Source organism: Stegodyphus dumicola, chromosome 4 (assembly GCF_044657685.1).
Source record: "Stegodyphus dumicola isolate Sdum_Otavi_A_Nest chromosome 4, ASM4465768v1".
In the NCBI taxonomy this organism is placed as follows: domain Eukaryota; kingdom Metazoa; phylum Arthropoda; class Arachnida; order Araneae; family Eresidae; genus Stegodyphus; species Stegodyphus dumicola.
The window spans coordinates 639,453-896,682 of NC_140771.1; the positions used below are offsets into that span (position 1 = coordinate 639,453).

At 35.0% G+C, this 257,230-nt stretch overlaps 3 protein-coding genes and 2 long non-coding RNA genes across 7 annotated transcripts; 2 read left to right on the top strand and 3 right to left on the bottom strand.

Moving 5' to 3' along the window:
- Positions 1-3,915: 3,915 nt before the first annotated feature.
- On the bottom strand, positions 3,916-23,665 carry LOC146997459 (uncharacterized). Its single transcript, XR_015040565.1, has 3 exons — positions 23,469-23,665; positions 23,222-23,324; positions 3,916-4,045 (listed from the first exon to the last, which is right to left on the bottom strand). It is a non-coding gene; the product is annotated as an uncharacterized LOC146997459 (long non-coding RNA).
- LOC146997460 (uncharacterized) lies at positions 13,917-21,712 on the top strand. Its single transcript, XR_015040563.1, has 2 exons — positions 13,917-15,470; positions 21,407-21,712. It is a non-coding gene; the product is annotated as an uncharacterized LOC146997460 (long non-coding RNA).
- Positions 23,666-114,292: 90,627 nt separating the features above from the next.
- On the top strand, positions 114,293-242,137 carry LOC118195856 (complement component receptor 1-like protein). Of its 2 annotated transcripts, XM_085814447.1 has the most exons (14): positions 114,294-114,407; positions 133,950-134,036; positions 139,635-139,826; positions 143,501-143,710; positions 145,916-146,092; positions 148,747-148,938; positions 152,322-152,510; positions 164,645-164,824; positions 165,273-165,440; positions 183,629-183,906; positions 190,186-190,318; positions 191,260-191,379; positions 203,825-204,031; positions 241,778-242,137. In XM_085814447.1, exons 2-14 carry the CDS (start codon positions 133,961-133,963, stop codon positions 241,876-241,878), a joined length of 2,223 nt encoding a protein of 740 aa, XP_085670573.1. In that variant the 5' UTR covers positions 114,294-114,407; positions 133,950-133,960; the 3' UTR covers positions 241,879-242,137. The 2 variants fall into 2 exon arrangements, 1 of the variants encoding a protein (XP_085670573.1); XR_015040566.1 differs by lacking the exon at positions 241,778-242,137 and having other exon boundaries at positions 114,293-114,407; positions 190,186-190,323; positions 203,825-203,962.
- On the bottom strand, positions 165,438-176,337 carry LOC146997461 (uncharacterized). 2 transcript variants are annotated; one of them, XR_015040567.1, is made up of 3 exons: positions 175,164-176,337; positions 166,490-170,396; positions 165,438-166,038 (listed from the first exon to the last, which is right to left on the bottom strand). XR_015040567.1 is itself a non-coding variant. In XM_035367194.2 (2 exons), the coding sequence occupies exons 1-2, from the start codon at positions 175,647-175,649 to the stop codon at positions 166,033-166,035; spliced, it is 492 nt and encodes a 163-aa protein (XP_035223085.2). In that variant the 5' UTR covers positions 175,650-176,319; the 3' UTR covers positions 165,438-166,032. The 2 variants fall into 2 exon arrangements, 1 of the variants encoding a protein (XP_035223085.2); XM_035367194.2 differs by lacking the exon at positions 166,490-170,396 and having other exon boundaries at positions 175,164-176,319.
- Positions 223,770-241,822, bottom strand: LOC118195857 (uncharacterized). The gene is made up of 4 exons (XM_035367195.2): positions 241,689-241,822; positions 237,243-237,379; positions 228,371-228,485; positions 223,770-224,053 (listed from the first exon to the last, which is right to left on the bottom strand). Exons 2-4 carry the CDS (start codon positions 237,282-237,284, stop codon positions 223,818-223,820), a joined length of 393 nt encoding a protein of 130 aa, XP_035223086.2. The 5' UTR covers positions 237,285-237,379; positions 241,689-241,822; the 3' UTR covers positions 223,770-223,817.
- Positions 242,138-257,230: the final 15,093 nt, after the last annotated feature.

Consider the following 257,230-nt stretch of genomic DNA (forward strand, 5'->3'; position numbering starts at 1 on the left):
TTAAAGTCAATAAACATGAAACCCAATCTTTAGGATCAATCTTTGTCCTTTTAGCTTGTCTTTCAAATAAGGATAAATAAATCACAATATCATAGTGTCTTAAATCGAATTTGGGAATAAGCTTAATTAAATCAAAATTATGATGTCCATTTTCATTTGTTGGTGGAGTTTGTGTTAGTCGAACACGAGATTCAATTTCGAGTTTCCTCAATTCAAACTCCATTTGCTCTTTTTTCTGCTGTGCTTCTAATTCTCCTTTCCTTCGTTGTTCCTCAATCTCTTCTTTCCTTCGTTGTTCCTCAATCTCTTCTTTCCTTCGCCTTTCCTCAAGCTCTTCTTTCTCCTTTCTTCGCTGTTCCTCTTCTTTTCTTTTCCTCTCTTCAATAATCGTTAAAAACACTTCTTTAGCAAATGCTTCATCATATGTATCACTTTGAATTATTTCATTTTTTATCGTCACGATTTTCATACTTGGATCTACTTGAATTTCTAATTCAGCAGCTAAAGCCAGCAAATCCTCTTTTTTCCCCACGTCCCATAAAAGCCATGTCTCGATTTTAAATAAACCTTATTCTTTGCAAATTTAATAAAAAAAAAAAAACTAATTTCTTGTTAATGTGTCCTACAATTTATCCTTAACATTAGTTAAAGTATGAACTCCCTGACTGCGGTTTTCTCTTTCGTTGGAGAAACAAAACAAAAAAAAAAAAAAAAAATCGTTTTTATGTGCAACACTGTAGCAGCTGGCTGACGCTACAGTACTGATACTGTACAGTACTACAAGTACTGATTTCTGATTTTATTCAGTCAATAAACTCTTAGTTTTATAAAAAGAATTTTTTTTTCTTTTTCTATTCAAATATAATTCACAATGAATTTAATTTTATTCGGCACGAAAATCAATCAGTGGAATCAATACTTAATGTGTTGTTGACCTACTCTGGCGAGTCAAACGAAATTACATTTGAACACTGGCGTATTCATTACTTTGACAAGTAAATAAACTAAGATTCCATGACGGAAATAATAATTAACTTTTCATAATCTTAATTAATTATTTTACGTTTACAAGGTAAATTGAGCTCTCACCTGAGTTATTTTGGTTCGTAATTATATGCGGGAAAATCCCGGTCCTGCCGACTACGCCAGTAAAGATCCTTTCCTTATTTCAATATAATGAATATTGAATCTTGCAGGAAGAATAAAGCTAATTTTTCAGAATAAACAAAATACTTTTATTTAAATTTTAAAACAGAACCAAAAAAAATAATAATAATAATAATAAATACTGCAGCTCTAAACTATCAAAATTTTAAACTCTTAACTACTGCAGTTAAACTCTTACAACTATTAAAATATTCAAAATCTTAAACTCTTTAAAACAAAATATATATCAAAATCTTTCGAATCCTCTTCTTGTTGCCACACCGTAAAAAACAAGTTCTTGTCCTATTTATATTTCACATTCTCTTTAAGTCACGATCTTCACAAGTCATGATCTTTACAAGTCACGATCTTTACAGGTTTCATTCACTTCTCTTTAGCCATTGCTTTTTCTTAATTAATTCAGTTTTCTTAACAAAGTTGTAAAGGTAATTGCATTAATTTGCAAAGGTACTAGTACTACGCCTTGGGACTGCAAACACCTCTACAACATACACTTTCGTCTCCACCTACATACCGCCAGGGTCGTAATGCTCAGGCAGTCCTGGCTGACCTACAAACTCTACTCACTTTTGGCAAACACATCATAATTGGTGGAAACCTAAATGCATGACACAGCACGTGGATCTGCTACAACTCAAATAACACTGGACGTGTAATCTTTAATTTGGCAAACTCGGCTAGGTTACACATAGCAGCTCCCAAAACTCCAACATGGTATGCTACTGGGTCTACCGGAATCATAGATTTCTTCCTGCTCGGAAATAACAGTACCCCACTGGCTATATCCGTGCTGGATGAACTGTCCTCGGACGACAATCCGGTCACTAGAGCCTTCAGAACTCAAAGGCCAGAATTCACCAAAGCTCTCAACAACATCCCATAGACATTACCTACAATACAAACGGGGATAACACTGATAGTTCAATTCAAGGTCTGACCAAGAAAATCATTGATACTTACAAAAATGCACAGAAAAAAATCACCAGGAAAAAGTTCAAAGATCCAATGAACTGGCACAGCTGACCAAATAGCGCAATGCTGCCAGACGTCAATTTCAGAGGACACGCTGCAGGGAGGACAAGCAGCTATTCAACAGACTTTGCAACAAAGTGAAGTCTCTCATACGATTACAAGCACAAAAACACTGGAACAGTTAAACTTTAGCTCACTCTATGCAGAAGATAACTCTCTGTGGTGTGCTATGAAAAGGTACACCAAATGCCACAATAAAATTCTGCCACTTAAAGTCTCTCAAAGGATCTTCTACACCGAAAATGAGAAAGCAGAAATATTAGCACAAGTCCTGGAATCTCAGTTTTTCACAAACAACATACATGACCCTCTAACAGACATGCTCGTTAGTAATTTTCACTCCACTTTCCCAACAATTCCATGCATAAACAACATCCCTCCTGTCGTGCCTTCGGAGGTGGCTATGTCAAAAAGATGAAGAAGAAGAAAAGTCCTCGTCTGGATGGTGTCACTCATGAAATGCTTAAGGAACTGCCTATCAAGATTATCTTCATCCTCTGTAAAATCTTTAACAAGATTCTCCTGTTGCAACACTACCCAGCCTCCTGGAAAAAAGCTAAAATCATCCCAGCCTGGAAAACCATCTACTAATCCTGATTCATACAGACAGATAAGTCTACTCTCTTCCTTAAAATCTTCGAAGCTGTCCTCCTGAAAAGAATAAACGACTACTTGGATGCTCACAACATTATTATACCATATCAATTTGGCTTCAGAAAGAATCTGGGCACCACCAACCAGCTAGACAGGGTCGTGGAACTCATTTCAGAGAGACTAAATACTCAAAAGTTTACTGGTGGAGTATTTATCAACATCGCTAGGGCCTTTGACTGAGTCTGGCTGGAGGCACTCACCAACAAACTACACAGCCTGGGTTTCCCTGGCTACATCATAAACATTACTAAGTCCTACCTGACAGATAGAAACTTCATCATTCACATCCACACCTCACCCCATTAGGGCTGGGGTCGACCCAACTACTTCAATATCTACGTTAACGACATCCCTACATCACACAGCACAACACTAGCCATGTATGCTGATCACACTGCGATCTTTTCACAAGGTGCATTTGCTGGTTCAGTCATACAATGGCTACAAAAGTACATACATGCACTAGAGACTTGGCTTATTAAATGGAAAATACAGATCAACATCAGCAAAACCCAAACTATTATGTAACTCAGTAAGACACTATCATAGAACCCACGAATTACAGCTAGTGTACAGAAGTTTTGAGCTCGTAAAGCTAGACTCTTACCCTTAATTGCTCGAAACATTGTTTTATCCATAGATAACAAATTACTCATTTATAAACCCATTCTACATCCATCATTCTGTTATGCATGTCCTGTTTGGGCTTATGTCTGTAATAAATATAGAGGGAAACTTCAAATTGCCCAGAAAAGTATGCTCAGACAAATTGTAAATGCCGCATGGTACATTAGGAATAACCGCATACATGAGGAACTTGGGGTATGCAGGTTAAGGCCCTTCTATTATAAAATAGCAAAAAGTTTAATGAAAAACAAAGTATCCTGGAGAACCCAGCTATTAAAATTGCTACATATGATAACAAGGCCATTGGCTATTTTAAACATCTGGATCATGTAATAACTGTCATACAATAACTGTAAATGTGTTTTATGTATATTGTTTACTGTATTTATTTATCAATCAATGTATTACATTACCACTTTAATATGCTTACCATCTGTGTTTCCAAACTTCTTGATTATGCTCCCATTATTTTGCTACTTGGCACCAAAATTCTCACACTTTTCCCCTGTGTATTAACATCTTGACTTTCAGGGCACATTCACCAGCTCAACTGCTTTCTGGCCTGCTGATAAACAAAAATTCAAAGATTAATCTTTGATCAACCAAATTAAGCCATTCTATTTAATTTAAAAATTACATATTCTTGTAACACATATATATATTCTACATGGGGTAGTGCCTTGGCACAGGTACCCAGGTGTTCAGGAGCACCATTCCACTGGAGAAGGACCGATGTTAACAAACGAATGAAACTCAAAAATAACTTTAAATAGTATATGTATTTGCATCTATGCAGCCGAATATACATTTTTACCTAGTTTTTTAATCCGTTATGGGAGTAATGGATGTAAGTAATGTCTAGTAATGTAAAACAAGGGATGGGTGTATATATAAATTTTACTTCAAATGTACACATATTTATTTCAAGTTGTATTTATTATTAAGTTTTAATGAGTAATTTTACCTGAAATTTATTTTCTTTTATATTTCATATGAAAAATAATGCAAATATTTCTTTCCTCCTCTATTTATGAATATTAAAACTGCATATTGTTTGTTCACTGTAGAAAACGATTAATATTATCATATGCTTTTAAATTCCTTTTAAAAAGGTAACAGCAGGCAACTCCAAAAAGAAAGAAATGCATGAAATATTATTTTCTGTTTGTGGAATTGTAGAATAAAATACGTGTGGTAAGTGAGGCTTTTTTATTTCTATTCAGGAAGTTATTTTATTTTTTCCTCTAATCTCTTCATCTTCTTAATTTAGAACCCAGATCCGTAGTAATCAGGAAAGTTTATAACAGAATCTTGCCATTTTTTGTAAAGTATCAAAACAATGAAAGACATTTCATCATTAACTCTTAATAAGCATAAGAAAACAGAATCATACTCACAATACTTACACATCTAAGAGTGTATTAACAACTGAAGTCTAACAGTTAAAGATATAGCTTGTTTTCTGTTCCTGAATTACTTGATGAATGTAAATTTTTTGATTTAGATGCTTGAATATACATCAGATAAGAAGTAGTATGCGTAAGAAAATGTGTCAGCATTTCCCATTTTATTTTACCTCAGATTTTCTTCATTAGGATCTTCACATCATTATCATTGCACGATTGAAAAAAATTGTATATCACATTATGGAAACATTACAGTATCCATCAAGAATTCAAACAGTGTTGTCAACCTAATTGTTGTTTCACTTTCATGAAACAATTGTTGCTATCTAAGCCACTAATTTCCATTTACATTGGCAGACACAAGATCTGTTATTTGTATATGTAATAGATCTGTCTGTAATAGTAACATTTCATTAGTTTCCAAGCCTTCTAGCATTTTTCATTACATCATTTCTTTTTTCTTAACTCTGTACTTGCCAAAAACTTTTATTGCATCTAATGTGCTGAAGTATGAAAATATGCTCTGCTGTTTTACTGATGTACAAATTAGAAGCCAATGCAATGAATCCAAATTATTCTATACCATCATCAGTCCTGATGTTCTTCTGCTGTTGTCAAAATAGAAAGATAAAAAAAAAAAAAAAAAAAAATACTATTAAGGATTAAATTTATGAAAATTAGCAAATTAAAATTAGGGGGTAAGTTTGAGTCCAACTAAGAAGACTGAAAAGCCTCTCCCATGGTCTGAGGACACCGAAAAGGTATTTTTAGCAGCTAAAGAAGCTCTTACAAAAGTTACCCTCTTAAGACATCCAATTCCTGGTGCTCAACTCAGTCTTTGGACCAATGCATCTGATGTTGCTCTCTCACGCAACTCCAAAATTGTCAATGGGAGCCAATAGCATTAATTCCATTAAAATTGAATAACAGTCAATGGAAATGGTCTACATATGACCGCGAACTTCTCGCAATATACGAGTCTATCAGGAAATTTCGGCACATGTTAGAAGGTTGCAACTTCATCATATTTACCGACCAAAAACCACTAACATTCGCTTTCAGATAAAAAGCAGAAAAGTGCTTTCCTCCGGTCCTCTGTGGAATGGTGTTTGCTACACCAGGGTGCCTGAGCCTAGGCTCTACCACCCTGTAGAATATTTTTGTAGCTTCGAAGATTAGTGGAGATAACAATTAAACATTTAATTAGCTGCTAGTATTGCTAATTTTATGTTAAATCATCATAATTTTTTAATATAACTATATTTTTACTTTTACTGTTAAGAACTATTAAGCAAATAATATGTAGTACTTGATTGCCTACTAAAGGACTTGATTTTCTGTAGGTGGTATTGGGAAAATAAGCTGTATGCAGGATTGGCACAGAAGCAGTGGAACTGGTGACGCATGACAGACATGGTAAGTATAAATACAAGTTAATTTCACAGTCTGAATCCTTTTATACAGTCAAAAGTCGTTAATCCGGACTCGTCGGGACTTCGGCGATTCCGGATTATCGATTTTTCCGGATTATAGATCATCAGTTTAAATCTGGTAAGATGGCATGTAGAAATTACAAAATTAAAAATATGAAACCGTAATTTATGAAATAAAGAACAATTATGATCTAAAAAGTATCAAAATTTACAAAAAGAAAAAGCTTAATATTTATTTGTTTACTTTATTAAACATTTCCTTCAATGTAAGTTGCTTCGTTTCATGTGATAATACTTTCTCTTTAATTCTATTAAATACATATAATTTCTTGTTTAGTTACAAAGTTCCGCTGTTCAAGTCCTATAATTGATGTGTTGAGAATACCGACTAATTTGTCAATCGAAATGTTTTCGTTTTCAATAACCTCTGGGTCACTTTCTTCACTATCGGAAGCGAATTATAATGACGAGGAACTTGATTTAAATCATATCAAAGACGGAGTACATCGAGATGAAATACTACACTTAGTACGGAATTATAAACCAAATAAAATAAAAACATCTGCCCTGAAGATAAGGATAGTGCTGACAGATCAACTTCCAATCCGTGGCGTGAAATTGATAAACAGATTTCGGATTTCAAAACATACTTTCGCTTTGTAGATACAAATTACATATTAGTAAATATATATCGGAAATTCTATTTGACATAATCTTTCTAATCTATCATAATCTAATAATGACGTTTCTGCTCCCCCCCTCTGCCGCAGAGCAGCGTGAAATTGATAAACAGATTTCGGATTTCAAAACATACTTTCGCTTTGTAGTAAATATATATCGGAAATTCTATTTGACATAATCGAAAGTTCAAGCTTACTTTTATAAAATTGCTCTAACAGTCTGCAAAAAATAATAAGCCGGATCGGATTCGAAAATTAAGGAACAACGCAATCTGCAACATTAACTGAATTAGATAACTTTAGCTTAGCGTATAACTCCGTTACACATTAAACGCGCATGCGCACAAACATATTCGCAGCCGTAAGGGTCTTACGCGCTCTCGTAAACGCCTGTGCGCATGCGTGAACGCGACGCATGCGCAGAAAGTTTGTAGCTTTGAGGTCCGGATTATAGATCATTCCGGATTATGGGTGTCCGAATTAAAGACTTTTGACTGTATATACAAAATAATAATAACGTATGCAATACATACTGTCACTACAAAATTGAGAAACATATATACAGACACTATGCACAGAGTAAAGAAAGAACAAAAAATGATGGTACATATAATCAGGTGTTAGTATAGTTACATAATAGCGATGTTCTGTTGGGCCAATGGCCTATCCATATTATCTAGGTTATTGTAGTCATAATTACAAATTTTTATACTGGAATTATCTATTGTGGTCTCTTTTGCATGAAATTTTTTTGCTAATTTGTAATAATGTGATCTGAGTTGTTCCGTGCCTAACTCTTGGTGTATACGATTATTTCTGACATACCAAGGAGGGTTGATAATTTGCTTTAATACCATATTTTGGCATACTTGTAGCTTCTGTCTATTTGATTTTCTTGTGTGTGCCCATACTGGGCTTGCATAACAAATTAATGGTCTGAGAATGAACTTTACGAACTCGGAACTTCTGGATAATAGAAGTGATGTGTGGGGACGATGTAAGAGTATTATTGATAAGTCCTAAGATAAAGGACTTGCTTGGCCCATGGAATGCTTTGATTATAGAATTGAGGTTGCTTATCCTTTTGGTTTTTCTTGTGAAGAGAACAGCTTTGGTTTTGTCTACATTCACAGCAATTTTCTACTTGGTAAGCCAAATCTCTAGCGAATGTAAGTAGCTTTGTAATCGTTGGATAACTAGACCAACAAATGCACTTTGTGCTAGGATTGCTGTGTCATCTGCATACATAACAAGTGTTGTGTCATGAGTGGTGGGAATGTCGTTCACGTAAATATTAAAATATGTAAGTCCTAGAAAGGACCCATGGGGGACCCCTGCAAGCATAGGGTGTGAAGTAGAGTTTGTACGTGAAACATTAACGACAAAGTGTCTACCTATGAGGTAGGAATTAGTAATGTTTATGATGTATTCTGGGAATCCCAGAGCATGTAATTTGTATATGAGTGCATCCAACCAGACTCTGTCAAAAGCCTTAGCAATATCAATAAAGAGGACTCCTGTAATCTTCTTGGTAGCCATTCTTTCAGAGATGGTTTCTATTACCCTGTAGAGCTAGTTCGTAACTGACAAATTTCTTCTAAAACCAAACTGATGAGGGATTGTGATGTTTCTGTTCTCCATATGAGTATTTATTCTTTTTAGTAAAATGGCTTCAAAAACTTTGCCAACTTTGCTTAAGGTAGAAAGGAGGCTTATTGGTCTGTAGGAGTCAGGTTTTGCAACTGGTTTTCCAGGTTTCAATATAGGAACTACCGTCTTTTTCTGAAAATAAGCCCTATTGTGATTTTCGGAACTTTTTGCAAAATAGACATCTTCTAAAAATAAGCCCTATCGTGATTTTCGGAACTTTTTGTAAAATAAGACATCTCCCGAAAATAATCCCTAGTTAAAATAATGTGACAAAAAGAATTCGTTAAAAAATGCTGTTGATTTATTAAGTAATAATATGTTTAGCTTTCCTAATACTCGTATTTCAGAGAAATGTTTGAAACAAAATATTCCGAGAAATTAATTGTTTACCTCTACAGTTTGTTTCAAATTAATTCTTGGAATTTATCTTAACCACTTCACCATTTGACCCGAGAGAGATACGTTCACAGGAAAGGCATCGTCACTTGTTAACGTCGCCAGACTCTCGTCGGTGTGAAATTTGGGCTGAACCGTAACCCCCGAGACACATACGACGCAGCGACCTTTTTCCAACCCCCACAGAATGAGTCGAAAATCAAAAGGGGTGATTGATGGGTAAAACATTCATGGGACAAAATAACTGATAGTGATGTTTCCAATGCACTACGAACAGGCTACTTAAACAAGAAGTATTCATTTAACAATAGCTATATCGCAAGACATGAGAGATTCGAACCAATGATTCAACAGGAAATGGATTTGGAAGAAAATCAGAATATAATTCAGAATTTTATTTATGACGATGTTCCAGAAGAAGATGACATGACTATAATTGAATAAATTTAAATTTCTGTATTCTGTGTAAAATAAATATTAAATAAAAATATATAAATATTCTTTTATTTTTGCCCTTCCCCGAAAATAAGCCCTAGCGCGAATTCTGGACCAAAAAAGAAAGTAAGACAGTGTCTTATTTTCGGAAAAAGACGGTATTTTTGCTGTTTTCCAGTCTTGTGGAAAGTGCTGCCAGTCGAGAATAAGGTTGCATAATTTGGTGAATATGAAGATAGACTTGACTGGGAGTTTCTTAACCATCTCATTTGTAATTGTATCCGATCAAGGACTCTTTTTTTTTTTTTTTTTTTTTTTCTCTTGAGTTTTTTTATCATTGCAAGGACTTCTGAAGGTAAGGTTGGTGTAGGTTGGTGTGATGTTGTTTGAGCGTGGGCTTGTAGTAAGGGTGGAGTGATACTGATGAACAATGTTTTCTGTATCAGAGTCATGAATGTTGTTTATGCGAAATTGAGATTCCAGATGCTGAGCTAAGAGTTTTGCTTTCTCAATTTCAGTGTATAGCATCCCTTGAGGCCCTTTAAGGGGAGGAATGTTATTGTAGCATTTTTTGTACCTACTGATAGCCTTCCATAAGGAGTTATCCTCAGTAGTAAGATTCTGGAAGTAGCTGGCCCAGTTGTGTTGTGCTTAGGTATTTAAAAGAGATTTGACCTTATTACAAAGGCGGTTGAACAGTTGTTTATCCTCTCTATTTCTGGTCCTTTGAAATTGCCTTCTAGCTGCATTTTTAGCTTTTATAAGTTGTTGTAACTCTCTGCTTCTGTGGGCACGCCTTAGTGGTACTTCCTTTTGGGCATTGGTAATTTCAGTGGTGAAATTCTGGATTAATCTATCAATGTCATGCCTCGAGTCAGATGTTGGTAATGTGTACCGTGTGTTGTTAAAAATGTAAAAGTGTTAAAATTAGTAAACTCGCTGAACCACCATCATTTGATTTGTAAATGCAAAAATTATTTCATGGTGCATGCGGCGTAAACTAAGACTTTGTGAAGATTTTAGGTGTTCGATCGAAGTGTTTTGATTTGAATTTAACAATGGATATTTTATATTCAAAGGACAATGGAATTCCAAATAAAGGTAGGGAAATCTTAAATTAATTATTTAGTGATTATTTGTAGTAAATTAGTAAGTATTTATTATTGCTGTCATGGGTGTATTTAAATTAAATAAAATGGAAGATAAGTTAGATAGGTTGAAACGTAACCGTTCCACATTGAGATCGTCTGTTACTAGGTTAATTAAAGTGGTTGAAGACAAATTAAAAATTGAAGGGGAGGAAAATTCGATTAAAGAATTGAGGGAATTGTTCGAATTATTAACCGAAAAGAAAAATAATTTGAGAACGCTTGATGATGAAATACAAGAGTTAAACTTAATTGAAGAAGATTATAGTATAAACGAAGAATACAATGACAAATGTATAATTGCTTGTAGTCAAATTAAACAGTTTTAGGTGCGGTTACCGCAGTACCGTCAGCGAGGAATCCCCAAAGTTCCGATTTAAACCAGTCTAGTGGTAATGGAATTTTGCATGTAAATTCCAGTTCTAGTGGGAGTAGTATGCTGAAATTACCAAAATTAATGATTGATAAATTTTGGGGAGACCCCAAACAATGGAATGAATTTTTGAATAGTTTCGAAAATTCGATACATAAAAAACAAAACGCTTTCAAAAATACAAAAATTTGCATACTTAAAAACATTCTTAACGGGACAAGCTTCAAATGTTGTGTCAGGCTTTGAGTTAACAGAAAGTAATTATGATAGTTGTGTAGCATCACTAAAGGACAGATATGGTTCAAAAGACCTGATCATTAATTCATTCATGAATAAAATTCTCAATTTAGAAGCCGTTAAACATTCTGCTAACGTAAAGGCTTTACGTAAATTGTATGACGAATTAGAAGTTTTGATTCATAATTTGGAAACTTTAGAAGTAACTTCTGGCTCATATGGACATTTACTAATTCCAATATTATTAAAATTAATTCCGGACGATTTAGTTTTGGAATTTAATCGGCAAAGAGGATCGAAAGATAAAGTTGAAATTTCGGAATTAACACAATTTATTAAAACAGAAATAGAATGCAGGGAAGTTTCAAATCTAGTATTAAATGAAAGGAAAAATCCTGAGCCTCCACGAGTCGATCAATCAAAATATGAAACTAGAAAATATGTAAAATATACGCCCACGGCTGCATTTCATACTGCAGTTAACCGAAAATGCATCTTTTGTGATAATTTGCACGAGTCATTTAAATGCGAAGTGAATGTTTCTGATAAATTAAAGAAACTAAGATCCGAAAACCACTGCTATTCTAGTTTTAAAAAATTTCACACATCAAAAAAGTGTAGAAATAAAACTAAATGTAATAAATGTGGCAGTATGTATCACAATGAATCGATTCATACTAATAAATTCCCTGTAAACAAAAAGTCGGAACAAGGTTATTCCGAAAACGAAACTGAATCTCCAACTTTGAATTCTGAGGAAAGAAATAAAGTTAAAAACTTAAAATTGATTGCTTCTGTTCCTCAAGGTGATAATAATAATGACTGTAACGCCAGGAAAATAATACAAACTTGTACAGTTTATGCTCGTTAAGTATAAATCAAAATTAACTAGATTAATTCTTGATCAAGGCAGTACAGATCCTTTATAACGAAAAAATTGGCCGACTATTTAAAACTTACTCCAGTCCGTTATGAAAGACTTTCCGTTCATTCATTTGGTGCGACCAAGGCAATGAATCATTCCTATCCGGTCGTTGTAATCGAAATTCAGAATTGGAAACAAAATAATAAAATAAATGTTGAATGTTTGATCTCCGATGTTATTTCCTCGGCGCCCATCAGTGTGCCTAGTAAACAAATTGCAGACTTCATGGAGCATCTGGGGTTGCAGATCGCCGATTGCTCAAGAAAAAATACCATAGATGTTGAGATATTAATTGGCGGGAATGAATTCTGGGATGTAGTTTATTCAGAAAGAAGTTAAATATCTGAAGGGTTGTTTCGCAGTCAGTTCTGTGTTTGGTTGGGTTGCTGCATTAATCGAGAAAAATAAAACAAATAAAAATTGTTCTGAAAATTTAGCGGTAATGACAAACACTGTTGTGTTGAAACACTGTTGATTTGGGGAATTAGAGCATATGGGAATTAATGATTCTGATGATTATTCGGATATTAACTGCGAAATAATAGACCAGTTTGAAAGAAATTTGCAGTTTAAAAACGGAAGATATGAGGCAAATTTAATCTGGAAATACAGTTCGAATAATCTAGGAAATAATTTTAAGATAGCTAAGAAACGATTCGCAAACCTTCACAATAAACTAAGTAAAACTCCGGAGATTTTTCAGGAATATAAAAATATAATTGAGAACCAGATATTAGAAGGAACTGTAGAGGAATGCCCGAATAATGATACAAATTTGAGATATTTTATGCCGTACCGAGCCAGTGATACGACCTAGTGAAATTACTAAGGTAAGAATTCTGTACGATGCTAGCTTAAGGACAGAGAACACGAATTCGTTAAATGACTGCCTTGAATCGGTGCCTAATCTAAATCCAAATATACTAGACATAATGTTAAATTTTCGTAAGTTTAAGATAGCGTTTTGTGGAGACGTTGAAAAAGCCTTTTTAATGATAGGAATTGCTGAAGGTGATAGACAATTTCTAAAATTTCTTTGGTTTAAGGAAAATAATAACTCTTTTAAGATATGCAAATGTGTCACGTAGCTTTTGGTTTGACTATATCTCCTTTCATTTTGGCAGCCACTATAAAACATCAAATTCGGAAATATAAAGATAAAATGCCGGACAGTTTCTAAATGTTGAATTCTTCTGTCTATGTCGACGACCTATATTTTGGAGCAGGAAAGGTTGAAGATGCATATCGGTTATCTGTAGATGCGGTTAACATATTTAAGGATGCTGGGATGAATTTTAGAAGATTAATAACTAATTCTAAAGCATTAAAGGATTTATGGGTCTTAAATGGGATTAAGGAATCAGATAACAAATTAACTAGTGAAACGAATTTCTTAGGTATGATTTGGAATTCCATCGAGGACAATATAAAGTTAAATTTAAAAAATTTAATTGACTTTTCTACTGGAAACGATTTTGCTACAAAAAGGAAACTTTTGCAAAGTATCGCCCAAATATACGATCATTTGGATTTATTGCACCCTTTGTTATTCGGGCGAAAATTATTATGCAAGAAATGTGGTGTTCCGGTTCTGACTGGGATGAGGTCCTTCCTGCAGAGATTAATGACAAATTCAACATTTGGCGGGAGGAACTTAGTGATTTAACTGAAATATCGATACAGCGAAATTTCTTTGATGACAATCCAATGAATATAAGCCTTCACCTATTTTCGGACGCTAGTCTTAAACCATATGGGGCCATCGCATATTTCAGATACCGGACGAGTGATTCAGAAATTAAAACTTCCTTTATCATGTCGAAATGCAGGGTTGCACCTTTAAGATCAATCACACTTCCTCATTTAGAGTTAATGGGAGCACTTGTGGCTGCTCGAATGTAAAAATATTTGAAAAAATTGTTTGGTGATTTAATTGAGGATGTTTATTTTTGGAGTGATTCCGAAATCGCTATTACTTGGATTAAAGGTTCGCCAAATAATTGGAAACCATTTATCGCCAATCATGTTACAGAAATACAGGGTATATGCTACAAAAATTACTTGTAATTAACCTGTAATTATGCTACCTGTAATTAACAATAAATCCCCAATTTTGCATATAGAAAAATTCAGTTTGTGATGTATATTTAAAATAACTTTAACTTTAATGGCGCTTATGCTGTGCAATTCCGTTGTTGTGATGCGCGTGTTACTGTGCTAGCTGAATTTCATGTGAACTGTTTCAAAATTGTAATAATAAAAGTTTTGAATTCTTGAGATATACTCATTAGTTGAGTCTTCTTTTAAAGTACAGAAGTAATTAAATTCAACAAACTACATAAGAAGTTACATGGTGTCAGGAGCAAAATGGATTTCAGACCACTTGCTCCGCTAACATTCTCCGTCGGAAATGTTAAAGAAAATGGAAAAAATGGAAGCAAGAGCTAGAAAACTATTTACTTGCAACGGAAAAAGATGCCAAGCCAGATAAGACTAAAACTGCAATTTTTTTGAATTTACTCGGTACTGAAGGACTCGAAATTTATAACACGTTTCAATTTGAGCCACCTGAGAATAAAGAGAAATACGAAGAGGTCTTTTGAAGTCTTTTGAAGATTATTGTTCACCACAGCAGAATGTCATATATGAACGTTACAAATTCTTTTCGTGTAGCCAGCAAAAAGGACAAACAACTGAATGTTATGTCACTCAGTTAAAGACTTTAGCGTCAACTTGTGAGTTTGCTGAACAAGAAAATGGATTAATTTGCGACCGTATTCTATTAGGCATTCGGGATAGGAGTCTGACCGAACATTTGCTTTGAGAATCTAACCTAGGATTAGAAAAAGCTATAAAAATAGTCCGTGCCGCTGAAACAAGCAAAGAGCAACTCCGGAACACGAAAGATGATCCAGCGAATGTAAACAGCGTGAAGAAATATAGAAAACAGCAGCATCAATCAAAACAATCATTGCCACCGAAATTATCGTCGCAGCAGAAGGAATCAGCACTAGAATATGACTGCAAGAAGTGTGGAAGAAGGCACAAATATCGGGACTGTCCAGCTTTCGGAAAGACGTGTGCGAAATGCAAAGTAAAGAACCATTTTGCCTCAAGGTGTCCCAAGAACATTTATGAAATTGGAATACCAAATAATGAACTTAGAATATATAATGAACATAGTTTATTTGTTGTCTCTGCAATGATAGATCCACCAGTAAACGGGCATACTGAATTTAAAATAAGTGCAAAATCAATTAAAGATCTAACAAATTCTATTGATGAAGTAAATAAGGATATTCACAAGGTAAGTGAAACATGGGTGAAAAGTATTACAATGTATGTAAATAATAAGTATTTCAAGGTTGACTTTAAGTTAGATACTTAGTATCGAAAGTAAATAAACCAACTGATTGGGTTCAAAGTTTGGTTATAGTTGAAAAACCTAATGGGAGTCTGAGATTATGCTTGGATCCTAGAGATCGAAATAAAGTAATTAAAAGGGAACACTATCAAATTCCTTCTTCAGATGATATAATTAGTAGGTTATAAAAAAAGTATTTTCAGTTGTAGATTTAAAAGATGGATTTTGGCATGTACCACTAGATGAAGCTAGTTCTGAACAATGTACATTTAATACTCCTTATGGAAGATATAAATTTAATAAAATGCCATTTGGAATATCCTCCGTCCCAGAAATATTTCAGAAAAGAAACCAAAAATTATTTGGTGATATTGAGGGTGTGGAATTTATTTTGATGATATCATAATTTATAAAATTAATAAAATGCCATTTGGAATATCCTATATTTGTCCTGCCTATATTTGTCCTCCACACTCTAACGTATCTCAGTTTAAAATCAACGATATTGTCTTGATTTATGACGATAAACATCCCAGAAATCTCTGGACAATAGGTAAAATTTTGGAATTAATGCCAGGCAGAGATGGTAAAATAAGATCTTGCATAATTAAAACACATACTTGTACCTTAAAAAGGCCTATACAATTGTTATATAATATGGAACTTAACTAATGTTTGTATTTTGTATTTTTAGGTTCAATTCTCCTGACCTTGCTGATAGGTATCATTTAATGTTTTGTAAAATTTATGTGCTTATAATTATGTATGCATGTTTGTTATATTTAACCATTTGTCTAGGATTAATTGTCGAAATATTAATTGAATATTCTAGAATATATTATTGAAAGATGAACTCTCCACCGAGTTCAGGTGGGGAGTGTTGTGTAATTTGAAGGAAAAGGCTAGAGGGATCTAACGCTCACATAGTTGAAAAAGAATAAAGATTGTTCATGTTGAAGGCAGCGGCCTAAGAATACATTCTGTATATAGTAAATTAAAATATTGTTAAAAATGTAAAAGTGTTAAAATTAGTAAACTCACTGAACTATCATCTGATTTGGAAATGCAAAAATTATTTTAACCGTGTTGGGGTTTTAGGAGCTGTTATGTGTAGATTCGCCGAGCTGGCTAAGTTGAAAACTACACGTCCTATGTCATTTGAATTATAGCAGTTCCATGCACTGTGTCTGGCATTAAGGTCTCTACCTATAATGACATGTGTACTAAGTCCTTACAAACAAGTTGCGGATTTCGTGCTGGTGGAATGTATGTGGAGACAAAAATGTATGCTGTATTACTGCTTGTAATGAGTGACATAGCTGATGCCTCAATGGCTAAAGGCTGTGGAGTTGGAACAGGATAGTGAGGGATGCAGCGTTTAACCAGAAGTGCAGTGCCCCCTCCTCTGGGGTTTTGAACTGTAGCAGGTTGATTGTATCAAGCACCACAGTTTCATACATAAATTGGAGTGGATGGGCCAATGCAGTGTTCTTGTAGGAATAATAAATCAGGGTTGTACTTATTTACAAAGTCTCAAAGTTCATGAATTTTCCTAGACAGTCCATTCGCATTCTATGTAACTATGTGCATACAATTAATACAATTATTCATTATTCATGTCAGAAAAAGAACCAAAACATCTTCACAAATATTAAAAATGATAAAGAGTTTGTCAATAGTATTAATAGTGGCCTGTAATTCAGGCAATCTTTCATTTATACATTTAATAATTTTATTAAATGGAAAACATTTAAAAATATTGCTGACCTCTTATTAATGATTTATTCGGCGTGTTATTGTGTCTTAACTCTGATTAATTTCATTATATCCATAAGTCCACTCAACCCAGACTCATTTGGGGGGGAGAGGTATATACATTAGCATTTTTACAGTCATCTGATTCAGATATTAGTTTTTTTGATATTTAGTAACATTAGCATAGATCAGACCTTGAACAGTACTGCTATTTTTTACAATCGTATTCTGGCTGGGAGCCTGCTTACCTTTAAATTTAGAGTTTTTGCTATTTACCTGATTTAATTTCTCTTTTACAACATTATTATTCTGAGGAAACTTAGGGCAACCCCTGTAATTGGCCATCGTATTCTGGCTGGGAGCCTGCTTACCTTTAAATTTAGAGTTTTTGCTATTTACCTGATTTAATTTCTCTTTTACAACATTATTATTCTGAGGAAACTTAGGGCAACCCCTGTAATTGGCCGTGTGGCCTGTGTGAAGGCAGTTGCAACATTTTACAGTTTCCAGGCGTTTAGCCAAACAGTCTGAGGTTTTATGTGCCCCTGCACACTTCACACATCTTGGTTGGCATTTACAATTATCAGATGAATGAACTGCCAACACTTCCGTTAGATTGGTAAACAACAATTTTTACATAGAAACCCATAAACTTAACAATATCATATACCTGCTCAACCCCTGGGGCATTATTTAGTTGCACCTGGAAAAGAGGCATTGATGCATAGGTTTTTACTCTGTGCATTTGAGCTACTCTTCTAACATTAAAGCCTAAATTTTGAAGTTCATTGTTAATTTCCTCGATAGGGCAGTCAATTGGGAATCCTCTTATAACAACTTTTATGGGTTTGTCGTGCTTAGTCAGTATGACATAGTGATCAATTTTTCTCGTCCATGTATTTAGTAATAATTCTGTGATCCTCTTGAGTGGAGGGAAATATTTTTAAGACTTCTCCATTTACTTTACCCACAAAGTCTATCTTAGTGTGTGTTTTTAAAATTTTCAAAAAATCGCTAAATTTAATATCTGGTTTTGCCATAATTGGGCGAATCTTAGGTCGAACGAGTACAGTATCATTATCAGTTACATTTTCAGCATCCATTTCAATAATTTGTACGTCATCATTAGAATCAACATTATCATTATTTTCAAGAGAGTTACAAGAAAGTTTCTAAAATTTATTCGCTAGTGGCAGATCATTACTTTTAACTAATTTAGCTGGGCGGGCGATATTCCTGGGTAGGATAAAACCATCCTCGTCCCTAGCATCAATTGAACGTTTCGGTATTTTTTTCATAGAATTTCTCTTAGCCTTCGGCTTAATTTTATCAGCACTATTATCATTTAAATTATTAGCAGAACAATTATCAACAGTACCAGTAACAAACATAATTTTATGCATCATTAATTCAGTTTCATTCATTATAGCAATTTTAGGATTCAGACTGCTAAAAACTCGCACTTACCTTTAATTAATTCCAGGAGTCGTTCTGCTGCCACTCTGGTATTTCGAAATTCATCTTCGATGACCCGCTTACTAGTTTCATCTGAGAGGAGTCGAACTTGCTTTGCACAAAAATATCCTTTAGAGTCTATATCAAAATTTATTCTGTCCATCATCCGCACAATAGTCATGTAGTCGTTGAGCTCTAAATCGTCTTTATTCATCAGGTCAGTCCAATTTTCTCCTAACAGTGTTCACATAGTCCATCATATCCGTAGTCATATCCATCATACAGTTCCTAGCAGTCGTCTTGGGTGTAGTCATAATTAAATCACTATTTTCGCCTTCTTGCATGGCGAAAAAATATCACAAAAATAGCACTTAAGCCAGGAAAAAGTCTTGTGAACACAGTCAAATCACCAAATAAAGTAATCCATAGTGCTCAGGAAAGCACGGAAAAACAAAATCCCTCCCAAAGAAAATGAGGACTTGGGCGAACGCTGTTTCCTCCAATCCGTGAGGGTTAATATTTAAATTATCAACAAACGTTTTTACAACTTTTCATTAAACATTTACACACATCCATGCCTTCTCCGGGATTCGAACCTGGACACTTCGTACACAACCAATGTCCCTCGTCCTTTCATTCCCTTTTCATTTAAACCTATCATCTTCCTCTCGCATCCAGGTATATCTGCCACTTCAAATCACCCATTTCGACATTTTTACTTCCTGATGCCGAATTTCCTCATAGTTACATAGATTTTATAGGCCCATTACTAATTTCTGAAGGTTATCAGTATTGCTTGACCATAATCGATCGCTTCACGCGATGGTCGGAAGTGATTGCCACATCTGATATGTCAGCTGAAACAACTTGTAAAGCTCTAATTAGTGGACGGATAGCTCGTTTTGGATGCCCTTCCACTATCATTACTGACCAGGGTCGGAACTTTGAATCGCATCTTTTCAGGGAATTCACGAACCTGCTGCGCACTCATCATATTCGTACCACTGCCTATAGACCTCAATCAAATGGAATCATTGAACGTTTCCATCGCAAAATGAAAAACAACATAAAATCTAAACAGAATCGTTGCCTCTTATACTTTTGGGTATTAGATCTTCCATCAAAGACGACATCCAAGCAACTTGTTCCGAGTTAGTCTATCGTACTACCTTAAGACAGCCTTCGGATATTTTGTGCTTAGACCAGCTCTCTCCGCCATTTTTAACACCAACATATGTAAATCGTTTACAATCTATAATGCAATCTCTGATTCCTATTGCAAAATTAAAACACTGTTCAGAGCTTACCCACATTCATCCATCTTTAAAATCGTGTTCTCATGTTTATTTGAGAATTGACTCAGTCAAGCCTCCTCTTCAACAACCATACTCGGGTCCTCATCCAGTCATTGAGCGATATGACAAAACCTTTATCATCTCCATGCAGGGTAAAACTCAAACTGTTTCAATTGATCGACTCAAACCTGCATTTTTCATTAGTGATAAAATCTTTGTCCCTATCACTAAACCTTCCAATAACTCAGACACATTGAAACCTACCATGTCAAATGTTTCTAAAACCATCACAAAATCCGGACATGTCAAATTCCCTCAACAACTGTCTACCACCTACTATACAACTTATATATATTTTTATTTATTCAATATTTCATTCTGCAGTTTAATTTATTATGTGTTTTGTATTGTACCTTTTACCTTCATATTTATCATTATATATTATAATTTCTGTATTTTTTTTTTTTTTTTTTTTGTGTGTGTGTATCGTTCGGTCTCACTCACTGGGGAATACTCTATGGTGTTTCCATGGAAACACCATACGAAATTTTGTAAGTTCTGTTCATGCACACCTCTGGTGGCTGTGGATAGAGGAGAGAATGGAGTGCATGAAACGGCAGTTCCTTTTTCTCATCGGAATGTCATTATTGATGCGTTAAATAAAGTTTATATGTTTTATACTTGTGTCTTGCCTTCAGGGCTGTGGAGTCAGAGTCATGGAGTCGGGGAGATTTTCGGGTAAAAGGAGTCGGAGTCACTAAAAACAGGTCGACTCCGACTCCATGGACAGTTTGAATTTGAAATGAAATTAAAATGAATTGAAAAAATTGATGACAAGCTCAGTTATTATTTTTATTTATGGATTGTATACATTAGTAAATAGTTATTTTCTATTTTATTGACCTATTTATAAATAATATAATATAAGGGAGGAGGATGGATGTGATATTTGCTATTAGTGATTAAACTGATTTATTTAGTTACAAATCTCACTAGTAAATTTAGGTAAACGCCAATAGCAGCAAGAACTCCTAAAACTGATGCCATTCTTAGGAAGCAAGCAGGAAAAAGAGTAATTCTTGATAAAGCAATGTGATAAGGAAGTACATATTTGATGATAAAGAGGTTTTTTTAGAATTAAGAACTCTTAAAAAAAAATGATATATTAAAAGACGAGAAGAAAATATTTCAGTCTTCACCTTTAGATTTTAAAACAACTCACTCCTAAAACTTTGTAGATGCACCACTTACTTTGTCTCGGTGTTCCTTTTATTCTAATGTACTTTGTCTTCGTGTTCCTTTAATTCTATAATTAAATAGCAGAGAATATTTTTTAATGTTCAGAATGCAAATTTTATTTAAATGTGTTTCTAGTTTTAGGTGCAGTGAAAGGGCTACTATCCAACAAATTTAACTAGGATGTGGAGTTTATTTCTGAGGATGAACTGAATATAGCCAAATGTACTTATGTCACTAATCACTATGCAGTAGTGCATTGCTAACACCAATAATTTTTATGGATATTTACTATATTTAAAATTGCATAAATGTCATTATTTAATATTGCATGAAATAGAAATACTTAATATTTAAGTTTTCTCTAAGAATTGAATAATGTTATGTTCCAAATAAATTCTTTCCTGAAAAATAAATATGCAAATAAATATTTGTCCAAATTTATATGGACTTGTACTTTGACTTTGGAGCCATGTACTTTGACTATTCAACAAATTTGTTTCACGTATAAATACCAAGGATGAGAATTTCACCGAAATTTCAGAAAAATGTAATAATTATGACAAATAATAATGAATTATTTATTTTAAATTACATCTTATTTGAATAGGAGAAAGTTCTCTTTGAATAAAAATTCATTCCACACATAGTAATAAAAATCTGATTAATTTTCTAGATATTGCATAATATAGATGAAGATAAAGACAAGAATACATCAACTCTCAGAGTGACATTTTGATATTGGTGGGCAGCGAAAACTCATTTATGAAGTTTTATAATTCTGCCTATCTAAAACTTTTAATTTTAATCAAAATTTAGAACAGTGCAGGACATAATTTAGTATCATTACTTATTTAAAGTATTTTTCAATTAAATCATTACTCTGCACTAAATAAATTATTAGACTGTAGATAAATTTCACTTGTTTTACATAAATCCAATGCAGTGCTTTTGAAAGATTATTTTATTTATTTAATTTACTATCAAAGATTGTTTTAATCATTATGAGAATACATAAGAATTTAGAGATGCTTTCAGTAAAGATACTTAAAAACAGATTTCATCGCTTTAAGAAGTCCGGGCCTGTCTATTGAAGTTGTAGGTATGTAGATTGTGTAAATAACTTATTTTTAATACAGCTGCTGACGTGTTTTGTTAAAATAGAATGCTAGATTAAAAATAGTGTTAAGCGAAAAATAAAGTTCGTTTTAGATTAATAAATTAATCGTTAATTTATTAATCTAAAACGAACGTTCAAAATTAATCGTTCGTTTTAGATTAATAATTAAGTAAAAATAGATTTAGAAAACAAATGATTTTTTTTTTTTTTTAAATTATCATGTGTAACTATTCTTTCAAACTGTGAAACCTCATTCATTTCATTGATGTTACATAAATGTTACAAATTCTAAACTTCCATGATACGGTCAAATAATTTATTTAATTCATAGTCTCATTATCGATAAGAGTAATTAATTTGACTTAAAATTTATCAAATCATTCATTCAGTAGGTGACACCATCTATCGTGCATTAGCATAATTAATTTTAATTAAAAATTTTTTTAATTTGCTGTAATACATTTTTCGTATCCCACGGTTGCATCATTGACATACAGCAATTACAAAAATTAAATAAAAAAATAATGATAATAATTTAGTAATATGAAAAATAAGGACTTGACTAAATTCAAATTATATTTTTCTTGTTTCATTCAATTATTCATCCTAAACATTTTTATGAAAAGTACGTAATAAATTAACAAATGAACAATGTAAAATAATTATTCCCCATAAAACAGACGAGTAAATCAGGGCTGGGTCCAGAAACAGAAGAGTACTAATAAATATCCAGTTAACACGAATAATAACGAAAGAAAAATTCCCTTCTTTATCCAGCAAATCGTGACAACACAAAAATTATAAGTATTAACAATATTTACAGAACAACTTACCAATTCCATTTAACAAATATTCAAGTCGTTCCGCATCAAACATACGACAATGATTTATCAAAGATCCTAGGATTCCTAATGCCTAGAAGTTCTCTTCAAAAGGCTGTCGATAACAGAAGAGTACCAATAAATATCCAGTTAACACGAATATAACGAAATAATAAATTAGAAAAATTCCCTTCTTTATCCAGCAAATCGTGACAACACAAAAATTATCAGTATTAACAGTATTTATAGAACAACTTACCTCAATTCCATTTAACAAATATTCAAGCCTTTCTGCATCAAACATACGACAATGATTTATCAAAGATCCTAGGATTCCTAATGCCTAGGAGTTCTCTTCAAAAGGCTGTGAACTCTCTTCCCTGCACTTTTCCAGAACATGCTACCATCGGATCGAAATCTTACAACTATACTGGATTAGAGCTATGCCCAGGCACCCTTCGGAGGACGCCCCACCCACAATTCCCCAACGACCTGGAATGTGAGAAACAATGACCCACCTCTATTCTGTCCTTTTCATTTCCCTCACAGAATGGTCACAGCTGGAGGTTCCATTAGTGGTGCCCAGTCACGCAGGAGGATGTTGCAAAAAGTTCCTAGAAATGAAGAATAAATGACTTCCTGGAAACTAGAAAGCTGTCCAGCTAGCAGCACAAAATTTTGATCCAATAACAGAAGAAATTAAGGAATGAAAGAAATAATATCGGAATGTTATGAGAAATCACTAACATAGAACAATAAAAAAGTAATCCAAAGGTAAACTAAATAATTATCTGATCAAAAATATGCGCGAAATATTGCGAAAAAATAGTGTTTGAGTTAATTTCCTACTGGTTGTTACATAAATGGAGTTTACGTTAATGAAGCTACTTTAAGCGAAGTTTTCAAGTTTGATTTATTGCAGTAAATCATATTTCCAGAAGTTTACGGTTCACACGTTTTTGTATTTTTGCTTTCTTGTTCCTTTGTGTTTCTTTTTCCTACAGAAGGAAAAAAAAAAAAATCTGAAATTTTTCAGATTTTAAATTACGGTCCAAAGGGGCGTTTTTTTAACGTTTTGAGTGTTACCTTTATTTATTAAATATCATGTTCTTTGCACTTAACCATAAAATTCAGTTCAAGAGCAATATCTCAAAATAATGTTAAATTAAGCATATCTTTAGAATTTCCGATATACACAGTCTCGCGAGCTGGAGATAAAAGTATTTTTTTTCTATATAACGTTGCCATTTCTCGCTTTTAAAGCATTGAGTTTGTAAATCAAAAATTCGTTAAAGTTTTACAAAATATAAAATCTATAATAAAACAAATTCCAAATTTGGGATTTCAGATGCCCATATTCGCAGTAGGATTTCGTCATTCAAAATTCGATGGCTCTATGTACCATTGTTTCTCGCATTGTTTTATCACAATGCGAGAAATAGACAATCATTTATGCAGATTTTTCATTATTTAATTTCTTCAAATATAATGCAGGACTCTAACATTTTGTGGCAACAGTTTGAAAAGTGAACCGACGTTTATAGGAGTCCGACGCAAAATCGCAAAACGAAAACAATAATCCTTCAGGGACAAAGCCCCTTTGGACTAAAAAAAAAAAAAAAAAAAAAAAAAAACATACGTAAAACAGAATTTAATCTACACAGATAGATTTACAAAACCGGAAAAATAAACTTATAATTTATTTTCCCTCCAAAGTAATTTAAACCAAAAATGTTTCATGTTTTTGCATGTCTTGTTTTACATATTTTTATTAATTTATTATTTTTGCTTATTCTGAACTTATTTACATACGGGCCGAAATGTAAAATCGCTAAACGCTAATAAACTCTGTCCGAGGTTCACATCCTGAGAACGGCTGGCTGCATGGGCATTTTCATGGTCTTCTCCATGTGTAACATCTATACGAAACAGTTTCCTTCAGAAATTCCTCTACGAAAGCATCCCTTTCCTTAGGCAGATAGCCCTCGTGTGCTTTGCCGTAATCAAATAAACCAAACCAAATTTATTTATATACGCTTACATGCGTTAAACCAAATTTTTTTTTATGCAATTCCAGGAGATAAGTCATTCTAATTCTCAAATTTCACGAATTTCGGAAAGACCCAAGATAAGAAAACTTATAATCTTAGGGCTTTTTGGTCAGTCGAAGCCTAATTTCATAAAAAAATTAAATGCTTTCACTCAAAACTTTAGGAAAATATTTTTTTTTTTTTTAACATTTGCCAGAACAGTTCATTAAAGAAATACCATATTTTTTTTTTTAATTTCATTCATTCGAAGCATATGTACTTGGTTTAATTAGTTTGTTTAATTATGGCAAAGCACTCGAGGGTTATCTGCCTAGAGAAGGGATGCCTTTTTGGAGGACAATCTGAGGGAAGTGAAGCACTCGACAGATTCCTTTGTGGAAGACTATATAAGGGAAAACGGCTCGTATCGACGCTACGCATAACACTCACACGGAAGCGGCCGAGCGGTAAAGTCGCTGAACACTGGTAGTTCGGTTCGAGGTTCGAATCACGCGAACGGGCTGGCTGCATGTGCGTTTTCGTGGTTTCCCGATTTGTATACGAGCCAGTTTCCCTTAGAAAGTCCCTTAGAGAGATAATAGTGGCATACTTATATATAATTAAGAAATCGAGTCTAATTTGGCAGCAAAATCTCAAAATTGACCGCAAAATAATTTCAATTTAAGCTTCTCATTTTAGCCATCCACATCTTTCTTTAATTTGCAAGCACTTCATTGTTATCGCACGCTGTCATTCCCGAAAGAAATACTCTCGTGCGTTTTTATAATTTGTGTGACACGTCTTTTGAATAACATTTACTCATTTTTCGTTTTTCCATAAATTTTTGAAAAAAATCTTTTACCTTTCCTCTGTCGTTCGTAACTGTATGGGTGGCATCTGCGGTTTTGATGTCTTGAAAACAAAGTGGTTTCTTAAATGGATTTACTCTTTGTAAAGAGTAGTCCTATTCTATCGGCACAAGGCACAAAGCGATGGCTTCCGGAGTACCTTTGCAAATGATACAATTACCTCCACAACTTCGTTAAGAGAAACTGAATAATTAAGAGTCGAGCAATGGCTAAAGTGGCAACATTTTGGTCATTATAAACTTGAAAAATTTTAGTTAATTTCTTTTCTGGAGATAAGTTTTTATGAATGAAAAACGTTAAGGCTTGAAAGGTACCAGAGATGAATAAGGAGTCCACACAAAGGGACGAAAGCTTCTTTCAACATTCAATTAACTTAGATTAGGGGTCAGAGACCTCCCGCCGCTGCGAATTTGAAAGAGAAAGAGGTATTCTCTCGGGCATTTCCATGTAAGTGCAAAAGTATGTGTAGTACGCGATCTTATCAGTTTGCCATTTCAGAAATATTCTCAGGAAGGCAGGTGTTATTCTCGCAGGGGTCCCTTTTAGGGCCCACTTACTTTAATATTTACGTGAACGACATCCCTACAACACAGAACACAACACTGGCTATGTATGCCGATGACACAGCAATCCTCACACAAAGTGCATTTGCTGGTTCAGCTATCCAACATTTACAAAATTACATACAAGCACTGGAGACTTGGCTCCTGCAGTGGAAAATTAAAGTTAACATCGACAAGACCCAAGCTATCCTGTTTACAAGAAAAGAAAAATTTAAAAAGAATCTCACCATGTATGGCAATTCTATCCCCTGGGCCAAGCAAGTCCCTTATCTTGGGGTGACCCTCAGTAAAACTCTGTCATGGAACCCACACATCACAAATATTATCAATAAGTTTCGAGCACGTAAAGCTCAACTCTTCCTCTTAATTGCTCGAAACAGTGTTTTGTCTATAGATAACAAGTTACTCATTTATAAATCCATATTGCGTCCATTACTATGCTATGCATGTCCTGTATGGGCGTACTCATGTAACAGGTATCGGGGCAAATTGCAAACAGCCCAAAATTGTATTCTTCGACAAATAGCCAACGCACCTTGGTATGTGCGAAATAAAAAGATACATGAAGAACTGGGCATTCGCCCTCTAAAATCTGTGTACTATAGAATTGCAAAAAGATTCCACAGCAGGCAGCTAGGAATTCAAAACCCTGCCATTAAGATACCTGAGTACGACCCATACAATCTGGACAACAAATACAGGCCTTTAGCCATATTAAATGAGTGGATAATGTAGCATAGCATAGTAATGTATTTCTGCTTAATATAATCTTTTATTTTGGTAACACCTTCTTTATGTATATTTATAAATTCTTGTCGCATTATTATTATGTATGTATATATGTAGATATTTATTTACCAAGGGCTGGTATCACTTTGTGCACTGCTTTGTGTTAAAACATCTTGACTTCCAGGTTTTTCACCACTCGACAGCTTTCTGGCCTTCCAGTCCTTTACAGCAACTGAAAAAGTAACCTGTAATACAGGAAATAGGATTTTAGCATTTAATATACAAAAAAACCCTAAAATAAACAAAAAAATCAAAAAATTCAAAATATATATTAAAAAAAAAAAAAAAAAAGACTAATCTGTAAAAGTTACTGAAAAATCAACAAATCGTAATGTCTAAATTATATTCTACAAGGGGTAGGGCCTTCGGCCCAGGTACCCTGGTGTACCAAGGCACCGTTCCACTGGGGTGTTATTCTCGCCTCGAGCGGATTCGTATGGGAGAATTTAGGGTACCTCAATTTACAATTACTGGATAATGAAATATTTGTAAGTAGATCTGTTAAAGTTTCGGAGAATTACCTCCAGATTTCTGCAATGGATGATACCGCATTTCTTAAGTAACGGACAAAAAGGGAAAAATCCACATTCTAACCCAAATAATCAAGAAATTGATAGTCATAATTCTGTTGTAGACGAAATTCTGCAAAAATCCAAAGAACGTTTAACATAATCCCTACATTTAAAGAACGGCAATGAAAATTGTACTTTCACAATTATGGATCATTTAGAACTTGAACGTAATATCAGTTTAGCTAAGACCGTAGCAGAGACTGATTCAAACCAAAAAAAGGGAAGCGAACCAAAGTTCCGAATCGAAAACTCCAAATTAAGTAATCAAACCGATTCGAAACCTTAAAAGATAATAAAAAAGATTCTAAAACTAATTCTGATTCAGTGGATGTCATTTTAAAAGATATGCCCAGCACAATCTCAGAACAAGCTATCCATGATAAACTATACTCAGGAGGAATTTTCCAGGTCTTAAAGTTACGAAGTTTGCGAAAAAAGAAGACAGACGAAGAATTTATCCTACGGCGATACACTTAAAGGGTTGTTGGAACCCAAAAATCTTCATAAAATGGTAATTTCAGATTTTTGCATTTTCAAATTCTCTACACTTTTATCTTTCTAAACATACCGTTCTTTAAGCTCTATAAAATTAGAACTGTAAAAAATCAGTTTTAATTTGCCATCGAATGCTTTGATCAATGAGGAGTTTTACATAAAAAGGCGTTTTTCTCCAAACGTGATTTTTCTACACTCGATGTACCTTTCCTCGGGAACTACTGCTCACACGTATCTACAATTTTTATGGCTTATTTATTAGATTTCCTAATGTTTACTGAAATGAGCTTTTTATGATAAACTAAGAAAAAAAATTTTTTTTTAATTTTTTGTATGAGAAAAGTGTTAAATTTTACTATACAAAATATTCTGTAAATTAATCTAAAATTCAAAATGTTTCAAAAAGCTCATTTCAGTACAATTAAACAGGTATACTTTAATTACACAAAAAATTTCAAGATTGTATCTACAGCAGATTTTGAGAAAAGGTACATCGAAAATGGTCAATTTAACATTGTCGGTATAGGGGTTTCTGATACCTCTTAAGAAAAACTTATCTCCGGAAAAGAAATTAACTAAAATTTTTCAAGTTTATAATGACCAAAATGTTGCCACTTTTATTCACATCCCTACTGAAATAGCAAGGAAAATTAAGCAAATAAAATCCACCACAGAAAAAATGCTAACAGCTTTTGAGGCAGTGAAGATTATACTTCAGTTCACGAAAGAGGAACGTTAACTTCAGGAAATCACAGCCGAGCGATTAAAGCCTCCAACTTCAGACCTTGACGTCGTGGGCTCGGGAGCCTAGCTCAAATCCGCCATTACAATTACCCTAGTTTTACTTCTCTTTTTTTCTTTTAAGCCCAGGGTGTGTGTGTGTGTGTGTGTGATTATGGCAAAGCCTCGAGGGCTATCTGCCTATGGGGGGGATGCCTTCGTGGAGGACTTTCTAAGTGAAACTGGCTCGTATACACGTTACACATGGGGAAACCACGAAAACGCCCATGAAGCCAGCCCGTTCGCGGGATTCCAACCTCGGACCGAACTACCAGTGTTCAACGACTTTACCGCTCGGCCGCTGGTGGACCTTTTAAGCCCAAGGGGAATGATGACAATTGGATAGGTAAAAGCCTCACCGGCTGTATGGACTGATAAAATGAAATGTCAAAATGACACTATGACATTTAACGGCACTGTGATATATTCTTTTAATATTTTTTTTAAATCTAGCATGAAATATTACTAAAGAAAAAAAAAACCCCATAATTAAGAAAACTTTTCGTGTAATGTACATTTTTTACGTTTTAATTAGGTATCTATCCACAAAAACAATAACCCGCCCCCATTCAGGTGGATGAAAAGCGTGTATACGGGCCAGTTTACTTTAGAAAGTCCTCCACGAAGGCATCCCTCCCTCGCTTTGCTGTAATATAATAAAACCAAACCAAACGTTATAAAAGGCAAGAAACTGTCCGATTTTGCAATGAAGATTTACTGAAATAAAGCAGAGGATATTTTATTAGAGACATTCAGAATCTCTACTTACCGAGAAGCTTAGAGATGCAGCAGTTATTGTCTCAAACAAAAATCACAAGCTTTTTTAATTCGATTTATACCTAACACATTTTGGTACTATCCTATTATTAGTACCGGATCCAGGAATGTACAGTGGTGGCCAAAATTGTGGACACTTTTGGAAATTTTTATGTTTTTGAACTTTGTATGCTTATAGAAAACGTTACGTTTCACAAAATGCAAACTTGTATATATCATTTTAAAGAGAATTTATTACTGAATTCAATACAAAACACAAAATTCAATTATTTGCAATAAAAAGAAAGTTAAACGATAATAGTTATCGATATACATTAGATAGTGATGATTGCAATGAGTTATCAGGACTTAGTAGGGTACCCTTTATTTTTGATTACAGCTTCACGTCAATGTTTCATTGAGCTGATAGTTTTAAGCTCTTCTTTCGTTATTACATGATGCCAGGAAACAATTATAGCCTCAATTAGTTCCCTTTTATTTGATGGGCGCCTCATTCGGACAAGAGTAATTTTCTATAGGATTGAGGTCAGGACTGTTTCCTGCCCATGACAACAATTTAATGTATGCTTTCATGTATGCATGTATATGTGTATACGTATGCACATATATGTACATATACACGCGCATACGTTCATACATTTCTAAATCTGGTCCCGATAACAGCATACAAATATTAATTATTCTAATATATTATACAAATATATTTACAAATTATTAATTATTCTAATAAAAATATTATACAAATATTAATTATTCTAATAAAAAAATGAACAAACTTTCTGTTGAAGAAGAAAATCATGCAAAACTTTTCAATATCTTACAAACAGTGAAATAAGCAAAAAATAACAAAGCAACTTAAAAAACATAAAATTCCTCGCACAATTTTACTCTGCAGAATAACTTTATAAAAAAAAATCAATAAAAATGGATTACATAAATGGATTATATAAATACAAAATATTATCATTTTTCTAAAATTCTTTCTGTAAAAGCAGTCGCAAGGATAAAAGTATAACGTGTCCAAAAATAAAATAAATAAATAAATAAATAAACTTATTTTTAAAAATAAACGTTTTTAGAAAAAATCCCGTTGAAAAGGTGTTAAGCGCCTTTTGTTAAATAAATTCGTATTTAATTGATTTATTGAACACGAAATTTATTTTCAGTTCGTAAAATAGCGAAGTGCCTACGTTTCATGACGATGTAAAAATGGAGTTTGTAGAGTAAAATCTCGCTTTCCTATAGGCCATTATGTCTCAAAATGACGCGATTTCGTCACAAAACATAAAATTTAAAAAAATTCAAATTCGAATTTCGAAAAAATCGCTTCGAAGTGCACTGGCTCTTGTCTAGATGCACCGATGTACCAAATTTCGTAGTGGATCTATTAGTTTACGCGCAGCGCAAACGAAAGACACACACACAGACAGACTCTTTCTTTTATTATATGTAGACATAATGTAGGGCCGACCAACGGCCGAGTGTATAAAAACAACTGAACAGTGGTAAGGCCGATCTGGTTCCAGCACCTGTGAATAGATTCGCTGGACGACTGTTTTTGTAGTTTTCCCATATTTAACACAAATATTACAGAGTTTCCTTATAAAATCTTCCGCGTAGGCACCCCTTCCATCAGGTAAATAGACATCTTGTTAATTGAATAGTACAAATGATACAGGTTTGACCCTACTTACAAAAAATAAGATGAACTTATGAAACGTTTTAAACAGAAATTGCATACAGCGAAGAAGTTATGACAACTAATTTGCATGGCCCGAAGCCTTCTGCAAACCTGGCTACGTTTTCACGATTAAAATCTGCATCCCCTCTTTTTTTTCATATACTAGTGCTATATTATACTCTTTTGCAAAAAAATCAAAGCACCATGAAGGAAGTGGTTGTTTTTGATGAAACTGAATATGTGTATAGCTCATACACAGATAATAAAATGATTAAAAAATCAATCATCCATTGAGTGTTCAAATTAGTAGTTAGTCGACCGCCCCTGGCGACAATGCATGCTTGAATTCGTCGAGGCAAAGAGTGGTAGAGGTTCCTAATGTCATCCTGCGACACATTCTACCAGGCATTCATCAGTTGTCGCTCCAGATCTGCGATAATTTGTGGTGCCCGAATTTGGTGGCCTACCATGCCACAAACATGCTCGATTGGTGAAAGGTCTGGTAACCTTGCTGGCCAAGGAAGAGTATCAACGGCGCGGAGACAGTCCAGAGATATGGGAGTGGTATGTGGTCTGGCATTATCTTGTTGGAAAATGGCTCCAAAACGACGTGCCATGAAGGGTAATGCAACTGGTCGCAGGATGGTATCAACATATCGTTGAGCTGTTAAAGATGTACGGAGGATGACTAAAAATGATTCATAACACCAGGGGTTATGGCTGCATGCCTTTGTAAAACAAAGGCTGATTGGGACTACTGGCACAGTCCTCTCCAGATACGAACACGATGGTCATCTCCTTCAAGAGTAAAGCGGAATTCATCGTTTAACACTATACGATGCCAGTCTGATGGCAGCCATGATGATCGGCTGCGACATCACTTCAGACGACTCCGCCGATGTTGTGGGGTCAAAGGCAAACGTCTTAAAGGCCTCTGTGAGCGTAATCCCGCATCAGACAAGCGCGATTTGTGTTTTAATACGAGTAAACATTTATCGCAAGGCCTGCCGGGAAGAAGAATTCAGACTGCTACAAACTCAGAATCGTCTGCTCGCATGATCGTTTTATTTTTAACATCTTACAGAAAGAAACCACCAAGAAAGTTCAATAAATAAATAAAATAATAAAAAATGAGTACTTAAAATTAAATGACGAATAAATAGACGAAAATAATAGACTAAATTAAATCAATGGCGAACAGGTAAAAAGCGGAAGTTCATTTTGTTCGAAGTTCTGGTTTGAATTTGGATTTTACTCAAAATATGAGAACTGCCGAAGCCCGGTTCAGGTGGGCTCCGGTTGAATTTAAACCTTGGGTCTACTAGTCTGGTCAGGTGAGAAGGGTTAGAAGTTTCAACAGTATTATTTGTAACAATTTTCAAAATTTTGTATATCATCTAATTTGCTAGCAGCTGACGCACAATCAGGATAATTTTCGTTATCTTTGGGTGACTAAAGACTTCTGAATTCGTAGCTTTATTATCGCGATTTTTTTCTTATTAGAATAAATCATTAGAGGAAATTATCTAAATATTATACATATACTTAAAACAAGGATCAATAACATTAATATTGTTCTCTCTGAAAATTTCACACATGCAGAATTTTTAACATGTTTTTTAAGGGCATCCGAAAATAAAATATGACAAGAATTAATGGGTTTTACACCATTATAAGAATTTAAAATAGACGTAGACTATCCTTTAATATAGCTCATTCAGATTTTTCACCAAAAAATATATAAATAGGCATTATAATATTCTACCAAAGTAATCTTTCACACTCTGTAAATTGCATTAACAAATAACAAACCACAACTTACAAATGTAGTAAAATGTATCAGCTTCAAAATTATCTTAAATTCTATCTTCGGCATTAATTCTAAAGAAATTTTCTAGGCGTCTCGATAGAATCTGGAAAAGGATTCTATCGAAACCAAAACAATTAATAGTCCTGAAGCACTATTAATTTCGTTTTGGCATTTTGCGTTGGTTCACTATAAATGTCGGTTCACTTTTCAAATTGTTGTCACCAAATATTATCGACCTGTGTTATATTTAAAGAAATTAAATACCGAAGAAACTGCATATATGTTTCTCGCATTGGGATAAAACAACGGTACCTATAGCCATCAGATTTTGAAATAACGAAATCTTCCGCCGAATATGGGCATTTGGAAGCCCAAATTTGGAATTTGAAATTTGTTTTATTATCGATTTCATATTTAGTAACACGTTAACGAATTTTCGGTTAACAAACTCGACGATTTCAAAGCGAGCAATGGCAACACTTTACGGGGGGGGGGAATCTCCAGCGCGCGAGACTGCTTGTTGGAAATTCTAAAGATATGCTCATTTTAGAATTACTCGTAGTTTGCGATATTGCTGTTGAATTGAATTTTATGTTTAAGTGCGAAGAACATGATATTTAATAAAAAAGGTAACACGCACAACGTTAAAAAAACGCCCCTTTAGGCGTAATGTAAAATCTGACAGCTTTCAAATTTTTTTAATACTTTTCATGCAAAAATTTCTCACATAGTCGGATAAAGTTGCAAGGTTTTTCTTTTTCTTTTTGTTGTAAACTGCATTTTAAACCTAAGTTTATCTATAAAATCTTTTAAAATATAACCATAAATTAGGATATCTTTTAAAGAAGCTATGTACGCAGACGAGATTCGGATCTCTCTTGTTTAAGGTGATCAGAAATTCAACGGCTAAAACCACCATGAGGAAACGCATGATAATATCCATGCACGCGCGTAAATCGTAGATAATTTCAGCGATTTATCGTAGTGCATGTTAATAGTTTCCAGGTGCTAACAGCTTTATCTTAGAGAGTTCGGAATAGATATCTTCGTGGGGAATTTTGTAAGAAAAAGTGGCTGCTATTTATGTTACAGATAAGAGAAATTATCGGAATATATTTGGAAAGACATTATAAGAGATTATTCATTATTCGGAAAGATATTATAAGAGTGCTGGGTATAGGGATTATTTTCCGACTTGAAAAAGAAACCTTCGTGAAAATGCATAAAGGTGCCTATACCTTTGCGAAAGTTCCATTTTTCAAATTAGAAAGACACATCTGCGAATTCCGTATTTCCGAATAGTGCTCAACCCGCAAATACGAAAACATGCATGCAACCAGTACGGGTTGAGATATCAGTGTTCAGCTTTTTTATCCACTTGGCAACTTATGAACCCGAGTTAAAAAAAAAAAAAAAAAAAAAAAATGAAGTTATTTCATTGAATCTTCTCTCCTCTCCTTTATCCTTACAGCTTTGTATTATCCTTACAGCCTTTTATCAGATATCTATGGACTCTCGAAACAGCCTTTTATCAGATAAATACGAACAAATTTTACTAAAAAATTGTGGCATGTTATTTTCCCTGCATATACGCGTTGTTAGCTAATCGTGTTGTATGTTAAACAAGCTGTCGGAGAAATGTTCAGGGAGAGACCTATACATGATTACTGTGGAAAATGATTTAAAAAAATACGCCAAAATAAAACTGCTTTTCTGTCTAATATTAAAATCTATAATCTCTTTAGCATTAAATAAAGACAAATAAGTTCATATCTTCTCGATGTGCACCACGGAAACAGCTATTTGTCAGATAAATATGTACAGTTTATCGGCTAAGACACATCTGCGATCTGATACTTACTGGAGGCGCATTCAGTATCAGCACGGATAGTATAAATTCGAGAAAAAATATTTGAACAACTTTTAAAAGCTCTCTATCCATAAAGACAACTTGGCCGTTTTTCATTCCTTACTTTCCCTTCTGGTTTGAAAAAGCCCGAATTCGGCTATCTTTTCAATCATTAAATAGCAAGCGTTTAAAAATACTATCCTTTTTTTTTTATTATATGTAATAATTAAGAATTTCTAAATCTTCTGTTCAACTAGCTTTTTGAGCTATCTTTCGGGAATTTGCTTAGAATAAGGTATAGTTAACGTATCAGAGCCTTCATTGTATAGCTTTCTCACTTCTTATTTGGGAAAGCTGGAATATTTTCTTGTTCTTGCTTCTGTTCTTTTAATTATTAAAGAATTTGCAGCGTCAAGTTGGTATGAACGAACATTCAACCATCCCACTCACTGAGATTTTGCTTTTTGCAGTTTTTTAAAAGGCTTAGGATTTGCTATTCTATTTCCAGAACATTATGATGTTTTTTTATAAGTAAAAATTTAAATAACACGTCCAAAAGATCGTACTAACATGCTTTTAACTAATTTTTTATTTCTCTTTTTTCATAGATAGCATTTATATTAAGTTACTTTGAAAATTTGATACTAACAGTTAACATCGATATGGGGTAGAGTCGTGTCGCTTAGGTGTGACACAATTCCATTAATCGCGCTTACAAACACAGCCCCCAGTAAGAAAAGTCACAGGTCACTTAAAAAAAAAAAAAAAAAAAAAAGAGAAGAAAAAAAAGGTTTCCTTTCTTAGCTGGAGGAGAAGAACGTTTCAATGCTTCTAAAAATAACATACAGAATATATGTGTACTTTTCTATTGCACTCCCGAAGGAATAGTTTCCAACGGAAATTTTACTGTTTAGCGATTCAAACATAGTGCAAAAGGAAATGAAACTTCACCAAATGACAACGTACCGTTTGGAACGTGGCTTAACTAAATAAAAACTATATCGTTCAGACTAAGGAACAGAACTAAAAACATGGGCTAATCTTTAGAATATGGTAACAGGTAGTTTGGCGACATTTTGGTAAGGCGATAAAGGGTACTAGATAGGACTTTAGCAATAATCTGAGAAGTGCACAGTTCCAATCACAGATTGTTTTGTGTAAGAGAAATGAGAGATCATGAGACATGTCACGTGACAATTTACGGAAAATTCCCATCGTAATTTTAGCTAATAAGCACTGAGAAACAATTTCGCTGCTAAAGTGCAGAATTGCCCACTATTTATTTGGCGCTTTTTACAAGAGTAAGAAGAATTGGATTTTTGCCAATTTTCTTTAACTTTTTAAGTGAAAATAGGTCAATGTGTACATAGATAAAGTCAAGAGTGTGCGCAATACCATTTTTGTGCAATTCTGGGATTTTTTTTAAGTGAAAATAGGTCGACGTGTACATGGATACTGTGCATGTGCAATTCTTAAAAACGCGGCAAGCAGTTTGCGATTCTGCACTTTCTCCCGTTTTCGCACCTAATCTTCGTCATGATTAAGCATTTTTGTTCCATAAAAGTTCTAGCATAAGCGTAATTCGGCTAGCAGATTGTTGGAAAAAATGTTGAGTAAAAAAAAAAAAAAAAAATGCCTTTACTTCGTGAAAACAAAATGGCGCCCAAAACAAAACTAGCACGTTGCTGTAGCAGGGTTGGTCGGCAAATTTTCGCCAAAAAATCGCCAAGTTACCATAATGTAAAAATTCACCAAAACATGTTAAATAAATTAACGAGATAAATTTTACATTTCCTGAGTTTCTCACGTGTAACATAAATGCGAGCCTGTTTTTCCCAAAAAGCATCCATCCTCTAAGACATTCTTGTTCTTTGCAACTTGATTGATAAATATTTTAAGAAGATGTATAAACTCCACTTAACACCCTATCCTTGCAGGGGTCACTCAGGGGGTCCTTGCTTGGAGCTACTTATTTTAATATTTACGTGAACGACATTCCTACCACTTGTGACACAACACTTGTTATATACTGGATACCATTTCTAACGACATGCTTAAAAAACTCCCAGTCAAGTCTATCTTTATCTTCACCAAACTCTGCAACTTCATACTAGACTGGCAATATTTCCCTCAAGCCTGGAAAACAGCTAAAGTTGCACCTATTCTAAAGCCAGGAAAACCTGCTGCAAAACCAGAATCTTAGAGGCCTAAGTCTCCTGTCTACCATAAGCAAGGTACTTGAAGCAATACTACTTAACACGTAGAGCGCGACGTCAGCCATCTGTGGCTGACACTAGAATTTCCGTTTAGGCCGTGTGAGCCATCTGTGGCTGACACTAGATTTTCCGTTTAGGCCGCATGAGCCATCTGTGGCTGACACTAAAATTTCCGTTTAGGCTGCGTCAGCCATCTGTGGCTGACACTAGATTTTCCGTTTAGGCCACGTCAGCCATCTGTGGCTGCACTTAACTTTCCGTTTAGGTCGCGCCAGCCATTTGTGGCTGACACTAGACCTTTTCGTTTAGGCCGCGTCGACCGCCGCTGGCTGACAGCGTGTAACATGATATATAACTACAAAATTTACACTGTTTTATGAAATTACACAAAATTTATTTAAAATTTACTTCATTTTGATTCATGATTTGATTTTGATTCATTGGATTTCATTGAAACACGGTAAATATAAAAACGGTTCTCCATTACAGCTATTACAAAATGTGACAACATTCTTTTAGTCTTTTTTCTGGCCATTACTCTACCAGCTTCTGTTGCATTTTTATCATAACATAATTTACAATATTTTCGTACTTCAGAGGCTCTTCCCGGTTTTCTTTGGAGTTTATGTTGTCGTTTGTTAGATATTCCTGCATTTTGGGTCGATGGAATGTCTTCTTTTTCACAACTTGTAGCTATCTTCTACGGCGATACCAATCACTAGCCGTACAATACCAGCGCTTTTAAGCGGCGCGCGTGGCCAGAACGGCATTGCCTAAAACATACGCATGGCGCTGAACGTGTTAAAAGAATCAACACGCATCTGGATGAAGGAAATATCATCATTCCACACCAGTTCGGCTTCAGAAAACACCTCTCCACTACCAACGAACTGTACAGAGTGATTGAAACAGTATCTGAAGGCATGGCTACTAAAAAAAATAACAGGAGCCCTCTTTATTGATATTGCCAAAGCTTTTGATAGAGTCTGGTTGGATGCCCTCATATACAAATTACACGTTCTGGGATTCCCAGAATACATCATAAACATTACCAATTCCTACCTCACAAAGTAGACACTTTGTCGTTCACGTCTCAGGAGCAAACTCCACTTCACATCCTATCCTTGCAGGGGTCCCTCAGGGGTCTTTTCTTGGACCTACTTATTTTAATATTTACGTGAACGAGATTCCTGCCACTCATGACACAACACTTGCTATGTATGCAGATGACACAGCGATCCTAGCACAAAGTGCATTTATTGGTCCAGTCATCCAACGTTTACAAAACTAAATACATTCGCTACAGATTTGGCTAGCCAAATGGTTGTGGTGTTTTTAATTATGGCAAAGCACACTAGGGCTATCTGCCTAAGGGGAGGGATGCCTTTCGTGGAGGACTTTCTAAGGGAAACTGGCTCGTATACACGTTACACATGGGGAAAACCACGAAAACACCCATGCAGCCAGCCCGTTCGCGGGATTCGAACCTCGGACCGAACTACCAGTGTTCAGCGTCTTTACCGCTCGGCCGCTGGTGGGCTCCTAGCCAAATGGAAGATTGCTGTTAATGTAGACAAAACAAAGGCTGTCCTTATCACAAGAAAGACCAGAATTCGAAACAACCGGCAATTCTACAACCAAAGTATTCCATGGGCCAAGCAAGTCCTATCTCTTGGGGTGATCCTCAATAATATTCTTACATGGTTCCCACACATTACTTCTCTTATCCAGAAGTTCCGAGTTCGTAAAGCACAACTCTATCCCTTAATTCCTCGCAACAGTGTATTATCTATAGGCAACAAGTTACTTATTTACAAGTCCATTCTCAGACCATTATTATGATACGCAAGCCCACTCTGGGCTCATGCAAGAAAAACAAATAGGCAGAAGCTCCAAGGATGCCAGAACATGGGGTTCAGGCGCAGGGGCGTAGCTAGAGGGGGGCATCTGTCCCCTGGCGCAGAATCCAAGGGGCGCCAAACTGATGTTACGACATTTTAGAATTAAATGTTTTCCATCCTTGGCAAGCAGTAGGGGCGCGAAATCTTCAGTTGTCCCTGGGCGCTGAAAACCCTAGCTACGACTCTGTTCAGGCGGATAACCAGTGCAGGCCGGTACATCAGAAATAATCGAATACATCAGAAGCTTGGTGTAGAGTTACTTAGAACCCACTACTACAAAATAGCAAAAAATTTTTCATGCAAAACAAAATATAATTGATAACTCCAGTATTAAAATTTGTACTTATGACTACAATAACTTAGGCAATATGGATTACAATAACTTAGACAACATGGATAGGCCCTTGGCCCAACTGAACACCACTATTATGTAACACCCTGTTATCAAGCGCCAACTGTTTACATGTGCGATCATTTTTTATGTATCCAAGTACCTTCTGCACCATGTCTGTATCAATGTTATTTGTTACTGGGCTCATTGTATATTTTCCATATGTTATATATCTTACAGCCATATGTCATTGTTCCATATGTCAATATATCTTACAGCTTGTTGTTTTTCCCATTACTACCTAAAATGATAAATAATAATTTAGAAATACTTATTCATGACAGTATCTTAAAATTAATTAATATAAAAAACTGCATTATCAAAATTTTTTTAATTACTTAAATGCTTAATTGAAAGGTTATCTTCCATTAACATTAGCAGCTACCAAATTTATTCTACAAGGGGTGGAGCTGAAAGTTTTTTTTTTTGGCTTTAATAAATGAAATCAAAATTTTCACGATATAGAAATAGATATTTAAATAAACTAATTAAACTGTCGACGAGCATTTTAGCATCTCTTATTGACTTCACCAATTATTTAAATATTCCCAGTAATGAGTTACAAGGAGAGAATAAAGTTATCATTGCTATGCATGCTTATATTAGATTTTTTAAAGTCAATCCTAACTTTCTAAACATACCATTCTTTAATCTCTATGAAAATTAAGTGCAAAAAATCTAGTTTTAATTTGTCATCGACTGCTTTGATTAATGAGGATTTTTACATAAAAACGCATTTTTCTCCAAACATGATTTTTTTATACTCTATGTACCTTTTCTCAGGAACTACTGCTCACAGGTATCTAAAATTTTTATGGTTTATTTATTAGGTTTCTTAATATTTACTGAAATGAGCTTTTTGGGATAAACTTAGGGGAAAAAATTTAAAAATTTTGTGTGAGAAAAGTGCTAAATTTTACTATGTCTAACAAAATATTCTGTAAATTACTCTAAAATTCAAAATGTTTCAAAAGCTCATAACAGAATAGTGCCAGAAAAAAAAAAAAAAAAAAAAAAAAAAAAAAAAAAAAAAAAAAAAGTCCTCCATGGAGCCGCCCTCCTTTTCCGTTTATTGCCAAATGGTGAAGCACGTAATAAGTACTAAAAAAAAATTAAAAAATTATTTGTAGTCCAGTTGACATTGTTTTCATTATTAAAATGAATCTGCATAACGGACCATAAAATATACAAATGAGGCTAATTAATTTAACAACGTGATACAAATGTTATTCAAGGATTTGAAGGCACACATTTGATTAAATTTTATTCGCACTTGTCAAAAAAGATAGATAATCTTAGTTGCGAATTTTTTAATGCGAAGAAAAAGTGTGTATTGTGTATTGAGAATACCGCAAAGCACACTAGGGCTAAATGCCTAGCGGAAGAGATGCCTTCGGGGTGGACTTTCTAAGGGAAACTGGCTCGTATACACGTTACACATGGGAAAAACCACGAAAACGCCCATGCAGCCAGCCCGTTCGCGGGATTCCAACCTCGGACCGAACTACCAGTGTTCAGCTATGTTACCAATCGCCCGCTGGTGAGCCCGAAGAAAAAGAAAAGGAAACAACTGCAGTAGGCGAAGAAGATAACTGCCGTACTGGGAGTGGCGTACACACAAGGGTTCATGGGCCAATAACTGATAAATTTCTGCGAAAATAAGAAGATAAATGCTGGTAATTGTTCTTCACGGCTACATTTCAGTCGATCAGTCAGGCGAGTCAAACAGACAAATGTATTTGCTGTTTGAATCGTAGAAAAGCTTATTCGATACGCCTATTAAAATAAGCTAAAATTAATAAAAGCTAAAGCGTCTTAAGATAAAATTTTAAAATTTAGCTTAAATCCCCTGAACGTTTTGAAAAATTTGAGTTTTGCTACTTACAAGATTCCTATTTCTCGCTACTCTAAATAGCTCAGGTCTTATTCTAATCACTTGTATGCGCTAAGTTTTGGAATTTAAAGGTCATTTGAGAGTCATATCGCCAAATTAAAGTTGTTATCGGGCGAGTCATCTTACCAATAAACCATTCATAAATAATTATTGATCTTATTGATCGAGTCATCTTACCAATAAATAATTATTAATCTGACTAACGCAGGCTTTAGTCAGATCTATAACATTCACAGAAAACTAGAAATGGGTAGAATAATTCTGAACGAGGTGACATAAGAATTAAGTTAAGCACTTTCATACTAAATATTAAAAAAAAACTGCATCAATACATCAGACGCAGACACCACATTGATTAAAATTGAAATTTCCGTATTTAAGTTTAACTTAACAGTATTATATTTCGTTCATATTATAATTCAGAATGCACAAAATTGATATCATTTAAAGAATTATCGAATCGTTGCCACATGTTCTATTCAAATACTATAATAAAGCTAGAATGATGTATAAAAGAAATTAAAGAAACAGTTTTTCACAGACGATTCAGTATTTCTCAGTCAATTAATTCCGTTCTAACTTCGCGACAAGGCAAAAATACATAAAAACTCAAAACATCTGTATCAAAATTACGAAGTAAATCTTAAACACTTATTTCCTCGAAAAAATTCCAGAAAGGATTAAGCATGATTTAATTCGGAATAATAAACGAAGGCGTTATCTTTGTTGTTGCGAAGCTAAGTTTCTCTAGATTGGCAACAAATCCACTACTCTGCAGTTTCAAATGTAAACAAGCAATGGCCGCCATCAAAAAAATTATTAGGCTTAGCGGCACTTAAACAACTTTAAATTGTTGATAATTCTAAAAATATTGCATAGAGATTTACTAAAGGCATAAAAACCTTAACCGGAAGATAAGAACAACATAATTCAATCATTTTTAAAGCAAAAAATCTACAATTTACAAACATATAAGAGTAAAGAAACTGTGATCACTGAACCGGGTAACAAAGTGGATATATATATAAATATATTTATATACATTTGGTGCGGCCGATTGCAACCAAAATACGAGGTGCACGTCCGTACATACGTTCGTACAGACGCCACGAAAAATTCTCTTCAGAATTCATTTTAAAGCAGTTTCATAATTTTTTTTGAGGAAACGAGTCTTTTATTCTGTCCTAACGTACAGATATCACGCAAAGACATCGTTAAATTGCATTCGATAGCGCTCAAAATGGATATTTTCGTTGAAATATGCTGCCTAAACCTTTTCGCGATTACAATGCTTCCTTTTTACTTCGTACAAGGAAGTAAAAATCTTTCAAAGAGAAAAACAACTTCGCTAAGTATTTTTAACTATGCATTCAGTCTCACTGAGTTAAACACCACATGCGCAGTCATTGTTTTTAATCCAATTTAATCAATCTTATCTTTTTCATTCAAAATTATAGATAATTAGATTATCACTTAAAATGACATGAATTTTTAAACAGTTATAAATTCAAATTTTAAATGATCAAGACATAAAAAAACACGGATGGAACACTTAAATGAAATAATTTATTTCCTATTTGAGAGAAATTTAATTTTTTGAGGGGACGGTGGACTTTAAAAATTAGTTTTTTAAGTTTTTGGTTTTTCATCAAGAAATTTTACACGTATACATATTATAACATCAGTTTATAAAATATATGTTCAAAATTTCAATTTATTTTAGATTAAAAATTTTAAAAACAAATAATTCATTATTTTAATTGAAGATTTAAAATTCTCCTTGCGCTCTAATTTTCAATATTTTTTCCTAATTTTTCCTTTAAGTTAGTTATAAAGACTAAACAAAAGATTTTGTCAATCCGTTATTGAATATGATAAATAAAAAATTTTAAAAAAGGAATTTTGTGAACTTAAACCCAGTTTTCGGAAAAATATCACCTTTCGTTAAACATTATAACAAGTTTAAACTTAATAACCTCATATCCAAAAATGCATATACAATTCTACTATAACATATAACAAGTTAGTTTCTTCCAGATATCATTCATTTTGAACTAAAAATGAGTCGCATGGAGCATTTTCAAGACATAGGAACTGCTAAAAAATTTCTTTTGTGAAAACCGAATTTAAAGTTTTTCTTCAAACTTACATTTGATACATGGTCATGAGAAACAGCAAAAGAACTTGAAATATGAATATATAGACACTGGATAACATTTCCGTATCATTTAACTATTTTTAATCTCATAATAATTAATTTGAGAAAAATAAACATATCGCAAATTGGTATGCGATTCGAAGTTAGAGGCAGAAACAATTTATGCATTTTATCAAATGAAACTTTTAAAATAATTGTCATCTTATGTTTTACCTTCATTTGTTATGTTTACATTACTTTTTAATGCTTTACAAAATTTTTTACTAATTATTTCCAAGTAGGTAAACTTCTTTTCTTTGGTTGAAGCGACGTTGATCACGCTTTTTTGCAACTAGTAGGGAAAACGAGTTAGCTTCTTGTTCTACGCCTATAGCATTCATATAACGAAAATTAATTCATTAATAGTTGTCAATACTGATATTTCTAGCCTTTTTTTAAGAAATAAACACTTCTTTTGGTCAAATATATAAATTATAACATCAGTAAACAACTGTTGAAATACATTTTTTTTCACATTTTCTCCAAAATTTAAAGGGCAAAGCTTACGCTGTTTACACATTTTAAATGCTTGTAACTTCTTTAAAAATTAGAATATTTGAACTCGGTTTTTTGCATATGATGTAGTTACGTATGTGGAATATTACGAGAGTAAAAAAATAAATTCAATATTTTGGTTGATTTTTAGTTATTTTTAAAATCCACCGGTCCCCTTAAATTCTTCATTTTATTGATATTATTGATTACTGGCTTGGGCACCCATTTCCGGAGACCGCCAACTAAATTCTCATAATGTTTTAATGGTTTGGTTTGGTTTATTTAATTATGGCAAAGCGCACTAGTGCTATCTGCCTAAGGGAAGGGATGCCTTCTTGGAGGACTTTCTAAGGGAAACTGGCTCGTATACACGTTACACATGGGGAAAACCACGAAAACGCCCATGCAACCAGCCCGTTCGCGGGATTCGAACCTCTGACCGAACTACCAGTGTTCAGCGATATTACCGCTCGGCCGCTGGTGGGCCGTAGAATGTTTTAATGAAAATATCGCTTTGAATTATTAATATATTTTAAACGAAAGGGGCGCCAACTGCAGTGACTATTTAGGGCGCTTGATAAACAGTAATTGAATGTAAGTAAAATTCATTGAAACACTGCAGTGACTATTTAGGGCGCTTGATAAACAGTAATTTAATGTAAGTAAAATTCATTTAAACACTGCTGTGAGAATTTAGTTGGCGGCTTCCGAAAACTGGCGGCATAAGTTCTAGGTTGCGATCTATGTCGTTTATGCTCGTAATTGAACCTGAAATTAAGTTCTGTAGAAAAAAACAATAAAAATTTTTCATGTTCTTTGTTTTCTTTCCTTAGTTTCGGTAAGATCATATGATGCGCTAATATTCCATCGGCATTATTAAGCACAAGATAATAAATACTACATATTCTTATTATAGAGATACAAAGCAATATTTCCACGTGTATTTGAACTATTACTGAAGAATATTTGAATTTCTCCAACAATACGAGCAAAAAAAGTGTTAGTATTTTCATTTCGTTTAAAAAAAAACTCGTTAAATTTCATACGAAGCATCATCTTAATGGGTCTATTCAGGCTTAATTTTTAAAATTAGAAATGTCGGATTCCTATAGAAGGCCATCAAGAAAGTTCGATAAATATAAGAAAATAATAAAAAAAAAATTATACTTAAAATTAACTGAAGAATAAATTAATAAATTAAATGAAATCAATGGCGAACAGTTAAACACTAAACTAAAATGCAGGGATTCATCTTGTTTACGGTTCTGTTTTTTTTTTCTTTTATTACGTGCTCCGCCCTTAGGCACTACACGTAAAGGGAGTGATGCCCCGTGGAGGTCTTTTTAAGGGAAACTGACTCGTATCCACGTTACACATGTAGAAAACCACGAAAATGCCCATGCAGCCAGCCCGTTCGCCGGTATTCGAACCCCGTACCGAAGTACCAGTATTCAGCGGCTTTTACCGCTCGGCCGCTGGTGGGCTGTACGGTTCTGGTTTGAACTCGATTTTACTCAAAATCTCAGAAGTGTCGCAAGCAGGTTCCGTTGGGCTCCCATTTGAGTTTAAGGCTCGGGTCGACTATTCCTGTTCATTTAGAGGGGTTATAAATTTCAACAGTATTATTTGTACCATTTTCAAAATTTTCTCTAAGACATGCAATTTGTTAGCAGCGCAAGCAGACCCACCATTAGGAGGGACGACTAAAGACATCCCAATTAGTAGCTTTATTATAGCAATATATATATATTTTTTCTTATTTCCGCGAATCGCGCTTTGAAACAGTATTGGAATTATTAGGGGGTCAAAAGAGTCTTCGAAGAATAACATTCGATTACAATACATTATTAAAAGAAATTTTTCGAAATATTAGATGTAGACATAAAATAAGAATCCATGAATACTGTTTTCTCTAAAAATATCACACTTAATCTTTCAAAATGTCAACGAGTTCATCAGTAGCATCTTCTAATATTTTCCACGTTATCTTCCGAAATATTCATCAACACTATTTCATCAATACTAATTTGGAGCATCAAATCATCAGCACTATTTAATAATGATTTCCTTGGGCGGCCAGTTTCTGTGGCGGAAATGAATCTGTCCTTGGTACGCTTTTTATACTTTGTAGGACTAATGTTAACTTTAGGAGAGCATAAGTAACATTTTCAACATGGTTTTTAACCGCATCTGGAGCTTAAATTCTAATTAGAGCATTTTTTTTTACGTAACTGAACAATTATTTTAGTAGAAATTTGATACAGAAAATTTTATTTTTAGCAGAGAAATTATATAAAAAATCGCTTAGTAAATTTTAGTTTATTTCTTTACATTTTATTTAATTTTAATTATTTTTATATATAATATATTAGGAATTAATTAAATAATAATTATAAATCAAACAATAATTAATAAATATTGATTGTCAATATCCATTAAATAATAAATAATTAATTTGATACTCATTAACTATTTAATTTTTAAATTATTAATGATTTTAATAGTCATCTTACTTATTTATTTACTTACTCTTGTTGCTCTTTCATAGGGCATCGGCACTTCTGCTTTTAGAAATTAAGCCCTGACTGCATCCCAAAATAAAGCGCTACAAGAATCACTATAATAGTATAAAACAGACTCATATTGTATCTTAAAAATCTTGCACTTACCTTTTATTTTTAAGCTGTTCATCCGAGCTTGTAATCCAGATATCTGTCCTACAGCCATCGTTGAAAACATTCGGCCAAAACATGAGGAGTCCCTTCATCTAAGCCACCATGACAGACCTTCAACGTCCAGCAATGGAATCCAAACTATCACGCACTATTTTTAGTTTCTGCGGTCTATTCTTTTCAGGAAACCATTTCAGACAAAAGCGTATAATGATTCACCCTACAACTTCCTCGCCTTAGGGTTTCGTTGTCCGCGCTCTCATCACTGATGTGCCTAGAGGTCACTTCTCAAAGGGCAAAGGTCACTGTCACAATCGAACTTTTCTGAATGTTGTCTGCTTTTAGTTTGAGCTGTATCTCAATAAGTCACTTACATGGTTTCAGCACATTACATCTATTATCCAGAAGTTTCGAGTTCGTAAAGCCAAACTATACCCCTTAATTGCTCGAAACAGTATATTATATATTGACAACAAGTTACTCATTTACAAGTCCATTCTACGTCCACTTTTGTGTTATGCAAGTCCAGTTTGGGCATATACCAAGAAAACTAATAGGAAAAGTTTGCAAGTCTGCCAAAATACTGTTCTACGACAAATTGTAAATGCTGAATGGTATGTAAGGAATAATAGAATACATGAAGAATTAGGCATTGAGTTACTGCGCACTCATTATTATAACTTAGCCAAAAAATATCATGAAAGGCAGCAAAATATTGATAATCCCAGTATTAAAATCTGTGATTACGACTATAACAGTTAGGAAAATATGAATAAGCCCATGGCGCAACTAAATGCATGGAACATGCAATATGCAACTCTAATAATTTGACATATGTACTTATTAGTCCAAAGGGATTTGAATCCCGAAGGACTATTAGTTTCGTTTTGGCATTTTGCGTCGGACTCATAAATGTCGGTTCACTTTTCAAACTGTTGCCACAAAATGTTAGAGTCCTGCATTATATTTGAAGAAATTAAATAATGAAAAGTCTGCATAAATGTATGTATATTTCTCGTATTGTGATAAAACAACGGTACATAGAGTCATCGAATTTTGAATAACGTAATCCTCCAACGAATATTAACATGTGGAAGACCAAATTTGAAATTTGTTTTATGATCGATTTCCTATTTTTTAAAAATTTGACGAATTTTTGATTAACAAACTCAAGGATTTCAAAGCGAGCAATGGCAACGTTGTGCAGAAAAAACATTTTTATCTCCAGCGCGTGAGTCTCTGTATCGGAAATTCTAAAGATATGCTCGTTTTAAAACTATTTTGCGATATTGCTGTTGCACTAGATCTTATGGTTTAAGTGCGAGGAACATGATATTTAATAAAGAATAACACACAAAATGTTAAAAAACGCCCCTTTGGACGTAATTTAAAATCTGAAACATTTCAGATTTTTTTTTTTTTTTTTTTTTTTTATGTATTTATTTTCATTCCTCTTATCTGCTACACATTAAATTTTCTGTCTGCATTCTCACTTTTGTGTATGTTATAGATATATGAATGTAATTATTTCAAGTTCATGTCTTAATATTTGATGTTGTGTGCTTGATAATTCTTAATGGATTCAATTTGCCTACTTTTGCACTACCTCATTTTTGTCATAGTCACCAGTTTCTCGACTTTTCTGCTCTCACTAATTTAGACAACAACTCCATTGATATTAATACGCTAACAATATTCTTATCTGACCTTACAAAATTATTAAAAAAAAACTATTCGAAAGTATCTTTCGGTTATTGTATACTATCTTTCGAAATGATCAAACTGTTCTACAAGGGGCAGAGCCTTGGCTCACGCACCCTGGTGTCTCAAACACCATTCTACAGAGAGAGAAGTTTGAGGTTTATCAAATGCCCGGCTAATGAGAACACAATTTGAACATTTTAGGTTACGATATAACACTTTGAAGAATTTACTATTAAAATTTGAGCCAATAATATAAAAGAATCTAAGCAAGCGTCTAATACTAATTCAGAAGCCAAACAACAAGAATCAGCGTTATATTTTCAAAATTTTCACAGGACTAGGTGAAAACTTTCACAGGATTCATTCATTTGCGGTTTTGCAGCTGAGAATGGTGGTTCGGTAAAACCATCGAAACTAGTACTGTGAAAATTTTGAAAATATAACGCTGATTCTTGTTGTTTGACTTCTCAATTAGTACTTGTTCGGTGTTCCAGAAATTAAAGAAATGAAACTCAAAATCTTCTACTGCACTAGATTCTCTGATCAAAATGGCAAAGCAAAACTGGAGGAGGGAGGGAACTGCTGTGATATTATACCATTTTATTACATTATTCATACATTCTTGTTGATATTATTCATTAACACTCCAGGGTTCAACAACGGCCAAACGGTAAAGTCGCTGAACACTGATAGTTCGGTTCGAGGATCGAATCTCGCGAATTGGCTGACTGCGTGGACGGTTTTCAGCCTGCCTAACGTGTATACGAGCCAGTTCCTCTACAGAGGCATCCCTGCCCTAAGGCAGATACTCGAGGCTTTGCCGTAATCACATAAACCAAACCATTAACACTGGCGTTTTTTCCCATGCTTTAACGTGGATACGAGCCAGTTTCCCTTAGAAAGTCCTCTACAAAGGCATCCCTGCCCTTAGGCAGATAGACCTCGAGGCTTTGCTTACTAGTTTAGCAGTACTGCATATTTTGCCAGCATAGCGAAAATAACCCATTTTCGAAGTGTTTTTAAATTCGCAGTGATAATTTAGACAGCAGATTTCTCAATAGAACACTTTTAAAGGGGAAAAACAGCTGTTAATGATTTGTAATAGATTCTAAAGTTTTTAACTTGATTGGTTAATATACTTTTGCTTTCTTTCTGATTTAGATGAGTGATGGCGGGTTCAAAGCTATCTGCAGGCTGGGAGGAAAGGCAGAAAACTAAGAATAATATCTTGAAGAAATAATTTTGTTTGCATATTAATTATGTTCACGAAGATTTCTAGGTACTGGCTCTTTATCGGTACCGGATTCAGAAATGTATGAATGCATATGTGTATATGTATACGTTCGCACTTACAAAATGCAAACATGCATACGAACAACCATACATGCATACATACATTTCTGAATCCCGTCCTGATAACAACACCGAATTTGTCTCTGTACCTATGTATAAAAATATAAAATACAATGAATTGTCTTTAAGATGACCACTCTCGGTTTCCAAATGATTTTTTTTCTTTTTACCTGGAAATGGTTTTCAAAGAAAAATATATTCAGTACCAATTTTATATTGATATTTCGGTACAATATTAAAATGGAAGGTATATTGAACATTTAAATATTATAACACAAATTCAAACAGAAAATAGTGAATAATTGAGAGTATCAAAAATATCGTGCCAAATATCTCCGAAAATTCCCCCTTATTCATCACATTATTAATTTTTAGAGTTTGGTTTGGTTTAATTGAATTACGGAAAAGCACGGAAAGACTACATGGCTATGTATATGCCTATGGGCTTCAGTAGAGGGATCTTCTAGAGGAATTTTTAAGGCCAATTTGCTCGTACTGACATTGCGCATGAGGAAAAACTATGAAAATTCTAATGCAGCCAGCCCATTCGCCAGTATTTCAAACTGGATAAAACTACCAGCACTCTGCGATTTCATCGCTTTCCCGCTGGTAAGCCATTAGTTTTTACAGACAAATATAAATATACGTATTTACTATCAGTTGCCAAATAATTAAGGATGCTGAAAACGGATCGTTTTTCCTTTGTGTGATGATACCAGCGAACGTGAATACGAACTTGTGTACTTTGCCATATTCCAATAATCTACGTACAGTGTCCCAAACAATTGAAGATACATCTTACTTGATAAATCCAACTTTCAATCGAAATAACACATTAACTAGAAGTGCTTTATTCTTAGACATAACAAAAGGTTTAATTAACAGTAAAAATAAAGAAAAATCAACGACAAAATTCTAAAATAAAAATTTTCAGAGGCATTTCAAATAAACATAAGTAGATTTTTACCTCAAAAAATTGAGGATACACCAATGAAATTTTTGTTTAACTACCACTAGATTTTTTTTCTGCTTGCTACTATCATAATCCAAGTTTGGGCAATTTTATCTTAAACTTTTTCGACTGTTATTTTTGTCTTTTGAAGTTGATTATGTGAATTTAAAGTCGCAATTTTAAATGGAAAATGGCTCCCAGGAGAGAGACCAGTATTGATGTAAGAAAATTTATATTAAGGTTACTTAAGAAAGGAAAATCTTATCGTGAAATAGCTGAAATTGTCGGTAGAAGCCACTCGTGTGTACAGAAAAATCATTGGAAGATTTAAAAGCAATGGATTAATTGAAAATAAAAGTGGAAGAGGAAGGAAAAGTATTCTGAGTGATGTAGCCAAAAGGAAAATTTTGAAAGATATCAAGATTGATCCTAAACTAAGTGCAGTCAAACTAGCTGCAGAAACTTCTCGAATAATGTGCAGAAGTGTAAGTGCTGAAACTGTCATAAATGTGATTAAGACATGCTGGATATAGCAGTCGAGTAGCTAGAAAGAAACCATTTTGTAAGCTTACAAAATCAGAAAAAGCTTTTGTAATTTGCAAAAACTCATCAATTGAAGGCAGGTAACTTTTGGAAGAAAGTTATACTTAGTGATGAAAGTAAATTCAACATTTTTGGAAGCGATGGCCGTCGCACCGTTTGGAGAAAGCCGAACATCGCTTTGGATCCAAAAAATTTACATCCTCCAGTTAAACGGCTCCGTCTTGGGGTCGTATGGCTTCAAATGGGGTAGGGAATTTAGCTTTTATAGATGGCATAATGGATCATAAGCTTTATATAGATATACTCCCACAACAATCTTAAAGAAAGTGCAAAAAAATTGAGTTTAGATGGAAATTTTATATTCCAGCACAACGACCCCAAACACACGGCACATAATGTCAAAATGTGGTGTCTTTTTCATTGTAAACAGCAATTGAAAACACCACCACAGTCCCCTGACATCAATGTTATAGAAAATTTGTGGGCCACACTCGAAACAGCGGTCCCAAAACACCAAATTAGGAACAAAGCCCATTTAAAGCAAGTGTTACAAGAAGACGATAAAATACCTCCAGATACCACCAAAAAATGGGTCGAATCGGTACCAAGACGTTTGGAGGACATTATAAAAGCCAAAGGACATGCAACCAAATATTGACTCTGTCTTTGTATGTGATATATCACAAAAAATTCATTTAATTTCTCTTCTAGTTAATGTGTTATTTCCATTGAAAGTTGGATTTATCAAGCGAAAGTAAGGTGTATCCTCAATTGTTTGAGAGACTGTATAACGTGCATTCACTCAGCTTCCGGGAGTTTCAACCGAGTTTGAATTACCAGAGTTCAACTATTTACAGCTCGACCTCTGGTGAACCCAAGTTTAGGTTAGATTAGGTTATTCAATTACGGCAAAGCCTCGAGCCAAATTTACTAAATCAAAACGACAAATTAGGCCTTTCTTCTAAATAAGCAATGTATGCAGAGAGGACTCGGATATCTTCCCTTAAAGCTGATCATCTGTTGAACAGCCACGAAAGAGTAGTAGTTCGGCTTCTCCGTGACTAAAATGTCCGGTAAGTAAATTTCTCAAGACTTTTTACTTCCTTGTACGAAGTAAAAAGAAAGTACTGTAATCGCGAAAAGTTTCAGGCAGCACATTTCAACGAAAATATCCATTTTGACCGCTACCGAATGCAATTTAACGGATGTTTTTGCGTGATATCTGTACGTAAGGACAGAATAAAAAACTCTTTTCCTCCAAAAAAATTATAAAACTGCTTTAAAATGAATTCTGAAGAGCTGGCGTCTGTACGAACGTATGTACGTACGTACGTATCTCGCATAACTCAAAAACGAGTAGCCTCAGGACGTTAAAATTTTGTATATAGAACTGCTATAACATGTAGATGTGCATCTCGTATTGTGGTTGCAATCGGCCGCACCAAACGTATATAAATATATTTATATATATATCCACTCTGTTACCCGGCTCAGTAATCTTAGTTTTTTACTCTTATATGTTTGTAAATTGTACATTTTTTGCTTTAAAAATGATTGAATTATGTTGAATTATGTTGCCTATAGTAAATCTGTATGCAATATTTTTAGAATTATCAACAATTTTAAAGTAGTTTAAATGCTGCTAAGCCTAATAATGTTTTTGATGGCGGCCATCGCTTGTTTACATTTGAAACAGCAGCATAGTGGATTTATTGCCAATCTAGAGACACTTAACTTCGCAACAACAAAAATAATGCCTTCATTTATTATTGCGAATTAAATCATGGTTAATCCTTTCTGGAATTTTTTAGAGGAAATTAGTGTTTAAGATTTACTTCGTAATTTTTATACAGCTATTTTGAGTTTCTATGTATTTTTGCCTTGTCGCGGAGTGAGAACTGAATTAATTGAATGAGAAATACTCAATCGTCTGTGAAAAACTGGTTCTTTTTTGTTTTGTTTGCTTAATTTCTTTTATACATCGGAATACATGAATAGAACATGTGGCAACGATTAGATGATTCTTTAAATGATTTAAATTTTGTGCATTCTGAGTTATAATATGAACGAAATATAATACTGTTAAGTGAATCTAGCGCCAGAGTGTCGCTATGGTAAACGATTAAAGTGAATTTTAAAGATTGCATTTATTCTACTGTGGTTTATGCGCTGTCGGCGAAGTAGATTTAATTCAATCCAATAAGTTTAAATGAAATGCAAGAAAAATGCGTATAATTTAATATTTCGTATAAGGAAGTCATGTGGTGTACACATCAGATTTTGTTTTTATTGTATGACAAAGACAGAAATATCAAGCAAGCTGAATAAACTTAATTACTTATAATACTTATTAAGAAAGGGATTTATTTATAAATTTACGCATTTTACTTCTCCTTAAGTTGTCTGAATATATTTTTTTTTTAAAATCAAAATTATAAAAGACAATAATTTTAGTCTTTCTAAGCAAGTTTATTTCAGGAATTAGTTCTTAAACACGATAAAATTTAAATAACTTGCATTGTATGCTGAGTAATTTCTTTTATGATCGAACGGAGAAAAGTCTGCTTTGTAGAAGTTATTGTTATTAATTAGCATAAGACATAAGAAAAAGTTAATCTCCGGAACAGGAGTGGAAATTTGCGAAGTCTTGGCTAAGTGGGGAGCGTGTATTTACTTGCTACCTATTTCGTTCCATTCTGTGTGTGGAGGGGGGGCGGGGAAGAAATCCGACCTAAAGGGCACGAAAGGGCTTTACTGATGTCAACGCTTACAAAGTAAAGCTCCCCAATAAGAAATGTCAATTACGCTTTAGAGGTCACCTACAAAGAAGAAAAAGGTTTTCTTTCTTGGATTGAGGAGGAGAACATTTCAACACCTATAGAACAAACAAACCGGCAGGATATAGATGCCAATACATGTAGTTTTCCATTGCATCCCAGAAGGAATAGTTTCTAATGGAAGTTTTACTCTTTAGAATTTCCAAAACTAGTCCAAAATGAAATGAAGCTTCACCAATTGGAACGTACGAGTAAATGAACTAAACTGAAAAAAGACTATACTATTCAAATTAGGGAATAGAATTAAAAACACGTTAGATAAATTGACCAGATAAATTTTATTTGGCGGAGAAAGAACAATTAACTCGTCTCGAGATTTCTAAAATCCAGGTAATTCGAATTGTACTTGCAGTTCTCCCGACAAAATCGAGATAATGATTAATTTAGAGGATGGAAAAGCATTTGGTAGCTATCTCCTTAAAGCAAAATGTGCCTTCATGGAGGACTATTGAAGGAAGCTGTCTTACATTCACTTTACACATAAAAAATTTCGAAAATCTCCTATCCTACAATTCGTTGGCCGGGATTTGAACTCGTGCCGAACTACTAGCTTTCAGCGGTTCTGGTGAAATTGACAGACAGCCGAGATTTCAACACACATTAAATGCTACTTTATATTCATCATGCTAAAATACACTACATAAAAGTTTTTCTGCCCTCCCCATTTTCGGATTCTCATCGATATATTTTTTTTTAAAAACAGCAAAGTTTAATCCAATTAATCCGTAAAAAAACTTTCTAAGCTTTCTACAAATAATTAATTAATATTTTTTGACAGAATATCTGCATTAAATTTTACTTTAAATCTATAAATGAAATATTATTGAGTTTATCCTCACGATAATGTTATATACGCATTAATCACTGATACTGTTTTCATCACATTTAAAAGTACACTGGTAAATTAAAATTTCTCTCATCTACTCATTACTTTATCATTAAAAAAAATTTTTTTTTTTTCCTTCCCTTTTTAGAAAACCCACAAATAGTCGAGTTGATAAAACTGCTGATATTTCTATCTAAGTTCAAATTTTGGTGTACCGACTAGTTGCTTGGCTGTTTTTGTGCCTTTCTTCATGTATAACATAAATAAATATATTACAGTTTTCTTTTAAAAACACCTCTACAAAGGCATCTCCTACACAGGAGAGCCGTCGCATGCTTTGCCGTTATCGAATAAATCCAAATCTAATCCTTCTTTAGAAATAAAATCTTTATTAAAGAGCCTTCCCCTAACAAAATAAAATATTTAGAGTTTCGGTTTTTGACTTAAATTCCGGAGAAAGCATGGATGTTTTGTAAGTACATAGATGAGCATTTGTGACATGGAGGCACTTAAAATATTGTCAAGACAGATATTTTTTGGAGAGTTGCTGGTAAAGAGTAGCAGAGTCATTTCTTAATATCAGCTGGAATTCAGCTAACGTAGCTAAGACGGAGATAGACAAATACAAAGTGTGGGGGGAGGGATTCGTGATGAAAATAATTAATACGCAACTAAATGTTGTGTCAAAAGTAATGCGGTACCAAGAGTTTGAGACGGATAAGGATTTAAACAATAGCTAAAAGAGTAAGCTATATCTGCAAGACGATCGATCTAAGAAGTTATCTAGTAAGATGACGTAAATATGTCGAAGAGACAATTTTTTTTCTTTAATAAAATGAAATCAAATTTTTTATGATAAAGAAATGAATACATAAGTGAGTAAATAAAACTACTGACGACCTATTTTGATGATACATGGATAAAAGGTTTATCATTTCTTATTGACTTCATTGAATAGTTAATAATGATTTGCAAGGATAATAATAATAACGATGATTTGCAAGGACAGAATAAAATTATCAATCACATGCATGCTTGTATTAAATTTTTTTAAGTTAATTGCATTCATCGGAAACACAACTTGAACCAACATATTTTGTACATTTCCTATACCTTAAAACATGCTTTATTATTTCAAATAAAAAATCTAAAAAATGTACAGCAAAAATAGCATTATTACGGAAAGAATTCGTAGGTAGATATATTCATTTTAATGATTAGTAGTTTATATGTCTATTAGTAGTCTATATCTATGATATGTAATCGGCTCATCAGCGGTCGAGTGGTAAAAACCGCTGAACACTGGTTGTTCGGTCCGAGGTTCAAGTTATAGCGAAGGGGCTGGCTGCACGGGCTTCTCTTGGTTTTCCCATGTATAACGTGGCTGCAAGCCAGTTTCCATTAAAAAGTCTTCCCCGGGGCATCTCATCTCTTCCTTTATGGTAGAGCAAGTAATAAATATTAAAAAAAGGTAGTTAAATGTTTAAAAAATGATTTGTAATCAGATTTCAGATTGGTTTCTTTGTCATTAAACTAAAGGTGAGTAACGGACCATGAATATACAAATGAGGGTAATTAATTTAATAGCGTGATACAAATATTATTCAAGGATTTGAAGGTGCATATTGGATCAGATTTTATTCGTACTTGCCAAAAGGTGATACCTTTGATTCGTGATTTTCACCATGTGTAACGTGTATATGTGCTAGTACCCCTTATAAAATCCTCCACGAAGGCATCTCTTCCCTTAAGCAAATAGCCCTCGAGGCCGTAATCACATAATCTAAACGTTCTCGAAAATTAATAAGTCGACGAAAACAGCCTGTTTGACTAATGATGATCTGCAATCCCTGAAGAAGGTAATTTTCTTTCAATTTTTTTAAAAACAGAATCAGTACAAATATGAATCTCTCTCTATATGTGCATGTAAATTCACTTTCAATATTTGAAACAAAAGTTCAGTAAAGTTCTTTCGAACAACGCATTCGGCTCACTTTGAGTTAAAAGCCACTGTAGACCGGTGGCTTGGCAAATGCGGTCAACAGCAGGAGACTGACGTTAATTACGGAAGGGGAAAGTAAACGGCTGTGTCGGGGATCATAAGGGGAGATATATTTAAAAAAAAAGTGTTTTTAGGTCTTATTCAGTATCAGTATATCATAAACGTAATTAATGAAAGCTATTTGAAACCAAAATAGGATTTGCATTAGTAAATTATAATTAAGTTCTGATTATTACTGGAATAATTTAAAGATTAAATCCGATAGTATCTTAAGATGTTTTTGCAGTTGGAAAAACAAGAATATAACTCATTTTGATTCACCTTTCTTTTCTTTATGAATGACGAATATCTGTTTGCCATACACGTGATCAAATAGGGAATAAGTGTTTAATCCGTAAGATTATAAGTATTGATTAACATTTCCTATAACTACTTCGAATTGAGGCTTTCTAAGAGCAATCCCCTTATAATTCAGTGTAGGAAAAAATAAGATACATAAAGGAAATGGAATCCGTTGCGATTCTCTTTAAGAAATATGGTGAAGCTTAGCAAAAAGTCTACGAAGTGAAGTAATTCCGTAGAATATTTTCTCTTTATGATTAAATTGCACTCAATTATACTTTATAAACGACATGTAAATACTATTTAATGTATATGTGTGGATGTATGTGTGTGTGGGGGGGGGGCTCACTAGCGGCTGAGCTGTAAAACCGTTGAACTCTGGCAGGTCGATCCGGGGTTCGAATCCGGATCGACGGGGATGGCTGTATTGGCGTTTTCGAGGTTTTCCCCACGTGTAATGTGCGTAAGAGTCAGTTTTGCCTAGAAAGTTCTCCACGAGGCACCCTTACCCTTAGGCAAATAACCGTCGAATGCTTTGCTACAATCAAACAAACCAGACCAAACAATAGATATATAAATAAGTAGCTTAAAAACTGCTATATTTTACGTATACTTATCAAGTAGTATTTCAATATATATAATGATTAAAAGAAAGGAAAAGTTGGATCCTAACTGATTGTATATAATGTAATCCCTATGAAGGCCCTAACAATTCTTTCTCACTTAAAGTCGTAACCCAAAAAGAGAATAAATTAAACTTCAGATACGTATACAATACTGAATCTAATACAAAAAATACAAAATATAAAAATAAATTATATATGTACGAAACCTAACTAACTATTTATATTGATATTACGTAAATATACGTATGGTAATGAACATTGTATAATAAAGATATTTTATACCTTGTTCTATATTTGATTCCATTTATATATACCTATACATAGATATATATAATTTAAGGATTTCCATTTAAGGATTATAGTAGTAGTTAATACTACTACATATAAAACACAAAAGTGCATCAATAATGTATTTTTCAGTATTATTTAACTTCCTTCTTAAGAATTTTCTGCAGTCTAGTTTGCGTTATTTTATTCATAAGTCTCAAATAAAAACAACTATTGCTTATATGTCATTAGAAAATTAACCAAAAAGCAGCGACCACAATGTAATTGAGAAACAGTCTTTAGCCGTAAAAAAGTTGAAAGCCATTCGGTTATGACTATTATCTCACATACTCAGCTACTTCGCATACATGGAACATAGCATTCGAAATGAAAAACTCAATATTTACTACAAATTCATTCGTGTAACAAATATCTGTCTTTCTACACGTATGGCTTTAAAAAAAGATGTTATTTATCTTACAGTTTATCATTAAGTAATACATTTTCACTGCACAAAATTGCATTCATTCGAAGAATTCAATTTGTATTTTCCTCTGTATAAAACTGAATGTAGAGAAGTTAGATGTTTAAACGACCCCCAAGACCACGAGCAAGATTATTCCCTACTTTTCAGCCCCCCTGTGAAAAAAGGGGTTCTAAATTTACGACCTGACCGCATATAAGGGTATTTCGCTGGACCATTTTGGCGATTTCAGTCATCCGAGGTCAAATGAGTGTATTTGCTTGCTTGAATGCCCCCCCCCCCAAATACTTATCACATGGAGCAATCTGAATTACTTTACTGCACAGGTGTCAATGCATTCTGCAGTTCTTGATGCAGTTATTTTTAGGAGAAAATGGGGCTTTATTACGACTCCTTGAAACCTTGTCGTTCAGTACAGTTTGTGACTGCATGCGGCCTTTACCAACTTGGGAGGTCCGAAAGGTTAGGAAATTTATTCATTCAACCAATTCTGAGAATTTCCTTCTCGCCGTTTGGAATTTCCTTCCTTTGAACATGAACTGAAGTGGAAAATTTACGTTCCTAAAATATCTATTTAAGTTGAATTAACACATTTTTGGAAAGATGATGTCTATAAATATTTTAACTTCATTTTTAAAAAAGCTGAATCAACTAAACAGATAAGTCTTTTTAAAGTCGTACGAAGTCTTTTGTTACAGATAACTAATTAGTTACTGCAAACGCTTCTAGCGAAAAAAATTTGGAAAAAATTTAATCGTAATTCTATATATAATTTCGTTAAGTATCCTCATATAGGTTAGCAAAATTCAAAAGCTGATCTTTTACTTTTCACATATGGCGGTTAGATGTTCATAGTGAACCATTGGCCTAGCGGTAAGATATCTGAATACTAGTAGTTCGACCGATGTTAGGCCTCTCGCATTTTACAGGAATAAGTCTGGCAACAGGTGTAGTGGTAACAATGGCTACATAATTTGTTGCGCGAGCTTTAAAGAAAACCAAAGGCGGGGAGGGCCTTTGGGTTTGCGATAAGAAATTGAGTTCTAGTTTGGATGAAATGAAATCCGCAGCGTATACTACTAGAAAGGTTTCTCAATTTGCGTCATTTTAGGAAATGAGGATTCCTATGCTTAAGTTTGCAGTATTTAAATTACAAAAGTTTAGAAAAGAATACGTTGAGCTTATTCTCGATGTACAGATAAGTAAGAGTTTATAAAGTAAAGCAGTAATTGAATTCGTTTAAAATGTGCATTAAATAAACAAATATAAAGCACACAAACAAAAATAATACATACAATTAAAACTGTTCAATACTGCTCTTCCTTTTCTCAGTCTAATTTGGCAAAATAAGTTAGAGAAGGAATTAAATTATTATTCGTTTTAAAATATTTTCCAAAATGTTTTGAAAGCAAAAGCAAGTGTAAAAAAGGTTTGGTTTGGTTTATTAGATTACGGCAAAGCACTCGAGGGCTATCTGCCTTAAGGGAGGTATGCCTTCGTGGAGGACTTTTTAAGGGAAACTGGCTCGTACACACGTTACACATGGGAAAAACCACGAAAACACCCATGCAGCCAGCCCGTTTGAAATATGAAACTGTAAATTCTCTTTAAAAAAATGAAGGATGTATCAATCAGGGCTCCCCATGCTGATGATATATAGGCCCAATGAAACAGGAATTACGGTAGGTATTAAAAACAGAAATATATATATTTTTTGAAGTCAATATAAGAGTACCTTTAGTCCTTCAATAATATTTGCTTGGAACATACAGATATTTGCCTGATATCTTGCAGAACGCATTGTTCACAAAGTATCCCACTGCAGTTTTTTTAATGTCTCTAATGAAATTAAAACAACGAACTTCGAGGTGAGACGTCATTGAAAGTTATCAAAATATCAGATAAAGTCTTAAAATTAATACAGCTCAGAACCAAATGGGACACAGTTCGAAAACTAATTGGTCCCACAAGTGTTCGAGTAGCTCAGAGAGCTGAACATCGGTAGCTGTCTGTATTGAGCCTTTTCATAGTTCAACAACAAAGATAACGCTTTCATTTATTATTGCGAAATAAATCATGCTTAATCCTTTCTGGAATTTTTTCGAGGAAATAAGTGTTTAAGATTTACTTCGTCATTTTTAATATAGATATTTTGAGTTTTTATGTATTTTCCCCTTGTCGCGAAATCAGAACGGAATTAATTGATTGAGAAATACTCAATCGTCTGCGAAAAACTGTTTCTTTTTTGTTTTGTTTGCTTAATTTCTTTTATACATCGTTCTAGCTTTATTATAGTATAAATTTTGTGCATTCTGAGTTATGATATGAACGAAATATAATACTGTTAAGTGAACCTAGCTCCAGAGTGTCGCTATGGTAAACAAATAGAGTGAATTTTAAAGAATGCATTTATTCTATTGTGGTTTATGCGCTGTCGGCGAAGTAGATTTAATTCAATTCAATAAGTTTAAATGAAATGCAAGAAAAAATGCGTATAATTTAATATTCCGTACAAGGAAGTCATGTGGTGGACCCATCAGATTTTTTTTAAATGTCTTTAAATTAAAATTAAAACAGCTCAAAATCGAATGGGACCCAGTATTAAAAAGTTCAAATTGAACCCACAAGAGTTCGAATAGCTTAGAGCTCTGAATATCGGTAGCTGGTTGTAATGAGCTTTTTCGCAGTGTTCCTATGTGTAATGTAACAACGGAGCGGTTTTTCCTGAAGAAATTCCTTCATGAATGCCTCTCTTTCCTTAGTTAGATCGTCCTAGTAGGGCGTGTAGCTTTGCGTATTCAGGCAAACAGTCCTTATTAATATATTTTTTAAATCATTCTTTTAATTTCCGACAGTACAAAAAATGGTACTCCTCTGTTATCGGGACCGGATTTAGAAATGCATGCTTGTATATACGTGTGTATGCATGTATGTATGTACATATATACATTCATGCACAAAAACATATATCTATTCATATATACATTTCTGAATCCGGTTCCGTTAACAGAACATTATCCAAAAAATAAAAAGTATTTTGAAGACATCAGTTACATAGAAGTTGAAATGCGATAAACGAAACTAATAATGCCTATGAAACTTATTGTTTTATAAAACAATAAAATTCTCCTGTCAGGAAAAAATCATGCCTCAGGAATTTTTTAGAAAACTATACATTTCAAGAGCGACTTTTGTGTGTCATTATTCATCAGAGGCCTACCAGCTGCAGAATGGCAGTCGCTGAACATTGGTAGTTCGACCTAGGTTCGATTCGACGCGAATTATCTCACTATATGGCCATTTTCGTGGTTTTCGCAATGTGTAAGTGGATACGGACCAGCTCCACTAGAAAATCCTCCACAAAAATATTCCTGCGCGGAGATTGCCCGTTTCGTCCTTTCTCATCCGCTGCTATTTCTCTTTTGAATGAAGGCTGAATTTTTCCCGGTTTATCTCTTTTCGCTCATACGTAATTATTTGAATTTGTCTCTTGATAATTTCATTCATGTCGGTTTGAAACTTGATCATGCGTTTAACGAAACTTAAATAAACTTTTAAGGCAGCCTGGGTCATCCAGCTTCACTATTCGAAAGTAGATCACATGCATGAAAAAGAAATTTAAAAATTGACAATAAACGCAGGATTTGCCGACAAAGCCTTTGCAACGGAGCTTTATTGACAAATTCTGATGATGCTGAACCCCAAAAAGGAAAACATACATGAATTCCAAAGATCGTAATACAGAAATATATCCCAAACTTTAAAAAAAAAAAAAAAAAAAAAAAAAAAAAAAAATACCTCTTGACGAACTTACTCAATTTATAAGGATACTTTATCACCAGTACAAGATCTGCAAATAGATTTCGTCACAGATATCCCTAAATTTGAATCTGTGAAATCTTCGACATACAGACACTGGTTAGGTTTATCCTACGTAGCTGGCACCCGAGATGATTTAATTATGCCAGAAAAATACAATAAAAATTTCTTAACTATTGAGGTTGGTAACATCTGTAAAAATAATTACGTTTTTCTCGGAGGATCGCAGAAATCTTTACAGAAAACTTTTAGCGACGGAATATTCAAGACCTGTTGCTCACAATTTCAGGAAATACATATGAACAGTTCATGCTGCTTTAGGTGGAAGTGAGGAGGAAATAAAATTTTTTCCTGCGATAGGTGTGTTTTTTGGCAGAGAAAAATCTGATGTGTACACCACATGACTTCCTTGTACGGAATATTCAATTATACGCATTTTTTCTTGCATTTCATTTAAACTTATTGGATTGAATTAAATCTACTTCGCCGACAGCGCATAAACCACAATAGAATAAATGCATTCTTTAAAATGCACTCTAGTATTTGTTTACCATAGCGAAACTCCGGCGCAAGATTCACTTAACAGTACTAATAATTATATAACAGTTAACTTATATAATAATTATATAACGGAAACTAAGTTAACTGTTATATAAACAACATGTTGGCAACAAATCCACTAGTCTCCTGTTTCAAATGTAAACATCAATGGCCGCCATTAAAAAAAGGCTTAGCGGCACTTAGACAACTTTAAAATTGTTGATAATTCTAAAAATATTGCATACAGATTTACTAAAGTCATAAAAACTTTAACCGGAAGATAAAAGCAACATAATACAATCATTTTTAAAGCAAAAAATGTACAATTTACAAACATATAAGAGTAAAGAAACTAAGATTACTGAGCCGGGTAACAGAGTGGATATATATATAAATATATTTATATACGTTTGGTGCGGCCGATTGCAACCAAAATACGAGATGCACATCTACATGTTATAGCAGTTCTATATACAAAATTTTAACGTCCTGAGGCTACTCGTTTTTGAGTTATGCGAGATACGTACGTACGCACGTAAGTAGCATGATAATGGAGGTTCTGCGACAGGAGGAGCTGAGGGCGTGGCCAATGACGTCACACAGAGGGCGGGGCCAAAGGCAACGTCATCACACTAGGAGGCGTGGTTTCGAGTGGAGTTGAGTTGTTTTTAGATTGCTGATTGAGTTGTAGACCTCCTGCTTTTCATTTAAAGTTAGTTTTTTTAAATTGGCAACGGGAAATATTTTCTGCATCTTAATTTTGATGAATAGGCGATGCTGCCCTCTATTAATGAAAAAGTGAATTATATGTTTTAGAAATATATTTTTTAAGTCTGGTGTTAAAATTATTCAATGCGCGACTCTAAAAACAATGTGAAAGAAACAAATATAATTCCATGAAACTTTAACTTATTTCTCAGGTTTTCTGTTCATAATAACATATTCATTTACTGTCATATTTTTTTCATACTTAACGCTTCTAATTTGTAATATTTTATTTAATTTCCACATACTATTTTTTTTTTTTCATACCATTTCAGCATACCCTGATTTTTAACTTATATATTATATTTCACAAACGTTCCCGCACATGCTGTTTATTTGTTACACTACTTAATTTTGGATGCAATTTCACACTTTTTTTAATGTTATAATGTTCAATATATTCTGAATTTTAACTTCATTTACTTTTTTTAAAACCACTGTAGTATTTTATACACACTTTAACTTAGTGGTTTGAAATTCTATTTAAAAAGAAACGTTTATTTTTCGTGATCTTAGTTCTTTTACTAAATTTTCTACAGAATTTCTAATTTCTTTCACATGTTCAACAATATCTTCCTTACATTACCGAATATTTTTTTAAAGAAACTTAAGTCTATAACTGTTAATTGCTTTTCTTACGTTCATGATTTCCCTTCTGTGTTTATATTTCTTAGTTCTAGTTTAACTTATTTATTATAATGTTTTTATTTCTGCCTCATCACTCATAATTCCAACATTTTATCCCTTTTTATTCATTTTGACGATATAAATTGTTTTCATTTACTCCATATTCAAATATTTCCTTACAATTTTTATAATACTTGTTTTATTCCTCGATCATAATAGATCATCTACAGGTTTTACTCAGAAATTTCCATTCACAACTTTACAGTTTAATATCATTTATATCTAAATGCATTTCTTTCTCATATAGTTTTATGGTCTTCAAAATTTCTAACATCATGTTTAGTTTTAAATCCCGATTACCTTTAAGTGTGTTGATAATTTTCATTTCTAATTTTACAACCACGTTCAGTGTTTCATCCACACATACCAAAATATTTCTTACATTTTCTGATATTTAGTCTATGTTATATTTCAGTACTTCAAATGAATTTACACTGCTCACACTATTATTTTTTCATGTTTTAGAGACACTAATTATACTAATTTTACTATTTTTCCTGCACTAATTGCATCTATGTCAGCACTCATGATAAACTAGCAATTGTTTTGCATCACATGCATAAAGAAATTCTTAAAACCAACTTTTTCAATATCGTACTCAAATTACTGTTTTCCAGATGGGAATTACCAGTATTCTTTGGTTTTACTCTGTTACATCTTTTTAAATTTTAACATCTTACTTTTAATTCTAACATACATCTTTTAAACAGTTTTTTCTTTTAATGATAGCCTTACCTTATTTGTTCAAATTAATTCTTTCATTCACCTTCTTTACTACCTTTCAGTACCTTCATAATTCACTATGCAAACGCAATGTCTTTCACTGACATTCTGTTTAATAATACCACAAGTTTCCTTAATTGACAAAAAGCGAATTATTTCTCATTTCAAAATAGAACTACTATATTTTTGCACAAACATTTCCTTTATCCATTCAAGCCACCCCTTAACCTGTAACTGACGTAGCGATAGGAAAGGAGATTCTTATCATATGCTCTTTCGATATTTGAGGTTTCTAGAACTTCTTTGACAGGTATATCAATACCATCAGAAAATATACTTAACACTTTTACCCAGTTTAAAGGCAACATACTGTTATAAGAATGGTTTTAGTTAAATTTATAACACTAATAAACGCATTTTGTGCTAAATAGGCATAAACATTTAGATTCAGAATATTTCTTTTTAATCCGATGTAAGACTTGAATTTCATTCATGATACGGATTGTCTCTTGATTTTCTTTTTGTTTACCTTACACTAATAGAAAATTTTTATTTTACAAGTTCAGCTTTTAATGAAATAGAAATAAAAACTACGATACACCTGCTGTTTTTAAGAAAAGGAACTTTGATATATTTCTGGAAATGTAAATGCTTTTAGAGTTTTCTTTCAATAACGTTGATTTTCATTACTTTACTAACTTCAATAATTCTCTTATTAGCTAATATGAATGAAAAAAGATTGTCAAAAATGTGACACAGTATAATTCTTACGAACATATGTACCTTTACCAGCATACAGGTATTACCGATTGAAATGAAGAAAGATACAGATATTTTACTCCAATCTACATTAAATTAAAAAAAAATATTTAAACTTTCATACATTCCAAAGAATAAACGAAAACTCAATAGATATTGTCATGTTTGTATATATGAGATAAAAGTTTTATGAATGGTATTTAAAGTAATCCTTAGAACTTCATAAAAGCTAACATTCACTATGTTAATACACATATCATCAGTTATTTACATTAATCAATGTAATATTAATCATTACATGTACTATATGCATATATATTTAAAGTTTAATTGTCTTAATTGAATAATTAACTATTGAGAGAAAGAGGTTCATATCTTACACTATTTAATTCACATGGAACAAATTTTTCCATCAACCACATTGAACCAAGTTTATTAAATTCGCCAAAGCTCTTTTATTTCTGCATTTTCACACTCACGACACATTTTAAATGTAACTATTGATTACCATTTCAAACACCGATATCATAACTCAGTGTTAACTCAGTGTAACTACATCATGACTCATTTTTTCCCTACTAACTACAATTTTATATATTCAAGAAGTACATTTAAGACATGATCATTTTCTATGTTCTAGCAAATCGATTCAATTGCGAACATACTATTAAGACTTGCGATTTTAGAAGACTTGCATGTATTAACGATGTCAACGTTTCTTCGTTTTTATAAGATTCACATCAAATCATGTCGCCTTCGAATGTGGTGTAAGAGATCACTTTTTCTTTTAAACACTTGTAAACAATGGATGCAATTTATAAGAAGAGAAGTATCATGCTGTTTCAAAACATCATCATCAGCATATTTCTGTTTCTTTTGACACCGGCGAACATTCAATACGATGTAAAGATTCATATTGTTTTAAATTCTTATGCTCACTAAATATTTTTTATCACGATTTACTCTTAAAAGTAACTTTATAAGTTTTCATATCCTTTTTACATGAAAAGAACTTGTGATTATTCACTACAAAATTCTAAGACGAGAAGCTTCGCGACTTTTCAAACTACAAACTTAAATTTCTTAGGACATACACTACATCTGATGTTTCTTTCATGAGATTTCAAATATCTCTTCAGATTACTCGTATTCAAGAAACCTTACAAATATATCACATAAGTTCAGCGAATAATCGCTTCATAAACTCTTAAATTTTCAACACGAGTGAATCACTTGAAGCATATACTGCACTGTAAACATACAATACTTAAAAAAATTGTTATAAAAAATAAAAATACATTCATTTCACCAAGAAGCTTTTCTATTTAAATACATTTATTTATTTCCAAAGAACAAGTTTCTGTATTATACATAAAATATACTTAGAATTTTCTTTCATTAGTTAATATCAAATTAACAACAATATCCATTTACTGATATTTGATATACATGTTTGCTTTAAAATTAAAACTAAAATTTCAATATATTTCTATTAAAAAAAACATAATGAAAAAAAAATACTCATAACATCAACCAAAGACAGAAATTTAAATAGAATAGCTGTACTTATATTAGTGCATTTTTATAATCTTCATAACATTTCGATTCAAAAAACCTATTACAAAATAAATGAAACATTTTTTTCTGCCTTAAAGAATCTCTTATATTTTTAAAATTAATACATAAAAATATATCTTCACCAATATATTTAATTCTGTCCTCAACACTTATTATAATGCAATCATGTCTTGTTTGTGAAGGATGATTTACAATGCAACCTTCGCATTTATATAGCTTTTTTATCACTGAATTTAATTCAGTTTTGATAGAGTTTATGAGTTCTTTAAAAAGTCCATCATCATCACTTACCATATCCGAACAATTCTTTTTACATTTGATTTGCAACGGTAAAATAATTTCAAAAATACTTTTATATAAAGTATTAGATACATCAGGAATAATTTCTTTCAATTTTTTTAAAATATCACAGTTTACTTTTAGGTATGTAGGTTTTAGTTTAAAAGAATTTTCATCTTGTTTAAAAACTTGTTGAAAAATACACTCACCTTCTTTGTTGAAAACTACCAACTCATCATTGCAAATGATGCTGGCACTCGTATAGACCAGATTAAATTCATATATTTTTGAGGAAAATTCTTGCCATGTTGCAAGAGTTATAACAACACCGCGTGTAGTAGGGTATAATATTTTATTTTGTTCCGCACATTCACGTAGATGAATGTTCATTCTGTTTTCAAACTGATTTATGGACACAAAATATCCCCAACCAAGAGTCCACTGTGCAATCAACTTCGAACTTTCTTTTTTCTGTTCTCGATTACTCGGCATGAAGATATTTTCAGGAACAGATTTCATATAGTGGGCAAACCAGTCATCCTCTGGAAGTTCATCCTCATTATCTTCCAAGCGTCGTTTTTTGATTTTTCGAAATTTTTATGTTTCGGAATGTGATACTAATTCTAGGATCTTTAACGTCAGGTTGAGAGGGTATTCCATGCATCCAAAATTGGTTCGTTGGGGGTTTCATTACAAGGAGAGTTCCATGAGTTAAGTCCACGCTTCGAGATGTGAAATTTCGCCTGGTAAATACCATTTGACGTTTTGCACCTAAACTGATGATAGGTATATCACTTTCAGGTTCGAGACAAGTTTCATTGTCTTTATGCGTTGAAATTTTCGCCACTCCGTCAGGATAATAGTTCAATAAAGCAAAATTATATTTTTTGCCAGTTATCGTTTCAACATAATCTTTTACATTTAGAAGAGTTTGAGTCCATGGTTCTGCACAAATGCTCGTTCCAGAGAATTCGTAACTAAGTCCTTCATCACCAAAACCGAGTACTTTTCTTCGTGGAACATACTGAGTCCCATTAATTTCAAAACTAATATTTTTAAAATCATAATTTGATAGTTCATCTAGCAAAATATCAGCTTCATTTCGTGAATAAAATTCTTCGTATAATTCCACATTTAACTCTGTATCACATATATTCCTCATATTCGCTTTTGAATCTAACGACAATTCTGAATGATATAGAAATACGTAGCACTCTTAAATAGCAAAAATTATCTAAAACATACAGTAACGAAATGATTTCATCAACACTTATCGTAATACATTCTTGTCATGTCTTGTTTGTGAAGCCAGTCTTTCCGGCGTCATATGTGTAAAAATAATCATGATAGGATAGTGGGAAAGAGTTATAGTGTCCTAATGTTGTTATTCTGAACCTCGATATTACATATATGCATAAGGAGAATCTTAAAAGCATCATCCACTTATCATGATAGAGTAATGGAAAATTTCTAAAACTCTGATAATCATACGCGAAAGAATGTATTATCTTAAGGTTGTTGTTGCTATTCCAAATTTGACAGTACATACAGAAGTGAAGGAAGATCCTTGATAAGCGCTGTAGACTTCACGTTATGATAAGGGTTAATGGAAGTTGAAATCGTATTCGAAAGAAAGGGTTATCATAATGTTGTTGTTGTCCTGGTTCAGATTATACAAATCTGAAATGTTTCGAGAACATTCTTTAATTCCTATAAAAGGTGTTTCAGAAATGGAAAAAGTCAGTTCTCTTCTCAACCTTGAAAAGAGCAAGTCTTCCTGATTTGATTCACAGAGCTTAATATTTTTTTGCGATGGCTTTTGAACAAGATCACCAATCTGTTTCTTCCAACGTAAGTATTAGAACTGTTATATATTATTTTAATTATTATTATTTTTTTCAGACTAGATGAACTTTTTAAAATGAATTATAATCAATCTATTTTTTAATGCACGATTTATATGTTTGCTTCAAGTATGATTTGAATTAAATAGCCTGCTTTTTACATAGTTTAGAGTTCCAAAAAAATTTTTTTTTTAAAGCATTTGTAAGAGTCTGAAGGAAATCCGTCGAGTTTGTATATCGTTGCATGATATTTTTAATGCATGAATGAACTATTTTTTTATGAGAAGATACTTTTATTTTGAATCTTTATTTTAAAAGTATATTTATTATAAGATAATGAATGAAGTATCAAATACTTTTAAACATTAATCATTTTTGAATATTCTAAAAAAAATATTTTTTATTAACACAGTTTTTTCTCTTTTTTTTTTCTTAGTTTATCGACTTTGGAATTCAGGAGGAGGAATTCAACTCTCTAACTTCTGAAAGAATGGAACCTCAACCAAGTACAAGAGAGGTAACATTTTTTTTTCTTTTTAATAGTGACTTGCAGATATAGTTATTTATTCAATGGTTCTCTTTCCCTTCAGTCGTTGTTGTACAATGTGTGATTATTAGGAAAAAAAGTAGTGAGAGAGAGATTTTTAAACTAAACTAAAATTCTTTAAACGTAAAGAGTTAATACTAAACGATTTCTAAAATGATTTATGTAATTAATTTTTTTTTTGTGAGGGATAATTAAAAATGCGTAATTTTATAATGAGGAAAGCATGCATATTGAAAGCCGCTTTTCTATCTTTCACAGGTTTGCGACATATGTGGTAAAAGTTTTAGCAATAAAAGTAATTTAGTTCGTCATTCGAAAACACATGAGGGAAAAATCTTTCACTGTGAAGAATGTCAGGCTCAGTTTACGAGAGCAGATAGTTTACGAAGACACATACAAAATATTCATGTTAAAAAAAATACCTTTTCATGTGAAAAATGCAACGACGTGTTTAGCATAAAACATGATCTAATGAAACATAACCGTACTCAACATGGTACTGTTCAAAGTATTAAAAGGAAAAGTAATAACCCCCATCCATTAAACAACATGATTTAATGAAACATAACCGTACTCAACATGGTACTGTTCAAAGTATTAAAAGGAAAAGTAATAACCCCCATCCATTAAACAACATGATTTAATGAAACATAACCGTACTCAACATGGTACTGTTCAAAGTATTAAAAGGAAAAGTAATAACCCCCATCCATTAAACAACATGATTTAATGAAACATAACCGTACTCAACATGGTACTGTTCAAAGTATTAAAAGGAAAAGTAATAACCCCCATCCATTAAACAACATGATTTAATGAAACATAACCGTACTCAACATGGTACTGTTCAAAGTATTAAAAGGAAAAGTAATAATCCGCATCCATTAAACAAGCGAATGAAGCATGCAGCGTCGGCCTTAAACGTCTTCAGTTCTTTTACAATTATCGCCACCAAAGAAATTAATCAAGATCTAGAAATATTTTTAAATAATATCAAATTAAATATTATGTCGAAACTCGAGGAAGAAATCAATGAGAAAAAGGCTTTAAAATGGTACATTATAGTAACAGCACAGTTCTCTAGAATAGGACATGATGGGGACGAAGAGGTTATTAAACCACATTTTAGATCTACCTGCCTCACAAGTTTAACAATAGAGAATGTTGAAGAACAATTGAATTAGGCCTATAACAAGATAAAAAAATCGTTTGAAGAATTTTTACAAAATGGCTCGGGATGGACATTAGATAAAATTGAAAAATTAGAACTCTGCACAGCTCGATATCATCCCTTAGCCGCTAGTAGTTATATACCTCTTCCCAAAGAACTTGCCATCAAAAAAGCCATTTTAAACATTCAAAATGAGGATCAAAAATGTTTAGTGTGGTGCTTACTTGCACACAAATATGATCTTTCTAGAGAAAATAATGCAAACCGAGTAAATCATTATAAACCCTATGAACATGAAATAAAATTGGGAAATATTGAATGCCCTGTTCCTATTACAAAAATACCATCTATTGAAAAACTAAATAATCTTAGAATAAATGTATTTGGATATGAAGAAAAAGAAGTCTTTCCCCTCTACATTTCAAACAGAAAAGAAACTGATTGTATTAATTTACTTTTAATCAGTGATGACAGTAAACAACATTATTGCTTAATAAGAAATATGTCCCGGTTATTAGGTGATCTCACAAAACATCGTGCAAGCACATTCTATTGCATGAGATGCTTGTATAGATTCACCCGTGAAAACCTGTTAGAAGAACATGCAAAATACTGTCAACATCAAAACATACAGAGAATTAAAATGCCATCAGAAGAAGAAAAAATATTAGAATATACCAATTATCAATATGAAGAGTCTATTCCGTACATTATTTATGCTGATTTTGAAGCTTTAATTGAAAACATAGACACTTGTACACCTGATGTAGCTACTGCGTCTTTTACAGAAAAAATACATCATCATAAAGCTTGCGGATATGCTTACATAATTGTAGGACCTGATGGGAAAAGCGTTAAACCTGTAACAGTATATAGAGGTCCAAATGCAGTAGACCATTTTATACAAAATATTTTACGTGAAGAAGAGGAAATAGCCGAAAAATTATATAGTATTGTACCTCTTTCCATGACATCTCAAGATGAACAAAATTTTAAAAATGCAACTCATTGCTACTTATGCAAAAAAAATTTGAATAATGATCGTGTAAAAGATCACGATCATCTTACGGGAAAGTATAGAGGAGCTCTGCACAATAAGTGCAATTTGAAATTTAAACTTCAAAAGAAAATTCCTGTCGTATTTCATAATTTAAAACACTATGATGCACATTTAATCATGCAAGGCATCGGCAAAATTCAAAACAGGGAATTTCATGTTATACCTAATAATATGGAAAAATATATTTCTTTCAGTATTAAAAGAAAATGGAATAATCTAAGAATATCTTTAATTTTTATTGATAGTTTACAGTTTATGAACGCGTCTTTGGAAAAACTTGTATCTAACTTGCCTGAAGAAAAATTTAGGATTTTAAAAGAAAATTTTCCCAATGATCAAAACATAAAATTATTATTACGGAACGGAATATATCCATATGAATACATCAACTCTTTTGATAAATTTAAAGATACTCAGTTACCATCCATAGAGAACTTTCGAAGTACTTTAACTGGTGAAAGTATATCTTCGGATGATTACATTCATGCTCAAACTGTTTGGCAAGCTTTTCATATTCAAAATTTAGGTGAATATCATGATTTATACGTAAAAAGTGATGTTTTACAATTAGCAGATGTGTTTGAAAATTTTAGACAGCTTTGTAAAACTTACTATAGTTTAGATTGTGCACATTTGATGACTGCACCTGGATTAGCTTGGCAAGCCTGCTTAAAAATGACTGATCAAGCTTTGGAATTATTAACGGATGTTAATATGCATTTATTTATAGAGCAGGGCATTCGTGGAGGTGTGTCCATGATTACCCAGCGTAAGTCTGTAGCAAATAATAAATATCTGAAAAATTTTGATTCAACTAAAGAAAGTAAATATATCTTATACCTTGATGCAAACAATCTCTACGGGTGGGCTATGAGTCAACCCTTACCCTATGGAAGTTTTGAGTGGGTTGAACCTAATAAGAATGTCATAGAAAAGATTTTGACTTTATCAGAAGACAGTTTGGATGGATACATCTTGGAAGTAGACCTCGAATATCCCAAAGAACTTCATAATGCTCATAACGATTATCCCTTAGCTCCAGAAAAAATGAAAATAATAGCTAATCATCTTTCACCTTATGCAGTCAGTGTACTGAAAAATAATAAATTTATCTCGAATACTAAATTAGTTCCTAATTTAAATCCTAAATTTAATTATGTCATCTATCATAAAAATTTACAGTTATATCTCTCTTTAGGTATGAAATTAATGCATGTTCACAAAATTATAAAATTTAAACAAAAAGCTTGGTTACAACCTTATATACAGTTTAATACAGATCAACGTAAAAATGCACAGACAGGATATGAGAAAGATTTTTTTAAACTAATGAACAATATTGTGTACGGTAAAACTATGGAAAACGTGAGGAAACATGTTGATGTCCAATTAGTCAATACAGAAAAAAGAGCGAAAAAATTGGTAGCTGCACCAACTTTTCATAATTTCAGAATTTTTGATAACGATTTGGTTGGAGTACAAAGGTTGAAAAACTGTGTTAGTTTAAACAGGCCCATATATGTAGGATTTGTCATACTAGAACTTAGTAAATATCATATGTACAATTTTCATTATAATCATATCAAAAAACAATATGGAGAAAGAGCCAAGCTACTTTTTACTGACACAGACTCTCTCACGTACGAAATTTTAACAGAAGATGTATATCGAGATATGAGTTTTCATACGCATCTGTACGATATGTCAGATTATCCGAAGACTCATGCTTTATACAATATCAATAATAAAAAGAAAATTGGATGCTTCAAAGATGAAATGAATTCCGAACCAATACTGGAGTTTATAGGACTGAGGGCGAAAATGTACTCTCTACTGCTGGATGAAAGTGAGAAGAAAACCGCGAAAGGAGTTAAACAAAGTGTTATTAAAAGGAAACTTAAACATAAAAATTATAGAGATTGTTTAGAGAAATCTAGCTTCACCAGAGAATTACAATATAATATTCAGAGTAAGAACCATCATCTTTTTACCATGGCTATAAATAAAATCGCACTTTCAGCTTTTGATGATAAAAGATATATTTTAAAAGATGGAGTACACTCCTTAGCCTATGGGCATATCAATATAAATAATGTTTAATGGAAAACAAAATGGATTATTTTTAATGTGGTCAATGACTTCACAGTGGAGTTATGGGAAGGGGCTGGCACCTGGGTATTCAAAAAAACCCCATGACTGTGAAACTGTGAAGAGAGACCCTCAGGTGTCAGAAAGCTGAGGCTTTCGATAAAAGCCCATGTGTGTGTGTGTGTGTGTGTGTGTGTGTCTGTGTGAAATTTTAATGAGTATTATGTTATTCTTTCCAATATTTTAACAGTTATTTCTTTCCAGAAAAGCAGATATTTTGTTTCAGGGTTCAATCCTATATTTTGAATCATAGAACATTTTTTTAATAAAAGAAACTTCTAAAATAGATTATTTTCTTTTTTCATCCCTAGAGGACGCCATAAGCAATTCCTAAATACATTATTTTCTTTTTTCGTCCCTAGAGGACGCCATGACTCCGTTGCCAAATTAAAAAAAACTAACTTTAAATGAAAAGCAGGAGGTCTACAACTCAATCAGTAGTCTACGAACAACTCAACTCCACTCGAAACCACGCCTCCTAGTGTGATGACGTTGCCTTTGGCCCCGCCCTCTGTGTGACGTCATTGACCACGCCCTCAGCTCCTCAGCTCCTCCTGTCGCAGAACCCCCATTATCATGCTACTCACGTACGTACATACGTTCGTGCAGACGCCACGAAAAATTCTCTTCAGAATTAATTTTAAAGCAGTTTCATAATTTTTTTGAAGGAAAAGAGTGTTTTATTCTTTCCTTACGTACAGATATCACGCAAAAGCATCTTTAAATTGTATTCGATAGCTGTCAAAATGGATATCTTCGTTGAAATATGCTGCCTGAAACTTTTCGCGATTACAATACTGCCTTTTTACTTCGTACAAGGAAGTAAAAAAGGAAACGAACTGCTCTATATAAGCATTGCAAAACAGACTTTGAAGTTGCTATGATGCACGCGTTACAGAAAATATATGTTCGCATTGTGAAATTAAGGGCTGCAGTTACTGTTAAAATCAACGCACCTCGAGAAAGGTTAAAGAATTAGGACTTTCCTCAATATATATAAATCATCAAGATTTCAAACAACATGCACGTACGATTGCTGCTCTAGCATTCATTTCTCCAAGTTGTGTGCTGTGTATGAATTTTTATTTACAGTAGAGGACTCACTCCAATAAGAGAAATTACACAAATGTTTACTACAGGTTTACTACATGATTGATCGGAGGGTTTATAATCCTGTCATCGGATACGGATTATGAAGTTGCTTAAGCTTTATGCTTATCCAAAGAAGCCTTAATAAACTAGATAATAAAATTAAAAGGATAACCAACCGGTTCTAACTAAATTTGGTTGTTAAACAGCTCCATAATTATGATCTTTTCATTGTAGATGCACAAAGATTAAATCTGTCATTAGACATATTGGGCATTTACGGCCCGAATATTAAAAATTATCATAATTTAGGATATAAAATTTTTGGAGAGCAAACTGAATAAGTTTCCTTAGTTTGGTTTGGTTTATTTCATTATGGCAAAGAGCACGATGGCTATCTTCCTAAGAGAAGGTATGTCTTCGTATAGGGATTTCTAAGGAAAAATCGGTCGTATCCACTTTACATATGGGGGGGGGAACCATGAAAATGGCTATCCTGCCAGCCGCTTCGAAAGGAATCGAACCCAGGTCTAACTACCAGTATTCAGCGTCTTAACTGCTCGGCCGCTTATAATGTTCCTTAAGCTTTACACCTAATTGTAAGGAATGTAACTACTATGAGTAAAAGTCCTTTTTAACCTATATATTCACGTTATTCTTAGAGAGATGATGTCCAGTGCAAGTGTTTATTTAAACTTTTGGAAATAGTAGTCACCTTTGGAAGTGGTCGTCTTAGGAATGTGGTCGCAAACGTGTATGGGCTACTAAGATAGTCCGGATCTGGATGGATCTCGAGCTGTAATATACATTAAATCTTCTCTAATCTTCTTCGTGTTTCTGATTATTTTGGTCTTCGGTGGAGGTGCTCATCCTAGAGGGGTGATGCTCAGTACAAATGTTTATTTCTAGTGTGGGAAATACTGGTCACTTCTTGAAGAGGTCACTACAAGAGGACTCTTCTGTATTAAATGTTTCAATCCAAATCATGTGGCTATAAGACCCATTTTAACTAGACTTTAAAAATTTATTATAATGTTAAATAAACCTCTTAATTTTTACTAAATGTAATTTTCTTATTTTTCTCTTCAGTGCAAACTTAGGCAATTTTTTTCTACCCAAATACGGGCCCACCAGCGGCCGAGCGGTGAAGTCGCTGAACACTGGTAGTTCGGTCCGAGGTTCGAATCCTGCGAACGGGCTGGCTGCATGGGCGTTTTCGTGGTTTTCCCCATGTGTAACGTGTATACGAGCCAGTTTTCCTTAGAAAGTCCTCCACGAAAGGCATCCCTCCCCTTAGGCAGATAGCCCTAGTGTGCTTTGCCATAATTAAATACACACCAAAATACACACCTGCCCAAATACGTTACTTTTAATTCAAATCAAATAAGGAAAATAATATGCGACACTTTATTATCGAAGAATTGAGTAATATTCTTCTCGCAAACCGTGACACCAAATTGCATCTAGAACGGTTTGTTATAACACAGTTTTTATACTAACGCTCATATGAACCCTTATTCAATTGCGCGACAATCAATGTTTTACTTAAGCACAGCTACATGGGTGCAAGATGAGCAAACTACTGATGACCCACTGGACTAGCAGTGAAAACTGAATATAGTAAACTGCTAAGATCGCAATTCAGTATGCTTTCTCCGTGTCTGTGCAAGAAAGGGTTTTCCTTATTAACTCAAATGAAAACAATGCATTGAATCCGACTTAATGTATGTGCCGATATTCAGACTTAAGCTTATTAGCATGCATTTAAACATGCAAAAACTGTGCAAGAAACGGCAGGCTCATCTATGTCCTAAATATGAGTACGCGAACCAGCGGCCGAGCGGTGAGGTCGCTGAACACTGATAGTTCGGACCGAGGTTTAAACCCCGGCGAACAGGCTGCATGGGCGTTTTCGAAAGAAAACCCTCCACGAAGGCGTGCTTTGCATAATCAAATAAAACAAACCATAAATGTGAGTATCAATATTTATTTCATTTTTATTTAATAAAATGATGATAGCTTTAAATGATGAACTTAAATTTAATGTAAATTTAAATAAATTTCAGAAATAGAAATGTACTAATAGCAAAATATGCTAAAAACATTCTAATTTATAGAAGTGATTCCCACTAGAAAAACGTTTCATAAACGCTGATTTAATTAATTTTATGATTTAAATTGATTTTACATTTTGTCCAAGTGACTAGAATGGTGCAACATCGAAACATATATTGTTCCGAGTATGACAACATAAGTACAAATTTAAAAATTCTAATGCAATAGTCCATAAAAAAAAAAAAAAAAAAACTGATAGTCTAAAATAGAGTTCCAGCACAGAATTGAAATTATACACATATCGAAAGATGGTTAAAAAAAAAAAAGAGTCAAAAATATAAAAAGACTAGTTTCCATTTATACTAGGGCCCACCAGCGGCCGAGCGGTAAAGTCGCTGAACACTGGTAGTTCGGTCCGAGGTTCGAATCCCGCGAACGGGCTGGCTGCATGGGCGTTTTCGTGGTTTTCCCCATGTGTAACGTGTATACGAGCCAGTTTTCCTTAGAAAGTCCTCCACGAAAGGCATCCCTCCCCTTAGGCAGATAGCCCTAGTGTGCTTTGCCATAATTAAATACACCAACACCAACACCATTTATACTAGATACATTTCTCTTAAAAATCTTTCCTAAAGTATGAAAGAAAACAAAATGTTTGTCTATGGGAGTCGGTGCAGCACGAATTTCATCTACTATATGTGATTACATCAAAAACGGAAATTCACTGAAGATTGTGTGTATTTCAGTAATGAGCTACAAAAAAGGCTCGTATACAGGTTACACATGGGGAGAAAACCACGAAAACGCCCATGCAGCCAGCCCGTTCGCGGGATTCGAACCTCGGACCGAAGTACCAGTGTTTAGCGATTTTACCGCTAGGGGGCCCCCTTGAGATATTGTAAGAGTTTTAAGGCTAATCTTTGGAATATGGTAACAGGTAGTTTGGCGACATTTTGGTAATGCGATAAAGGTTACTAGGTAGGACTTTAGCAATAATCTGAGAAGAACACAGTTCGAATCACAGATTATTTTCTCAGAGAAATGAGAGATCATGAGACATGTCATGTGACATTTTCCGGAAAATTCCGATCGTGATTTTAGCTAATAAGCACTTAGAAACAATTTCGCTGCTAAAGTGCAGAATCGCCCACTTATTTGTTTGACGCTTTTTACAAGAGTAAGAAGAATTTGATTTTTTGTCAATTTTCTTTGACTTTTTAAGTGAAAATAGGTCGATGTGCACATGGATAAAGTCAAGCGTGTGTGGAATGAAATTTTTTTGCAATTCTGGGATTTTTTTTTAAGTGAAAATAGGTCGACGTGTACATGAATACCGCGTATGTGCAATTCTTAAAAATGCGGGAAGCAGTGGGCGATTTTGCACTTTCCCCAATTTCGCAACTTGTCTTCGTCATGATTAAGCACTTTTGTTCCATAAAAGTTCTAGCATAAGCGTAATTCGGCTAGCAGATTGTTGGAAAAAAATGTTGAGTTAAAAAAAAAAAAAAAAAAAAAAAAAAAAAAAAAAACTAGAAGTTTGGTGTAGCAGGGTTAGTCGCCAAATTTTCTCCAAAAAATCGCCAAATTACCGTAATCCGAAGATTCACCAGTTTTAAATCTGAACATTTGATTCACTTAATAACATTTCTGCAATTAATACGTTTTTAATTTCCTTCTTAGAGGTGTCAGAGGGCAACCCTCGAATAACAACCTTCAAAGGCTGTTATAACATGTAATATGTAATACTGCATACCATCGGTATCTCATAATGTCACGGTGATGATGCACAACTGTGATATAATTTAATTTTTACGCTTTGACATAATTTGCATAAAAATTTGCACAAAATGTACGAATTGAGAAGAAAAAAACATTAATCTAGAGGATAAAAAACAGAAATTACTATAAAAAGAAGGTTTAACGCTTCTGAATAACAAGGATTTTTTTTTTTTTTCCTTGTTGTAGACCATATAGTGTGCATCATAAACTGAAAAATCTGCGCTGATTACAGTTTGAAAACTTTGCAGATTTCTACAGAACACCATTCTATAACAATTTTATAAAACTTCATGATTATATACCACGACGTTAATTAGGTTTGCGCTATAGTTTACAGTAACAAAGACAAAAATAAGACTTACCATAACGATTTATTAAGCCGCGAGACATCACAAAGTTCTTGGACTGACAGAAGTACGTTATCAAAGAACCCATCTTAGACAAAAAAAAAAAAAAAAAAAAAAAAAAAAAAATTGTAGCTGCTTTCCACCAGACTTGACCAGACCCCAGGGAATCTAAGACCTCCCTTTTGGTCTCTCATTTGTCCGCAGAGGTCACTCTGAAAGGGCAAAGGTCACTGAAAAATTGGGAAATGTTGGCTACATTTGAACTAGCGGTCAGACCAAAGAATTTCCTTAGAGGTCAGACGCTGTGCAGTTTTTGACGTATATTCCTGTCTTCCCCAAGCATTGTAACATAAAAAATAGTGATTTGAATCCCAACATATTTAATTTCAATACAATTTGCGAAGACTTAGGTAAATGGTTTTAAGCATACAAATGGCAGTAAAGCAAAACAGTTTTTTACCGCATTCTGAGAAGTGAACACAAGTTAAGCATTCTCCCTCCCCCCCCCTTCAAGAGCACCTTTAGAATTCGAACGTTTTAGTCTATTAAAATACATCTCCAATTATCCGAATCGCTTTCAGAATGAAAGAAAAAATTAAGACTAAACAGAGTTAAGAGTGTGACCACATGAAACTTCTCATTGTCAATGACTCTCAGCACTTGTAAGTACTGCACAGTACGCGCAGTACTCATATAACATGTACATAAAAGCGTTGCCTTTTCATTTTAATCAATTAAAACTACTTTAAAAAAATAGTTTTTTTCTCTCCCCATTTTCAACATACAGTAAATACAGTAATTAATTAAAGTATACATAGACCCTTTTCTTCGGGAAAAAGTCCAATTATCCGAATTTTTGATTATCTGAACGGGGTCCCGTCCCAATTGATTCGGACAAAGGCGTAGCTAGGGTTTTCAGCGCCCGGGGACAACTGAAGATTTTGCGCCCCTTTCTCTGTGCCAAGAACGGAAAAATTTCATTCTAAAATTTCGTAACATCAATTTGGCGCCCCCTGAATGCTGCGCCCTGGGACAGATGTCCCCCCCTTGCCCCACCCTAGCTACACCCCTGGATTCGGATCATTGACTTCTAGTGTAGTTCTTTTCAGCTGTTCTTTGCAGTTCAATATCTAAGATCTTCCCTTCGAAGAAATGAGTACAAGTGGTGGTTTACCGATTAAGGTAACGCACACGATGGGCGCCAAGGGAGAAATGTCTTTTTGGAAGACTTTCTAAAGAAAGCTGACATGTATAGAAATTAATTTGGAAAAAAAAAAAAAAAAAAAAAAAAAAAAAAAAAAAAAAAACTGAAAAGTTCGTGGCTATTATTTATTATTCTTTAAGAGACGTTAAAGAATTGTAAATATTAAAGAATCGCGTATTATTCCCCCCCCAACCTGCTCTTATTGTTAGTATTATGATGATGAAGTAGATGGTTTTTAACCATGTTTATTCTGAGATGCTGACTCCTTGTGATGAAATAATCTAACATATGAACGTATTTTATTCGTTTAAAGTTATTGAAAAAACATATTTCACTCGCTTTTGCACATTTCATTCCTATGGTTATACCTCCGTTTATTATGTATTACTTAAAGCTTATGAATTTTAATGGAATGATTGAATAACAGGAATAAAACAAAGTTTCGTATTTTTCCCTGATTTCCAACGTAATACGAATTAGTCTTCCTTAGAAGGTGCTCTACGATGGCCTCACTTATCTTACTGAGACAGAGGTTCTGAATTTTGCCCTAATCCAAATAATCAATGACAGTCGTTAAAAATTTTGAAATGATTATTATTTAAATTTTGAGTGTAATAAGATTGAATGTTACATCTCTGTCTGGTTGGTAATGATAAAGTCATGTTGGTTGAGTTATTTGAATATTGCAAAGCCCAAGAGGCCCGTCTTTCTAAGAGGAGGAGTGCCATGTAGAGGACTGATACGCACGAGAATACACTGCCAAAAACAACCACACAGACAGATGTGTGAACGCAAAATGAACTGTCAATATTCAGTAGTCTTTAACTGATTGACTACAGGTTGTATTGTCAGAGGGAAGAGTTTAAAATCTAAATAAACTACATAAGAATTTTTCAAGTCTTTTAAGTTCCGAAAATGACCTTTGTCCAGAACAGTTCGATTTGGTTTATGTGATTATGGAAAAGCCCCGAGGGCTATCTGCCTGAGGGAAGAATGCCTTCGTGAAAGGCTTTCTAAGAGAAACTAGCTTGCATACACGCTACACATCGAAAAAAAAAAAAAAAGGGAAAGCGCCTATGCAGCCAGCTCTTTTGCGGGGTTCGAACCTCGGACCGAAATACCAGTGTTCAACGACTTAACGGCTGCTGATTGGTTACAGTTCCGCTTAGGTTACGTTAGAAATTATTTTTACACTATAGCGTTTTAATATAGCACTAAGGAGAATTTCTCGTTATACAAAGCTTACTGTTGTGTCGTAGTTTAAATTAATTGTCTTTGAGGAGAGGGGGGTTAATTTTAACTGAAATTGTTTGCACCAGCATTGATAATATATTTGTTTTTCAAGGCACCAGAGAAGCGTGGTTTGGTTAATATGAAAAGCCTCGAGGGCTATCTGCCTGAGAGATGCCTTCGTGTGGGTTTTTCTAAGGGAAACTGCCTCGTTTATACGTTACATATGGAATAAACCTCGAAAATGCCCATGCAACCAGCTCGTTCACGAGATTCAAACCCTGGACCGAAGTACCAGTGTTCAGCGACTTTACCGCTCGACCGCTGGTGGGCACGGAGAAGCATTTTTCAGGTTTTAGGTTTAGTAATCTTGATTTTGAACTTAAATTAATTTACCTTAAAGTTTCAGTTCTTCCATTCAAATAAGAGTTTTAAGCTTTAGTTCCTTTGGTTTTAGTCCGACACCGGCGGTAAAAAGAAAGTTAAAGTATGAATTCATTTAATGTATTTTTTCTGTATAACATAGCTGAATAATTTTGGTGTTCCACTTATCAACAGACCTTTTTTTTTTTTTTTTTTTTTTTTTTTTTTTTTTTTTTTTAATATAGGGGGGTGGAATCGTGAACAAGTTGACTTAAAGTATTAAAAATATCTGGTGTTTACAAAAGTTTTTCGCATAAAAGCGTTCTTCATAAAGTTTAAAAAAACATGAAATCCACCCAAATCTATGATTTTCTGCCAACGTATTGGTAGTTTTTCAAGGCTTAGGCCCAGAAACATGGAGGTCCCGAGGCCAAAAACAGATCAACATCATTTCGGACAATCCTGAGCAGAATGGAAGATAGCACCAGCAAGATGTAGCTGCAGGTGTGAAAAAAGCTAAAAGTTCGAAGGTGCGATGTCGGGGCTATAGGGTGGGTGTGGCAAAAAATCCCAGTCAAGGACGTACAGAGTCCAGCCGTTGCATGCAGACATATGCGATTTTGCATTATCTTGACGGAATACCACTTTTTTGGGCCGGAAGTCAGTTCAATGTTTTTCCTTAATAGCAGCTTGAACACCTTACTGTCGAGGGTTTTACCTTTTTCTAGATACCCCTCGTGGATAATGCGGCGGCAATCCTAACAGATACAAAGCATAATCTTTTTGTTAGTGAAGCGACGCTGCCGACGAGCTCGCGTGGGCGCAGACCAACCCCCTTTTCGGCCTGTGTTATTGAAATAAATGACGATCCAGTCAAGAATTTTGTCCTTGCGTTGATTTTCGGCAAATTAATGTTGACCAGAACACGTTACTGAACTTGCTGAGAAATTCTTTGCAAATATTCCTGGTGTTAGAAACAGAACAATTCCAGTTCTGAATTATGATTATGATAGCCATATAAGGTATTTCTCTCACTTCCCTAGCGTGCCTTCGTGGTGTAACGGTAGGACGCTGGGCCGGTATTCCAGAGGTACGTGGTTCGATTCCCGGCGAAGGCGGTTGCATATTTTTCATCTTTTCTGCTTACAGTTAACCTAATGACTCTACAAACTTACTGAAATTCTCTTACTTAAAAGATTTCAACGAAGTTAAAATGACTCTCGTTTATATACAAGATAAGATAAAGGAAAATTTGTATATATTACTGTAGATGTGGATGATAGGGTCAATGCAGCAAGCAACAAAGATTTACTTGAAATTTTTAAAAATGAAATTAGTGAATTTTTCAATATGAGAAATTGGACCAAACTCAAAAAGCTCTTCAGTTCCTTGAAATAATAAGTAAAGGTCTTTAAATTACGTCTAAGAAATATAAAGGAGAAGGAAAATAAATCTCTATTATGCTATGTGGATGATACTGGGAAAATGATCCTATAGGTAAATATTTATGTACGTAAATATTTATTTACATATCAAGGCATTGTTTTTTCGTGGAAATGCAGGAAACAACCGTGTGTGACTTTGTCATCATCCTGAGGCCGAATCTATAGCTCTTGCTGTGTGGAGTCATTACGATTTTGTTGATACGGAAGACGTGAAAAAATGAGCAATGCCCTCGCCGCCACTCGAACCTGGGCCTCTCGATTACGCCCCGAGTTGCCCCCGTTGCACGACGAAGGCATGCACAAAGGACGGAGAAAATACCTTACAGAAGAACCAAAAAGAAGGCAATTTGGCTTGAAAGGCTTTTGCAAGATTTCCATGAAACTGAAAGTTTTTGCATTTTCTATGAAGGCAATCAAAGTTGCATCAAAATATTAAATAGCGACAGAGGAAGTGGAAGAATTAAATATTTTTCATCAATGGCCTTGCCGTTTATAGTGTTGGTCTGAAGCGGTGGTTTCTTTATAATTGAATCACCTAATGGGTAGACCACGGTTACCTCCGCTGTAGTGCCGGACAAATTACATCCCTTCTTCCTCCGGAATTTGAATCCGAGTCCGGGCAGTCACTAAACACTTTCCCCGCTTGGCGGCAGACATAAACATATAGCCAATAAATAGCCCATCTGCCCACTGAAGAACTGATTACTGATATTTAACAAAAAGACATTAAGCTCAATGAAACTAAAATCTTTCAGGCAAAACCTTGGATTATGTTATACATGTAATTTCACATTTTGTACTTGTAGAGTCTCAGCTTATTGGGAAGGCAATTCTTTTGTTTAAAAAACAAGTCAGCACTTATGGCGCAACTCAAAAGTTACGAATTCAAAATAAATCTAAGTAAGTCGTTAGTTAAGACACAATAACACGCCGAATAAATACTAATTCGGAAGTCAAACAACAAAAATCAGCGTTATATTTTCAAAATTTTCGCAAGACTAGTTTCGATGGTTTTACCGAACCACCATCCTCAGCTGCAAAACCGCAAATGAGCAAGATAGGAAATAATGATTAGATAAGATAAGAAAGCCTGGACAAGAATAAGCAAGTGGCGCCATCTGTTGGTGAAACTAGAACTAAAACATAATTTCTTTAAAGGCCGAAGGCAAAGATGGATTGGAATTAAGATCGTTAAATAGAACAGAAAGAATTTTTTTGAATGTGAAATGCCTGTAGAAAATCCAGTTCTCCAATGGAAGGTATTTTTTGAATACTTTTGGCAGCAGAAAAATTGAAAGTGTGATTTTCGGACCAACAATGTTGAGCAACAGAAGATTTCTGTGTTTCCTTTTTTCTAACATATGCCTCATGTTCCTTGGCGCGAAATTTTAAGGCTCTCCTAGTTTGGTCAATGTAAATCAAACCACACTGGCAAGGAATCCTATAAATACCCCAAGAACTCATATCCGGAATGGGGTCCTTGAGTATGGAACTCGGAATTTTATTGATGGGAGAATAAACGAGCGAAAGTTAAATTTCTGCAAAATAAGTGCAACTTTATAGCTAATTGATGGAAAGAAGTGAATGACAACAGAATTTTTATAATCTCCTAAAACAAGAGTGTGCCTTTTAGTGTGTTGAGATGAGAATTTTTAACTGCTTGATTAATAATGTTGGGTGAAAAGCCCCTGTCAATAGCTATTGCTTTTAAATAATTTAGTTCTTCATCAAGGGCTAGTTTGGAGGAGTAAACTTGAAGACGTAAGTTATCCAAAGGCCACACAAACTGAATAATACGCAAGTTGGCTCAACCGTATTCCAGCGTGGCCAGAATAACTCAACGCTGCAGACAGACTGCCGTTGAAGAGCTACAACTAATAAAAGGCCTTCAGCAGGCAGAACACGCTCTGATTAAACAATTTGAAACCTTCGTCTAAATACTATCTCATTCTACTTCATTTGAATACGCGAGAACTAAAATTAGCCCTCCGGCAGGAAAACAGAAAAGGATAATGACAGTAAAGCTTCTTAATATGAAATAACTAGTTAGATAATTAAATCCTTGATCTAAATTAATTAAATCTTGACTGACTGACGGGTTTTAATTGCATCTCAAGGTAAGTTATTTTCTTTCATTAAGGATTATTTATTGAGGCGAGATTTTGTTATTTTACCTGTATGCCTCTGAATATCCCAAGATGCAAAGTTTAATGAGATTGATTTCCTTTGCTAATTTTTGTTTGCCTATTAGAGTGCTATGTTACGTAATGTATGTTTTTGGCAACATAAGCTCTGAGCTTCAGTAGTTATAATGCTGATTTCTGTAGTGTGAAAGCTTACTTTTCTACTCTCTTAATAAACGTTTTATTAACACAGTGCATATGAAGTTAATTGTAAGAAGTTAGAGACATTAATAATAACCAGCTGAAAAATGCATAATCGTTTGACGTAATACAGCCAATTCCCCGTTAAAGGGAGTAATACCGGGACGATGTTGACGGTTTTGATAAAGGTTAATCGGCAGTCATACGCCTTCCAATAATTTCGAGAAGCAGAAAGTACTAGAAATATCTCAAATGCAGGGTGAAAACCTATATAAGACCGGAGACAGCATCTACTCTGTGTTGTGAGTAGTTGTTGATACTTTGAACACCATTTCGGGTATTTCTGTGGAAAGTTCCAGAACTCTCAAGTGTTTCTTCTGAAAAAATATTTTTTATTAACTTATAATCGGACGTAGGTACATTCAATCTGTTACGAATCCACATACACGCAACATTATTAAAAATGAAGAAATTAAATTATGTATGCAGTTAAAGAACTAAATTTACAAGAAAGTTTGAAGAATGCTACTGAGTTCAAATTGGCTCAAGAAAAGTCTGTAATTTATCGTTTTCTTTATTTAGGCAGAGATCCTTTCCTGAGCAATTACTGTTCTTATTCCAGGAATTTTGCTTTAATCACCCCCCTCCTCTAATTTTACGCTGGCTTGTTAAAGTAAATTGCCCTACAACATGCACAAAAAAGATGAGATGCGCCTTTTAAAGCCGATTTGTTATTCTTTGCTTATTCATTTCAAATGCGTAAAATTTTACAACATATAGGCAGGATCCTATGTTATTGAAATGTGTCTAATTTACCTTTGGTTTATTTAAGTAACAGAAATTAGACTAATAAAAATAGTGAAACGTGTCTAGCTAATAAAAACAAAATTTTATTAGCTATACACAAGTACTAACTTTCAGTCAATCATGTCTCTAGTGCTTATTTATTGAAAAGGGATTATTAATAAAATATCTGCTGTCTGGAAAGTGGAATGTTTAAAAAAAAAAAAAAAAAAAAAAAAAAAAAAAAGCACATACGTATTCTGCATTGTTTTGTTACCAAAAGACATGTAACAATATATATATAACTGTTTCAAACTGTAAACAGAAATAGTTATATCAAATATTTGCCTATCAGTAAGTGTAATTCTTAATGAACCCCTGTTAAGCTGAACTTACCCAGAGGGATCTGCTTTAATACCAATTCTAAAATTATTCAACTATATTATTTGATTTACTTCGTTGGTTTTATTAAGTTTAGGAATTTTTCTTCCATTAAAGGAATTACAGCATAAATTACCAAAATCTAGATTCAGATAAGGAAACCATTAAGCAGAAATACACTAAACTTGGTACAACTTACTCACTCAACCGTTTTATGAGAAATGGCTCTAGGTAGTATTATTTTTTATATTTGCTTAAGAAATGAACTTAACAGGGTAATAAGTATGCTTTTGATAGTAACATAAAAAAAAAAAAAAAAAAAAAAAAAAAAAAAGAATATTTCATGGAAGTGCTTCTTGATTATTCTTACAAAGAAATGTTGAAACACAGTAGATATTTCTTCTTTCAAAAAGTAGAAAAAGCATTATAGCTATCCACAATCTAGAATTATCTTTTCCGTCGCATTATTTCTTCGTAGTTTTGTTCCCAAGAATCTTATCATCATATACAAAATAGCTCAATAGTGAATGCATGAAAGAATTCCCAATTTTTGAAGTGCAATATTAAAGTAAGTAAATAATTCGAGATAGTCCCAGATTTTAGTATGTGTCGTCGCCCTCCACTTAGATACTGCAAACAGTCGACACTTTGTTGTGCCTCCCTATATAATCACTAGAAAGCCTGGCGGTCATACGAAATGACCGCTGTTCTGGATATTTTAAATTGCAATTAAAATGATTTGTGCAAAGGTGTCTGTTAAATTAAACTGAATTATCTAGGGCAGGCGGCGAGGACGCCCCTTTGCTTACTGCCCCACGGGGTGTCACCCTTCTACTTGCTTAATTGCTTAAAGTAGAGTGCAATGAAGGAAACCACTGGCGGTACATTTCTTAAGAGCCCACCGCTAGCTCAATCAATAAAGCTGATTTAAATAATGAAATGTTAATTCGCATGTCAAAGATCTCTTTGTACACAACATTTCTTGTGTAGATCTTTCCATCATTTTTAAGCTCGCCTTGCAGAGGACCATCACTTATTTTTAATTTTACGTCCGTTCTTTCACGAACTCTTCAACAGGCAACATAAAGTCGACCGTGTCCAAATGCAGGCTCAGGTAAAAAAAATGCCAACATGCTTAAGCGTTTGGTCCTGAGACTTATGGATGGTCATAGCAAAGGCAAGTTTTACAGGATATTGTCTACGTCTCAATCGAAATGGCAACCCTGTGCCGTGGCAACTTCACCCCATTGGCTAGTACAGTTACGCAAGCAACCAATACACTATCAGCCGACAAACAGACACTTAAGCCGCATATATATATGGAGTGAAGTATCATCATCTCTTCTAACTGCCAGCACTTCCATGACTCATCTGATAATTGTAAATTGAGACCTAGGTGTGTCAAATGCGCTGGCACCTATAAGACGGAGCAGTGTTCCAGTAAATTTATTGATAATGTGAAATGTTGTAATTGTGGACAAACGGGGCATCCTGCGATTTATCGTGGGTGTCCCAAATTTCCAGCTCCTCAAGGTGCCAGAACTCAGGGTAATAAACTAAAAATTAATCTTGCTGTAAACAAACCTGTTGTAATGAATAGTAATACTGGGAAATCTGGTATGTCATATGCTAATGTTGCTGGCGGAAAAACCCCCAAATATCCTGAGACTACTGTCGCAAATGACAAAATCGTACAAATTAAGAAAACTGAGGGTGATTGTAAGATTGATAAGAATCAAAATAGCTACGATGTAGGTCTCTCTGGCCTATTTGAAGTTACTAAACTGATTAAGGACATTGTCAATACGTTTAACGGCATTTTTTTCTTTAATGTATTAAGAAAAATTACTAGTAAAATGCCTGAACTACAAGCAACTCCAAATACTGTGGACAAATTATTTTTACTGTTCGAGTTATTTGAAGAAATTTTTGGTTCAGTGAATGTTTTGGATAATGAATAATGTATGTAATATCTTGAATATAATTACATGGAACGCAAAAGGGTTATCTCATAAAATTCATGAATTAAGAGATTTTATAAATGAGTATACTCCTGATGTTATGTTCCTTCAAGAACATAAACTTGGTCCAGCCTCACCAATTTATGTACAGAACTATGCGGTGCATCGCGCCAACAGATCTCCTTCCATCTCCCGCCCAAAGGGGGGGGGATGGCACTGCACTCCTGATAAAACGCTGCATCCCACATCTTCCTGTCACAATACCGCAGCTTTCGGTCGTAGAGGCATCTGCTATTTCTCTCACAACAAACACTTTCATAGCATACATTCTTGTCTCCACTTACATACCTAAAGGACGTCATGTTTCTGCAGCCCTGGCTGACTTCCAAATTTTACTTAGTCTTGGAAAACACATTATCCTAGGTGGAGATTTAAGTGCAATTTAAACGAATCACTGAAAAATACTGTAGCATAGAAATACAGGAAAAGAGAGATTTTGGTTCAAATTAATCTTAACATAAATTATTTAAGACACAATAACACGCCGAATAAATACTGATTCAGAAGTCAAACAACAAAAATCAGCGTTAATTCACAAAATTTTCACAGGACTAGTTTCGATGGTTTTACCGAACCATCATCTTCAGCTGCAAAACCGCAAATGAAAAAGATAGGAAATGATGTTTAGATAAGATAAGAAAGCCTGGACAAGAATAAGCAAGTGGCGCCATCTGTTGGCGAAACCAGAACTAAAACATAATTTCTCTAAAAGCCGAAGGCAAATTTGGATTGGAATTAGGATCGTTAACTAGAACAGAAAGATTTTTATGAATGTGAAATGCCTCTAGAAAATCCAGTTCTCCAATGGAAGATGTTTTTTGAATAATTTTGGCAGCAGAAAAATTGAAAGTGTGATTTTCGGACCAACAATGTTGAGCAACAGAAGACTTCTGTGTTTCCTTTTTTCTAACATATGCCTCATATTCTTTGACGCGAAATTTTAAGGCTCTCTTAGTTTGGCCAATGTAAATTAAACCGCAATGGCAAGGAATCTTATAAATACCCCAGGAATTCATATCCGGAATGGGGTCCTTGAGTATAGAAGTTGGAATTTTATTGATGGGAGAGTAAACAACCCGAAAGTTAAATTTCTGCAAAATATGTGCAACTTTATAGCTAATTGATGGAAAGAAGGGAATGACAACAGAATTTTTATAATCTCCTAAAATAAGAGTGGGGCTTTTAGTGTGTTGAGATGAGAATTTTTTAACTGCTTGATTAATAATGTTGGGTGAAAAGCCCCTGTCAATAGCTATTGCTTTTAAATAATTTAGTTCTTCATCAAGGGCTAGTTTGGAGGAGCAAACTTGAAGAGCACGGAAAACATAGGAATAAAATGAAGCTAACTTTTGTTTAGTCGGATGACATGATTTAAAGTGTGGTGGAAGGCAAACCGATGAAGGTTTACGGTAAACTGTAGTACTGAAGTTGGATGTGTTACGTGTGACCAGAATGTCGAGAAACGGAAGAGAATTGCAAGTCTCAAGTTCAAAAGTGAACTGAATAGCAGGATCAATAGAATTCATTGTTGAAAGAACTCTATTTAAATCATCTTTATTACCTTCAAACAGGGTAAAAGTATCGTCTACGTAGCGGAACCATGCCGGGAAGTTTAAAGTTTCAAACAATTTTGATTCATAATAATGCATGTAGATATCAGGAAGGATGGGACTGAGGGGGCTACCCATGGCTAATCCCTCAGTTTGCTTGTAATATTTATTTTGGAAAACAAAATGTGTTTGTTTCAAACACAGTTGAGTGAGAGAAATTAGCTCATCAATTTCGATGCAAGAGAAATGAAATTCGCGAAGTCTGGTTTCTAGACATCTTAATGCACCCTCCACTGGGACATTGGTGAATAATGATTTTACATCAAAAGAAACCATGAGTAAATTACGAGGAGAAATGTTTTTAACCTTTTTTACAAACTCTATTGAATTATTTATGGTGTAAATGTTATTGTCTAATAGAGTGGAAAATCTAGAAACTAAATATTTAGCTAATGGATACGAGGCAGTACCTAAATTTGATACAATAGGGCGGAAAGGAATACCACTTTTATGAATTTTGGGAAGAGCATATAATCTGGCACAATTCGCAACAGATGGGATAAGCGAATGTTTTAAGTTGCTTGAAATGATTTGCGAAGATTTGATCGCAGTTTTTATTTTGGATAAGTCCGAAGGTGAAGGATCTTTAGGGATCGGATTATATGGTCCTTCGTTTAAGAGTTTAGTGACACCATCGATGTAAGTGTTCTTATCCATGACGACTATCCGGCCACCTTTGTCGGCCTTTGAAATGACAATATCCGGGTTAGAATGAATCTCGCGCATTGTAGCTCTTTCTCTCGCAGTTAGATTTGGTTTCAAAGGTTTATTATTGAATTTCACATTATGAGCGATAAGATGCCTAATCATTTCTTTCTGTGAATCTGAAACTTTACTGAACTTGAAAGCTTTTTCGATAGGAGCCAAAATCTTTGGAATCGAGGGTTTACAGGTTTGTGAGAAGTTAAAATTATATTTTAGAATTCTCTCTTGTTCTTCTGAAAGACTAACATTAGAAATATTAACTATTGGCTTGATGTTTACAATGGGAAGATTTTTTGAACTACTTGAACTGGAAGACTGTAAAAGAAGTTTTTCGAATTTAACTGCAAGGGTGTTTTTATGACGGTTAACTGCATTCTCCGTTCTAGACCAAGACTTTTGTTCAAGGGCAGTGAATTTTGGATATGTTTTAGCGAGTTCCAGATGAAGCTTATAGAGTTCATGTTCAATTTTGGACAATTGTTGACGTGTATCCCTTATCACGGATCGAAGTAAGGCAAGTTTGCAATTTAACAGAATTCTTGAAACGCGACTCGAAGGTTTTTGATTAGATTTGATTTGAATAAAATTGGGGATCAATTTTTTACATTTACATTTAAGTAAAAAGTCAAGATGATTCAGGAATTTTTGCCGTTTCAGGCGTAATTTAGTGAAACGATTAACGGATGAAGGCATGATAAACAATGCAGAAAATCAAACTAAATTAACTGAGCAATAATAAAGTACACACAAAATAGCAGAAAAATCCCTCACTGAAATGAATAGAAAACAAAATGTTTGTAAGCAAAATGCATGAAATCAGACAAGCAAAGCACAATATCCAAATGTATAAAACATAAACATAACTTGAAAATTGCAAAAATGTACTCACCGAAACTCCTACGATCACAAAATGAAATTATAGAAGCCCCAAACAGGCTTACATTTTTCTTTCTTTTTTGCACGTGGTGTGGCCGCCATTTTGTGATCGTAGGAGTTTCGGTGAGTACATTTTTGCAATTTTCAAGTTATGTTTATGTTTTATACATTTGGATATTGTGCTTTGCTTGTCTGATTTCATGCATTTTGCTTACAAACATTTTGTTTTCTATTCATTTCAGTGAGGGATTTTTCTGCTATTTTGTGTGTACTTTATTATTGCTCAGTTAATTTAGTTTGATTTTCTGCATTGTTTATCATGCCTTCATCCGTTAATCGTTTCACTAAATTACGCCTGAAACGGCAAAAATTCCTGAATCATCTTGACTTTTTACTTAAATGTAAATGTAAAAAATTGATCCCCAATTTTATTCAAATCAAATCTAATCAAAAACCTTCGAGTCGCGTTTCAAGAATTCTGTTAAATTACAAACTTGCCTTACTTCGATCCGTGATAAGGGATACACGTCAACAATTGTCCAAAATTGAACATGAACTCTATAAGCTTCATCTGGAACTCGCTAAAACATATCCAAAATTCACTGCCCTTGAACAAAAGTCTTGGTCTAGAACGGAGAATGCAGTTAACCGTCATAAAAACACCCTTGCAGTTAAATTCGAAAAACTTCTTTTACAGTCTTCCAGTTCAAGTAGTTCAAAAAATCTTCCCATTGTAAACATCAAGCCAATAGTTAATATTTCTAATGTTAGTCTTTCAGAAGAACAAGAGAGAATTCTAAAATATAATTTTAACTTCTCACAAACCTGTAAACCCTCGATTCCAAAGATTTTGGCTCCTATCGAAAAAACTTTTAAGTTCAGTAAAGTTTCAGATTCACAGAAAGAAATGATTAGGCATCTTATCGCTCATAATGTGAAATTCAATAATAAACCTTTGAAACCAAATCTAACTGCGAGAGAAAGAGCTACAATGCGCGAGATTCATTCTAACCCGGATATTGTCATTTCAAAGGCCGACAAAGGTGGCCGGATAGTCGTCATGGATAAGAACACTTACATCGATGGTGTCACTAAACTCTTAAACGAAGGACCATATAATCCGATCCCTAAAGATCCTTCACCTTCGGACTTATCCAAAATAAAAACTGCGATCAAATCTTCGCAAATCATTTCAAGCAACTTAAAACATTCGCTTATCCCATCTGTTGCGAATTGTGCCAGATTATATGCTCTTCCCAAAATTCATAAAAGTGGTATTCCTTTCCGCCCTATTGTATCAAATTTAGGTACTGCCTCGTATCCATTAGCTAAATATTTAGTTTCTAGATTTTCCACTCTATTAGACAATAACATTTACACCATAAATAATTCAATAGAGTTTGTAAAAAAGGTTAAAAACATTTCTCCTCGTAATTTACTCATGGTTTCTTTTGATGTAAAATCATTATTCACCAATGTCCCAGTGGAGGGTGCATTAAGATGTCTAGAAACCAGACTTCGCGAATTTCATTTCTCTTGCATCGAAATTGATGAGCTAATTTCTCTCACTCAACTGTGTTTGAAACAAACACATTTTGTTTTCCAAAATAAATATTACAAGCAAACTGAGGGATTAGCCATGGGTAGCCCCCTCAGTCCCATCCTGGCTGATATCTACATGCATTATTATGAATCAAAATTGTTTGAAACTTTAAACTTCCCGGCATGGTTCCGCTACGTAGACGATACTTTTACCCTGTTTGAAGGTAATAAAGATGATTTAAATAGAGTTCTTTCAACAATGAATTCTATTGATCCTGCTATTCAGTTCACTTTTGAACTTGAGACTTGCAATTCTCTTCCGTTTCTCGACATTCTGGTCACACGTAACACATCCAACTTCAGTACTACAGTTTACCGTAAACCTTCATCGGTTTGCCTTCCACCACACTTTAAATCATGTCATCCGACTAAACAAAAGTTAGCTTCATTTTATTCCTATGTTTTCCGTGCTCTTCAAGTTTGCTCCTCCAAACTAGCCCTTGATGAAGAACTAAATTATTTAAAAGCAATAGCTATTGACAGGGGCTTTTCACCCAACATTATTAATCAAGCAGTTAAAAAATTCTCATCTCAACACACTAAAAGCCCCACTCTTATTTTAGGAGATTATAAAAATTCTGTTGTCATTCCCTTCTTTCCATCAATTAGCTATAAAGTTGCACATATTTTGCAGAAATTTAACTTTCGGGTTGTTTACTCTCCCATCAATAAAATTCCAACTTCTATACTCAAGGACCCCATTCCGGATATGAATTCCTGGGGTATTTATAAGATTCCTTGCCATTGCGGTTTAATTTACATTGGCCAAACTAAGAGAGCCTTAAAATTTCGCGTCAAAGAACATGAGGCATATGTTAGAAAAAAGGAAACACAGAAGTCTTCTGTTGCTCAACATTGTTGGTCCGAAAATCACACTTTCAATTTTTCTGCTGCCAAAATTATTCAAAAAACATCTTCCATTGGAGAACTGGATTTTCTAGAGGCATTTCACATTCATAAAAATCTTTCTGTTCTAGTTAACGATCCTAATTCCAATCCAAATTTGCCTTCGGCTTTTAGAGAAATTATGTTTTAGTTCTGGTTTCGCCAACAGATGGCGCCACTTGCTTATTCTTGTCCAGGCTTTCTTATCTTATCTAAACATCATTTCCTATCTTTTTCATTTGCGGTTTTGCAGCTGAAGATGATGGTTCGGTAAAACCATCGAAACTAGTCCTGTGAAAATTTTGTGAATTAACGCTGATTTTTGTTGTTTGACTTCTGAATCAGTATAAATTATTTAAGTACAAAAACGCAACCTAAGGCGAAATAGTCATTTCCTATTTTCAGAATAATCATACATTTGTAGTCCAAAAAATCTAATTTGCTTATTTAGAACAAATACATCAATTGAATATGCATTTTGGTAGTAAATACGATGAAAGCAACTTAAAAAATCCGGGTAAACTTAGACGTCCTGAAATCTGTCATGATCGCGAAATGCATATTTTTGAACCGTGCAAAGGACTGAGCCGAGGGACAAAGGAAAACGAAGATTTCTTCAAGGAAATACTAAAATAAATAAATAAAAATAATGAAAAAGTAAGGGACTGTTCGAGTTATATGAAGAAATTTTTGGTTCAGTGAATGTTTTGGATAATGAATAATGTATGTAATACCTTGAATATAATTACATGGAACGCAAATGGATTATCTCATAAAATTCATGAATGAACACAAACTTGGCCCAGCCTCACCAATTTATGTACAGAACTATGCGGTACATCGCTCCAACAGATCTCCTTCCATCTCCCGCCCAAGGGGGGTGGGGTGGCACTGCACTCCTGATAAAACGCTGCATTCCACATCTTCCTGTCACAATACCGCAGCTTTCGGTCGTAGAGGCATCTGCTATTTCACTCCCAACAAACACTTCCATAACATACATTCTTGTCTCTACTTACATACCTCCAGGACGTCATGTTTCTGCAGCCCTGGCTGACTTACAAATTTTACTTAGTCTTGGAAAACACATTATCCTAGGTGGAGACTTAAATGCACGACACCGCGAGTGGAACTGCTATAATTCAAACGACGCTGGACGTGTAATTCTAAACTTAGCCCACACGGCTGGATTACACATAGCAGCTCCAAAAACGCCAACACGGTACACCACTAGGTCCACCGGGATCCTCAATTTCTTCCTGCTCGGAAATACCAGTGTCCCACTGGATATTTCCGTGCTGGATGAATTATCATCGGATCATAACCCGGTTAAGATGATTCTGGACATTAGTGGGTATACCACAACAGACAATAGAGCCTTTCGGATTGACTGGGAAAAATTTGCCAAAGCTCACAACAACATGCACTACACTCTTCCTACGATACAGTCAGGGGATGACATTGACAGTTTTATTCAGGAGATTACTCAAAAAATTACTATGGCAAGAGACGATGCCAAGGTAGAAGTACCTAAGAGGAAAGAGGTACGGAACAGAGAATTGAAACTGCTTGTCAAACAGAGAAATGCTGCACGAAGAAGGTTCCAGAGAACAAGGCATAGGGAGGATAAGCAACTGCTTAATCGCCTGTCAAATGCAGTCAAGTCTCTTACACGTGAACAAGCACAACACAGCTGGACCAGTTACCTTAACTCACTTTCCACAGATGACAATTCACTATGGAAAGCAATCTCTAGGTATACTAAATGCTACAGTAACATTCCGCCCCTTAAAGGCCCTACGAGGATTCACTACACTGAAACTGAGAAGGCAGAATTGTTAGCACAGCAGCTGGAATCTCAGTTTTGCACGAACAACATACATGATACATCAACAGAACACATTGTTTACACATTTCACAACAGCATCACAACAGATACAAACATAAACAACATCCCTCCGGTCATGCCTTCGGAGGTTGTTGACTATGTCAATAAACTCAAGAAGAAAAAGAGCCCTGGCCTGGATGGCATCACCAACACCATGTTGAAGAAACTGCCGCTCAAGATCATCTTCTTGCTGTCCAATATCTTCACAAAAATCCTACAGCAGCAATATTTCCCTATTGCATGGAAGACGGCTAAAATTATACCAATCTTGATCCCAAGTCAATTTGGTTTGCGAAAAGGCCTGGGAACTACAAATCAGCTTTACAGAGTTGTGGAAATGATTTCCGAAGTGTTTGCTAAGAAGAAAGTTACTGGAGGACTGTTTATTGACATAACCAAGGCCTTCGATAGAGTCTGGCTGGAGGCACTCGTCTACAAAATACACAATCTTGGTTTCCCAGATTACTTCACAAACATCACAAAGTCCTACCTAACAGGTAGAAACTTCGTCGTTCACGTATCTGGAACAAACTCCACTGTGCATCCCATAAGGGCCGGGGTACCTCAGGGATCCCTTTTAGGGCCCATCTACTTTAATATCTACGTGAACGACATCCCCACAACACACAACACAACACTGGCTATGTATGCAGATGACACAGCAATCCTCACACAATGTGCATTTGCTGGTTCAGCTATCCAACTGTAAATAAAATTCAATAAAAGCATTAGAGACTTGGCTTTTACAATGGAAAATTAGGGTCAACATAAATAAAACTCAATCTATTCTGTTCACTAGAAAAGAAAAATTCAAGAGAAACCTCCTGATATATGGAAATTCTATCCCCTGGGCCAAGCAAGTCCCTTACCTTGGGGTGACCCTCAGTAAAACTTTGTCATGGAACCCACACATACAAATATTATCAACAAGTTTCGAGCACGTAAAGCTAAACTCTTCCTAAAACTAAAATTGCTCAAAACAGTGTTTTATCAATAGATAATAAGCTACTCATTTATAAATCCATTTTGCGTCCATTACTATGCTATGCATGCCCTGTCTGGGCGTACTCATGCAATAGATACCGAGGGAAACTTCAAGTGGCACAAAATTGTATGCTACGCCAAATTGTCAACGCACCTTGGTATGTGCGTAATAACAAAATACATGAGGAACTGGGTGTACGCCCCCTCAAATCATTTTATTACAGCATAGCCAAGACGTTTCACAGTAGGCAGCTCGCTATCAACAACCCTGCCATTAAGACCCTGCCATTAACCTCCTTGAAGATCCCTGATTATGATCAGTATGACCTCGAGAATGAAAATCGACCACTGGCCATTCTTAACGAATGGATAATGTAAGCTTGCAGCATAGCATAGTAATGCATTTCTGATTAGTATGTTTATATGTTTTGTATTGGGCACCTTCTTTTCTATTTATTGTATTGCATTTCTTATCGTATCTTTTCTTTACTATATGGCATTTTTTATATATATCTTTAATTTGTTTTACCTGTATACAAATTAAAGATACCTAACTCAAATGGTTTAATAAAATAAAATAAAATAAAATAAAATGAATAAATAAATAAATAAAAATAAAAATAAAATTTAAAATTAAAATTAATTAAGATCTCATAAGTCAGATTAATTGTTTTATGTGATTCGCAATGTTTAAAATGATCTACAAGGGATAGGGCCTTCGGCCCAGGTACCATGGTGTACCAAAGCACCGCTCCACTGAGTTCGGAATCATCTCTTCAGAAACGGCTGGCTCCCGGGCTTAGCAAAGCCCACCGTGGATTCCGCAGGTTCGTGGCACGCCATTTTGACCATTCGCGTCTTCTTGGGATTTTAATTAGTCGGGATATTAATTAAAAATTAATTTTCCCCTTCGTTTTCTTTAGGTTTTCCACTTTATTTCTTGGGTTTTCCCTATTACAGGAATTTGGCTACGTGCCAAAATTTTTTTCTCGAATATCTACGGAACGGCGCCGAGTTGAAATTCGAGACGTGTATCCTCGGATTCCAAAAACTTCTTCGAATCCATCGATACCGTTCTCATCTTCGTACGACTTTAATCGGCTGAGATATTAATTATAAAATGCGGAAACGTTAATTTCCGCGCTCATTTTTCCGAGTGGCAGCAATAAACTATCGGCCACACACACTTTAGGCGCTTATATATATAAAGATGTCTAAAAAGAGTCCAACATTAATGAGGTGTTGCTGTTGATTAGAGAAAGTGTTCTTTTTGTCTACGGCGTTGCTTTATTCCTGCGATTTTGTGAAGTAAGGGAAAACGACATTGCTCTCACGACTGATGCTGATCTTGAGTTGCTGTCGTCTCTTCTTGATGTTCACGATAAGTATGTTTTCGTTATTCTTTTCGGCATTAGGTTAAAAGTTAGGATTCATGCACATCATGGACAAGGAGGCGATCGAAAACCGTATCAAATCTGTGTGTAATCGCAGAAATCTGGAAGTTACCTGCGATAACTTAGAAAAACTTAAGCAACTTATGCTTTCTGAGTTTCATGCTTATCAAAATCCATTTAATCCAAATAATGCGACTGAAGTTCACTTAGCACAGTTCAATGCTATGGAAAAGGATAGACAAATCTTAGAATTATACATTAATGAAATGAAACAAAAAGAAACCCTAAATAATCCAACAGAGGAAACAAATCAATCTGATATTACTGCTAGTCAAAAATCTAGAATAAAAAAGAAAACCACAGTAGATAAAGAAGGGTACATAACTCCTAGAAAAACTCATAAGAGAACTCTGTCAAATTCCGAAATTGAAGAACCAGCTCAAAAAAATAAATTCGAGGAACTAAACCCTGAAGACAATATGGAAGCAGAGGAAGTTGAATTTATTGCACCCAACAAAAAAGCAGGACACATTCCCCCTATAGTCTTAGCAGACTTCACGGGGGATTGGGATAAGATGAAAGAAGATTTTGAAGAGCAATTAAATATAAAAAAATATCGTGGAAACCTAAGTGGAGGTACATTGATCATAAGAGTTTATGACTCAGACCACTACCACACAGTTACTGAATACCTAACTAAACTAGATATTCCTTTTCATACTTTTAAACTCAACAGTGGAAATCCTATCAAGGCAATAATTAAAAAAAAACTTCCAAAAACAGCTAATATGGAACAAATCAAAAACGAAATTGCCCAAGAAGGTATCCCAATTCAAAAAATTCGACAAGTAATTCACACTATTGAAGAAAAGCAAGTTCGTCTTCCTGTTTTTATAGCAGAATGTACTAGAAATAAAGAAGTTAAAAGAATGTATGGTCTAAAGAAACTCAGAGGTCTGGATGTCTTTATCGAGCCTTTTAAAGCTCGCCCTGGACCCGTGCAGTGCCATAAGTGCCAAAGGTACGGGCACACACGGGACAAATGTCACTATAAACCTCGCTGTTTAAAATGTGAAGAGCCTCATGAAACATTCACTTGTAAACAAACAAAAAATGACAACAAACCCCCTGCCTGTGCCCTCTGTGGGCAAAATCACGTTTCTTCCTTCAAAGGTTGCAGTAAACATCCTTACAATGTTCAGAAGCAAATCGAAGAATTTAAAGCTTTAAAAGAAGAAAAGAAAAAAAGAACAATTTAAATTTAACAAAAAAGATTTTCCTTCACTTCCTGAGAACAAACCAAAAAAATGCATGGAATACTTCCAAGGAAAATGAAAACAATAATAAAACAGAAGACACAAACTCAAACCCACTTGGCTTTTTTAATTGGATAAAAGTCCAATTCACTCAAGTTAAAGAATTCTTCCAGAAATTTAAAACAGCAAAAACAATATTTGACAAACTAGAGGTCGGTATGGCGGCTTTCGAATATTTCTCAAATCTATACTATGAATTTTAATCAAACTCATAGTCAAATAAATTTTATCTCAGCTACAAATAGCTTCTTAAAGATTTGTTACTATAATGCAAACGGCATCAGATACCAATAAGTGGAAATTTCAAATTTTCTTACTAGACATAACATTGATGTTATGCTAGTAAATGAAACGCATCTCCGCTCTTGCGACAAATTTAAAATACAACGCTACCGCATCTACAGAAAAGACAGAAGACATAATAGAGGAGGAGGAAACGCAATTCTGATTAAAAACGGTATCAAAACAGCCAAATATGATTTAAACCCTGCTTGTACTATAGAAAATGCTGCAGTACTTATCTATAGAGTGGTTTTAGAGAAACTTTTCTTTTTATCACCGTCTACAATCCCCCCTCAAGCACTCTTGATCTCAATAATCTGAAATTACTTACTGAAACTAACTACCCCACCTTAATAGCAGGTGATTTAAATTCTAAAAATTCCTCTTGGAACTGTAGAGTCACAAATAGAAATGGAGAAAATTTAAACAACTTCATCCACAATAGTAACATCAATCTCATTGCTCCCAATCACCCAACGCACTATACGCACAACGGACTCGAAGATATTTTGGATATAGTTTTGATGAAAAACCTTCCTAATATTCCTAAACTTGATTTTCTCCCAGAACTTTCGTCTGACCATCTCCCTATAGTCTTCAACTTCTATGGATTTTATCCCCCTCTCCCTAAAGCTCATACAAAAGTTAATTGGTATATGGTTACCGAACAGCTAAATTCTGTAAACAGCAGAGCCACACTTCGTTATGACTGCGATATTGAGCTGGAAATCACCAGATTAAACTCCAAAATTCAAAACGCTATCAATAATGCTACCTATACGGTCTAGAATAAAAATCCCTATGGCATCCCAGAAGAAATTAAATCCCTTATACAAGAAAGAAATAGATTTAGAAAAAGATGGCATATTACTCGCAATCCTACTGAAAAACGTCATATTAATTATTTAAACAGAATAATAAAAGAAGACATCGCCACCCATCGATCAAATTCGTGGCATAATTTCCTAGAAAACATGGATATTTACCCAAACTCTGTTTGGAAAGTAGCTAAATCACTCAGATATGTTTTAAAGGATATGACATGATTTCTAATGAAGCGTTGCAAGCTTTACCTAGAAGATGCATAGTCTTAATTACAAATATTTTTAATGCTTGTATTAGACTGAGCTACTTTCCATCGCAGTGGAAACACTCGATCATTGTTACCATCCCGAAACCAGGAAAAGGTCCAAAGCTAGCAAAAAATTACAGACCCATCAGTCTTCTGCCAGCGCTTGGAAAAGTTTTCGAACGAGTACTTAGTATTCTGCAAAGGCCACAGTACCACACATCAAATATTAAATTTAGTTGAATTTATTGCTCAAGAATTTACAAAAAAGAACGGAGTAGCGGCATGCTTCCTCGATTTCAAAAAAGCTTTCGATCGAGTGTGGCATGATGGCTTACTTCATAAGCTATCTAACTTTCTTTTACCAAACAGCTTTATCAAGCTTATGCATTCTTATTTTAAACATCGTACTTTTCAAGTGCGCTGTGGTGAAGCAATCTCTTCAAAAAGAAGTGATTTACAGTGGAGTACTCAAGGCAGTGTTTTAGGACCTAAGCGTTTTACAATATTCATAAATGATATGCCTCTACCTTTTCATTCTAATATACTCAAATATGCCGACGACACAGTCATCCTCACCAGTTCACGAAGTCCAAATAAGGCTTTAGAGAAACTTCAGCTCCAAGTCAACATTATTAACAAATTTTGTCAAGAATGGAAAATCAAACTAAATACTGATAAATGCTGCGTAGTTCTCTTCCGCAGATACAGGAAAAATATCCCAGTGAATATAAATATCCGACTCAATAACCAAGATATTCCTGTTGCCAACTCCTATAAATACTTAGGTGTCTATATTGACAAAAACCTAAATTTCAAGGATCATATTCAATATGTTACAAATAAGGCTAACGCTGCTTTCATTGCTCTCTGCTCATTAATTGGAAGTAACTCTAAGTTAAACCTCCGTACCAAGAAAAATATCTACATCTCACTTATTCGCCCAATAATCCTCTATGCAATTCCAGCCTGGGCTACTGCCCGAAAAATAGACAGACAAAAATTAAATGTTCTTCAAAACAAAATCTTACGTAGCATAGTAAACGCACCCTGGTTCGTGCGAAATTCTCAAATTCACAAAGACCTGGATATCAACGCAATTCACGATCAAATCCTAATTTCTGCACACAACTTCTTTGAAGATATGAGAAATTCTCCCTATGAAGCTATTAAATCGCTTACAGACTATGACCCTACTATTGAGCGCGTAGTGAAAAGACCTCGAACGATCCACCACAATTCTAAGTGGTGATAGTGTTATTCCTCTGCAGTTACTATTCAAGAAAGATGAACTTTGCAAGGTTAGGACTTTATTTTTCGTCGAGGAATTCTTAGTTTTACTACTTATTTAACCAAGATTTTTACTTTTACTTTTTATTTTTACTATTTCGTATCAAAGTTCGTGGTAACACTAAGTGCTTACTCTCACTCATTAGCCCTAGGGAGCTACATGACCTCATTTTCGCCTTTTACCGTTTATTATTCATTTAATGATTATATCGCAAGTTTAGAAGATTTTCAAGTGTTTCAAAAGACATAGGACTCTTAAATTCACAGATAGATGTTGCATTTACTATGTTCGAACTTTATTTATTTCCAAAAACTACAAAAAACTTCATTTTTCGAACTCTGACTCCTCGACCAATCTAAATGCCGGACGCTGATCACGTGTTTCTGCTCTTCTAGAGTCACCCAGAAGCTTAGACTTTCATTCCCCCTCTCGCCGCCATTTATGTAATCACCCATGCTATGCCATGATATGCAATTTAGCAAAACTTATTTTATGAGTTCTCTCATTTATTGATCTCGCCTTCGGGCGCGGTGTATTTTTAAATACACCTCTTAAATTTTTAACATTATGACCTATGGTATAATGATAATATACTGGTAAGAGCTCCTAGTAGCTAAAGCCAGCAGTAAAGATATGATCCAAGATCCAAGTTCAACAGTCATTCAGTGGTACCTTTTAAACAAGCAATTTAGGTAATCCCAAAGGTTCCTCAAAGTTTGAGAAAAATATTTTGGATTTCTGTTTTAGCTGCGTTTATAGCTTGGAAAATGAAAGTGCAATTTAAACGAATCACTGAAAAATACTGTAGCATAGAAATACAGGAAAAGAGAGATTTTGGTTCAAATTAATCTTAACATAAATTATTTAATTACAAAAACGCAACCTAAGGCGAAATAGTCATTTCCTATTTTCAGAATAATCATACATTTGTAGTCCAAAAAATCTAATTTGCTTATTTAGAACAAATACATCAATTGAATATGCATTTTGGTAGTAAATACGATGAAAGCAACTTAAAAAATCCGGGTAAACTTAGACGTCCTGAAATCTGTGATGATCGCGAAATGCATATTTTTGAACCGTGCAAAGGACTGAGCCGCGGGACAAAGGAAAACGAAATTTCTTCAAGGAAATACTAAAATAAAAATAATGAAAAAGTAAGGGACAAAGAAGGAAATTCTTTTAGGTTATAATGGTTTTAGGCAGCCAATTTCTGTTTATTTTAAGCAATGAAATTTTGATGGATTAAGAATCGTTATAATGATTTTGTGTCATATTAAAAAAACAATATTTTCTTTGTCACTTCTAAAATTTTATACTGGATTACATTCAGAAAAATCTGGTCACTCTTTTTACATGGAAGTCTATAAGACGATTTAAGGAAAAAAGAGAGAGAGATTCTGCATTAAACGGGATTTTTTGTGGAATGTTCTTCTACATTTACCAAATATAACACAGCAAATTTTGAAACATAAATAATTACAACTAAAAGTGCAATGAGAACACGATCATTTCTCTAAAGATATCTATCTATAACTGCAACACAAAGATTCAATGGTCTTGGTAAGAGATATCCTATGCCTTTCAAGATAACTAAAGAAAGCAGGTTATAACGGCGGTAATAAATTTCGTATTTTATTATTATTTTTGAATTTCATATCATTAAAAATCTTCTGTTCACTAAAGATTACCTAACTGACTAAATCAGCTTTAAAATTTTGCTTTTTTATCTTTAATATAAAAAATTTCATTCAGCTGCAGAATTCAAAGTAAAATATTTTAAAAAAGTAATGTTTTTATAAAATAAACTTTTGCTTACAACTCATAAAATCATTTATGAACTGAAAGGAGAAAAGTCTCACGTAAACTTTATTTGAAAGATTTCTTCAGCTCTATCCGATGGTGCAAAGAGTAAACATTTCTGAAATTTTTAGTTTGAAAGTTAAACGAAAATACGTGCGAAATATTGTTTCAATGTTAAAAGAAAATCAAATTTTGAAAAAATAACTTCACCACATTGTATTGTCATTAATGGACAGAATGCTCACAAAACTTAAACTCGATAGTTTATCAGAAAGTTGTTTAAAATTCCATGTCGTTTTTGAACCAGAGCGACAAACACCAAGGGCGAACCAGAGCGACACAATTGAGTAAACAAAAGCTTATAATAGAGGCTGACATCGATGAAACTTCCCTGCCTGAAACGTATCTCAGCGGTGAAAGCTGTTTTATAGGCGAAAGCTTCTCTGAATTTCAGGATCCTTTCGAAACAGTACTTGCATAATTTGTGATTTCTTCTATATATTGAACTGAAGCTTTTTTTAAAAATAGCTTCAAATAATTTTATTCTGCAGTTATTTACATATAGTTGTTCATACTGAATAATTATGAAAGTTGTTCTTGTAAGGATTATGTTAATTTTATTAACAGTTAAATTTTAAGTTAAAGTTCCTTTCCTGTCAAATTCTTAACTTCAACTAACTACTTCCGGCCAGAAAGTAGTTTTGAAATCTTGCTGAATATGTAATGAGGAGGAGCGGTATTTAAACCTCGAAGTTACTTACAGAGTGAGAGAGAACCACAGTTTCTGATTTACGCGCTTCTGCTTTTTTGGCCACTCTCTGTCTCAAAGCTGTTATCACGCTCGGCCGTACTCAGGCCCTTGCTAAGCTTCGTAGTCAAATAAGTTAAAGGGCCAATTCGATTTGGATCTTGATAGCTTCGGCTATATTTCTTTAGTTAATCTTAGTTTTAGTTTAAATCTTAGTCTTTTAAGTTCAAGCCCAAGTGCGGGCTTTGTTTGTACACTCCCAGGCGGAGTTTTGTTAAATCTTATTGAAATAATAAAGGGTTAGTTACCCTTCTATCTTGTTGTTTCCTGTCACCCGAACTTAAGCGATTATTCGCTTATCAGTTCTTAGATTCTTCACTTCCAACATTAACTTAGAATTACAAAGTGAGGAACTCTACATTCTTTTATTTAATTTATATAATTATTTTCCTAGTTTTCTCGTTTATTTTTGCGTATTATTTGATCCAAATACACCTTACAGAACAAGTAATAGAGAGACGTCTTCCTCCCACTACGGCTGACGCAGTGTTGCCGAACTCTGAGCAGAGCAGAGCAGATCTTTCGCTTTTGGCCTCAGCTACTAAGAGCTATCGCCAATCATTCAAGTAAGCCATAGGCAAATTCACTTAGGTAGAAGAGTAAGGTTAGGCAATTCTGGTCGCTAGAAGTGGCCGAAGGATCGATGCTGAGCAGAAAATCAGGTTCAAGGGAGAGCTTGGAAATAGCACGGGATACAACCCGGGAAGTCAAAGTACAGTTTCCCATAACATTAAATCAGTCCATAAGTCAGCAGTTGCACTAAGGGTGGGGCTTTGCATGTAAAGTGACTAGTTCTCTTCGGCGAAAGCAACCAACGTCTTGACTGCTTCCAAACCTGCTTTCATTTGAGTTCTTTTCCAGTTGAGTTCTTGCATTCTGAACTTTTACAATGCATTGAATAATTACATCCATGAGATTTATGATGTTTTCATCAAACAACCAGTTTGCTGAATTCTTTACAGCTGTAGGTAAGTTCGGGAGATTGTAATTTATGGGTTCCTTCAGTTTCTTACTACAGGAATCTTTTTGTTCCGATCTAATTTCCTTCTCGGTAGTCTTCATCAGTCTCGGGAAATCATCTAGGCTGGGTGAACTCTAAGCCAAAGGGGACGACTCTTTTATTTACATTCAGAGTATGTTACCTTGACAGCGGTTTGGTAGTATTTCCACACATGACATTTCCTCACAAATCGAGACGCAAGGACACATCCGCACAAAACAAGCATTCATTCCTGGATGGGTAATGCAAGTTTGTATAGTTTAGTGGCATTTATGTACATTTTGAGCTTGAATAGTGGAAAAATTATTGAGCAGAAATATAGCAGTTTATAAGTAGAAATAAAACTATTAAATAAACTGGAAGGAAAAAAAACCTGTTCTTATCTACAGATGAATATCTGCTTGAAATTGATCCAATGTAAACATTTTGAATCTAATAAGAACAACCAGAAAACAATATTTGCACACCCCCTTTCTTTTGCAAAAATATTGTAAATAATTCAGTACCTAGCTTCAGTTGTATTCGAAACTTGTCTAATTTCTTGGTCAGTGATTAAAAGAGTTGTAAAAAAACAATATTATTGCGTGCGTACAGGTTCCTAATACAGTGAATGCACACAGAATTGAGGATAGCGTAATAAATTTTGTTTTACCAAAAGAAACACCTCACAATTCTTGAAGTGTCTACAAAAATACTTGTACAGTTCTTCACAATATCACAGAGCAAAATCAGTAATTTCATTTCAAACCACTAAGGATGTTAAACACAATGTAATGAAAAGCAAAGCACATCTAAAAGGTGAAGCTAAGACGAAGATATTTCAATACACCATAGACTACTCTGAACTAACAACGAGAGCAAATGCTCACTCCTTATATAGTGTTCTATATAAGGATATATAAGGAATGCCTTATATAGTGTTCACGCAGCCGTCGAGAAATCTCTATTACTTCTCGAAATTAGAGGAAGCCATATAAGAGTCGGATTTACAATTACATATGGAATAAGTTACATTTATGAGTTACAATACGCAATACGGTGGTAAGGCACCGAACCGAAATGTCGCCAAACCTTCGCCAAATATGACGACTTTTGGTGATGTTAAATTTAGAACAGGACCAGCTATTGATATGTCTTAAATCTTTCTGACAGACATTACAATTACATATAAGTTATAGCTTCATCTCTACATATAATAAAAGAAAGAGTCTGTCTGTGTGTATGTCTTTCGTTCGCGATGCGCGTAATATAATAGACCCACGGCTACGAAATTTGGTACATAGGTGCATCTGGACAAGAGCCAGTGCACCTCGAAGCTATTTTTTCGAAATTCGGATTATAATTTTTCTATTTTATGTTTTGTGACGAAATCGCGTCATTTTGATACATAAAGGGCTACAGGAAAAGCGAGATTTTACTCTACACACTCCATTTTCACATCGTCATGAAACGTAGGCACTTAGCTATTTTACGAACTGAAAATAAATTTCGTGTTTCAATAAATCGATTCAATACGAATTTATTTAACAAAGTGAGCTTAACATCTTTTCAACGGGTTTTTTATAAAAACGTTTATTTTTTAAAATGTACAGTTTATATTTCTTTGATTTTTGGATACGTTAAACTTTCATCCTTGCGACGGCTTTTACAAAAAGAATTTTGGAAAAATGATAATATTTTGTATTTTTAAAAACTTTTTAAAACGAAGCTTCCGAGTACACTTCTCACATCTCACATCTTTAAAAACGTGATTTTGGCAACAATTTTCCTTTCTTATTGTTGTTGATAGATTTTTGATGAAATCTCATCATTTTGAATAGTTTCATTCTTTTAGAAATATGGATTTGGCAACAATTTTAAATCGTATTTCTTATGCCACTGTTTTTAAGAGATTGGCATATTTCATTACCATTTTTTTATATGAGTATATAATACATTTTTAATGATTTTGTTTTTATAAAGTTGTTCTGCAGAGTAAAATTCTGCGCGGAATTTTTTGTTTTTTGAGTTTCTTTCATGTTATTTTTTGCTTATTTCACTGCATGTAAGATATTGAAAATTTTGCATGATTTTTTTCTCTTCATCGGAAAGTTGGTTTAATTTTTTTATATGTAATATATTTTTTAAAAATTTATGGTTTCTTTTTCGGAAGTTATCTGCAGAGTAAAATTCTGCGCAGTTTTTAAATTTAACGTTTGGCGTTCCCTTCAGGCATTTTTACGGTACATTTAAAAGCCAGACGAAGGCTGGCAGCGTAGCTGCTAGTTACAGAATAAAAAAAATGTACCTGGTTACAACTGTAACTAAGGCACAGCTGAAAGTACATCAGCAATCTATTCTGCTATTGATACGTCTTAAATCTTACTGACACATTACAGAATAAAACAAAATATATCTGGTTACTCAGTTAGCATCTCACTGAACTAGCTGAAACTATTTTAACTAAATTAGCATCATGTTCTTTTGATTAGTTGCGTATGTATAAAAAACTAAACAATTAAATTTAATTGACAGCTGCAATCTACTTTTAAATAAGTTTTGCACCTCAGGCTGCGTTTTCTTTGCAAATACGCCCTATCTTGTCTCACTTGTTTTTGTCTCTACCAGAAAAGGTTCTATGGGCTAAGATGAAAGGAAATCACTTGTACCATTTTTTTTTTTAAACTACTGCTTTGTTGTTGAGATCTCTTTAATTTTCAGTACACTTCCTTTAAAAATGATTCACAACTGCAGCTGGGGGGGGGACTACTGGAGGTCAGGACAAAATGCTTGTTTTTTTTTTTTTTTTTTTTTTTTTTGTTTTTTTTGTTTTTTTTTTTTCCTTGGGAGAAGAGATTTATCAGAGACCACGCATACAGGGCCGCTGATCTTTAGTAATTTCAGCCTGAGCATGAGTGTCAGACAATATGCCATACATATGCTTGATATGCGCTTTCGTGCTTTTCCTGATATGTAACAAGAAATTTGAGTTCGTTTCTCCGAAAATGGATTCGACGAAGAAATCCCTTCCTTAATAAATATGAAATCCTTGCTCATTTTATAAGGTATTTGTCCCACATTCCTAGCGTGCCTTCGTAGTGTAACGGTAGCACTCTGGGCCGGTATTCCAGAGGTCCGTGGTTCGATTCCTAGCGAAGGCGGTTGCCATTTTTCACTGCTTCCAATTAACCTAATGACTCTACAAGTGGCGCCCGAACTAAAAGGGTTGTGGATGATGATTCTCCGCACCCAGGATTTGGCGACTAGGTCCCCTAAAACCCTAGTCACCCTTTAAAAAGGGGAGTATATAAGGTATTTCTCCCACTTCCCTACCGTGCCTTCGTGGTGTAACGGTAGCACGCTGGCCCGGTATTCCAGAGTTCCGTGGTTCCATTCCCGGCGAAGGCGGTTGCTATTTTTCATCTTTTCTGCCTCTAAAACAATCCTAATGACTCTACAATTTGATTCGAAGATTCTGTCTATTCAAAAACTTTATATATCTTTAATACGCGTAGAGACATAAGGTCATTTTGAATTTGGAGACATGAAAAATGAGCAATGCCCTCGCCGGAACTGGAATCTAGACTCCTTTAATACGCGCCGAGTGTGCTACATTTACACCACGAAGCCATGCAGAAAGGAGGAAGAAAATGCCTCACATATTTCCCCTTTTAAAGGGCGACAGGGAATTTAGGAGACTTAATCGCCAAATCCCGGTGGTGAAGAATCATTATCCACAGTCTTTTAGTTCAGGCGATTCTGTAGAGTCATTAAAATTTTTTTTGAAGCAAAAGACATGAAAAATGACCAGTGCCTACCTGGACCTCTCAAATATACGCCGAGTGTGCTACCATTGCACAACGAAAGCATGCAGAAAGAAGGGAGAGATGCCTTTAAAACGATATTCGTTTCTTGCTGTAACTCTTGTATCTCGCAAGTATTCATAGAATACCTTCAGTATTTTTATTAGTATCAATATCAATGTTAAGAGAATGTTATATCGTAGAATCTTTATTTTGTTAATAGTTTTTAAGCTGTACTTTTGTAATTTTTTTCGAATATCTCTTTTTATAATAATCAGTACTTTTATTGGTATCAATATCAGTGTCCAGAAAATGTTATATTGTGGCATCTTTAGTTTGTTAATAGTTTTTAAAATTAACTTTCGTAATTTTGCTTAATTAATACAATGGGCATACATACGTTAGAGTTCAAATACTACTTATCTATTCTCCATGTATTAAGACTCATAGTCACACTTATTCAGTACAGTGGACATCTTCTATACATGTATACTTTACAGTATACTTTCACCATTGTTCTAAATATTCAAGTATGATGAAGTATATTTAGGTTTTACAAATTTCTGTCTATGAGTTATTTTAATTTAAGTATCCTTGATACTGCAAAGGTTAATACTGTATTTCTTTCACTACTTTTGTAAACATTTTATTGGTAATATTCACAAAACTGTATCTCTGTTAATAGTTCAATGGAAATACATCGCAGCTATCATCCATATTGTTTACCGTACAGTATATACTTTTAATTTTTGTAAAATTCAATCAAGTATTATAATACAGTTTGCTCCAAAAGATAATACTGGAAATTTTACTTTTAAATACCTTTAATCTTACTTCTACTAATACATGTTATTATCAAGGATGTGTTCGTGTTGGAGGTAAGCAAGAAGTTTTTTCGCTGTAACATTTTGTTGCTTTTATTTTGGTGGGAATTTAAACTATTTATTTGGCTAGCTGAGAACAGGGAAACTCTCTTTACCTGAAACGTTAAAGATTATGTTATACATTGGAAAATACTAACTGGAATTCTATTTACCTAAGCAAATACGAAATCATTTCACTTAGAAAGTACTCCATGAATGCATCTCTTCTAAAAACATAACTTTCGTATGTTTTTCTATAATTAGGTAATAAATCATTAAATGATCATCATAAATTTGCATAAAACGAGTTCTCCTCAACTACACTGTTTTGTTGCATTGCTGTCTTTATAAGTGTTTTTTCAATGTGTTTTTAGTACTTCGATATTTTGAAATTAGAATGCATCATATAACTGCCTGTTATTATTTATTATAGGAAAATCATATTTTAGGAGCAGATTAGCAAATTTAAATTTATTTAAAATCTAATATATCTAATTTGCTTTTTAGAAATATATGAAATTCCTTTTGTAAACATTCTGAAGCAAATGTGCTAGACTTTTAATGAAATTGCTAATTACCTCAGTTGCTTGAATCGCATTTAAGATTTATTAATGGAATACTTAAAAAATGCTTTGATAAATGCTGATAATATTTACACCGATTTTTAAATCTTTCACAGTTTATTCTCAAGAAAATAACGCAGAAATGTAAAAATTTATAAAGGGTGTGACTGTTTGAAACTAAAACTAAATCTAAGAAAATTCTCGGCTACATTTTTTACGGAGAATAGTCGAAGTAATAGGAATTTAAATGAAGCATGAAATCCATTTTTAATGATTAGTCGTAACTAATAACTGTTCTATCAAATTATGCTGCCTATACTGAAGGACATAAACTATAGAGAGTAAGATTTGCTTCTAGTAGATAAAATGGAATGTTTCGTTGGAAGGCCAATAAACACGGCGGATTTTCATTTGTATTCAATGCTGAACCAAAGTATTTAAACGACTTTTAATATTGCTATTAATCTTCAAATTTTGAAATCAATGTAATTTTCAAGGATACATATTTTTAATGCTTTACAGGATGTTTACAGAAAAGCAAAAATTACGCTTGAATAAACACACAAAATGCAATAAAAATTAATTTTATTCGATATATATCAGATTTATTTACAAAAGCCGTGAACTTTATATTATCATGACTTACACAACGTCTGATTTTAATAATTAACACTAATTATATGATATAAATGAGATGTCGGTAGAATTTATCTTATTCTGATGGTTTGCGATGATAATGTTTCCTCTGTTATGCAATAAATAAACAAATTCAAATTTTCTTTCAGAAATGGCCAATTTACTCACAGACCGGTTGACTCAGTCTCGGGTAATTAACCGCATTTGTGTGTACTTTCGAAATAATTCTTTCACCTCTCCATTTCTTTTGAATTAAAAAGGTTCTGGAAAGGATAAATAATCTAAACTGGTACAGAAATAGATTTTTTTTTTCAAAATGATTAAAATAAAACTCAGTATTGAAGACTGGTATTTTATTTTATCAATTTAATTTATATCTTTTTAATAAATACGAGTGTACTTTTAAAACCCGCTTACTACTTGGGTATTTCTCCAAACATAGGTTTTAAAGTTTTTATTCATTAAAAACTTTAAGTATACTTCTTATTATTATTCTCATCTGGAGGTTTGAAGAAAATTTAGTATTCGTTCCATCTCTAGATTTTAGATATAAGAATTCTCTAGATTTTAGCTACTTTCACTTTCGGTTACAAGAATTTAATTAATTCAGGAGACTAATACCGAATTTCATGTAGCAGAGTAGAGTCTCCAATAAAGAATAAACATTGTAATCAAACTTAGAATCTGAGAGTCAATGTGAAAGCGAAATTTAGCAGTATGTTTGCTTCCTTTGATTCCCAGACTATCAGATGATCGATGGCAGATATTTTCCTGCAGTGTTGAGTGATGTTATCGGGCACATCTCATCTCTTGACCTCCTACTTTTGACTTCAGAACACAAATCTCTCATGCGATAAGGTTTTAAATAATATAAAAGTCAAATTGGTTTCCAGAAAAGTTTGCTGCTCATTGCTACTGGCAGCGTTCCTTTTTCAAAGAGAAAAGGCACACATAGATTCGGAGAAAATCACAAATTGCAAACGCCGGTGAGTTTCACTTTTATTTCATTTTTAACGTTCGATACCTTTCAGTATAGCATTCCGTCAGTGTAATAATATTCTAATCAGGGCTTAATTTCTAAAAGTAGAAGTGCAGGAGCCTTATGGAAGGTTTCCAGGAAAAAGGAACAAGAGTAAATAAATAAATAAAATGACTATTAAAATGATTAATAATTTAAAAAATAATTTGTTAATGGTTATCAAATTAATTAATAATTACTTAATTACTATTAATAATTAATATTTATTAATTGCCATTTAATTGATAATTATTATTTATGAAAATAACGCCGGAATTCCTTACGAAATTGAGTTCCACCCAGAATAGTGATTCCTCCCCCCACAGTAATGTAATATGAGTGCTTTCGAACGGGGCTGCATTCAAAATTGTATTTTCTATAACAAGTTCAGAGTATCGTACAATTTATTCCCGCTAATTATTTTATTTCCAAAACAAAAATTATATGTACTTATGCAATGTATTTTGCATATTAATAACTTTCAAAGTTATGTACTTTTCCATAGTCAAATGGAATAAAAGCGCTGTAAGAAACGGAAATATGGCATTTGCTTAATACCAATTAAAAATTATAATATTTTCGGGGGGGTGGGGAAACTGAAATATGTAGCATATTTTCACTAAATTCACAATTACAATGCATGTAGTAATTTAAACATGAAGAATTTTAAGACCTATGACAGAAGAGCTAGAATAATTTACTGTATTTTACAGCATATTTTTTTAAATTCTTTCCGTATTTTATAATGCGTTGCTGTTAACTTTCAGTTAAAGTAAATAACCTGATTTATTTCTTAAATTGCTCTATCACTTTTCAGAAATTTTTGGGGGACTGTCGTAATTCTATATTTTAAAATCATGTAAATAACTTATGTCTTTCTATTTTCGACCTTTTATCCAATGTAGAATACTTTTTTCAGCACAACACAATTAAATCTTCACATTTCTTGCTTTTTGATCACCCAATGCTTTTAACTCATTTTTCAATGCACAATGAAAATGCGATGCAATTCTTTTGTTATTATAAAAAGACCTCTTGATCGGCTTTCATCTGTCGAAGATCGTAAATAACGTTTTATTACTTTTAGAATTGAAAGACTTCGTTTAGTTCAAGCTACAGACTGACCAAATAAATTTTAGATTGGCATGCACAAATAATTTTTAGTGCAGACGCATTTGAACAATAACTCTGATAAAGTTTTTTTTTCTTCCGTTAGATATACCCAAAACTTTTTTGTAGCATGCAATAAGTCTAGACACTTGAATAGATATAACCGACTTATCGCTATGTCTAGTGAATCAAGCAGAAACTTAAGAATGGTGTAAAAGACCCTTTTATTAAGATATCAAATAGTTGAAAGTAATGAAAAAGTAAGGAATTCAAATTTGAATTAAATCTAAGTAAGTAAACCAAAGGCTACGCAGAAATACTTAACGCTCAAGTTTGGCTCTAAGGAAAGGGAAAGGGAAATAGACTCATCTTTAGATTCAAGCGAAAACTGCTTTCTTAAATTTGAACGCCATATCGTTGAATTGAGCAAACACTTTCTAAAGACGTACCCAATTCATTTATTTCTTCTGTACCCTTTTTACTTCCTTGTACGAAGTAAAAAGGAAGTATTGTAATCGCGAAAAGTTTCAGGCAGCATATTTCAACGAAAATATCCATTTGACCGCTATCGAATGCAATTTAACTATGTTTTTGCGTGATATCTGTACGTAAGGACAAAATAAAAGACTAGTTTCCTCCAAAAAATTATAAAACTGCTTTAAAATGAATTCTGAAGAGAATTTTTCGTGGCGTCTGTACGAACGTATGTACGTACGTGCGTACGTACGTATATCGCATAAGTCAAAAACGAGTAGCCTCAGAACGTTGAAATTTTGTATATAGGACTGCTATAACATGTAGATGTGCATCTCGTATTTTGGTTGCAATCGGCCGCACCAAACGTATATAAATATATTTATATATATATCCACTCTGTTACGCAGCTCAGTGATCTCAGTTTCTTTACTCTTATATTTTTGTTAATTGTACATTTTTTGCTTTAAAAATGATTGACTTATGTTGTTCTTATCTTCGGTTAAGATTTTTATGCCTTAGTAAATCTCTATGCAATATTTTTAAAATTATCGACAATTTTAAAGTTGTTTAAATGCCGCTAAGCCTAATAATTTTTTTGATGGCGGCCATTACTTGTTTACATTTGAAACAGCAGGATAGTGGATTTGTTACCAATCTAGAGAAACTTAGCTTCGCAGCAACAAAGATAACGCCTTCATTTATTATTGAGAATTAAACCATGCTTAATCCTTTCTGGAATTTTTTCGAGGAAGTAAGTGTTTAAGATTTACTTCGTAATTTTTAATATAGATATTTTGAGTTTTTATGTATTTTTGCCTTCTTGCGAAGTGAGAACTGAATTAATTGAATGAGAAATACTCAATCGTCTGTGAAAAACTGTTTCTTTTTTATTTTGTTTGCTTAATTTCTTTTATACATCATTCTAGCTTTATTATAGTATTTGAATAGAACATGTGGCAACGATTAGATAATTCTATTCTTTAAATTATATAAATTTTGTGCATTATGAGTTATAATATGAACGAAATATAATACTGTTAAGTGAATCTAGCGCCAGAATGTCGCTATGGTAAACAAATTCTAGAGTGAATTTTAAAGAATGCATTTATTCTTTTGTGGTTTATTTGCTATCGGCGAAGTAGACTTAATTCAATTCAATAAGTTTAAATGAAATGGAAGAAAAATGCGTATAATTTAATATTCCGTACAAGGAAGTCATGTGGTGTACACATCAGATTTTTTTTATGTTAATTTATATGGAACTTCGGTTGCCTAACTGCATTCAAATCAGTCCGTTTGCGGGATTCGAACTTCGGACCGAACTACCAGTCTTCAGCGACTTTACCGCTCGGCCGCTGGTGGTGGTGGTGGCATGGTGTATTTAATTACGGCAAAGCACACTAGGGCTATCTGCCTAAGGGGAGGGATGCTTTCGTGGACGACCTTTCTAAGGGAAACTGGCTCGTATACATGTTACACATGGGGAAAACCACGAAAACACCCATGCAGCCAGCCCGTTCACGGGATTCGAACCTCAGACCGAACTACTAGTGTTCAACGACTTTACCGCTCGGCCGCTGGTCGAGCCAAAAAATTAGGAATGATGCTCTTAGGGTTATCACGGGGTGGAGTTGCAGCTCTAAGTCCACTGAAACAACGGACGCGCAGTTTTTAGCGAAAGTTCATGTCAGGAAGTTGTAAAGATTTATTTATATTTCTAATCAGTCATTTTACGTTAAATACCTTTACTGTTGTTCTCGCTTTCCGTTATCCTGCCAGTATGCAAATTTTAGTTAGCTTATATTCAAACCAGATACAAGGAGATTATATTTAAAGGAAGATTTTAGACTGTTTAATCGCAGCGTGTTTCTCAGACTGATTGCCACGTTACTAGTTGAATTTCTTAGATAGTTGTCTGTCTGTCTGCGGCATTGCGTTATTCCCATCAAGCTTGTCACCCCGGTATTCGATTTGATACAACTTGCGCATTATTTATGCCGTGTAGCATTTGACTAACTTACGACATTCCTTCTTGAGTTACGCAATCAATGCTGGCTGGCTTCGTAAGCACAAGAAGTGTCTTCTGTTAAATTACTGAGTTTTGATAACAGATTATTTTACACCCTGCTTACGTTCTTTTTCTGATAACCGGACTCTTAATGGACGAACGTTAACGAATTTCGCGTACTGCGCATGCTCAATGGTGTACCGCTGGCGTGGGAGAAAATACTGGCCCCTAAACATAAGCAATCCTACACAAGCCTGTTCTTCATATAGTTCTTATCGACTGTTTACGATTCCAACAGTCTATTTCATTTACTTACAATAATTTATTTAACCTTTAATTCAATAATTTAAACTAGATTTTATCCTTAATTTGTTAAAGTATATATGAATGAAACGTATGGAAAATACTCAATTGTTTTTATTTCTCAGAAGTATAATTAGCTAATATATCCTGTGATGTTTCCTGCTTTGTAATCCTTTTTAAAAGAAAATTTGGGTAGTTTACAATCGACATTTACACTCCAAGTAATGAAGCAGCTTACAACCTGACACTTTTTAAAGCCTCGAACTGTTTACGCCCAAGAAAACACAATATCAACCAAATACCGTATTTATCTTCTTTTAAAATTGCGCCAAATTCTCTTTTTGGCATGCGCAGTAAGCGAAATTCGTTTAACATTGATCAACTCAATGTGCGGTTTGCCATTACGCTAACCGGGCATAACGATGAGTTGCTTAGGTTCAGCTTGAGTCTCGTCCTCATTTATGTTTCCCAAGAATCGTTCAACACCTTTTTTAGGTCGTAATCTTTTTTTAATTTGATTCTTTTAAAATTATTTTTAATATTTTAACTAATTTTTAAATTTATTTTTAAAATAAAAGCATCATCATTATCAGGCGTAAAATTAATGGTAACAGCTGCTAAGATATAAAATGCCGTTTCTCCTTATTAAATTAAAATGTAAACGATACATCTATTTGTGAACGTAGTCTTATTTATACGAGTATTTTAAGTATTCAGGTTAACAGATTGATTTCTTGCACTGAATACGGCAAACGTGACCAAAGTTCAGTTCTACTGCCACTTTAATTGCCATCTTCGTGCTAATAAACAGCAGATTTAATATCGGAAACGCAATTTGAAAATTTGAAAATTACATAAATTTAATAATTTCAAACATTTCAAATTGCGGTTTGGATGCTGATTTTCAAGATAAAAAGCAGCATGCAAAATGTTGTGACAAAGCTACTCTTAGAGCAGTTGAACACTATGGAAATGAAAATTTTCGATAGCTGTGATATGCCATTTCGGTCTTTCCCATTCAGGCTTTCTGAAGGTGGCACCAAATATCGTGCCATTTCAGACTTTTCCTCTCGTCTGCGGGTGCTGTGCAGGAAAAGATCAAAAATTAAACCATTTCGGCCTTTCTGTTTTTTAAGCTTTTATTACAGTTTGTGGGAAGACATTAGAAAGAGATATAAGGTATTTCTCCCGCCTTCTTAGCATGCCTCCGTAGTGTAGTGGTCTGTACGCTGGACGCGTATTCCAGAGGTCCGTGGTTCGATTTCCGGGGCGTTGCTCATTTTTCATTTCTCCTGCTTCCGAAATAAAATAGTGTCTCTGCAGTGGCGCCCGAACTAAATGGGTGGTGGATGAAGATTTCACACCCAGGATTTCCCGATTGAATCCCCTAAAAACTCTAGTCGCCCTTCAAAAGGGGAAGTATATAAGGTATTTCTCCCATCTTCTTGGCACACCTTTGTGGTGTGGTGGTCTGCATGCTGGGCGCGTATTCCAGAGGTCCTCGGTTCGATTCCCGGCGACGACGTTGCTCATTTTTCATCCCTCCAGCTTCCGAAGTGTCCTAATGTCTCTACAGGGAAGAGCAGGTATTCAAAGAAACGGGCTGGGCTAGATGAAACACAGAATTGTGGTTTTTTTTTTTAATACCATACAGTAAGTCTTAGGCACAATGTTCGTAAAAAATCCACTTCTCTATTTATGGTTAAACATTATGATGAAAGTCACATTTTTAAAAGTCTGTAAAATAGTAAATTTATTTTATTAAAATCTGTAATTGCAGTACTAGTCACAATTTTCATGATTCTTTGAAACATTATATTTTTAATACATGTTTAATGCCGGGAGCTCCTCAAAAGTTTTTATTTTGTTTCAATGCGATGTTTTCTTTTGACGGTTTAATCTGCAAGATTCAGCTTCAGGAAAATAGCAATCTCTATCGTAATTAAATTTTAAGAACATCTCGTTTCGCCAGTGTCATTAGCATTTTATTTAAACAGTGTCTAAAAGGCGATATACACGCTTCACAGTTACGTGACCTCTTGCTGCGCTTTCAGATTTTGAGTTAACACTGAAATGGGAATCATTCTTATACACCCCCCCCCCCATTAAAAAAAGTTGAAATGGCGCGATTTTTTTAAAAAAAAGTTTTGGCTAATCTTTAGAATATGGTAACAGGTAGTTTGGCGACATTTTTGTAAGGCGACAAAGGTTACTAGCTAGGACTTTAGCAATAATCTGAGAAGTACACAGTTCGAATCACAGATTATTTTGTCTCAGAGAAATGAGAGATTATGAGACATGTCATGTGACATTTTCCGGAAGATTCCGTTCGTGATTTTAGCTAATAAGCACTTAGAAACAATTTCGCTGCTAAAGTGCAGAATCGCCCACTTATTTGTTTGGCCCTTTTTACAAGAATAAGAAGAATTGGACTTTTGTCAATTTTCTTTGACTTTTTAAATGAAAATAGGTCGACGTGTACATGGATAACGCGTATGTGCAATTATTAAAAAACGCGGCAAGCAGTGGGCGATTTCTCCCAATTTCGCACCTAATCTTCGTCATGATTAAGCACTTTTGTTCCATAAAAGTTCTAGCATAAGCGTAATTCGGCTAGCAGATTGTTGGAAAAAATGTTGAGGGGAAAAAAAAAAAAAAAAAGCTTTTACTTCGTAAAAACAAAATAACGTCCCCCCCCCCGAAAAAAAAAAAAAAAAAAAAAAAAAAACTAGCAGGTTGGTTTAGCAGGGTTGGTCGCCAAATTTTCTTACAAAAAATCGCCAAGTTACCATAATGTAAAGATTCACCAAAGTTTTCAACCGGGGAAGCTTGAAATAAGGCATAACCGGCATAGAAACTATGGAAGATTTACTTTGGAAGAAACTTATATCATTTATATGTATTATTTTTAAATCCAGGGCACAGCTTCAGTATAGCCCACCTAGAATTTTAACCAAAAAATATCGCCAAGAACGGCGATAAATGATATGATGTGGTAACCCATACTATTCGCCAAACGCAATGTAAACGAGAGGATGGAATTACGGTTACAGCTAATATAGTAGTCAGTTGCATTTATTCAATTTCAATACAAATTGCGGAGATATCCATTTACTCATAGTTAAATGCACGTGCCAATGTATTCTTACTTTTCCGGCATAGCTTCTCTTAAAATTTATCTCGCGCTGCTTCGCACTGGAAAATACAACATTTTAAAAATAGAATTGTACTTAAGTATCTACACAAAATTCGCAATACTATTTTTGGCGAATGTTTAACGCTCAGATATTGTGGAGAATACTGTTTTGGAGATCAGATTTTTGCATTTAGTTATGGATTGCTCTAAACCTGCTATTAGTGATGTCGTAATGAAGTATCGACATATTTTTGAAGGAAAATTTAAGATGGGAGTTTTCAAACAGGCGTAAAAGTTTGGGAACGCCAGGCATTCCAAAGAGATATTTTAGTAATTAACAAGAGAGTATGAACTTTTTAGAGGATTTTTGATGGATTGTGGATTATTGAAGGATAAAACTTGTGAAAAATATAAGATACCATGCAAAGGTAGCTTACATTTATGAAAGCCAAGCAAACGTGAGATTTTCCGGCATTGTTTTTAAAATTATATCCTTTTAACCTTAATCATTTTCGTTAATCATTCCTTATTATTTCTTTCTCTTAAAATCGCGTATAATAGCCGTAAATTTATTTCTATTATTCACGATTTCTGGTGAAATCAAGATGGCCGCCATTTTTGAAACACGGAGTTTCGTCGAAAATCTGGATGGCAATCATTTTTCAAAACAACGTATTTCATGCGCTTTGGCACCAAAAGAAATTCGCCAAACTTTAAAGGTGGGCTATACTGAAGCTGTTCCAAATCCAGTATATCAGATATTGAATTCATTCCCTGTATTTCTGATATTTTAACTGTATCTGTAATACATCGAAACAACACAACTTCAGTGACTACTATAGCAGACTCATTGATCTCCTCCCATGGGTGCGACGATAATGTGAAAATTAGGAAAATCCCTACCGGAGCTGAAAAGACATGTTTTGTTGATAATGTACTTCAAAACTTATGCAAAGTTATTTTTTTATGACTTGCATTATGAAAGGCAATGTCATATGCAATGATACGGGTCGCGTTTAACGAATTAGTTAAATGATTTAAAACTAGATACCTTAAATCTGCGAGAGAAAGTAAACATTTACTACTCACGCAAAATATCTTATAAATTGACAGCTCACTCTTGTAGAATACATTTCGTATCTATAAGCGCAAATTCTTCTCATAAGGTATTTCTCGCACCTACTTAGAATGCCTTCGTAGTGTAGTGGTCAGCACGCTCGGCGCGTATTCGAGAGGCCCGTGGTTCGAACCCCGGCGAAGGCTTTGCTCATTTTTCCCATCTTCTGCTTCCGAATATCTAATATCTCTACAGTGGCGCCAGAACTAAAAGGTGGTGAATGATAATTCTTCACCACCAGGATTAGGCGACTGGGTCCCCTAAAACCCCAGTCGCACTTAAAAGGGGAAGTATATAAAGTTTTTCTCCCGCCTTCTTAGCATGCTTTCGTGGTGTAGTGGTCAGCACGCTTGGCGCTATTCGAGAGGTTCGTGGTTCGAGTCCCGTCGAAGGCGTTGCTCATTTTTTCACATTATCTGCTTCCAAACTAGTCTAATGACTCTACAGTGTATTGTCACATCTCAGGTGTTTTATTTTTTATTTATTATTTTTTTCCCCCGGATGATGATTAAGTTGTTTGAAACGGTAAAGGACGCAAAGGGCTTCGTGTTTAAGGAGAGAACTTTCTAAAGAAAACTTGCTCCTATTCACGTTACATATGGCGAAAACCACGGCAACTAACCATGCAGCTAGGTCCGTCCGCCTGGGATCGATCCTGGATGGAAATGTCAGTAGCCGGTGGTATTAACTATTCGGCTACTGGAGGGCTATTTCCAGAGGAATCCGTAGGCATTTAGAATAAATAAAAATCGGTACTTTCCTAATCAAATTATTGTATTCTTCTTCGCTCCAATGGAAACTTTTGTTGTAAAACCACTACGTTTTTCTTCGATTTGATTCCTATTAAAAGAATCTGCAGTTAAAATAGAATAACAGAAAAATGGAAGGAAAATTAGAAACTAAAAGAAAATTTTGGGTCTGAAAAAACGATGCTCTATCTAAAACGTAAAAATTGCGATTAAAAAAAAAAGGTACTAGAATCTATATTTTAGAACTGGACTTTTCCACAAATAGAGCCAGATAAAGAAATCAGACTATTTATTTAGAGCGTGTCATTTTATTCTGAAACGTGTTTGGAATTTTAAAATGGCCTAAATATCTAGTTCCCACTTTTAAAAAATCTAGCTGCGGCTACTGCAGATTTCCGTATTCTATCAGTCAGATCCTACTCACATAGAGACTGGCCATCCTTGAAACACATTCATTCTTTGCACGAAGCGTTATTCAAGAGTTCAAACTGTCTCATGAAACTCTGATCTGAGTTGCAGGGTCATAGTATGAGGAACGTAAGTTTTCAATTTTAAGTTTTCATTTGTGTTAGCGTTCTAGATAGTATATTAGGAATAAACTGAACACTGTGTTTGGGAGCTAGTATGGCTTTAAAAAAAATCTTTTGAGAATAATCTTCATGTGATGACAGGTTGGATGCTGATAAAATTTCAAGCACAGAGTATCTTATCCACCAGAAGCATTCCAGTGATAAACTCTAATTTCTCTTTCAAATTTTTATTTTAATGTAATCATGTTAAAGAACATACTAATCAATGTAGAGATCTAAGAAATGACGTCATAGATAGAAGTGAAAGTAAAACTGAGTTATTTTTTTGTTTAATGACGAAACAAAAAGTAAGCATTTCTTCCTTCCTTACGGCGCTGAGATGTTACAGATGTGCGAGAAGAGGAATTTCATGCATATTTCCCAATCGCTGTATTTGTATACATTGATGTGTTGCGCAGCTCTGGAAATGAATTTTGAATTTTCGAATTTAAATTTCATTTTGTGTTGTTATCTAGCTAAAATTTTTCACACGTAGAAAAATCGCAAATAGCGCAATAACGTTTGCTTCTGTTTTCGGTGTCCCTTTTTAAGCGAATGAACATTATCAACAGAGTCATGTTTCTGAATTTTATACGTATGAGTTGCTTAAAGGAATTTATGCACCATTTAAAATTTATATTCTATAAAATGAGTTTTATTCGATAAAAGCAATTTCTTGAAGGAAATCTTCTCTTTGATCCGAATTTGACACTCTGATCTTTCAAAGCACGGATTCCGCCAGTGAAGCAGGACAATTTTAATGCCCAATAGTTCATTTCTTGCTCACAAGGGAGCATAAGGGTTCTAGATTATTCTTTGACATTTTATGATATTTGTTCAACATGGAGAAGAGATTTGGTCTACAGCTTCGTAAAATCAGTCGTTGTATGAGAATGGTGACTGTGCGACTTAATCATATTTCATCACTTTAATCATATTTCTTCCCGTATACAAACATGGCTACATCTCGTGGCCTGCAAGATCCTAAGGTGCTACTTTGGTAGACGGTTGCACGGATTTTTGGTGATTTACTTTGGCGAAATTGTTGGTGCGGTTTTTAAAATCGTCAGCCATCTTGAAAAACCCCGTTTTTACGTTATTTTGCGCATAGTAAAGTATTTGAAACTAATAATAATAATAATAATAATAATTATTATTATTATTATTAAAAACAATGGATTAATTTTTGGTTGAAAACGTTGTTTTCTAAGATGGTAGGCAAATGTAAATAAATACGTTTACTACGAGTATAAAATACTAAAGAAATGTTAAATTATTCCTTTCATATAGCACAGACATAGAATAAAAAAACCGCTATAAAAACTTTGCGCCAACGTTTAATTGGATTAAAATATTACGTAAATTGAATATCGAATTAAAAACCATCATACCTACCTTTAAAAGAATTATAATATTACTTAAATTAAATACTTTAAAATAAGTAAATAAGAACGCTTCGTACACTAGAGCTAAAATAACAGCAATTCGTTTATTGTCGGTAAAAAAGGAGGAATGTCTAATACTTTTCTTACTGTTACTGCGGTTATATCTTCCAACATGACCGCAATACCATATACGGCCGTCCTCAGAATCGGCTCTTCTAACGATCTTCATCTGTGATTTACATTTTAGCACTTCAATGAAGAAGCAATTAGCGAGGTTTCCTCCAAAAATTTAAAATAGATTTCCTCTGACCCTTGTAACAATTTATAAATAAATCTTTGATTAGGAAAGACAGGCTGGCCAAAATAAGGTCTCAAAGGACAATTTTTTGATTCCGATACCAATAATTCTTGGTACTTACCAAGAACAACATTCATTTTTGAAAGAGACATTTTTGAAGGAATTCGAAGATATGAATTAAATTTTAAAATGGCGCGGTAATGCACAAATTTTCAGTAATCAATCAGGGAGCTGATTACAGCTCGTTAATGCACAAATATTCCATAACCAATCAGAGAGCTGATTACATCACGTCTAGAATTAAAATTATTTAAATAATCATACATAATAAAATCGTTTTAAAAATGTAAAATTAAATTGTATTTTAATATTTAACAGCCATAAATAATGTTTAAAACATTGGATTAAATTTATAGATATTAAAACCGATTACTTTTAAAGTAAGGTGACGTCATTGATTACATCATCCACAACATAAAATTTCATAAAATACCATAAACAATAAAATTTTTATTTCAAATAAAAACGCAAAATTAAATTGATTTTTAATATTTAGAAGCCATAAATAATATTTAAAACACGGAATTTAAGCATAATAAAACGCATTATTTTTTAAATAAAATGACAACAAAGTATCGGTTACCATAAATAACTTATCTAGCAATGGATTTACCATAATTCGTATTACTCGCCAAAAGAAAAATCACCAAAATCCGTGCAACCGTCTACCAAACTAGCACCGATCCTAATATTTGTCATCATGCGACTTGTTTCTCTGAGGATTTCCGGACAGTAGGTTATGCACTGATGGACCGTAAACCATTCAAAACGAATACCAGACAAGAAATTGCACAGTCAGAAATTAGTCATTGACATAATAGTAATTTCGATCAAAATTAGAAAAGTGTTTGGAGAAAAAATGGCTCTCACTTGAGCGGCGTTATTTTTAAAACATAAAATGACATAATTTACTCAACTCAATTCTGCAAAAGAAATTCTGGTAATAAATATTTCACGAAAAATTTGGGTGCTTTAAAATTTCGCTCTTTATTGGCAACCCTGTGTTTACTCATCTTACCTGTGTATTTATGGCTCACCAGCAGCCGAGCGGTAATGACGCTGATCACTGGTAGTTCGCTCCAAGGTTCGAATCCCGCGAACGGGCTGGCTGCATTGGCGTTTTCGTGGTTTTCCCCATGTGTAACGTGTATACGAGCCAGTTCCCCTTAGAAAGTCCTCCACGAAGGCATCCCTCCCCTTAGACAGAGAGCCCTCGAGGCTTTGCCATAATCACACACACACCTGTGTATTTATGCTTTATAATTGATTTCAAGACGTAAAATACATATTTTGCTCTCGCGTCATATCGACACAGGTTAGATCTTGATGAGCTCTTATATATAGCTTTAATGCTAAGTTTTCGTTAAAAACAAAACTTCTGTTTAATAATAATAATAATAATAATAATAATAATTATTATTATTAAAAATAATGGATTAATTTTTGGTTGAAAACGTTGTTTTCTAAGATGGTAGGCAAATGTAAATAAATACGTTTACTACGAGTATAAAATACTAAAGAAATGTTAAATTATTCCTTTCATATAGCACAGACATAGAATAAAAAAACCGCTATAAAAACTTTGCGCCAACGTTTAATTGGATTAAAATATTACGTAAATTGAATATCGAATTAAAAACCATCAAACCTACCTTTAAAAGAATTATAATATTACTTAAATTAAATACTTTAAAATAAGTAAATAAGAACGCTTCGTACACTAGAGCTAAAATAACAGCAATTCGTTTATTGTCGGTAAAAAAGGAGGAATGTCTAATACTTTTCTTACTGTTACTGCGGTTATATCTTCCAACATGACCGCAATACCATATACGGCCGTCCTCAGAATCGGCTCTTCTAACGATTTTCATCTGTGATTTACATTTTAGCACTTCAATGAAGAAGCAATTAGCGAGGTTTCCTCCAAAAATTTAAAATAGATTTCCTCTGACCCTTGTAACAATTTATAAATAAATCTTTGATTAGGAAAGACAGGCTGGCCAAAATAAGGTCTCAAAGGACAATTTTTTGATTCCGATACCAATAATTCTTGGTACTTACCAAGAACAACATTCATTTTTGAAAGAGACATTTTTGAAGGAATTCGAAGATATGAATTAAATTTTAAAATGGCGCGGTAATGCACAAATTTTCAGTAATCAATCAGGGAGCTGATTACAGCTCGTTAATGCACAAATATTCCATAACCAATCAGAGAGCTGATTACATCACGTCTAGAATTAAAATTATTTAAATAATCATACATAATAAAATCGTTTTAAAAATGTAAAATTAAATTGTATTTTAATATTTAACAGCCATAAATAATGTTTAAAACATTGGATTAAATTTATAGATATTAAAACCGATTACTTTTAAAGTAAGGTGACGTCATTGATTACATCATCCACAACATAAAATTTCATAAAATACCATAAACAATAAAATTTTTATTTCAAATAAAAACGCAAAATTAAATTGATTTTTAATATTTAGAAGCCATAAATAATATTTAAAACACGGAATTTAAGCATAATAAAACGCATTATTTTTTAAATAAAATGACAACAAAGTATCGGTTACCATAAATAACTTATCTAGCAATGGATTTACCATAATTCGTATTACTCGCCAAAAGAAAAATCACCAAAATCCGTGCAACCGTCTACCAAACTAGCACCGATCCTAATATTTGTCATCATGCGACTTGTTTCTCTGAGGATTTCCGGACAGTAGGTTATGCACTGATGGACCGTAAACCATTCAAAACGAATACCAGACAAGAAATTGCACAGTCAGAAATTAGTCATTGACATAATAGTAATTTCGATCAAAATTAGAAAAGTGTTTGGAGAAAAAATGGCTCTCACTTGAGCGGCGTTATTTTTAAAACATAAAATGACATAATTTACTCAACTCAATTCTGCAAAAGAAATTCTGGTAATAAATATTTCACGAAAAATTTGGGTGCTTTAAAATTTCGCTCTTTATTGGCAACCCTGTGTTTACTCATCTTACCTGTGTATTTATGGCTCACCAGCAGCCGAGCGGTAATGACGCTGATCACTGGTAGTTCGCTCCAAGGTTCGAATCCCGCGAACGGGCTGGCTGCATTGGCGTTTTCGTGGTTTTCCCCATGTGTAACGTGTATACGAGCCAGTTCCCCTTAGAAAGTCCTCCACGAAGGCATCCCTCCCCTTAGACAGAGAGCCCTCGAGGCTTTGCCATAATCACACACACACCTGTGTATTTATGCTTTATAATTGATTTCAAGACGTAAAATACATATTTTGCTCTCGCGTCATATCGACACAGGTTAGATCTTGATGAGCTCTTATATATAGCTTTAATGCTAAGTTTTCGTTAAAAACAAAACTTCTGTTTAATAATAATAATAATAATAATAATAATAATTATTATTATTAAAAACAATGGATTAATTTTTGGTTGAAAACGTTGTTTTCTAAGATGGTAGGCAAACGTAAATAAATACGTTTACTACGAGTATAAAATACTAAAGAAATGTTAAATTATTCCTTTCATATAGCACAGACATAGAATAAAAAAACCGCTATAAAAACTTTGCGCCAACGTTTAATTGGATTAAAATATTACGTAAATTGAATATCGAATTAAAAACCATCAAACCTACCTTTAAAAGAATTATAATATTACTTAAATTAAATACTTTAAAATAAGTAAATAAGAACGCTTCGTACACTAGAGCTAAAATAACAGCAATTCGTTTATTGTCGGTAAAAAAGGAGGAATGTCTAATACTTTTCTTACTGTTACTGCGGTTATATCTTCCAACATGACCGCAATACCATATACGGCCGTCCTCAGAATCGGCTCTTCTAACGATTTTCATCTGTGATTTACATTTTAGCACTTCAATGAAGAAGCAATTAGCGAGGTTTCCTCCAAAAATTTAAAATAGATTTCCTCTGACCCTTGTAACAATTTATAAATAAATCTTTGATTAGGAAAGACAGGCTGGCCAAAATAAGGTCTCAAAGGACAATTTTTTGATTCCGATACCAATAATTCTTGGTACTTACCAAGAACAACATTCATTTTTGAAAGAGACATTTTTGAAGGAATTCGAAGATATGAATTAAATTTTAAAATGGCGCGGTAATGCACAAATTTTCAGTAATCAATCAGGGAGCTGATTACAGCTCGTTAATGCACAAATATTCCATAACCAATCAGAGAGCTGATTACATCACGTCTAGAATTAAAATTATTTAAATAATCATACATAATAAAATCGTTTTAAAAATGTAAAATTAAATTGTATTTTAATATTTAACAGCCATAAATAATGTTTAAAACATTGGATTAAATTTATAGATATTAAAACCGATTACTTTTAAAGTAAGGTGACGTCATTGATTACATCATCCACAACATAAAATTTCATAAAATACCATAAACAATAAAATTTTTATTTCAAATAAAAACGCAAAATTAAATTGATTTTTAATATTTAGAAGCCATAAATAATATTTAAAACACGGAATTTAAGCATAATAAAACGCATTATTTTTTAAATAAAATGACAACAAAGTATCGGTTACCATAAATAACTTATCTAGCAATGGATTTACCATAATTCGTATTACTCGCCAAAAGAAAAATCACCAAAATCCGTGCAACCGTCTACCAAACTAGCACCGATCCTAATATTTGTCATCATGCGACTTGTTTCTCTGAGGATTTCCGGACAGTAGGTTATGCACTGATGGACCGTAAACCATTCAAAACGAATACCAGACAAGAAATTGCACAGTCAGAAATTAGTCATTGACATAATAGTAATTTCGATCAAAATTAGAAAAGTGTTTGGAGAAAAAATGGCTCTCACTTGAGCGGCGTTATTTTTAAAACATAAAATGACATAATTTACTCAACTCAATTCTGCAAAAGAAATTCTGGTAATAAATATTTCACGAAAAATTTGGGTGCTTTAAAATTTCGCTCTTTATTGGCAACCCTGTGTTTACTCATCTTACCTGTGTATTTATGGCTCACCAGCAGCCGAGCGGTAATGACGCTGATCACTGGTAGTTCGCTCCAAGGTTCGAATCCCGCGAACGGGCTGGCTGCATTGGCGTTTTCGTGGTTTTCCCCATGTGTAACGTGTATACGAGCCAGTTCCCCTTAGAAAGTCCTCCACGAAGGCATCCCTCCCCTTAGACAGAGAGCCCTCGAGGCTTTGCCATAATCACACACACACCTGTGTATTTATGCTTTATAATTGATTTCAAGACGTAAAATACATATTTTGCTCTCGCGTCATATCGACACAGGTTAGATCTTGATGAGCTCTTATATATAGCTTTAATGCTAAGTTTTCGTTAAAAACAAAACTTCTGTTTAATAATAATAATAATAATAATAATTATTATTATTATTATTAAAAACAATGGATTAATTTTTGGTTGAAAACGTTGTTTTCTAAGATGGTAGGCAAATGTAAATAAATACGTTTACTACGAGTATAAAATACTAAAGAAATGTTAAATTATTCCTTTCATATAGCACAGACATAGAATAAAAAAACCGCTATAAAAACTTTGCGCCAACGTTTAATTGGATTAAAATATTACGTAAATTGAATATCGAATTAAAAACCATCATACCTACCTTTAAAAGAATTATAATATTACTTAAATTAAATACTTTAAAATAAGTAAATAAGAACGCTTCGTACACTAGAGCTAAAATAACAGCAATTCGTTTATTGTCGGTAAAAAAGGAGGAATGTCTAATACTTTTCTTACTGTTACTGCGGTTATATCTTCCAACATGACCGCAATACCATATACGGCCGTCCTCAGAATCGGCTCTTCTAACGATCTTCATCTGTGATTTACATTTTAGCACTTCAATGAAGAAGCAATTAGCGAGGTTTCCTCCAAAAATTTAAAATAGATTTCCTCTGACCCTTGTAACAATTTATAAATAAATCTTTGATTAGGAAAGACAGGCTGGCCAAAATAAGGTCTCAAAGGACAATTTTTTGATTCCGATACCAATAATTCTTGGTACTTACCAAGAACAACATTCATTTTTGAAAGAGACATTTTTGAAGGAATTCGAAGATATGAATTAAATTTTAAAATGGCGCGGTAATGCACAAATTTTCAGTAATCAATCAGGGAGCTGATTACAGCTCGTTAATGCACAAATATTCCATAACCAATCAGAGAGCTGATTACATCACGTCTAGAATTAAAATTATTTAAATAATCATACATAATAAAATCGTTTTAAAAATGTAAAATTAAATTGTATTTTAATATTTAACAGCCATAAATAATGTTTAAAACATTGGATTAAATTTATAGATATTAAAACCGATTACTTTTAAAGTAAGGTGACGTCATTGATTACATCATCCACAACATAAAATTTCATAAAATACCATAAACAATAAAATTTTTATTTCAAATAAAAACGCAAAATTAAATTGATTTTTAATATTTAGAAGCCATAAATAATATTTAAAACACGGAATTTAAGCATAATAAAACGCATTATTTTTTAAATAAAATGACAACAAAGTATCGGTTACCATAAATAACTTATCTAGCAATGGATTTACCATAATTCGTATTACTCGCCAAAAGAAAATCACCAAAATCCGTGCAACCGTCTACCAAACTAGCACCGATCCTAATATTTGTCATCATGCGACTTGTTTCTCTCTTCTTTTATTGTTCTTTTACGCTTCCTTTACCACAGTTCATCCAGTTATAGTTCCGATTTCCTTGAGTCCCCACGACAAAGATCAAAGAATTGTCAGCTTTTGTTATTTATTTGTTTTGTTTTAATTTGAATTTTATTTCAGTATTTTATTATATTCATGTTATTTGCCTTTTTTTTTTTCATGTTAAATTTCTTGCAACTTTATAAAATTATGGTTTTCGTAATTAAGTAGCATTCCCTTTTCTGTATCTTATCCAAGCGTTTATCGCATTTTAATGTAACATCAATTTTAATTGCGTACGAAGAATACAACTTCGTACATTTTGACTAAGGTGTAACTCAAGAATTCAAGTTTTTTTAGAGAAATTTTGTTACTTACTCTTACTTGCAAAATAAAGGTATGACTGATGAAAAATAAGTGTGAGAGTTTCATTCATTATTAAAAGTTTTGGTACTTTTCCGTTTTGCCGGCGCAAGCGATAAAGTCGCCAGTAATGGTACAACCGATGCCAAACGGAATATTCTCGCTGGTAACCTTTTACGCCTCATTTTCAACACAAGTCGCAGCTTTATCTTATCAGATTGATTGTTTCTTTCAATACTGGCATTTAATTTCATAGAATTTTTGTCAGATAGTTCAGTTTAATGTCTAAGGCCATTTTCGGTAATTAAGTCAATTAGGATGCAATCACAGCGCTTACCCGAAGCCGAAAATATAGAAAAGATAAAGTCAAGGCTTAAATTCATCAATTCTAATGAGAATGCTTTAGCGAAGTAAAGCACTGCAGTTTTATATAATTTCTGAGTAAGCTATTCGTAAGCATTGAAATATTGCTTGCATTTAAACTTGTGTTCCAAATTAAGATTTAACTTGAAATTAATGTAGATAATTATTGAGAGCATTAGATTTTTGTAGAGTAGTTTACGTGAAATAAGATCGCTTGGGGTCACGTGATATGAACCGGCAAATCAGGATGTTGAACCATGAAAGCATAGTAAATTCTTAATTAATGTCTTTTTACAAATTTATTGTCTTTATTTATTGGCTTTTTATAAAATTTTAAGCGATATTAAAATGTTTATGCCTTTAAAAAAAGAATTCTTAGAACTAAAATGTTTTTAATATTTTTCATGTGTATAGTGTATGTTGTCGCCAATAAAGTCTGCTTGGCGAGATTTGCGCCGGCGAAACGGAAAAGTACCAAAGTTTTTCCAAATATTCCATGCGATTATTCAATACTGTTATTTTTCAGGGAAAAAATATTGTTACGAAATGTACAGGCGCGGTAAATGTACAGGCAAATCGCCAATTTCATTGCCAAATGTCGCCAGAGGGACGATTTTTCGCCAAATGTGGCAACTCTGCTTTTCTTTGCCATTTTATGGCAACCCTAACACTACTTTGCGGGGAAGCCATCGTACAGCGTCTGTACATTTCGTAGCAATATAATGCAGTTTCTTTCTTACCATGGGTTAAAAATATAAAAAGTTCACTATAAAAATATATGCTTGATATTTCACTACAGTGCAATATTTAAATACATATTTCTAAAATATTTAATTTCTCGAAATTTTTTTTAGGTGGAGTTATAATGTCGCAAGAACGTATGCATCACTTGGTGTTTGAGATCTGTGTGGGCATAGTTCTGCTGCACATGGCCTTAAGCGGTATGACTTTATATTTAATTCCGTAAGAACTTTGCAATGATAAACTTCATTTATATTTTGAATTAAAATTACGCGATTTTTTAATTGTTTTGTATAAAAGAAAATGCTTTTTCTCTTCTGTTCTTTAATATATTGTTTTATTTTACAATGGTGATATTAACTTATGGCATTATATACGCGAATTATTTAGTTAAAATCTTTCATGACAACGAGCATGAAATTTTTTGTGTATTTACTAGTTGTATGCAGAAATATACAGGCAGGAAGGAATACAGACATAGGCAGGTCCAAAAGGTTTTGCCCTGATATATTTTTGTGGGGAAGTACAGAAAGTTTTAATAATTTATTTTTCAATATAATCCAATTGTACTTCGATGCGTTTTCCACATCTCTTGAACAACAATTTTCCCATGAAGATCAGATTTTAATTTCGAGAATAGCTAATAATCTCTTGAAGCAAAATCTGGGCAGCAAGGGGGATAATGAAGATCCTTCAACCCACATTCTTTACATCTCTTTGGAAATGACAACTTAATTTGCAGGAATGTTATCATGGAGAAGAGGAATTCGGTGCTCAGAAACGATGCCTTTTCTCTTTAATTTCATTAAGTAATTTATGCAAAAGTTCTGCATAATTATCTCCAATAATGTTTGTCGTTCTTCTTTAAAATTTACCAGGAAGATTCCTGGATATTCCCCAGAATGGTTGCCATTATCGGTTTTATTGATTACTGAAACTTTTCCTTTATTCGTAGAGCTTCACCAGGTTTCTTGTACTACAGATTCCCATTTCGATTGGGGATCATAACATAGGACCATTGCTTAATAACCAGTTACAATGGACCTGTAGAACAGTTCTCTTGCTCTCATTGTAAAATTGCAAAACACTGTTCATAGAAAACGCCATTTCACTGCTTTTGAATTCTTACAAAAGTCTGGGGTACCCATCGTGTGGAGACTTTTCCTTGCTGAGATCTTCATGAAGATGGCTCAAAACAGTTATTTTAGACTCTGAATCTTTTATCTCTAAATATTTCCTTCTAGACACAAGCAGTACTTTTGGATGATAATGAGTCTAATAATTAACCTTCACGAGAATCCGTTTGAACGGATAATCGGCTATTCGACATTGTTTTACACATTCTTCGACTATACAACAACAACAACAACAACAACAAAAAAAAAAAAAAAAAAAAAAATCACCGTACGAATCACATGTTGTTTGACTTCTTTGAGAGTAATATCTCTTCTAACTGAAAATTTAATCACAGAATGTATATTCAGTTTTAAACATTTTAGAAAAATCTAGCACATCATTCATTCAATAAATAATAAAAAAGACCAGCAAATGGTTACACTAACGAAGTTTTAAAATTCATTTAGTATTGCCATTACATGTTTGAAAAAGAAATTTATTGCCAAATAATTTCTTATATGTGAGCTCGGAAAAATTTAGATGTACCAGTGTATACAGGTAGCGATACCTTAGCGAGGAGGCATTTTGCAGGCGCGAAGGAATGCAGATTTAAGTCACTTCTGTTTCAGAGTTTTAGTATACTTTACTGACCAATTCAAATAGAAAATAACTCTTTTATGATATGCTGTTAGAAATGCTGTTATGTTGAAAGGTATATCCCAATTTCATAACACTTATTTTAAGTTTATAGCACTTTCCTATCTCTTCTAGCTTCATCTTACAATTCCTTTCCAGAATGAGTTTCAAGCATCGCGTTAAATGTAAATGAGGAGCGGATTTGTATCAAGGTTCACTGACTTCGAGAGAGACTTGGAGATCAACAAGGCTGTGTACAGGTATTCGAAATTTCTGGATTTCGATTTTTTTTTTCATTTTGGATTTCAAAAGGACAAAATAGGACAAGGTAAAGACCTCTGGATCGTACACCACTTTTATGACTATAACCTAAGACCTAAGACTTCGAGAGAGAGAATTAGAATTCCTGAATAGCGCGCGTTTGCCTTTTTGGCGACATCTCTCTAAGCTCTTACTACGCTCGGCCGTATTAAGTGCCCTTGATAGCTTCGCTAGCTAATTTAATATTAAGTGCCCACTGGTTTAGAAATTGTGTTAGCTTCGGCTAAATCTCTTTAGTTAGTCATTAGTTATGTTCTTCTTTCTTTCTTTTTTCAGCCCAAGTGGAGGCTTTGTTGTACGTCCTGAGAAGCGATTCGTTTGTGAATCTTTATTTTGAGCAATAAAAGGTAATTAACGCTTCCTGAGTTGGGATTTGAATGATTATTCGCTTAGTAGTTCACTAGGTTCCTCAACACTTAGCTAACAGATAAAAGGGCGAGGAACAGTACAATGCAACGAAAATACAAGTGCAATGGAAAAACACCTGTCAAGATTAAAGCACTGTCGTGTGCTAAATGTGTAGTAGGAACTATATTTTGATAAATGTTCTTTGATCTTGAAACACCTCACGTAGGTCTAAGAGTAAGCATGTACATCATTCAGGCAGATAAATTAGCTTTACTTGGTGTGTCATTATTTGTCCCTGTAAGTAACAAATCTGTAGTTTATCTGGTTAGTTCAGAAACCTTTGAAAAATTATTGATCAACTGAGTTAAAACAGCACGCTGAATAACGATTTTTAACTCCTTAATCTACAATGACGGGCATAGCCCGCGTACGATGGTCGGGCCAGAAGTGAATATTACGTGGAATATTTGATACGCAATTACAGTCTGATGCAATAATTGTGGTAGACGCAAGTATTACGAAATGTTTATATATACAAAACTCGAAAATACAAAATTAGTAGTCTGTAACGGCATGATATATTTCAAAGCATTTTGGTACATGTAACGGAAGTTTACACTTTTTACACTCGTGTTCTATGTGGATTTTCTAGTACTTGATCTACATACTGATTAGTTTCGGTTACAATATTGTTCCAAAATATGTCATCAAATATCAGATTAAATATATCAAATTCTCCTCTACTTCTTCCTAATTGACATAAGGCTTTCTCTCCTATGCCAGGAATCATCGTATAGTCCCAGATATTTGAACTATTTCTTATTTCTTTCCAAAGCCTCTGGTTGATCGTTATCGGATGTATCATCCATAATTATTCGCCTATACTTTCTTCGAATTACATATTTAAATTAAATTACATAATTCGTCATTTTTACGATTGCCCGGATTAGCGTGTTACACAAGTCGGGCAAATGTCCCGAACGCAGCGCGAGCTTGTATACAATTTCGGCCCAACATCTTCGAATCTAAATCGTCAGTTAAGGGGTTTTAAAGGTGCTGACGCAACAAGAATCAGCATAATAGTCATTTATTTGCTCATAAACGCGTAAAAAGGCTGAAGAAGAAGTTTCTAAATTTAAAACTTCGAAACTAGTGCTGCAAATTTTTGAACATTGCTCTGATTTTTGTTACCTTAGTATTTCCAATGAACAATTATTGATTAGTTAAATTATTAGGATTACGGTTCTTATGTCAAAGACATCTGATGTGGAAACCGCATAATTTCCTTATACGGCTTATTTAATTACACATATTTTTTGCTGCATTTCATTAAAACTTGTTTCTTCTATACATCTTAACTTGAATAACCGATCCCTCAAGGCAAGTTCAGTACGGCATCAGCGACTGGAAAACAGAAATGAAATATTCTGGTCGATTTTTATTGTACGAGAGTCAAACTTTTTATTATTATTATTTTTTTTTATAACGAGTCTAAAACTTTCCCAAATACACTGTTGGGCAATTGCAAATGATGGACAACCTTATCCTTCATAGCAGCCACAAAATGAAATGAAGCAAAATGTGGAAAATTACAATAAGTGCCGGGTACAGAGACTGGAGCAAGGAAAAGTGGACGGAGTACCAGTACTTCGTCAGTGACTTTTACAGGTAATTGCTCCGCCGCACTACTGTTCCCGTTGTGTGTTCGTTTGGCCCGCATCAGAAGCCAGCCATATTTAGCCTGTTACAGGCATTTGTAAAATTTTCTGAACTTTCATTATTTTTTGTAAATTATGGGATACAATACAAAGTCCGTAATCCGGACTCGTCGGGACTTCGGCGATTCCGGATTAGGGGTTTTTCCGGATTATAGATCATCAATTTAAATCTGCTAAGATAGCATGCAGAAATTATACAATTAAAAACATGAAACCGTAATTTATGAAACAAAGAGCAATTATGATCTAAAGGGTATCAAATTTTACAAAAGAAAAGCTTAATATTTATTTGTTTACTTTATTAAACATTTCTTTCAACGCGCGCATGCGTAAAGCATACATTGCGCGCATGCGTAAAGTTTGTGGCTTTGAGGTCCCGATTTTAGACTATTCCGGATATTGGACGTCCGGATTACAGACTTTGTACTGTATAAGGTATTTAAACGAACACGATAGCGTCTTGAAATATATCTTCTCTTTTATATGAGAAAACTTTCTTCATAATCAAAGAAATATTTGTTATTATTGAGGGATCGTTAGTAAGCATTTAATGTACTGCGGCGTAGTTTGTGTCCTTTCTTTGCAGTGTAGCTCTTTTATACGCTGGCACTTGAAAATAACGTACTCTGGATCTCCCTTTTCTCCACATATGAACTTGTCTGAGTCGCTCAGATTTCCTGCAAAGTAGTGTGTGGGAAAAGGACTATGCCCAGATGAAAAGATGTATGAGATTGAATCATATGCGGGTTTCTTTCTTCTACATTTCCTCATTCAGCTTGCCATTTCTTTAACTTAATTTTTCTAAGCATATGTTTCTCATACGACTTTGGGAATGATATTCTTACCATATTTTAAAAATGTAACTCTTTGCACTCCGAGACTCTTAAGATGTTCTGTTAGTAGGAGATAATTTTATACCTCAATATTTAGTAACATAATATCATTCATCATAGCGGCTGTTTAATGGCAATGACTTACTGGATATTAGTAATTTATTTTCGGAACTCATTTTGACATTTTAAGGTTCTGGTTCCTAGTGTCGAATTTAGAAATCAGCGATCTGAGTTCCAGACTGATTAGTTTGCCGTTTTAGAATTAACAGTAAAATTACGATACGTAATATCTGTGTTTTCATTGTATACTTGTGTAGCGCAAAGTGTAAAGATATTATGAATCAAAGTTTGTCGCCATAATCTCTCATTAAGAGATGTTGTCAATAATCTCTCATTAAGAGATGTTATCAATAATCTCTCATTAAGAGATGTTGTCAATAATCTCTCATTAAGAGATGTTGTCAATAATCTCTCATTAAGAGATGCTGTCAATAATCTCTCATTGTGAGATGTCAATAATCTCTCATTGAGAGATGTTGTCAATAATCTCTCATTAAGAGATATGTTCAATAATCTCTCATCAAGAGATGTTGTCAATAATCTCTCATTAAGAGATGTTGTCAATAATCTATCATTAAGAGATTTTGTCAATAATCTCTAATTGAGAGATGTTGTCAATGATCTCTCATTAAGAGATGCTGTCAATAATCTCTCATTAAGAGATGCTGTCAATAATCTCTCATTAAGAGATGTTGTCAATAATCTCTCATTAAAAGTTTCTCTGTTTTCAAAACGCTATGCCTGAACTGCATCATATCTGCTACAGCTTGCATCATTCCGAAGAGGACAATTCCCAACGGCAGCATCCGGTACCACAGACGAAGAGACTTGAAGTCCACTCAGGTCCAGGAAGCACACATTTTGCGCTTCAGATGCAATCGTGGATATACGAGGGTAGGACCAAGAGTAATACTCTGCGAAAATGGCGAATGGACGGCGCAAGTCCCGCAGTGTGTCAGTAAGTAGATTTATTTGCGAATGAAATCTTTGTGATTTTGTGGCACATATATAAAGCGGCTGCGAAAACGACAAGTGAACTAAAGCAGACATATTTTCTGACTTACGACCTTAAAGAACGTATTCATGCAATGAATGAATTAATTAATACTTCTCGCATACTCGTGAATTGGAAATTGTTTAAATTATTTAATTAATTGTTTACTTTTAAACAATTTAATTCGATATGAAAGTAAGAAGTAGCACTGTTTGATTTATCATTCTAGCAATAAAAAATCTGATGTGTACACCACATGACTTCCTTGTACGGAATATTAAACACTTATTTCCTCGAGAAAATTCCAGAAAGGATTAAGCATGATTTAATTCGCAGTAATGAATGAAGGCGTTATCTTTGTTGTTGCAAAACTAAGTTTCTCTAGATTTGCAAGAAATCCACTATTCTGCTGTTTCAAATGTAAACAAGCAATAGCCGCCATCCAAAAAAAAAAAAAAAATATTAGGCTTAGCGGCACTTAAACAACTTTAAAATTGTTGATAATTCTAAAAATATTGCATACAGATTTACTAAAAGCATAAAAACCTTAATCGGAAGATAAGAACAACATAATTTAATCATTTTTAAGCAAAAAATGTACAATTTACAAACATATAAGAATAAAGAAATATATAAATAGAGTGGAAATATATATATATAAATATATTTATATACGTTTGATGCGGCCGGTTGCAACCAAAATACGAGGTGCACGTCTACATGTTATAGCAGTCCTATATACAAAATTTTAACGTTCTGAAGCTACTCGTTTTTGAGTTATGCGAGATACGTACGTACATACGTTCGTACAGACGCCACAAAAATTTCTCTTCAGAATTCATTTTAAAGCAGTTTTATAATTTTTTGGAGGAAAAGAGTCTTTTATTTTGCTCTTACGTACAGATATCATGCAAATACATCGTTAAATTGCATTCGATAGCGGTCAAAATGGATATTTTCGTTCAAATATGCTGCCTGAAACCTTTCACGATTACAATACTTCCTTTTTACTTCGTACAAGGAAGTAAAAACGCAGCTTGATAAAGACTAAATTGTTTTCATCTCCTCAAGATTATAGTTGGTTAGAGGCAGTTCCATTGCACCCATCAGGATAACAATTTGATTGGAAGCAATTTCATTCCATTAATAATATTACAATATGAATCTACTCAAGTCCTGGAAAAAAACTTTATTTCATCCACTTCCGATTCGGGTGTAAGGTATAAAGATTGATTTCATTAACTGGAACTCGAATACCTTTTGTTAAATTCTATACTAAGTTATATATTGTAAACATGATCATATTTCGAAACTTAATATATTTAGAATAGCTTTGCTGTGCTTTGCCAAGGCGAACAGCTTTTAGTCAACTAAATTAGCTTTTAGTTAACTAAATGGATTTCAGCTGTACTTTTTGAGTTGTCAAATTTCTTCAAATTAAAAAAAAAGACTGTAACTCGAATTAGGATAACATCAACTTTCTGTATGCTAAATTATAATGAGAAATATTTTCATTTTCGGAATCAAGCTCTTTGTAAGTTCTTGTCTATGACACACTTCTTATATTCGATGATTTCAGAAGCGTCAAGTTAAAGAGGTTAGAGTCCACTTTATAACTGGTTTATTAATATTATTTTTAATTTTATGACAATCCGATGAATAAATGAGTTTTCAATTTTGCGGTAGATGTGCATGATATGGATAGGTCAGAGTACTAAAGAGCGGACTTTCACGAGTAGTATTAGTTCCGCGAAATACGAGGGCATTTCGAAAAGTAAAGATATACCGTACGCCAGAGGAAAAGAAAAGTTTTGGTGAGCAAGTTGGCAACACAGGTGTTAACCTTAAACCGTTAGCTTTCTCATCGCGGTCGATCGGCATTTCAACGTTGATTCTGGTTGGAGTAGGTCGTGTTTAAAATGGTTGCCCCGATTCAGAATCCCGCCAAATGCGAAGTGCGCTCCGTCATACGTGATCTTGCCATCTGTGATCTCGGATGCTCTTCTTCAGAGAACAGAGGAAGCAATTCGTGCGAATAGACGTCTCAAATTGAAAGAATTTCATCAGATCATACCGGAAGTGTCAATGACAACTCTTTATGAAGTTGTGACTCTCAAAGCTTGTGCATCGACTTAACAAATGTTTGGATAACGGGGGTGATTATGTCGAAAAATAATAAATAATCCAGTTAATAAGATGTAACTGAAGTTTTCTAAATAAATGTTATTTTATTTTAAGGAATGCGAGCCATTTTATCTTTACTTTTCGAAATGCCCTAGTATTTTCTTCATCTGGCCACTTCTTTGTTAATGGATCCTGTTTTATTTTTGACCGTAATATTTCCTTTATATCTATAGCTTTATTCAAGATTTTTAGTATCATAGCTCAATACAGAAGGAATGTAAATAGATACTGTCATGATTTTGTATGTTATTGCTCTGAAAATGTTTGACAAAATATTTTTTAATAGGAAGTGACAGATAATTAACAATATAATTAAAACAATGAGTAGTATTTTATTTCAATATTATTTATTTTTTGCCATTATAAAATTAAATGCAATGTATCGTGAATTGCTGTCCGAGTACCAGTTTGAAGCTGTTGTATGGTTCGTGCATCCACATTCATTTTGAAAATCCCAAGAGGAGAAAAAATATGCCTTTTCCATATATTTTCTTGAAGAGAGCCATTGTTTGTCACAATTCATCCACTTAAAAAGAGGACTTAGGAAAAAAAAACCCTTTTTTCCTTTCGAAATTTAATTCATATTCCCTAAAGAGAAATTTCACTGCTTTTTCAATTTGGCCAACATGCACCAAATAGTACATATAAAAAAAAAAAAATGCTAAATTACAAAAGAATTAAAAGCACATATTAGATCTTTAATAATCGAAAAATGAATTTTACTGATAGATGAAAAAAAAATAACTTAAATATTGAACTTATGGATAAGTCGAGAAATTTTATAATTGACAGTAAGTTTAAATAATTATTGGGTACGTGTCAGCTAAACGTCTCTGTCGGCTTAGTGTCCTGTTGACTAAATGCGTTAACAGTTAAGTGACCCGTAGCTAAATGTCCTGATGTTAATTGTGTCGGCTAAATGTTCTATCGGCTAAGTGTCCTTGTCGGCTAACTGTCCGTGTCGGCTAAATATCCTGTCGGCTAACTGTCCGTGTCGGTTAAATTGCCTGTCGGCTAAGTGTTCTTGTCGGCTAAATGTCCCATCGGCTAAGTGTCCGTGTCGGCTGAATATCCTGTCGGCTAAGTGTTCGTGTCGGCTAAATGTCCTATCGGCTAACTGGTGTCTGTTAAGTGTCCCGTCGGCTAAGTGTGACAGACCCTCTTTCACCCGCTAGTGTAACTTTTTATCATAATATCGTTAGTATTAACTATAAACCCTAAAAAGAAAAAAAAATATTCACTATTTGAATAATAACGCTAATTATGAGCCACTTGATATTTTTTCGGAGTTACAGAGATTTAGGTTTTTCAATGAAATATAGAGGTGAAGAAGTACATTTTTAACTGTATATTTAACATTTCTGGAATGTTTAAAGTAAGTAACAGAACTTTCAGTACTGGAAAAGACATGGTTTTTTATACTGCACATTTTTCTGTTTCTCGGGATTGACCAGAGATGGAATGTGAAGAGCCCCCGTCTATCTCTAATGGTAAATATACAGTGAAAACAAGCGAGGATGGCAGGAAGGTAATCGGATCAACAGCTACATATACATGTGATGCAGGGTTCGAGATAGAAAACGATACTTCAGCCGTTTTAACATGTGAATTGGATCTGAAGACGAATGACATTCACTGGAGCAATCCAACTCCGAGATGCAAAAGTAAGATACATTAAATTAATTTGATGTAACAAAGTATTTATCATATTTAATGCAGGAGTCTTTATCACACGCTTTTCTTCCATATTCTATACTGATAAGCGTATGATAATTATTTTGGCTTTACTAAATTTTACTTTAAGCTAAACACTACTATCTTCTCTCGGTTCATGTCCTACATATTCGTTCAGACTAGAAGGTTATGAAAATGAACAGTAGAGAAGATAACAAAGTATTTATCATATTTAATGCAGGAGTCTTTATCACATGCTTTTCTTCCATATTCTATAAATTAAATTGATATAACAAAGTATTTATCACATTTAATGCAGGAGTCTTTATCACACGCTTTTTTCCCATATTCTATAAATTAAATTGATGTAACAAAGTATTTATCACATTTAATGCAGGAGTCTTTATCACATCCTTTTTTTCCATATTCTATACTGATAAGCGTGTGCTAATTACTTTGGCTTTACTAAATTTTACTTTAAGCTAAACACTACTATATTCTCTCGGTTCATGTCCTACGTATTCGTTCAGACTAGAAGGTTATGAAAATGAACAGTACAGAAGATAACAAAGTATTTATCATATTTAATGCAGGAGTCTTTATCACAGGCTTTTCTTCCATATTCCATACTGATAAGCGTGGGATAATTATTTTGGTTTTCCATTAAAAATTGTGCCTGTCTATGTGGCATGAGTAATATCGATATTGAATACCTGTTGTTTAGATGCTCTTCTATGAAAAATATTGTTCTAAGATTTATTCCAGATATTGCTAAATTTAATACTCTAAAGGATCTATGTAAAAATACAGTGACTAAATTGACAAATTTCATAAAATATATATCTGTAAATGAAATTAATTTATATATTGATTGTTTTTAAAATTTACCTGTCTGTTTAAAGGAAAACTAGAATGTTTATGATATTCTGTTATGCTAAATATTTGTATATATAAGTAACGTATTTTTATGCATGCAAGTAACGTGTGTTATATTTTACAAAGTATGTAATAATGTGCTTTTGTTGGTATAGCTGGTAAATCTCACCAGCTTCTAGACTTTAAGTTCATATTTTAGTTGTTTATTCTATTTTAAATTATATCAGGTAGTAAGGTGTAGTTAAACTGCTTAATGGGCTTGATTTAGGCCTTGTTTTAGATTTCAATGTTTCTTTAATTAAATAGATCGACTAAGCCCTGTTTAGCCTCTAATGGCGGTACAGAAAGTTCAACCAGTCATACAAAGAGGCCAATTAGTTAATATATTTAAGCTAAAAGTTATTAAGTATAAGAAAGAGTTTGCGATAGCTATCGTTGACAGTTTCTCTACTGTTTCGTATAGCGTCTGCATTGACATGAACTGACTTTAGGTTTGTTAGCCGCAATTGATCAGGGAAGCGTAATGGCAAACTGCACATTGAGTTGATCAGTGTTAACGAATTTCGCTTACTGCGCATGCTCAATGGTGTACCGTTGGAGTGGGAGGAAATACTGGCGACTAAGGGGGGCATAAACAACATTACACAAGATAGTCATGCTGGTTTTACTGTTTTTACAATTGCAATACTACGGAAATTTGTTGTGTGCTTATTGCATGTGCTTCTGTTTCATTTCATGTTGGTTTATTTTGTTCATAAACATTACATTTTATATCATTTTTTTGACGTTAATTCAGTAGTTTAAACTAGTAGATTTATTCCTGAATTTGTAAAAGTATATACGAATGGAAAGTATGGTTAATATTCAATTGCTTTCATTCCTCAGAAGTATAATCGATAAGCATTCAGCTAATATATCTTGTAACATATCCTTTTTTGTAATACTTCTTAAATGAAAATTTGCGTAGTTTACAATCGATATTTACAATCTAAGTAATGAAGCAACTTACTACCTAACAAATTTTAAAACTCCGAACTGTTTACGCCCAGATAACACAATATCAACCATATACTGTATTTATCTTCTTTTAAAATTGCGCCATATTATACTCTGGGCATGCGCAGTAAGCGAAATTTGTTAACCATTGATCTACTCAATGTGCGGTTTGCCATTACGCATCAGGTAAGCACCTGAGCCAAAACGTGTAGGCGATCTTTGTCACATTAATTCTCGTATTTTATTAGTTTAAAATGAACTTAAGCTCGTAAGTTTAAGTTGATTTTTGAAATGTCGAGCACTAGCATTTTTACTTCTGATAGAGAAGAAGTCGTGTCCTGATCCTGGAGTCTCCGTGGATGGTGCAAGGAAAGGAAATTGTTGTTTCGTCGGAGATGTTCTGATGTATTCCTGTAAAGAAGGTTTTGAATTGGTTGGGATAGATACTCTCGTTTGTTTGCCCACTGGTAACTGGAGTGCACCAAGACCACTCTGTCGACGTAAGTGTTCTTCCTTCTTTCTGAAATGATTTTCTGTAATTTATGTGTATATATAAATGTTAATATTGTTACAGATTTGGTACTTAAATAGCTAATGTTAGTTGAACTATAAATTAAATTGTTTTATTCCCCGTGCAGTGCAGCACGTGACGAATATTGAAGGAAAGCTAAGCCGGAAAATTAAAAATACAAGAGCACGTGCGTTTCACATTTAATAAATAAATATATCTTTTTGATTTCGAGAAAGTTCCAGAAATTTCTCGCGCGCGATTTAAAATCATATAAAAAGGAGGAAAATCTCTCAATTCGATTAGTTAGTTAGTTTGTTGTTGTTTTGAGTTTGTTTAGAAAACGGCTCTTGTTGACTGTAGCGAATTCGCGGATTAGCTTTCTCTAGCTGTTTTGAATTCAGTTCTCTTGAACGTTTGAGTAGTTAAAAGATAACTACTGTGAGATATTGTAATACTGCACGAATATTTGAGGAAATTTAAGCATATTTGTTGTGATAATAATAAAATTGTGTTCATTTTTCATCGGACTTTTGCATTCATTTCGTAACGAACACGTACGCACGCAATAATATTTTAAATTATTTAGTACATAAGAAAGTTAGCTGCTAAAAAAGTTATTACAGTAATTTCTGTCCCATAAACTAAATTTTGAAGATTTTGAAATTAATTTGGAGTGCAATATCATATTAAATTGCCTGTTATAGACTTTTTTAGAATATTCACTTCAGGGTCATTTTGTACTACTGGTTTATCTCATAACCGTGGTATTGACAGCTGCGGCAAATGATGAAATCCTCTAATTGTTTTTATTAGCTTTTATTTAGCTCACTAATAGTGTGCTTTTGTTACGGCTAAAATGTTTTTTATGGAATTTTCAAATATTTCCTAATAAGGTATCGAGCTGAAATTTTGCATACAAATTGCTTATGACTGATAATACAATATGGTTAAGCTATTTGTTAAAATTTTGAGTTACATTCTTTTAAAAGTTCAAGTTTAGCAATTTTTTCGCATATATCTTCCTTTCACGAACAAAATAATAATGCCAGAATATTACTATTTTCTCTATCGTATAGAGCGGCAAAATATCTCCTAAATGAAATTGATATGAAATTTTGAATATAATTTTTTGGTTGTTTGCTGAATTTTCAAAAATCGTTCGATTTCTTCGGCTTTTTGACGTCTATTAGTTGAACATGTCATTATAAAAAAGTGCGCTTTCTATAAAGTTTTGAAATTTTAACTGGTTACGAAACAAACTCTTTACCATCTTTTAAGACAAGAATGATTTAAAAAATTATGTAAGGTAACTTTTTAAATTTTTTAAAATAAGTTGCTAATGCTATCAACCACCGGGCTGGCATCAGCATGGAAAAGCAGATAATTTACATAAATTTTAAAGTTAAAGTTAGAAATAACGTTATTTGTTCTTATGGCTGTAAATTATTGGAATTATGGCAATTATTGGAACTAAAAGTGTGATTATTCATTCTTGAGAAGTGAATTTTCAATTGAATGATTTCAAAAATGTCATGAGGAAGGAGAACTGCGTCAGGATGATGTCTATCCGAATAGTTTAGATTACTGCTGCGGCGTGGGAAGGCTGTGAAAAAATACTGTAGTGTAGTGGCCGGAACCGCTACACAAAAGCCCGGTTGTGATGTAGCGTTGAAATGAACTTCTAACTCAAGTTCTAATAATAACATAAATTTTAATAAAATAAAAACTTAATTGCGGTTCATGATGATGTGGGACTTGGATACATTCAGTCTCTTAATTTCAGAAATTTGTTAAACAGGAAAGTGCAGAATCATTGTTATTTTTATGAACTGATTGACTGATTGATTATATATATATTTCTTTATGTGGTGTTTTGTGAGGTCACGTATTAATTAATGTGTTTGAAAAAAATAAATGAGTGACTATTTCTAGAGTTTTGAAATAAGTATGCATTGTAATTTGATATATATTTTAGGAATTCCATTTTAGACTGTAATAAAATAGATAATTATGGATAATAGATAATAGAGATAGCATATTTATGGAATTTGGTAATAAATTCCAACTTTCGTTTTTATTGAAATATATGTTTCGATTTTCATACCAATGTACCCGAGAAGAACGATTTCTTACTCTTTACTTTCATGTTGTAGAGTCATTATGTTTATTGGAAGCAGAAAAGATGAAAAAATATGCAACCGCCTTCGCCGGGAATCGAACCACGGACCTCTGGAATACCGGCCCAGCGTGCTACCGTTACAGCACGAAGGCACGCTAGGGAAGTGGGAGAAATACCTTATAATGTTACAGATTTGAAAATTTGCTTTTGAATCTGCTTTTGATCTGTATTTGCTTTTGAAGTTACGCATTTATTGAATTTAGACCAATTGCCCAGTTCCACGCAATTAGTAGATTTATTTTATTTTTATCCGACACTAGTAATAGGAATGAAAGCTTTTTCTTAACGTAAAAAATCAAAATCAAAATAATGTTATTATTTTGATTTTACTTAATTTAATATTAAGTAAATTTAATTTATTTACTTTTTAATTTATTTTATTTAATTTATTTACTTAATTTAAATATTTGTGACGGAACAATTTAAAACGATCAAAGAAGACTGCTAATTCTATGCTATTTCAGCTTTGAGCGATCACTGTAGTTCGCCTCCTTCCATTACCCATGGATCAGTCATCGGGGATAAAGAGGGGGATTTCTACCTACCCTATGATGAAGTGGAGATCACATGCGAGCCAGGCTTCGAATATCAGGGTTATGAATTCAACTTGTGTCTCGAAGAAATTGGATGGGAGGAGACCTTTTCTGAATGTAAAGGTAGGCGATACATATTTAATAACATCTCTGGGAAGATAATCGTAATATATTACTATAATCACTATTTAATAAAGTTATTAAAATGCAGCTTAGACTGAAAAATTTAATTTTGCTCATTAAAGATTATACTATCCTGGAAAGAGGAAAGAACAATTTTAATTAGAAAATATGGTACTATTCGGTTTCGAGGCCGTAAAAAAATTGCAGCGAAAATTTACGCGCGAAAGCGCCAAATCTAGCAAACGCGCCCATTTAACAGTGCGCCAAATCTAGCGTACGCTCTGATTTCAGATTGCGTAAGTTTATATAGTTCTGTATTTCTTAAGACGCCATTGAAATACTAATTTAAATTTTAAATCCTTTTTTGATATCCTATGGATTTAACAATTTGGGAATTGCCCAAGACGAAAAGTTGGCAATAGAATTTTGGGTAAAGTGCAGAATCACCCACTGCTTGACGCGTTTTTAAGAATTGCACATACTTGGTATCCATGTGCACATCGACCTATTTTCACTTAAAAAATAATAATAGAATTGCACAAAAATGGCACTTCGCATGCTCTTGACTTTATGTATGTACACATCGACCTATATTCATTTAAAAAGTAAAATAAAATTGACAAAAATTCAATTGTTTTTACCCTTGTAAAAAGCGCCAAACAAATAAGTGAGCGATTCTGCACTTTAGCAGCGAAATTGTTTCTAAGTGCTTATTAGCTAAAATCACGATCGGAATTTTCCGGAAAATGTCACATGACATGTCTCATGATCTCTCATTTCTCTGAGAAAATAATCTGTGATTCGAACTGTGTTCTTCTCAGATTATTGCTAAAGTCCTACCTAGTAACCTTTATCGCATTACCAAAATGTCGCCAAACTACCTGTTACCATATTCCAAAGATTAGCCTTAAAACTCTTACAATATCTCAAGGGGGCCCCCTAGCGGTAAAATCGCTAAACACTGGTACTTCGGTCCGAGGTTCGAATCCCGCGAACGGGCTGGCTGCATGGGCGTTTTCAAAGAAACGAGATGAAATTATGCTTTAGCGATAAGTCGGTAGCGAAATAGCGATGCAGGCATCCTTTCAGTTATGTTTAGCAATTTTTATATAAATTATAATAATGATTTGAAATAGTTATTTACTCTTATGCTTTCATTCAGTCATGTTTAGCCTTTTCCATATAAATTATAATAATAAAAATGTATTATATGAAATTAACCTTTCATCTAAATTAAAACATCAGTCTTAGTTATTTACTATTATACTTCCTTTCTTGCCGCAATTATTTTTGGCAGCATTGGCATCAACGATAGTTTGGCGATTTTTTACGGCCATCGAAACCGAATAGTACCATGCATTAAAGATTATACTAGCCTGGAAAGTGGAAAGAACAATTTTAATTAGAAAATATTTATTAAGTAATCAAGAAGGTAAGAAGATATTAAAATTAAGCAAAATAAATAAAAGTAATTTTCCGTAAAATTTTTAAAAAATTTAAAAACCTGTAGATTAGTTAGTCATAGTTCAATATGTAAAACAGACTCATCATGAGGCAATTATTTAAAACATTAAACAAGTACAATTAAGGAGTTCTGGAAACGTCCTTCTCGACTAATATTTAAGTGAAACAAAACACCTCCCCCTCAAATTTTTTGTTTCTCTACGGAATGTTTCACTGCACATTCTCAAACGGTCAAGAATGTGCCCCAGCGCGAATTATGATCTCGACAGGAACAAAAATTAAAAGCACATTACTGCATTAAAACAAAAATAAAAATTTAAAAAATTAAAAAACTCTAGATACCAATATTACTCCAAATCGTACAGCGAATTATAAGCCAAAAATGTTAAAAGCCTTATCTCTAATATCCTTATTTTTTCACCTAACAATGTTGGACATTTTGGCTAAAAGCCTGCCAGAAAAGCGAATATGCTTTTCAGCAAACAAAATTAAAATTAAAGAAACGCCCTAGTTAACTAATCTGCTTTTGATGGCTAAAAATCGTAGTTTACGAAGGGAAAAAAATATTATTACTAATGTATTAGATGCGGAAAAAAAATCCTAAAAAATAATTAAAAGGCGAAAGTAAATTAATATAGGAATGTAAGCAATATAAAATCAAAATAAATAAAGGATAAAATGAGCAAGCATTTCAGATAAATAGTGTTACGGATTTGGTATTTAAATAGCTAATGTTAGTTGAATTGTAAATTAAATGGTTTTATTTCCCGCGCAGTGCAGTGCGTGACGAATATTAAAAGAAAGCTAAGCCGGAAAATTGAAAATATAAGAGCGGGTGCGTGTAACATTTAATAAATATCTATTTTTGGTTTCAAGAAAGTTCCAGAAAGTTCTCGCGCGCGATTTAAAAATCTTATAAAAAGGAGGAAAACCTCTTAATTCAGTTAGTTAGTTAGTTACTTAGTTTGTTGTTGTTTTAAGAGTTTGTTTAGAAAACAGCTCTTGTTGACTGTAGCAAATTCCCGGATTAGCTTTCTTTAGCTGTTTTGAATTAAGTTCTCTTGAACGTTTGAGTAGTTAAGATAAGTACTGTGAGATATTCTAAAACTGCACGATTATTTGAGGACATTTAATCATATTTGTTGTGATAATAATAAATTTTCTTTATTTTTCATCGGACTTGTGCATTCATTTCGTAAGAAACCCGTACGCACGCAACAGTTTTTGGTGTCAGAAGTGGGATTTGAATGCCAATAACAAGAAAGATGAGAATGAGAATGATGATGAGATGAAAGAAGAGATGAAACTGGCCAGGAAAAGATGGAAGATTCCGTTAAAGGAGAGATGTGATCTGTTAAAGAGGAAATGATATCGGGACAGGAATCCGTTCACGAAAAGTTGGAAGCTGGTCAAGTAACTTTTAAAGAAGACATAAAAGCTGTACAAGAAAAGATTGAAGCAGGTCAAGACGAAATGAAAAGAGAAATTGCCTGTATAATAGAGACCAAATTCGAGGCTATGGAAGGCAGAATAGACTCAGTTGAAGACAAAGTTGGAAAAATTCAGGAAAGAGTTTCTGCAGTGGAGCAACAAATTGAAGAAAGAGTTTCCACCGTTCAAGAGCTGTATCCCTGGTCAGGAATTGAACCTGCAGTGTCTCCGAGAATATTCAAACTATGTAAAAGCTAACCCAATGGAACTCGCGATCCAGCAGGTTGTTCTTAACTATTTAGCTTATTGTTTATGATGCTTGAAACGATATTACAGAAACAGGAATAAACGAGTAGTCCATATATTATGTCCTTTTTGTTACCTGTGAAATCTTTTTACACTGTTCTAAAATATACTTTTCCTGCTTTCTTTAAAAATGAATTCAAGTCATCATCAACAGTTATTTTCTTTGTAATTAAAATTTTTAGAGATCTTTTGTGATCAACCAGAGCCACTTGTGAATGGCTCTATTCCGGAGCTACAGTCTACCAACATGAAAGCTTTTCCTTACAACTTCGAGATCACGTATGTGTGCAATGAAGGTTACCGACTAATTGGTGATAGCTGGAGGCTCTGCAGTGAGAATGGATGGTCCGGAGATACACCATACTGTGAAGGTAAGATTTATACCCATGGATTTTTTCTATATGAACAGGCTACTAATACACTGACTACCAATAAGTATTTGGACACCTGTGATAGAAAAGAAAAACTAACTTTATTCAAAATCAATAGTTGAGAGAGCCTCCACGAGAGGTAATTACAGCGTAGACCCTCCGGGGCATACTTTCCACAAATCTTTGTATGACAGCTAGTGGTATTTTCTTCCACTCGGCTTGGAAAAGACATAGAAGTTCCTTCACCGATTTTGCACGGGTAGTGCACTCCTGAATTCGGCGATGCAGCTCATCCCAGAGGTTCTCGATACGGTTCAGGTCTGGAATCTGGGAAGGCCAGTCCATTCTATGAACTCCATTGGCACCATACCAAGCCTTGGTAAACGTCGAAACATGACAACTGGCATTGTCGTCCTGAAAGTAACAGGGGTCCAACCCGTAAAACTGCCACAATGTAGGAAGCTTATTGTCATCCAAAATAGTGCAACAGGCATCGGAGTTGAGCTTACCATGAATGGGGACCAAGGGTCCCAGCCCATACCAGGAGAAACACCCCAGACCACAATTCCACCTCCGCCGAACTTGACTGTTGGCACAATGCATTCTGGAAGGAGATGTTCTCCAGGTAGACGTCAGACCCAGACCCTGCCATCCAAACGATAAAGGTTGAACCTTGATTCTTCACTCCAAAGAACCCGTTTCCACTGATCTACAGTCCAATTTCGATGTGCTTTGCACCACATTAACCGAGCAGCGCGATTGGACTTTGTGATCAAAGGCTTATGGGCAGCAGCACGACAATGAAAATCAAGCAGATGTGCTTTCTTACGGATGGTATTCATTGAAACAATACTCCCGGACACCTGTTGAAACTCCTCGCAGATGAGGGCCATCGGTTGGGTGCGGTTCTTCCGAATTTCTCTGGATAGCACTCGTCGGTCTCTATCTCCCAGTTTCGTTGGTCTGCCGACTCGGGGCACATTGCGACAATCACCGCTCACCTTCCACTTCTTAATCACATAGGCCACTGTCGATTTTGGGTACTTCAGATCGCTAGATATGTCCCTTAAGGATCGGCCACATTTGTGATACCCGATAATTATACCTTTCTCGAAATCAGAGAGCTCCAAACTGCAAGGCATCTTGCATGCGACTAAAGCCGATGCTGTTTCCTACACGATATATACGGGCGTAGTCCGTGACGTACCTTAGGACTGCAGATATCGTCATTTGCATAGGTGTCCAAATACTTATTGGTAGTCAGTGTATAAGGAGCCATCTTCGTGCTAATTTGGTGATTGCACGGATTTTGGCGAGTTTTTGGCGATTTTATTGGCGAGCGATACGACTTATGGTAAACCCATTACTGGACAAGTTATTTATGGTAACCGATACTTTGTTGTCATTTTATTAAATAAATAATGCCTTTTATTATACATAAATTCCGTGCTTTAAATATTATTTATGACTTCTAAATAATATAAATGAATTTAATTTTGCATTTTTATTTGAAATAAAAATTTTATTTTTTATAATATTTTATGGAATTTTATGTTGTGAATGGTGCAATGAATGACGTCACATTATTTTAAAAGTAATTGGTTTTAATATCTATAAATTTAATCTGATGTTTTAAACGTTATTTATGGCTGTTAAATATTAAAATACAATTTAATTTTGCATTTTTAAAAAATGATTTTATTATGAATGATTATTTAAATAATTTTAATTCTATACGTGATGTAATCAGCTCCCTGATTGGTTACCTAATATTTGTGCATTACCGCGCCATTTTAAAATTTTATTATTCATCTCTTCGAATTTCTCTGATTTCAAAGCGAATGGATGTGTCCGTTTCGAAGATGAATGATGTTATTGGTAATTACCAAGAATTATTGGTATCGGAATAAAAAAACTACTGTTTAAGACCTTATTTTGGCCAACCTGGCTTTCCTAATCAAAGATTTATTTATTGTTACAAGGGTCAGGGGAAATTTACTTTAAATTTTTGGAGGAAACCTCGCTTATCTTTTTTTTTTTTTTTTTTTTTTTGGTACTTATCAATATACGACAGGTAAGATACTTTAAAAAAAATATAAGTACATATTTTTCTTTTACTTTATAATTGTATACTTCAATTTTTATTAGAAAATTAATACACTGTTTTCAAAAATTCCTGAGATACTTATTGCCACATATGTTTTAATGTTAAATAATTATATCCTATAAAACTTATTTTAAAGGATTTGAATTTAAGTAATTGAAAAATTTTAATTCTTTTAAACGTTGGCATGATGTTTTAAATTCAATATTCATTTTAAATAATATTATATTCCAATTAAATGTTGACGCAATGTCTTTATAGCGGTGTTTTTGTTCTATTATATGAAAGTAATAATTTAACCTTATTTAGTTTTTATACTCTTAGTAAATGTATTTATTTACATTTGCCAGCTATCTTAAAGAACAACATTTTCAACAAAAAATTAATCCATTATTTTTAATGATATTTATTTTTTTAAAGTTTCGAATACTTTACTATGAGTGAAATCAGTATTTTTTAAGATGGCTGACGACTGTAAAAACCGCGCCAACAATTGCGCCAAACTAAATCACCAAAAATCCGTGCAACCGTCTACCAAAGTAGCACCGCCATCATTACTGGTCTATACTTAAGGAATCATACTGGGTACTTTCTAATCAACCTCACCTCCACTGAAACGCCGTGATAATCTATTGATTGCAGAACTCACTACCAGGCTCGCGCCAACAATAGGAGCAAGCTCGTGCGGCGCACGACGGCAACGAATCACAAAGGCGCCGGGTAATCGCTAAAACAAGCAGTTCTTCTCGCTGCCTGTCCGAACATCAAAATTCTTGTCTTATTTTAACGCCTCTATTGGGGGGGGTCGACTCAGGTAAAACCTGGGATGCTACTGGTTAGGATCTGTACCTAGGCAGTCTCGGCCCTGGGTTTAGTTTAGTTTAGTTTACGAGTATGCTGCAACCCTCTTAGCCGATAACACTCCATGGTTAACACACATGGTTAACGCAGCAGACGAGCAAAAATACAGTTAAAAGATAAAAACAAAAGATTAAAATACAGATTAAACAGATTAACACAGATTGTGTATCTTTAAAAATACACTTACACAATACAAAATTAGGAAAACCATAAGCATAATCGGTTAAAAAACAGAAAACAGTAAAACGACACATAACTCACTCACCCAAGACATAAACTCGTAAACAAAAGAAAAACTAAAATATTTAATGTCCTATTCCTATGATAGGCTTGTATTCATTCACAATCCTCATAATTTCTGTTGCATAGCTATTCAAGAATTTTCTTTTTTAAGTTACATTCTGTTCATTTATTTTTCCAAATCTCGTCCTCACACTCTCGGTCAGTTTACATTCTTCCATAAAATGAGCTGCATTTCCGTACTTCCCGCAAGCCAAGCATTGATCATTGTCCTGGAGATTAAAACGTTTTAAATAGGTCGGAAATCTACCACGTTCCGTGATAACTTGAATAGCATCTGTATTATTAAATAGATCCATTATTCTTTTTATGGTCAAAATCCTCAAGCAACCCTTATTTTTATTTGAACCGTTCCATTCCCGAGCCAATTTCTCAATTATACTTGCTTTCATTTTTTTCAAAGTAATTCTTCTGGAATCATTAATATCGTCATAGTTTGGCCCTGAGACTTATTGATGGTCATAGCAAAGGCAAGTTTTACAGGGAATTGTCTACGTCTCAATTAAAACAGCAACCCTGTGCCGTGGCAACTTCACCCCATTGGCTAGTACAGTTACGCAAGCAACCAATAATGTATCGGTGACAAACAGACACTTAAGCCGCATATAATAAAGATATTTGTTTTTTCATCGTTGCCGGTTTTTGTCGGTTGCATATTTCCGAATTCTATTATATATGGATGTTAAATTTATTTATTACATGTTAAATACACGTGCTCTTGTATTTTTAATTTTCCCGGCTTAGCTTTCTCATAATATTCGTCACGCGCTGCACTGCACGTTGAATAAAACAATTTACAGTTACGCAAGCAACCAATAAACTATCGGCGACAAACACTTAAGCCGCTTATATGTATATAAAATATATATGAAGATTGCAAATAAGATTTTAATTTATAAGTACCGTGTTTTCCAGCGTAAAACGTGCCCCGCCGTATAACGCTCATCTGTAATTTCAAGCTACAATTTTTAATTTTTAAGTATATTTGCCGTACAATGCGCACTCAGTTCTTCACGAAGAAAGCTAAAAGATGCATGTGCGAGGGGACTTTACTTGAACGTCTCATGTTATCATGAGATCGTATTTCTAGGAAAATAGAGTATTGCAAGGTCTGCTTATTGTTAAACTAAAACCTTAGGAATTCTAAATTTTGTTCCCTTTAAATTGCGATTCAGTTTTATAAAAAAGAAGTACGCAGCTCATCTTATTTAGGGCTCCGGTGCGCATATTTCACAAGTGCACATCAGCGTAGCCATTGAGGGAGGAGTTTCGAAAATGGACCAATGAACTTCTATTGCTATTGTGACGCTAAATCTTCTTGTGAATGTGAGCGTATGTTGTTTACGTTTTAATTTGCATTTATTTCTCAGTTATAAATGTATGGCGTAAAAGTAGAAAATCTCGTAGTGCTTTCGTTTTATGAGTTTAATTAATCGCTGACATTTCACTTTCGCGATTTTTATCACGCTGTGATATTTGGATTGATGTTCACGGCATATTATCGCTCTTTACACCGAGAAAATGGCTCAGGCTACAATTAGCCTCGAATATTTACTAACAAATGTGCATTAAGAGAATTCATGTGCATAGTTTATTATTATTATTATTTATTGAGCTGAGAAGGACTGGAAGTGTTACAATGAATCTAGTGTTTTCTTATTTGTGTTTGCATTCATTTGATTTTGAAAGTGTAAGATTCAGAATACATATTGTGTATGATCTGATTATATCCCTTGTTAACATTAAAAGTTATATGTGAATAAATTGAATATATTCGTTGTGAATCGATAAATTCATTCTGTTTGATGAATATTTCTTGCGTAGACAGTATATTTAAGAGTGAGCAGTTATTAAATGTGAAATTTAACACACTAAATGCAAATTAGTGAAGTTCACTTTGAATAAAATTCTGCATTGGCTATTACTATAACATCTTTTTCTTATAGACTGAAATAAAAAGTGCTGACTTCTATTTACATATATAAATTGGTGTTAATATTTTTCTCATATGCATAGTTTTATGTAAAAATTGCATTTGGGCTCAGATATGCATCACACATTTCTTTCGTCTTATTTATCACTTATTAAGTAATATTTTGCATGAATATTTTTACGGAGTATCCGACACGTGTTTGTATTTATTTCAAATTCTTTCAACCAGGTAGTGAAACATTCATAATTGCTTATATTTGATCTAACTTCGCAATGACAATTTTCAGAAGAAATAGACTATGTACAGAAATTTGTACAGAAAATTGCGTGGCAAAATATTGTTGCGTGCGTACGGGTTCGTTATGAAATGAATGCACAAGTCCGATGAAAAATGAACAAAAAAAAAATTTATTATTATCACAACAAAAAAATGCTTAAATTTTCTCAAATTATCATGCAGTATTACAAGATCTCACAGTAGTTATCTTTTAACTACTCAAATGTCCAATAGAACGCAATTAAAAACAGCTAAAGAACGCTAATCCGCGAATTCGCTACAATCAACAAGAGCAGTTTTCTAAACAACAACAAACTAAGCAACTACTACAAACTGAGATGTTTTCCTCCTTTTATAAGATTTTAAAATCACGCGCTAGAATTTTCCAGTACTTTCTCGAAATCAAAAAGAGATATTTATTTATTTAATGCACACGCTCTTGTATTTTTAATTTTACGGCTTAGCTTTCTTTTAATATTCGTCACGCGCTGCACTGCGCGAGAAATAAAATCATTTAATTTGTAATTGAACTAACATTAGCTTTTTAAATACCAAATTCGTAACACTGCCCCCTTCCCAAGGACTGCACGTCCCGGGCAGTACAATCCCTGGACAGGAAGCTAAACTTACAACTGTGGCATAAATGCATTAATAAGCATTACATTACAATAATAAACAACATGAACAATAAATGCAATACATAAAACAAATCAAATACACATTTAAAAACAAAATGGACCATGGTCTTATACTATTTACAATTATTTACATTATGTACTATGGTCATAGTAATGAGCTAACCTGTCGTAATGAACGACTTTAGGTTTAGAGTTCGAAGACTTACGAATCCGAACCATGACGTCATTCAGCCTGTTTAGGACTGTGTACGGCCCATCCCAAGGTGACTGTAATTTCGGACAAAGTCCTTTCCGTCGAGTCGGATTCCACAACCACACCTTGTCTCCTTGGTGGAATTGATGTTCAGTAGCTCTTGTGTCGTATCGGGTCTTCATCTTCTCCGTCGCCAAGTTGACTCGCTCTCGTGCAAAATTGTGCATCACTTCAAACCGGGCCTGGAGATCTTGAATATATTCCTCAGACGATGAAGGAGCATCCGGAGGGCGGCCAAACAATAGATCACAAGGCAGACGAAGGTCACGGCCGAAGAGCATCTGTGATGGAGAATAGCCGGTAGTCTCGTGGACAGCACTGCGGTAAGCCAGTAAAAAGAGTGGTAATTTCTTGTCCCAGTCCTGTTGGTTTCTGGAAACCACTAATGAGAGGTTATTAAGGATGGTTCGATTGAACCTCTCTACCATGCCGTCCGACTGGGGATGCAATGGCGTCGTTTGAGTTTTGTCAATGCCAAGTAGTTTGCATAGTTCTTTGATTACTGCCGAGGCAAAATTCCTTCCCTGATCGGAATGTAACTGAAGAGGCACTCCGAACCTGGAAATCCAGTGCTGTATCATTACCTCAGCTACTGTGACTGCCTCTTGATCAGGAATAGGATAAGCTTCAGGCCACTTGGTGAAGTAATCAATGACAACGAGTATGTATTTGTTGCCATCAGCAGTTCGTGGCAGAGGTCCCAGGATGTCAAAGGCGATACGTTCAAAAGGCGCACCTTTCTTTGTAACGTTGCAGTCTGCCTCGGCCGCGTTTCCTCGGTCCTTTCCGACCTGCACAGGCATCGCAAGATCGGCACCACTTTTGCACGTCATTCTTTGCATTATTCCAGTAAAAGCGCTCACGAACTCTCTGTAAGGTCTTCATAATTCCAAAGTGACCTCCTGTAGGGCTGTTATGTAGTTCTTTGAGGACATCAGGAATCCGGGATCTTGGAAGTATCAGTTGCCATCGGAACGTCTTCCCATCATCCGACTCGAATTTCCGGTATAAGACGCCGTTTCGAATGTGAAGTGAATCCCAGAGTGCCCAGTATTGTTTTGTTGTAGGACTACAGATAGAAATGTCCTGCCATGTAGGTTTTCTGTTTGATGACTCTATTAAATCAAGTATGGGTTTAATGTCGCGGTCTTCCAGCTGGTCTTTCCTGACTTCATCATCACTCCACGGGTTTCGATCAGCCGATGTTGATGTTGTAATTTGTCTTGCGACCGGAGTCAGCAGCTCGTATTTCGCTTCCACCCTGGAACAATATCGGCAGTTTTTTTGGCAAGGTCTTCTAGACAGGGCGTCGGCGTTTCCGTGTGATGATCCCTTACGATGACGGATAGTGATGTCATATTCTTGGAGTCTCTGTATCCGCCTGGCTATTTGACCCTCAGGATTTTTGAAATTTAAAAGCCAGGCCAATGAGGCATGGTCCGTGCGGAGGAGTAATTTTCTCCCGTATAGATAATGATCGAAATGTTCTACAGCTTTGACTATGGCGAGCAACTCTTTCCTTGTGACACAGTAATTCCTCTCCGGTTTAGACAGGCATTTGCTCCAGTAAGCTACTACACGTTCTTGGCCGTCTATTTCTTGGGACAAAACAGCACCGACACTTTCATTGCTCGCGTCGGTGTCGAGAATAAATGGTCTGTCGAGCTGAGGATACGTCAGGATTGGAGCAGATGTTAAAGCTTCCTTTAAGTTGTTAAATGCATCCTCGCATTCCTTTGTCCACAAGAATCTTTGCTTGCTCTCTGTCAGCTTGTGAAGTGGTCTTGCGATGGAAGAAAAGTTCTTCACGAATCTCCTATAGTAGGTGCAAAGCCCTAGGAAGCTTCTCAGCTGATGGACATTTTCGGGACGCGTCCAGGATTTAACCGCTGATACCTTTTCAGGATCCGTGCGCACACCTTCTGCAGAGATGACATGTCCCAGGTAAGTCACTTCCTTTCGAAACAATTTGCATTTAGCGGGAGTCAGCTTCAGATTGGCCTCTTTCAGTTTCTGGAGCACCTTTCTAAGATTTTCTAGATGCTCTTCAAAACTCTTTCCGACGATGATGATATCGTCCAGGTATATCAGACAGGCTTCGTAGGAAAGGCCTTTCAAAACAGTCTCCATAAGACGTTCGAATGTTGCCGGCGCATTACACAGTCCAAACGGCATCACTTTGAACTGCCAAAGTACTTGTCCCGTAGTAAATGCCGTCTTTTCTCGGTCATCAGGATGGATTTCTACCTGCCAATACCCACTCTTTAAATCAAGTGTTGAGAACCACTTGCTTCCAGAAAGGGTGTCTAGAACGTCATCAATTCTAGGAAGAGGGTAACTGTCTTTCTTCGTAACCTCATTCAACCGGCGATAGTCAACGCAAAATCTTGTTGAGCCGTCTTTCTTTCTGACGAGAACGATGGGAGATGCCCATGGACTCGCTGAAGGCTCGATGACATCGCCTTCTTCCATATCTTTTAACAGTGTTCGCACCTCTTCCTGTTTAGCAAACGGTAGACGTCTTGGATGTTGCTTGATTGGGGGATGATCGCCAGTATCTATTCTATGTTGTGTCAAACTAGTTCGACCCACGTCAGAAGACGAGCGGGAGAAAACAACTTGAAGATCTTTAATGACGCGATCGGCAGCATTTTTCTCTTTATCGTTTAATTGTGCATTCTGCAATAACTCCGATGTAATGCTCTCTGAGGACACGGATTCTGGGATGTTACTCTTTCTTTCAACGCTGGTTACTGGAGTACATGTTGCAACCATTTCACCTTTCTTAATAACTCTCGACTTTTCAGTTACATTGGCGACTCTCACCGGGATAACCGTTCTGGATAGGTCGACGAGTGTTGAGGCTACTAGTACTCCTTTTGGGATATTACAGTTATTGGGATATTCTATGATGCCGTAGCGGAAATTTCTATTTTCGGCTATGGATCCAGGAAGTAAAATTTCTGTTCTTACCGGTATTGTGATATAGTCTTGTGCTATGATTTTACGGACAGATTTAACTTCTTCATCATTAACGAGAAATAACGCTATGTCCTCAGATGTAGAATGCAATTCGTTATTTTTAAAATCCAAGTAAAAATTGTATTTTCTTAGAAAGTCCAATCCGAGTATGCAAGAATCAGTGATCTCTGCTACATATGCCGTGTGATGGTAAGCGGCACTTCCAAACGTGATGTTAATATTTACTTTTCCGTCGATGTCGATCTTCTCACCGGACACAGTCTGGAGGGTAACGCAGGGCGGCGTCCAGATAAGTTTGTTTCCTAGTTGTTGAGCCAAATCTTTTCGGATGATGGTGACGTTGGCTCCTGTATCTATAGTCATATTACACGGAACTCCATTAATATGTCCTATTATGAAAAGTCCATTACTGCCGCCTCTCACTGCAGAAATCTGAAGCGCTTTAAACGGGGGCTTTTCATTATCTGGCAACCTCCGCCCCGCGAGATGGCCACTAATTAGTTTCCCTGCTGCTTGTTAGAAGCGGTCTTAACATCAGTACCCTGGGGTGTTTTGCAGTTTCGTCGTATGTGTCCTTCAGCACCGCAGTTCCAGCACTTAACGGTCGGTTTCTTCTCACCAATATTCCGTCTCAAGGCGTTCAGTTGTCTAGTTAAATCGTCAAGTCGAGCGGTGACTTGATCCCCTGGCTCCTGGACTTGAGCAGCTCTGACTGGGTGGCGGTCTCGACGAGTGGCTTGCTGGGCTGCCTCAAATTTCATGGCGTACACTAGAGCACTTTTTAAATCTTTTACATCCGCCATTCGTAGAGCTTTCTGTATTTCAGTATCTCGGATGCCGTCGATAAAGTATTGCAAGGACAGGATTTCCCTGGTTTCTGTCGGGCATTCCGAAAAGACGAGATGGGACAGCCTTTCAACATCCGCGGCGAGCTCCTGAAGTGTTTCGGTAGGCTTCTGTTGTCGAGATTTTAATTGGAGCCTGCTGTAGTCTTTTAAACACTTCTCCCCAAAGCGCAACTCCAAGGCGCCGGACAGAGCTTCGAAATCTAATCTTTTGTTTTCGGGAAGAGTCTGAAGGATATCCGCTGCGTCGGCTCTTAGAGAAGCGGCGAGATGACAGGCCTTAGCTTGGGAATCCCATCCATTCGCATCCGCCACGATAGAAAATTGTGTCTTATACACCTGCCAGGAGGTCTTCCCATCATATGTGGATAGCTTCAGAGGTGGACGAGCAGGCATTGGTAAGAATTTAAAATCATCACTCCTGCTCCCTGCCGACGCTACGAATTTCTTTAAAGTATCCATTTCTTTGGCAACTGCAGAAACTTTCTCATCAATTTGTTGTTCGATTTGGTGTTGGACGGCACAAACTCTTCCTTCAATTCGTTCCTCCACAGCAGAAACTCTCCCTTCTATATGTTCTTTTACAGAAGAAACTCTTTCTTCTATTTCTTCTTTCACCGAAGAAACTCTTTCTTCAATATGATCTTTTACGGAAGAAACTTTTTCTTCAATATGTCCAACTTTATTTTTAACTGCGTCAATTCTGCCTTCCATAGCTTCAAATTTATTTTCTATTATGCAAGTAATTTCTCTTTTCATTTCTTCTTGACCAGCTTGAACGGCTTTCATTTCGTCCTTAACGGATGTCTGGCCCAATTTCATTTCTTCCTTAACGGATTCCTGGCCCAATTTCATTTCTTTCTTAACGGATTCCTGGCCCAATTTCATTTCCTCTTTAATTTCTTCTTTAAATGAGGCAAAGGCTGATATTAACTGCCTTAATTGCTCTCCCATCGCTCTTGTTATTGGCATTCAAACCCCACTCCTGACACCAAAAATTGTTGCGTGCGTACGGGTTCGTTATGAAATGAATGCACAAGTCCGATGAAAAATGAACAAAAAAAAATTTATTATTATCACAACAAAAAAATGCTTAAATTTTCTCAAATTATCATGCAGTATTACAATATCTCACAGTAGTTATCTTTTAACTACTCAAATGTCCAATAGAACGCAATTAAAAACAGCTAAAGAACGCTAATCCGCGAATTCGCTACAATCAACAAGAGCAGTTTTCTAAACAACAACAAACTAAGCAACTACTACAAACTGAGATGTTTTCCTCCTTTTATAAGATTTTAAAATCACACGCTAGAATTTTCCAGTACTTTCTCGAAATCAAAAAGAGATATTTATTTATTTAATGCACACGCTCTTGTATTTTTAATTTTACGGCTTAGCTTTCTTTTAATATTCGTCACGCGCTGCACTGCGCGAGAAATAAAATCATTTAATTTGTAATTGAACTAACATTAGCTTTTTAAATACCAAATTCGTAACAATATTTTCAACCATGTTGCTTAAATCTTAAAGCGTGCGAAAGGTCATGTGACATGACAGAAATATTGCTGGATGTTTATTGGTCTATCCTAGAAGCCACTCCCTCGGTGGCTACACAGATGTGCACTTGTGAAATATGCCTCCGGTGCACTCCGGCTAAAATTATAATTTATCTTAAAAATTGAGAAGCACCGGAGTCGTGCTCCGGTGGGCTCCGGCGCAATTTAAGCACTGCTGTATTTTAATTCTTTAGTTACCAAAATGGTGAAAATGAAAAAAACCCGGATTCTAAAAAAGCTGTATGTAAATAAATTTTAGATGTACTGTTTACTTTGTCACAAATTTCCCGTTATTAAAATTAATACTTTATTAAATAATGATTCGTGTAAGAAGAACTCACTGTTAATAAGAGCATTGAATGCGTTGAATTCTTTTTATGTAGAGATCCGATGTCCAGATCCAGGGGTTCCAGAGCATGGCCTTTCTTCTAGTAGAAGCTTAAAAATTGGCAGCGAAGTCGCCTTCCATTGCCTAGCGGGTTACAATCTCATCGGATCATCTAAAATTTATTGTATGCCTAATGGTGAATGGAACGGAGAAGTCGCCAGATGCGACAGCAAAGGTAAGTCTAATGAATTGAAAAACATAACAGTCTGCCTCTAGCATGCAATCAAAGTAACAATTATGTAACCAATAACTGCACCTGCCTTTTAAGTTGCTTTTCGTTTACTTACCACAAATAAATGGCGTCTTCGATTTTCAGTCACCGAGCAAAAGACGTCTCAACTCTTTTTTTTCTGCATAGACACATGTTTTATTTTTCTCTTTTCACATTCGCCGCGGAAAACGAGGGTTCCACTTGACATTCGAACCTGTGCAGTCATACAAATTTATTTAAAGTTACTCCAGTTCATATTGCTAATTATTGATTTCTTTGGTGTTTACACGTTGTTTATTGCTTGTAAAGAGGCAAAATTTTCTATGATACAAAAAATTATTTCAGTGAGATATCTTTGTTGGATTACGTGATTAAAAGTTGAAGCGTATTTAAGATCTGCTTACTGTCCTAGATAACTATTGCCCTGACCCTGGAACTCCTGTGAATGGAATGAAGAATAACAGTTATTATGTAATGGGAAGTAAGATTCAGTGTAGGCCTGGTTATGCTTTCATGGGATCGGATGTTATAGAATGTCTACCAAACAGGACATGGTCAGCAAAAGAAATAAAATGTATCGGTAAGTTTAAAATCTTTATTATAAAACATAAAATATTTTAGGGCGTCAATTTTTTTTTATGCTGAGGTACAATCCGCCTTTTAGCAAGCAATCTGGGAACTAAAATTACAACAAAGAAACCAAATAACAGGATCATATTTTAGATATTAAAGAAGCTTGTCAACTTAAACTGAAACGTAAACTAATTTCAAACATAAATTAGCATCTGCTTTAAAGAAAAGCTTTATACATTGAGGCAGGATTCGATACATGCTACTTATTTTTTATGTTAGAATGTAACAAGAAATGCTTTTACTTGTTGAAGAAGAAACACTTGTATAACGTTTGCTTCAAAGGCATACAAATTTTTCTTAAAAAAAAAAAAAAAAAAAGCGACAATGTAATGTTGAATTTTGTTTTAAGTTAAAATCACCATGTCTAGATGGCCTCAGTTGGAGAGAGATCTGGAGAATGTGCTGTCTAGAACAACAGTGAAACACGCTCTGTATCGAGAAAGGTTAGGACAGCAAGGGAAACATGCGGTCTTACAAAGGGAAACACGCAGTGTGAGCAAAAATGTGACACAACTGTAGAGAAATCTTACGAATTCTGTTTACACCTGCAACGAAAAATACAGAGTTAGTACAATCAATGTTATTATTACAAACAATTATAATTAGGGTAAACATTTATGGACGCCCTGTATATGGTGGACAGAGAATATATGCAATACAAATCCCAATTCAATTGAGATATATTTCTAGATTACACAGTGTACCTATCAAAGTTTAAATGAAATGATATTAAAATACACTATTTTAGACAATTATATACAACTAAATGTAAATGAAATTAAATATAAAAATAAAGAAGGATTATATATACACTCTAACACAAAATAAAAGACGCACCAAGAAGAATTTATCCGAATGGGACGAAAATCGATAGATATGATGTAACGTACAAAAAACAAATGATAACAACTTCACAAAAACTGATGATTTTGTGAAAAGAAAGAAGCTTTACAAATTGAGAGAGAAAGAGCTTCACAAATTGAGCAAGTCACTTACACGTTGGTCGACATCTGGTCCTTAAGCATCTGATCTTGATCTTGAATGCTACTCGGCACTGATTGATAGAGTTGGTGAATGTCCTCCAGCTGGATATCAGACCAAATTCTGTCCAATTGCCACGTTAGATCGGCAAAATTCCGAGCTGGTTAGAGGGCCTTGTCAACAATACTCCAAAACGTTGAAATGAAGACGTTCAATGGACGTTCTCTAAAACGTTCCAATGGAAGAGAGATCCGGGGTCCTTGCTGGTAAAGTTAGTATTAGGTAAGCACGAAGACAAGCAGTAGAAACTATGTATCTTGCTGATATGTAAGCTCAGAATGGCTGATATGAATTGTAATACAACGAGCCGCAAAATATCGTCGACGTATCGTTGTGCTGCAAAGGAGCAGTGGATGGCAGCCAAAGGGGTCCTGCTATTAAATGAAGTGGCACCACAGCCCATCACTTCTGGTTCTCGGGCCGTATGGTGGATGACAGTCAGGTTGGTATCTCACTACTGTACGGGGCGTTTCCAGATATGTCATCGGGACTCATTTAGAAGAGGAACTGAGCACCGAAGACAATTCTACTCCAATCAGTGTCATTCCAGTTCGAATGTGCCCTACACCGTTGCAAACGGGCTTGTCGGTGTCTAGAGTTCAGTTTTAGTCGGCAGTTCGACCATTGTTCACCCATTCCTGCCAACATCGTCTAATAGCGACATCGCTCCTATCCAAATGTCGGGAGGTTTTCTGATTACAACAACCGGGTTCTTTGAGGCCAACTACACGTCCCCTCTCAAATACTGACATCTTCTCATATTGTTCGCGCACCTATATGTGAGGCATAGTTATTGTCTATCTGAGTACACAAAATGAAATTCGAAAGAATTTATAACCTGGAATTAAAATTTCTCCTTTTTACTATCCTGCCAGTTGCGCAGTTAAGATGCGCTGCTGCCTCTCACGTTCATTCATTGGCTGCCAAACTTTAAAATTTTGCCAAGCTTGCAAAAAAACTGGTACAGAAGTTGTTCAAAAGATACCCAGAAATTGTTCTTACCATTCTACAAGATTATACATTCTTAAATCTTTGAAACGAAAACGGAGAAGTGAACTTATGATGCCTCTCTCAACCAATAGCTAGAGGGACATCTTGGAAAGGAAATTACCATACAAACCACAGGGAACAGCTGTGGCCAGTTTTAGGCTTGAAACTGGTCACGTCTGCTTGGCGAGCCATCCCTATCGTGTGGGTATTCTTACCAGTCCAAACTGCCTACTTTGCATTTTAAAAGAAGAAATACGCGGGTTCCACAAAGGAAAGTGCCGGCGCTACGTGCAGCCTCTGAGGCGGAGAGGTATTAGAGCGTTAGGCTGTGTTCAGACGGCAGCGTAAAGGGCATAGAGGCGTAGTCGTAAGGGCATAAAATACGGGAATTTCGTTCACACTTGCGAGAACGGGGTGTAAGCCGTGGCCAATGAGAGGAGCTAAATTTGCGCATGCATGGATGTGTCTACAACTTTCCCGCGCTGTTCTCCTGCTCGATTGATTTCCCGCGTTCGCTCTGCTTGTTTTGTGACAGCGAAATCTTCTATAGAACGCCGCTTCGTTTTAGTTTCTCTCTGATTGGTCGACGCTTATCCCAAACTCGGCGTAAAGTTGGATTCCGAGGATGGACGGCGAGGGTGACGGTCGATCGTGTTACGAGCTCCCGCCAACGCAGGGCAATTCCGGAAATATTATCATGGAAAATGATACTAATGATGACATAATGTGTGAAATTAGGGATCAGGCTCCCTCTGTGCAATCGCCCACCAGCGGCTGAGCGGTAAAGTCGCTGAACACTGGTAGTTCGGTCCGAGGTTCGAATCCCGCGAACGGGATGGATGCATGGGCGTTTTCGTGGTTTTCCCCATGTGTAACGTGTATACGAGCCAGTTTTCCTTAGAAAGTCCTCCACGAAAGTCATCCCTCCCCTTAGGCAGATAGCCCTAGTGTGCTTTTCCGTATTCTCAATACACACACACACACACCCTCTGTGCAATCAGCGTCGCCAGATGACGAACGCATGAACCTGGTAATCAAGTTTTATGACCTGAAACAGCAATTTGAGGCCATACAGCGTCAGAAGAACTTCATGAAGAAGACGCCAACGCCACTGGATCAAAATGGATACGACCAGCTCGACCGGGCGGGTAAGTCACTTTTTCACAAGATTAATGATATTGCTAATGCTCTGGATGTACCTATTTTCCACCTTCCCTCGACCAGAGAGGAATTCTTAAATATATTGGAGAGCGAGCGCTTAGCCAAGATGGCTGCCGCTCAATCCACAGAAGATCCTCGTAAGCAAGAGGCATCTATTCCCACGCACGAGGTGCGGGAGAAACCAGTCCAGTCTACGTCATCGCGGAAGCGAAAGACGCAGACAATAGACTCTGACGGGTTTATCACCCCTGCGGCTCGAAAGCAAGGGAAGGCGCCTATTGTGGATCTAACAAAAGACGATTTGGCAAACAACAGTAAAGATGCAAATTTCACTATTCCAAATTCTAAATTATCAGGCAATTCAAAAAATGCTACTCCTAAAAAGGAGAGGATTGTAAATAAATATGAACGAATTAGAAATTCAATTATCAATGATGATAAAAATGACGCTGAAAAGAATAATGAGAGCGCCACTGAGGGAGTTAATTCCGAGCAGGCACGGAACGTATCCCGCCACCGCAGCCTGAGATTCCGGCAATTCATTTCAAAAGCAGCAAGAACTGGAAGACACAAGTGTCTTTCATGAGAGAAATTGCCCCAAATTTACGGAGCATCCTGACTGGACCCTATCTAAAAATTTTTGTTCAAATAGAGCTGGAGTTCAGGGAGGTCACCCGCTGGATGAAGCAAGCCGGCATCCAGTTCAAAACTTTCGATCTCAAGCAGGACCGGCCAGTCAAAATTGTCATCAGAGGCCTCCCTGTTGAAACAGACGTCGGGGACATCAAAGAGGAAGTAGAGGCGATGGGATTTAAAGTGCATCGCATCGTTCGGCTTACTCAGCCTGGCTCCAGACACCCAATGCCACTTGTTTATTTACAAGTCATCCCACACCCCTTCCTGGATTATCTGTTTGCCTTTACTGACATGTGGGGCACAGAGATCAGCATTGAGCGTTACCGCGGCCGCAAGGGCCCTACTCAGTGCTTTCGGCCCAAGGCCCAAGGCGATATTTTCCGGAGTACCTTTGCAACTTAATGCAATTACCTCCACAACTTCGTTAAGGAAAACTGAGGTGATTAAGACAAAGCACTGGCTGAAGGGTAATGAAGGAGACCATTAAGGGTTTACAGAGAAGGAAGTGAATAAGGAGTCCGCACTATGGACGATAAATTCTTTTTGCTTTCAACGCTAGGTTGAAAGAGAGAGAGGTGATGGATAAGGCGAATTCCTGAATGCATTGCATTAATGGAATCGGAAAGATTGAAAGACAATTAGCCGGGAAACATAATTTTCCAGGGCTCGGGAAAGGTATATTAGGTAATACGGAAAACCGCAGTAATCGCTAATGCCTTGGGGATGGGCTGGGGGGGGGAGAGAGTCTTACGACTAAAGCTCGGAGCAAGGGATGGTGAAACGAAAAGAAGGGGGGAAAAGGATTCAGGAGGCGCAAAAGTTCTCCTACCGCCCGTCGAGAGTACAATAGGAGCAACTTTTGAAGCGGAAAGAACCGTGAAGAAAGTTAACTGTAGAAAAGACGGAGAAGTTTTAGGATAGTTAAAGGGAAGGGAAGCAAGGAAAAGTGTTATAAGTTGGAGAGGAGAGGTGGATTAAAAAAGGGGACAGAAATAAAAATTGGGACAGAATTAACCAAAATTACCTGATTGCAGTTGGTGTTTGAAGACATGCAAGCTTGTATATATGCAGATTGCTGGAACAAAAATTCATGAAATAAAAGTGTTTTGAGTAGCATATGGGGGAGTTAGATTTAAAAGATTAGAATATTAATTTAAATTTCAATAATTAAGCAGTTTAAGTTACATAATTAAGTTAGATGATAAAATAATAAAGAAACGTTAAAACTATTGCAAATCTGATTTATAATTGTCTGGGCCGTGTTTTATGAAAAGATGAGGTCTTGGCAAGTGAAGGGGCAAGTTACCTATAGCAGCACGGATATAAAACCGAGAAACGAGGCCGAATTAGGTCCGGCGGGCATGTGGAAGTATAGAAATAATTAAGAGTCGTCGGGTTAGGCCCGTGAAGTGCTTGTTAATTTAAAAAATTTTTAGAAAGAATTCCTAGTCAAGCAGACACCTCCGCTTCGGCTTCCTAGGAAAGATGTTATAAGTTCTATCAAGAACGCTCCTAGGTCGCTTAGCTGAGCTGGGCTCAGCTGGATCATAAGCAGGAAGTGAATGCAAGACTGGGTTTTCGATCTGCGTTAATCTATTAAAGAATTTGGCCGAATTTTGCCGGAAAAAGGCATCCAGGGGTAGAATTTTGAGATCGTTATGAAGCACTTCATTACGGACGAAATAATGAGCATTTGTCAGGATACGAAGCGTGACGCTCTGGAATACTTGGATTTTCTTTAGATGGCTATTGGCAGCAGTTGACCAGACGACAGCTGCGTACGTCAGGATCGGTAGGATGGTACTCTTGTATAAAAGGATCTTATTGTTGAGGGAGAGGTTGCTGGTTCTTTTGAGGAGAGACATCAGTTGGGTTCTTGTAGTTCTTGCTTTTGAGATGGCGTAATTGATGTGGGTATTCCAGAGCAGCTTCGCATCTAGATAAACTCCCAGATATTTATAGGATTCCACCCAGGGTACATTTTCTTCAAATAATCTGAGTGGAGGGAGTTGACTATGGACATTCCTCTTTCTGGAAAAGAAAACTGTGGCGGCACTTTTTGCGACATTAATTTTGATTTTCCAGGTAATGAGCCAGGACTCCAAGTCTGTTAAATACAGCTGTAGGTGATTGAGAGTGGCATGTAATGTTGGGTGCTGTGAAATGATGGCTGTGTCGTCTGCATAGAGTGCTAGGTCGACACTTGGTGTTTGTGGTATGTCATTTACATACAAGTTGAAGAGCGTAGCGCTAAGAATTCCTCCCTGAGGCACCCCAGCCAAGATAGGGCGAGGAGAAGAGACAGAATATTTTACTTTGACAGAAAAGGTACGATTAGTGAGGTAAGAGTGCATTATGTGCACAAAATTAGCCGAAATTTCAAGTCGCATGAGCTTGAATAAAATTCCGATATGCCAACATCTGTCGAAAGCCTTTGCTACGTCTAGATAAACAATAGCTGTAGGCTTTCCACTGCGAGATCCTGTATGAATGATTTCTACTACCCTCAGTAGCTGGGCCTGAGTTGAGTGTTTAGCACGAAAGCCGAATTGCTGAGGAATAATAATATTTCCGTTTCGGCAGAAATCATTCAGGTATCTAAGCAGTATAGCTTCGTAAATTTTACTAAGTGAAGACAGAAGGCTGATCGGCCTATAATTTTGAGGGACCTTTGGGTCCATTCCAGGTTTTAGAATAGGAATGACTAGTGCATTCTTCCAGCTATGGGGATAATATTTTAGCCTTAGCATTGAATTTATCAAAACTGCTAGGTAAAATATGAATTTAACTGGTAAATTTTTAATCATGCGATTAGAAATCCTATGCAGGCCAGGTGCTTTTACGGGGGTGAGATTTTTGATCAAAGCAGAAATCTCGGTCATTGTTGTGGTGATGGGTTCCTCAGAATTTGTATCTGAGGAGAGAAATTCTTCAACTTGGTGTTGGACTTCATGCGTGTGCTCTGCACAGGAATCGAACATGAGTCCAGTGTTAGGTGAAAATTGTGTTTGAAGGCTGTCAGCTATGCGTTCAGCCTTTTCGGTGTCTGTTAATGCCATCCGGTCGTTGACCGTGCCCATTAGGGGGGGAATGTCGTGCTTTGGTTTGCGAAGCCGTGCGCTAGCAACCCAGAGGCTATTATCGGAAGTCTTTAAGGACTTAAGATAGTTTGCGTATTTTTCGTCTGTGTGTTTCTTAATGTCAGACTTGATCTCATTCTGGATCCTTCGCAGTTGCACTCGAAAGTTTTCCAAACGTGTATTTTGCCAATCTCTGCGAAGGCGGTTTTTAATTTTGATTTTATCTTTAATGTGATCAGGTAATTTGTAATAATTTTGCCTGAATTTGGGTTTGAAGCGGCTGTAAATGCGCTTCCTAGGGTTTGGTCGAGCCTGTCAATGGCTAAGTCAACCTCCTGATTATCGTGAATTTTGATAGGGGGGAGAATACCATTTTCCAAGACATACCGAAAGTTGTCCCAATTTGTGGAGACTTGCGCCGGTAAATTTTGGTTAATTTTGGATGTTTTAAGGGTGAGGTGAACCGGATAATGGTCAGAGGACAATTCCGGAATCACTTCGATCGAATAATCTACTGGAATATTTTTAAATAAGGCCAGATCAATAATGGAAGGAGCACCTAACCCCCCAGGAAACTGGTAATGGGTAGGTGTGTTTGGCGCAATAATTTGGATACGGGCGTGCTGAGCCCAAATTTTGAGTTTATCGCCATAGTTGTTGGCAGTGACACAATCCCAACTTCTATGACGGGCATTTAAATCTCCTGCGATAATCAGGTTATTTGCAACACCACTTAATTTTCTGAGATCAGAGATAAATGCGGGTCCCTGTCTCGGAGGCATATAGCAGGACGCTACTGCTGTTGGGGGACAATTTGGAATATGAATTTGTACTATAGTCGCTTCTAAGGCCTCCAGTGGTGGCGTGGGTATCCTAGAATGCTTTAGGGAGCGTTTTACATAAATGCTAGTACCGCCACTAGCACGAACAGTGTCACTGATGCATACCTCTCTGTCATTTCGGTAGCAGAAATAATTCGCGATGTTCGCGCTAAGTCCCTCAACCAGATGTGTCTCCTGAACGAGGAAGAGGTCCATGTGATGCTCATTAATAAAATCCCGGACTTCGTGAATCTTCTTCTTGATTCCGTTAGCGTTCCAGTAGGAGATCAGGAGAGAATCTTCACCAGTTGCACTATTGAATGTGAAGCCTTTAGTTTAGGAGGCCACAGTATGCCTCGTAAATATAAAATGCTCTCTCAGGCCCCGTGGAGACATTTCGGAGCCTTGGGAGAGCATTTCTAAAAGCCTCTAGGAGAATTTTGTGCTCTATTCCAAATTCAGATGCAATTTGGAAAACACTCCTAAGAGTATCCGTGCAACTGCCATCATCTGCGGACTGGGCTGGAGCCTGGGCCGGTGGTGGTGGCGGAAGGAGAGGACTCTTCTTCGGGCCTTGCTTCTTCTCAGGAGCTTGCTTCAGATCTTTCGTAGATGATGGTAGTCCGGGATTTTTCCGTCCGGAAACGAGATCACTAAAAGAGGGGTCCGTGCTGCAGATTGGAGCTTTAACCGGAGCCGGTACGAATTTTGACATCCCGTTATCCGATCTAATAGGGGGGGGGTTTATTTTTATTTGCCGGGTTTCTGGGGCAGTAAAACCAGTTGGCTGCGTGCCGCCCAAGGCAGTTCGCGCAGGTGTTGGCTTCCTCCGGGTCTTTGGTACATTGGTACGCGTAGTGCGGGCCGGCGCACCTCAGACACCGGATTGGCAGTGTGCACACTGCGGAACTGTGGAAGAAGCCTTGGCAGCGCCAACACTGGCTCGGCCCCTTCTTCCCGATATGTTTCTCGAATTTGATTTCGATGCCAAACATTGAGGTCTCTTCAAAAATGTCATAAACGTTCAGAGACGGATTTAGCTGGACTAAGAATAATGGCATAGGATAACGGGACCTGTGCCTACGGAGCTGAGTCACACTGATAACAGAGTATCCTAAAAGTTGTAATTCAGCCTTAATTTTCTCAGCTTTTGCAGAATTAGGTAGGCCGCGAAGTATAGCCTTTACGGGCCGATCCTGTTTCAAATTAAATGACTTATATTCGGCGCCCTGATTATTTAGAATTTGGGCCACCGAACGATAGTCCTCTTCGGACTGCATTTCAATGCGTAAAAATTTGCCTTTCATTCTGCAAATAGCCGTAGGCACAGTTGCTTGGACTAGAGATGTAAGAAACTCAAAATCTTTGGGTTCAACAAAGAAGAAAGGTATTTTCCTTTTAGCTTTGTTAGAGCTTTCAGTAGGGGGGGGGAGTACCGTCTCCGGGTTGCTCCACGAGATCATTTTTCTCTTCCACCCTAACCGCAGGTTGGGTGGGAGGCAATTCCTCCTCTGGTTGTTCACTCCAAAATGGAGGCAGGCTATTGTTCGGGACCTGTTTTTCTGGGGAAATCGGCGCTCCTCGTGAAACAAGATGGCGAGGAGGCCGCTGAAATCCTTCATCATCTATTTTTCTAATCTTTTTAGTTTTTGGTAATTCCGAATTTTCTCGTGAATTTAAAGTTAGTTTCTGGATTTTTTTGGTGCTAGATAGTAATTTTTCTGCTTGTAATTTAGCCGGTTTTAGTATTTGCTTAGAATTTTGAATTTTGGCCGAATTTTGATTTTTATCCAAGGAATCGGATTTTAGTGAGATTTCATCGTTACTAAGTTCCTTAGCCGATTTCAGTAATTTTTTAATACATTCTTCCTCAGTTGGAGGAATGGCAAAGAGAGGCAGATTCAGGCGTTTAGCAAGAGTGGTAAGATTAAAAAGCGTTACCTTAGATTCTTGTTGCACGCACTTGAGGTCAAAACTTGCCAGCGGTGTTGATCTCCTCGCTCTGGATAGATTCTGTTCTAGGTCAGTAAAACGGGCCTTGAGTAAGTACAGCTGTTTGATCTGGATCAGGAGGTCGTCCGGATTCATCTGATGGTCAAGATTGGTGTCAGAGACAGGGACGTCGATGTCTGTAGACGTCGATGTATCCATCTCGGCGCTTGCTTCGGAGGGGTTGCCGGCCATGATTTCCGGCATCGCGTCGCTGCAGGTGGCTTGTGGGGAGCTCATTGTCATGCGTCCGCACTCTACGAGAGACACCCTGCTAATCAGTGCTTTCGGTGCCAGGGCTTTTTCCATTTTTCGGAACTCTGCGCTCTTCCAATCCGTTGTGTCAGATGCTCTGGACCCATTGGGCACGTGAGTGTACCAAAGGCTTAGATGTATCTGCCACTTCCTGCAACTGCGGTGGAGACCATCCTGCTTCATATAAATCTTGTACCCGCTACCCAGGTAACAAATGGGCTCGTGGTAAAAATTCCGCGCCTAAGACTAGGGCAGCTACTCAGACAGCCCCCTCGCAGGGTTCTTCTAAGCCCCCAGCAAATGCTGAGACAAGACGTCCCATGCCTGCTCCCCCGAGCAACGTCAGTTCACCATCTTATGCACAGATGGTGAAGAACACCACCGAGCACTGATTCAAATCCACGAATCCAAGACTGCCGGTTGCAGAAGCCCCTGAAGTCCCAGCAGTGTCAGCCACAGCAGAGTGTAGCAATGATTCAGACGATGTCTTCTCATCTACACTAAAATGCTTAATCGAAATCTCTCGCGACCCAGCGGTAGACAAGCATATTCTGCTCCTTGCCTTCAAAAAAGCAATGCCTAATCTCAGGCGAGCAGATGCTTTAATGAGGGCATTTTATATTTATGAAAGCTATGTTGAGCTTTCAACCTAATTCGGCTTTTTTAGACCCATGTCTTCTGCTTTTCAGTGATGAACCTCTAATAACGGCCTAAATTTCAACTTTATTAATGACAGTTCAAACACCACCAGAGAACTGACCATTTGCACGTGGAATGCCAATGGATTGACATCTAAAATTCACGAAGTTCGTGATTTTGTATTAGAGCACGATATTGACGTGTTTTTAGTCCAAGAGACTCATCTTATCCAAGGGAATACTCCCAAAATTGGGAATTATAACATTTATTATACGGACAGGGTGTCACAGGGCAGAAATCCCAGTGGTGGCACTTGCCCAAGGTGCCAGATTACAAAGCAAAAAAATCATGACTACCAATAATAGCAATCAGCCTGTTAAGGACAGTTTTGTAAAATCTGGAGTTTCCTATGCAAATATAACTTGTGGGAAAACCCCCCAGATTCCTGTGGAATCAGTTAATAGTGAAAAGAGTGAAAAAATTGTAAATAATGATAAAAAAATAAATAAACAATGTAACCGTAACGATGTTGGCCTATCTGGCCTATTTGAAGTATCCAAACTTATAAAAGATATTGTTAATATGTTCAATGGCATATCCTTTGTTAATGTATTACGAAAAATATCAAACAAAATGCCTGAACTACAGGCAACCCAAACACTGTAGATAAATTGTTTATTTTATTTGAATTGTTTGAAGAAATCTTTGGATCTGCCACTAATGTAAATAATGTATAATGTGAATAATGTTTTGAATATAATTACATGGAATGCAAATGGATTATCTCATAGAATTCATGAGCTAAGAGACTTTATTAATGAGTACACTCCTGATGTTATGTTCCTACAAGAACACAAACTTGGCCCAGCCACACCTATTTATGTACAAAACTACATAGTGCACCGTTCAAACAGATCTCCGTCAATTTCCCGCCCAAGAGGGGGTGGAACTGCACTCCTGATTAAACGCTGCATCCCACATATTCCTGTCACAATACCGCAGCTTTCGGTCGTGGAGGCCTCTGCTATCTCACTCACAACAAGCACTTCCACAACATACATTCTTGTCTCCACTTACATTCCCCCGGGACGTCATGTATCTGCAGTCCTGGCGGACCTACAAATATTACTCAGTCTTGGAAAACACATTATCCTAGGTAGAGACTTAAATGCACGACACCGCGCGTGGAACTGCTACAATTCAAACGACACGGGACGTGTAATTTTCAACTTAGTCCACTCGGCTGGATTACACATAGCAGCTCCGAAAACCCCAACACGGTACACCACTAGGTCCACCGGGATCCTCAATTTCTTCCTGCTCGGAAATACCAGTGTCCCACTGGATATTTCCGTGCTGGACGAATTATCATCGGATCATAACCCGGTTAAGATGATTCTGGACATTAGTGGGTATACCACAACAGACACAAGAGCCTTTAGGACCGACTGGCATATATTTGCCAAAGCTCTCAACAACATACACTATACGCTCCCTACGATACAGACTGGGGATGACATTGATAGTTTTATTCAGGAGCTTACCCAAAAAATCAACACTGCACATGACGAAGCCAAAATTGAAATTCCAAAAAGGAAGCAGACAAGGAGCAGAGATTTGGAAGCACTAATCAAGTAAAGAAATGCAGCACGTAGACGATTCCAACGCACAAGGTGCAGAGAGGATAAACAACAGTTCAATCGCCTATCAAATGCAGTCAAGTCTCTTACACGCGAACAAGCACAACAAAGCTGGACCAGCTACCTTAACTCACTTTCCACAGATGACAACTCACTGTGGAAAGCTGTCTCTAGGTATACTAAATGCTACAATAAAATTCCGCCCCTTAAAGGCCCCACGAGGATTCACTACACTAAAACTGAGAAAGCAGAATTGTTAGCACAGCAACTGGAATCTCAGTTTTGCACGAACAACATACATGATACATCAACAGAACACATTGTTTACACATTTCACAACAGCATCACAACAGATACAAACATAAACAACATCCCTCCGGTCATGCCCTCGGAGGTTGTTGACTATGTCAATAAACTCAAGAAGAAGAAGAGCCCTGGCCTGGATGGCATTACTAACTCTATGCTTAAGAAACTTCCCTTGAAGATCCTTTTCGTACTAGCGAAGCTTTTCACTAAGATTATGCAGATACAATATTTTCCACAAGCATGGAAAACTGCGAAAATCATACCCATCCTAAAGCCAGGAAAGTCATCATCAGACCCCGAGGCTTATCGACCGATCAGTCTACTCTCCTCCATGAGCAAGCTCTATGAATCAACACTCCTTCACAGGATCAATGACCATCTGGAGCAAAACAGCATCCCCATCCCAAGTCAAATCGGATTCCGGAAAGGCTTGGGAACAACTAACCAACTGTACAGGGTGGTGGAGCTCATCTCTGAAGGTCTACATAAGAAGAGAGTCACTGGAGGTCTGTTTATTGACATAGCCAAGGCCTTTGATCGAGTCTGGCTGGAGGCACTTGTTTACAAAATACACAATCTGGGCTTCCCAGATTACATCACAAACATCACCAAATCCTACCTAACAGATAGAAACTTCGTCGTTCACGTCTCTGGAACAAATTCTACTGTACACCCTATAAGGGCGAGGGTCCCTCAGGGGTCCCTTTTAGGGCCCACTTACTTTAATATTTACGTGAACGACATCCCTACAACACAGAACACAACACTGGCTATGTATGCCGATGACACAGCAATCCTCACACAAAGTGCATTTGCTGGTTCAGCTATCCAACATTTACAAAATTACATACGAGCACTGAAGACTTGGCTCCTGCAGTGGAAAATTAAAGTTAACATCGACAAGACCCAAGCTATCCTGTTTACAAGAAAAGAAAAATTTAAAAAGAATCTCACCATGTATGGCAATTCTATCCCCTGGGCCAAGCAAGTCCCTTATCTTGGGGTGACCCTCAGTAAAACTCTGTCATGGAACCCACACATCACAAATATTATCAATAAGTTTCGAGCACGTAAAGCTCAACTCTTCCCCTTAATTGCTCGAAACAGTGTTTTGTCAATAGATAACAAGTTACTCATTTATAAATCCATATTGCGTCCATTACTATGCTATGTATGCCCTGTATGGGCGTACTCATGCAATAGGTATCGAGGTAAACTGCAAATAGCACAAAACTGTATTCTCAGGCAAATTGCTAACGCACCATGGTACGTGCGCAACAATAAAATACATGAAGAACTGGGCGTACGCCCTCTTAAGTCTGTATACTATCAAATAGCCAAGAGATTTCACTGCAGGCAGTTAACAATCCAAAACTCTGCTATTAAGATACCTGAGTACGACCCATACAACTTGGAAAACGAACACAGACCATTGGCCATTCTTAATGAGTGGATTATGTAGCATAGCATAGTAATGCATTTTTGCTTAATGAATTTATATATCTATGTAGCACCTTCTTTCTTACTACTGTTGTAATCACTCATACTGTATTTTGTATTATCATATATTTATGTTTATCTGTAAATATTCATACTTACCAAGGGCTGGTCTCACTTTGTGCACTGCTTTAGTCATAACATCTTGACTTTCAGGTTTTTCACCACTCGATAGCTTTCTGTCCTTCCATTACAGCTACTGAAAAAGATTGCCTGGATTAGTTCAGGAGATAGGATTATAACTTAGAATATAATATACAAAAAAAAAAAAAAAAAAAAAAAAAAAAAAAATCAAAAAATAAATATGATGCAATTAGACAAGTTAATGTCATCTAAGTTATTCGAAACGTCTAAACTATTCTACAAGGGGTAGGGCCTTTGGTCCAGGTACCCTGGTGTACCGAAGCACCGTTCTACTGGGTTGGTGGCACTTGTATCTATGTGAAGCGTTCGTTAAAGCACCACATGATACCGTCCCCTGATTAAAATTTTTTCGAAGCGACAATTATCAAAATTTTCCTTCAAAATTCCTCCCCGCTGACAATAGTCTCAGCTTATTTACCTCCACAGTCTATAGCACGTGGAAGGCTAGCTTTTCCTGTCAGTGATTTTGATAAACTTTTGAATATTTCAAATTACCTAATTATTGCTGGTGATCTAAATTCACGCCATACCACATGGTTTTGTTCTAATAGGAACAGGTATGGTATTAGTCTAAATTCATGGTCCCAGAGTAACCATGTACAGATCATAGCTCCTACCCTCCCGACCTTTTACCCTGTTAGAGGGTCCCCTGCAGTTCTTGATCTGACTGCCTTTTATAATGTATTTTTTCGGCATGAGACAAAAGTGATTCAGGAATTGGACTCTGATCACTACCCCGTTTTGATAACCCTAGATATTCAAAATCGATACTCAACATTAGAGGAGTAAGTCTCAACAAATTGGGACGACTTTAGATTTATTTTGGAAAAAACTTCACTCCCTCCCATCAAAACTTCCAGCAATTCGGACTTTGACAGGCATATTAAAAGTTTGGAGTCTTTACTGAAAGAAGCGAGAGCTGCGGCTTCAAAACCACGCAGACACCCAGGTGCTAGGCTTCCACCTGAGACTAAATTCAAAATTAAGCAGCGGAACTACTTGCGAAGAATTTGGCAAAGGTCACGAGATCCCAATATCCGTGCCCAGTTTTGCAAGATACAGAACGAGATAAGGACCGAAACCCGCTTATTAAAACAAGCGGAGTGGAAAACATACATTGAGTCCCTAACGACTGAAGACAAATCGATTTGGCGCACAGCCGCCCGATTACGCAAACATAAAGCACACATTCCGCCCCTTCATACGGCCGATGGCGCACAGATGGCCTACACTGACTCAGAAAAGGCTAATGTCATAGCTGACAGCCTTGCAACTCAATTCCCACCAAATCACGACTCCTACTGTAACCGCCCGGTTACACAGGGGCGCATACAAGAACGGGTTAAAGATTTTTTAACACAACCTATCACAACTGAACTCAGACCAACGGACCCTACCGAAGTCATGGTTTTCATTGATAAATTGAAACCTGACAAGGCACCTGGCATAGGTTCTATTTCGAATCGCATGATCAAAAACTCCCCCCCTATGTTTATCGTATGGATCACGGTACTCATAAATTTAATGCTCAGGAGAAGCTATTTCCCCGACTGTTGGAAAATTGCAGCAGTCGTCCCCATTCCAAAACCGGGACAAAATTCAAACTTACCCGTCAATTACAGACCCATAAGTCTGTTATCTTCTCTCTCTAAGATCTACGAATTTGTTTTACTTAATCGACTGAATGAATTCTGTCGTTATCAAAATTTACTAATCCCGGAACAATTCGGCTTCCGACCTAAACACTCCACGGTACACCAGTTACTCCGTGTAGTGGAATTCATTCATGAAGGCTTTCGTAAGCGAGAGAAAACTGGTATTGTCTATTTGGGCGTTGCCAAAGCCTTTGACAGGACTTGGCATGACGGGATTATTTACAAGCTCATGCGGCTTGGTTTTTCGGCTCATCTCATTAAAATTATTAACTCGTACTTGACCGGACGCAGTTTCCGCGTGCGAGTTAACCACGAATTCTCCTCTCCCCGCCCAATCTATGCTGGGGTGGCTCAAGGAAGTCTCCTCGCCCCCGCAATCTTTAACCTTTATGTAAATGATATTCCTAAGGCCCCAAATATCGATCTTGCATTATACGCAGACGATACAGCCATCATTTCTCAACACTCCAACACCCTCCAGGTAATCTCACAATTGCAGAGTTACCTTTCGACCTTAGAACTCTGGCTCGGTCTGTATAAAATCAAAATTAATGTCGCAAAATGTGCTGCCACCATGTTCATCCGAAGAAATATCCCAAATTTACCCAACTTAATGCTCTTCGGTGAACCCATTTCCTGGGTCTCTTCTTACAAATATCTAGGTGTTTTACTAGACTCAAAATTAACTTGGCAGCCTCACATCCGCAAAATCATAGCGGGTGCGACAGCTGTCAAAACCGCCCTACGCCCCCTCTTAGCTAGTCATAGCGACCTGTCAACTGATAACAAAATCTTGCTCTACAAATCAATGATTAGGCCGGTTCTTACGTATGCGTGTCCCGTATGGGGCCCATGCGCACTGACTAACAGAAAACATGTCCAAATTTTTCAATCTAAAATGCTTCGGCAAATTCTAAAAGCTCCGTGGTTTGTACGGAACGAAGAGATTCATAATGACCTCAAAATTATGCCCATTAATCGCTATATACAGCGACTTTCGGAAAAATTTTTCAAAAATATTCAACGTGTTGCAAATCCTGTGCTTCATATGCTACCCGTATACGATCCTGCTGTTGCTTCTTCCCGGAAAAGACCCAGATCGGTTCTTAACAGGGAATATTCAGCTGTTCCATTTAAACGGGCTAGATATGAGCACACTGATAGCCACGTGAATAACTACCTCTCGCTCCTTAATCCCCCCCTCCTCTAAAGTTCTTTAATGCACACGGCATTAACTCGAGGAACCTCCTTTAGCGTTTCTTTAATAAGAAACATCACAGTCAAATAGGACTGATTTATAATATTCTTAACTTAACAATTGAATCAACTGTAAAAGATTTTTAAATTATAGCTTCTTTCTTCCTTTAAAAAGGAACTTTCTTAGGCGCTTAACAGCGTCCTTTTTGGCCTTTAAATACCGCATAGAATAGCGGTCAAAAACGGAACTTCCACCTCCCAGCTGATAACTTGCAGAACTACTTTTCCGACCTGTAAGCAGGTTTCCCCCTCCCCCACCCCCTGAATAATGCGCATCGGAAAATCTCCCCTGCGTGCTCTTCACCTCTGACGTATGCAAAACATGATTATCAAGGTTCAAGGAAACTTCACCTTTTAATTTTCTAGTCTAAATTTTATGGCTGCCCCTATCTAAATTATTCTGGCCCTTTTTCGGCGCAAAATTAAGACCTTCTGAGTTTTTTGCCTTTTTTGACTCAGTGTGAAGGCACTTATTCCAAGTCATTCGGCTTATCAAAATTTTACCCTATTTGACAATCCCCTCATTTTGATGATTTAATTTCCTTTGAAGATGTGGAGGTAAAGGCGTAATTGCCTATGAACTCAGTAACTTGCACTTCCTTGATCCTTGATGGCGTAAAGTTGAAAACTTTAAACCCTATGCCCTAAACCAGATTTTGTGACGTTGCACAGACTGTTTGCCTTGGCAACGGAGCTCGGCTTTAATCACTTATGCCCTTTACGCCCCCGTCTGAACGACGCTTCAGAGGCCAAATGATGAGATATTGACGTTTCCTTTCTATTTTCCCAGAGCTCCGTTCTGTTTGTTCTGTTCGTCTTATTCTCTGTCACTGGAAATAAAAGTAAATGTTAGTAATATGCGGTGTAAATTTCATCTTAGTCGTATTGTTCCTCCATGATGCTGTTCTTTTTTATAGCTACGAGAGTAGAAAAGTAAGATTTCTGTTTCCAGAAATATACAGTACTTTAAGAAAGTAAAGCTTAGAACTGCATCGGCATTAAAAAACTTGTATTTTTATTTTAGGTCCCTATGAATTTGATAACAGGGATCGAGTAAGCGAAATTCTGAAATTAAAAGTGGGGGAAATAGCACGTCAACAAATACGGGAATTTAAGGAATACCATCTTGAATCTCACGCCATTTTGCTGCAGAGAACCAACGAAAGCACGCCTTCGGAAAGAATACTTGATTCCGACCATGCAAAGAGATACATTCTCTATTTTGTATTTGACACGTCACGTAGTATTAGAGAGAACGATTTTCACAGAACTGTAGGGTTTGCCAAGGCCATTATAAAGAAGGTAAGTGATAATGAACCATTTGTAAGGTCAAAACCGTGAAAAACAACCTTATATTTAGCCTAGGTATAATGAAACACTCAATCGATTTCGAGGGCAGCTAAAGGTCCCTCCTCATCAGGAGAAAGAAATACATAGAAAGAAGAAAATAGGAATCACAGAAACACGTGTTTCTGTGATTCCTATTTTCTTCTTTCTATGTATTTCTTTCTCCTGATGAGGAGGGACCTTTAGCTGCCCTCGAAATCGATTGAGTGTTTCATTATACCTACGCTAAATATAAGGTTGTTTTTCACGGTTTTGATTGTCACATTAGCGTGTTTCTCTTCTAGTCTCATTTGTAAGGTATTTATTTATTTAAAATAACAGCTTCTTTTATGTTTAGAAACTTTACTGTCACTACTTCCTTTCCGTTTTCCTGCAGGACTGCAAATTTTAGACCGAGCGTATTTAAGTGAGTAGACTGAGATGCTATTTAAATGAGGGTTTGAGACTGCTTTTAGTTCGAAGCGTGCTTCGCTTGACTAAGGCCAGGTTACTAGTTGATATTCTACGTTAACATTCTGCCTCTTGGTACAGGTATAGGATATCAGTAAAGTGGGAAAGACGAAAATGTTGCGAGAGATGGAGACTGCATCAACGAATTTGGCTAGCGAAATGAAATAATATAGGAGGAGATAAATGAAATTTGACTAAGAAGTAGGATTATATGGGTAGGTTACATAGGTATGGGTATTAAAATGATTTTAATTTCTTCCTCTTAAATGGAAGAAAATTTGTTAGTGTTCGGAATTATCCTTACGTACGGATTCGACAAGTAATGCATAGATTTACTTGCATGCTTTATACGCCATTGCTTTTACTTTAATGTACAGTTTAAGATCCTGAATCGATAACGGTCTATTCAAGAACCCCGCTTCATGTCGTTATACAGGGTGTTTATAAAGTCCTGGGACCCATTTTGATGTTTAATAACTCATAAAAGATTGAAGATAGATTAAAATTAATAACATAAATGGTTAGATACACTCGAAAAGTTTCTTGACCCTTGTCAATGAACTTCCACGTGTGCCCCCTTCGTCGCACGGAGAATATCAAGACGATATTCAATTTCACGCCAGGTACCGGCAAGCATGTCGGCATCCACAGAGGCTATTGCGGTTGTAATTATGGCTTTTAGGTCATCAATGTTCGACACTCTCCTCCTGTAAACGTTGTCCTTTACAAATCCCCAAAGGAAAAAGTCCAGCCGCGTTATATCAGATGATCTGGGTGGCTAAGGAAATGGACCTCCTCGCCCAATTCATCTTCCTGTAAAATGGTCATTCAAAGAACTACGAACGATGGTACTGCAATGAGGTGGTGCACCATCTTGTTGCAAAAAGACATTTGGATGAAGCTCTTCTAGTTGTGGAAATACGAAGTTTTCCAACATGTCTAAGTATACGACTCATGAGACCGTCTTTTTTGTAGAAAAGACAGGCCTAATGACTCGGTCGTGCATTAGTCCACACCTGACATTAACCTGTGGGGAATCCTTTTGTGCCTCACGGTATTCATGGGGGTTTTCAGATCCCTCTATGCGCACATAATGGCGATTAACGATGCCAGAAAGATTCCAAAAACAAAAGAGAGAAAAATGCAATTAATAAGCAGACGATAATTAGAAAAGTACCTGAAAAGGAAAATATATAGGTTAATCCATCGATAAATGCCATAAGTTTATTTATATCTTCATTATTTTATGAGTTATTAAACATCAAAATGGGTCCGGGACTTTATAAACACCCTGTAACATGGGGCTTAATGAGGGAATCCCTTCTGAATAGAAGTTACGGATTTGATTTTTATTATAGTAAATAATAGTTTTTAAAGGGGAAAAAAACAAAACAAAACATTAGAAATGTTAAAGGAGAAAAGAACTTTTTCTAATAAATGTAACGAACTATTAGGAAACGAAAGAATAGTGGTTTTAGAAGAATTTCTCGAAAGTTCATGTGCGAAAGTCTGAATACTTATTTCAGACTGATAGTGATGCAGGAAACTCAAAAATGATTTAGACCGGGCGTCTCCAACCGCATGCGCGCTGACAAAAGTTTTTAATTACATTTTGGGTTGGTGACTACAAAACAATTAAAAAGGAGATATCTTTGTTATTCAAGCACATTGGCAGCTAAATATTAAATATTCAGACCGATACCTATTTCAAAAGTGTTAAATAAACCATTAAATAACTTAGTTTTACCTGAAACTAAAAATGAGCTGAACAAAAGTTGATAATAAATAATGACAATCTTGTCTCTTTCTATTCTTTATTAACTTTTTCTTTTTGTATTTCTTTATTTTTTTACCAAGCTTTCAGTTAGCCCATATAGCTTTTCTGTTTGCTACAGTTTGTAACCTTAAATAAGAATTACTAGGAACTATCTCCAAAACGAACTGTAGATGCTCATCAGACAGTCTTGTTTTTCACACTTATTAAATTTTAACAGCAAGGAATAAAACTGCTCACATCATTCCCAAATAAACAAATAGTTCTCTTACAAAAACTGATAAGTGAGGGCATTGACGTTTTCATAAGTACGAAAAATAAGTTAATCAAAACTGTATCTTCAAATCTCGACATATAATAAAAGAAAGAGTCTGTCTGTGTGTGTGTGTGTCTTTTGTTCGCGCTTGCGCGTACGCTAATAGACCCACAGCTACGAAATTTGGTAAATAGGTGCATCTAGACAAGAGCCAGTGCACCTCGAAGCGATTTTTTCGATATTCAAATTCGAATTTCTTTTTATTTTATGTTTTGTGACGAAATCACGTCATTTTGAGACATAATGGGCTACAGGAAAAGCGAGATTTTACTCTACACACTCCATTTTCACATCGTCATGAAACGTAGGCACTTAGCTATTTTACGAACTGAAAATAAATTTCGTGTTTCAATAAATCGATTATATAGGAATTTATTTAACAAAGGTAACTCAAAACCTTTTCAACGGGATTTTTTCTAAAAAAGTTTATTTTTTAAAAATGTGCAGTTTATTTTTCTTTGATTTTTGGACACGTTAAACTTTCATCCTTGCGACTGCTTTTACAAAAAGAATTTTGGAAAAATGATAATATTTTGTATTTTTAAAGAATTTTTTAAATGAAGCTACCGAGTACACTTCTCACATTTTTAAAAATGTGATTTTGGCAACAATTTTCCTTTCTTATTGTTGTTGATAGATTTTTGATGAAATCGCATCATTTTGAATAGTTTCATTCTTTTAGAAATATGAGTTTGGCAACAACTTTTCATCGTATTTCTTATGTCACTGTTTTTAAGAGATTGGCATATTTCATTGTCATTTTTTCATATATATATAATACATTTTTATTGATTTTTTTTTTATAAAAATTTATTCTGCAGAGTAAAATTCTGCGCGGAATTTTTATTTTTTTAAGTTTCTTTCACTTTATTTTTTGCTTATTTCACTGTTTCTAAGATATTGAAAAGTTTTGCATGATTTTTTTTTCTTCAACGGAAAGTTGGTTAATTTTTTTATATGTAATATATTTTTTCAAAATTTGTTTTTTTTTTTTTTTTTTTTTTTTTTTTTTTTTTTTTTTTTTTTTCTGGAAGTTTTCTGTACAGTAAAATTCTGCGCAGTTTTTAATAACGTTTCGTGTTCCCTTCAGGCATATTTACGGTACATTTAAAAGCCAGACGAAGGCTGGCTGCGTAGCTGCTACTGTGAAAATATCTTTAACATGTGATAACTTCCAGAAAATAAGAAATACAGCACATTTGCTTATCAATGGATTCTTTCAACATCAGATTTTTCTTAACCGACATTGGTCCAAATTTCTCACACACCATTTCGTTATGAAGTAACGAGCTAACAGAACCAAAAAAACTAAGTTAAAAAAATAAGTTAATTTTATGGAGATATCTCATATTATAAGAGTACAAGGTGCCTTTATGCTAAGAAATGTAAACGTCTTCATTTTTTTAGAGAATTTCTAGAGGCTATTAGGTTTACGAATCGTAAGCTATGAAACATTTCTGATGCTTTGGCGAGGCTTTTTTAAATTACGCTTAAATTGTACCTTAGGAGGAAGAAAACAATCATTAAACCTTGGTGGTGACGAATTATCATCCATCACATTTTAATTTGAACTCCGCTTGTAAAAACGTTTAAATCTTTTGAAGCGAGAACGAGAAACATTCAGCGAGATCTTCACCGGAAATCGAAATCCAGACTATTAGTCGGACGTGCTTTTCATTTACACTCCGAAGGCATGCGGTGAGAAAGAAGAAAATTCCTTACTAAATTAATAATTCATAAATTGATTTTTTTGTTTATATATATGTATTAACTAAGAAAAAGGTCCATCGCTGAACTGAATATAATTTACAAAGCAAAACAAACAAATATACCTTTTATGATCCTATGAAACTTTAATGTATAGCATGATAATTAATTATAGAAAAACACTGTGTACATTTTTGCGTGTACAAAAATCAAGAAATATATATAATATCCCTTTATGATATATAATATATATATATAATATCCCTTTCAGAAGTATATATAATATTCCTTTCAGAAGTATATATAATATCCCTTTCAGAAGTATATATAATATCCCTTTATGTTGTGCTTAACGATAAACAACAATTCTACACTCATGTCCATAAATTAAGGATAATGCAAAATCAGGTAAAGAAGAGTTAGAAGCAAAACAAATTTAACTTATTTGTAAAGCTTATTTATTAAACAAAAGGTAAAGAGTAAAAAAAGATGCTATATGTTTGATATTATTAAAAAAATTAGCGATTTTTTCTCCTTGGAGCAAAGTACAAAGAAAACCTGTTTACAAAAAACCAATATTACATGGTTGGTATGATTGTTAACACATTGTATGTCTCCCAGACGATGCAATACAGTCCGTACAACACCTAGGCATGCTGAGTATCAAATTATCGATCTGATCTTAGGGGATATTACACCACTCAAAAAGCAATGCTCTCCGAAGTTCCGGTAGACATCTAGGAGGAGGTTGACGGGCTGCAACTCGTCGGCCAAGCATGTCCCACACATGCTCTACTGGATTCAAGTCCGGTGAGAATGCTGGCCAGTCCATACGGGGGATATCCTCCGACTGAAGGCATTCGCTTATGATGTTTGCACGGTGAGGACGGGCGTTGTCATCCATAAACACAAATTGTGCGCCCGTGGCGCCCCGAAACAAACGTACATGTTGTTCCAGAATGACGTCCCGATTTTTTAAATCGGGAAGATGAAATTTAGCTTTTCATGATTCCACTTTGAATATGCAAGTCAGTTTTGGAAACCAGAATAATTCCACCCCAAACGAGCACTCCTGCACCACCGTAACGGTGTCGTTCAATGATGTTTTCTTGGTGGTAACGGGTACCTGGAGCTCTCCATATGAACGTCCGGCGAGAATCAGACTGCAAGCTAAACCTGTACTCGTCGGAAAACATCACACAAGCCCACTGTTGCGGTGTCCACAATGCATGCTCTCTACTCCAGGCTAACCGCAGGCGACAGTGAGTTGCAGTAAGTGGAACGCATCTGACAGGTCTACGAGCATATAGATCAATCTGCTCTAAGCGTCTGTACACGGTCTGCCTTGAAATTGTCGTACCAGTGGCTAAAAAGAGTTGACGAAACAGGTCTGAGACTGTACTCCGCCTGTTTCTTTTGGGAGTAAATGCCAAATACCGGTCCTCATTCGGCGTTGTAACTCTGGGGCGACCTGTGCTGTAACGTCTACTCACATTACTCTCATCTTGGAATCATTGCCAGAGCCTGGAGATGACACTCTGGGCAATTCCAAGTTCGTCTGATACTTACCGTTGTGTACGCCCACATTCCAGACGGCCGATAATTCTACCACGTAAAAAATCATCCAAATGCGTCCTTTGGGTCATAACTATTCGGTTATTGCACTGAAATGCTTATAAAGCGCCTGCGAACAATTTTACTTCTTTGCCTGTATTCCTTATATATCACTCTCTTACACTCTCGTCATTGTGACGTACCATCGGTGTCATCTGGTTACTTCCTGAAATTTGCATATAATTCTTGAAGATATGTGTAGTGATTTTACAGGTGATATATTTATTTTAGAGTTCGATTTCCGCGTGACTCCGAATTATCCTTAATTTATGGACATGAGTATATTTAAAGCCCGCAGACTAAGAACACAAATAAGTATTTCCTTCTAATTTCTATTTTTTTTTTTTTTTTTTTTTTTTTTTTTTTCTTTAAGGTTGGCGTAAGCGAGCATGGGGCAAGAATTGGAGTTTTGACGTTCGGTTCTAATGCGGAAACAGCATTCTTACCTACCAGCTACAAGAGTACGGAAGATGTTCTCCGCGCCCTGGACGAGATCAAGTACACTGGTGAAGTAAAAATGTTTCATGTCTGTTGGAATTACTTTTAAATTTTATTAACAGTCAGGCCTAGTCTTATTTTCGCTTACTTTTGGCTCAAATATTCCCTCGGAAGAGAAGGTTACGCAAATGTAGACCATTCGCAAGTGGGTTCCGTTATCGCCGCTTGTTAGCTGGAGATTAGCAACAGAAGATTCTCATTGTTGGTCTCTTCTGCGCTTAGCTGGATTTTAAGGCGTACTTGAATTTTATAACAGTTATTTTAATTTACATAACCTTTCCTATCAATTCTTGTTCCTCACTTACAACTCTCTACAAGAATGAGTTTTTAGAATCGCGTTGAATGCTAATGAGTTTGGTCTCGCTTGAAGCAAAGAATATAGACTTTCTTTGCTAGAAGCTCTGCCGGTATATTACGTGCCTTTTGATATTCGCGAGTTAGTTTAGATTTAGGGCCAACTAAGTTAGATTTGTTTTAGCTTCGGCTAAGTCTCTTAGCTCATCACAGCTAGCTCTCATTTGCTATTTTGACTTCAAGCCGAGTGGAGGCTTTGCTGTGAGCCCAGGATAGTTAACCCTTCTTGATTTTACGATTTCTGTTGTTTGAAATAAGTCGCTTAACAGCTCACTAGGTTCATCGGTATTTACTTTAGTAGAATAAGAGTGAGGAACTCTAAAAGGCATTATTGAGGAGTACTTTGGACTATCCGCTGGCATGCTGAGTTTCCATCCGAATGGTAAGGAAGTTTCACTGCAGTGGATTGTGAAGTTCAGCCCTGGCAGCCTTTTGATAATTTTTAAGCCTTTTACGATTTTTATTATATTTCAGCGTTTAAATTATTTCTAATTTGATGGTAGCGCGTCTTTCTAAAGCTTTGTTGCATAACTCAAAGTACGTTTCTTCGCAGTGTCTCAATTTCTTAATCTGTTGTATTTATGTCTCTTTGTAGGTAATGGAACAGCGACACTTGTGTCTTCTTTAGAAGACCTAATATTTACCTTCATTCCTGTTACACGAGAGTCTCTTGGTGGGAGAGGACAGAAATCTATCGTTTTCATTCTTACAGACGGTGAGTAACAGACTATAAGAATTAAGCAAAATATTAAGCAATTTAGGTATAGCATTTTAGAAGATTGTCAAAAAACAAAATTAAAATAAATAGTACATGTATTTTTAATTATTATATTAACTACGATTTGTTTTAATACTTACATATTTTGTAATTCTGTTTTTATCTAACTGCTTGCGTTCCTTATAATTTGTCTGATATGCTTGAGTCAACACGTCTTCTCTTTTGGTACGCATATGACGCAGGTGTATTTGCCATTTTTATATGCATATCTAGTTCTCATCCAAGTTTCCCAGTATATAACTTAAAAACTTCTAGTTTATGATCAAAACTATAAAATATGTTTTGACCATAAATAATAAGTTGAAAAGTTTAAAGTTAAGTTGTTTTTTAATTGCAAATTTTTAATAGCAATATTTCAGAGTCATTAAGTTCATATAAGAGCAGGAAACACGAAAAATCCGTCCGAGATTTTAACTCTAGACCTTCTGATGGCTAGCCGTATGAACCTGCTGCAGCATACATATATACTCGGAAATTCATCTTTTACGAAGCAATTGTTAAAATTAAATTCATCGTAAGATGCATATGTAACACTAGAACGCCCGGCGCTGTTCTAGATATTATAAATTGTAATTAAAATGATTTGTGCAAAGGTGTCTGCTAATTTAAACTGAATTACCCAGGGCAGGCGGCAAGGACGCCCCTTTGCTTACTGCCCCACGGGGTTTCCCCCTTCTACTTGCTTAATTTCTTAAAGAAGAGTGCAATGAAGGAAACCACTGGCGTTCTTCTTAAGAGCCACCGCTAGCTCAATCAATAAAGGGGATTTAAATAATTAAATTTTAATTCACATGTCAAAGATCTCTTTGTACACAACATTTCTTGTGTAGATCTTTCCATCATTTTTAAGCTCGCCTTGCAGAGGACCATCCATTATTTTAAATTTTACGTCCATTCTTTCACGAACTCTTTAACAGGCAACATAAAGTTGACCGTGTTCAAATGCAGCCTCAGGTAAAAAAATGCCAACACGCTTAAGCATTTGGCCCTGAGACTTATGGATGGTCATAGCAAAGGCAAGTTTTACAGGAAATTGTTTACATTTCAATTGAAACAGCAACCCTGTGCCGTGGCAACTTCACCCCATTCGCTAGTACAGTTACGCAAACAACCAATAAACTATCGGGGACAAGCAGACAGTTAAGCCGCATATATATATGGGGTGAAGTAACATTATCTCCTCCGAAACGGCTGGCTCCCAGGCTTAGCGAAGCACACCGTTGGATTCCGCAGGTCCGTGGCACGCCATTTTGACCATTCGCGTCTTCTTGGGAGTTTAATTAGTCAGGATATTAATTAAAAATTAATTTTCCCCTTCGTTTTCTTTAAGTTTTCCACTTTATTTCTTGGCTTTTTCCTATTACAGGGATTTGGCTACGTGCCAAATTTTTTTTTCTCGAATATCTACGGAACGGCGCCGAGTTGAAATTCGAGACGTATATCCTCGGATTCCAAAAACTTCTTCGAATCCATCGATACCATTCTCATCTTCGTACGAGTTTAATCGGCTGAGATATTAATTATAAAATGCGGAAACGTTAATTTCCGCGCTCATTTTTCCGAGTGGCAGCAATAAACTATCGGCGACACACACTTTAGCCGCTTATATATATAAAGATATTATACAGTAGCATGATAAAGTTAGTAACATGATAAATAACAGTAAACGTTAACAAATCTCACACCTCCAAAACGAAAAAAAAAATGTAGCTTGCAGACTATTTTCGGCTTATCCTCGATAACTTTTTCTTTTAAATTAAATGAAAAATTAAAAGTGCAACATACGCATGATTGCAGTTTAAGTACGCTGGAATGCGGTAAGTAACAACAGCAGAAGAAGAGTAAAGTTTCTTATCTTAATTGATTCACGTATGGCCCACCTGGGCGTACAAATAGCCAGCACCCGTGGCTTTAACTTAAAAGTAGAAAATGTAAAACTAAAGTACCTCAAAGTTGAATAATCGGCCATATATACCCATTAATCGTGATTAACATTATATACATGAAGGGACTGAATTCAAGCAAAAGTGCGAATACTTTTACAATCCAATTTACAGTTCTTTTACAGAGATGTATAAAGTTAAAATAATTAAAACATTTTCATTAACTTGAAATTCTTTATGAATGTTCAACTGCCTTATCCGGAGAGCCAGGTCATGGTGCTCAGTGGATGGTATGCAGTATTATTTTCTTGGCAATGTTTGGGAACCACTGTCACTGCATCTAAATATACAGATGAGGTCACTTTGCTGGATAGTGGTTTTGCAGTCCAAACGGAAGTCGTTTTGCCTATATTTATATATAACAGGTAGTCGTTTTGCTAAATCAACTAAATCTGTTAAATACGAGTATTTAAGACTTAGCTCGATATTCTACTCAATATAAAAGTCTCCAAGATAAAGTTGAACATTATAAAGATACAGCAAATTATGTGCCTTGCGCATATTTACTTAATTTTGTTTGGAATATCACGGTTAATTATGTGTCTGAAAGATTTATTATATTTTTAAATTTAATAGGAAGAATTTAGAATTTATGCATTTTTCTTCTGCATCTCCTAGCTGCTGGATTGATTTGGAATCTAAATTTGTCGAAAATGTGAGACATTTCAATATTAAAACAATTTGTTTGACACCTATTCTTAGATTTAAGAGTGTTTGGGTTACCCTAACTCCTACAGAAAACTTTGAAGACTCTAGTTATTAGGTACCACTGATTTCCTTGCAGAAGTTATCGTGATGTAAATGATATTTCCCCGGTTCGTACGGATAATAATTCTATAATAATTAATTTGCACTTTAAGGAGTCTCTACGTGCGAATTAGCATAAAGGTACAGATGACAGTCTGCTTGACTAACTTGACTGATTTCATGTTAAAAAATCCCAGCTTAATATTACTCTAGGAGAAGCCCCATTTATATCTAATTTTAATGTGCTAAGCTTAACGTGCTGGTTTGGACCTCTGGAATCATGTCCACAGGTCAGAATTTTAAACATCGATATTCATCAGCAGCTATTTGCTTTCTCCATCATCTAGGCCTTTCAACCACACCTAATCACAGACACGGCACGAACTTATTCAGACAGCATGTAGAGACATTAGGTTAATTAGAAAACCCGGAGAGATGAAAAATGAGCAAACGCCTTCGCCGGGAATCGAACCACGGGCCACTGGAATACCGGCCCAGCGTGCAGAACCACTACACCACGAAGGCACGCTAGGAAAGTGGGAGAAATACCTTATATACTCCCCTTTTTAAAGGGCGAATAGGGATTTAGGGGACCTAGTCGCCAAATCTTGGGTGTGGAGAGTCATCATCCACAACCCTTTTAGTTCGGGCGACACTGTACAGACATTAGGTTAATTAGAAAACCCAGAGAGATGAAAAATGAGCAAACGCCTTCCCCGGGAATCGAACCACGGACCTCTGGAATACCGGCCCAGCGTGCAGAGCCACTACACCACGGAGGCACGCTAGGAAAGTGGGAGGAATACCTTATAAGCAGACAACTTCAGAAGGTGATAAACAAACCTACGGTTCCAGCGATAGAAAAGGTGCAAATTTCAAACCCAGTTTGTTAATTAAAAATAAACTAAATTATCACGTATGATAATAGGTTGTCGTAGCATTTTTTAGGCTTTTTTAAAGTTGGTGATTCTACAGGTCACGGCCTATGTGAGACAATAATGGAAATGTTGAAAATGTGGATTATTCCCCTTGGTGATAGGAGAGGCCAGGGATATGAAAACGGCGCAAATTTGAAAAGGGAAGAAAAATGGTCTTCAAAATAATATCTTAAAAAATATATCCTCCTGCGTTTTATGTTCCTTGTGCCGCTCATGGTTTAAATTTAATGATTAACGATATTACAAAGGTGAATGCAGATACGGTTACCGTAATTTCCGGAAGAAAGGCCGCATCAGCTTAAACGCCGCACTCGACAAAAACTGCGGGAAAAAAATTAAAATTACACAGAAACGCCGCATCGGCGTAAACGCCGCAATAGATTAAATTGCGCGTGACATCGTCGTGGGCCGTATAGATGCAAAAACTCAACCTAAGTCCTGATATATGACATACCAGTTAAGAAAAAAGCATGAAATGAAACCATAACTCAAAAATAAATTAAAGGTAAGAAATGTATAGCTTCTGTGCCGTTTAGAGATATTTTCAAAAATTTTTCCGCTCACTTCTTACTTAAAAACTATCCAACAAGTACTTGTACCCAAACTGATGGGATCTGTATTTGGCAGAATGCCAAGAAAAATCCATTCATGCTGAAGGGGAAATACGTCAGAGTTCGTTATTGCGAGGCAGGTGTCGTGTCCGCTTTTGAAAAAAATTGCAGAAAAGGCAGGGGTGGGGAGAGGATGGGTCCTGGAAGATTCATCGAATCACAGAGGAGAGAGACTATTCAAACTGATGAGAATGTTGATTTGAAAGTGGGAAGAATGTTATTGTTCTGAGATCTCGTTTAGGGTGAATAAGGCATGTAGGTCCGTTCAAGGGAAAGAATGTAAACAAAATAACGTTCGCAAAAAGCAACTGAGTGGTCTTTTGTGTGGGAACAGCACCAGTCTATGCACAATGACAAGGCCATCCAAACTATGTACAATGATCATCATAGGAAATATTTTATTTTCAGTGCACCTAAACGCCGCATGGGTAGAAACGCCGCACCCGCTGAAAATTTAAGTTTTAAACACGTAAACGCCGCGGCGTTTCTTCCGGAAATTACGGCAATTCAGGAATTATATTATTTTCGACAATTCAGGAATTATACAATTTATTTTCTTCTTCTCCTAAGCGATGGGCAGTTCTTTTGAAAAACATTTACTTTTCAACCTTAAAACCCCTGTCAGATTTTTAGATATACAAAGAACCGTTTATTTTCTATAATTGCTAATCTCCTAGATTTTTAGATATACAAAGAACCGTTTATTTTCTATAATTGCTACATCACTTTAAAGATTGCAGAATGCTTTATTTTTCAACATAATCGCCATTTCGGTCGATGCATTTTTGTAGACGCTGTGGCAGTTTTACAATGCCCATGTCATACCAGCTTGCTGCCATGCCCTTCAGGAAGCGTTGAGGAGCTTCAGGAGCATCCAGATGATCCTCCGATCTTTACGCATTTTACGAACTCAACAATCGCGAAACTCAACGAATACGAACTCAACAATCGCCTCAACTTTCGCGATTGTCTCGTCGGCAATTGACGGCCTCCCGCTCCTTTCTTCGTCATGAAATTCAGTACGACCGGCTGTAAACTCTCTACACCACTTGCGAACGTTTTTGACATCCATGCACGACTGTCCATACACTTCTGTCAATAGGCGGTGAATTTCAACCGGTTTAACGCCTTTTGCGTTCAAAAATTGAATAACTGCGCGCACTTCGCACTTGGCGGTAACGTTTATCGGGAGCTCCGTTTCGAATGGCTGCCAAGCCAAGAGTGAGCATCCGAGCATTGGCATGAATTGGCATGAATTTCGGTGAAGATGAGTATTTAGTTCTAGGACTTTTACTCAGCAATTATTGACCCTACGGGGTGCGTCTTAGTGATGAAAAAACTTTCCACTTTAAAAATTAAGTGGAAAAATTTTCAGAAAACTGAGTACCTTCCGGTGGCTCCATCTTTTGGCTAAGTTGAGAAGTTTGTGATGGGAGAAGTTGGTGGCATGAAGCAGTTGTTCTATTTCGGAGTAATTTTAGATAAGCAATTATTGTGGCATATGATGATGATGAGATGATTCAAAATACTTGAGAAATAGTAAAAACATTTGCAGGGTGCAACATTAGTAAAATAGAATAAGTAAAAGTAGGTAAAATAAATATATACAAGTCACTTTTTCGAATTCATGAAAGCCAATCAGAAAGTTAGTTGATCACGTGATCACATTGGCTTGGAATTATACAATTTCTAAAAAAACATTTTGTTACGTAAAAGAACTGGATTAAATAAACTAAATAAACTTGGTTAAATACTGGAATAAAGTTGAGTAAAAATTTTTTTGAAGATAAAAAGTAAAAGTTGGATCACAAAACAAGTTCATAAGCCCGCTGATCAGGCGGAAAGTCCATTCCTGCTTGCTCAGGAAAAATATTTACATATGTACATGATGAAAATGAAGTAGCTAGTTCCAGTTATTGTTATGAAATATGGAACGTGGTCTTTTGAAGGATTGAATCACTTTACTGTCATAATTTCCGAGGTTTCTGATTACTTGATTGTCGTGATGGTCGCATTTGTGATGGAAGTTTTTGGAAATTTTTAGTATTTCATCATTGAGTAAGTTGATTTTGAGGCTTCTCCGAATAACCGAGTTTCTTACATACCAGAGGGAGTTGGATATGATTCTGAGGTGGATACTTTCTTGCTTCTGTAGGATAAGTCTATTGGTTTTAGCAGTGGCTGCCCAGGCCGGTGCCGCGCAGAGGATGATGGGCCGGATAGTTTGAAGATAGACAAGCCTTTTAGTGGGTAAATTTAGTTGAGAATTTCTGCCTAATATTGAATAAAGAGACATGAAGGCGTTTTGCGCTTTTTGCTTGATGTAATTGGTGTGGTATCCAAAATTAAATTTTCTGTCAAGATAGACTCCTAAGTATTTCACTTGGGGTTCTTTATTGATGATGGTATTATTAATATGAATATCGGGGAGGCTATTTTGGTTATTCTTGCGGTTGAAAATGATGACTGACGATTTTTCCGCGTTAATTTTGATCTTCCATTTTTCAAACCAATTAGTAATTTCATCAGTAGAATTTTGAAGTTTTTTAAGAGCCATTTTTGGATTAAGAGATTTGCAGAGTATACCTGTGTCATCTGCGTAACACGCAGTGAGTGCTCGATCAATATTAGGCAGATCATTAGTGAAGATATTGTAAAGGGTAGGAGAGAGAATCGCTCCTTGAAATCCGAGCGAATCGCCTGCGTGCTTATGTCGTAGCGGAGAAGGCACCACTCACAATAGGGTTGCCAACAACCGTATTAAAACTTTCTCTACGTCCCCAAAAAATAGGAGACCTTTTTTTTGGGATTGCCCTCGTATCAGCCAGGAAAAATCTATGACGCTTTTTTGAAATATCCGAAGATGAATACTTTTCAAAAGAAGTGCAACATGAAGCACAAAATTTGTGTGCCAAAATCAGGAATTATAAATTTGTTTTTTCCTTGACACTTTGGCACGATTTGCTTAACAGGATTAATCCTGTCAGCAGAATAGCAAGAAAATGATGCTAGCTTTAAGGGGGCTCATAACCTTAAACCCCTTATGATCTTCGAATGTGTGATTGTTGCAAGAATTGGAATTTTTATTTATTTTAAAAGCCATTACTTCCATCTTTTTACAGCTGACTACATAATATAGCTGCTTTGGGAACTAGTAACCAGAAAGTTTGTGTTGCCACAAATATTATTGTAATTTAATCCGCTTTGGGAAAAAATTTTTCGTCATGTTTCCACCTTGCTGGCATGATATTTTAAAAAGGGCTAATGGTAGATTCTTGAAATTTGATGGAATTCTTTATATGGGCACTATTTTTTAACTGAACCAAAAATCTGATAAATTATTTAATATTAAAAAATTTCATGCAAGAAAATATTACAGATTTTTTAATAAAATACATTTTATAAGCTCAATTCCAAATAAAATAAAAATTTAACATGAAATTCTTAGAATTTTTGGTTCACAGTAATTTCTAAATGTTTTAAATGTTTATATTAAATATGAAATTAACTTATGCAACAGAATGTTTTAAACTGTGCGCGCAAGGTGAAAACATGACGAAAAATTTTGTCACAAAGCGAATTAAATTATAAAAATATTTGTGGCAACACAAACTTTCTGGTTACTATTTCAGAAAGCAGCTATATTATGTAGTCAGCTGTAAAAAGATGGAAGTAATTGCTTTTAAAATAAATGAGTTATTCCAATTCTTGCAACAGTCACATATTCGATGATCTTATGGATTTTAAGGTGTTGTTGTTGTTGTGGGCGCAGCCCCGACCCCCCTAGCCGATTCATATCAGCCATAAGGCCACAAAGGGGAAGGTCCGTCCTACACAAAACGAGGCAGCCACCGAGCCAACCGTGCGCCAAAAAGAAACACAATTCTTAATTTTAAAAATCTTAAAAAAAAAAAAAAACAGGCAATTCTTAATTTTTAAAGCCATAAAATATCAAATGCTCCCGCGAAACCAGGCCCGGGCACCGAGCAACAAAAAAGATAGAAAAATGAAACATAACAAACTAAAAAAGAGGTTCAAATGGTTGCAAGCCTTTTAAAATCTCTTTTAAAAACTCATAACATCCAATTTTAATTCTCTCCTAACTACCAGTGCCCACAATACTTTTATTTTTATTTATCACAGTCATTACATCTTGTGAAAATTTCAATAATTTATCATATTTCATTTGTGTTATATCTAATCCTGTTATTCCATATTTTGCCCTCACCCCTCGGGTAAGAGTACATATCTCAACGGAATGTTCCACATCTCCAATAAGATCACATTTGAGGCATCTATCGTTGCCCTGGAGGTGGAATCTCTTTAAATATTGTGTAAATCTTCCATGACCTGTGATAAGTTGATTCACATCTATATCTGTATAGGTTTTCATTTTTCTATTTTTTAAATAAGACTTTCGTCTTGTTGAATTTTCTCACTTTTGATTCCATTGTTTATAATAGTAGTCTTTCATTTTTATAATCATTTTCCTTCTTGCCGGATTTATAATATTGTAATCTAAACCATCTCCCAGGGCAGCCTCTTTAGCCAGTGTATCCGCCCTCTCATTACCTAGGTGACCAGTATGAGCTTTTATCCAACGTAATTTTATATAATGTCTCTCATTGGCCTTGCGATATAATGACTTTATTTCTTCTATCAAATTACTTTTTGGCTCCGGGCTGGAGAGCGCCGTTAAGACAGAAAGTGCATCCGAATAAATATGTATATAATGTCTCTTTGTTAAATTTTTATCTACCCAGATCAACGATTCTTTTATAGCAGCTACTTCAGCCTGGTATACAGAATTAGTATCATTCATTTTCAATTTTATATAATCTATTTCCAAGCCATGAAAGTAAACAGTATAAGCTGCACGGACGCTCCCCCCCCCTCAAACCCAGAGCAATCTGTATAAATTTCTATTTCACCCATATTTGGTTCTTCACAATAAAAACCAACACCAAACACATTTCTCGGGTTAATATCAATAAAAATGGGATATTTAATATAATCTGTATAAATTTTAAAATCATCATATACATTAAAATCTTTTAGGCCATTGCTCAATAAAAATTTATCATAGTAATATTGATAAAAAATCGAGAGAGGGGGCACACCGGCTATAATGCATAGAACTTCCGTCGAGATAGTCCGAAAAGCCCTTGTAATAGCTAGTAGCCAGCATCTCTGCAAAGAGTCCAATTTCGTTCTAAGTCTTATTAATTCCCCCGCCCGGAGACCCCATGCACCAATACCATACATAATCTTGGGTAAAATAACGTTCATATATATATTTCTTTCAATATTTTACTTTTCCTGATCAAAGTATTTGCTGTGAAGGTATTTATATAATATGTGAGAATTCTTTCAATATTTCTCTGTATTTCTTTAAAATGCGAGATAAAATTCATTTTTCTATCTAGTACTATTCCTAAATATTTAATTTCTTCCTTAAATTTTATATTTCTACCGTTGAATTTTAATCTAGGAGGTCTTATTTGCACACCTCCTCTTGGAAATAAAATCGCATTTGTCTTGTCTGGATTGAATTGTATTCTCTGTCTTTCACTCCAATTGACAAAAAGTTCCTCCACCAAACAAAATCTTTTTTCTATCTTTTCTAATGATTGATCATAAACAATTACAAGAATATCATCAGCAAAGCAAATAATTTCTGTATTAGGTAAATCAACAAGTATATGATTAATCATGAGGCTCCAGAACAGGGTTTTAAGGTGTATGAGTCCCTTTAAAGGGAATAAGTTTAAACTGTTGAAGAAGTCCGACTAAGGAGAAAGAAGTGTCACATCGATTACGAAAATGCTGACGAATCTCCTCAACCTACAGAAAAGAAGTTAGGGCAAATGTGTTTTTTGAAATTTTAAATATTGCCTAGGCATCGTTAAATGATAGATTTCATACAATGAAAAATTAGTGCGATAATTTTAGTTTCCTGAGTAATTTATCAGAAATCAACAAAGCAAATTTGAAAATAAAATGCAGTAAATTAGAAAAATTAAGTATTCTGTGACAAAATAGTAGCTTCGAAACACATTTTTACAGCCGACATGAATGACCCATTCGATATTGTTACGTTATTTTTCTTCTTTCACGTTTGCAAGTACGGGCTCGTGAGGATGTGGAGTAAATATTCACAACAGCACTTGATGAAGTATCAAATCACACGTTATTGGCCAGTATTCTCAGGACAGCTCCAAAACACGTTTTTACAGTCGTTGAAGAACTACTATTCACACGCTGTAACAATCAGCGACATCAGCGACACAGCCTTCAGGCAATCAGGCTATAACGGTGAACACAGCTTCACTGCAAAGCACCAGAGTACAGCTCCTGACTCTGCTCGGTCGTTCTCGGAACTCCACGTACTCTCGAGACTCTCCACGCTACAACTCGCGATACACTCGACGACACACTACAGTACAGCTCCCGACTCCTCGGTTCAGTCGTTTCCGGAGCTCAACACACTCTAAGATGAAACTCGACGATGCACTAACTTGTGATACACTAAGAGACTCTTTCGGTGAACTCGACGACCAACTCGGCACTCACTTGCTGACTGTCAACTCGATGGACTCTCACTAACTCCGCACGGACTGACTGACTCGGCGTACCAACAGGGTTTATATAGCTTTTGGCTTGTGTTCGAGAACATTCTGGACTGAACCAGTAAGAATTCGTTCCAGAAGGTTCTCCATCCGTCTATGGCATATCGTCAATTTGTCGCCAAATGTCACCAAATAGACGATTTCTCGCCAAATGTTGCAACTGTGCCTTCCCTTGCCATTTTCTGGCAACCCTAAAACTGCTTTGCGGGGAAGTTATCTTGCCGCACATGGACATTTCATAACAATATAGTGAACTTAATTGTGCAAACAATTTGTGATTCCCGAACTTGAAGATCATATTAATACTTCTTAATAGGACCATGGTTTCAATATTCCATTTACATTATACAGTACAAAGTCCGTAATCCGGGCTCTTCGGGACTTCAGCGATTCCGGATTAGTGGTTTTTCTGGATTATAGATCATCAATTAAAATCTGAGTTAAGATGGCATGCAGAAATTATACAGTTAAAAATATGAAACCGTAATTTGTGAAATAAAGAGCAATTATGATCTAAAGTGTATCAAATTTTACAAAAAAAGGCTTAATATTTATTTGTTACTTTATTAAACATTTCTTTCAATGCGTGCATGCGTAAAGCATTCTTTACGCGCATGCCTAAAGTTCGTGGCTTCGAGTTCCGGATTATAGATCATTCCGGATAATGGACGTCCGGATTACGGACTTTGTACTGTATGTACTAAGAGGGCTATGCACTATGGCCATAGTAAGGGGCTAGCCTATCGTAATGTATGACTTTAGTCCTGACGTATATCAGAAGGGCTGATCTAAATAGAGATAAGAAGTTTGATGTTCCAGGAGGACGAAAGAATAAGATTATCATTCTTCAAGGTTTTAATTTCAGTCTTGACTAACCTAATTAACTGATTTTCCACTTAAAAAATCTCGGTGTCCCAAAGACAGAATTCAAAAGTTTTACCCAAAATGGATGATTAACCACAGCCTCATAACTGAAAGCAAAATCCAGCAACTTATTTTCAAAAACATATGAAATGAGGAACTTTCAAGTTGTCTAGAACTGTGTAATGATCATCCCAGGTATGGGTGTTTTCGAGGTTTTTCAAATGTGTAACATGGATACCAGCCATTTTCCCTTAGAAAGTATTTTGATTTGATAAGCCGTAAAAATATTCTAATAAACCAAACCAATTCCAACCCACCAGCGGCCGAGCGGTGAAGTCGCTGAAAAGTAGTCAGTCAGTCCGAGGGTCGAATTCCGCATGAACGGGCTGGCTGCATGGACGTTTTTGTGGTTTTCCCCAAGTGTAACGTCTATACGAGCCAGTTTCCTTACCAAAAAATTCTATTATGAAGGCGTCCCCCACTTTAGGCAGATAGCCATCGAGGTTTTGGCATTATCTCATAAATCAAACCAAACCATACCGACTGGGGAAACCGTCTACTGTAATATCCCGGTGAACCAGGAGTTGACTGCCGTCGTTTTGGATGTACACTCTATTCTTCCGAGAACTTGTAATTGAATTTTCTTACAGGTCGGGCCAGTATGCGAGGCAGCATTGTGGGAGCTAAAGTGTTGAAAGAGAAAGGGGTGGAGATCTATACTATCGGAATTGCAAGTTCTGTACCACAAAAGTCTCTCATCGAAATCGCATCCGAGTCAAAGTATGAACGTGCTTTTATTCTTCAGAACTACGCTGTATTCGACTGGCTAAGTCAAGAAATCACGGATTTGACAGCAGGTGAGTTTCTCTTCCTTTATCTCACATAAAAATCTGATTGCATTTGATTGCAAATTCCCCGAAATGAAACTTGGAGGCGAATGAAATAATCATACACTTTTCTCAATATTCAGCAATTTATTATATCTATATGAGATGGCCCAGATGACACGGCAGAAAGCATAAAATTAGGCACAGATAGGCGAAGAATTTTAGTCAATTCATATGATTTGGAGGACGACTTGATAAACATCTTTCTTCCTCAGAAGCAAAAAACAGTTTCTCAGTTATAGAACCATTTTTCATTGGACTGTCTAAGTGGCTGACTGATAATAGAAATGAACGTATAAAAGTAACGACGTTTCTTGTGCTAATATTGTTCTGAACTGTATTTAGACAGCTAATTTTAGTAGAATTACAATTCAAATTGTTGAATTTCCTCGTGTAATGCAGAGCGAGACACATTTTAAGAGAAAGCTGCTCCGGAAAAATAAGAATACCGGGACACGTGCATTTAATGATGAGTAAATGGATATCTCGGTAATTTGTATTGAAATTCAATATATGTAATTGACATCCATGTTAGCTGCAGTAGTAATTCCATCTTTTTGCTTTTCATTAGTTTCGAGAAACAGGAATTGCTGGAAATATCTAGCGCGGCTGGTTAAAAACTAAGGCGAAGACAGAGCATCCTCTCTCAGTTGCTTAGTTGCTGTTATTGGGAGTTCTTATTTCCGCTTGAATTGAGAAATCCGAGTTACCTTTTTCTTTAGATGTGCTTTCATTGCGTTGTATTTTAACACGGATTAGTCTGAAGTATAACTACTGATTAAACTGCGTGATATTGTGAACACTTGAACGAATATCTCTGAGGAAAATTCCAGCGTTCTGACATATTTCTTTTCATAAGAATGAATTTTATTAACCTTTTATCGGGCTTGTGCATTCAATCGATTGCGAACAAGTACGCACGCAACAATATTAATACCATGTACACCCAATGTAGATCATGCTCTAAATTTAAACTCTGTCAAAGAATGATAACACTAATATCAATAGTGTGTTCAGTATATTATGAAGTAGCGTTTCATTATAATAATGCTCGCATAAAAATTACTCATCTCTAAACGCAGTCTAACATTTAAAAATAGTAAAGAAGGTTTTTAACATTAATTTAATTTTTTAAATTAATGCTTAAAATGTAAATAACTATCATTTAAGTATTTAATCTGATGACCTTTCTCATAATGTAATTCATAGTAGAGAACTATGAATCATGCTTTTCATAATAGAAGCATTTTCCATCACAAAATTTTTCATCACATTTCCAGGAACATTATCCTCTACTTTTTAACTATTTTAATGAGTCCATCATTCATGGTAGGTTTTAAATGGTAATAGGCTCATGGAGCTTACAAAGCAAGGCGTTTGTTCATCAGGAAAGAGGCAGGACATTAATGAATTTTCGTTAACATTTGCAGACAATCCACTAAGATCGACTTATAGGACCATGGTTTCAGTACTCCCTTTACATTATACAGTACAAAGTCCGTAATCCGGACTGGTCGGGACTTCGGCGATGCCGTATTATTTATTTGTTTACTTTATTTATCATTTCTTTCAATGCGCGCATGCGTAATGTATGCGCATTTTTTATGCGCATGCGTCAAGTTTGTGGCTTCGAGGTCCGGATTATTGATGATTCCGGATTACGGACTTTGTACTGTATGTAGTAAGAGGGCTATGCACTATGGCCATAGCAAAAGGCTAGCCTATCGTAATGTATGACTTTAGTCCTGGCGTATATCAGAAGGGCTTATCTAAATAGAGATCAGCCCTTCTGATATACGCCCGTAGTTAAAATGTTGTGAAAATAAGTATTAATATGTTTCTACTTGTATTAAATTAGTTAAATTTCGTTTAAAGTTACCAAAACGCCGCGAGCAGACGGGATTCTATTAAGCCGAGATTACTTTACATGAAAATACCTGTAGCAGTCCTCACCTTTTCTAGGATTGCAATGCAGAGAAAGATTCTTAAGTATTTTGATTCGTTTTGTCTTGATATAGGTTTACTCTTAGAAAGGAAGGGTGATGTGACACTTGGACACATGGTGGCTCCGCTCAAGTGGCATTTGTACGCATCATCCCTGTAAGAACATGAAATTTTCGAACACAAGTTATGGACAATAAATGGCACTTCTGCACATACTGTCAGAGACAACCAGCCTTATTACCTATTGGCTTAATTTTCTCTGTAGAGACATTAGGTGTTTTGTTTTTTGGGGGGGGAGCACGAAAGACGAAAAATGAGCAATTGCCTTCGCTGGAAATCGAACCATGGACCTCTGGAATACCGGCCCAGCGTGCAAACCACTACACTGCGATGGCACGCTAAAAAGGCGGGAGAAATACCTTATATACATCCCTTTTTTAAAGGGCGACTGGGGTATTTAGGGAACTCAGAGACAAAATCATGGGTGAGGAAAATCATCATCCAACACCCTTTTAGTTCGGGCGCCACTGTAGCGACATTAGGATAGTTGGGAAAGCCGGAGAGATGAAAATTTAGCAACCGCCTTCGCCGGGAATTGAACCAAGGACCTCTGAAATACCGGCCCAGCGTGCAGAACCAAAAGTTTCCTTAAACGTTTTCATCTGTAATGGCTTGTATGACACTGGACACAATGCAGAGAGCTTGTTTAAGGTCAGTTTACACATGTCAGAGCGGTTCGGAGTGAGTCGCTCGTTACGATTACTTTGACAATGTAAACGCTCACTTCGACAGAGTAGAAACGTAGGGAAGATGAGTCAGCACTTCCGTTTCTACTTTGAACGTGTTGAAAAATCTTCCGGGCAGTTACTCCGAGCAGCGTTCGCAGGGACGTCGTGAAAGTGAATTCTAAAATGCTGAGATTAAGCTAGCCAAACCATAGCACTTTTTAATGCATACGCATCTTATGAAATGTTTTAGGGAACACTTCACTGCTTCATTAAGATGTTGCCTACTTCTATAATTATGTGAACTTATATTCATTTTCAACAAGCATCCCTACACGAGGATGCAATAAATATATGATATTATAAACTATAAAAATAAAAATGAATTTTAAAAGTAAAGTATAATCATTATATTTAACCATTATTCATTTTGTTGATATCACTTTGTGTATTGTCCAGAAACACAATTGCAGTAGGATCCAAAAGTAAGAATTTGCGATAAATATCTTCCTGTTGGAACTCTGCCATAATATATATATTCTTTTACCTGTGGTAATATATGTAATGCTCCCAAGTTTTTTGCTACTTCTTATTTATTTAAGATTTTCTGAATAATTAGGTAGATATTATACAGTTTACTTCTGCCGTGTTAATGGTAGTTTTGAATAAATCTTCCATGTGTTCATTTTGCATTCTGCTCTAGAAATAACACAGTTCCAGTCAGAACTCTGCATAATTAATTACATGCACAGAGAGCTACTGATTCTGTGGATTCTGGATAAATAAATATATTCTTTCTATTAATAAATAATAAAATACATTATTACTTTTACATTATTTTGTAAATGATTAATTATGTGTAAATACTAAACAGTTGTATATAGTAGAAAAACTTTGTTAATTTGAATTTCAATAACCACAGTTGAGTAAATAACTTCTCTCAAACTGAGTTTCTTTTAAATTCTTGTATCTGATATGCAATAACGTTTTTGTAACTTTGGACATTCTCGTCCGAAATTCATTTAATAGTTCATTTGATACTCCTAATTCATCGCGGCAAACTACCCAGTCACGTACCCATTTCCTTTTCTTCTTCTTTTCTTTCCCCTCGCAAGAGCAGAAATTAATTCGTTTGAAACTGCTCCCCAGACTTCAAGCACTGCAGCCAAAGAGCATCTATGTATGTTCAATGCATATTCTTTCCTGCAGCTGCCACGTCGGTATCCATTTCGTAAACAAACGGAGGCGAGTTGTCAGTCCACTCTGATTGGTGTAAACAATCTCTCAGGGTACAGGTCCGTTCACTCGGTTCGAAACGCTCGGACATTACATTGGCCAAACTAAGAGAGCCTTAAAATTTCGCGTCAAGGAACATGAGGCATATGTTAGAAAAAAGGAAACACAGAAGTCTTCTGCTGCTCAACATTGTTGGTCCGAAAACCACACTTTCAGTTTTTCTGCTGCCAAAATTATTCAAAAAACATCTTCCATTGGAGAACTGGATTTTCTAGAGGCATTTCACATTCATAAAAATCTTTCTGTTCTAGTTAACGATCCTAATTCCAATCCAAATTTGCCTTCGGCCTTTAAAGAAATTATGTTTTAGTTCTGGTTACGGAGTGAGCTATGCTAGGCCTTTAACTCCACATCATCAGAGATAAGATAATTACATCAAAAGAGGGGTTCATCTAATAAGGAAAAATTTTGAAGCCCAATTATAAAAATAAAAGCTTTTCAGGCAATGCCTTCCGCATAAGAAAAAGGTAAAACTCATAGGTCTTTAAATTAAATTTCGTGTTTAAAAAGGGCCAAGATTTAATTTTGAGAGAGCAGTCAACATACAAAAAATTTTGAAAAGAATAAAAAGGTGCAATACATTTCCTTGATTCTTGATATCAACAGTAAAATAAAATCCTTAGGACAAGCAGTCCGGATGAAAGAGCTAGCGCGGGTCCAATCACCACAGATCACTTTGGGATTAATATGCAAAGGGGAAACTGGTTCACCATTACAAACAACCTGATAGCATTCGAAGCTGTTAGCTGATTGGTTGGACCAACAACTTGCAATTTTTTTTCGAAAGGAAGGAAAAGATCGCTCGTCTTTCCTTCAACAGTAAACCAGGCACAAAAATTGCGCGAAACAGTTGTTCGTGTGAAAAAATGACGTGACACAGATTTCTGAACATGGGGCTAAATGTAGAGAATACATTCTCGTCTAACTGACAAAAGACAACATTGTTGCGTTTTTATTTTCTTACATCAGTTGTTGCGTTTTTTAGTCTTCTGACACCAGTTGTTACCTTATTTTCTTCCTTCACGTTCGTACGGGGTTCGTGTGGATGTGGAGTGAATAATGACGACACTTGATGAAGTATCGAAACACACATTATTGCCCAGTGTTCTCAGGACAGTTCCAAAATACGTTTTACAGTCGTCGATGAACTACTATAAACACGCTGACACGATCAGCGACACAGCGTTCAGGTTATCAGGCTATCACGATGGAAACAGCTTCACTGCAAAGCACCAGAGTACAGCTCACGACTCTGCTCGGTCGTTCTCGGAACTCCACGTACTCTCGAGACTCTCCACGCTACAACTCGCGATGCACTCGACGACACAAGAGCACAGCTCCCGACTCTTCGGTTCAGTCGTTCCCGGAGCTCAACACGCTCTCTCGACGATGCACTAACCGCGGTACACTAACAGACTCTTTCGGTGCACTCGATGAGCCACTCGGCACTCGCTGGCCGGCTGTCAACTGGATCGACTCCGCAGGGATTGACTCGCTAGACGAGACACCAACTCGATACTGACTATCTCGCACTCTAGACGAGGCACACACACTCGCCCTCTCGACGAGCCACACACTCTAACTGACCGCGGACCAGCAGGGTTTATATAGCTTTCGGCTTGTGTTCGAGAACATTCTGGCCTAAACCGGTAAGAATTCGTTCCAGAAGGTTCTCCAACCGTCCATGCCATATCGCTAGTTTTGTCGCCAAATATCGTCAAATGAGCGATTTCTCGCCAAATGTGGCAACCTTGCCCTCCCTTGCCATTTTATGGCAACCCTAAAACTGCTTTGCGGTGAAGCCATCTTATCGCGCCTGTACACTTCGTAACAATATCATTTCCTCACACCCCCTTTAGCCGTGTAAAATTCGCTTAATAATTTCCAAGGTTTTGACATTTGAATTACAAGTGAAAAAGGTGTATAGGAAAAAACTGGAACATTGTCGCATGTACTTTATATCTACCTTCGAATGTGCCAAAGTGAAAGGAGTTTATTTTCCGTAACTTCACAAAATATATGAGATCTCATCGTCTAAGCTTTTCAAGTTTTAATTTGCTCTAAGATAAACGGTAACGTCATTATTTATCTTTCATCTTTAAAAATAAATCTTGCCCCTGGTGGTGGACTTAAGACACTGTGCTCTAAAACAGAAATCTCCTAAAAGAAGCCTCTAAGCAGTTGCGGTCTAAGAAGCACCTGAAATTCTCCGTCAAAGGGAGGTCTCTTTTTAAGTGACAGCAGTTCTTGAAGACTCTATCGTAAGCAGTCTCATCTTAGTTTTAAATTATGGCTTAACAGCGGGTTAGTTTAAATCGCATCTTAGCCAGAGCCCCATAGTTTGTTTGCATCGGCTAAAAGGCATAAGATTTTACATTCAGACATTGTTAAAACTGTATGGTCTATATAAAGTAATGTAATAAACTCTACAATTACAAAGCCTTATATTAAAATTACATTTATTTTGTTTATTTACATTCTTATTATTAGCTACAGCCGTTAACCCAGAAAGGATATTAAATTCGTTTTTGCATTTTGTGTCGAAAACATTAAATGTCCGTTTCACTTTTCAAATTGCTGCCACCAAATGTTATCGCCCTGAGTTATATTTAAAGAAATTAAATAATGAAGAATCTGCATGAATATATGCATGTTTCTCGCATTGTGAGAAAACGACGTTACCTAGAGACATCCCATTTTGAATAACGTACTCCTCCACCGAATATGGGCATCTGGAAGCTCGAATTCGGAATTTATTATATGCTTCCTATTTTGTAACACTTTAACAAACACGAGTGTTCTATTCAAATACTATAATAAATTTAAAACGATGTATGAAACAAACTAAACAAATAAAAATGAGTCTTTAACAAAATTTCCATTAACAAACTCAACGATTTCAAAGCGAGCCATGGCAACGTTGTACAGAAAAATAAAATTTATCTCCAGCGTACGAGACTGCGTGTATCGGAAATTCTAAAGATATGCTCATTTTTAAATTATTTTGCGATATTGCTGTTGAATTGAATTTTATGGGTTAATTGCGAAGAACATGATATTTAAGAAATAAAGGCAAGACAACACATAAAACGTTAAAAAAAAAAAAACGCTCCTTTGGACGTAATGTAAAATCTGAAGCTCTGATTTTTTTTTTTTTTTTTTTTTTTTTTTTTTTACGTTTATTTCCAAACTGCTGCTGAAATCTTTAACATAAGTCATCATTGAAGATTTGTTATGCATTTTAAATTAATCATTATTTTATTACTTGAATTAACGCAGAACATGATAATACACTTCAATTCAGTCACAAAATTACAGTTCAATTACGTTATACAATAATACTACAACTGAATTAAATCATGATCTACTCTTATTAAATTGCAGCAGGAAACGATATGGTTTATGGAAGACATTAACTAATTAAGACAAAAAAATAAAATCTTAAAGCTTTCAGATTTTATATTACGCCCAAACGAGCGTAATAGGAAATAACTGCTGCATGTTTCGAGAACATTTGGCCTGATGCCACTTTCGGGTAAAAATATTTAAAAACAGCTTATCCTTAGAGTTTCCGATAGACAGTCTCTCGCGCTGGAGATAAAATTGTTTTATTCCTTATAGTGTTGCCCCTCCTGTCTTTGAAATTATTGAGTTTTTTCAACCAAATATCCGTTAGTTTTACAAAATATGAAATGGGCAATAGAACAAATTCCAAATTTGGCCTACCGGGTGCCCATGTTCTGGTAAAGTACTATGTTATTCAAAATTAGCTAACTCTAGGTACCGTTGTTTTGTCACAAGGCGAGAAACATGCATACATTCATGCAGATTCCTCATTATTTAGTTTCATTAAATAGGACGCAGGGTTCTAATATTTGGTGGCAACAATTTGAAAAGTGAATATTGCATTTAGGTAATTCAACGCAAAATGCCGTTTCAAAGTAAATAGCTTTCTCCGATCCTGAATCTAATAGAAATATAAAGATCAGTACCTTTTGAAAACTTCATTAAGGGTTGAATTTGGGGTAACAGCTAATAATATTTCATATAAATTATGATATATAATTAAGTTAGCTGTATAGTTATTACTGGTTATTATAAATTCTAAATGCAAAAGTAAGTTAGAAATAATCGAAAACCAAAACAACGAGCGAATTATAGACAGGCGCATCATTGGGTCTAAAGGCGCTTATCCAGATTTTCAATTTTTAGAAAAATTTGCATTTTATTTATAAGTTTCATAAAATGGCAAACACAAATCGAAAAAACCTGACTGCTGTAAAGCCTTGTCATTCTCACTAATAAAAATAAAAAATCTGATGTGTACACCATATGACTTCCTTGTACGGAATATTAAATTATACGTATTTTGTTCTTGCATTTCTTTTAAACTTATTGGATTGAATTAAATCTACTTCGGCGACAGCGCATAAACCACAATAGAATAAATGCATACCTTAAAATTCACATATTCGTTTACCATAGCGACACTCTAACGCTAGGTTCAATTAACAGTATTATATTTCGTTCATATTGTAACTCAGAATGCACAAAATTAATATAATTTTAAGAATTATCTAACCGTTGCCACATATTCTATTCAAATACTATAATAAAGCTAGAACAATGTATAAAAGAAATTAAGAAAACAAAACAAAAAAGAAACAGTTTTTCACAGACGATTGAGTATTTCTCATTCAATTAATTTAGTTATCCCTTCGAGACAAGAAAAAATACATAAAAACTCAAAATATTTGTATTAAAAATTACGAAGTAAATCTTAAACACTTATTTCCTCGAAAAAATTCCAGAAAGGATTAAGCATGATTTAATTCGCAATAATAAATGAAAGCGTTATCTCTGTTGTTGCGAAGCTAAGTTTCTCTAGATCGGCAACAAATCCACTACTCTGCTGTTTCAAATGTAAACAAGCAATGGCCGCGATCAAAAAAATTATTAGGCTTAGCGCAAATTAAACAACTTTAAAATTCTTGATAATTCTAAAAATATTGCATACAGATTTACTAAAGGCATAAAAACCTTAACCGGAAGATAAGAACAACATAATTCAATCATTTTTAATGCAAAAAACGTACAGTTTACAAACATATATGAGTAAAGAAACTGAAATCACTGAGCCGGGTAACAGAGTGAGTTATGCGAGATACGTACATACGTCCGTACAGACGCCACGAAAAATTCTCTTCAGAATTCATTTTAAAGCAGTTTCATAATTTTTTTGGAGGAAAAGAGTCTTTTATTCTGTCCTTGCGTACAGATATCACGCAAATACATCGTTAAATTGCATTCGATAGCGGTCAAAATGGATATTTTCTTTGAAATATGCTGCCTGAAACTTTTCGCGATTACAATACTTCCTTTTTACTTCGTACAAGGAAGTAAAAATCTGATGTGTACACCACATGGTTTCGTTGTACGGAGCATTAAATTATAAGCATCCCCCCCCTGCATTTCATTTTAACTTATTGGATTGAATTAAATCTACTTCGTCAGTAGCGCATAAACCACAATAGTATAAATGCTCTTTTTAAAATTCTCTAGATTTATTTACCATAGCGACATTTTGGCGCTAGGTTAACTTAACAGCGTTACATCTCGTTCATTTCATAACTCACAATGCAGAATTGGATTTTCTGAAAGCCAACAGAGAATGAAACGAATCGGCTGCGGTGACAAGGCCAAAACTCTCACATATATCTTTTGCGTGATTCTTCTAACTTTGTAGTAGAACTAATAGTCAATCAAATCTACATAAATTCTGGAATGAGTAAATTTGGCGAAATAAAGGAGGAAGGTAGGATGTACATTAAATGATATTTCGTGAGTAAAACTTAAACGTAAATGTCACAAATCACGAATTTTAATTCCTACTGGTTCTGAAAAGCGACAGATGTTTTTGCACGTATATATCTAAAACATCAAAATCTGTACGACATATATTCGAAGAAATATAAAAAGAAAACAAAATTGTGGAGTATACGCTGAAGAAACTTGACACAAGTTGAATACGGAAATGAATAATTATTTTTTATAGGTAAAGTATTAACTTTTATCGTTATCGCTGTTATTTGCGAGTTGTACATGCATTTCATTTGCATAATGTTAACTGGAATGAAATATAATTCGAAATTTTTTTGGTACCTTAACAACTAAGGCAAAAAATCTGTATGCGCCACGTGGCTTCCTTATATGGAATATTAAGTTATACGTATTTTTCCAGCATTTCATTTAAACTTATTAAATTAAATTTACTTCTTCGATAACGCATAAATCACAACAGAATAATTGCACTCTCTAAAATTCACTGTATTTATTTACCATAGCGACACTCCGGGACTAGGTTCACTCAACAGCGTTACATCTCATTCATTTTATTACTCAGAATGCACAAAAATTATATCATCTGAATTATCTAATCGTTGTCACTTGTTCTATTCAAATACTATAATAAATATAAAACGATGTATGAAAGAAACTAAACAAATAAAAAACAGTCTTTCCTAGACGATTCAGCACAGCTTATCTAATGCGCATGCGCTACTCGTAAACATTCTCCTCTGTCTTATGCAGACTGGCGACATTATTAACTGCCAATATCAAACACTTATTTTCTCGAATTTCATTAGAGATATATTCCTCATTCAGTTAATTCTGTTCTCAGTTCACGACAAGGCAAAAATACATAAAACCTTAAATATCGTCATTAAAAATTGAAAAATATTTAAAAAAATTTTGCCAAACAATTAAAACAATAAAAAAAGGAATTTTTATAATTAAAATTAGTTTCTACGCAGAAACAAGCCATTCAGCCAGCAAGCAACAAGGCAGATTTTTCGGTGGACAAAAATTAGTTTAATTTTGGTCCCTCTCGGCAAAAAGATACTAAAGGTGCAGAAACTGAATTCAATATTCTGCTAAATTTCAAATGTAAAGAAATATAGCTGCTTGTATGTAAAGAAATATATTTATATTTGTCATATTTAATATTATGGCATTAAAAATAGTTAAATGATACGCAAATGTTATCTAGCGTTTACAAATTCATATTTAAAGTTAATTTGCTGTTTCTCATGACCATGTATTAAAGGTGAGCTTGAAGAAAAACTCTAAATTCGGTTTTCACAAAACAAATTTTTTCGCATTTCGTATGTCTTGAAAATGCTCCATGCGACTCATTTTCAGTTCAAAATGAATGATATTTGGAAAAAAACTATCTTGTTATTTGTTACAGTTGAACTGTGTAGGGATTTTTGGATAGGAGGTTATTAAGAAGTTTAAACTTGTGATAGTGTTTAACAAAAGGTGATATTTTTCCAAAAACTGGGTTTAAGTTCAGATAAATTCTTTTTAAAATTTTTTGATCCATCATATTCAATAACAGATTCACAAAAAATTGAAAATAAATTTTAAAAAATTGAAAATAAATTTTTATTTATAAATAAAAATTTTAAATAAATAAATAATTTATTTATTCATTTAAATTTATTTATTTATTTAAAATTTTAAATAATTAAAATTATTAGTAATTAATTTAATTTAATAATTAAATTAATTAATTTAATAATTAAATTAATAATTTTCATTATTTAAAATTTTAATTATAATAAGTAATTTATTTAAAATAAATAAATAAAAATTTAAAATAAATTGAAATTTTATAAACTAATGTTTATAATATGTATATGTGTAAAATTTTTTGTTAAAAACACAAAAACTTAAAAAACTAATTTTTAAAGTCGACCGTCCCTTAAATGTTTAATGTGAAAAAATAATCCAAACGAAATAAACTTAAAACGATTTAAATTATTAAAATCTACAGCTCATATGAAGCAAAAATTTAAAATTATTAGTTACGTAACAACCTCGAGTTTAGTGTGAATTTATTCAAGATCTCAGTCGATTTCGAAGACAAACAAGTGCAGGTCCCTCTTCGTCAGAAGCAAAGAATGGTGAGCGTTACAAAAAGGGAATTTTTTTCAACGTTTTGTGTTCCCTTTTTGCTGGCGATCGGCAGCACGCTGTTATTCGGCTCCGCGAGATCATTTCTTTTATTTTTTATTTATATATTGGTAAATTGGGCATTTTTTGCTTTAAAAATGATTAAATTACTTATCTTCCGGTTAAGTATTTTATGCTTTTTAGTTAACCTGCATGCTACAGTTGTAGAATTATTAACAATTTAAAAGCGATTTAATTGAGGCTAAGCCTAATTTTTACTTCCTTGTACGAAGTAAAGGAAGTATTGTAATCACGAAAAATTCCGGGTATCATATTTGAAGGAAAATTTCGACCGCTATTGAATGCAATTAACGATATTTTTACCTCACTGAATAAAAGCCTCTTTTTTCCCAAACGAATCATAAAACTTATTTAAAATGCGTTCTGAAGAAAATTGTTCGTACGTATGTATCTCGCATAACTCAAAAAACGAGCAGAATCAGAAGTTTGAAATTTTGTGTATAGGAATGCTATAATATGTGGTTGTGCACCTTCCTTTTTGGTTGCAATCGGCAGCACCAAAAGTGTATAAATATAAGTATATATATATATATACATATACTCACTCTGTTACTCGGCTCCTTAAACTCAGTTTTATTATTATATGTTGGTAAATTGTGCATTTTTTGCTTTAAAAATGATTGAGTTGTTGTTATCTTCTGTCTAAGGTTTTTATGCCTTTAGTTAATCTGCATAGTTGTAGAATTATCAACAATTTAAAGGTTGTTTAAATTTGTTTACCAGTAAATTTTCAGTTTTGTGCACCGAATTCCAAATCTTAAAATAGTACGTTGGTTATCTGTCATTTAAATTGCACTAATACAGAGCTTGAAAGCAACTGAACGCTTTTACCAGTAATCATACATTTTTACTTGAAAACGGAAAAGAAGCACACCAAGTGAAGCATAAAATTAGTAACGCTCACGATTCTTTGCTTCTGACGAAGAGGGACCAGCACTTGTTTGTCTTCGAAATCGACTGAGATCTTGAATAAATTCACACTAAACTCGAGGTTGTTGCGTAACTAATTTTAAATTTTTGCTTCATTTGAGCTGTAGATTTTAATAATTTAAATCGTTTTAAGTTTATTTCGTTTGGATTATTTTTTCACATTAAACATTTAAGGGAACGGTCGACTTAAAAAATTAGTTTTTTAAGTTTTTGTGTTTTTAACAAAAAATTTTACACATATACATATTATAACATCAGTTTAAAAAATTTCAATTTATTTTAAATTTTTATTTATTTATTTTAAATAAATTACTTATTATAATTAAAATTTTAAATAATTAAAATTATTAGTAATTAAAATTTTAAATAAATAAATAAATTTTTTATTTATTTTAAATTTTTATTTATAAATAAAGATTAAAAATACTCCTTGCGCTTTAATTTTCAATATTTTTTCCTAATTTTAAATTTTAGTTAGTTATAGAGACTTAAAAAAAGTTTTTGTGAATCCATTATTGAATATGATGGATCAAAAACTTTTAAAAAGAATTTATCTGAACTTAAGCCCAGTTTTCGGGAAAACATCACCTTTTGTTAAACACTATCATAAGTTTAAACTTCTTAATAACCTCCTATCCAAAAATCCATACACAGTTCAACTGTAACAAATAACAAGATAAGTTTTTTTTCCAAATATCATTCATTTTGAACTGAAAATGAGTCGCATGGAGCATTTTCAAGACATACGAAATGCGAAAAAATTTGTTTTGTGAAAACCGAATTTAGAGTTTTTCTTCAAGCTTACCTTTAATACATGGTCATGAGAAACAGCAAATTTACATTAAATATGAATTTGTAAACACTAGATAACATTTTCGCATCATTTAACTATTTTTAATGCCATAATATTACATATGACAAATATAAATATATTTCTTTACATACAAGCAGCTATATTTCTTTACATTTGAAATTTAGCAGAATATTGAATTCAGTTTCTGCACCTTCAGTGTCTTTTTGCCGAGGGGGACCAAAATTAAACTAATTTTTGTCCACCGAAAAATCTGCCTTGTTGCTTACTGGCTGAATGGCTTGTTTCTGCGTAGAAACTAATTTTAATTGTAAAAATTGCTTTTTTATTGCTTTAACTGCATTTGGCAAATTTTTTTTATATTTTTCAATTTTTAATGACGACATTTTAAGGTTTTATGTATTTTCGCCTTGTCGTGAACTGAGAACTTCCTCCTTCGTTTCGCCAAGTTTAATCATTCCAGAATTTATGTAGATTTGATTGACTATTAGTTCTACTGCAAAGTCAGAAGAATCACGAAAAAGATATATGTGAGAGTTTTGGCCTAGTCACTGCAACCGATTCGTTTCATTCTCTGTTGGCTTTCAGAAAATCCAATTGTGCATTGTGAGTTATGAAATGAACGAGATATAACGCTGTTAAGTTAGCCTAGCGCCAAAATGTCGCTGTGGTAAATAAATATAGTGAATTTTAAAACGCGCATTTATTCTATTGTGGTTTATGCGTTATTCTATGCATAAAGTAAGACAAAGAAGATTTAATTCAATCAAATAAATTTAAATGAAATGCAAGGGAAAAAAGGCGTATAATTTAATGCTCCGTACAAGGAAGTAACGTGGTGTACACATCAGATTTTTACATCCTTGTACGAAGTAAAAAGGAAGTATTGTAATCGCGAAAAGTTTCAGGCAGCATATTTCAAAGAAAATATCCATTTTGACCGCTATCGAATGCAATTTAACGATGTATTTGCGTGATATCTGTACGCAAGGACAGAATAAAAGACTCTTTTCCTCCAAAAAAATTATGAAACTGCTTTAAAATGAATTCTGAAGAGAATTTTTCGTGGCGTCTGTACGAACGTATGTACCTACGTACGTATCTCGCATAACTCAAAAACGAGTAGGCTCAGAACGTTGAAATTTTATATATAGGACTGCTATAAAATGTAGATGTGAACCTCGTATTTTGGTTGCAATCGCCCCGACCAAACGTACATAAATATATTTATATATATATCCACTCTGTTACCCGGCTTAGTGATCTCAGTTTCTTTACGCTTATATTTTTGTAAATTGTACATTTTTTGTTTTAAAAATGATTGACTTATGCTGTTCTTATCTTCCGGTTAAGGTTTTTATGCCTTTAGTAAATCTCTATGCAATATTTTTAAAATTATCAACAATTTTAAAGTTGTTTAAGTGCCGCTAAGCCTAATAATTTTTTTGATGGCGCCATTACTTGTTTACAGTTGAAACAGCAGAATAGTGGATTTGTTGCCAATCTAGAGAAACTTAGCTTCGCAACAACAGAGATAACGCCTTCATTTATTATTGAGAATTAAACCATGCTTAATCCAGTCTGGAATTTTTTCGAGGAAATAAGTGTTTAAGATTTACTTCGTAATTTTTAATACAGATATTTTGATTTTTTATGTATTTTTTCCTTGTCACGAAGTGAGAACTGAATTAATTGAATGAGAAATACTCAAACGTCTATGAAAAACTGTTTCTTTTTTGTTTTGTTTGCTTAATTTCTTTTATACATTGTTCTAGCTTTATTATAGTATTTGAATAGAATATGTGGCAACGGTTAGATAATTCTTAAAATTATATTAATTTTGTGCATTCTGAGTTACAATATGAACGAAATATAATACTGTTAATTGAACCTAGCGTTAGAGTGTCGCTATGGTAAACGAATATGTGAATTTTAAGGTATGCATTTATTCTATTGTGGTTTATGCGCTGTCGCCGAAGTAGATTTAATTCAATCCAATAAGTTTAAAAGAAATGCAAGAACAAAATACGTATAATTTAATATTCCGTACAAGGAAGTCATGTGGTGTACACATCAGACTTTTTATTTTTATTAGTGAGAATGACAAGGCTTTACAGCAGTCAGGTTTTTTCGATTTGTGTTTGCCATTTTATGAAACTTATAAATAAAATGCAAATTTTTCTAAAAATTGAAAATCTGGATAAGCGTCCTTAGACCCAATGATGCGCCTGTCTATAATTCGCTCATTGTTTTGCTTTTCGATTATTTCTAACTTAATTTTGCATTTAAAATAATTATATATTTAACTTAATTATGTATCATAATTTATACAAAATATTAGCTGTTATCCCAAATTCAACCCTTAATGAAGTTTTCAAAAGGTGCTGATCTCTATATTTCTATTAGATTCAGGATCGGTAAAAAGCTATTTGTCTTGAAACGGCATTTTGCGTTGAATTACCTAAATGCAATATTCACTTTTCAAATTGCTGCCACCAAATATTAGAGCCCTGCGTCCTATTTAAAGAAACTAAATAATGAGGAATTTGCATGAATGTATGCATGTTTCTCGCATTGCGACAAAAGAACGGTACCTAGAGTCAGCTAATCTTGAATAACATAGTGTATCGCGAGTTGTAGCGTGGAGAGTCTCGAGAGTACGTGGAGTTCCGAGAACGACCGAGCAGAGTCGTGAGCTGTACTCTGGTGCTTTGCAGTGAAGCTGTTTCCATCGTGATAGCCTGATAACCTGAACGCTGTGTCGCTGATCGTGTCAGCGTGTTTATAGTAGTTCATCGACGACTGTAAAACGTATTTTGGAACTGTCCTGAGAACACTGGGCAATAATGTGTGTTTCGATACTTCATCAAGTGTCGTCATTATTCACTCCACATCCACACGAACCCCGTACGAACGTGAAGGAAGAAAATAAGGTAACAACTGGTGTCAGAAGACTAAAAAACGCAACAACTGATGTAAGAAAAGAAAAACGCAACAATATTGTCTTTTGTCAGTTCGACAAGAATGTATTCTCTACATTTAGCCATTAGAATCAGTGAAATGAAATCCTTCATCTAAATGCCGAATGGATAAAACGATGTTACATTTTTGTTAAACAGACTCAAGCTCATCATGAAGAGATTACGTTAGTTTGAATGCCAAATTGGAACGTCCACTTCAACAGATCTTTTTGAGAATGGTTAAATACTTTGAAAACTGAACCATGTGTACGGTTTCTCTTATTTTGCATAACAAATTATTTGAAGCTTTCATGAGCTCCTCAACTTCCACTCAGATTTCCTCGTTAGGATGTAAATTTAAAGTGAATCGAGTATTTAAAGGGGTGAATTTCTGAGTTTATTCAGAGCGTGTTTTCGCTAGCCAGCCCACGGTTCGCTGCTGTCTCGATGTAACGCTTGTACGTCCCTTGGCCATTTCCGGATAATTGTCACGCCTATTAGGTTTTTGTTGAATCAACTTAAGGCCCGTATTACATATGCGTTTGTTTCACACGAACAACTGTTTCGGGCAATTTTTGTGCCTGGTTTACTATTGAAAGAAAGACATGCGATCATGCGATCTTTTCCTTCCTTTCGGAAAAAAAAAAAAAAAAAAAAATGTAATTTGTTAGTCCAATCAATCAATCAGCTATCAGATTGTTTGTAATGGAGAACCAGTTTCCCCTTTGCGTATTAATCCCAAAGTTATCTGTGGTGATTGGACCCGCGCTAGCTCTTTCATCCGGACTGCTTGTCCTAAGGATTTTATTTTACTGTTGAGATCAAGAATCAAGGAAATGTATTGCACCTTTTTATTCTTTTCAAATGTTTTTGTATGTTGACTGCTTTCTCAAATTTAAATCCTGGCCCTTTTCAGACACGAAATTTAATTTAAAGACCTTCTATGAGTTTTACCTTTTTCTCATGCGGAAGGCATAATCTGAAAAGCTTTTATTTTCATAATTAGGCTTCAAAATTTTCCCTTATTAGATGAACTCCTCTTTTGATGTAATTATTTTATCTCTGATGGTGTGGAGTTAAAGGCCTAGCATAGCTCACTCCGTAAATTAACTTCCTTGATCCATCATCATTGATATGGTGATTGTCTGTTGGGACAAAAAAGAAAAATTGTTCCAAACAGTTGTTCTTTCGAAACAAAAGGATGTGTGATAGCAACCTAATTTAGCCATACTTTAGCTTGCTAATCCATCCCTATTTTAATTAGACTTTAAATTGGGTTATATTTCTACGTTTAAGTTTCATCGCAAGTTGGCGGTGTTATTGTTGAGCACGAAGATCATGCCTACTGTTATTAGTTAGAATTAATAAAGGGTTATTTCCCCCCTTCTTCTGTGCTGGTATTTTCAATCACATCTATGCGAGAATACCCCAGGCTCATTGTAGGATCTAGTTTAGTTTATGTGGAATAGAAAAGACATATTTTACAGATGGTTCGCTACTCTCTGCCCAAATATGAAGTTCTAATTATTGCTCAGAATTATGTGAATTTTCTCATTTGATCTCATTTGATTATCTCCAGAAAGGATGAATAGTGTTTAATGAAATTTTATATAAACATAATATTATCTAAGGCTCTAGAAGGCTCTTTGGCTCAGGAAGGATAGACCTGATTAATGACTGTCATTTTTTCATTGGATTTCTTTAAAATATTATACAATTAATACAAAATAACACGCCGAACAAATACTAATTCAGAAGTCAAACAACAAAAATCAGCGTTATATTTTCAAATTTTCCCAGGACTAATTTCGATGGTTTTGCCGAACCACCATCGTCAGCTGCAAAAAGAGGCATTTCACATTCAAAAAATTCTTTCTGTTCTAGTTAACGATCCTAATTCCAATCCATCTTTGCCTTCGGTCTTTAAAGAAATTATATTTTAGTTCTGCTTTCATCAACAGATCGCGCCACTGGCTTATTTTCTGTTCAGGCTTTCTTATCTTATCTGATCATTATAATCCTATCTCGTTCACTTGCGCTTTTAAATTTTGTTTGAGGTCAGCTAGAGGTTGAATGTAAAACTATCGTTGATGGAGAAATTTCAGAGTTTTGCCGTAAAAACGTGCAGTAGAAACCAGAATAGATGAACATTAGAAAAGTGCAAAGCATTGTACAAAGATGGGAATTTCGAAGACGTTTAGCTTATTGTAACATGGCAAAGCACGCAAGGGTTATCGGCTTTTGGATAAGAATGCCTTCGTAGAGGTCTTTCTAAGTGAATCACATTCACGTTACGCATGGAAGAACATACGAAATACAACCATGTGGCTAAATTGTCTGGGATAGAAATCCTAGATATAAGTGGTCTTAAATACTTGGTCACTCGGGTGAAAATCAAAGATATGAATTACGAATAAAGCATTTACTTAGAAACACAACAGTTCGCTTTATAGTGTTTTTGAATAATAAACGAAGTGTAATGTGATTTTATTGTGATATTCTTAAAATATTATTACTTTCTTAGTCATCTTTAATTTTCTTTTTCTCTAAAGTATGTACAAATGTTTGTTATAAAAAGTCATAATGGGATTTCGGTTATTAATAAGTAAAATGATTGAGCCAAAGATTTCTTTACTCATTATGCGAACGGCCTGAGATGCATAATTGAAGTAAAAGTTTGGCGATCAGCAACGACATTTGGGATTCATATTTTTTCCTTTTTACTTTAAGGTTTATCTTAATTTCTCTAAACGCAAATTTTTAGTTAAGGTTACTTTCCTGTCTTTTCTGAATTTCAGCTTACAACTTCCGGCCAGATCGTATTCTCAGAATTGCGGTCAAATACAAATGAGGAAGAGAAAGGGTATTTAACAGTGAAGTTCTACTGACTTCGCTAGAGAGTCACAGATTCTACGCAGCGCGCGTTAGCCTTTTGACACTTATCTGATGAGTTATTAACTTGTCTGAATTTTATTAATAAAATTAAGGAATGCATTTTTATAGACAATGAAATTTGATTTATCCTGTTCAGTTTTTACTGCGAGATTCAGTTAAGTCTTACCTCCACCGGCACATAGCATTCTTTCCGTGAATTTCATATTTTTGCTCTTCTTTTTTAAAAAACTGTCACAGTTTTCTTTGGATTGTAGAGTAAGATTAACTTCTTTCAGGTATCGCCTCATTCTGAAAGCTACATTTTTCCCTCCATCTTCTCCGACATCTGTACCCCAACCGGTTACAAGGGCGGTTTCGTTTGGTTTGCACAGAATGCTCTCCACAGATAAATCTGGAAAAGAGAATGCTGCAAATTAAAAAGCGCATGAAATATCTTCTGTCTCAGCTGACAACTGAGTACATTTTGTAACAGTAAATACATAATTTTCTTCCTTGAAATAAGTCATTTGCAATTTATAGAACTCATCTGGAATCTTTACTTAGTTGTGATCCGCTATCCACAAATTCAGTAATTGTAATTTATAGAAGAACGGTGTAGAACGTTGAAAATTTGTGTGTGGTACTGCTATAATACATAGTTTTGCACCTCACTTTTTTGCTGCACGAATCTTATATAAATATATACATGTAATAATAAAATTTCCATAGTCAAGAATACACTTAAAATTCAATCTGTATGTTCTTTTCCTTTTTAATGGCGACGGTCTCTTATTTGAAAGTAAGTGGAATTAAATCCACAGCCCCGTAGTCAAGTTGTTTTTCCCGCCTTTTATACACGTACAGTTATAGAATGTTCTGGAAATATTTAAAGCGAATTGGATTGGCTGACGTCATTTCAAGGACTCGCGAAAGAATACCTGGGCTTTCTCTTAAATGTCACGATGCAGTAAACTTCATACAAAAAGTTATTAGTAATTCTTTTTATTTACTCCGGATATCTGATTTTGTAACTGCTATTTCTCCTGAATAATAATAAATGGATCCTGTTTTTTAAACTTATCGTCTAATAATTTAAGCTACGACTACATTTATGATTCTTCACCAATCTTTTATTCTGGACAAAAACTGGTACATCACATGCATATATTCCCACTCTGTCAGCTTAGTTTTCATTCTTATATGTTGGTAAATGGTGCATTTTTTGCCTTAAAGTGATTAAATTTTGTGGTTCTGGTTAAAGTGGTTTTTGTGGTTCTGGTTAAAGTTTTCAGGCCTTTAGTTAATCTGCATGCAATAGTTGAAGAAACTCAGTAGAATAGTGAATTAAGTCAGTTTCTACACCTTGAATGCCTTCTTGCAAAGTAGGACCAAAAGTAAACTTCCAGTTTTGTGCACCAAAAAATCATCCTTCTTGCCCGCCGGCCGAATTGCTTGTTTTTGCGTAGAAGCCTCTATTTTTAATTGTAAAAATCGTGTTTTTTTTTTTTTTTTAACTGCATTCGGATTTTTTTTTTTTTTTTTTTTTGCTTTACTGTATTTTACAATTTTTAATGAAATGTTTTGAGATCTTATGCATTTTTGCTTTGCCGCGGAGTGAGAACTGAATTAATTAAATTAGAAACATATCTCTAATAAAATTCGAGGAAATAAGTTTAAATGAAAGCAACAAAAAATGTGTATATTTTAACAGTCCATACAAGAAAGTCATGTGCTGCCCACATTAGATTTCTTTAATTTAATGTTGAAATGGTTTTCCTCACATTTCTTCGTTTAACAATAAAGAAATAAAGCTTTCAGAATTTCTTTTTCCAAAATTGCTGGTATTTGACGAAACAGAATTCTTGGAAATAAAAGAGCGATTATTCATTGTTGAAAAATGTTTTTATAATTAAATGATTTGATTGACAACAAGTTATTGAGACTAAAAGTGCGAAAATTTAAACATTTAATAAAATGTTTTAATAAAATAAACTTTTTTCAGGTTATAAGGTATTTCTCCCGCTTTCTTAACGAGGCTCCGTGGTGTAGAGGTCTGCACGCTCAGCGCGTAATTGAGAGGTCCGCGGTTCGATTCCCGGCGAAGGCGTTGCATATTTTCAATCTCTCTTGCTTCCAAAAAAATGCTTAATGTCTCTCCAAGGTATCATGGGTCTCTCCAACTTCAGGAGAGCGATATCATAATCATATTTTCCGTCGTTGCGGTATTTTTCGTGAATATACAATTTCTTGACATCAATCACTTGCTCACGAAGTTTGTTCTGAATATCCGTCAGACCTGCAAAAATTGTAATTAAGCAGCAGTTACTCACGGCCCATGAAAGATGGAATTTATTCTCTAAAACAGTACAAGAGGTAAATAAATATAATACACCTTCTTTTATTTCTGTGGGGTATTTTTCGCTACAGTTTAGAACTTTGTAAAGTTTATATTTATTAACCAGTTTTCTTATTACATTTGCTTAACTGTAACTTTTCCTTCGTCGGCTTCTACCACGTGTATGTGTGTGTGATTATGGCAAAGCCTCAAGGGTTATCTGCCTAAGGGAAGGGATGCCTTCGTGGAGGACTTTCTAAGGGAAACTGGCTCGTATACACGTTGCACATGAGAAAAACAACAAAAACGCCCATGCAGCCAGCCCGTTCGTGGGATTCGAACTTCGGACCGAACTACCAGTGTTCAGCGACTTACCGCTCGGCCGCTGGTGGCCCCGGCTTCTACCAGGATGCGAATATTAGTTAATGTATTATTGGAGATGCTAAGGCAACTCAATAATAGAAATCAAATAAGAAATAAGAATAAACCTAATATTCATAAATTTGAAGGACTAGTTTCAAAGGATAATGTGAAACATCTCTAGTTCGCTAACGGAAGATGTTTTTGAATAATTTTGGGTGCAAAAAAAATGGATAATGTGATTTTCTGAACAACTATGTTGAGCAACAGAAGACTTTTGTGTTTTCCCCCCTAACATATGCATAAGGGTATGCAAAGAATGCCGTCGCATAGGAGCCCGAAGGTTTAGCTTTCAGAATTTCTTTTTTTAGCTTCTCTCTTAAGATTGTTACTCATTTTTTAGCTTTTTCTTCAGAATTTCTTTTTTTAGCTTTCAGAATTTCTTTTTTTAGCTTTCAGAATTTCTATTGCCGACCTTGAATATTCTGCTGAACTAAATTCAAATGATTAAACTTAAAAGAAGACGCATTCTTTTATAAATACTATGACCAAGGTCGAGGTGCCCTTATAAAAGTTGAATTCAGTGTTACATATACCAAAATGTCGGATGTCATATTTCAACGGAAATATCATTTTGACGTTCTCTAATCCATTTGGACGGGTTTTTTTCGTGACTTCTGTACGTATGGACAGAATAAAGGGCTTTCCCTTCCAAAAAAAGGATTTTAAAATGTGTTTATAATGGATTGAAAAGTGATTTTATTTGTGACATCTGTACGTTCGCATATACTTCATCATCAAAAATACGTATGTGTACAGAGAGATGTGTAAATATATATCTCGCATAACTCAAAGACGATTAGCCGTAGAGCGTTGAAATTGTGTATATGGGAGTCCTAGTTGTGCACTTCACTTTTCTATTACAGTTGGCAGAATATATATCCACCACCTTACGCGGCTTAAAAGTTCTTACCCGACCTTTATTTTCGCAATCGTTGGTCGTAGTCATAGCTTTCCATTCAGAAATCTCTCAGGACGAAAAATGTTTTGGCAATGTCAAATTTAAAAATAATAATTAAAAAAACATAATTTTCGGCGTACAACCAAATTTAAATTTTCCTCCGGTCTTCTATTTGGGAAAGTGTTATACTCATGGAAAAAAAAAAAAAATAAATTACAAGAAGTTTGACTTCTGTGCAACAAAAACTGAACGGGATATTTAGTTCAAAAATTTTCAATGTTTGATGTCAATTTCTTCTTGTGTTCAGAGACCGGTTCATTATATTAGAATCATTCAAGGAAGTAAGTTTAGACGAAGCGCGGCAGAAAATGTGTATAATTTAATACAAGGAAGTGATGTGGTATCCATATCAGATTTTTTAATTATTATCTGATCATCGTCAAAATCATCATCAAAATTTTCGCTCCTGGAATCATCGAATTGGGGGGGGGAACTACTGTAAATTTAATAGGGGGCTCAAAATTTTTTTTGCATGGTGGCCCAAAAGTTCTAGTTACGCCACTGAACATATGCATCATGTTCCAAGAGAAACGAAGGTTGAAGCAGCTCAAGAGGAAATGAAAAGAGAAATTTCTGCCATAATAAGGAAACATCTGCTGCCGAACAACAAATTTCAACAACAGAGTTTCTTCTGTCCAACATCAAATCGAAGAAAGAGTTTCTACTGTCGAACAACGAACTGATGACAAAGAAAAAATCAACAGCGGCAGTTGGACACAATTCTGACACCTTCAAAACTACCTTTGTCTTCCGAGCCCACTCTAAAACTATTCACGTTTATAATGGTAACTTGTCACCAAGTCTATAGGATGACATGCTGTTACTTATTCTAAATTACCACTGTTTGAATGGTGGTGAAGGGAATGCAAAAATAAAGTTATTTTCCTCAAACATACTTGTGTTTTAGCAATAATTACATACAATTAGCAGTTGAAAGATTCGGATTTAATTCAAGGCAAAAGTGCAGTTGAATTTGCAATGACTCTACACATGTATGTAAAAGAATTTCTCACCTAAATGAACAGTGATTTTGTTTTCTTTTCTTCTATCTTCTACGGCCTCGTAATAGACACAATGAGCAGTTGTCAGTATGTAAAGATCGTGAATGATGGATCCACTGCACTTCATCTAAATAAAGAAAAATGTAGATGCAGATATTGCTGATGAATAAGATATTCAACACAGGTAGAGAGAAGAAAGTCTGAAATCGCTCCGAAAATCTACTTTCAGATGAATAATTCATTTTATTCAGCAAAAAGGAAGTATGACATCCTTTTCATTCATATGAAATAATAAGTATTATTCATATGAATAACTGAGAAAATACTCTGCATCTTAATAAATTTTTTCACTTACAATTTATAATAAACTCATGATTTACTAACATACGGGAAACACGACGGCATCAAATGTTATCAGAAAATAACTCATTAATTATGCAACCTAAGGAAAAAATCCAGTACTATTCGGTTTCGAGGGCCGTAAAAAATCAGCAAACTATTGTTGATGCCAATGCTGCCAAAAATAATTGCGGCAAGAAAGGAAGTATAATTGGTTGTTCTAACATAATTTTGCATAATGATGCCTTTTCTTTGAAAACATTTTCGGTAAAGTGCAGAATCGCCCGCTTATTTCCTTACCGCTTTTTACAAGGATAAAAAAAAAATTGGAATTTTTTCAATTTTATTTTACTTTTTAAATGAAAATAGGTCGATGTGCACATACACTGTAAAAAAAAATCTGTAAGGTTACTAAGAAAACTCATGGAAACTGGGATGCCATGGGTTATTTGAGTAACAGAAACAGGTGTTTTCTTTGTAACGTTACAAGAGTTTTGCCTGTAATGGTTACAGATCTTTTTCTTGTAATATCACAGCATGTAACCGTTACAGGTTATTTGCTTGTATTATTATAGCAAGTTATTATGTGAGTAGAAGATACTTTTCTTACGTAAAATTCCAATGGTTGTATCTGTAAAGGTTTCAGATTATTTCCTTCTAATATCCCATTAAGTAATTATGTGTGTAGAATATATTTTTCATAGATAATACTAAAGGATATGTCTATAAATGTAATAGATTTTTTTTTGTCTAAAATTATGCTTATTATAATAAAATATACTGAAATCAAGATGTTTTGAGTAAAACAATATCTGCATGTGTATATCATTATACAGATATATGCAAGTGAAGCATAATAGTTTGGCTTTTTAAATTAGTCAATTTGACCTCATAGCATTAATTTAAAAGATGCACTTTCAACAGCAATGTTCTTTTTTCAAAAAGTAACATTAGTCTGTTGCAGAGTATTTTTGTTTTATGAAGAGAAACTTATGTCTGATATTATTGAAAGGCCTTTCATATTATCATTTTGATTAATTTAAAAGTTCAAATTGATATGCTACTCCTTATATTTGCCCTGTAAAATAGCTGAAAAAAATAGTATGTTTTATTTGCATGTTTTAGTGTCAGTTAATAAGATATGTTCTAGAACTTTCTTTTTAGTAATTTTAGCTAAAATAGACACATGTTGCTTTAGATTTAACTTTAGAGTAAACGTGTTGCATGTTGATATGATCATATTATTACAGTAAAAGACATTTTGTGAAATATTTCTATGAAGAACTCAGAACAGCTGTTCTTCATATTTCAAAAATATATTCTCTCCTTCTAAAAAATGACATTTTCAGTAAATTAAAGAATTCAACATAGCAATGAACTTCATTTTGTTACTACAAGGAATTCAAATTTTGTTCATACGCTTGAATTACAACGTCTAACTAATTTTTTTATTCTTATCTGCACTCAGTGTTTGTCAACAATCTGCTATTGTTTGAAATAATGCATAACGTTTTTACTTACCTTCAAATAATTTCCTTTGAATTAACAGATAGAAGTCTTTCATTAAAAACCTAATGTCATGCTTTTTCAATAAACATAAAACTTTGCCAACTGACCTTAATTTTTAAAGCCTTGTTTCCCTTAAAATTCTTAATACAACTATGCCTTTAAGAAATTTATTTCTAAAATTAATACTTCAGTTTAGCTTAAAATTTAATGCATTTTAATTTTACCTATAATTTTTTACAAACATAATATGTAATAAATCTAAGCTTAATATTTACCATTTCGAAAGTGATATTAAAAAAGTATTCCTAGATATTATAAATTTCGAGATTCGCATACAAAATTGTGAAATAAACATGTGACAACAGAAAACAAACTTTATGCTCTCTCTATATTACAGCATGTTAATTAAGAAGTTTATTGAATTTATAATTTTATTGTGAAACACTATGAAGCAAATGATATGCTAATTAAAATACAGAAGTAAAAATAATTTATTAATTCATAAACTTTACATAAAACCTGAAAAAAAGAATTAATTAAAAAATAACATAATATAATTTAATAAACATTTCATAAAAATTCGTTTCGACTGCTTGGAAAAAATGAATGGTTTTTCTCCTCTTGTAAACCATGTCTCCTAAATAAAGAAAAAAACATTTCTTTTAAAATCATAATCATGCTCAGCTAGCTTAGAGAAGGTTCATTGTACAAAAACAGCCAATATTAAAATATTTTCATAAATGAAGCCACCATAGTTATTAAATATAATATACAGTATACTTATATTCAGAATTCAGAACTTGAATAAATTTCTCGAACTGTTTTAGCATTCGAAAAATATTATATTTATTACCTTAAATTTCTAAAACAATATTACATATTCGTCCAAAGGAATCACTGGGACTCGGACAACATTTTCCCCCTAGCTTTCTTTTAGCACAGGATTCTGAATATGTTTTAAAGATTTAGGTAATGTTTGTCTTCCTTAAGGCGCTCACAAAACAAGTTACCCTAAATGTTTTGTCCGCATAGTGGTCATTTTCATCTTACTAACTGATTTGCTAGTGGATTTTGGGTGCATGGCCTATCATTGATGAAACAATAATAGTGAACAGGTTCAAGAAAATGGGGATATCTAATGCTCTTGATGCCATATTCCCACTTATTTTTACTAATTTTATCTTCTGAAAATTAAGAGGGAAAAATTAAACGAATAATTTAATTTCCAAAGGACAGAGTCACAGTAGGAATATAACAAATGAAAAGTAATCATGGATAAACTACTACTATCACAATATTATTTACTTAAAAGAAACCTCTATTTCAATAAGAATACACATAATTGCAACATCTAATAAGTTATCTTATTTCTTCTTTATATTTTGAACTTCTGTCATTCTCATTGTTGTTCTTGCAAATCCTTAGGCCTCAGATCATACATAAATAATTAGAGAAGGTTGTGGTCCGATGCTTGCTAGGGTGAACATTCAGCTGATATGGCAAAATTGCACAGTGAATGGCAGTTGGTATTTGCTTTCACTATCATAGATCATTGTTTGTATTAGGCTGACATAATATTCAACAGTTAGAAGAGAAAGATTCAACGGGGCCGTAAGTGTGCAAAAGTTTGCCTTTGTTAGTATGACGAAAACAATCATTATGTTGATAAATCCATTTTAAAATCTTGGGATATTCATTTTCTGAATGCATTAAAAGAGGGAAAATTATGTAAATATTTTTTTAATTTTCAGAATGTGGTTCTAAAGCTCGGTGGGGTGGAATATGCAACGCAATACGGTAATTCTGAAGATCATTGCTCGGAGCAGTACAAACTAAACGGTGATAACTTGCATGCTGTAGAAGAAGACACAAATTGCAGTTCCAGATGCATTAAATGCTTTGAGGTCTAGGGAGTAGCAGTGGGCAATACTAAGAGTGAAATTCAAGGTATAGGGAAGTAGGAATGAAAATTACTTTTATCAGATAACTTAAATGGTTATGTTACTAAGCGTTCTTATTGGAATGTAGGTTTCTTTTAAATAATAATACTATGATAGTTACCAGTAGTTCATTCATGAATATTTTTGATTGGTTATGATCTTATTGTAATCACATCCTTCAAAATTAAATTGATTGCTTAATTTCCCCCTTGATTTTCATACTATAATATAAAAGGAAGAAAAAAGTCTGCAAGTAAACATAACTCCTCTTTCATGTATCTTCGTGTGCAACTAAGCAAACCAAATGTGACTTTTTCTTCTTTAAAAAAAATTGTATAAATAAATAGGATGAGAATTAAGTTCATTTCAAAGACTTATGACACATGAAATATACATGATCAAAATAAATAAGAAAATTAAGTTCAAATAAATTTTAAGCTAAATTATGTGTTGCAATGTAAGTTGCAATAATTCAATAATGTATGTAATAATTAATACTAACAAAACCAAACATCATATTCCCATTCTGCAAAGTATAAAAATTCTTCTGCAAAACTGAAAAAATGACCAACACTTTGGCTTATTTGATAACTTTCAAATTCACTCCTTTGTTTGCATTTAGAATTTATAACTTTAATTTTCCACAGAAATTTGTTTTTGATTTTAAAAAATTTCACTGGCATAATTTCATTCACTTCAGCATATATTAATAGATGCAGAAGGTTTTTGTACCTTACATAATTTTAAATCTTATGTAAACTAACATAATTAATAACAAAATAAAAACATAGATCAGAAACTGCATAAAATTTAATTAATAATTACTACTAGTGTCACACGAAATGCTATGAAATTAATAAAATAAGAATGAGATAAAATATATAGAATTAATATTCCACATGTGTGAAGTTTGGAAGTTTTACGTTAAATAATTTTTTTTAATTAAGTATTTTTAAAAATGACCCCTTAAAGCATGGGACCTTTCGTAATTAGAACTTGCAAATCCACTTCGCTAGTCTTTCATAACATTGCTTTTCTTTTATTAACAAGAAATATTGCATTCAGTTATTTAATTTAAGATATCAAAAATAATGCTACTGAAAGGCATGAATACTTACTTAAATTTGAAATTAATTTGGTTGACTTAAAATAATATTTAAAAAAATAAATCTTCATATATACGTCTAAAAATCAGACCTTATTAATTTTCTTTTATTTGAACGATATCTGAATTCTGCCTTAGTTTGGACTAGTAAATCATTGGGCAATTAAATGCCAAGCTATAAGAAAACTAATGTAGTTTACAAATGCACTGAATTTTATTTCCGGTATTAACTTTCAAAGAAGGTAAAATTTTCTGCATATTTGCATCATTTGGATTGATAGAATATGGCAAAGCATGCAAAGGCTATCAGCCTAAAGGGAAGTATGGAAGCACTTGAAGTATATATTCAAGGGCGGTTTTGTAAGGAAAAGTAGCTTGCATTTCCATTTATTCATGTGTGCTAAAATCAATGCTTCATTAAAAATTCATTATTATTTAATTTTAATACAACATACAGATACAGAATTGTTTTAAATTCCAATAAACAATAATAATTTATTTTTAAGAAAACTTATTTTATGATTTATATATTATATTACATGAATAAGAGAAATATTTGTCAAGAAATGTATTAAACTTGTATTAGCAGATTCATGCTATCCTAGATTAGTTTGTTTGACGCTAAAATGATTAGTTTTGTTTTCAACAACCACATTACCATTTCAATTATATACCACAAGCAGTGATTAAATTTTGGAATAATTAGTTTTAAATAATAACGGGCAATTTAAGGCGTAATTTATCGGATGCACAATGACAAAATACTACTATTAGATCTGCATTTGGAATAAATATTTTGCACTCTTTCAACTCATTAGACATTACGAACACTGATATTAATTAATCGCAAAGCTTAAACGTTTAAATACTTACTCACTACATATAACAGTGCAAAGTGCGTGAGAATAATCTGCATAAAATGAACAATAAATATTTCAAGTAGTAATTGTTAACATTTTCTTACTTACCTGCGCTATACAACCAACATGCATTCAGCCATGTTTTTTTCTGCAACTAGCTTTCAAACACTTTTCTCCTGATTGGCTAATTTCCAGTCAGTCACGTGATTCTTCCGCGCGGCTAATGAAACATTATCTGTAATGTTACAAGCAAATCAGATGTTACCGCTACAGTTTGCTTTCAACCTGTTACCATTACAGGAAATTCTTCTGTAACTTTTAGATTTCTGTAACTTTACAAAACTTTTGCCTGTAAAGAGCGAACTTTTTTTTACAGTGTAGATAAAGTCAAAGGGGTGCGCAGTGCCATTTTTGTGCAACTCTGGAATTTTTTTTTTTTTTTTTAAGTGAAAATAGGTCGATGTGCACATGGATACCGAGTATGTGCAATTCCTAAAAACGCGTCAAGCAGTGAGTGATTCTGCACTTTACCCAATTTTCTATTGCCGACTTTTCATAATGGGCAATTCCCAAATTGTTAAATCCATAGGTTATCAAAAAAGGATTTAAAAATTAAACTAGCATTTCAATAGCGTCTTAAGAAATATAGAACTATATAAACTTGCGCAATCCGAAATCAGCGCGCACGCTAGATTTGGTGCGCTGTTAAATGGGCGCGTATGCTAGATTTGGCGCTTTCGCGCTTACATTTTCGCTGCAATTTTTTTTACGGCCCTCAAAACGAGGCGTACCAAAAATCCTTACTTGGAGAAGAAATTTACTTATCTACGCACCACGATTATTCAGTTTGTTTTCAGGAAAGGAAAGTCTTTGTGTGAGAAACGGCATTAGAGCGTTAATAAAATAAGAGTAGACATATATACAAGGGAGAATAAAGCTATTAATAAACAATTTCAAGTATCATATTGTTGCATTCTACGGGTTCGTGTTTTTGGAGCAACTGGCGATAACACTTGATGAAGATTCAAAATACAATTTATTCGTCAAAATTACGCAGAAGAGTTCCAAAGACGCGATTACAGTTGTCGATAAACTACGATAAACACGCTGAAACGATCAGCAACGCAGCCTTGAAGCTACAACGGTAAGACAGCTTAACGGCAAAGCACTAAAGTGCAACTCTAGACATGATTCGGTCGGTGTCAAACTAATCTCTGAAATCAAAGCACTAGGCAGGGTATATATAGCTTTAACCTACTTTCGAGAACATCCCCCCCCCAAAAAAACGCTTTCTTGAATGTTATCGCTCCGTCTATGGCATACCGACAATTTTGTTGCCAAATGTCGATAAACGGGCCATATCGCGCCAAATATGGCAACCTTGTCATTCCCTGACATTTTTCTGGCGGGGAAGCTATCTCACCGCAGCAGGGCTTTCGCAACGATACTTAACAGCGGGTAAACTTCCGGTGGGCATATTTCTCAAGTCCACATCTGTGTAGCCACCGTGGGAGTGGCTTCTAGGATGGACCAATGAGGATGCAATAATATTTCTGTCGTGTCGCATGACCTTTCGCGTGCTTTAAGATTTAAGCAAGATGGTTGAAAATATTCTGCAACGCAATTTTCTGTACAAAATAATTAAAGCATCGCCGACTGCTTTTGAAACTTTTCATTGCGAATTTAGATCAAATATAGGCAATTATGATGATTTCACTACCTGGTTGAAATAAATACAAACACATGTTGAATACTTCGCAAAAATATCGATGTGAAATATTACTTAATAAGTGGTAAATAAGATGAAGAAAGAAATATGTGATAAACCTCTGAGCCCAAATGCAATCTTTACATAAAACTATGCGTTATTTACACCAATTATATATGTAAATAGAAGTCAGCATTTTTTATTGCAGTCTATATGAAAAAGATGCTCTATAATAATAACCAATGTAGAATTTTATTCTGTAAGTAAAGTGAACTTTACTAATTTACATTCGTATACATTTAATGTGTTAAATTTCACATTTAATAAATGCTCACTCTTAAATACACTGTCGACACAAGAAATAGAGTGAATTTATCTTATTCACAATGAATATATTCAATTTTATTTACATATAATTTTTAATGTTAGCAATGGATCATATGTATTCTGAATCTTACACTTTAAAAATCAAAAGAATGCAATCACTGAAATAAGAAGATTCATTGCAACCCTTTCAGTCATTCTCAGCTCAATTAAAAAAATATGCACTTGAATTCTCTTAATCCACATAATATGCTGAGAACATCAATTAAAATATTAATGCATGATAAAAATCACGAAAGTGAAATATCAGCGATCAATTAAACTCAGAAAACGAAAGCACTAAAAGATTTCTACTATTACGCCATATATTTATAACTGCGAAACAAATGCAAATTAAAACGCAAACAACATATGCTCACATGCACGAAGATTTAGCGTCACAAGAGCAATAGCAGCTCATTGGTTCATATTCGAAACCCCTCCCTCAGTGGCTACGCTGATGTGCACTTGTGAAATATGCGTACGGTAAGACAGCTTAACAGCAAAGCACTAAAGTGCAACTCCCGATTGGTTCGGTCGCTGTCAAACTAATCTCTGAAATCAAAGCACCAGGCAGGTTATATAGAGCTTTCACCTAACTTCGAGAACATTCCCGAAAAGAAAACCGCTTTCTAGAATGTTATCGCTCCGTCTATGGCATACCGACAATTGTGTCGCCAAATGTCGATAAACGGGCCATTTCGCGCCAAATATAGCAACCCTGTCATTCCCTGCCATTTTTCTGGCGGGAAAGCTATTTCACCCCAGCAGGGCTTTCGCAAGAATACTTAACAGCCGGTAAACTTCCGGTGGAGGATACATTTATTTTTTTTTTTTTATTTATCAATTAAACCTCTTAAGTTAATATCGCATTCCCCAAAATTAATCTTACATGTATAAAATGCTATTTGTGTCAGTTGATATTTCATAGATGTTTTAAAACTGCAAAATATTTCACCTTCTTTTCTTACCACAATGTTTTGTAGCTGCTTATTCAGGAGATGTGATTGAATGATTGGACGCGCAACAATATTATGTGTGTGTAATGAATTTTTCTTACATTTGTGTCTCCAAATCTTGACGTAAAATAAAGAGCAGTCATCCAAGGCCATGTGTCAGCGGCGTGTCCACCAGTAATCGGGTTTTCTCCATCTGCTATTGTACGATGTTTAGGTCGCAAACCACAACGAGAATAATCTGAAATATCAAATATATTTTGTCATAAATTTCTCACAGTTAAAAATTCCATTTTGTATTATTTTGTTTGACTATTTATTTAGCACTCTGTTGTAGAATGGCTTAATGACATTTTATTATTATTATTTATTTTTTTTACGGAAATCCTCTTATGTGAAATTTCATCCAAGATTGCAATGAAAAAAAGATATAAAAAGTGAATACCTTAGTCCTGCCCCCCCCCGAACATGAGCACCTGGAAGCCCGCATTTTCAATTTCGAATTTGTTCTGTTATTTATTTCACATTTTGTGAAATTTTTTGTAAACCAGTTTTTTGATTAACAAACTTAACGATTTCAAAGCGGAATAAAATATTTTTATCTCCTGCGCGCGAGACTCTCTATCGAAAATTCTAATGACAGAGTGCTTTTAAATATTTTGTGATTTTGCAGTTGAATTTTATGTTACGTAAGCACCAAGAACTTAATATTTAGGTACAGTACAACTCCAATTATCCGAACTCCGACTATCCGAATCGCTCTCAAAATTTAAGAAAAAATTTCAGACCGGGTGGTACGACGAAAATTTTATCCCTGAAGTGAAAAAGTACCGAAAATCGCTTGGAAAAGAAGGCAGTAAATTGCTTTTGAGTGCTGATAATGCACCAACTTACCCCACAGGAGAATTTTTGGAAAGAGAGAATGGCAGTTTGCAGCAATCTTTCTACCGCCAAGCATCACAACCTTGTTACAACCAATGGACCAGTCTGTGATCGAAGTCATGAAAGCCATTGCAGATATGATATGATATAAGGGACGCAGCCCGACCCTCCTGGCAGACTTTACGTCGCCCTACGGCCTTTTTGCGGGCAAGCTAGAAACAACACCTTCAAACAAACAGACATAAAGAACATAACTAAAACAAAATTAAAATTAAAATCCCTACTGGAAGCTTATCATGATTAATCTTCTTCATCATTTTCCTGGCAAATTTTTTCAGTCTTTTAAAATCATTTAAAATATCATATATATTAAAAACGTCATTTTTCTTAAACTCGTTCCTGATTATCAGTAAAATATTTACATGTTTCCACATAATTGGGTGGTGCAGTGCCCGGTTCTTTACAAATATCACAGAGGTCAGACTCTTGTAATTTAAACCTTTTAAAATAGAAAGGAAAACGGCCATGACCTGTAACAATTTGGTTAACGTCAATGTCTGCATAACACAAACCTTTTCTAAGTTTAATAAATTTCATATAACCTTTATTTCGATCAGACCTTTCCCACTCCTCCCTCCATTTATCATAAATAATAATTTTTCATAATAGTCACAGCTTGCCTTTTTGATCCCTGTACATCAACATCGCGAGCATTAACATCGGTCATTGCCTCCTTGGCCAGTGCGTCCGCCCTCTCCTTTCCAAAATGTCCAACGTGTGCCTTCACCCAATTAAACACAATATTTTGATCTTCTCTCAAGTCTTTATATAATTCTCTAATATATACCGTTAAAGGGTTGTCTTGATCAGGTCGTGAGAGAGCTTGAAGAACTGTCAGACTGTCAGAATAAATATGTACATCATATTTCCCTTTGAGAGTCTTCTTAATCCATTTCAGTGAATAAAAAATAGCCATAGCTTCCCCTTGATAAACTGAGTTATAAATATTGAGTTTATCATTCTCAGTCTCTGTTCCATAATAATATATAACATATGCGAAAGCAATGGCGTCTTCCAGACCTGACCCGTCTATATAAATGTCAATTTCTCCTATTTTTGGAGCATCCAAATAATACGGAATAAAAATTCTTTCAGCAGGGTGAAGCAAATTTAAATCAAATCTTTCAAAAGCACATCGTGTTACAATAGAATCTCCGTATAATTTAAAATCAATATTTACTGTTCTTAAACGAAATTTATCACAATAAAAAACAAATAGTTTGGAGAGAGGGGGCACACCGGCCAGGATACAAACAACCTCGGTAGAGGTCGTTCTCAAACATGTCGTAAGCATTAGTAACCAAGCTCTCTGCATTGTGTCCAGTGTCATACAAGCCATTACAGATGAAAACTTTTAAGGAAACTTTTGATTCTGCACGCTGGGCCGGTATTTCAGAGGTCTTTGGTTCAATTCCCGGCGAAGGCGGTTGCTAAATTTTCATCTCTCCGGCTTTTCCAATTATCCTAATGTCGCTACAGTGGCGCCCCAACTAAAAGGGTGTTGGATGATGATTCTCCTCACACAGGATTTTGCCACTGGGTTCCTTACATACCCCAGTCGCCCTTTAAAAAAGGGGAGTATATAAGGTGTTTCTCCCGCCTTTTTAGCGTACCTTCGCGGTTTAGTGGTTTGCACACTGGGCTGGTATTCCAGAGGTCCATGGTTCGATTCCCAGCGAAGGCGATTGCTCATTTTTCATCTTTCCTTCTTCCCCCCCAAAAAAACACCTAATGTCTCTACAGAGAAAATTATGCCAATAGTTCATAAGGCTGGTTGTTTCTGACAGGATGTGCGGAAGTGTCATTTATTCTGCATAACTTGTGTGTGTTCGAAAATTTCATGTTCTTGCAGGGATGATGCGTACAAATGCCACGTGAGCGGAGCCACCATGTGTCCAAGTGTCGCATCTCCTTTTCTAAGAGTAAAAGTATATCAAGACAAACGAATCAAAATACTTAAGAATCTTTCTCTTCTCAGCCGTGGTTTTTGCAACGCGGATCTTCTCAACGTGCTCAACCATACTGTTCAGAATTTTTTTGATTTTAGGATCTTGGATCCAGTTTATGATATCCTTGTACTCTGTGGGTGGGTTTTCCAATTTTTTCTTTACTCTATCACTGTAGAGAGGTTTCATCTGGGTTTCACTGCTGTCTTCCTCTGTTTCGATGAATTTTGGAAAATCTGCCGGCGTAGGGATCTTAGCTGCTGGCTTCGCCTGCTGCTTCTTTGCTTCATATCGCTTCTTGTACACGGGGCAACCCCTGTTGAACTTGCATGCGGTAGTGAGCAGAAGATGCTCTTAGGTTTTTCTTCTGGCTTTACAGAGCATTCTTTACTTCTATGGTGCTGTCCACACTTGCAGCATCGTTCAGGATTTGAGCAAAGATGTTGCGAATGTCCATATCTGCCTGGATTATTTCTTCCTTCATCGTCGATGGGAGGCCCTTAAGAACAACCTTAATAGGTTTTTCGCTGAGTAACTGGAAAGTATAAAATGGTATATTTCTTTTCTGCAAAACCAGAGTTGCTTTTTTGTAATCGTCTACTGACTTTAAATTAACATATAGTAGTTTCATTTTCATATCGGCTTCGAATTCTTCACTGCAGGTATTGATAAGGATTTCATGAATTTTAGGCCAATCCACTTCGCTTTGCTGGAAAACTATTGGGGGTGGAGTTTCCTCTTTTTCGGCTCCTCCTTCTTCTTCCATACCTTCTACTTCACTTAGCTGCTCAAATCGATTTTCCGTCGTAACTTCCATTGGAGCTTCGTTTTCTGATACTTTCGCGGTTTTCTTAGGAGAAATCCATTCTTGTTCCCTGCTGTCTGTTCCTCTTTCAGTTATCAGCCCTGGATAAAATTTTTTCGTGAACGTCTCTACATCCATCTCACCCTTAGTTCTTTTATGAAAGTAATTGCAAATTACGTCAAATCCAAATTTCGCAATCTGGTCCCGGATTTCTTCTTCCGAACATGACTTGAATTTTGGGATGTCCTCACCATTTCACATTGATAAATTTTTTGGTGTCTGTTCGTCAGTAGCTTCTCCATTCGGTGTTTGAATGTCTCTTTTTTCCTTACCAGTTTTAACATCTTTCTTCTTACTTGGTTGTTCGCTTTTCGTATCTGACATAGTTTTCGCCTTTTTTGCTTTACTTTTCTTTTCTTTGGCCATAAGGATCAAATCCTCTTTCTTCAATGGATAGGTCTTGTTGGATTTGGACGAATGCTCGCTTCGCTAATCCTCTTCATCAGAACTATCGAGTGGTGTCTTATAAAAGGACATTTAATCGAATTGAGAGATTTTCCTCCTTTTTATATGATTTTAAATCGCGCGCGCGAGAAATTTCTGGAACTTTCTTTCTCGAAATCAGAAAGATATATTTATTTATTAAATGTGAAATGCACGTGCTCTTGTATTTTTAATTTTCCGGCTTAGCTTTCCTTCAATATTCGTCACGTGCTGCACTGCACGGGGAATAAAACAATTTAATTTATAATTCAACTAACGATTGCTATTTAAGTACCAAATCCGTAACAATATTAACATTTATATATACATATAAATTACCGAAAATCATTTCAGAAAGAAGGAAGAACACTTACGACGACAGAGTGGTCTTGGTGCACTCCAGTTACCAGTGGGGAAACAAACGAGAGTATCTATCCCAACTAATTCAAAACCTTCTTTACAGGAATACTTCAGAACATTTCCGACGAAACAACAATTTCCTTTCCTTGCACCATCCACGGAGACTCCAGGATCAGGACAGGACTTCTTCTCTGTCAGAAGTAAAAATGCTAGTGTTGGACATTTCAAAAATCAACTTAAACTGTGTTCTACATATCTTTGAAATCAGTGAAATCCGTATTCTACAGAAGAACAGATAAGGAACTCAGATAAGATGCTCAGATAAAGAACATGGAAATTCTCACAACGGCTATCTGCTTAAGGAAAAGAACGGCTTCGTGGAGGACCTTCTGACTCCTATACGGAACTTAACTGCTTTAAATATTAATATCTGCTTCAATAAACACAGTCAGGTAACTTGTCACCTCGTCTTAATCATTCAATGAAATAACACCAACATTGAAGAAAAATCAAGATAAACCATTTTCATTAGCTCGTGAGCCTAATAGCACACATCATGAGTAATAACAGAAATTTAACTCTGCAGCTTGTAGAAAGAGCAGAACAAGCTTAAGTTCATTTTAAACTATGTTCAGTTCATTTTAAAATATGAAAATTAACGCGACAAAGATCGCCTACAAAATTTTGGCTCAGACCCCTTGTTTGCCTGAGCAGTTGCGGCTAACAAACCTGTCAACGATAGCTATCACAAACTCTTCCTCATACTTAATAACTTTTAGCTTAAATATATTAACTAATTAGCATCTAGGTATAAATTAATTACGGGAGGGAAGCTGAGCAAATGTTAAGTGACAGTAAAGGCAAAAATATGAGATAACTAGTGTATAAGGTATTTCTCCCACTTCCCTAGCGAGCCTTCGTGGTGTAGTGGTTCTGCACACTGAGCCGGTATTCCAGAGGTCCGTGTTTCGATTCCCGGCGAAGGCGGTTGCTAAATTTTCATCTCTCCGGCTTTTCCAATTATCCTAATGTCGCTACAGTGGCGCCCCAACTAAAAGGGTGTTGGATGATGATGATTCTCCTCACACAGGATTTTGCCACTGGGTTCCCTAAATACCCCAGTCGCCCTTTAAAAATGGGGGAGTATATAAGGTGTTTCTCCCGCCTTTTTAGCGTACCTTCGCGGTTTAGTGGTTTGCACACTGGGCTGGTATTCCAGAGGTCCATGGTTCGATTCCCAGTGAAGGCAATTGCTCATTTTTCATCTTTCCTGCTTCCCCCCCAAAAAAAAAACACCTAATGTCTCTACAGAGCAAATTATGCCAATAGATAATAAGGCTGGTTGTTTCTGACAGGATGTGCGGAAGTGTCATTTATTGTGCATAACTTGTGTGTGTTCGAAAATTTCATGTTCTTGCAGGGATGATGCGTACAAATGCCACTTGAGCGAAGCCACCATGTGTCCAAGTGTCACATCAACCTTTCTAAGAGTAAACCTATATCAAGACAAAACGAATCAAAATACTTAAGAATCTTTCTCTGCATTGCAATCCTTGAAAAGGTGAGGACTGCTACAGGTATTTTCATGTAAAGTAATCTCCGCTTAATAGAATCACGTCTGCTCGCGGCTTTTTGGTAACTTTAAACGAAAAGAAAAGATATCTTCAAATTAGGAATAAAATTTAACTAATTTAATACAAGTAGAAACATATTAATACTTATTTTCACAACATTTTAACTACAGGCGTATATCAGAAGGGCTGATCTCTATTTAGATAAGCCCTTCTGATATACGCTAGGACTAAAGTCATACATTACGATAGGCTAGCCCCTTACTATGGCCATAGTGTAGGCCATAATGTATGACTTTAGTCCATAATAAAGTAGAGGATAATGTTCCTGGAAATGTGATGAAAAATTTTGTGATGGAAAATGCTTCTATTATGAAAAGCATGATTCATAGTTCTCTACTATGAATTACATTATGAGAAAGATCATCAGATTAAATACTTAAATGATAGTTATTTACATTTTAAGCATTAATTTAAAAAATTAAATTAATGTTAAAAACCTTCTTTACTATTTTTAAATGTTAGACTGCGTTTAGAGATGAGTAATTTTTATACGAGCATTATTATAATGAAACGCTACTTCATATTATACTGAACACACTATTGATATTAGTGTTATCATTCTTTGACAGAGTTTAAATTTAGAGCATGATCTACATTGGGTGTACATGGTATTAATATTGTTGCGTGCGTACTTGTTCGCAATCGATTGAATGCACAAGCCCGATAAAAGGTTAATAAAATTCATTCTTATGAAAAGAAATATGTCAGAACGCTGGAATTTTCCTCAGAGATATTCGTTCAAGTGTTCACAATATCACGCAGTTTAATCAGTAGTTATACTTCAGACTAATCCGTGTTAAAATACAACGCAATGAAAGCACATCTAAAGAAAAAGGTAACTCGGATTTCTCAATTCAAGCGGAAATAAGAACTCCCAATAACAGCAACTAAGCAACTGAGAGAGGATGCTCTGTCTTCGCCTTAGTTTTTAACCAGCCGCGCTAGATATTTCCAGCAATTCCTGTTTCTCGAAACTAATGAAAAGCAAAAAGATGGAATTACTACTGCAGCTAACATGGATGTCAATTACATATACTGAATTTCAATACAAATTACCGAGATATCCATTTACTCATCATTAAATGCACGTGTCCCGGTATTCTTATTTTTCCGGAGCAGCTTTCTCTTAAAATGTGTCTCGCTCTGCATTACACGAGGAAATTCAACAATTTGAATTGTAATTCTACTAAAATTAGCTGTCTAAATACAGTTCAGAACAATATTAGCACAAGAAACGTCGTTACTTTTATACGTTCATTTCTATTATCAGTCAGCCACTTAGACAGTCCAATGAAAAATGGTTCTATAACTGAGAAACTGTTTTTTGCTTCTGAGGAAGAAAGATGTTTATCAAGTCGTCCTCCAAATCATATGAATTGACTAAAATTCTTCGCCTATCTGTGCCTAATTTTATGCTTTCTGCCGTGTCATCTGGGCCATCTCATATAGATATAATAAATTGCTGAATATTGAGAAAAGTGTATGATTATTTCATTCGCCTCCAAGTTTCATTTCGGGGAATTTGCAATCAAATGCAATCAGATTTTTATGTGAGATAAAGGAAGAGAAACTCACCTGCTGTCAAATCCGTGATTTCTTGACTTAGCCAGTCGAATACAGCGTAGTTCTGAAGAATAAAAGCACGTTCATACTTTGACTCGGATGCGATTTCGATGAGAGACTTTTGTGGTACAGAACTTGCAATTCCGATAGTATAGATCTCCACCCCTTTCTCTTTCAACACTTTAGCTCCCACAATGCTGCCTCGCATACTGGCCCGACCTGTAAGAAAATTCAATTACAAGTTCTCGGAAGAATAGAGTGTACATCCAAAACGACGGCAGTCAACTCCTGGTTCACCGGGATATTACAGTAGACGGTTTCCCCAGTCGGTATGGTTTGGTTTGATTTATGAGATAATGCCAAAACCTCGATGGCTATCTGCCTAAAGTGGGGGACGCCTTCATAATAGAATTTTTTGGTAAGGAAACTGGCTCGTATAGACGTTACACTTGGGGAAAACCACAAAAACGTCCATGCAGCCAGCCCGTTCATGCGGAATTCGACCCTCGGACTGACTGACTACTTTTCAGCGACTTCACCGCTCGGCCGCTGGTGGGTTGGAATTGGTTTGGTTTATTAGAATATTTTTACGGCTTATCAAATCAAAATACTTTCTAAGGGAAAATGGCTGGTATCCATGTTACACATTTGAAAAACCTCGAAAACACCCATACCTGGGATGATCATTACACAGTTCTAGACAACTTGAAAGTTCCTCATTTCATATGTTTTTGAAAATAAGTTGCTGGATTTTGCTTTCAGTTATGAGGCCGTGGTTAATCATCCATTTTGGGTAAAACTTTTGAATTCTGTCTTTGGGACACCGAGATTTTTTAAGTGGAAAATCAGTTAATTAGGTTAGTCAAGACTGAAATTAAAACCTTGAAGAATGATAATCTTATTCTTTCGTCCTCCTGGAACATCAAACTTCTTATCTCTATTTAGATCAGCCCTTCTGATATACGTCAGGACTAAAGTCATACATTACGATAGGCTAGCCCCTTACTATGGCCATAGTGCATAGCCCTTTTAGTACATACAGTACAAAGTCCGTAATTCGGACGTCCATTATCCGGAATGATCTATAATCCGGAACTCGAAGCCACGAACTTTAGGCATGCGCGTAAAGAATGCTTTACGCATGCACGCATTGAAAGAAATGTTTAATAAAGTAACAAATAAATATTAAGCCTTTTTTTGTAAAATTTGATACCTTTTAGATCATAATTGCTCTTTATTTCACAAATTACGGTTTCATATTTTTAACTGTATAATTTCTGCATGCCATCTTAACTCAGATTTTAGATGATGATCTATAATCCAGAAAAACCACTAATCCGGAATCGCTGAAGTCCCGAAAAGCCCGGATTACGGACTTTGTACTGTATAATGTAAATGGAATACTGAAACCATGGTCCTATTAAGAAGTATTAATATGATCTTCAAGTTCGGGAATCACAAATTGTTTGCACAATTAAGTTCACTATATTGTTATGAAATGTCCATGTGCGGCAAGATAACTTCCCCGCAATCAGTTTTAGGGTTGCCAGAAAATGGCAAGGGAAGGCACAGTTGCAACATTTGGCGAGAAATCGTCCATTTGGTGACATTTGGCGACAAATTGACGATATGCCATAGAATGATGGAGAACCTTCTGGAACGAATTCTTACTGGTTCAGTCCAGAATGTTCTCGAACACAAGCCAAAAGCTATATAAACCCTGTTGGTACGCCGAGTCAGTCAGTCCGTGCGGAGTTAGTGAGAGTCCATCGAGTTGACAGTCAGCAAGTGAGTGCCGAGTTGGTCGTCGAGTTCACCGAAAGAGTCTCTTAGTGTATCACAAGTTAGTGCATCGTCGAGTTTCATCTTAGAGTGTGTTGAGCTCCGGAAACGACTGAACCGAGGAGTCGGGAGCTGTACTGTAGTGTGTCGTCGAGTGTATCGCGAGTTGTAGCGTGGAGAGTCTCGAGAGTACGTGGAGTTCCGAGAACGACCGAGCAGAGTCAGGAGCTGTACTCTGGTGCTTTGCAGTGAAGCTGTGTTCACCGTTATAGCCTGATTGCCTGAAGGCTGTGTCGCTGATGTCGCTGATTGTTACAGCGTGTGAATAGTAGTTCTTCAACGACTGTAAAAACGTGTTTTGGAGCTGTCCTGAGAATACTGGCCAATAACGTGTGATTTGATACTTCATCAAGTGCTGTTGTGAATATTTACTCCACATCCTCACGAGCCCGTACTTGCAAACGTGAAAGAAGAAAAATAACGTAACAATATCGAATGGGTCATTCATGTCGGCTGTAAAAATGTGTTTCGAAGCTACTATTTTGTCACAGAATACTTAATTTTTCTAATTTACTGCATTTTATTTTCAAATTTGCTTTGTTGATTTCTGATAAATTACTCAGGAAACTAAAATTATCGCACTAATTTTTCATTGTATGAAATCTATCATTTAACGATGCCTAGGCAATATTTAAAATTTCAAAAAACACATTTGCCCTAACTTCTTTTCTGTAGGTTGAGGAGATTCGTCAGCATTTTCGTAATCGATGTGACACTTCTTTCTCCTTAGTCGGACTTCTTCAACAGTTTAAACTTATTCCCTTTAAAGGGACTCATACACCTTAAAACCCTGTTCTGGAGCCTCATGATTAATCATATACTTGTTGATTTACCTAATACAGAAATTATTTGCTTTGCTGATGATATTCTTGTAATTGTTTATGATCAATCATTAGAAAAGATAGAAAAAAGATTTTGTTTGGTGGAGGAACTTTTTGTCAATTGGAGTGAAAGACAGAGAATACAATTCAATCCAGACAAGACAAATGCGATTTTATTTCCAAGAGGAGGTGTGCAAATAAGACCTCCTAGATTAAAATTCAACGGTAGAAATATAAAATTTAAGGAAGAAATTAAATATTTAGGAATAGTACTAGATAGAAAAATGAATTTTATCTCGCATTTTAAAGAAATACAGAGAAATATTGAAAGAATTCTCACATATTATATAAATACCTTCACAGCAAATACTTTGATCAGGAAAAGTAAAATATTGAAAGAAATATATATATGAACGTTATTTTACCCAAGATTATGTATGGTATTGGTGCATGGGGTCTCCGGGCGGGGGAATTAATAAGACTTAGAACGAAATTGGACTCTTTGCAGAGATGCTGGCTACTAGCTATTACAAGGGCTTTTCGGACTATCTCGACGGAAGTTCTATGCATTATAGCCGGTGTGCCCCCTCTCTCGATTTTTTATCAATATTACTATGATAAATTTTTATTGAGCAATGGCCTAAAAGATTTTAATGTATATGATGATTTTAAAATTTATACAGATTATATTAAATATCCCATTTTTATTGATATTAACCCGAGAAATGTGTTTGGTGTTGGTTTTTATTGTGAAGAACCAAATATGGGTGAAATAGAAATTTATACAGATTGCTCTGGGTTTGAGGGGGGGGGAGCGTCCGTGCAGCTTATACTGTTTACTTTCATGGCTTGGAAATAGATTATATAAAATTGAAAATGAATGATACTAATTCTGTATACCAGGCTGAAGTAGCTGCTATAAAAGAATCGTTGATCTGGGTAGATAAAAATTTAACAAAGAGACATTATATACATATTTATTCGGATGCACTTTCTGTCTTAACGGCGCTCTCCAGCCCGGAGCCAAAAAGTAATTTGATAGAAGAAATAAAGTCATTATATCGCAAGGCCAATGAGAGACATTATATAAAATTACGTTGGATAAAAGCTCATACTGGTCACCTAGGTAATGAGAGGGCGGATACACTGGCTAAAGAGGCTGCCCTGGGAGATGGTTTAGATTACAATATTATAAATCCGGCAAGAAGGAAAATGATTATAAAAATGAAAGACTACTATTATAAACAATGGAATCAAAAGTGAGAAAATTCAACAAGACGAAAGTCTTATTTAAAAAATAGAAAAATGAAAACCTATACAGATATAGATGTGAATCAACTTATCACAGGTCATGGAAGATTTACACAATATTTAAAGAGATTCCACCTCCAGGGCAACGATAGATGCCTCAAATGTGATCTTATTGGAGATGTGGAACATTCCGTTGAGATATGTACTCTTACCCGAGGGGTGAGGGCAAAATATGGAATAACAGGATTAGATATAACACAAATGAAATATGATAAATTATTGAAATTTTCACAAGATGTAATGACTGTGATAAATAAAAATAAAAGTATTGTGGGCACTGGTAGTTAGGAGAGAATTAAAATTGGATGTTATGAGTTTTTAAAAGAGATTTTAAAAGGCTTGCAACCATTTGAACCTCTTTTTTAGTTTGTTATGTTTCATTTTTCTATCTTTTTTGTTGCTCGGTGCCCGGGCCTGGTTTCGCGGGAGCATTTGATATTTTATGGCTTTAAAAATTAAGAATTGCCTGTTTTTTTTTTTTTTAAGATTTTTAAAATTAAGAATTGTGTTTCTTTTTGGCGCACGGTTGGCTCGGTGGCTGCCTCGTTTTGTGTAGGACGGACCTTCCCCTTTGTGGCCTTATGGCTGATATGAATCGGCTAGGGGGGTCGGGGCTGCGCCCACAACAACAACAACACCTTAAAATCCATAAGATCATCGAATATGTGACTGTTGCAAGAATTGGAATAACTCATTTATTTTAAAAGCAATTACTTCCATCTTTTTACAGCTGACTACATAATATAGCTGCTTTCTGAAATAGTAACCAGAAAGTTTGTGTTGCCACAAATATTTTTATAATTTAATTCGCTTTGTGACAAAATTTTTCGTCATGTTTTCACCTTGCGCGCACAGTTTAAAACATTCTGTTGCATAATTTAATTTCATATTTAATATAAACATTTAAAACATTTAGAAATTACTGTGAACCAAAAATTCTAAGAATTTCATGTTAAATTTTTATTTTATTTGGAATTGAGCTTATAAAATGTATTTTATTAAAAAATCTGTAATATTTTCTTGCATGAAATTTTTTAATATTAAATAATTTATCAGATTTTTGGTTCAGTTAAAAAATAGTGCCCATATAAAGAATTCCATCAAATTTCAAGAATCTACCATTAGCCCTTTTTAAAATATCATGCCAGCAAGGTGGAAACATGACGAAAAATTTTTTCCCAAAGCGGATTAAATTACAATAATATTTGTGGCAACACAAACTTTCTGGTTACTAGTTCCCAAAGCAGCTATATTATGTAGTCAGCTGTAAAAAGATGGAAGTAATGGCTTTTAAAATAAATAAAAATTCCAATTCTTGCAACAATCACACATTCGAAGATCATAAGGGGTTTAAGGTTATGAGCCCCCTTAAAGCTAGCATCATTTTCTTGCTATTCTGCTGACAGGATTAATCCTGTTAAGCAAATCGTGCCAAAGTGTCAAGGAAAAAACAAATTTATAATTCCTGATTTTGGCACACAAATTTTGTGCTTCATGTTGCACTTCTTTTGAAAAGTATTCATCTTCGGATATTTCAAAAAAGCGTCATAGATTTTTCCTGGCTGATACGAGGGCAATCCCAAAAAAAAGGTCTCCTATTTTTTGGGGACGTAGAGAAAGTTTTAATACGGTTGTTGGCAACCCTATTGTGAGTGGTGCCTTCTCCGCTACGACATAAGCACGCAGGCGATTCGCTCGGATTTCAAGGAGCGATTCTCTCTCCTACCCTTTACAATATCTTCACTAATGATCTGCCTAATATTGATCGAGCACTCACTGCGTGTTACGCAGATGACACAGGTATACTCTGCAAATCTCTTAATCCAAAAATGGCTCTTAAAAAACTTCAAAATTCTACTGATGAAATTACTAATTGGTTTGAAAAATGGAAGATCAAAATTAACGCGGAAAAATCGTCAGTCATCATTTTCAACCGCAAGAATAACCAAAATAGCCTCCCTGATATTCATATTAATAATACCATCATCAATAAAGAACCCCAAGTGAAATACTTAGGAGTCTATCTTGACAGAAAATTTAATTTTGGATACCACACCAATTACATCAAGCAAAAAGCGCAAAAGGCCTTCATGTCTCTTTATTCAATATTAGGCAGAAATTCTCAACTAAATTTACCCACTAAAAGGCTTGTCTATCTTCAAACTATCCGGCCCATCATCCTCTGCGCGGCACCGGCCTGGGCAGCCACTGCTAAAACCAATAGACTTATCCTACAGAAGCAAGAAAGTATCCACCTCAGAATCATATCCAACTCCCTCTGGTATGTAAGAAACTCGGTTATTCGGAGAAGCCTCAAAATCAACTTACTCAATGATGAAATACTAAAAATTTCCAAAAACTTCCATCACAAATGCGACCATCACGACAATCAAGTAATCAGAAACCTCGGAAATTATGACAGTAAAGTGATTCAATCCTTCAAAAGACCACGTTCCATATTTCATAACAATAACTGGAACTAGCTACTTCATTTTCATCATGTACATATGTAAATATTTTTCCTGAGCAAGCAGGAATGGACTTTCCGCCTGATCAGCGGGCTTATGAACTTGTTTTGTGATCCAACTTTTACTTTTTATCTTCAAAAAAATTTTTACTCAACTTTATTCCAGTATTTAACCAAGTTTATTTAGTTTATTTAATCCAGTTCTTTTACGTAACAAAATGTTTTTTTAGAAATTGTATAATTCCAAGCCAATGTGATCACGTGATCAACTAACTTTCTGATTGGCTTTCATGAATTCGAAAAAGTGACTTGTATATATTTATTTTACCTACTTTTACTTATTCTATTTTACTAATGTTGCACCCTGCAAATGTTTTTACTATTTCTCAAGTATTTTGAATCATCTCATCATCATCATATGCCACAATAATTGCTTATCTAAAATTACTCCGAAATAGAACAACTGCTTCATGCCACCAACTTCTCCCATCACAAACTTCTCAGCCAAAAGATGGAGCCACCGGAAGGTACTCAGTTTTCTGAAAATTTTTCCACTTAATTTTTAAAGTGGAAAGTTTTTTCATCACTAAGACGCACCCCGTAGGGTCAATAATTGCTGAGTAAAAGTCCTAGAACTAAATACTCATCTTCACCGAAATTCATGCCAATTCATGCCAATGCTCGGATGCTCACTCTTGGCTTGGCAGCCATTCGAAACGGAGCTCCCGATAAACGTTACCGCCAAGTGCGAAGTGCGCGCAGTTATTCAATTTTTGAACGCAAAAGGCGTTAAACCGGTTGAAATTCACAGCCTATTGACAGAAGTGTATGGACAGTCGTGCATGGATGTCAAAAACGTTCGCAAGTGGTGTAGAGAGTTTACAGCCGGTCGTACTGAATTTCATGACGAAGAAAGGAGCGGGAGGCCGTCAATTGCCGACGAGACAATCGCGAAAGTTGAGGCGATTGTTGAGTTCGTATTCGTTGAGTTTCGCGATTGTTGAGTTCGTAAAATGCGTAAAGATCGGAGGATCATCTGGATGCTCCTGAAGCTCCTCAACGCTTCCTGAAGGGCATGGCAGCAAGCTGGTATGACATGGGCATTGTAAAACTGCCACAGCGTCTACAAAAATGCATCGACCGAAATGGCGATTATGTTGAAAAATAAAGCATTCTGCAATCTTTAAAGTGATGTAGCAATTATAGAAAATAAACGGTTCTTTGTATATCTAAAAATCTAGGAGATTAGCAATTATAGAAAATAAACGGTTCTTTGTATATCTAAAAATCTGACAGGGGTTTTAAGGTTGAAAAGTAAATGTTTTTCAAAAGAACTGCCCATCGCTTAGGAGAAGAAGAAAATAAATTGTATAATTCCTGAATTGTCGAAAATAATATAATTCCTGAATTGCCGTAATTTCCGGAAGAAACGCCGCGGCGTTTACGTGTTTAAAACTTAAATTTTCAGCGGGTGCGGCGTTTCTACCCATGCGGCGTTTAGGTGCACTGAAAATAAAATATTTCCTATGATGATCATTGTACATAGTTTGGATGGCCTTGTCATTGTGCATAGACTGGTGCTGTTCCCACACAAAAGACCACTCAGTTGCTTTTTGCGAACGTTATTTTGTTTACATTCTTTCCCTTGAACGGACCTACATGCCTTATTCACCCTAAACGAGATCTCAGAACAATAACATTCTTCCCACTTTCAAATCAACATTCTCATCAGTTTGAATAGTCTCTCTCCTCTGTGATTCGATGAATCTTCCAGGACCCATCCTCTCCCCACCCCTGCCTTTTCTGCAATTTTTTTCAAAAGCGGACACGACACCTGCCTCGCAATAACGAACTCTGACGTATTTCCCCTTCAGCATGAATGGATTTTTCTTGGCATTCTGCCAAATACAGATCCCATCAGTTTGGGTACAAGTACTTGTTGGATAGTTTTTAAGTAAGAAGTGAGCGGAAAAATTTTTGAAAATATCTCTAAACGGCACAGAAGCTATACATTTCTTACCTTTAATTTATTTTTGAGTTATGGTTTCATTTCATGCTTTTTTCTTAACTGGTATGTCATATATCAGGACTTAGGTTGAGTTTTTGCATCTATACGGCCCACGACGATGTCACGCGCAATTTAATCTATTGCGGCGTTTACGCCGATGCGGCGTTTCTGTGTAATTTTAATTTTTTTCCCGCAGTTTTTGTCGAGTGCGGCGTTTAAGCTGATGCGGCCTTTCTTCCGGAAATTACGGTAACCGTATCTGCATTCACCTTTGTAATATCGTTAATCATTAAATTTAAACCATGAGCGGCACAAGGAACATAAAACGCAGGAGGATATATTTTTTAAGATATTATTTTGAAGACCATTTTTCTTCCCTTTTCAAATTTGCGCCGTTTTCATATCCCTGGCCTCTCCTATCACCAAGGGGAATAATCCACATTTTCAACATTTCCATTATTGTCTCACATAGGCCGTGACCTGTAGAATCACCAACTTTAAAAAAGCCTAAAAAATGCTACGACAACCTATTATCATACGTGATAATTTAGTTTATTTTTAATTAACAAACTGGGTTTGAAATTTGCACCTTTTCTATCGCTGGAACCGTAGGTTTGTTTATCACCTTCTGAAGTTGTCTGCTTATAAGGTATTCCTCCCACTTTCCTAGCGTGCCTCCGTGGTGTAGTGGCTCTGCACGCTGGGCCGGTATTCCAGAGGTCCGTGGTTCGATTCCCGGGGAAGGCGTTTGCTCATTTTTCATCTCTCTGGGTTTTCTAATTAACCTAATGTCTGTACAGTGTCGCCCGAACTAAAAGGGTTGTGGATGATGACTCTCCACACCCAAGATTTGGCGACTAGGTCCCCTAAATCCCTATTCGCCCTTTAAAAAGGGGAGTATATAAGGTATTTCTCCCACTTTCCTAGCGTGCCTTCGTGGTGTAGTGGTTCTGCACGCTGGGCCGGTATTCCAGTGGCCCGTGGTTCGATTCCCGGCGAAGGCGTTTGCTCATTTTTCATCTCTCCGGGTTTTCTAATTAACCTAATGTCTCTACATGCTGTCTGAATAAGTTCGTGCCGTGTCTGTGATTAGGTGTGGTTGAAAGGCCTAGATGATGGAGAAAGCAAATAGCTGCTGATGAATATCGATGTTTAAAATTCTGACCTGTGGACATGATTCCAGAGGTCCAAACCAGCACGTTAAGCTTAGCACATTAAAATTAGATATAAATGGGGCTTCTCCTAGAGTAATATTAAGCTGGGATTTTTTAACAGGAAATCAGTCAAGTTAGTCAAGCAGACTGTCATCTGTACCTTTATGCTAATTCGCACGTAGAGACTCCTTAAAGTGCAAATTAATTATTATAGAATTATTATCCGTACGAACCGGGGAAATATCATTTACATCACGATAACTTCTGCAAGGAAATCAGTGGTACCTAATAACTAGAGTCTTCAAAGTTTTCTGTAGGAGTTAGGGTAACCCAAACACTCTTAAATCTAAGAATAGGTGTCAAACAAATTGTTTTAATATTGAAATGTCTCACATTTTCGACAAATTTAGATTCCAAATCAATCCAGCAGCTAGGAGATGCAGAAGAAAAATGCATAAATTCTAAATTCTTCCTATTAAATTTAAAAATATAATAAATCTTTCAGACACATAATTAACCGTGATATTCCAAACAAAATTAAGTAAATATGCGCAAGGCACATAATTTGCTGTATCTTTATAATGTTCAACTTTATCTTGGAGACTTTTATATTGAGTAGAATATCGAGCTAAGTCTTAAATACTCGTATTTAACAGATTTAGTTGATTTAGCAAAACGACTACCTGTTATATATAAATATAGGCAAAACGACTTCCGTTTGGACTGCAAAACCACTATCCAGCAAAGTGACCTCATCTGTATATTTAGATGCAGTGACAGTGGTTCCCAAACATTGCCAAGAAAATAATACTGCATACCATCCACTGAGCACCATGACCTGGCTCTCCGGATAAGGCAGTTGAACATTCATAAAGAATTTCAAGTTAATGAAAATGTTTTAATTATTTTAACTTTATACATCTCTGTAAAAGAACTGTAAATTGGATTGTAAAAGTATTCGCACTTTTGCTTGAATTCAGTCCCTTCATGTATATAATGTTAATCACGATTAATGGGTATATATGGCCGATTATTCAACTTTGAGGTACTTTAGTTTTACATTTTCTACTTTTAAGTTAAAGCCACGGGTGCTGGCTATTTGTACGCCCAGGTGGGCCATACGTGAATCAATTAAGATAAGAAACTTTACTCTTCTTCTGCTGTTGTTACTTACCGCATTCCAGCGTACTTAAACTGCAATCATGCGTATGTTGCACTTTTAATTTTTCATTTAATTTAAAAGAAAAAGTTATCGAGGATAAGCCGAAAATAGTCTGCAAGCTACATTTTTTTTTTCGTTTTGGAGGTGTGAGATTTGTTAACGTTTACTGTTATTTATCATGTTACTAACTTTATCATGCTACTGTATAATATCTTTATATATATAAGCGGCTAAAGTGTGTGTCGCCGATAGTTTATTGCTGCCACTCGGAAAAATGAGCGCGGAAATTAACGTTTCCGCATTTTATAATTAATATCTCAGCCGATTAAACTCGTACGAAGATGAGAATGGTATCGATGGATTCGAAGAAGTTTTTGGAATCCGAGGATATACGTCTCGAATTTCAACTCGGCGCCGTTCCGTAGATATTCGAGAAAAAAAAATTTGGCACGTAGCCAAATCCCTGTAATAGGAAAAAGCCAAGAAATAAAGTGGAAAACTTAAAGAAAACGAAGGGGAAAATTAATTTTTAATTAATATCCTGACTAATTAAACTCCCAAGAAGACGCGAATGGTCAAAATGGCGTGCCACGGACCTGCGGAATCCAACGGTGTGCTTCGCTAAGCCTGGGAGCCAGCCGTTTCGGAGGAGATAATGTTACTTCACCCCATATATATATGCGGCTTAACTGTCTGCTTGTCCCCGATAGTTTATTGGTTGTTTGCGTAACTGTACTAGCGAATGGGGTGAAGTTGCCACGGCACAGGGTTGCTGTTTCAATTGAAATGTAAACAATTTCCTGTAAAACTTGCCTTTGCTATGACCATCCATAAGTCTCAGGGCCAAATGCTTAAGCGTGTTGGCATTTTTTTACCTGAGGCTGCATTTGAACACGGTCAACTTTATGTTGCCTGTTAAAGAGTTCGTGAAAGAATGGACGTAAAATTTAAAATAATGGATGGTCCTCTGCAAGGCGAGCTTAAAAATGATGGAAAGATCTACACAAGAAATGTTGTGTACAAAGAGATCTTTGACATGTGAATTAAAATTTAATTATTTAAATCCCCTTTATTGATTGAGCTAGCGGTGGCTCTTAAGAAGAACGCCAGTGGTTTCCTTCATTGCACTCTTCTTTAAGAAATTAAGCAAGTAGAAGGGGGAAACCCCGTGGGGCAGTAAGCAAAGGGGCGTCCTTGCCGCCTGCCCTGGGTAATTCAGTTTAAATTAGCAGACACCTTTGCACAAATCATTTTAATTACAATTTATAATATCTAGAACAGCGCCGGGCGTTCTAGTGTTACATATGCATCTTACGATGAATTTAATTTTAACAATTGCTTCGTAAAAGATGAATTTCCGAGTATATATGTATGCTGCAGCAGGTTCATACGGCTAGCCATCAGAAGGTCTAGAGTTAAAATCTCGGACGGATTTTTCGTGTTTCCTGCTCTTATATGAACTTAATGACTCTGAAATATTGCTATTAAAAATTTGCAATTAAAAAACAACTTAACTTTAAACTTTTCAACTTATTATTTATGGTCAAAACATATTTTATAGTTTTGATCATAAACTAGAAGTTTTTAAGTTATA

Coding starts and splice junctions, on each gene's coding strand:
- LOC118195856 (XM_085814447.1), top strand. CDS start 133,961: ATGTCGCAAGAACGTATGCATCACTTGGTGTTTGAGATCTGTGTGGGC. Junction 143,711..145,915: donor TCCAACTCCGAGATGCAAAA/GTAAGATACATT, acceptor TACTTCTGATAG/AGAAGAAGTCGTGTCCTGAT. Junction 183,907..190,185: donor CCAAGGCCATTATAAAGAAG/GTAAGTGATAAT, acceptor TTTTTCTTTAAG/GTTGGCGTAAGCGAGCATGG.
- LOC146997461 (XM_035367194.2), bottom strand. CDS start 175,649: ATGAAGCAGGATGGTCTCCACCGCAGTTGCAGGAAGTGGCAGATACAT.
- LOC118195857 (XM_035367195.2), bottom strand. CDS start 237,284: ATGACTGCTCTTTATTTTACGTCAAGATTTGGAGACACAAAT. Junction 228,486..237,242: donor CAAGATTTGGAGACACAAAT/GTAAGAAAAATT, acceptor TTCTTTATTTAG/ATGAAGTGCAGTGGATCCAT. Junction 224,054..228,370: donor CAAAATCACTGTTCATTTAG/GTGAGAAATTCT, acceptor TCTCTTTTCCAG/ATTTATCTGTGGAGAGCATT.